This window comes from Aotus nancymaae, unplaced genomic scaffold (genome assembly GCF_030222135.1).
Source record: "Aotus nancymaae isolate 86718 unplaced genomic scaffold, 86718_ANA_hifiasm-v0.15.2.pri h1tg000059l, whole genome shotgun sequence".
Taxonomy (NCBI): domain Eukaryota; kingdom Metazoa; phylum Chordata; class Mammalia; order Primates; family Aotidae; genus Aotus; species Aotus nancymaae.
The window spans coordinates 39,908,152-40,196,509 of NW_026988473.1; the positions used below are offsets into that span (position 1 = coordinate 39,908,152).

At 38.1% G+C, this 288,358-nt stretch overlaps 2 protein-coding genes and 1 pseudogene across 7 annotated transcripts; all 3 read right to left on the reverse strand.

Annotated features, from left to right (window-relative positions):
• Nucleotides 1-24,277: 24,277 nt before the first annotated feature.
• PRMT3 (protein arginine methyltransferase 3) lies at nucleotides 24,278-161,575 on the reverse strand. Of its 4 annotated transcripts, none has more exons than XM_012456488.2 (16): nucleotides 161,517-161,575; nucleotides 161,138-161,273; nucleotides 159,475-159,557; nucleotides 157,782-157,831; nucleotides 157,013-157,115; nucleotides 151,055-151,214; nucleotides 149,327-149,471; nucleotides 144,309-144,374; nucleotides 135,493-135,614; nucleotides 118,804-118,903; nucleotides 98,904-98,982; nucleotides 85,476-85,663; nucleotides 83,010-83,096; nucleotides 44,599-44,649; nucleotides 44,318-44,405; nucleotides 24,278-30,323 (listed from the first exon to the last, which is right to left on the reverse strand). In XM_012456488.2, exons 1-16 carry the CDS (start codon nucleotides 161,542-161,544, stop codon nucleotides 30,214-30,216), a joined length of 1,596 nt encoding a protein of 531 aa, XP_012311911.1. In that variant the 5' UTR covers nucleotides 161,545-161,575; the 3' UTR covers nucleotides 24,278-30,213. The 4 variants fall into 4 exon arrangements, 2 of the variants coding, with proteins under 2 accessions (XP_012311911.1, XP_012311913.1); XR_010338349.1 differs by lacking the exons at nucleotides 24,278-30,323; nucleotides 44,318-44,405; nucleotides 44,599-44,649 and adding exons at nucleotides 44,659-49,872; nucleotides 52,090-52,209; nucleotides 54,603-55,054 and having other exon boundaries at nucleotides 161,517-161,556; XM_012456490.2 differs by lacking the exon at nucleotides 83,010-83,096 and having other exon boundaries at nucleotides 161,517-161,556.
• A 3,880-nt stretch (nucleotides 161,576-165,455) lies between these two features.
• On the reverse strand, nucleotides 165,456-206,707 carry HTATIP2 (HIV-1 Tat interactive protein 2). Of its 3 annotated transcripts, XM_012456492.2 has the most exons (7): nucleotides 181,743-181,834; nucleotides 181,222-181,417; nucleotides 178,464-178,571; nucleotides 170,637-170,774; nucleotides 166,960-167,021; nucleotides 166,010-166,245; nucleotides 165,456-165,906 (listed from the first exon to the last, which is right to left on the reverse strand). In XM_012456492.2, the coding sequence occupies exons 1-6, from the start codon at nucleotides 181,832-181,834 to the stop codon at nucleotides 166,020-166,022; spliced, it is 822 nt and encodes a 273-aa protein (XP_012311915.2). In that variant the 3' UTR covers nucleotides 165,456-165,906; nucleotides 166,010-166,019. The 3 variants fall into 3 exon arrangements, with proteins under 3 accessions (XP_012311915.2, XP_064221177.1, XP_012311914.2); XM_064365107.1 differs by lacking the exon at nucleotides 181,743-181,834 and adding an exon at nucleotides 206,617-206,707 and having other exon boundaries at nucleotides 165,456-166,245; nucleotides 181,222-181,499; XM_012456491.2 differs by having other exon boundaries at nucleotides 165,456-166,245; nucleotides 181,743-181,931.
• Nucleotides 206,708-283,474: 76,767 nt separating this feature from the next.
• Nucleotides 283,475-283,588, reverse strand: LOC135270354 (U1 spliceosomal RNA; annotated as a pseudogene).
• Between the last annotated feature and the right edge of the window lie 4,770 nt (nucleotides 283,589-288,358).

Consider the following 288,358-nt stretch of genomic DNA (forward strand, 5'->3'; position numbering starts at 1 on the left):
GATTGAGACCATCCTGGCCAACATGGTGAAACCCTGTCTCTTGTTATTTTATAAAAATACAAAAATTAGCTGGGTGTGGTGGTGCATACCTATAGGCCCAGCTACTTGGGAGGTTGAGGCAGGAGAATTGCTTGAACCTGGGAGGCGGAGGTTGCAGTGAGCCGAGGTTGTGCCACTGCACTCCAGCCTAGAGACAAAGTGAGACTCTGTCCAAAAAAAAAAAAAAAAAAAAAACACCTCAGAGTCTAATTCATCCTGAAATAGAACCAACCTTTAATTTAAGGATAATAATGATTTAAAAAAAAAATACTTTCCATTTCTTGAGCGATTAGTCTGGGTCTTTTATATACATTCTCTTTTTAATTCTTAAAGCCACCTTGTAAATAGGTACTATTATTATCCTTATTTTAAACATGGCAAAATTGGTGCTCAGAAAGCATTATAAGTAACATATTCAAAATCACACAGTCAATACAAGGCAAAGCTAGATTTTAAACCCAGAGCCCTCACTCTTTTTGTACGGTGTCCTATTAGAAAAACTAATGATTGTTGCTGAAACCCTAATAAAGGGCTTCTGGCAAGATAAGAGCCTCCTGATGACATAAACTGGGTCCCACCTGCCATGTCCATCCCTTGTCACATCTCCTGGCAATTTCTCTTGGTGGGGTTGTGTTGATTTGTGGTGATCAGAATCCAGACACCACAAAGCATGTGGGTTGTAATGAAGTCCTGATTCTTTTCTTTAAATCCAATTTTCCACTTGGTTTGGCTAGGGCAGGAGGATGTCAAATTCTGTGGCAGGGGTCAGTCCTATAAGGTGTTTGTCTCTATTTACATAATTCATTGGAACATTTCATAGAGGAAAATCCATCTTCACTGACATTAGCCTTGGGAACTACCTGGGAGGCAGGGAATAATCCCAAGCTCACATTTCAGTGCTTGCCCCATACAGACATCTAAGTTTGCAGTTTCAATCAGGCATATTTATTTACATGTGGAAATTCCCAGTGGGAAGCTGAAGAACACAGCTTAGGAGTAGTCCCCAAGTGGGAAATTGAACAGTACACGGAGCTCCTTTTATTTCCATTTAATTTACCATCGGTGTCATTACCATTGTTTTGTTAATTATTTCACTAGCAATGATGTAACTTGGGACCAAGGTAATTGCAGCCAAATGGGGAAGATGCTTATGTGAAGTATTTAGTTAGCAAAGACTTTCATTCACCTTTTTAGAGATGGGTGTTCTTTCCTTTATTCAGGTAGCACGGAGCTGCCTTGAAATGCTGACAATATTAAGAGCTTCCTGCAGCTTAATGAACCTCACATTTGGTTAAAGAGAGGATTCTTCAATTTTCAGCTCGCTGCCACCTGAAATGGTATCACTCTACACAATGAAGTGGCTTCCTGAGATTCTAACAAGTCTAAATAAAACAGACCAGGCCTCTTCTGTGCTCTGAGCAATATGAAATAAATGATCAGGACTTTGAGCCCAGAGACCTGACTCCACTATTTGATGGCTGTATGACTTTGGACAGGTTTCTTGAGTTCTCTAAGTCTCTATTTTCTTAACTATCCAAAAGAAAGTTAATACTAGTTACCTTACCAATTGTTGGGCAGTAAATGAAGGAGGAAGCATAAACGGCCCAGGACTTTCCTTAGCCCATAACAGGTATTCAATAAATGCTACGAGTGCTGGTATGGAGGACTTTTCTTCTGAGTCCCAGGATTGTTTAAGAGCCAAGTCCGAGGAGAGATATGAAGAGGTACACTAAGAGATGCACCTTTTGGTTAGCAAAAATGAAGACCTTGGCAGGGCCACTGAGACGTCTGTGATGGGACTTGGTCTCCATTCTCACCTTTAGACTCTGGGGATCACCTTTGAGAGCTAGAGATTGATGGTGTGCAATCCAGCCCTACCTCCCTCCCCTCCCTGCCTGGTGCCCCTCTCCATCCCTCACTTCTCCCATTGCCCTCATGGCACAATGGCCTTTTCCCACTTCTTCCAATGTGCTAAATGTTCCCTCCTCAGGTTCTTCCCATAGGCTGTTTCCTCTGCTTGGTTTACCCCACACCCCAACACCCTTCACCTGTTTGATGCCTCCTACTGCCCCGGGTCTTGGTTTCTTTGTCATTTTCTTTGTCATGTCCCTCTGGACATGTCCCCGATGGGCTCTCACAGATCATCTGTGCTTTTGTACACTGCACAGAGTGGTCTGTGGCTCACTGGTCTTCTTTTTGTGTAGAATTTTTAATTTTAAAAATCTCCCACCACCAGACAGTACCTCGAAGCCTGGGTCTGGACTATTTCGTTACCACCCAGGGAGGTGTTCAGTAATGCTTGTTGAATGAAAGAATGAGGAAACTCAAGGGGAAAATGAAGATAGTGTGCTGTGAGGCTGACTATTGAACTCTCACAATCCTGGGTTAAGACTTTTGAGCATAGGAACGCTTTTACACTCTTGGTGGGAATGTTAATTAGTTTAACCATTGTGGAAGATAGTGTGGCAATTCCTCAAAGATCTAGAATCAGAAATAACATTTGATCCAGCAATCCCATTATTGGATATATACCCAAAGGCATGTAAATCATTCTGTTACAAAGATCTATGCATGCATATATTCATTGCAGCACTATTCACAATAGCAAAGACATGGAATCAACCCAAATGCCCATCAACAATAGACTGGATAAAGAAAACGTAGTATATATACACCATAGAATACTATGCAGTCATAAAAAGAATGAGATCATGCCTTTGCAGGGACATGGATGGAGCTGGAAGCCATTATCCTCAGCAAACTAACACATGAACAGAAAACCAAACACTACGTGTTCTCACTTATAACTGGGAGCTGAACAATGAGGACACATGGACACAGGGAGGGGAACAACGCACACTGGGGCCTGTTGGGGGAGGGTGGGGGAGTAGAGAGCATTAGGGAAAATAGCTAATGCATGCTGGGCTTAACACCTAGCTGATGGGTTGATAGGTGCAGCAAACGACCATGGCATACATTTACCTATGTAAGAAACCTGCACATCTGCCCATGTACCCCTGAACTTAAAATTTAAATTTAAATTAAACAAAATACTTTCAAGCAAAGACAAGAAGATGCAAATATTGATATTAGCTGATACAGTACGCTTTCTATCTGCCAGGAGCTTGTCTAAGTGCTTCTGTGCATTAACTTATTCCATCTTCACAATAACCTTATTATTTTTTTTCTTATTTTTTTCTTCCAGATCTTACAGTGAGACACAATAACCTTATTATTAATATTGCTATCATCCCATTGTCAAGGTTAGAGAACCGAGGTACAAAGAAGTCATTCTTAGGTAGCAGTGGTTCAAAGATCTAGAATGAGAATTAACGTTTGACCCAGCAATCCCATCATTTGGACCTACATACCCTGGCTGCAAAATGTACACTCTTACCCATCACACCATACTTTCCCCTACATATTCGTGTTCCCTGGAGTATACTTTTCTTCTCCCATCCTCCCCTCCCCATCCATGCACACATGTTTTGGGCCTCAGTTTCCAGGTACAATACAACTTCCCAGGGCAGACCTTCCCATACTCCCACCTGAGCTCAAGCCTCGTTCATCATCAACACTCACAGCATCCTGAACTTTGCTTTTTTTGTTTGTTTTGTTTAATAAACTCTAGGGCTTATTTCCTCTCTAATTGTAGTACATGTCTTAATTTATCTTTCAACCCTCTCTAGCCCCTAGCATAAGGCTCAGCATCTAGTAGGTGCCCGAAAACTGGTTACAACAGAATGCTCCAGTGTCTTCAGAAGCTAGCTGTTTGCCTGAGTTTGCCAATATATTGTTGTGTGTAAAATACGCACGTTTGACCCCGCTACCCCACAGATAGGAATTTACTGTAAGGAGGTAATCATGCAAGTACAAAATGATGTTGATGCAAGGATTGTTGATAATGGCAAAAATTAAGAACAATCTGTGGTGGCAATCAGTGGTGAACAAATTAAATAATGTTATCTCTGCGTAATGGACCTCTTTGCAGCCATTTAAAAAGATAGTACAAGGAAATCTACAGATGATAACATAGAACCTTATCCGTATTATATTGGTGAGTGTAAAGAAAGGCAGAAAATGTAATAACTGACTTTGCTGAGAGCTCACTGCCTTACTGTCAGGCACCATGCTAAGCCCTTTTACATACATTAGCTCATTCAATCTTCAAAACAATCCTATGAAATAGGTTTGTTCTGCTATAATCCCTAATTTACACACAAGTAAACTGAATAGTGTGTCTAAACTAGATTTCAACCTCTAATTATCTCCAGGCTTCTAATCTTTATCACTATTATACTGTCTCTGTGATCCTATTATGTAATATTGCATAGACACTGTGACAGAGCCTGCCGAAACCCCTGGATATCTACTCCTCTCTTCTTTCACACTAATAGGATTTTTAACTGGGCACATGGCTACATTTCCCAAGTCCCTTGTATCTGGGTATGGCCATGTAACTTGGCTCAGGCCAGTGGGATATAAGCAGAAATATGTGGAAGCTTCCTTAAGAGCAACACGTATTCCTGTTGCCCCACTCCCTATCCCCTTTCTCTTGTTTTGTTCGTTTCTTGCTCTCACTTTTTTTTTGGGGGGGATGGAGTTTTGCTCTTGTTGCCCAGGCTGGAGTGCAATGGTGTGATTTCAGCTCACCACAACCTCTGCCTCCGAGGTTCAAGCGATTCTCCTGCCTCAGCCTCCCAAGTAGCTAGGACTACAGGCATGTGCCACCATGCCCAGCTAATTTTTTGTATTTTTAGTAGAGCTGGGGTTTCTCCATGCTGGTCAGGCTGGGCTCGAACTCCCTATCTCAGGTGATCCGCCCACCTCGGCCTCCCAAAGTGCTGGGATTACAGGCGAGAACCACCGTGCCCGGCTCCTTTCTCTCTCTTTCCTGGACTGCAGATTCTGTCCTGTGGACCATGAGGTAGAGGTTACCTAAAATTTAGTAACAAGGCAGAAGGAGTCTAGGTGTCTGACACCATGGAGAGCCTTGCCAGTCCTGAGTCTCCCACCCAGACTTCCATGTGAAAGAGGAATGAGCTTCTATCACGGTGACATCATTGTTGTTTTGGTTTTCTGTCACAGCTGAATATAACCTAATATATGCACGCATATGTGTCTGCACATGCATACAGGAATGCCTGCAAGGATATTCATCATAGTGTTAATGGTAGTGCCTTGGGATTGCAGTATTTGTAGTGATTTTTACCTTATCTTCATACTTCTCTGGGTACATGAGCCACTTCTTACAAAAGCAGTAAATCAGAAGAAAATGTCATAACGCTCTCCACCTTCTGCCTGCAGTTTCAGTTCCGTGGCTGAGTTCTCACCTGCCCTCAGCCCAGCCAGAGCACCGTGACTGGTGACTGTGGATGACTGCTTGCCTGCTCCTCTGGCTTGTCTGACATTGAGGCTCAGGCTTCATCTGCAAAACTGCAGCCACTGTGCACCATTCTCTTGGGAAGGGAAAGAAAGATTAGTTCCGTGCCTCTCTCTTCCCCAGGAGGGGGAAGAAAGCACAAAAAGTCAAGCCAGTTAGTGTCTCTGGAGAGAAGACAGATGGAAATACACCTGTATTTCATTCGCTTCTTCAATAAATATTGATTGGAGGCCTATATGCGCCGAGCGATGTTCTGGGTACGGGAAACAGCAGTAAACAAGAGTCTTTGTGGTCGTAATGCATATACTCCAGCAGAAGGAATCCACCATCAACAAGCCTGCATTCAGGTGCCTCTGTGTGAATGTGCCCTTGTGAGCCAGTCTGAATTTGAACCCATTTGTTAGTGATGCTCCCGCTTCCCAGATCTCAATGTCTCCTTATTTCATTCATTCCTTGCACTGCTCTAGTCTGCCTAGACAACTTACTGGTTTTTAACTTTTTTTTTTGAGACAGTCTCTGTCATCCAGGCTGGAGTGCAATGGTGCGATCTTGGCTCACTGCAGCCACCACCTCCCGGGTTCAAGTGATTCTCTCGCCTCAGCCTCCCAAATAGCTGAGATTACAAGTGTGCACCACCACGCCAGGCTAATTTTTTGTATTTAGTAGAGACAAGGTTTCACCATGTTGGTCAGGCTGGTCTCGAACTCCCAACCTCAGGTGATCAGTCTGCCTCGGCCTCCCAAAGTGCTAGGATTATAGGCATGAGCTGCTGCATCCAGCTGGACTTACTGGTTTTAAAGGTAATCCACATAAGTGGGTACAAAATAATTGAATATGAAAATAAAGATTCTCTTAAATAAGACACAGATAGCAAAATCTTTAAAGGGGAATAAAAAATGATAAAGTTGAATGTTTCCTTTTTTTTTTTTTTTTTTTTGAGACAGAATCTTGCTCTATTGCCCAGGATGGAGTGCAGTGGTACGATCTCGGCTCACTGCAACCTTGGTCTCCCAGGTTCAGGCGGTTCTCCTGCCTCAGCCTCCCAAGTAGCTGGGACTACAGGCACAAACCACCACACTTGACAATTTTTTTGTATTTTTAGTAGAGATGGGGTTTCACCATGTTGGCCAGGCTGGACTCAAAGTCCTGACCTCAAGTGATCCACCTGCCTCAGCCTCCTAAAGTGCTGGGATTACAGGATGAGCCCCTGCGCCTGGCCTAATTTCTAAATTTAAAAATTCTCCATGATAAAAGACATAAAGTCAAAATAAAAACATTTGGGGTAAGTATTTGCACCATACGCAGAGAAAAAAAGACTAGTATCTAGACTACATAAAGAACAAGCAGGAGAAGATCACAACTAGGCAGTTTACAGCAAAGAAAACGAATGATGAAAATATGAAAACATGTTCCAATTTACTAGTAATGAAGGAAATGAAGATTAAAACATGCATGAAATGCTATTTTCACCACTAGGTTTGGTAACAAATATTTGGTAGTATTAATTACTGGCAAATGTATAAGAAAGCAGTGGCCCTATCTATAGGGATAGAAGAATAATTTGGCATTAACTGTTAAAATGTAAAATATTCAAAATCCAGTGGCTCTGTAGTTATCTTTCTCAATTTGTCCCTTAGAAAAGCACCCACATATGCCTACAGGAAGGCACAGATAAGAATGTTTATGCCAACATTGTTTGTTGTCACTAAAAGAATAACAAACTGGGCCAGATGTGGTGGCACATGCCTGTAATCCCAGCACTTTGGGAGGCCAAGGCGAGTGGATCACCTGCAGTCAAGAGTTCGAGACCAGCCTAGCAAACCCAGTGAAACCCTGCCTCTACTAAAAATACAAAAATTAGCCAGGCATGGTGGCACATGCCTGTAATCCCAGCTACTATCCCAGGAGGCTGAGGCAGGAGAATCACTTGAACCCGGGAGGTGGAGGTTGCAGTGAGCTGAGATCATGCCATTGCACTCCAGCCTGGGCAACAAGAGAGAAACTCAGTCTCAAAAAATAATAATAATAAATAATAAACTGCAGAGAGTAGGAAACAGCTCTATAAATAAACCTTGTTAATTCTGTTTTGCAATTATATACAAAAAATTAAAAAGAATATGATGGGCTGGGCATGGGGGTTCACGCCTGTAATCTCAGCAGTTTGGGAGGCTGGGGCGGGCGGATCACGAGGTCAGGAGATCGAAACCATCCTGGCCAACATGGTGAAACCCTGTCTCTACTAAAATACAAAAATTAGCTGGGCATGGCGGCGTGTGCCTGTAATCCCAGTTACTCGGGAGGCTGAGGCAGAAGACTCACTTGAACCAGGGAGGAGGAGGTTGCAGTGAGCCCAGATCAAGCCACTGCACTCCAGCCTGGAGACAGACCTAGACTCCATCTCAAAAAAAAAAAAAAAAAAAAAAAAAAATGATGGAGTTATGGTACTGGTAGGGAAAATCCTTACGTCTTAACAATGAGTTAAAAAAAAGGAAATTGTGGAATACATAGAGTTGATACCATTACATGAAATAATAATCAATTGTTCCCCTTGAAACTGCCTAGAAGAAGGTCTAGAAACAGAAAGATCAAATGGACATCATAAATTATTTCTGGGGAAGGAGACAGAATTAGTCTTAGGAGGCTCAGCTCTATACTGATTTAACTTATTTAGAAGGGCAATATATTCATGCATTACTGGTGTAATCTTAAAAATAAATTTTTAAAGTATTAAAATATATCAGCAATTGATGGTTTGCAGTTTCCCTTTTCCCCACACTTCAAGGAACAGAAGTCTTGTGCTGTAAATGATAGCATCATCCAAAATGAACCCTCTCCTCCCAGCACATCCCTCGTCTCATTCTGGATGCCAAAACTCTTTCCATTCCACTGCAGTCTAGGAGGCCAGACATTCATCCTTTCCCTTCAAATATTCCATTAGTGTTGTTTACATTGCTTTGACATTTGTTCACCCAGAGTTAACTGCAGGGTGATTCTATAATTACAGAGGCATTTTTGGTTTTTGTTTTTTATTATTTTTTCAATAAGGATTGAAAGGTTGAACATGTAATGTTAACATTCAACCTAGTGTAAAAACATGCCAACCAAAAGGCTTTGAAAATTGATTTTTGTGGTGAGCAATCTGGAAGACATTTGTCAGAAGTTGCTCACGTTTCGTTTTCTATTAGTTGGCAAGAGGTAGTGTTAGTGTTAATTTAGAACAGTGGCCCCAAGTTCAGCAAAGTGTCCTCAGGTCAGCAGCCACAGCATCGCCTGGGAAGGTCCTGTTACAACTGCACCTCCGTGGGCCCCACATGGACCGGCTGAATTGGAAACAAAAGGTCAGGTTCAGCGATCGGTGTTTTAACAAGCCCACCCCATGCTTCAGATGCACCCTCAAATTTAAGAACCTCTGATTTATATAGCTAAATATAAATTGCCTGTCAGAATGCTGATAACATTTAGTAACAACCTGTTACTAAACTCCTTTTAAATTTCTATTCATCCTTCAGCTCTCAGCTGAAAGGTCACTTTCTCAGTAAACACTTTGCCTCACTATGCTTCCATAACCCTAGTTCTGTCTTATTTTTGCATTTATCACAGGTATGTTTTACATTCATTTGTGTGATCACTTGATTAAAATTTGTTCCTCCACTACCATCACACTGTAATCTACTTGAGTACACCGCAGTGCAAGACATAGAGTAAGCACTCAATAAATACTTGGGAATGAATGAATACATGAACCAATCCTTCATAGGATGTTTTCCTACTTTTCAACACATTTCTTTTTGGGACAGAGTCCCACTCTGTCACCCAGCCTGTAGTGTAGTGGTGCAATCAGGGCTCACTGCAGCCTCTACGTTTCTGGCTCAGGTGGTCCGCCCACCTCAGCCTCATGAGTAGCTGAGACTACAGGTGCACGCCACCATGGCTGGCTAATTTTTGTATTCTAAAAAAAAAACGTTGCCCAGGCTGGTCTCAAACTCCTGGGCTCAAGCAATCTCCCCCACTAGGCCTCCCAAAGTGCTGCAATTACAGGCGTGAGCCACTGCACTGGGCCACCTCAACACATTTCTGATGAATCATTAATGAAACATTCTTCCTCTAGCTCAGCACTATTTTTCTAGCACAGTCTCAGTCAACTCTAATCTCTCCTCAGCTCACTTGCTCAATTTCCCCTTAATACTGTGTCCACTAAAATTGTAGACTGCAATTATTAGTAACTGATTAACATTTTACAGTTTCCAAAGTGGTTTTTACTGATATTAGTAATATTACTAACCATGTATTGGCAGCTTACTTGTCAGACGATGAAGTGATTCTCATAACTGTGAAGGAGGTGTTTGCTATCTAGTCTATGTTTTCAAGGAGGGATGAGCCAGGGTTAGTGAGGGCCAAGTAACTGGTAACTCTGCTGCTAAGAACAGAGACAGGATTTGCTTTCTGATGCTAGCTGACTCTGTGGCGTATCCTCTGTGCTATAATGCCCTCCACCAGACTTGCATCACAGTCCCTTACACTGTAAGATCTTACGTATTTGGATTTCATATCTGGTGCCTCTGAGTCACTCTCTCTGTGCAAATTGTGCAAGGGAGTAAGCATGTGTACTAGCAAGAAGAAGGGTCCTGGAGCCACAGAGACCTGGGTTCAAATCTAGACTGTGTGATCTACTGCAAATTATTCATCCACTTGGAACTTCAGTTCCTTTTTCTGTAAAATAAGGACAATTCGGTGGGGCATGGTGGCTCACATCTATGATCCCAGCACTTTGGGAGGAAAAGGTGGGTGGATGACCTGAGGTCAGGAGTTCGAGACCAGCCTGGCCAACATGGAGAAATCCCATCTCTACTAAAAATCCGAAAGTTAGCCAGGTGTGGTGGTGCATGTTTGTAATCCCAGCTACTCAGGAGGCCAAGGCGGGAGAATTGCTTGAACATGGGAAGCAGAAATTACAGTGAGCTGAGATCACATCACTGCACTCCAGTCTGGGTGACAGAGTGAAACTCTGCCTCAAAACAAACAAACCCAATTGTCCAAACAAAAATAAGGACAATTAAAATAATGACCTCATAGGAAATGAGAGATAGTGCACTTATCAGAGTGCTCGGAGTAAGCATAAATCAATGTTAGCTATTACTGTGTCTACTTCTAGTTCTTTGTACATCATATCTGAACTCTATCCACCTTTTGAGGCTCCCTGTAATATGGGCTCCCTTTTTCCTCTCTAACTACATTTCTATTTATTCCAAAAAGGCTGGTCTTTATTTTCTCAGTACATCTAATCATTGCCATTGCCATATCTCCAACTATAAAAAAGATGAATGGTCATTGAAAAAATGAAATTAAGCAATATACAAAACTACAGAGAAAAGAATATTATACATTTTTTGATTCCCGTTATGCAGAAATAACCACTGTAATACATTCTTTATCTGTGTGTACATGTTAATTTGTATAACTGTACCTAGATTATATTCTCAAACTCCATTTTTTTACTTAACAATATTAAGTAGACAGATTTTTTATGTAAAAAAATATAGATCATTTCATCATTGATAATGGCTGCTTAGTATGGTATTATATATAGTACATTCTATTGAAGGACTGTATTGGTTAACTACTGCTGCATAACAAATTGTCCCCAAATTCAGTGGCTTCAAATGAAAATTAAAAATATATATATTTACATGTATTTATATTTATAATATATATTATATATATGGAGAGAGAGAGAGCGTGTGTGTGTGTGTGTGTGTGTGTGTGTGTGTATTCAGCTTTAGCTTATAGCTGCTCTGTTCATATGCTAGCAAGGCTGACTCTCCTCCATGTGTCTCCTATCCTCTTTCTGAGACCAAAGAGCCAACTGGGACATGCTTTTATTTTGGAGAATATAGGAACACAAGAGGAAAAGCAGAAATACTTGAGGTCTCTTAAGGTCTGGACTTAATGTCACTTCTGCTCATAGATTGTTCTCCAAAGCACATCCTATGGTCAAGTTCAGTCAAGGGATGGGGAAAAAGACCTTGCTTATGATGAGGACTTATAACTGCAGGGTGGGGTGATGAACTGAGACCATGGTGGGACACGGTGGCTCATGCCTGTAATCCCAGCACTTTGGGAGGCCGAGGTGAGGGATCACTTGAGGCCAGGAATTCAAGACCAGTCTGACCAACATGATGAAACCCTGTCTCTACTAAAAATACAAAAAATTAGCTGAGCATGGTGGTATGCAGCTGTAGTCTCAGCTACTCAGGAGGCTAAGGCAGGAGAATCCCTTGAACCCCACTCCTACTAAATCTGCTTGACTATATCACAGTGCAAGGCACACAGTAAGCACTCAATAAATACTTGGGAATGAATAAATATATGAACAAATCCTTCATAGGGTGTTTTCCTACTTTTCAACACATTTCTTTTTTTTTTTTTTTTTACACAGAGTCTCGTCTAACCGTATCACCCAGGCTGGAGTGCAGTGGCGGGATCTCAGTAGACAGTTAGTTTTAAACTTATTTGAACTTACATTTTTGTTTACTTGTCTAATTATCCTTCTAAAGTCAAATTGCTGTAGTAAAGGATATATGCATTTCAAATAGTGATGCGTATTATCTAAGAATGTTCCAAAAAGATTGTGTAGTCCTAGTAATCATGCAAGAGAGTGCTGGTTTTGTCACATGTTCTCCACTACAGGTTTTGCCAATCAAAAACACAAAACAAAAATATCAACAACAAAAAACCCTCCTGCCCATCCTTTTGCTTTCCTTTCTTTTCTTCTCTCTCTTTTTTTTTTTTTTGAGATGGAATTTTACTCTTGTCACCAAGGCTGGAGTGCAATGGTGCAATCTTGGCTCACTGCAACCTCTGCCTCCCAGGTTCAAGCGATTCTCCTGCCTCAGCCTCTCAAATAGCTGGGACTACGGCTCCTGCCACCGTGCCCAGTTAATTTTTATATTTTTGGTAGAGACAGGGTTTCACCATGTTGGCCAGGCTGGTCTTGAACTCCTGACCTTAGGAGATCCGCCCGCCTCAGCCTCCTAAAGTGCTGGAATTACAGGTGTAAGTCACGACGCCCAGCTGCCTATTCTAACAGAAGACACATGTTTAGATTTTCATTACATGTCGTTGATTATAAGTGAGGTTAGAAATATTTGTATCTCTCTCGGCCTTTTATATTTCTTTTTGTGAAGTACTTTTTTAGGACTTTTGCTTAAATCACTTTTTTTCAAATATAATCAGATTTTCACAAAACTAGGATGAGGTTACTGCTAGCTTCTCTTAACCCGACTCTTGTGGAATTCTATTCTGAGGTGTCACCATCATCCCCTTTCCTAAGGCAGAAAGCAGTTAGCTAAGCTGGCAAGAAGACAAGGCATTGGAGGGGCTCATGCCCTTCAACTGACTGGGAAAAAGCCATGGATGTGAGATGACTCGGGAAGGTCAGAACCTGGACCAGTCTTCCATGAAGGGTGACAATTCCTGCTCCCAATGATGCTGACTCAGAAGGAAAAGGCCTGTTATTTTCTTGATGCCAAGAGAAAATTTCTCTGTAGCCAATGCCATGGGACATCTAAATGGTTTCTATTTAAAGAAGTCTTTATTTAAATGTATGCACATCTAAAATCACAGTCCCAGTTGGCAGGTTCTGGAAAGAAAATGGCAAATTCTTAATCTTTCTAGTGTGGCTATAAATGCTTTGAAGTCAGGAAGGAACGTCAACAGCCCCATCCTTGCCATCATTGTGCCTTCTTTGGTATAGCTTGATAGGAAATCTGAGAGTGTGGGAGACTGGGATGATTGGGCTAGAAGCTGGATAGTATAAGAATAACAACAACAACAATAATAGCTTCTGCTCATATAGCATTGTTTAGGTGTTTGGGATTGTGTTAAGTACTTTACACATATATAAACTCATTTAATCCTTGCAGCAACCATATGAAATAGGTATTATTATTATTATTCCTATTTTATAGCTCAAAGGAAACTGAGACAGGAAGATTATATTTGCCCAAGGACTCACAACTAGTAAATGATGGAGTCAGGATTTAGACACAGGTGGCCTGGCTCCAGAATCAGTGCTTTAATTACTTTACTAGAACTTCCCCAAATGCACAGCATTTTCCAAAGTGCATTCTAAAATACACGGATGGCTGGGTACAGTAGCTCACGCCTATAATCCCAGCACTTTGGGAGACCAAAGCAGGAAGATCACTTGAGCCCAGGAGTTTGAGATTAACCTGGGCAACATAGCAAGACCTCAGCTCTACAAAAAATAAAAATATTAGATTGGCATGATGGTACATGCCTGTGGTTCCAACTACTCCAGGGGTTGAGGCAAGTGGATCACTTAAGCATCCATCTCATACACCACCCAGGTGGCAGGGGTTGCAGTGGGCTGAGATCACACTACTGCACTCCAGCCTGGAGGACAGAGCCAGGCCCTGTCTCAAAAAAAAAAAGAAAAGAAAAAGAAATATAAACAAACAAACAAAACCACAAACACACTGATCCTGCAGGATGTTGAATGCTATTACATGAAAAAGGAAACCTGGGGTTGAAATGAATAGGTCTCATTACCTCAGCAATTCTTAGGGGCTGTGATATGCCCATCTAAATGGTAGATTTTAAAGAAGCAAATTAACCATGCAGCATTTCCCAAACATATTTGGCTCTTTAAAATCTTGTTTCATAAAAGATTGTAAAGAACCAGTATTCCACAGACCACATGGTATTAAACAGTAGTGTCGAGGGCTTTGGAGTCAGACACACAGGCCCTGCTGGAGCTGGCTTGCATCAGCTCATGAGAGCCAGTTGTCAAGTTTCAAAAATGTTGAGAGCTGGTTGTCAAACTCAGGCATCATTAAAATTTTTATTATATAACCTTAGTTAAATAAATAATATTCCAAAGTAATGAATACTCAATATATATTATTTCCTAATTATTTACTACAGTTCAATATAATCTATGCTCTTAAGGTGATTTATGTCTAGTGTATCTATGTGACATATTTGTGTGTCCCTGAGCATCTCTTTACAATTCCACATACAGTAATGCTCTGTTGGCGGCCTGAAATCATCCAGCGTAAGAGTCTTTACGCTACAACAATTGGCAAAGGCTCCAAATCAGGCCCATTTGAGGGAGAGGAGGTCTGGTTTTAGAAAACTGGATGTTAAACATTTACCACTGCAGACAAATATGCTTAAAATATGGACTTTAAGTGTGATTTGGGGAAAATGATTCATTTTTGAACTTTGGTCTTCTATTTCTGAAGACGGTTGTAAGGACCACATAAACTAGACTGAATTAGAGCCGTGGCTCCCACACCTGGGCTGCACAGCAGCATCACCACAGATTCCTCAGTGACCTACAGCATCAGGATCTCCATGGAGGGTGCCCGTGGAGATAGGTCTTTAAATAAAGCTCCCTGGGACCTACTGCAGACGCACCACAGACCTGCACTTGGGAACAAGTGGGGAAAGCCACTAGCACAAAAGAGATTTCTGGACGAACCAGTGGAGAGTTACATTTCTCCTCTAGCCCCAGCAGAAACAGCGAGGACAAAGTCAAGACTTCTCTCTCTGAAGTATGACTCATTTGTTACAGGGCTGAGGCAGAGAAGGGTCCCTCTGTGCCCCAGAGCTACTTTGTGTCTGTAATTCTCTACGTTAACTCGAGGAGGATAGGGCCGTTTCTCTAGGCCATCCGCAGGATGTGAAAATAACTCAGTTCTGAAACTCCCTTTGGAATGCTCTTTGCTCTCCTGAGCTCTTACCTGTCTTGTACCCACATTTTCACAGCAGGGCCAAGACGCCAGGACCACTGGAGGCCACTCCAAATCCTCTTGTTCTTTCATGCTTGAAAAAGGTCAACAGCAAAAGCTGATACTTTGTATCAAACTGTTGAGTCTGACATGCCAGACTCGATTTCACCTCTTTATCCAGCCCCAACTCCACTATCAAATAGGTCAGACCATCAAAATAGTTTTGGTTCCATCTAAAATATTTTATTTTTATTACCTAGGCAATATGTATACTTTGTTATACGATCAAAGAAGACAAAAGATCATCGTCATCATAACAAGATTTCCTTGCCTTCAAACCCAGTCCTCCTACCCAGAAACAACCTCTTTTAATTTGCTAGTTTCTGTTTTAAATTGTTCTTGTGGTTACTGTTATATCCCTAAATATTATGTTTATGTCTCTGTTTTTTGATGTATCCATTTTAGACATTATCTATGATTACCTTTCTCTGCGATAGAGAGGATTCAGTTTATTTGAGTACCCTAACCTTCCAGTATCTATTACTGTTATTTCCATAGTTACTTTAACCTGTTTTATTCGTGTACTTAGATTGCGCCCTACTAGATTACATTTCAAGTTCTCACTTCAGAAGAAACATTTTAGAGCTCCTAGTCTCTCTTCTGCCTTCCTCACCCACTCCTTGACCCTCCAGCTAACGTCTTCTGTCTTTCCACATTATTAAGGCTAAACGGACTTCTGTTAGATGCAATCTGCCAGTCCGTGGATGGGTTTTTGAGGTTAAATGGTTACTGTGATGTTCCTGGCTCAGTGTGTTCAGGATTGCTACCACATATTGGTAACATAAAGTGCCAGGAAACAGCAGAATTTTGAATTCCCTTAGCTATACCTTTGTCTATTTAAGGAAAAGACGGCATTCCCCACCCCCGCCTTTTTTTTTTCTTCTGGATCACAGGAGTTGTCTCATTAAACCAAACACCACAGAGAAGCATGAGGAGCCAGGGCAAGCAAAGGTATAAGGCGGGGGGATCCTATTAGGGCTCCCAGCAGGAGGCTCATTGGAGACACACACACTAATGAAAGAAAGACCTGGCGCTCCGTTCATGTTAATGTGGCCTCAGCTTCAGTTCCAAAGAGGGAGAAAATGTGCGGTTTACTTTCAGAAAACATCCTGAAGACATCAAACCACACAAAAGATTTTGTTCCTTCAAAAACCTTTAGAATAGAGATAGGGAGAAAAACACTTAACAAGAATCCTTGCCGTCATTATTTTTATTTTTATTACCTATGATTTTTTATTTTTTTAAGACAAGAGTCTCTGTTACCCAGGCTAGAGTGCAGTGGCACAATCTCCTCTCACTGCAACTTCTGCCTCCTGGGTTCAAGCAATTCTCCTGCCTCAGCCTCCTGAGTAGCTGGGATTATAGGCGCACACCACCACACCCGGCTAATTTTTGTATTTTTAGTAGAGATGGGGTTTTGCCATGTTGGCCAGGCTGGTCTCAAACTCCTGACCTCAAGTGATCCGCCGGGCTCAGCCTCCCAAAGTGCTGGGCTTACAGGTGTGAGCCACTGCACCTGGCTGCTGTCCTTATTTTTTATAAAACTCAATAAGGCTTTAAAAAGTTATCTGATCAAGATTCCTCATTAAAAGATCCTAATTATTAACATTAGTAGTTTATGTGGCTATTGTCGAAGAGATTTTTGGTGTCATTCATAATTTTGTCCTTGTTTCTTTACCTACTATTTCATAAGTAAACAAAACAATATTAAAATGTGTTAGAATTTATATTGACCTTTTAAGGGAAGCTTTAACGATATCTGTGCAACACACTTATCAATACAACAGGGTTAACCTTTGCAAATTCTAAAATTACCAGATTATGTTTTAAAAAGGATCAACATGCAAATCAATTAAAACCTATTTAAATGAGTATGTATTAACTAAATGACCCATTCCTATGCAAACCCAGGGTTTTTCTGTGGGCTCAGATCATCCCATGGTCTAAGGCTTTGAAATTTTAAAACATCACAGTGGTTGAGAAGAAAAGAAATATTTAAATATATACTAATGATATACAAAAGGTTTCCTAATTCAGAAAGGTTAAAGTAATTTATAGACAATAAAACAAATGGTAGATTATTGGCCAATAGAGGCTGCATTCATTTATTCATCCAGCATGTATTTATTGAGCTCCTATTTTGTCCTGGTGCACAATACACTAGTTAATGAAACACATGAAAATCCCTGTCTTTCTGGAGCTTATGTTCTAGGTGGGGGAGAAATAAAATAAAAAACTGAAATTGGTAAAACATAGAGTATATTAGATGGCAATACCTACTATGAGAAAAATAAAGGAGGAATGGGGTTTGGAAAAGTGAGTGTGGGTTTTACAACTTTTAATTGGCAGGTTGGAGAAACCTCGTTGGGAAAGTGATTTTTTTTTAATACTCTAAGTTCTAGGGTACATGTGCAGAACGTGCAGTTTTGTTACATAGGTATACACATGCAGTGGTGGTTTGCTGCTTCCATCACCCCATCATCTACATTAGGTATTTCTCCTAATGCTATCCCTTCCCTAGCACCCCCATCCCCTGACAGGCCCTGATGTGTGATGTTTCCCTCCCTGGGTCCATGTGTTCTCATTGTTCAACTCCCACTTATGAGTGAGAACATATGGTGTTTGGTTTTTTGTTCTTGTGTCAGTTTGCTGAGAGTGATGGTTTCCAGCTTCATCCATGTCCCTGCAAAGAACATGAACTCATCTTTTTTATGGCTGCATAGTATTTCATGGTGTATATGTGCCACATTTTCTTTATCCAGTCTATCATGCACTATTCACAATAGCAAAGACTTGGAACCAACCCAAATGCTCACCAATGAGAAAGTGATTTTTGAAGGCAGATCTGAAAGAGGTGACAAGTGAGTTATGTGGCTGCCTAGGGGAAGAGCTTTTCAGGCAGAAGGAACGGCTTGTCAGAGGAGTGGAAGGAGAGGAAGGCCAGTGTGGCTGGAGCTGAGTCAGTGAAAGAAGTGGTTCTAGGACAGGTTTCAGAGAAGTATGTAATGGGGTGTGAGGTGCAGGGTTTTGTAGGCAAATGTCAGGACTTGAGTTTTTATTCTGAGTGAGATGAGAAGCTTCTGGGAGTGTTTGAGTAAAGGAGTAACAGTCTGATTTATATTTTAAGAGAATTACTTTGTCTGATTAAGGCTACATGGGGGTAAGTCAGAAGCAGAAAGACCAATTAGGAGGGTCTTGTAATAATCTAGGTTAGTGATTCTCAAATGTTTTTCAATTTCATGACCCCTTTACTTTCTTAGAAATTAAATATCCCAAAGAGTTTTTCTTTATGTGGGTTACATCTATTAGTATTTACCATATTAGACATTAAAACTGAGAAAATTTTATATTTATTAATGTATTAAAAATAATAAACCATATATATTGAGAGAAATAACATGTTTTTAATGGAAATAACTCTCTCTCTCTATATATATATATATAGAGAGAGAGAGAGAGAGAGTGTCTTGCTCTGTCACCCAGGCTGGAGTGCACAATCACAACTCACTGCAGCCTCCACCTCCGGGGCTCAGGTGATCTCCCATCTCACCCTCCCTTCCCAGTAGCTGAGAACACAGGTGTGCCACCATCTCCAGCTAATTTTTATTTTTATTTCGTAGGGATGGGGTCTCACTATGTTGCACAGACTGGTCTTTAACTCCTGGGCTCAAGTGATTCTCCCACGTTGGCCTCCCAAAGTGTTGAGATTACAGGTGTGAACTACTACACCCAGCCTATTTTTTTAAAAAAAATATTTAATGAAAAGAATGGTGGTGTTTAGCATTTTTACAAATCCCTGTTGTCTTGTTTAGTAGAACCTGGCTGTTTTCTCATAGCTGCTTCAGCCAGTTAACAGTAAGTTGTTTTAGTTGAAGTTTTTGAAGAAAATATGGCATCACACCAATAGTCCTCTTCAATACTAAACCAGAACCTGACAAGTCGTTTCTTACAGGTCAGGTGCAGTGTGGAATCTGAAATCACATCAGTAAAGTTTTGTGTTGTTACATTCAATCCAGTGGTTTATCTTGCCCATTGAATGAATATTTGTAAGAGCATCCATTTGGGGGGTAATATTAGATCACTGGGTTATACAGGTCTTCTAAACGTTGACATATTTTGTTCTACAATATTTAAAAAATCATATTTCTTATTATTGTCGCTAATCTCAAAATCTAAAACTTGGGAAGCCTCAAGCTCACAGTAGAAAATTACATATTTTCTAGAATGCACATTCTAGCTTGAAAGCTTGAATCTTATCATTAGTAACAAATACTATCAGTTGTCTTACTTGAAGTGATAAGCTCACTTTTTTCTTTTGCAGGAAAATGTCTGCCATGGTTTGTCAGTAATTCAAAGTAAATTGATTTCAAGTAAAAATGATGTTCCATAAAAAAAGCGTCTACTGCAGCTCACAGTTCAACTGCGTAAGTGCTTTTCCTCAAGGCAGTCATTGTATTTCAGGATACAACAGAAATGCTTTATTAGTATCATACAGAATATTGAAAAGACATATACTCAAGGGTCAGAATTTAATAAAATTCATTTTTTTTTTTTACAGCTTCATCAAGATTTTTTCCTTTCTTTTCTTTTTCCTTTTTTTTTTTTAATTTTGTTTTTTGAGTCCGAGTTTCACTCTGTTGCCCAGGCTGGAGTGTAGTGGCGTGATCTCAGCTCACTGCAACCTCCACCTCCTGGGTTCAAGTGATTCTCCTGCCTCAGCCTCCCGAGTAGTTGGGACTACAGGCATGCGCCACCACACCCAGGTAATTTTTGTATTTTTGGTAGAGACGGGGTTTTGCCATGTTGGCTCAGCTGGTCTCAAACTCCTGAACTCAGGTGATCCACCCGCCTTGGCCTCCCAAAGTGCTGGGATTACAGGTGGTGAGCCACCGCACCCAGCCAAGAATTTTTCTTTTCTTTTATTTTTTTGAGACAAGATCTTGATCTGTTGTCCAGGCTGTATTCAAATTCCTGGGCTCAAGAGATCCTTCCAGTCTCAGTCTCCTATGTAGCTGGGACTACAGGCATGTGCCACTGTGCCCAGCTTATCAAGGATATTTTAGAGAGTATGTGGTAATAAAGAATGCAATGACCATTAGTATAGTTTGGTGCCTTGATCTGTGCTAAGGAGCCAGCAAGCTGACCTGCCATTGCTGTTGCACCATCAGGGCCAATGTGAGAAAGGCAAACAATGTGTTAGACTATGCCAAAAATAGTTTTTCGCTCCTGACTGCCAGCAAGGGTTTTTGGGAACTGCCAGAGTCTGTGCATTACATTTTGAGAATCAGTGATCTAGATGGAAGATAATGATGGTTTGGACCAGGATGGTACTAGGTAGTGGGAAATAATCTGGTTCTGGATGAATTTTGAAGGCAGATCCTAGACTTGTTAACCAGTTTGGATATGGTATGAGAGAAAGAAGTCAAGGATGACTTTAAGATTTCTGACCTGAGCTACTGAAAGATGGAGTCCATTCAGTGAGATGGAGGCAGACAGCAGGAACAGGATTTGGAAGAAGACTGGAAATTCAGCTTTGACTATGCAAAGTTTGAGATGTCCATTAGACATCCAAGGAGAGATGCCATGTACACAGTTATACATAGGAGACTGCCCTGGAGGATAGATGGATGGATAAATACCTCTAGGAGTATCTAGGTATTCAAAGCTGTAAGACTGGATAAAATCTCCAAGGGAGGGACAGGAAAGTGATCCCAGGACGAAGGTGCCAACATGTTAAAGGTGAGGAGATGAGGAAGAACGAGGGAAACTGAAGAGTGGTCAGGGAGGAGGGAGGAGGGCAGGGAAAGCCAAGTGTCTTCGTTCAGGCTGTTACAGCAAAGTACTCTAGACTGGGTGGCTCACAAACAACAGAAATTTATTTTCTCACTGTCTGGTGGCCGAAAGTACAAGGTCAGGGTGCCAGCATGGTTGGGTTCTGGTTAGGGCCCTCTTTCAGGTTGTAGACCACTGACCTCTCATGTATCCTCACTTGGCAGAAAGGGGGCAAGAGAGTTCTTTAAGGACACTAGTCTCATTCACGAGGGCACCACCCTAATGGCCTAGGTGCTTCTCAAACGCCCACACCCCCGCCCTGCCAGGCCCACTAATATCATACATACAGGCATAACTCATTTTGTTGTGCCTCAGTTTCTTGCACTCTGAAGACACTGCATTTTTTTTTTAAATTGAAAGCTTGGGGCAACTCTGTGTCGAGCAAGTCACTGGTGCCGTTTCTCCAACAGCACGTGGTTACTTCGTATCTCTACGTCAGCATTTTTTAGCAGTAAAGTAATTTTAAGTTCAGGCCTGTACTTTTTTTTTAGACATAATGCAAATTATCATACACTTAATGGTATAGTGTGAGCATAACTTTTATATGCACTGGGAAACCAAAAAATGTGTGTGACTTGCTTTACTGTGGCAGTTTGGAACTGAACCTGCAGTATCTCTGAGGTATGCCCGAGTGAATTTTGGGAGAATGTAAACATTCCATCCATAACACCAAGCAAAGCGTTTCAAGAAGGAAGTGAATCAAATACTGCTGGTTAAGTCAAGTAAAATTAGAGCAGAGAATTGGTCACTGGAATTAACATAGTTCACTGGTGAACTGAATAAGAGTAGTTTGAACCGGGTGGTGGAGGTAAGGACCTGGTGGGGGTGGGCTCAAGAAAGATTTGTATACAGATGTTCATAGCAGCTTAATTCATAACAGCCAAAAACCTGCAAACAGCCCAAATGTACACCACCAGGCAAATGGATAAACAAATGAGTGGTATTCCTTTTATAACATAGAATAATATTGAGTGATAGAAGGGAGTGGGCTATTGACACATAACATGGTGAATCTCAAAAAACAGGCTGCGTGAAGCTGGAAACAGGAGTATACACTGCACGATTCCATTTGCTCTGGTTTGAATGTGCCTGCTCCAAAACTCAGGTGTTGAAACTTAAAAGCCAAGGTGTTGGTAATAAGAGGTGGGGCTTTCAAGAGGTGGTTAGGCAGCAAAGGCTGCTTCCTCTTGAACTGGATGAAGGCCCTTATAAAAGGGCTTCGGACAACGCTCAGCCCGCTTGCCCTTCTGCCTTCTTTTATGTTGAGACAGAGTCTCACTCTCTCACGCTGGCTGGAGTGCTGTGCACAAATATGGCTCAATGCAGTCTCGACATACTGTGCTCAAGACGTCCTCCTACCTCAGCCTCCCATGTAGCTGGGACCAAAGGTGTGTGCCACCATGCCTGGCTAATTTTTTAATTTCTTTTTGTAGAGAGCAGGGGAATCTCACTTTGTTGCCCAGGCTGGTCTTTAACCCCTGGGCTCAAGCGAAGCTCCTGCCTCAGCTTCCCCAAAGAGCTGGGATTACAGGAATGAGCCACTGTGCCCAGCTGCCCTTCTGCCGTATGCTGTGTGAGGGCACAGTGTTCCTCCCTCTGGAGGATGCAATAACAAGGTGCCATCGTGGAAGCTGAGGGCAGCCCTCACCCGACGACCAAACCTGCTGGTTCCTTGATCTTGGACTTCCTAGACTCCAAAACTGTAAGAAAAATGAATTTCTGTTCTTTATAAATTACCCACTGTGTGGTATTGTTATAGCTGCACAAATGGACTAAATCACCATTTAGATGAAGTTCTAAAACAGGCAAAACGTATTTATCGTTGATTAGAAATCAGATTAGTGCTTGCGTGGGGAGGAACGCGAGGACAAATGTTGACTGCAAGGTGGCATAAGGAAAATTTTTGGAGTGAAGGAAGTGTTCTAAATATTAATAGAGGTGACGGTTGCAAGCGTGTATACATTTGTCAAAACTCATGCAGTTAAAATGTGTGCAATTTATTGTATATAAATCATAGGTGAAACAATGGAAATAGAGAAAACAGTAAACACGAACAACTCTGAGGGTTTTCAGTGTAAAGGGAAAACTAGAAATGTGGCAGTAGCAGGAAAGAGAAGTGGAGTCAAGATAGGAGCTAGAGCCTATTATGCTAATTGTGGAGCTGTGGAGGGAGACGGTGATGATGCAGGGGAAAGGGGAGAAATGCTGACAAAACATCTGAGTCATAAAGGGAGTGGGGTGTGAGGCACGGGGAGAGTGGCTTGGCGTTGGTCTGAAGTACCTGAAGCTTTGTTATATTTAAGAGTGAGCTGAAAAATAGGTAGTGAGATCAAACTGTCGTTGGAGTTCTGGGTTACGGCCAATTCTAGAGGATGACCAGAGGGGTGAGTAGCTGAGGTCAGGTGGAGGCAAGATCATTGGAGGAGGTCAATGAACCAAAAGGTCAGGGAATAAAGGATCATCCACTTGAGAACGGATACTGACTGATTAGGGAGGAGAAGTGTGGGCAGTGAGTTAGGGGCTAACATTTTTAAGGATGTGATAGAAGTGACGGTTGCAAGGGTGTACACATTTGTGAAAACTCATCATACTATGCAATGGAAATGTGCGCAATTTACTGGCAAAACAATGGAAAGAAAACAGGAATGAGGTGAGTGACCTGGAGGTGGGGTGATGATGCTGACACGGTTAGGTGGTTAGTGTTAACAGTCTTGATGACAACTGATTAAAGATGTAAAAGCAGCAGAAGTAAGGAGAATGGTCTATGATTGGCAACCAAAAGCAAGTCTCCCACCTCACAGCCAAGTCTGGGGTGACGAGAGGTGTATGAGAAGATAGCTACCATTTAAGGCTTCAGGGGAAGCAGTGATCTCGCCATAACCTCAGGATTTTAATTAGAAAATGGGGATATTTAGCACTGCATGAAGATTAGAAATGGGGGATGCAGAATGAATTGTGAGACCCGGGGATCTTGGGGTGACTGGCATTAATAGGAATAAAGGGCATCATGAAATGAGTCCTGATGATTCCCAAACAATGTTTTCAAGGCTGGGATTGTTGGCAGAGAGGGAGGTTTGTGTCTTGCCAGAGTATGCAGAATTCTTGGGGTTCCACATTCCATCTAAGCTGATGGGGTGGTCTGGTCTGGTCTGGTGGGTTCACTTGTATCAACACTTTGCAAAATGATTTCAGCTACTCAGTTTTGTTTAAGAATATATTTTAAAAACTAACAGTTATACAACATTACAGAAAGTTTAATTACAGGAAAAAGTCACTTATAATCCAATCACTGGTACTTTTTTTTTTTTTAGCATTTTAGCATGTGTAACCTTGTCTTGCTTTATCTAACATTTTTATCACGAGCTTTTCCATGCTGCCTTGATGACATACTGACTTTTCTTGAATGCATAATATTCCACAAAATAAATATACTATAATTAATTGCCTCCTTTATTATCAATGTTAGATTATCCGTATTTTAATTACAATGAAGTGACAACATTTTTGTGTACATTTAGCCACACTCTAGGACTAACAATGTGAACAGCTCCACATTAACCAGGATGTTGAGACAGTAGATGAAAACTTTATTGGAAAGGTCAAATGAATTACTAAGATATCTTAAAAGTGCTTTATCATTCTTCTTGAAAAGTTTACTCTAACTTTATAGCAAGGAAACATTCAAAATCATGAAGAGACTTAAGACAGATGAGCCTTCAAGTCAACAAGGCACGTGTGGATAGCTGTGTAGGCACTTTATGTATCTTGCTGTGGCCCCATGCCTCAGTGCAGCACAGGAAGGGCATTAAGGAGTCCCAAGACTTGTTAAAACTGCTAAGTTCCCCAACTGTCTCTCCTAATGTTGATAGTTTTGGGTTCGGAGCTATCTTGAAGACCATTGCAATTACTTTCTTTAAGGCTCAGAAATCATTCACTAGCTGGGTTATTTTGTAGCTCATAGGCAGGAGTCCACCATCTCTAGCTTTAACATGTTCTGTTTAGGCTGGGAGCGGTAGCTCACACCTGCAATCCTAGCACTTTGGGAGGATGAGGTAGGTGGATCCCTTGAGCTCCGGAGTTAGAAGCCAGCCCGGGCAACACAGTGAAACCCCATCTCTATAAAAAATACAAAATTGGCTAGGTGTGGTGGCACGGGCCTGCAGTCCCAGCTACTAGGGAGGCTGAGGTGGGAGGCCAAGGTTACAGTGAGCCAAGATAGCGCCACCGCACTCCAGCCTGGGTGACAGAGTGAGACCCTACTTCAAAACAAACCAAAAACAAACAAAAGCTCTGTTTGAAAATGTCTTCTGGTCTTATTAATCTTTTTAAAGTTGATAATCAGCTACAAAGTTTCAGTTGACTAATTCCCTTTATACCAGGCACTAATTGTTACAACTCAGAACATCAATTTCATGTATGTAAATACTGTTATTTATTTTTTTAGCAATTTAGGTTTAATGAATCCTGTGTTCATAGAGCAGTACATCCAGTTACTTAGCTCTACATTAAAAAAAAATAGTTCTTAAAAATCTATGTGTTCTATTTGTGCATTCATATCTTCTCTGCCATGACCATTAATGAATTCTATGAAGAAATAGTTTTATCTATGGTATTAGCCATCTCTGCTCCTTTCTTGGCTGCTGCTAAAAAAAAAATTATCTCATCTGAGTAGGTTTTCTTTTTTCTTCTCTCCACCCCCTGCCCCCCACCCAGATGGAGCCTTGCTCTGTCACCTGGGCTGGAGTAAAAAGGCAAGGTCTTGCCTCACTGCAACCTCTGCCTCCCAGGTTCAAATGATTCTCCTGTCTCAGCCTCCCAGGTGGCTGAGATTACAGGCGCCCAGCGAATTTTGTATTTTTAGTAGAGACGGGGTTTCACCATGTTGACCAGACTGGTCTTGAACTCCTGGCCTCGTGATCTGCTCGCCTTGACCTCCCAAAGTGCTAGGATTACAGGCGTGAGTCACTGCGCCTGGCCTGAGTAGGTTTTCTATACAGATTATAAATCTTTTTTTTTTTTAGACAGAGTTTTGCTCTTGTTGCCCAGCCTGGAGTGCAGTGGGTAGAGCTCAACTCACTGCAATCACTGCAATCTCAGGTTCAAGTGATTCTCCTGCCTCAGCCTCCTGAGTAGTTGGGATTACAGGCATGCACCACCACACCCAGCTAATTTTGTATTTTTAGTAGAGACAGGGTTTCACCATGTTGATCAGGCTGGTCTCAAACGCCTAACCTCAGGTAATCCACCCACCTTAGCCTCCCAAAGTGCTGGAACTGTAGGCATGAGCCACCGCGCCCAGCCTCAGATTATAAATCTTATCTAAATTTGACTCAGAATTTACTTCCCTATTAACACCTCACTCTCAGCTGTAAGAGCAAATATGTAACTTGCTACCTTTACAAGCCTTATAGGACCAGAAGTTGGAAAACTTTCTCTGTAAAGGGCCAGCTGGTAAATATTTTCAGCTTTGTGGGCCATACAATCTCTGTCACAATTACTCAACTCTGCCGTGATAGTACAAAAGCAGCTATAGACAGTATAACAATGAATTAAGTGTGGCTGTGTTCAATAAAATTTTATTTATCAAAACGGGGCAGGTGGATTTGGCTCGGGGCTACAGTTTGCCAACCCTGCATTAGACAGGGCTGGACCTCGGGCATCTCACCTATCTGCTCTTTCACCACAAGTTAGTCTCTCTTGAAGGAGTGAAATAGTATAAACAGTATAAAGTTTTTAAACTATTTTGTTTTAGCAAATGATTTAAAGTGTGGCTGAAACTCTATGACAGTGTTGCAAACCTAACATGTTTTTGTTATTCTGCTACATAGAAAAATCTGAATACCTGGCGATTTTGGGTATATGTATATGTTATAGCCCAGTAGCTTAAATTATAATTTTTAGCATGGTCATTAAGAGTGAAGTGGCATATCATATTGTTTCAATTTCTCTTGATGAAAGCTTGAGAGCATGTCTGGTAAGACTCTCTAATGGATTGATCTCAAGTCACTAACTTCACACAATATATTTTACATAATCCATCATAAAAAGTGAGGTAGAATGCTGAAGGACACAGGTGGACTACACTGATTAATCCACATTAAGTGATTAAGGAAAAAAAAAAAAAAAACAGAACAACAACTCTGTAGAACCAAACAGGGATTGCTTCAAAGTTAAACTACAGCTGCCTGATTAACCATGGAGTGTGCTCCATGGTCATTATGGCTACTTACTGGACCATTCTGTACACCTACAGTTCTGTTTTCTTGGAACACTCCTTCTGAAGTGCTCTCTTCAGACCACAGTTCTGCTATAGATGACCATCATATTGAAATGGCCCCATGCATTTCAATAGAATGTTAGTTTTCTCAAAGGAAGATGGGGGAAAATGTATTTTCTTAATGGAAATAAAATCCCTGGAACAGAGTAAACTGATATCTATAAATGCCCATCTGTCGCAACATAAAAGCACACTGTATTTATCATTGTCAAAGGCTACAAAGTACGTATTTTTCACAGCAGTTTGAAGGTGAAAATCCTAATTGAAGAGCTAACATTTGGACAGTTATGTTCTCATAAAATGCTTGGATACACAAATAAGAATGTCCTGGTCTGGGAAGGCTAATTGAAACGAACAAAAACCCACTAACCGTAGCTGGGCTAGTCATAACCTGAAGAGAATAAGAAGTGTCACTGGGTGAAAATCCCATGGAAACCTAACAAGAGTTCTGAAGAGAAATAATTTTTAAGAAGTAGTTTATACAATAGAAAATACTTGGTATTAACTTACAAAAGAGAAAAAACAAACAAAAAAACCTGATAGTTTTTGGTTCCTTTAAAAATCCATTAACTCTTCTGGGCCTTCTTATTTATCACCCAAACCTACTCAAATTTGTATAGGAAGCCATTCAAGACAAAATCGCAAGTAGTTTAAACTGTATTATCAGCACCACACATTTCTAGTAATGGTCTGAATTCAAATCCATGGTGAAAACAAGCTGACTGCTTTACCCAGTGAAAGCAAATCATGCTTATGAAGGAAGACTGGTCTTAAAATCATCATTTGTATGCTGGTTACTCTAATTACAAAAAAACAAACAAACCCATAAACCATCATTTGAAGAGGTTTTCCCCCTCATTGCTAGGCCAGTTTTCTAAGAGACCAAAGACAATTTCTTGTTGAAACAGATCTTACCACTTTAAATATTAATGTCCATCATAATCTTCTCACCAATTCATGTACTAGGGGAATAATTACTATCTGATGAACATGATAATTCTTAAACTGATCTAATGTACGTGCCATATATTTTTGGAGGGGAGTCCTTGAATGAATAATGATGATTCTATCACCCACTATTGTCTTCTATGTGCCAGGTACTGATAATTCTTCATTTATGAACTCATAAATTGGCACGTTCACGGAGGGAGAAAGAAGTTAAGGAAAGTGACTAAGATCATATGGCAAGTAAGAGCTGGAGCTAGGATTTGAACCGAGGCACTGACTCCATGGCTTATGCTTCTCAACACTATGCTAAGCTGCCTGGTGTTATGTCTTGTTTTGACAAAGAACCAACTGCTGAACTTAAAGGAGGCATGTGGAACGCGTCTCCTTAAAATCCTTATTTTCTTAAAAATAATCCCTTTGTTAAGCAAGACTTGTTTTAAATGCTTCTGATTTTACAAAAGGTCTTCATATGTTAAAACTTATCTGAGTGAAGGAATGAATGAATGATGGGGCCTAACACTGTCGCCCAGGCTGGACCTCCGGCGCCCGAGTGATCCTCCTGGCTTAGCCTCGAGTAGCTGGAACTACAGGTGTGCACCACAATACCTGACTAATTTTTTGGTAGAGATGGAGTCTCCCTATGTTGCCCAGGCTGACCTTGAACTCCTGACCTTAAACAATCCTCCTGCCTGGGCCTCCCAAAGTGCTGAGATTATAGATGAACCACCATGCCCGGCTCTATTTTTACTTTTAATTAACTTTTTTTTTAGAGACAGAGTCTTTCTCTGTCACCCAGGCTGGAGTGCAGTGGCAAGATCTTGACTTACTGTACCTTCCAACTCTCGGACTCAAGCAATCTGCTCACGCATGCACCACTACGCCTGGTTAATTAAAGAAAATTGGTACACACCTGGTCTATGTTGCCTAGGCTGCTCCCAAACTCCTGGCTTTAAGTGATCTTCCTGCTTTGGCCTCCCAAATGGTGGTATGATAGGTATGAGCCACCACACGCAGCTGAAATATTTTATAATGCTACTAGTTGTTTGATACATTTTATTGAACTTTTTCATTCTACATTTCAAACTGAATCAGTAACTACAAATGACACAGCTTTATCGCGTGCTAAGTATAGTAACAGTTACATATTTAACCTTTGCACATAAATTTAGGTTGAAAAAGATAATACATTAGCAGATAAGTACATATTTATCCCAGTCTTTAAAAACTGTCATGAAACCTAGGATAAATGTATTGAAATTAGATTTCCTGGGCAGTACTAGAAATCTATAGGGCTCAGGAATAGTCACAAAGAGGGAAGAGACTACAAAATGAGAACCTTGAGTGTGGTAGATAGGACAGTCAACTAGGCTGTCTGTATACATGATTTATGTAAGAAGGCTGAAGCTCTTTTCCATATTTTAGTTTCTTACACTAATGTTTCTTACATCTGATTTTCTAGCAAATACAATTAAAAACTCCTCCTCAGAGGAATCTGTAATAAAATGTGTATTATCTATTACTAGTTTAATGAAACATTACCCAAATAACTAACCAATTTCTACTGTTTAAAATTTGTAGTAAGAACTTATTAAAAACAAAAGATTATCACTGTTCCAAATGTAGGCCAATATAAGTGATTCTCAATATAGATAAACTCAATGTGGGAGTTACATTTGGTTAAATCTGGCCGAGCCAACTTCTAAGAAAATGATTACGTGGCAGACGACGAGGATCAGCTGATTCCCTTCCTCAGCTGAACTACGTCAGATCTTCACAATAAGAATCTCTCTCTTATTGAGGAGGCTCATTAGAAAAGGGTCCATGATCCATCCATCTGCTCACATAAAACCTGTTCTCTCCTGCTGACCCACTCTACCCCCACATTAAAAACTGCAAGGTAGTGTGCTTTTACGGCTTTTTCACTGGAGACTGTAAGTTTGAGTCGAATTATTCAATGTGAGGGTCACGGTGAGAGAACGTGGATCTTTCTTATTCTTGTGAACTGTGACCTTTCCTTTCAAGGTTTCCCCTGTAAAAGAAAGGCAAAAATTGTTAAGAATTGAAGGAAGACAGTGTAGCAGAAAAGTAAATAATGTATACCTAGCACTTCTTTTAGTTGTGATGTTTTACTACTTTTTAACTTTATTAATTTAAAATTATTTTTTGAGACAGAGTCTCTGTGGCTCAGGCTGGATGTTCACTGCAACCTCCGCGCCTCCCAGGTTCAAGTGACTCTCCTGCCTTAGCTTCCTGAGTAGCTGAGATTACAGGTGCCCACCACCACGCCTGGCTAATTCTTTTGTATTTTTAGTAGAGATGGGGTTTTGTCATTTTGGCCAGGCTGGTCTCAAACTCCTGTCCTCAGGTGTTCCGCCCACCTCAGTCTCCCAAAGTGCTGGCATTACAGGTGTGAGCCACTGCACCCAGCCCTGTTTCATTAATTTAGAATGAAGCAAGAACTAACCACAGACCAGTGTCAAATCCTTGTGAAAGAGAGTAAAACTACCATGGTCATGCAGGGTCAAAGGAAGCATTTTACTGAAACTCCTGAATATGAGGCCCTATGGTGGGTTCTGGGCATCTAGAAAAAAGAGGTCCCTGCCCTCAAAGAGTTTGTGATTAAGGGTGAAGAAAAAAGCTATACTAACAATTATACAATAGGCATGTGTCTAAAGTGTGCTGGAGGTGAGCACTGGGGATGGCTGGAAGGCAGTTAAAGGCAAGGTTTCACAAGAATTAATGAATTATCCGTGGCCGGGGATAAAGTCATGGTTAGCCAGGCTTAAGGAACGTACATATAACGGTATTTAAGGAAGAAAAAACACAGAACCTTCAGGAATGGTATTTTGAGGCACTGAAAATTACAGCTGAGAAAATGTAGAGGCACGTGACAAGGCCATTGGCCAATAATGCACTGGTGCTGTAAAAGGGAAACAACTTACGTATGTGAAACAACACAAATAAATCGCTTGTCTTTGCAAAGGCTGATCTCCTAAATTCTGTATGTTCCAAATTTTATCGTATTCCAAAATGTAATTATCTTTGTACTTTTCTAATTATAAATACTTACTTAATTTTTCATTTATTTTAAAGAGCTGTTTAAAAAATAACAAAACAGGGCCGGGCTCACACCTGTAATCCTAACACTTTGGGAGGCTGAGGTGGGTGGATTACGAGGTCAGGAGTTTGAGACCAGCCTGGCTAGCATGGTGAAACCCCATCTCTAGTAAAAATACAAATAGCTGGGCACAGTGGTGGGTGCCTGTAATCCCAGCTACTCAGGAGGCTGAGGCAGGAGAATCGCTTGAACCCGGGAGGCACAGGTTGTAGTGAGCCGAGTTCGTACCACCGTACTCTAGCCCAGACTCTGTCCCCTACCCCACCACAAAAAAACAAAACAAAAAACTGCTAAGTTGTCTTTGATCACTATTCCTTGCTTAAATAATATAAAGAGAACACCAAGTAGAATCAGGAATAGCTTTAGCATCTGGATGGATACAATGAGGCTCCATATAATGACTGAGAAATTCTATGTAAAACTATTAAAGTACTGAATCAATATTGTATTTTTTAAAAATGCAGATTCCCCATATTCTAGGAAAATTATCTGAATGCTTTTCAAGATGGTAGTGAAATAACACAAGTAAAACATAACAAACCACCTAATAGTTATGTTTTTTCAGACTATAAAGATTCCATTACTGATACATTCTCTGCATCTTCGCAAAAAAGGTGAGACTCATAGTTTAACACAAAATTCAGGAGTTGAATAACAGAAGAAATAACGTGGCCCAAGGGGCAATCCACTCAACAAAAGATAATAATTTTTGTGTAGGTGCATGTTAATGTGTATATTTGGCTTTAGCTTTTATATCTGGCCTATTCCTCTATTTTGTTAAGAAAATGATATAAAACTATCTCATTATGACATGTTCACCGATAGGGGACATTGTTCAGATAGTTCTATAAACTTTATGAAGTTCAGGTTAATCATTAGATAATTTATGCTTACATTTATTCAATACTTTGCGCTAGACTCTATTCTAAGGTCTTTACACGATTTAGCTCACTTAATGATCACAAGATATTACTATGAGGTGAGTGTAGTTTCCTTACTCAAAGATGAAGTTCAGAAAGGGTTAAGTAATTTGCCCAAGGTTATACTGCCAATTAGTGAAAGAACTAGGATTTTAAGCAGTTTAAGTCCAGAACCCATGCTCCTCAATTGTACTCCGGTACATCCCTATCTCCATCTAAAAAAAAAAAATGATGACTATAGCTTTAAGTATACTATAATGAACAAGAAATGGCCTCAATTTTACTGCCTTGTGGTCGATTATTAGTATATTAAACACATTTAAGATTTTTCTATTTTGACTTTTCTGTTTTGGCTGTTTATTTCTTTTTAAATCAACATTTAAAAACTTCTATTTAAGTTATTTATTGACATTAAAACTGGGAACAAACAACCACATTATGATAAACTGACATTGTTTTTGTAAATACATGACAGAGAATAGTAATTACCAACTTTATCAGGTTTAACTTCTGTTATTGAATTGCCAACACTGAATCAACAAGCTTGATTTTTACAACACAGTGGCTTGTTCCTTTTTACTTATAAGCACTATGTCTTATATAAAGTACTTAATTTAATTGCTGGTATAAAGTAGTTCATATATGAAAAGACAGATAATGTACACTTGAGATTCAAAATAATAAAATGACTTCCACAGACCCAACATAAAGTAAGTATTCTAGATGTCCTAGTCAGGACATTAAAATGTGGAGGAAAAAAAGGATATAAATTGTGGGGTGGTGAGGGGGGCAGGAATTAAAAGTTTTCATTTGCATAACACACGGTTTTATACATAGAAAATCCTATGGCTTTATGCAAAGAAGGCTACTAGAACTATTTATTCAAGTTTAAGTAAGGTCTTATGATTTAGGATCAAGATGTAAATCTATTTATACATACTAGCAATGAATAATTTATGTAACAGCACATACAACAGCTTCAAAAAAGCATAAAGGCCAAGTGTGGTGGTAATACCAGCACTTTGGGAGGCTAAGGTAGGCAGATCACTTGAGGCCAGGAGTTCAAGACCAGCCTGGCCAACATGATGAAACTCCATCTCTACTAAAAAGACAAAAATTAGCTGGGCATTGTGGTGTATACCTGTAGTCTCAGCTACTTGGGAGGGTGAGGCATGAGAATAGCTTGAACCCAGGAGGTGAAGGTTGCAGTAAGCAGAGATCATGCCACTGCACTCCAACCTGGGCGACAGAGTGAAAGTCAGTCTCTCTCTCTCTCTCTCTCTCTCACACACACACAAATACTTGAGATAAATCTAACAATATATGTCTGATTTACATAAAACTACAAAACAACTCACACTCTGCTCATGGGTGAAAGACTCAATGTTGTTAAGATGTCAATTCTCCCTAATCTATAGATTTAACAAAATCCCAATCAAAATCCTAGCAGTCTTTTTTAGGGTAGAAATTAATGAGCTGGTTTTAAAATTTATTTGGCAATAACAAGGACCTAAAATACCTAAAACAATTGTTTGTGTAAATCTTGCCATTTTTTTCTTATTCAATCTTATAAAGACTGTCTTAAAGGCATAAGGACATATATACAGATCAATGGGAAAAATGAGAGCTCAGAAGTAGATTTATATACATATGGTCAATTAATTTTTGATAAGGGAGCCAGGGCAATTAAATTGGAAAAGGATAGTCTTTTTAAGAAATAATGATGGAACAAGTGAATATACATTTGGGAAAAGATGAACTATTATTAACTTTTAAATTTAACTCAATTAGATGACAAACCACCCAACTTGAAATTAAGCAAAATATCTGAGCAGAAATCTCAAAAGAAGATATAAAAATGGCCAATACATATATGAAACAATGCTCAACATCACATCAGGCAAATGAAAACTAAAAGCACAGCTATAACTACATACTCAATAAAGTGGCTTAAATTAGGATACTGAATCTTTTTCATAAGTGTTAAAAATGAGGTGGAACAACTGAATTCACAGTAGTGCTAGTCCTAGGAATGTTAGATAGTAATTTTTTAAAAATTTGTCAGTTTCTTATAAAGTTAAATACACACTTAACCATAAGACTAATTCTACTTCTAGGTATTTACCCAAGAGAAATGAAACCATCTGTCTGCACCAAGACTTTTACCTGAATATTCATAGCAACTTTATTCTTAATGGCCCCAAACTGGAAAACAATCCAAAAGTCCAGCAGCAGGTGAATACCTAAGCAAATTGTGGCATGGCCATACAAAGGAGTATTATTTGGCAATAAAAAGGAACAGCCTAATGATAGATGAATCTTAAAAAGATGCTAAGAAAAATCTTTTTGGAGTGATGGAAATAATCTGTATTTCCACAGTGGCGTATATAATTTTCAAAACTCATTGAGCTGTAGAATCAAAAAGTATGAATTATATGTAAATTATTTGTTTAGAAATGTGGTACCTTAAGAATAAACACAGACAAATGAAATGTAGTACAGAAATCAGATCAGTTACGGAGATTGAAATAGTAAGTGGGGCATTTTAAGTCACTGGGGAAAGGATTCAATAAATCATACAAAAATAGTAATATATTTGAATTGAATTGAATAATATAATTGAATCCTTTATTTTAAAGGATGAAGCCAAAGCCAGAAACCAAAAGGAAAAGGGTGACAGAACTGTGCCCCAGAACTTAGTGTAATTAAAGAAAAGTTTGAGATGATGGACATGCTAATTATTACCGTTACCTGATCACTATACATTGCACATATCAAAATATGTACCCCATGAATATGTAAAATTATTAATAAAACATAAAATACTGAAAATTAAAAAATGAAAAAAATTCTATAAAGGAAGATAGTTTAAGGAAAGAAAAACAGATTGAAGCAGTTTAATTTTTCACTTTGTGCAGCAAGTATTTTTTAAGTCTGAATTTTGAATTGATTCCTTAGGATTATCAGAAGTGTAATTCCTTCATAAAAGGTATGAAATATATTCCAGTGTCACATTCCTGCCATCTTTATCAACATCGTTATTAGAAACCAGACATAGAAAGAGTAAATGAAAACAACAACCAGAATGTGATTGCTCCGATCTGTATTTCAAATCAGAAGTGATAAGTACTAATAATTATTTACCATCTAAAAAATCTGTTTGGTGCATTTACCTTATTGCTTTTCTCATTGCTGTATATGAGGTATCACTAGTAAATACTTCTTTTAGTACATTTGCTCTAATGGTTGCTGCTCTTTCATTTACACTGCCTTTCGAGCATTAAAAATATGTAAGTTGTCTTGTTTATAAAAGTCCTATTCAATCCTTAGTGTAAGTCAAAACAGAGATGTTCCATGGTGCTTATAAATCCAGTTATCATATTAATTTCAGGATCAAAGGATGCACCTATAAGAGTTCTATTCATTCCTCAGTTTAGAAATAAAAGGCCCCAGTCAAAATGAATTAGTAATGGATAGTTCTGTTAATTTTTCAAGAAAGAAAAAAATTTAAGCATCAATATTAAATAAACAGCTGCAAAATTAACATAACTGCCATATATATAAGCTTATGCAGATAACTAAGATTTTCATTTCTTAAAATGAAATACAAGTAAATATTTTCCATAATTGTAATTTCAAAGATGTGGGTGCACACACACTCATTTAAGTTAATTAAATACCATGAAGGGTCACAATAATACATACATAATTCACACTGCTGAACTCCTTTCAATCGTTCAGACCTAACTAAAGTGCCAAGGTGGTGGCTATAATACCAGAATGAATCAGAGTAATTAATCAGTGTCAAATAGATATAAAATGACTGATGTTAAGTGTGTGCACTGTGGTGAGAGCTGGAAAGAACACTCTGGAGCTGAGCCGCATGAACTTGGTTTTTATCATCAGCAGACGGCTGTTAGTGTACCACAAAGCAGTGCCACAGTTCAAGAACAAAATTGATTTCATTGTAATTGTTATAGTGTATTTTGTAGAATTAATTTCTTCCAGAGCAATAACATTTCATTTCCCCAGGAAAAGGAAAGAAAGACACACAAGTCATTATTAATTGCTGTTAAAACTTAAAAGTTTAAAAAGGAAAAAAAAAACCTCCCAGATTCTCCATCATATAAAAGCTTACTATGTACTGTATAGACAAAGAGAAATAGCTTTATTTTATCATATTTTCAAAGCCAAATCACATGAAAAAGATTTGAATTTTTAAATATTGCCATATTTACTTACAATAAAAGTTTATACAATAAAATTGTATATGAATTTTAAAGGGAAAAACCACCCTGAATTTAAACTTTAAGTGTCCTCTAATTCCTTTACAAATACTCATTCTATTTGGTGGTGAATTAAAAAAATACAAATACTCATTCTAGAAGGCTGGTCCTTTATTCCCATAATGCTGGAAGTGCTCAAATGTTTAGCCTGCCTCTTCTGGAATGATTTTTAAAACTAGGTTGTGATTAAAAACAAACAAAAATCAAATGAAACTAAAAAAATTAGACCCATTATTTTATAGTTCCATTTTGTTTTTAGCCAAATGTATTATAGCCAAATTACTATTTTTGGCAAATCGTTAGTCTGAGAAACTCACATTGATTTTTTTCTGTTGTCTAATTATGAAGTCTGCTCCCAAGGACAGACTTACTGATATTGGCAGGAGGCAGACCAAATTCCTAGGTAGATAGGGACAGGTCAGCAGTGAAACCCAACCTTCAAGCCAAAGACTGTTTAAAGCCTTAAAACTGAGCTGCCAGTGCCGGGGAAAGTCCATGATCAGAGAATACCCTTGATGCCTTTTAGCTGACTGAATGGTGCTTTTTCCAGGCCCACCCATGGATCAATCAACTTGTACTCCCCCATTCTGAGCCCATAGAGACCCCAGACTCACTACACAGGGGGATACCTGCTTTCAGGCCGATACCTGCTTTCAGGCCCCCTTCACACAGAGGGCTACCCACTATGGGTCCCCTCTAGTTGCTGAGAGCTTTTCTGTCACTCAGTAAAATTACTCCCAGCTTTGCTCACACTCCAGTGTCCATGTAACCGCATTCTTCTTGGTTCTGGGACAAGAACCTGGAACCCACTAAATGGCAAGTGCAAAAAGAGCTGTAACTCCCTCCCGCTTGCCAAGCAATGGGGAGAAAAAGGCACTGTGTACCAGTCCCCCATTGCCACGCTGTGGGCGGTAGGAACAAATGAACTGTAACACAAACATGTAACACGCCTCCCATTTGCAGTGCTGTGGGCAGCAGTAAGGAGAGAGAGCTGTAACAGTTCTTGGGGGCTCAGACCTTGGGACTCCCTGGGTGAGAGTCATAACACCCCTTGAGGCTCCGCAGTTGCTGGCATCTTCCAGTTTTCAGGCACCGTTGCATCCTCTCATCCAGATGCTGGTGCCCAAGGCCAAAGCAGGTCAGGCACACCCAGCCTAGCTGTGGGCTGGGTATGGATTCCGGGGCATGAGCCCAGTGCAGCCTGCCAGGCCGAGTGGGCAGAGTGAGCCCAGAGCTGAGTAAAACCTGGGCAGAGGCACTGCTGGCTGCAGAGATTTCCAGCTGGAAAAGTGGCACCAAAAGAATCCCATGTCATCATTACCAAAAAAAGATTTGCCATTACTGAAGACCTGAATACACACACATCTAGGCAAAATAACACTAAGTTACATTGACAGTATTTTACTTATCTTGTCATATTACCTTCTAAACGCTAAGCTTTACATATAGTAATTTTTCCAAATTGGACTCACAGCTTCATTTACTTTTATCTAACAATCTTACAGTGCATTGAGTCAAAAAGCTACTTTAAGTTTAAATATAACTACAGAGAACTCATTTCAGCCACACCAAGGTAAGTTTGAACACTAACCTGCTCAAGTGCAATAGCATGATGAAATTTCTGATAACATCAAAGTCGGCAAAATGGGCCAACCAAATATGGACACTAGATGACCTTGGCATAATGTTACCCAAGGTGATGGAGAAAATTAGATTTCAATGACTATATTATTGTACTTACTCATGTATTCAGCAGAATATTTATAATATGTCAAATACTACATCAGATCAAGAAGGAATGAGGGAGGTAAATAACTCATCTTCTATTACAACTCTAGCATACTAAGTTGTAACAAAAGTGTGTATGAATTTGGGCAATCAAGGATGGGAGCAATTAGCTTTGAAGACATTTAAATTTTACAGAAATTAGCTATGTCATAAAGGGTAAGTTGGACTTTATCAAGTGAAAGGTCAAAACAATCTTCTGGATAGAAAAATATCTTGGACAAAAGCAAGAAAAAGAAAATGAGCTTAGAATGAGCAATCCGTACAACTGGAGTATATGAGCTTACCTGGGGTTGTAAAAGAATGGGGTTGGATATCATGAAAAACTAGGGTCAGATTGCAAAGGGTCATGGTAAGGAGTCTGTATTTTATCCTGAAGATATTGACTGTCCAATGAGGAGTAAGGCATTACTTACATAAAATGTGTTTGAATCTTGCCAATATCTTACTTTCATAAACCACCCCAAAGTCTCAAATATTATCTCTCATCTTCCAAAAGTTTTACAGTTCTAAGCTTTTAGATTTACATTTATGATCCACGTAGTTTTTATGTATGTTAGTTTTTGGATATGGTGTGAAGAATCATTATTTTCTCACACCAATATTTACTTGTTCTAGCAGCAATCAAAAGATTACCCTTTTAAATCAACACTGCCCATTTGTAAAAATTTAATTATACAAGAGTGGGTCTATTTCTGGATTATTTGTTATACTGACTTATATGGCTATAATACACACTGCTACTATACTGCATAGATTAATATAACCTTTTGTGGTAAGTTTAGAAATAACACAGCATAAAGATTCCAATGTGGTTCTTTCTCAATTAATTTGGTTATTCTAGGCTTTTGATTTCTATGTAAGTTTTAGAATCAGCCCATTAATTTCTATAAAACTGAGATTTTGACTGAGATTGCACTGAGTTAAAAAAGAAAATTCTTCTATGAAGAAGTAACACTATAACAGTATTAAGTGTTTCAATTAAGAGTACATCTCTCCATTTATTTAGGTTTTCTTTAATTTCTCTCAGCAATGTTCTATAGTTTTGAGTGTACAGGTTTTGCATATATTTTGTTACATTTATTCCTAAGATTTTAATTTTTCTTGATGCTCCTGTAAATGGTATTGTTTCTTAAATCACAAATTCAATTATTCATTGCTCCTCCAGGAGCTCTGGCTGATCACTGACTAGGTTTCAGGCTATCTGGAGTCCAAGCTGGGGGATACTGGAGGAAAACCTCATAAATTTACCACAAGTTTGGTGGTACTTAGAATTCTGGTCTTCACCTCCCATTTATTACTTACTTTTCAGAGATCTTAATAGCTGCTCCATGCACTCTGGTTTTATAGCTATATTTGGTGGGAGAGATTGGATAGAATGTGCTATTAACACCTTTCCTAGGACTGGAATTTCAGTGCCTTTATATTTAAAGTGTGTTTCTTGGAGTTTAGTTAGTTCTATTCAGTCTATTTCTACCTTTTAATTGAGATGTCCAGATCCTTCATGTTCAATGTAATTATCAGTCTATTTAAGTCTGAATTTAAGTCTATCTTACTATTTGTTTTTGAATTTAAGTCTACCATCTTATTAGTTTTTTTATCTGTTCATCTGTTTATGTCCTTTTCCCCATCTCCTCTAAAAAAAGAAATTTTTTTTTAGAGACAGGGTCTTGCTCTGCACCCAGGCTTAAGTATAGTGATGTAATCATAGCTCACCACAGCTAGGATAAGTCACCCTACCCAGCCAGTTTTTGATGAATATTCTAAGGTTATTTCTTTGTTCTTCTCTCTATGATGTTTCCTTTTACTCTGGCTTATGTTAAGATTTAAAAAAAAATCACTGTTTAATAAGTTTTGTTGTTGTTTTGAGTTTATCCTTCTTCAGGTTACTTGAGTTTCTTCAATCTGTGGGTTACAGCTTTTATCAAATATATTTCCTGTCCCCGTCACCTCACCATACCCTATTTCTTCCTCAGAGTCTTCCAAGGACTAGGATAGAGTGCTTGATATTTTCCCATAGGCTACTGTGGATGTGTTCACTTTTATTTTAAATGTTTTTCCTCTCCTTGCTTTATTTTGGATACATTTTATTGCTATGTATTCAAGTTCATAGATCTTTTCTTCTGCCATTAATTCCATCAAATGACACTGTCACTTTAAATGTCTTCTCACATTCTCTTCGCTATGTTCCTGTAAGCATAAGTATAATAATATTTTTTTACAACATGCTTGTCTGCTAATTTCATCATTTCTGGGTCTGTTCCTATCAGACATTTTCCTGCACCCAATGTTTGGTTGAATACTGGACATCAAGAATTTTATATTGTTGAATGTCTCCATTTTATGGTTTTCCTTTGTGGGCACTAAGTTACTTGCAGCTTAGCTTTTTTTCCTTTTAAGGCTTGCTTTTAAGATTTTTTACGGATGATCTAGATAGCCCTTAAGCTAGAAATGTGAACCCCTTGCAGCCCTGTGTGAACTGAGAACTCCTTGAAACACATTTGCTCCAACTACTTTGCCTGACCTCGTGCATTTCATCCTCCATACACATCTTGCTAATCGTGTAAAACTCAAGGAGTCTTCCTATAGATTTTTTGAGCTTGTCTTCTGATTAGCTTATCCACTTCAGTACTCTGCTCTATGACTTCCAATATCTATTCATTAGTGCTACCATCAGAGGCTTAGCAGGATTAAGGGGGAAAAAAAGTGTTACACTTACTTACATGATCCCTTCTTTATACTTTCATAGCTAATAAATGACTGTTTTTCCAACTGCAAAATTTCCTCTTAAAATTTTTCTTCAGCTTGTGCTCTCTTAGGGAATTTTAATATTTTGTGATTTATTGGTCTTACTATTTAAATACAAATGCATACACCTCAATAGTAAAAGAAACATAAGTGGTACCAGCAGGCAGCATTTGCATCACATACCTCCTTCATGATATTGTACAAATGTCTAAGAGCAAAGCACTAACCAGTTACTCTAAAGATTAGTGGGTAAAGAATAGTTAGGATTTCAAAACTTCACTAGTCATCAAACAATATTTTGTTGTAATGAGGTAGGAGAAAATTTTCAGAATCAAACTCAAATGCTATCTTAAATCGCCCTCATGATTAAATCATGAACTAGTACTGCCTTTAAACTGGTTACAATGAAGAAAAAAGCAACATTTTCAAGTTTGATAAGCAATCCAAATACCAAAGCTACAGAAAACCAAAAATGAGGCTAAAAGGACCTCATTTGTTTTTGCCTCATTTCTGTTTTGTTGTGCTCAAGCTTTCTGCAGACAGAGAAAATGGCAGCAAAGGTTTTATTTCCATATCACTTGCAACTTCAAAGTGAGAAAATGACAAGGTGCTGTTTCACCCTGCTATTTATTTGCATTTATTAAACTCAACTTACATACCAACAGTGAAACTGAAGCTATAGAATTTATAAAATACTTAAAACAGAGATTGATAACCACCTGGTCACTGTAATAAAGAGCCCACCATTCAGCTTTGTTAAATCTTAATATTCTATCATAGTTCCTTCAATTTTCAACAAATAGTTTTCTTTTATATGCCTTCTATATGACATTGACCCCCCGTTGTAGCCTGCCCTAATCCTATTTCTATCCTTTCCCAGAGGTAACCACTATGCTGAATCTGAATGGCTTGTTTCATACTTTTATTAGATATGTGTATATATGGTTGATTTACATGTTTTAAAAGTTCACATAAATGGTATCTTGTCAGACTCATTTTGCAATTTTCTTTTTTGCTCAATGTTGCCTCCCCTACTTTAACTCCTCAAGATACAGTGTCTTGCTGTGTCACCCCTGCTGGAGTACAGCGGCTCAATCACAGCTCACTGCAGCCTCAAACTCCTGGGCTCCAGGGAACTTCTGGCCTCAGCCTCCCAAGTACCTGGTATTATAAGCGTATGCCACCATGCCTGACTTCAATGTTGTTTTTGACAGAAAAATACATACATAACTTAACCTGCTCTAGATACTATTCTGCAACTACCACATTTATTTATCTTCTACTGATGGACAATTAAGGTTATTTCCAATTTTTTCCTTTTATAAACCATGCTGCTATGAAGATTTTTATTATGTTGTGGGAAAGACTGTTCAGAATACATGCCTAGAAAAAAACTACTTGGCTGTAGAGATAGTACATCTATACTTAGCTTGATACTATCAAATTGTTCTCTAAAGTTTTACTAATTAAAAGAGCCAGCAAAAGACTATGAAAGTTCCACTTGGCTACATTATTGCCAGCACTTGACATTGTTAAATTTTATGTAGTATTTCCCTGAGTTATTAGAAAAGTTGGATTTTTTTCACTGAAGCTTGTTATACATTCCGCTTTCCTGTCCTCAGGAGGTTTTCAGAGAAGGTGGTACAAGAAGACTTACATGTAGTAAGCAGTTTACATTTTTAAATCCTATAATCAAATTCTGACTTCTAGAGTGAAATGTATAAGTATGTCAGAACTATAGGTGCTAATGTGAGTGAACAATCTTTGAGTTTTAAAAATAAAAAATAGAATCTGATTAGCCCTTCAACATTGCGTAAGATTTGGATGGGTAGAGAGGAGGCAGTAGAGAGAATGTAAAGACAAATACATTTTGAATTCAATAACTTTTTTTTTTGAGAGAGGGTTTTGCTGTGTCACCCAGGCTGGAGTGCAGTGGTGTGACCACAGCTCACTGCAGACTCAAGCAAGCCTTGTGCCTCAGCCTCCAAGCAGCTAAGGCTACAGGCTTGTGCCACTCTGCCCAGCCAATTTTGATATTTTTGTAGTGATAGGGTCTTGCTGTGTTGCTTGGGCTGATCTTAAACTGGCCTTGGCTGGGTGTGGTGGCTCATGCCTGTAATTCCAGCACTTTGGAAGGCTGAGGTGGGTGGATCACCTGAGGTCAGAAGTTCGAGACCAGCCTAGCTAATGTGGTGAAACCCCATCTCTACTAAAAATATCAAAAATTAGCTGGGTGTGGTGGCAGGCACCTGTAATCCCGGTTACTTGGGAGGCTGAGGCAGGATAATAGCTTGAACCCAGGAGGCAAAGGTTGCAGTGAGCTGAGATTGCACCACTGCACTTCAGCCTGCATGACAAGAGTGGAACTCTGCCTCAAAAAACAAAAACTGGCCTCAAGTTGTCTTTCCGCCTTGGCCTCCCAAAGTGCTACAGGCATAAGCCAGTGTGCCTGGCCTACAGTAACTACTGAATGAAATAGTCTTTAACTTATATTTTATTGGTGATATTTCTCTTCAGTCACTTGGAGAAAGAAAATATTTTCTTTTAGTTACATTTGTAACTTATTAATACTATTTATTTCCTAAAAAAGTTTTCTGAATTTTTTTTTATACTTTAAGAGCTATGTAATCTTATTTTAGCTGGCAGAAATTAGATGTAAAATAAAAAATTGTCTTAAATTATATCTTTAAATGACATGCCATCTAAAATTTATGTAGATGGTAAGCTCTCAGAACATCTTAACTTCTGTTATATTGCTTGAAATATAGTGTGCAGGCCAGGCACAGTGGCTCATGCCTGTAATCCCAGCACTTTGGGAAGCCAAGGCAGAAGGATCACTTGAACCCAGGAGTTCAAGACCAACATGGTGAAATCCTGTCTCTACTAAAAATACAAAAATTAGTCAGGCATGGTGATGCACGCCTGTAATCCCAGCTACTCGGGAGGCTGAGGCAGGAGAACTGCTTGAACCCAGGGGATGGAGGTTGCAGTGAGCTGAGATCACGTCACTGTACTCCAGCCTCAGTGAGAGAATGAGACTCTGTCTCCAAACAAAGTAAAAAAAAAAAGACATCAAATATAGTGTGCACATAAAAAGCGGTTGTAAAATGAATATCATTTACTTCAGAACGAATAAGATACTTTCCCCCCTACTATTCTTTCTCACCTGCTTTAACTGCAAATGGCTTTTCCAGTAGAAATACTGTTTGTTTCCAGTGTGTTTTGATGCTCTGAGGGCCCGTAGAGAACACAACCTGAATTGGTAAAGTTCAAAAGTATCTGATGAAGTACAAGATTTTTAATATCATGGTACATTAATCTACTACAGCAAACACAAGCCCCAACTGCTTACAACAGCAAAATGCTTCTGATTAAACACCTTGGGGCACAAAATAAAATATAATGTACTTCTGTAATAATTCTTATGAGATAAACCATGATACTTACCCTGTTGTGGCAATTCTTCTCAAAATATATATCAAAGTAGCCAGCAAGTGCCTGTTTTTTTTTTTTTTAAAGAAAAGAAATACAAATACTTATTAAACAAATTATATAATGTAATAACTAATTATTGTCTTTTAAGACATGCCAAATGAAACCATTTCAGAGACTAAATACCTCTTAAACTCAATACTTTCCTGGAAAAAAGGTTATAAGTAAAAACAAAATAATGTAATTTGGCTTTTCCTTACAGAAGCAACATAATAAAGGTAATAAGGCTAATCAAATAATCAATGTGTTTTATTACACAAATAATCATGCTAGACCACTGAAAGGTAAAGATACATGGAAAGAGAGGCTCAGCTGGCCCCTCACTGATCCTCACTCGCCAACTGAGATGTCCACCTGTGCATTAGGCCATCTCGACCTCTCTAGCTCTAGTCAAGCCTTCAGACAACTATAGATGCATGAAAGATGCCAGGAAAGACCAGCAGGAGCACTAGTCAGTTAAGTCCAGTCTGGATTGCAGAATCATAAACAAATAGATATAAGTGGTTTTGGCTTCAAGCTGGAGTTTTGAGGTGGGTTATTATACAGCAATAAATAATCGAAACACCCTCTTTTATACAGAGCCAGTTCATTTAATTTCTTCTAGTCTAGTACATCCATTTTTAAGTCAAATACTATGATTATTTTTGTGATGGAATCAATAGATTTTTAAAATGTTACCTATATATTTTTTTAAATGAACAATACTACGCAAATCTTATGTTGAAGAAAGTACTCAAAGGAGAAACTCCAAAGTGAGCTCTAAGGGTTACTGTGATAATACAGAAAGCACTCCTAAAGAAATTAACATATTCAGATAAATATATAATTTTGATGTTTTTGGTTAAAGTTAAATACCATTCCTTTTTCTTTCACTAATAGAACTAGCTGGACTTAATCATTTTTTAAAACTGGCACTACATTAAGTTTATAAAGTGTTAAAAAAAAAAAAGGACACTGATTTTTTCAAAAAACATGATAAAGCTAATTTGTGTACCCTGCTGCTTTTGTTAAAAATGTGACATTTTATTGATCTTGTAGGGTTAATATGGATTGGGTCCAAAGTAAATCAATATTTAACCTTGAGGTTTATTACATCTTAGATACCAAGAGAGAATCAAAAGACTATTAATTCTGCCAAATAGAATTATAAAGCAATGTAGTACTCAGCTACAGATTATCACATAAACCATGTGGTTAATTAGAATATTTCTAAACATAACTTTTTTCAGTTGACTTCTGGATACTTATGATGCCCCTTCACAGACTAATTCAAATGTTTTCTAAATTTTATTCCTGTATACCTGTCTTGTTTACCACTATACTCTTAGTGCCCAGAGCAGTACTTGGCCCAGAGGATACAAAAAAATATTTGCTGAGCAAATGTGTTTATTATGCATTCTATCATATTAGTTATGATAGTATACTGTAGTTTGCCTTATACTGCAATTTATTTAAAAGGGCATATGTGTAATTCACTTCTATGCCCCTTACCCAATACAGTGTCATATAGTAGGTTCTCAATAAGTATTAGCCAAATTAAAATTTTTAGTCTTCATTATCTCTTTTTTTTTTTTTTTTTTGACACAGTCTCACTCTGTCACCCAGGCTGGAGTGCAGTAGCGTGATCTTGTCTCACTGCAACCTCCCCATCCCGGGTTTTCAAGTGATTCTCCTGCCTCAGCCTCCTGAGTAGCTGGGATTACAGGCATGCACCATCTTCAGTCTCAAATATGGCTAACCTTATTACATAGTCAGTATAGTTTATTAAAGCACTAACAACTTGAATGGAACTAATAATTTTTAACTCTGAAAAGCATGGAACATGTGGGACAAATACGGAGAGGAGAGAGCTAGAAAAGATCTCCTAATTCTGTATGTAGGAAATGCAGAAGTCTCAGCCTAACCCCCCAAAATTATGCATTTTCAGGTGAGACCCAAACCCACATATCAAAAGCTTAGAGAATTGAACTAAAGTTTGAATCACTGGTGCAAGTCTCAGGATTAACCTCTGAATAAAACATGCATGGAAAAAACCAAAACCAACAAGTAAAGGCCTAGAGAACTGACCTGAGATTTGAAAAACCTGTAAAAGTCTCAGACTAATCTGTAAACTAGGAATGAGCAAGAAAGTCTCATAATGCATAACAAAGGCTTAGAGAATGTGACTGAGACGTGGCCAACTGTCTACTTGGACACTAAGACAGAACTTATGGTCTTAATTTACCTGGGCTGACTGTCTGCAACACCAAACATCAACATTCTTAAGATTTTAGCAAGACACACAGTCCACACAACATAGCATGTACAACATCTGAGGCACAATCTCAAATTACCCAACATACAAAGAATCAAGAAAATTGAACAACTCTCAAGAGAAAAGACAACAGATGCCACCTCTGAGATAATTCAGATGCTGGTACTATCAAGCAAAACTTTAAAGCAGCAATTATAACTATGCTCCACAAGGTAACAGAAAACACAATGGAATGAATTAAAAGATAGAAATTCTCATCAGAGAAATAGAAACCATAAAAAAGAAAATGAAAATTTTTTAATTGAAAAATGCAGTAACTGAAACTTCTGGGCTGAATAGCAAAATGGAGATGACAGGAAAAAAAAATAGGTGAATATAAAGATTAATAGAAATTATCCAATTTGAAGAAGGGAAAAAGATTGCAATAAAATGTGTTATAGAACCTTGGAGACCTACAGATCTAACATGTCACTGGTGGTCCAGATAGAAAAGAAAAAGCTACTGATGAGGAAAAATGTTTTAAAATTCTATATCTAGTAAGAATATCATTTATGAATGAAAGCAAAATATAAGACATTTTCAAGTCAAGGAAAACTAAAATTCATTTCCAATAAACTTTTTTTGAAGACATTTTAAAAGATGTTCTTTAGGTTGATGGGAAATGCTACCAAAAGGTAACCTGGAAAAAGAACAGAAAACCCATAGTTCTAAAATATCTTTTTGTTTTTAAAATTTTTAGTGTATCTTGTAAAAACATGTATCAGCCTCTCATCTTTCTGTAATTACAGTTCTATAACTGTTATACTACATTTATTGCCAGTCTTTTTTTTTAATGAGAATTAGAAATGTTTCTCTTTATATATTTGAATATGTTACAAAAGCTGCTTTTAAACCCAAATTTATTTTCACAAAAGCTCATACTAGCTTACTAGGATTTATTTTTCCCCACATTTTTTGGAGGGGCCTCCCAAAGTGCTGGGATTATAGGTGTGAGCCACCACACCCACACATGCTTATTAATCAATCTCCAAATCGTGTATGAATTTCACTTAAAAATTTTCCAGCCCTTAAATAATACAGTGAAAGAAATCTTAAGTTTTAAGACATAGAAAAATGAAAGATATAGTTAACTTCATTATAAGCACTGGAAAGGATCTATGATAAAAATCTGAAATTGCATCTATGTGAAATGTATCATAGTATCTTTGACTACTCAAGCACAGTTACATTTCTAATGAGGTTTGGTTTACAGTAATACTAAATCAGTTCCATAGAAGCCTGAGGAGAAATTAGGAAAAAATTCACCTGAAATTCAAAACTGTGTGCAGAAAATCTATTTACTTGTTAGACAGCAGTCATATAGTTGAGAAGGGGGAAGATTTTTGCTCTGAAAAAAAAAAAGGGAGTTTCTGGTTTTAAAATGGGCATTTACCCTCAAACACCAACATGATTTAGAATGCACTTTACAGAGACAGGGTTTGTGGTGTGTGTGTTTGTTTTTTTTTTCCTTTTCAGTGTAAGTGATTCTTTTAAAAAACGTTATTTAATTTTAGAGATGGAGTCCCGCCATGGTGCCCAGGCTTAAGGAATCTTTCTGCCTAAGCCTCCTGACTAGCTGGGACTACAGTTGCATGCCACTAATTCTTAATTAAAAGAGATTAAGGAAAAAAAAATTTTGAAACATAGTAACATAAAACCAAATGAATTATGATTAGAGTTTCTATTTCTGCAAAGCTATTTAAAAATAAGGAATAATGACACAACCAAACATTAGCTGATTCAGGAATAAATTGATTCATTTTGTCGGAAAAATATAAACATGCCACTATTTTTAATTACAGTTTGGCCACCTTGCTACCATCACTTTGACAGCCTATCTTCACATCTTTTAAATGTTAATTTCAATGAATATACATTCTCTCTGTGGAAGTCATTCATATATAAGAATAAACAACCATAGGAAATAGTGACTAATAGGCAATGGCAATAAATAACTGGAGCTACAACTTGACATGTGCTTGTAAAAGATCAGAGAGGTTCGAAGGCTGACTACAGACAAAGAAATTTCTTCTTTGTCTCACATCTATATCTTGTCAGGGCAATGAGAACTGCTGAGGGAAAAAAAGCATTAAAATGTATCTGTAGGAGCTGGGTTAATCTGCAAAGGCAAGGTCACAATTATATAAAATTCCACTGAATTATACCAGAGACAGAAAATTTTACAACTAAAAATTTCAGTTATAAAAGTTCCTTAGAGTGAGAGAAGGGACAGTGAGTGGTAATTAATAATAAAACAAAAACAATGATAGAAGAAAACAGAATGAAAGGAAAATACATGCACATAGTGAATTTCTGGGATAATTTGATCACTCTTGAAATTTTATGAGAATCCTTCACAGTTACTTTGATGCACATAGGAAAATACAAGCATGTAACTTTATTGTACATTTTAAATATTCCTCAGTACGGAATAGTTTTAGAATGAGTTGCTCATCTCTTTGTGGATTTCACAAAAACGAAGAAAACTCAGCATTTGTAAACTGAATCATGAAAAAACCTGTTTTAAGTCATGTTTTGCTTGTTTATATGTATAAAGGTAAATGCAGTTCATTTAATATACACTTATTTGAAGAACAATGATTTGGGATAAAAACAAATGACTTTCTCATGTATTTTGACGTGGCGAGTATTTCTTTAGAGAGGACACATCACGTGTATGTAATAGGATGGCAACCAATAAAATAAGATCAGACTAGACCTTATGAGGAAGAAGGAAATTAAAAATTATCATTATCACTATCACCTGCAGGGAGTAATTTATCATTCCTATTCTTCATTGGTATCATGTTCCAACAGCATGTGGTTACAGCAGATACAATTAGGCAGCTGGCCACAGAAGTAGGAGGATAATGTGCTTTTGATGGAGTTTATCCAAGCATGGAGATAGAGTGCTTGTAATCCATGCAGCAGAATCACTATAACAAAAATACAATTCATTTTTGGTTAAAGTATTTCTTTCAAAATCTTAATATGGAATGCAAAAGCCAACTGATGAGTCTAAAGCAAGCAAAGAAAGAGTAAGCAGACAATGCATAAAAATGAAGTTACAGCTAAGATCATTGTATATAAACCAAGCAGATGAAAACACAAACACAAGCTATACAAGCTGCCACATACAGAGCATCAATTGTGCTAGTAATAACTGGCATTTAAGAAGACATAATCAACAAATGTGAAAATTATATATTATGATTTTTTTTCCCCAGTCGTAACTATACATGAAATTATGGGCTCTTCCTTTTTCAATTAATTTTCTATTGTATCCCAAGAGAAAATCTGCACCTTTTCTTTCTTTTCATGATTCCTCTAGGGAACAATACACATTAAGTGCCATATACTTCTCAAGGGATACTGCCAGATTGAGTGGTGTTAAAAAGCAGACCAAGCAATATGGGCAGTAGTAAAACAGACAATAGGTCTAAAAATATTTTTAAAAATACTTTTTATTGAAAAACACAATGTAATTCATTTCTGATCTACTTAGAATATTCCAAGATAACTGAAACTCCTTTTAAATTTATTTGGTTGGGATTACTCCCTTGTAATTTCAAAATTGCTTATTAAAGTGGTTTCAGGGGACAAAAATCATTTTCAGTCTAAAACACAAATACTTTAATTTGACATTCCATAAACTGATATCTCACAGGCCTTAATTGCTCTAATTTCTTCCTAGCTATAAACACAAAATTCTTTTATACAACCATTATTCATTGAAATTACTCATTTTTTATTTTAAAAATGCTTAATACATAATGTACATACAGAAAAGTGCACGTAATTGTACATCACGCTGAATTTTCAAACTGAATACAATTGTGAAACCCACACCCAGACAAAGAAACAGAACATCTAAGCACCCTAGTAGTCCCCCTTGCGCACCTAGACTCTGCAAGGCAGCTATGCCTCTAACAACCTATCCTAATGCTCTTAAGCAAAGATTCCTTGTTCCTATTATACTTCAATATATACAGAATCATACATCAGGTAGTCCTTTGTGTCTGGCTAATTTTCCTCAATATTGTTTGTGAAATTCATCTCCATTACTGCAGATCATTTGCATGGCTGTAAGGTATATGTCACTATATAATTTAGTCTACTGCTGACAGGCACTTGAACAGTTTTAGTAAATATGTGTACCCATGGCCATTGGGCATATACCTAAGAGAACTACTGGTATGTACATTTTGCCACTTTTGTTCACTTTTATTCCTTCCTGAATTTCTGGCCTTCCATCAGGGATCATTTGCTGTTTGCCTGAATATCTTTTGGTACCTCCTTTGGCACACATTTTCTAGGCAAATTCTTTTTCTTTTCTGCTTCTCTGAAAATATTTTTGTTTCAGCTTCATTCTTCTTGTGGTTGTTTTTTGTTTGTTTCTGAGATGGAGTCTTGGTCTATTGCCCAGGCTGGACTGTAGTAGTGTAATCTCAGTTCACTGCAACCACTGCTCCTGGGTTCAAGCGATTCTCCTGCCTCAGCCTCCCAAGTATCTGGGACTCCAGGTGTATGCCATGATGCCCAGCTAATCTTTGTATTTTTAGTAAAGATGGGGTTTTACCATGTTGGCCAGGCTCGTCTCGAACTCCTGACCTCAAGCTGCCTGCCTTGCTCTCCCAAAGTACTGGGATTATAGCTTCATTTTTAAATGATATCTTAGTTGGGTTAAATTCAGGATTGGCAGTTATTTTCTGGCAGCACAGTGATAATATCATCATCATAATTTCTTCTGATTCCATTGTTCCTGTCCCCTGCTCCCCCAATTCCACTGTTACTTGTGCACCCAGCTAATACAGGGCATAGGGTGCCTTGTATTAGCTAGGTGTACAAGGGGGACTATTAGGGTGTTGAGATGTTCTGTTTTCTTCATCTGGGTGTGAGTTTCACAGCTGTATTGTTTGAAAATTTACCAACTGTAGAAATTATCTAATAGTCTATTTAGCTTTTCTTTAAAGATAATTCCAGCACCACAGCTCCACCAACTTTGAAATTTTTTTTTCCTTTGGTTTTTGCGGTTTTACTAGGATATGTCTAGGTGTGGGTTTCTCTTCCTTCTTTTAAACTGAGCTATAATTCACATACCATGTAATTTATCCATTTAAATTGTACAATTCAATGTTCTTTAGTGTACTCACAGCTGTGTAACCATCATTGCAATCTAATTTTAAAACATTTCATCTCCCCCAATAGAAATCTTCCATCCATTCTCCTCTTATTCAGTCTGTGGCTTCAGATATACCTATTCTGGATATTTCCTATAAATGGAATCATAAAAGAGATGGTCTTTTTACTTAGCATACTGTTTTTAAGGTTTAACCATGTTGTAATCATGTTTCATTCATTCTTACGGCTGAATAATATTCCATTGAATGGATATGCCAAATTTTGCTTATCCATTCTGTAGGTGATGGATATTTGAATTACTTCCATTTCTTAGCTATTACAAATAATACTGCTATAAACATTTGCGTGGACGTATGTTTTCATTTCTCTTAGATATACACCTACAATTGGATGACATTTTAAAATTAGACTATTTAGGTTATGTTGCATTTCTTTTGTTGCTGTCTTTCATCTGTTTTGGAAAATTCTTAGCCATCATCTCTTCAAATATTGTAATATTCTCATCCTCCTTTTCTCTGGGATTCTCATTTACATGTATATGTAATTAGACCTTTTCTGTATCCACATTATTTCTTGCCTTTCCCTCTGTCTCATCCTTGCATCTCTCCAGGCTTCTTGCTGTTTTTTTTTTTGTTGTTGTTGAGATGGAGTCTTGCTCTGTCACCCAGGCTGCCGTGTCTGCTATAACTAATTCCTAGAGTACCTACAGTTCTGTTTTTATTGTCTACAGTTTCAACTGGTTCTTGTTGAACAACAACAAAACATGTTGTTTTGTGTCCTTGTGTGACTGATAACCTCTGAATATGTTTTGAACATTAATATTTGAAAAACTTTCAGAAAGAAATTTTATTTGTTACTGCAAAGAACCAGGGGGCATGAGCAAACTGAGATCTTAATCTAATGCCAGGGTTTGAGATTTCCTGGGCCACCCAGATGACTTGAAGCTGTGCTGCAGTCCGTGCAAGGGTTCCTTTACCTCTCTCATACCTCATTGTTGGACACAGTCTTTGGTCTCAAAGCAAAGTGCTGCAAAACTGTAAGGGTCTCATTTTGTATTCCTACTAATATGAGGTTATATCAAAAGGGCTATACAAGTCTTTTAGCTCCTTCCTCTGAATTGGTAAATGCCTATAGGGCAAAAGCAGCCCCAAATGTTAGTCTCATTTTTCAGATTACCTTCTTTTCTGAGTCTTGGCTTGACAGTACTTCCTTATTTGGTAACTTCAAATGAATAGCATTTAACATTTTTTTCAACATTTGTAGCTGTTCTCAGCAAAAGGGTTTCTCCATTTTATGTGGCTCACCACTACAGGAAGATTATTCAATTTAATCTTTTTCCTAAGGCCCCCTACCTGTATGATAAAGACATATCAGAGACTGGGCAATTTACAAAAGAAAGAGGTTTAATTGGACTTGCAGGTCCACGTGGCTGGGGAAGCCTCACAGTCCTGGTGGAAGGCAAGGAGGAGCAAGTCATGTCTTACATGGATGGCAGCAGGCAAAAAAGAGCTTGTGCATGAACACTCCCCCTTATAATAACCATCAGATCTTGTGAGACTCACTGTCATGAGAGCAGTGCAGGAAAGACCTGCCCCCATGATTCAATTACCTCCTAGTGGGTCCCTTCTACAACATATGGGAATTCAAGATATGGTTTGCCTGCATCCCCACCCAAATCTTATCACTGTAATAACTCTCCCCCAATTCTTAAACTAACTCCTCATTTGTTATGCCTCAGTTTAAACATTACTTCCTCTGGACAGCCTTCTTTAATCCCAGAGTAGGTTATGATTTATCCACTAAATGTTCCTCCACTCCCTGTAGTAACACTAACTATACTTATAATACTTTTTGTTCAATGTCTGTTCAATTGTAGATCCCAATAGCCCCTTAAGGGCAGTCTCACCATTTCTTAGTTCACCTCTGTATCCTCACTGCTTAAACATAATGCCTGGGTTACAAAGGCATGAAATATCCTAGAATGTTCAGGGACTATAAGAAATCAGTATAATTTATTAATTCAGTAAACTATTTGTTAAATGATAAAGAGATAAAATGTGTTCAACCTGTCCCAACCTTTGGTAAAAGGAAATGATGATGCTTTATCTTGTAACTTCCTATTTGTAATTCAAAACTGAGATCAGATGTAACATCTGTACAATTAATCACTTCCCACTAATAAAATACATATGGTATTAGAAAGGCTTTCATGAAGAAGCCACACTTAGGGTAAAACCTTAAAGATGATCAGGGAAAGGAAGAGTATGCAAGGCTAAAGGTGTCTTTTATATGCCTCTGCTATTAAATTCTATTACAGAACACGACATTACACTTCTCCATTTATGTTGGCCTCTCCTTCTAAATGAATGTCTTTAGAGCTAGAAACTACATTTTGATTCTTTGTTGTATTCATAGTGCCTAGCACGGAAGCCCACACATAGTGTTCAGTACATGTTGTTTGAATGAAAGATGATGTTGATAATTTTTTTTGCAATCTCTGCCATTTAAAAAGGCTTGTACATACCTATGTCCTGAATGGTATTGCGTAGGTTTTCTTCTATGGTTTTTATGGTGTTAGGTTTTATGTTGAAAGCTTTAATCCACCTGGAGTTAATTTTTGTATAAGGTGTAAGGAAGGGATCCAGTTTCAGCTTTCTGCACATGGCTAGCCAGTTTTCCCAATACCATTTATTAAATAGGGAATCCTTTTCCCATTGCTTATTTTTGTCAGATTTGTCAAAGATCAGATGATTGTAGATGTGTGGCGTTGTTTCTGAGGTCTCTATTCTGTTCCATTGGTCTACATCTTTGTTTTGGTACCAGTGCCGTGCTGTTTTGATTACTGTAGCCTTGTAGTATAGCTTGAAGTCAGGTAGCATGATGCCTCCAGCTTTGTTTGTTTTGCTTAAGATTATCTTGGCTACGCAGGCTCTTTTATGGTCCATATGAAGTTTAAGGTGGTTTTTTCCCCCAATTCTGTGAAGAAAGTCAATGGGAGCTTGATGGGGATAGCATTCAATCTATAAATTACTTTGGGCATTATGGCCATTTTCACAATACTGATTCTTCCTAACCATGAGCATGGAATATTTTTCCATCTGTTTGTGTCCTCTCTTATTTCCTTGAGCAGTGGTTTGTAGTTCTGCTTGAAGAGGTCTTTCACATCCCTTGTTACTTGCATGTTCTGCACATGTACCCCAGAACTTAAAGTATAATAATAAATTTAAAAAAAGAAAAAAAAAGGCTTGCAGCCCACTGCTTCTCTAGATTTGTCTCCTCCTGCTCCCTCACACATCATCAGTTTTCCACTATTCGATATAAATGATTACTGTTTCCTTATACTCCATTTTTCGTGCTGCTTTCCAATCTTCCCTAAAAACTACCCATGCGAAGGCCCTATGTTCCAGTCCTAGTTCCTCAAATGGCAGAAAATACTATCAGTGTTAAGTAAACAGTATATTTTAAGAATATGTTCATGGCTGGGCACGGTGGCTCACGTCTGTAATCCCAGCACTTTGGGAGGCCGAGGTGGGTGGATCACGAGGTGAGGAGTTTGAGACCAGTCTGGCCAACATGTTGAAACCCAACTCTACTAAAAAATAGAAAAATTAGCTGGGTGTGGTGGCAGGTGCCTGTAATCCCAGCTACTCAGGAGGCTGAGACAGGAGAATCATTTGAACCTGAGAGGCGGAGGTTGCAGTGAGCCAAGATTATGCCACTGCACTCCAGCCTGGGCGACAGGGCTAGACTCTGTCTCAAAAACAAACAAACAAAAATTCGCTCACCTGAACAAATCAGCAGATACACTGAATTTTCAAATCAAGGCAGGACAAAAAAGAAATTACTTTTGTGACTGCTGAAGTTTAAAACTGAAAACTATTAAAACTCATTTTTGTGTCTAGGTGACCAAATTCTACCAAATGCTACTTGTCTTTATAATCCTTCAATAGTATAAATTAACAGATGGAACACTGAAAGAACAATTTAACAGACAATAAAAGGGGGACAGTTAGAAGATGTGATACACCCTATTTTCTGAAATGAATAGCTTTTTTTTTTTTTTTGCTCTTTTGAAAAGGTAAAAAGATGGCTACCACCTCACCACCTAAGCCCTTCTATTATGTACCTGACACGTAGGGTGGGAACTAAAAATCAGGTAGTACTTATTTATGTTTTTCATTTAGAAGTTGCCATTTTTTTGGCCAGGCGTGGTGGCTCACGTCTAATCCCAGCACTTTGGGAGCCTGAGAGGTGGGCAGATTACCTGAGGTCAGGAGAACAAATCCAGCCTGGCCAACATAGCAAAACCCTGTCTCTACTGAAAAATATAAAAATTAGCTGGGCGTAGTGGTGGGGACCTGTAATTCCAGCTACTCAGGAGGCCAAGGCAGAAGAATCGCTTGAACCCGGGAGGCAGAGGTTGCAGTGAGCCGAGATCGCACTATTGCATTCCAGCCTGGGCGACGAGCAAAACTCCATCTCAAAAAAACAAAACAAAACAAAACAAAAGAAGTTGCCCATTTTTCAAAGAAGATAATAATTATACTAGTTATCTTTTGTTATGGCTTTATAATTTCAAGTGTTTTTTTGGTTGCAATTTCTGGACACTGCTGGGTGAGACAACAACTTACATCTCTGGGACCCAAATTAAGTGTGGCCCATCCCATAACCATTGCATTAGATGCTGAATGAAAAGAGGAGCCAGGACATATTTCTTGCTAAAGTAAAGGACATTCTGTAATAGTGACATCACTGTCTAAGTGGTGTAAAATTAAAAACATGATCCTTTGCAAAACTGTAGGTAGAAGGGATGTGGTCATGCTTTGAGAGGCAGCATTTCAAAAGAAACTCTAATTTCTTTAGATTTTCAAGTGTGCAGAGAGACCTAAGGGTTTTCACTGCATACCTTTGCCTGTAAAGAAACTGGTCTTTGAGGTGGTACTTAAAGCTAAATCAGTTAGTTCATGAAATAAGTAAATCCCACCTATGAAATCACAGTCCTAAATTTCCATAAGCAAGTAAGTTAAAAATAAACACAGATGGTCCTTTCTTTAGGGATATAGTAAGACAGGAAGGTGAATAAAAATATTACTTGGATCTTTTGTTGAACATTTTCTATATGCCATGTATAGTGGTAAATATTTACATGAATTATCTCATTTATCACTGAAAATAACACCTAGAAGGTAGGTACTGGTGTTATTATCTCCATTTGAGATGAAAAAGCTGAAGTTTTAACCACAGTGCTACATTACCACTGTTTAAACTTTCCTCTGATTTTATTTTCATGTGTTGAGAACTGATTTTTAGAGAACTCTTAGAAAAGAGAAAGAGATAATACTTTGGCAAATATTATAAGGTACATTCTAAGCTACCTGGTATATGTTATCAGATTTATTTTTCTAATATTTGACTCATCTTTCCATGAGGACTGATTTCCTCCTATTAATACATACATATACATAAGATGTCTGTAAACATTAGGTTTAGGATTTTTAGAAGACCTTACTGCCAATATTCATGATGGTGACTGTCAGGGCCTAAGTCAAAATAAATCTGAACTTGGGAAGATTACTTCCTTATAAGTCATTACTCTAGGAGTAACTGCCTGAATCAAAAAGGAAAATACCTGGTCAAAATCATTTCTTAAAACCATTGAATAATGTTAATTGACAGCCTCTGTGATAAATCTAGGGAGAACCCCTCGGACATCTCTAAACAAGAGTCTACTCTTATTGATTATTTGATAAATACACCATTTTTGTGCTTATTGCTATCCTTCAGATAGATATTTTAGTCCTGTTTGAGTGTGATTATTTCTCTCAGAATTTATTGTCCTTCAACATTGCTGATTTCAAGCAAAAACCTATGCCTATCTAGAATTAAATGATTATAATATAGCTTAAGAATTGTAAGATTACACTCAAATTGTATTTTAGAATAATTTGATATTCAAATCCTTTCATAATATCACTCTGAATTGGAGGCTTAGAATCAGAATTAATGAATTTTTTAAAATGCCGATACAGTATCTTTAATGCCTCTGAAATTTAAATAATGAATTAAAGAAATTCAGAAGCATTATTTTCAGCATGGCTTTCAAAAGAGAATCAGGCACATGAATCTCTAACAACTCTATGGATAGGTTATTTTACTCAACTGCAGTGTTCCTCATTTTGCGGATTTTTACATTCTCTCTAAGTTTAAATATGATTTCAATATTACAGGCAATTCCTCCCACTATTCTAGGCAATGGACATATACCTAAAAGTTAATCTGCAGCAGAAAACATATCTTCCTAAAAATTTTTTCATAATGGTAATGTTTCTAAAAGGAGAGTATAAAGGAGTAGAAGAGCAACTAGATACAAATAATGGGTTGAAAAAAAAATCAGATTTTAAAAAGGCTAAAATCCTCAGGTCCAGTTTCTCCTGTTCTGCGGGTCTTGAAGGCCATGGGAAAAGCGCATCTAGGCCAGAGTGCAGAAAACAGTCCCTAATGGCTTCCCTTGGTTAGGAGAGGGAGTTTCCCAGCCCCTTGAGCTTCCCAGGTGAGGTGACGCCCCACCCTGTTTCAGCCTGCCCTCCTTGTCTGCCCTCCATTTTAATTTTGAACATGTGCCCCAAAATGAACATGAGGTGAGAAACACATCTGCTGTTTCTTTAGCAGTTATCAGCCTCCAAGTATTTCTATAGTATGAGCATCTTGCTAGACTGCATGTGATTGTCTTTATAAAAGTATGCATTTTTAATACAATATGGCACTCTACTATAAGCCATCTACTTCATCTGGAGCCCAGCCAAAGAAATGGTGATTTGTACCACTGCTTAAAGAACGAGTTGTATTGAACTTACTGAGGGATAGTTTATATGTTAGTCTCCAATAGGACATCTTATTAAGAGATTTTCCTAGGTAGTTTGGAGATTTTTTTCCCAGATGTGACTTATCCTCTGCAGAATATAAGCATTATAAAATAATGTTTTGTGTTATTACTCTACATTTCAAAGGGATTCTGTCTAGTTCTAATATTTTCCATATTTGATTGAAGTACAGGTGTACCCCATGCATTGCTCTTAAAATTTACTTCTATTTAATTTCCTTCTATCCTTCATTTTTCCAAACCCAGAGTCAAGAGCCCTTGATTCCCTCCGGTACCTACACAACTACCAGGGCCCTGGGTTTCCAGCAAAAAACTGGGCGACTGTTTGGGCAGAAACCAAGCTAGCCGCAGCGTTTTTTTTTTTTTTTTTCTTTTCCATACCCCAGTGGTGCCTGGAATGCAGGCAAGACTGAACTGTTCACTCCCCTGCAAACGAAGCCAGGGACCCAAGTGGTCTGGCTCAGCGGGTCCCACCCCCACAAAGACCAGCAAGCTAAGATCTGCTGTAGGGCTTGAAATTCTCCTAACCGGCACAGCAGTCTGAGATTGACCTGGGTTGTTGGAGCTTGGTAGGGGGAGGGGCGTCCACCATTGCTGAGGCTTGAGTAGGTGGTTTCAACCCCACAGTGTAAGTAAAGGTGCCCGGTAATTTGAACTGGGTGGAGCCCAACACCGCTCAGCAGCTGTAGGCTCTGTCTCACTAGATGTCCTCGCTGGGCAGAGCATCTCTGAAAAAAGGCAGCAGCCCGTCAGGGACCTTACAAATAAAGCCCCCCACCTTCCTGGGACAGAATATCTGGGAAAAGGGGTGGCAGTGGGTACAGCTTCAGTAGACCTAAACGTCCCTGTCTGGCAGCTCCGAAGAGAGCAGTGGATTTCCCAATACAGCGTTTGAGCTCTGATAAGGGACAGACTGTCTCCTCAAGTGGCTCCCTGACCCCTGTGTATCCTGACTGAGAGACACCTCCCAGTAGGGGCCAACAGACACCTCATACAGGACAGCTCTGGCTGTCATCTGGCGGGCACCCCTCTGGGATGAAGCTACCAGAGGAAGGAACAGGCAGCAATCTTTGCTGTTCTGCAGCCCCGACAGGTGATTCCCAGGCAAGCAGGGTCTGGAGTGGACCTCCAGCAGACCTCCAGCAGAGGGGCCTGATTGTTAGAAGGAAAACTAACAAACAGAAAGAAATAGTTTCAACATCAACAGAAAGGATGTCCACTCAAGAGACCCCATTCAAAGGTCACTGACCTCAAAGACCAAAGGAAGATAAATCCACGAAGATGGGAAGAAACCAGCACGAAAAGGGTAAAAACTCCAAAAACCAGAACGCTTCTTCTCCATTAAGGGATCACAGCTCCTTGCCAGCCAGGGAACAAAACTGGATGGGGAATGAGTTTGACAAATTGACAGAAGCAGGCTTCAAAAGGTGGGTAATAACAAACTTCTCCGAGCTAAAGGAACATGTTCTAACCCAATGCAAGGAAGCTAAGAACTTAAAAAAATTTAACGAAATGCAAACTAGAATGACCAGTCTAGAGAAGAACATAAATGACATGATGGAGCTGAAAAACACAGCACAAGAACTTGGTGAAGCATACACAAGTTTCAATAGTTGAATTGATCAAGCGGATGAAAGGAGATCAGAGATTGAGAAGAGCAGCCCCCAAGACACATAATCATCAGATTCACCAAGGTTGAAATGAAAACATGCTAAGGGCAGCCAGAGAGAAAGGTCAGTTACCTACAAAGGGAAGCCCATCAGACTAACTGCGGATCTCTCGGCAGAAATCCTACAAGCCAGAACAAAGTGGGGGCCAATATTCAACATTCTTAGAATTTTCAACCCAGAATTTCCTGTCTAAGCTTCATAAGTGAAGGAGAAAGAAATTCCTTTATGGACAAGTAACTACTGAGAGATTTTGTCACCATCAGGCCTGCCCTACAAGAGCTCCTGAAGGAAGCACTAAACATGGAAAGGAACAACCAGTACCAGCCACTGCAAAAACATACCAAATTGTGAAGACCATCAATGCTAGGAAGAAACTGCATCAACTAATGGGCAAAATAACCAGCTAGCATCATAATGGCAGGATCAAATTCACACATAACAATACTAACCTTAAATGTAAATGGGCTAAATGCCCCAATTAAAAGACACAGACTGGCAAAGTGGATAAAGAGTCAAGACCCATCATCAGTGTGCTGTACTCAGGAGACTCACCTCATGTGCGATGACACACATAGGCTCAAAATAAAGGGATGGCAGAATATTTACCAAGCAAATGGAAAACAACAACAAAAAAGCAGGGGTTGCAATCCTAGTCTCTGATAGAACAGACTTTAAACCATCAAAGATCAAAAGGGACAAAGAAGGGCATTATATAATGGTAAAGGGATCAATGCAACCGGAAGAAAAATATATGTGCACCCAATGCAGGAGCACCTAGATTCATAAAGCAAGTTCTTAATGACCTACAAAGAGACTTAGACTCTCACACAATAATAGTGGGAGACTTTAAAACCCCACTGTCAATATTAGACAAATCAATGAGACAGAAAATTAACAAGGATATTTAGAACTGGAACTCAGCTCTGAACCAAGGGGTCCTAATACATTGATAGAACCCTCCACCCCAAATCAAGAGAATATACGTTCTTCTCAGCACCACACTGCACCTATTCTAAAATTAACCACATACTTGGAAGTAAAACACTTCTCAGCAAATGCAAAAGAATGGAAATCATAACAGTCTCTCAGACCACAGTGCAATCAAATTAGAACTCAGGATTAAGAAGTTAAAAACCACACAACTACATGGAAATGGAACAACCTGCTCCTGAATGACTACTGGATAAACAACAAAATGAAGGCAGAAATAAAAATGTTCTTTGAAACCAGTGAGAACGAAGACACAATGTACCAGAATCTCTGGGACACATTTAAAGCAGTGTGTAGAGGGAAATTTATAGCACTAAATGCACAAAAGAGAAAGCAGGAAAGATCTAAAATTGACACCCTAATACCAAAATTAAAAGAACTAGAGAAGCAAGAACAAATTAATTCAAAAGACAGCAGAAGACAAATAACTAAGATCAGAGCAGAACTGAAGGAGATAGAGACACAAAAAACCGTTCAAAAAAAAAGAAATCAATGAATTCAGGAGCTGGTTTTTAAAAAAGATTAACAAAATAGATTGCTAGCCAGACTAATAAAGAAAGAGAGAAGAATCAAAATGCTAAAGGCAGTATCACCACTGATCCCATAGAAACACAAACTACCATCAGAGAATACTATAAACACCTCTACACAAATAAAACAGAAAATCTACAAGAAATGGATAAATTTCTGAACACTTACACCCTCCCAAGACTAAACCAGGAAGAAGTTGAATCCCTGAATAGACCAATAACAAGGTCTGAAATTCAGGCAGCAATTAATAGCCTTCCAACCAAAGAAAGTCCAGGACCAGACAGGTTCACAGCTGAATTCTACCAGAGGTACAAAGAGAAGCTGGTATCATTCCTTCTAAAACTACTCCAAACAATAGAAAAAGAGGGAATTCTCCCTAACTCATTTTATGAGCCCAACATCATCCTGATACCAAAACCTGGTAGAGACACAACTAAAAAAGAAAATTTCAGGCCAATATCCATGATGAACAGTGATGCAAAAATCCTCAATAAAATACAGGCAAACTGAATCCAACAGCACATCAAGAAGCTTAGCTGTCACAATCAAGTTGGCTTCATGCCTGGGATGCAAGGCTGGTTCAACATACACAAATCAATAAACGTAATTCATCACATAAACAGAACCAAAGACAAAAACCACATGATTATCTCAATAGATGCAGAGAAGGCCTTCGACAGAATTCAACAGCCCTTCATGCTAAAAACTCTCAATAAACTAGGTATTGATGGAACATATCTCAAAATAATAAGAGCTATTTATGACAAACCCACAGCCAGTATAAGAATGGGCAAAAACTAGAAATATTCCCTTTGAAAACCGGCACAAGACAAGGATGCCCTCTCTCACCACTCCTATTCAACATGGTCTTTGAAGTTCTGGCCAGGGCAATCAGGCAAGAGAAAGAAATAAAGGGTATTCAAATAGGTAAAGAGGAAATCAAATTGTCTCTGTTTGCAGACAACATGATTGTATATTCAGAAGACCCCACTGTCTCAGCCCAAAATCTCCTTAAGCTGATAAGCAACATCAGCAAAGTCTCAGGATAGTCTCAGGATACAAAATCAATGTGCAGAAATCACAAGCATTCCTATACACCAGTAACAGACAGAGAGCCAAACCATGAGTGAACTCCTATTCACAATTGTTACAAAGAGAATAAAATACCTAGGAATACAATTTATTTACAAGGGATATGAAAGATCTCTTCAATGTCTATACATTCAATGCTATCCCCATCAGGCTACTACTGACTTTCTTCACAGAATTGGAAAAAAAAACACCTTAAATTTCATATAGAACCAAGAAAGAAACTGTATAGCCAAGACAATTCTAAGAAAAAAAATAAAAAAGCTGGAGGCATCATGCTACCTGACTTCAAACTATACTACAAGGCAATAGTAACCAAAACAGCATGGTACTAGTACCTAAACAGATATATAGACCAATGGAACAGAACAGAGGCCTCAGAAATAATACCACACATCTACAACCATCTGATCTTTGACAAACCTGACAAAAACAAGCAATGGGGAAAGGATTCCCTGTTTAATAAATTGTGTTGGGAAAATTGGCTAGCCGTATGCAAAAAGCTGAAACTGGATCCTTCCTTACACCTTATACAAAAATTAACTCAAGATGGATTAAGGTTTTAAATGTAAGACCTAAAACCATAAAAACCCTAGAAGAAAACCTAGGCAATACCATTCAGGACATAAGCATGGGCAAAGACTTCATGACTAAAACACCAAAAGCAATGTCAACAAAAGCCAAGATAGACAAATGGGTTCTAATTAAACTAAAGAGCTTCTGCACAGCAAAATAAACTATCATCAGAGTGAACAGGCAACCTACGGAATGGGAGAAAATTTTTGCAGTCCACTCATATAACAAAGAGCTAATATCCAGAATCTACAAAGAACTTAAATAAATTTACAGAAAAAAACCAAACAACACATCAAAAAGTGGGTGAAGGATATGAACAGACACTTCTCAAAAGGAGACATTTATGCAGCCAACAAACATATGAAAAAAAGCTCATCATCACTGGTCATTAGAGAAAGGCAAATTAAAACCACACTGAGATACCATCTCATGCCAGTTAGAATGGTAAGCATTAAAAAGTCAGGAGACAACAGATGCTGGAGAGGATGTGCAGAAATAAGAACACTTTTACACAGTTAGTGGGAGTGTAAATTAGTTCAACCTTTGTGGAAGACAATGTGGCAATTCCTCAAGGATCTAGAATTAGAAATACCATTTGACCCAGCAATCCCATTACTGAGTATATACCCAAAGGATTATAAAACATTCAGTTATAAAGACACATGCACACGTACGTTCATTGCAGCACTGTTCACAATAGCAAAGACTTGGAGCCAACTCAAATGTCCATCAATGACAGACTGGATAAAGAAATTGTGGCATATATACACCATGGAATACTACTCAGCCACAAAAAAGGATGAGTTCATGTCCTTTGCAGGGACATGGATGAAGCTGGAAACCATCATTCTCAGCAAACTAACATAAGAACAGAAGACCAAACATTGCATGTTTTTCATTTATATCACACACTGGGGCCTAATGGGCTGGGTGGGTAGGGGAGGGATAGCATTAGGAGTAATACCTAATGTAGATGATGGGATGATGGATACAGCCAACCACCATGGCACGTGTATACCTATGTAACAAACCTGCATGTTCTGAACATGTACCCCTGAACTTAAAATACAATTAAAAAAAAAATAAAATGGAGGGCAGAATCATCTGTACTACTGAGACCATTATTTCTCTCACAGATTTTTTTTTTTAACTGAATGCTTAAAGTATTCGTATGAATCATACCTGCATATGATACCACTCTACTGGTTTTGCTTTAAAAAAAAAAAAAACAACAAGCTTTTGGAACCCAACAGCCTCAAAGAATAGCATAGGTTAAAAAATACATCCCAGTTCAAGAGTGATTTATGTAACTTTATGATTGTTTAAAATGCTTTGTTAAATAGTGTCAGCAGCATATTTGTGGGGATATTTTAAAAATAGTTTTCCACAAAATAATCTTTGATTCCTACTCTCATGTATCTGGGCCAAATATGTCACAAGTATGATTTGACAGGTCACAGAACTATATTTCAATTCCCTACTGGATACCACTACTTATGTAACTCAAAGGTATGAAATTTAACATACTAATAATTGACCATCTGATCCTCACCTCCAAATTTTTTGTTCTTCCAGTTTTCTTTGTCTTAAAAGACATGATCATAATTTTTCAAATTATATGAGTAAGAAATCTTGGAGTCATCCCTGTTACTAGGAGCAATAACGGTTATTGTCCTCACTCCCCATTATATAATCCATTCTCAAGTCCTGTCACTTTTATCTCTGAGATAACTCATGAACAAGTCCACTAAAACTATCTTTGTGTAAGTCACTACAAGTTTTTGCCTGAGCTACTAGAATAACCTACCACTGGCCTCCCACATCCACTCTGGTCTCCTCTTTGTTCTCCATATTTCTAGCCATAATCTTTCTAAAGGGCCCTTCTGATCACAACACTCTGCTTAAAAAACATCACAACTGATATGGCCAAATAGCACAAGGTGCTCTCCACCTCTCAGCACAATGATCTACATGCCCCAGCCATGCTAGGTTTCTTTCAACTCCTTGAACTCATCAAATTACTGACTACTAGATAGACATTTTTTGGCTTTGGTCAACTTTTCAACTGAAGTATTACATACAAGGAAAAAAACAGATTTCTTTTAGCTAATGAGAGAACCACTGTTTTTACATAGAACACACAGCAAATCATTGAGATACAGCTCAGTGAACATTTTCAAAGTGAACACACTTGTATAACCACTACCCAGATCACGATATGGATCACCCCAGTACTAGAAACCTCCTTCATGCTCCTTTCCAATTAAAGTCACCCCACAAATTATAATAACTATTCTGCTGTCCATGACCAGATCGATCTCACTATGTTGCCAGGGCTGTTGTCAAACTCCTGGCTTCAAGTGATCCTCCAAAATGTTGGGATTATAGGTGTGAGCCACTGCACTCAGCCTTTCCACCCTTTTTAAATGAACTGTTTGTTTATGAATCATTCATGTTGTGCTGTATTGCTAAGCTCATGTCTTTTTCATTGCTGTATTTTATTCCATATATACCACATTTATTTATCCTACTTTCTAGCTTGGGGCTGAAGAAGGCTGCAACTGACATTACTGAACATTTTTTTTTTTTTTGGTGAACTTATCAACATATTTTTGTGCATGTATCAGCACCTAAGAGGGAAATGGTTAAGACACAGGGTAAACATGTATTCAGCTTTGGTAACTACAGCAGGCAGCTGAGACGTACAGAGATATCTTTATCTCAGTGCAGTACGTTTGCCTCCTCACTCTTAAGCATCTCTTATTGTTGTGAGATTATTTAAAAAAAAACCCTACTATGAAAAATTTCGAACATATACAATTACAGAACCTCTGAGAACCTATCACCTATATTCGGCACACATACTTCACCTATTCTCCCTTTTGCCTCCTTTTTCTTCTGAGCAAATACTTTATGTCATTTCTTCCCTACAAATTCAGTTTTTGCCTCTCTAAAAAGATGGACATTTTCTTAGATAACTAGAATGTCCTTATTACATGTAACCAAATTTTCAATAATTCTTTAGTATTATCTAATATCCACAGGGTGAATTTTATTATGTTTCCACTATTAATGCCTCATGAATAAAGGAACTATCTGTTTTGGCTTGTTACTACATTCCCAATGCCCCTCAGCTCCTAACATGTCCTACTACTCAAAGAACATTTCTGGAGAATAAACAAAAAGATTTGAATGTTCTCACCACCATATAAGCCCAGCTACAAAGGTTCAGATTTCAGAGAAAAGAACAAAGTTCAGGACCATACTTTAGACTACATGGTCATTCACAAGGAGAAACCTAAAACCAACTGTAGAGGTGGGATCACATAATTAGAAATGCTCTCCCTCAAGACATAAAATTTACTTGATGAAGCCTATTAAAATATATACCAGATGTCCCATTAAAACCTATGATGCAAGTTCAAGACAAATCTTACTATTTCTAAGCAGCACAGATGTGTTTTAATAATTAGTTTCGTTAGCTGATTAGCTTTGCAAGGTCAAAATTAGGTCAACGTACATCAGAAAGTACTAAGAGCTAATTTAATACCTAAAAAAGAGCTTAGAATTAGTAGGATTCTGCTGTCAGAGATACTCCAGAAGCCTTATAAGAAGATTTAAAGAACACAATTGCAAATAAATGGGCTAATCTTGAAGGTTTTCTTCTTAAGCCATTAGAAAAATTTAAAGCTTAATTAAAAAGTAAAATGAAAACAAAGTATTATGACTACAAAATCACTGATTTGAATTTTAAAGTTTATTTTAATAGCAATTGCATTAGCCTTAAAAAACTGACTAACTGAAAGACTTGTTTTGACTCCATCCAAAGCTAAATATTGGTGCCTCTTAAATATCTCTATCATTTATCAAGTATTTTGTTTTTTTCTTTTTTTAAAGAGACAAGATCTCACTGTCACCTAGGTTGGAGTGCAGTGGTACAATAAATCATTGCTCACTGCAGCCTTGAACTTCTATCAAGTATATCATCAAAGAAAAAGCAAAGAACCGAATTGAGAACTGAAAGGTAACATAAAATTTACTTTTACTTCACTAACTTATGTTTACTTTCATTCACCTTTCCTAACTTTATTCCCGAACTTTCTAAAATCCTAAATATGTAGGCCCAGATTTATTTTCCAGTTTGGACTTTAAAAAACTCAGCCTGTAATCCCAGCACTTTGGGAGGCCGAGGCAGGCGGATTGCCTGAGCTCAGGAGTTTGAGACCAGCCTCAGCAACATAGTGAAATCCCGTCTCTACTAAAACACAAAAAAATAGCTGGGCATGGCAGTGGGTACCTGTAGTCCCAGCTACTTGGGAGGCTGAGGCAGGAGAATTGCAAGAACTAGTGAGGCGGAGGTTGCAGTGAGCCAAGATCAGATTACGCCATTACACTCCAGCCTGGGTGATAGAGTGAGACTCCGTCTCAAAACAACAACAACAACAACAACAACAACAACAACAACAACAACAACATACTTTATCCAGGGATGACTTCTAATTAGGATGTAGAGGTTTGCAAAAGACCCTCACTCTGACATAATAAAAAGAAAACACTAGACTGACTAAACATTTCTCATTAAAACCACAGAGGAGTCTTGCATGCAAATAGGCCTGAATAAACTGTCTCCAGAGAGAAATAAATTCTTCCTAGCTGAGCAAAAACAGTGGTTTTCATACCTGAGGGCATTTGCCCAATGCTAGGATGCATGTGGTGGGTAAAGTAGCAAAAATGCCACAGGCAGAAGAACTTTGCTGGGACAAGGAGAAACCAGCCAACTTTTACTAGCCAGGCCCAGTGCACTGGTGCACTAGTATAGTGCCCTGGAATTTGGAGAAATCCAGAAGGCAGAGCCTCTCTATAAACCAATTCTCCCTCATGTTACTTATTGGGGTGGATGAAGCTGGTGATTGTGCTGCAAAGAAGGAAGAGGGAGATTTCTCCTAAGCCAAACCTTCTGTGGCCACACGGTTCACTATTTCTTACGAGATCAGACGAGATCGGGCGCATTCAGGGTGGTATGGCCATAGACATACTTCACTATTTCTATTAACATGACTTTACTATTCAATTTTCTGCTATTCCAGAAGTTACTGCTTAGAAAGAAGAAGGTATTTATTTCAGGTACCTCAAGAAAATCTATTTATTTGAACAACAGATTTATCAACGAATCCTGAGTAAATACCCTGTTCTCAAGAACTGCTTAGAAAGAAGAAGGTATTTATTTCAGGTACCTCAAGAAAATCTATTTATTTGAACAACAGATTTATCAACGAATCCTGAGTAAATACCCTGTTCTCAAGAACAGATGACTCACTACCCTGTTTGCTCTTCAAGACTGTATATTTTGAGACGGAGTCTTGCTCTGTTACCCAGGCTGGAGTGCAGCGGTGCTATGTTGGCTCACTGCAGCCTTCGCCTCCTAGGTTCAAGCAATTCTCTTGCTTCAGTGTCCTGAGTAGCTGGGACTATAGACGTGTGCCACCATGCCTGGCTAATTTTTGTATTTTTAGTAGAGACGGAGTTTCACATGTTGGCCAGGCTGGTTCTGAACTCCTGACTTCAAGTGATCTGCCTGCCTCCCAAAGTGTTGGGATTATAGGTGTAAGCCCCCATGCCCAGCCAAGACGCACTTTAAAACCCACCCCTTGATATGTCTACCAATTCTCAACTCATGCCAAATTCCACTCAAGACCTTTTCTCTCCGATGCTACAAACTGAAAGACCTGCTGAAAATTTCATAAATATTCTCACGCCTTCCTCTGAGATGCTATTAAGACTGTCAGTGTAGTGCTCACCCTTACTGTAGTAAATCATAAACTCAGCTTTATTTTGATGGTCTTTCCAAGAACTTGGCCAGAGGAAAGGGCCCGATCTTGTGCTTAAGACAGTGGAAATCAAAAGGGATCAACCCCTTCTCCTAGCTATCTAAGAGATACTCTTCTAAGGGAAAATATTACCTACTTTAGTCTGTATTATTTTTGTATACAATGTCTAGAATAAAATATGAGAACTCAAAATATGACTTGTAGTCAAAAGAAAAAGGAAGAGAAGCAAAATCACAGATGGCTGGGGAATTAGCAAATATATCTTAAAAATGTCAAGGAATTTAGATAAAAAGATGGATCAAACTGGTGAAAAAGATAAAAATAACTCTAAAAATGAAAACAGAAATTGTACAACTCAAAAAAATCTGAAATATTTATTGGCTACTAATGAACAGCAGAAAGAATGTAAAAAAAATGAATTAAAAAGTAGGTGAAAAAAGTATCTGAAAGTGAGCTTATTAAATGACAAATGTACTTCAATCTTTTCCTTCAAGTGTTTTTTAGGAGGGGCAAAGTTCTTCACTTTCTCATGGAATCTCAGCTGTAAAATTTAATTACTAACTACATTTTTCCTCCAGAAACCCAGTCCCAGACTACCCTCTGTGTATCTCTATTTTTAAACCTTTACATTCACATTAAAATGTTCATAGTACTTGCCTCCTTTCATTTAAGTGCCTTTTAAGAGCAGAGAGAGAGAGAGAGAGAGAGAGAGTGAGTGTGTGTGTGTGTGTGTGTGTGTGTGTGTGTGTTTTGAGGCGGAGTTGATGTTTTATTGCCCAGGCTAGAGTGCAGTCGTACTGCAACTTCCGCCTCCTGGATTCAAGTGATTCTCCTGCCTCAGCCTCCTGAGTAGCTGGGATTACAGGTGCCTACCACCATGCCTGGCTAAATTTTTGTATTTTTAGTAGAGGTGAGGTTTCATCATGTTAACCTCGGGTGATCCACCTGAGGCCTCCCAAAGTGCTAGGATTACAGGTCTGAGCCACTGTGCCTGGCTGTGTTTTATTTTTTACATGCCTGCTTTATATACAAGTACTTGGCACATAGCATTTAATATTTGTTTAAATCTGTTAATATAAAGACTTAGGCATTAAATATCACGACACTACTCTAATATATGAAGTTTGATAGAATCCAAAATAAAGGACTTTAAGTGGTTTTTAACTAAAAATGGAGTCATGTGCCACATAACAATGTTTCAGTCAGTGACTGCATATACAATGGTGGTCCCATATCATTACAATACTGAGGAGGCCAAGATGGCCAATTAGAAGCAGCTACAGTATGCAGTACTCACAGAGAAGAATGAAAGCAGCAAACGAATTCAGCACCTTCAACTGAAATATCCAGATTCTCACACTGGGACTGACCAGGCAAACAGCTCGACCCACAGACAAAGAAGAAAAGCAGGGTGGGGTGACGGCCCAACTGGGAGTGGCACAAAGCCAAAGGAACTCTCCACTCCCAGCCAAGGGAAGCAGTAAGTGAGTGTGCAATCCTGCCCAAGAAACCACGATTCTCCCATGGATCTGTGCACCCAGGAGACCTCCTTGTGTCCCCCTGCTGCCAAGCTACCAGGGGCTTGGTCCAATACACAGACCTGTATAGAGTCCTGGCAGAGCAGCCACTTGGGCACACACAGAGACCCAGAAGTTTTGCATATTCTAGCCCCAGGATTCCTGACAAGGCCAGAGATCCGTCCTTACATACCTCTGGAGGGGGGCTGAATCCAGGAAGCCGAGTAGTGTCATTCTGTGGGCCCCACTTTCATGACACCTCATAAATTAAGACCCACTGGCTTGGAAGTCCAGTCAGAGGGATTTGCCTGAGAAGGACCAAATTCCCTGGGGGGAGGGGCAACTGCCATGTCTGCAGTTTTGTCGACTTGACTGTCCCAGCCTGCCGGCTCTAGAGAGTCCAGATGCTCTGGAAAAGGAATGGTTTCCCACAACAAAGCATGGCTGCACTACCAAAAAGGAGCCAGACTTCTTCTTTAAGCAGGTCCCTGATCCCATTCCTCACAGCTGCAGTTCACACTGGGAACAGATAGATACCCTGCAGGGATGGAGCTTACAGAGGAAGGAGCAGGCTGCCATCTTTGCTGTTTCTCCACCTTCACTGGTCATACCCTGTATGACACTCTGTATGGGAAAAACTGAGGCAGCTGGGGTCTGGAATAGACCCACAGCAGCCCCGTTAACAAAAAAATAACAACAACAAAAAACTTGACAAAAACCCCATTCAAAGGTAGATAAGCCCAAAAAGATGAGAAAGATCAACACAAAAATGCAAAAAACTCAAAAAGCCAGAGCACCTCATTTCCTCCAAATGACTGCAACACCACTCCAGCAAGGGCAAAGAACTAGGCTGAGATGGCTGAATTGACAGAAGTAGGCTTCCAAAGGTGGGTAATAACAAACTTCGCTGAGCTAAAGGAGCATGTTGTAACCCAATGTAAAGAAACTAAGAATCATGATAAAACATTATAGGAGTTGTACTAGAAAAACCAGTTTAGAGAGGAAGATAAATGACCTGATGGAGCTGAAAAACACAACACGAGAACTTCACAATGCAATCACAAGTATCAATAGCCGAATAGACCCAGCAGAGGAAAGAATCTCAGAACCTGAAGTCTATCTTTCTAAAATAAGATAAGCAGACAAGAATAGAGAAAAAAGAATGAAAAGGAATGAACAAAACCTCCAAGAATGATGAAATTTTTTATGTAAAGAGACTGAATATATGACTGATTAGGGTACCTGAAAGACAGGGAGAATGAAACCATGTTGAAAAACAAAACTCAGGATATCATCCAGGAGAACCTCCCCAGCCTAGCAAGACAGGCTTACACTGATATTCCGGAACTGCAGTGAATCGATGAGAAAATAACACCAGGAAACATATCAGATTATGCAAGGTTGAAATGAAAGAAAAAATGTTAAGGGAAGCCAGACAGAAAGGCCAGGTCACCTGCAAAGGGAAGCCCATCAGACTAACAGTGGACCTGTCAGCAGAAACCCTACAAGCCAGAAGAGATTGGGGGCCAATATTCAACATTATTAAATAAAAGAACTACCAACCCCAAATTTCATACCTGGCCAAACTAAGTTTTATAAGCAAAGGAGAAATAAGATACTTTTCAGACAAGCAACTGCTAAGAGAATTTGTGACCACCAGGCCTGCCTTGCAAGAGTTTCTGAAGGAAGCACTAAATATGAAAAGGAGGGCTAGGTGCGGTGGCTCAAGCCTGTAATGCCAAGGAGGGTGGATAACCTGAAGTCAGGAGTTTGAGACCAGCCTGACCAACATGGAGAAACCCTGTCTCTACCAAAAATGCAAAATTAGCTGGCCATGGTGGCACACACCTGTAATCCCAGCTACTCGGGAGGCTTAGGCAGAAGAATCGCTTGAATCCAGAAGACGAGGTTGTGATGAGCCAAGATCACACCATTGCACTCCAGCCTGGGCAACAAGAGCAAAACTCCATCTCCCCCCACCAAAAAAAAAATAGTAATAAATAAATATGAAAAGGAAAAACTATTACTAGCCACTACAAAAACAGAATGAAGTATACAAACCAGTGACACTATGAAGCAATCACATAAACAAGTCTGCAAAATAACCAGCTAGCATCATGATGACAGGATCAACTTCATACATAACAATACTAACCTTAAAAGTAAATGGGCTAAATGCTGCAATTAAAAGACAGAATGGCAAGCTGGATAACGATCCAAGACCCATCTCACGTGCTAAGACACACATAGGCTCAAAATAAAGCGATGGAGGCAAATTTACCAAGCAAATGGAAAAGAGAAAAAAGCAGGGTTCACAATCCTAGTTTCTGACAAAATACTTTAAACCAATAAAAAATAAGACAATAAAGGACATTATATAATGGTAAGGGGGTCAATTCAACAAGAAGTGCTAACCTAAATATATATGTACCCAGTACAGGAGCACCCAGATTCATAAAGCAAGTTCTGAAAGACCCATGAAGAAACTCAGACTACCACACAATAATAATGGGAGACTAACACCCCACTGACAATATTAGACAGATCACTGAGAAAGAAAATTAACCCATTTATGCTGGAGGTGCAAATTTTTTTGTGTAAAACCAGACCTTGGGGATGACCTTAGGCAGCAGGATATAATTAACTCCCACAAGCTTAGCATTCCAATAATGAAACACTAGACATAAATGGGTTAACAAAGATATTCAGGACCTGAACTCAGCACTGGATCAAGTGAATCTGACAGATATCTACAGTGCTCTTCAGCCAAAAACAAAGACATTCTTCTTATAGCCATATGGCCCTTACTCTAAAATTGATCACATAATCAGAAGTAGAACACTCCTCAGCAAATGCAAAAGAACGGAAATCATAACAGTCTCTTAGAACTCAGCACAATCAAATTCACTCAAAACCACACACCTACATGGAAACTGAACAACCTGCTGCTTAATGACTCCTGGGTAAATAAGTGAAGTTAAAGCAGAAATCAGGAAGTTCTTTGAAAATAATGAGAACAAAGAGACAACATACCAGAATCTCTGGGACACAGCTAAGGCAGTGTTAAGAGGGAAGTTTATAGCTCTAAATACCCAGATTAGAAAGCTAGAAAGATCTCAAATCAACACCCTAACATCACAACTAAAAACACTAGAGAACCAAAAGCAAACAAATTCCAAACCTAGAAGACAAGAAATAACCAAGTTTAGAGTGAAACTGAAGGAGACAGAGACACAAAAAACCCTTTAAAAAAAAAAATCAATGAATCCAGGAGCTGGATTTTTGGAAAAATTAATAAAACAGATTGCTAGCTAGATAATAAAGAATAGAGAGAAGAATCAAATAAACACAATCAGGAATGGTAAGGGAGTATCACCACTGACTCCATAGAAATACAAATCACCATCAAAGAATACTATAAAAACCTGTACATAAACTACAAAATCTAGAAGAAATGGATAAATTCTTGGACATTTACACCCTCCCAAGATTGAGACAGGAAGGAACTAAATCCCTGAACAGACCAATAATGAACTCTGAAATTGAGGCAGTAATAAACATCCTAACAACAACTACAAAAAGCCCAGGACCAGACAGATTCACAACTGAATTCTACCAGAGGTACAAAGAGGAGCTGGTACCACTTTTACTGAAACTATTCTAGACAAGCGAAAAGGAGGAATTCCTCCCTAACTCATTCTACAATGCCAACATTATCCTGATACCAAAACCTGGAAAAGCTACAACAAAAAAAGAAAACTTCAGGCCAATATCCTCAATGAATATCAATGCAAAAATCCTCAACAAAATACTGGCAAACAGAATCCAGCAGCACATCAAAAAGCTTATCCACCATGAACAAGTTGTCCTCATCCCTGGGAGGCAAGATTGATTTAACATATGCAAGTCAATAAATGTGATTCATCACAAAAACAGAACCAAAGACAAAACCAACACAATTATCTCAATAGATGCAGAAAGGGCCTTCAATAAAATTCAACATCCCTTCATGTTAAACACTCTCAAACTAGGTACTGATGGAACATACCTCAAAATAATAAGAGCTATTTATGACAAACCCACAGCCAATATCATACGGAATGGGCAACAGGTAGAAGCATTCCCCTAGAAAACAGGCACAAGACAAGGATGCCCTCTCTTACCACTCCCATTGAACATAGTACTGGAAGCCCTGACCAGGGCAATCAGGCAAGAGAAAGAAAGTATATTCTAACAGGAAGTAAGGAGGTCAAATCATCTTTGCTTGTAGATGACACAATCCTGTAACTAGAAAACTCAGCCCAAAAGCTTCTTAAGCTGATAAACAACTTCAGCAAAGTCTCAGGATACAAAATCACTAGGATTCTTCTATACCAACAACAGGCAAGCAGAGAGCCAAATCATGAATGAACTCCCATTCACAACTGCTACAAAAAGAAAGAAAATACATTGAATACTGCCAGCAAGGGACATGAAAGATCTCTTCATGGAGAACTGCAAACCACTGCTCAAAGAAATCAGAGAGGACACACACAAATGGAAAAACATTCCATGCTCATAGATCGGAAGAATCAATATTGTGAAAATGGCCATACTCCCTCAAATAATGCATAGATTCAATGCTATTCCCATTAAACTACCATTGACATTTTTCACAAAATTAGACAAACTATTTTAAAATTAATGTGGAACTAAAAAAACAGTCTGAATAGTGAAGATGATCCTAAGCAAAAAGAACAAAGCTGGAGGCATCATGCTACCCAAATGCAAACTATAGTACATGGCTATAGTAACCAAAACAGCATGGTACTGGTACAAGAACAGACACATAGACCAATGGAACAGAATAGAGCACTCAGAAATAAGACTTCACACCTACGACCATCTGATCTTCAACAAACCTGACAAAAACAAGCAAAGTGGAAAGGAGTCTCTAATAAGTGGTGCTGGGAGAACTGGCTAGCCACATACAGAAAATTAAAACTAGACCCTTCCTTACACCATATACAAAAATTAACTCAAAATGAATTAAAGACTTAAATGTAAAACCCAAAACTATAAAAACCCCAGAAGAAAATCTAGGTAATACTATTAAGGACATAGGTAAGGGCAAAGATTTCATGACAAAAATGCTAAAAGCAATTGTAACAAAAGCAAAAATTGACAAATGGGGTCTAATTAAACTAAAGAACTTCTGCACAGCAAAAGAAACTATCATCAGAGTGAACAGACAACCTACAGAATGGGAGATTTTTACAATCTATCCATCTGACAAAGGTCTAATATTCAAAATCTACAAGGAACTACAGCAAATTAACAAGAAAAAAACAACCCCACTAAAAAGTGGGCAAAGGACAGGAACAGACACTTCTTAAAAGAAGACATACATGTGGCCAACACTCATATGAAAAAAAGCTGAACATTACTGAGCATTAGAGAAATGCAAATCAAAACCACAAGGAAATACCATCTTACACTGGTAAGAATGGTGATTATTAAAAAGAACAGAAAACAGATGCTGGCGAGGTTGTGGAGAAAAGGGAACATTTTTACACTGTTGGTGGGAGTGTCAGTTAGTTTAACCATTGTGGATTACAGTGTGGCAATTCCTCAAAGACCTAGAGGCAGAACTACCATTTGATCCAGCAATCCCATTACTGGATACATACCCAAAGGAATATAAATCATTCTATTACAAAGATACATACACATGTATGTTCACTGCAGCACTATTCACAATGGCAAAGACATGAAATCAACCTAAATGCCCATTAATGATAGACTGGATAAAGAAAATGTGGCATATATATGCCATGGAATACTATGCAGCCATAAAAAGGAATGAGATCATGTCCTTTGCAGGGCCGTGGATGAAGTTGGGAGCCATTATCCTCAGCAAACTAATGCAGAAACAGAAAACCAAACATGTTCCCACTTACAAGTGGGAACTGAATAATGAGAACACATTATTCAATGGGGAGGGAATAACACATACTGGGCCCATTGCAGGGAGGGAGAATATCAGGAAGAGTAGCTCATGGATGCTGGGCATAATATCTGGGTGATGGGATGATCTGTGCAGCAAACCACCATGGCACATGTTTACTTATATAACAAACCTGTACATCCTGCACATGAACCCCAGAACTGAAAAGTTGAAGAAAAAATTATAATACCATATTTTCACTGTGCCTTTTCTATGTTTAGATACATAAATACTTACCATTGTGTTACAGCTCCCTATAGTTGGAAATACAGTAACATGCTGTACAGATTTGTAACTGAGGAGCAATAGGCTATACCATATAGCCTAGGAGTGTAATAGGCTATACAATCTAGGTTTTTGTAAGTATATCCTATGATATTTGCACAGTGACAACACTGCCTAATGACATATTTCTTCACATAAATCCCCCTCATTAAGCAATGCATGACTATATAAAAAAAGTCTGCTTCTTTTTTAACTCACATGTTCATCTTTAACAACTGCAGTAAAAGAAAAATTCCTAGGAAAAATAACATTCTTAAATGACATTTAAAAACATATTAAGGAATGTTTGTGCAAATTGAAAATGGCTATACCAGTCATTCTGGTATATGCTAATAGATAAAAGAAAAAAAATGCTGAAATTAAGATATAAAAATGGTTATGAGATGATAAATAAAAACCTTTACATGCAAAGATACAAGTTGAATATCTATAATCTGAAAACCTGAAATGCTATAAAATCTAAAATTTTTGGTAATGATATGATGGTCAAAAGAAATGCTTTTGGATTTTAGATTTTTGCATTAGGAATGAATAACTAGAAATGCAAATATTCCAAAATCTGAAAAAATTCTAAATCTGAAACACTTCTGGGCCCAAGCATTTTGTATAAGGGATACTCAACCTGTATTATTTATGTGTATGAGAATGTAATCAGATAAATCCATCTTAACTATTTTCATTTTTAAGGTAAACAACTCATTTGTTCTGTAATAAGCATTATTAAAAATCATTTAATGTATACTTAGAATTGTCAAAGAACATGCCTTTCTATACCTTTAAGCAGCTTATAGACACACAGATACAAATATAAATACCATTTGGCATACAGAGTAAGAGAACATTACACAAATGACATTACAAATAAATTAAAACTCACAAAACATATGAGTTTTAAATTTTGTGGTCTTGCTGCTTTTGCTTTTGAATACCTATAAACTTTCCATAAAAATAATTGACTTTATTATTCATTTTGGGCTAGGTTAAGCAGGCTGATATGACAGATAAAATGCCAGAAGCCAACTAAACCTTCATACTTTATCATAAAAGCAATGACAATTTTATCTAAACTGTCAAAAATATCCTAGAATAAAGAAATGTTCAGAAAATTGCTATGTATGTGGTATGAGTATTCACTGAAAAATTATCCTTCAATCATTATAGGCAACCAAGATTCAAGATATTTACATATAAATATCACATCATGTTATATTCCTAAAATATAAAGTCTGTTAATGTAAAACATTAAAATGTCATCAAATTTCATCTGTGGCATTTGGGAATGTATGTATATGGTGGTGGAAGAGACTACAAAAGAAAATGTTTTCCGTGAAAGGTTCTAATAATCTTAAAGAAGCTATCTAAAAGCATTATCAGTCTGTAGTATACATGCTATTAAAATAAAATACAAAAGGGAAGTATTCTTAGCATCCTGTAACTTTGTAAGATCCAATTTTGTCTAACTTTTAAATTAGGCCACACATTTACAATCTCATTAAGAAATAAATGGTTATGGCCAGACATGGTGGCTTATGCCTGTAATCCCAGCACTTTGAGAGGATGAGGTGGGCAGATCATCTGAGGACAGGAGTTCAAGACCAGCATGGCCAACATAGAGAAACCCTGTCTCCACTAAAGATACAAAAATTAGCTGGCTGTGGTGGTGCACAGCCACAGTCCCAGCTACTGGAGAGGCTCTGGCAGGAGAATCGCTTGAACCCAGAAGGCAGAGATTGCAGTGAGCTGAGATCACGCCACTGCACTCCAGCCTGGGCAACAAAGTGAGACCCTGTCTCAAAAAAAAAAAAAAAGAAAAAAAGAAAAGTTATACGTATATTTAAACTGGGCTAACTACAATAGAGAAATTCTCCACCTTATTTAGTAGCTAAGCATTCAAGTTTCAACACAAGAAAAGCAGTATTTAATATACCTGAAGTTTTGTACTTAGCAGTACAAATTGATACTTTCTTCTTCCCTCTATCTAAAAAAGCCCAAACTCTTCCTCTTACTCCCTAAGGTTACTTATTTATTCCTTTACTAGGCTTTTTAAAAACTTTTTAAATATCTTGACTAATTCTTCTAACTATAAAGGGGAAACAAAGTTCCAATTAGGTACTCATCGTTTTTAATACTTTTGTTATGGATTATGCCCACATAAACTGGGTGACTAATGTATCCATTCAAAAGCAGTCTTAGAGGCCATGCTTGCATAAGTAGCTCCAGACAAACAGGTCTGTAAGAGGGAGGGTAAAAAGCTGACACTACCCCAAAGAACAAGATAATTGAAGTAAATATGGGTGGATAGTTGAGACTCACAGAAAAAATGAAAATCTAATAAAAGCATTAGGCCACAAAATCTTATTCCTGGTCAAGCTCACATTACAGTAAGCATGCTGGGAAGGAGGTTTCCAAGAAATGCAGATGCTTAGCCAAATAAGTATAAGCTTACTCTGAGAGGATGAGGAAAAACTTCAAAGATCTACTTTTTATCTGCTGCAAAGAGGATGAACTATGGGACTGATTTCATCACATAAATCTGTGAGGCCTGTCTCAAAGGAAAAGTGCGTTCAGATTATACATCTTCTCTTTCCCTCTTCATTCCAACTGCTGGACTATTTGCCAAAGATAAACATTGTTAAATCTGTTTCAAATGCAACATGAAGCCTGCTTTCTTCTACCCCTGTGACATCTTATTTATAGGTTTCTCTACGTTCTTTTAATAGTTTGTATAATCCCATGAAGAAGGTTTTTTTTGGGTCAGGAAAGAGTAAGGAGATTTTATTTCACAAGTAAAACAAAGTAATTTTTTTCCTTCACCGGTAAAATGGGAATAATATCAGTACCCACCTTAAATGGTTATGAGAACTAAATAATGCTTTTAAAGTGATTAGCACATTATCTGGCATTCAAGTGTTCAATGACTGTTGATATAGGTTATCTTCCTCTGATAATATTAACTAAATTTGAAAGGATAATGTCAGAAGAGTTAACATTCAATGCTAACTACTAACATATTTTATCTTCAGTACCTGGCATGCATCCAATAAAAGGGTTTATAACAATATATTCTTCATATATTCTTTGTGAGGTAAGTTACAGAACTAGGTTATTCAGCAGTGACCAGACACCTATAACTCCACTCCAACCTCCTGCCACCTTCTTCACAAACCTCAGGCTCACCTAATTTCCAAACTTTTTTCATAAACACCATTCAGGTAAGTTGAGAATAAAAATGCAAATCTAAATAAAATGTACTTTATAAACATAATGTAAGAGTTTACTTATAATTCATTTTTCTTATGGAATTCTTTGTACAGGAAAAAATGAAGCAAGTAACTATTTGACACTTACATTCTTCAATATTAAAAGTTCAATTCCAATCTCTGAATTAAAGAGACTTTACCAGTTTATTTCTTGTTTTGTTTCCTTTTACTCTTTTAAGTATACGGAATAAAACTAAGATGACTAAAGGGTACAGTTTCTTTTAATACAAAACTTCTTGTACTCTATCCCAAATACCAGGAAATAGAAAAGAATTCCATATATGTTATGAAACTCCAGATCTGTAGTATAAAGCTGTAGTTAAAACTGCTCTCCAAAACCTACTGACAGCTAGAGCCCCACAAGACCTAGATTCACCAAGCAGATATGCTGAATGAAGATTTGAAAGGAAAAAATGGCCTACATGGGTTGGGAGGACAGAGGGCCAGGAACCAGGATGGTAGTAAAGGGTTTTGTTCCTCTGGGGTTGTCAGTGGTGGCTAACACTGAGTGGGCCAGGATAATTAGGGTAAATAGAACCTACAGTGGTAGGCTATTTAAAACAGGTGGCCCTGTAGCAGGCCAGTTCAAAAGTATGGTTCTACAAGTTTCTAGAAGTTCAAAATACAGTCTGTTCCTTTGGCTCTCCCAATGTATCTGGAAACTACAGTATTCTCTCTAATAAATCTCTCAGTTTAAACAAGCTGATCTAAATTATGTTGTTCAGAGCTAAGAACCCTGACCAATAAACCAGAAAAAAGGAACACTTCAATGAAAGTCAATAAACTCTTCTATCTATATAGAGTTCACAAATATGTACAACTAAAAACAATTTTTGACATCTTCACTAGAGTTTTACATCTGCTCTATTTTGATTCATGTGATGGTCACTGAAAATATATTTGAAATATATATTTAATATTGGTGATATGACAATTTATATCTAGGAATTCTTTTACAGATGATTGATGAATTTTCATTAATCAAGATGGTCTTCTTTTAACTCTCATGTATTATCAAAACAAAGAGAAAGTCTAGGAGTTAAAGTCTTTAGCCTCTAATTTCAATTGACAAAAATCATGTCAATTACTGAAAAGCAGAATTAGAAAATGCATGGAAAATAAAAAGAATCAAATTTTGCTTTTTGTTAATTAAACAAATGATTATGATGAGTGCCCCAAAGTCACAAATCTGGAATCTAGATATTTAAACTTTAAAAAATTATAAAACCAACTTCAACTAAAAGAAGAATCCCTCAAAACATCAAAGTACATTGTTAAACTTATTTGGATATAAAATAATCACTGAATCAAAATGAACTGAAACTATTGTAAAGAAGACATGAAGTCTTGTGTATATCAATCTGAACCAAATATTTAAAAGAATTAGGCAGAAGACTCAATGTCAACATGACTTATAATCTATTTTACAGATTCTGACAATACAATTTTCCATAAAAATGTTAACTTCTGAGGACATAGTTTTAAAAACCATGGTTATTTTTAACATAATATAAATATTCATGTTAATACCGCCTATATAAACTCATACTTTAAGTAAAGGAGCACATTTTATTAAAAATGTGAGTATCCTGACAGCGATAAATCTTATCTTAAAAATAATGAACATTTATAAATTATTTCAGAGAGGAAAAAACTTTTATATTTTAGTAAGCTAACATTTCTGGGTATATTGTAGGTGCTTCACATATATCTCATTAATCCATGTAATGAGTCACTGAAATAGAATTATCCCCATTATTCTTAAAGCAACAGAATAGTCTGAAGCACAGATTACTTAGGTAACTTGAACAACGAAATGAGAGTGGTAAAACCACATATGAACCCAGATCTGCCTAACTTTTCCAAAGCATTTTTTTCTATTAGACCAAGTTGATTTTTGAAAGAAAGTTAACTCAACAGCAGGTTAGTAATTTTTCATATATAAATATAAAATATTCTACCAAATAAACATATCTTCCATCTAAATTAAATGTTAAGAGTTAAAGGGAGGAATAGGGTATGAACTTTGGTCTCTGAAGATAAAGTTGAGTGTTCCTGACTATGTGATAGAAAATAATAAAGACTCTATAAAATCATTATGTAAACAGGGTTTCCTAATACTTTTTCTACTGAATTAAACTTTTTTGAGGTTTTACTGACCTATTAACCAGATCTGTTCAATGGCCTAATAAAGGTCATGGTAGACTGTCAGAGGCAATAGTCGTTTTCATTTGTCACAAGCCTGGTAATTAAACTCATTAGCCTGCCAATCAACTGCACTGCTAGTGAAATTTGTGAAAGCAGAACGAAATAGCTTACCGTGCACATGGATGTCTTTGTAATTTTCAGGGTAAAATCTGATGAAAACTCCAAATCTGAGATAGACGTTGTATGACAATCTATATACTACCCATGAAAAAGGAGTGGAAGAAAGAGCTTAGTAAAAATAGTCAAAAAAAAAAAAAAAAAAAACACCCCCAACAACCCAGATAAACATTACTTCTTTTATTCACAAATGATTATTGGATACCAATGTTCTGAAAACTTTAACTATTCACACACTAGTTTTTGGAATTATAATTATAAGTTTAATGAGTACTAGTACTCCCATTTTGTTAATTTTTCTTTAAGTCAAATTCTTTTTTTATAATTAAGACTCCTTGTAAGCAATAGTATTATAGTAAATAATACTCTAATAGCAATAGTATTATAGTAAATACTCTGTAGTAAATAATAGTAAATCATAGCTCTAATGTGTTTTCCTGACACACTAAAATAAAATAAATACTTAAAAAAAAAAAGTTTTCCTGTGTTTAACCTAACATCATGTTGCCTACTGTGTATGGTATACTCGCCATAATTGCTATAAATCATGTGTGATAACAGTATATTTATAGAAACTGCCAACTTGAAAATACATGCTAATGAAAAGAAAGTTGTTTTAAAATTCATGTCTATAATTGTATTTGAAGATAGCTTTTGTTAGATATGAGGAGAAACCACTCAATTTAAATAAAACAGCAAAACTAACTATGGTGATTCAACCCAGGGAAAAAACAGCCAAGTATCTTTATTTTCCCATTCTGCCCTTTTCCAAATTCTTCTCCATTATACTTTGGAGAAGAAATGGAATAACCTTTCAACTACAGCAGTGTAACCAGAAGTGTGCTGTAAAGACCGTCATCAGCTGACCAGCCAGGAGTAGATCATAACCCAGTGAATGCAGTTAATGTAACCACACACCTGAGGCACTATTGAAAACAATTTCAGAAAAAAATTTAAAAGTACAATGTGTTTGTAGGATGACTGGAGAACACAGAACAAACTATTTACTTAAATATATATTTAATAAAAGGGGTACATACATTTTTCAACACCTTGTTTTCAGTTCTAAATTTTTCTATTTCAACTATTTGTTCATAGTAGCTTTTGCATTTAGCAGAGATTACTACAGAGAGAGAAATCAGCAACCTCCACCAACTCTCCTCTTTCTGCTTAACCTTAAGGCTTAATTGGTTATAATTGTACACTCCTATCCTGAGCCAAAGAGTCCAAATAAACCCTTTACTATTGGTGTACCAGAGTACTGACTGAACACTCTTATAACCATCAAACAGACTGTGTTTTTTTTCTTAAAAGCTGAATGTAATTTTAATCAGCCTACTCTTAAGAAACTTCATGTTTATTACTCTATACTAACTTTTAATGCTTTATCCATTTAAGCAAATTAAATATGTACTAAATATCTACTTTGTACAGAGAAGAAATATTGATGCTATATGAAAGTAATAGCATGATTAAAAAGAGAAGACAGCACTTTGGGAGGCCGAGGCAGGCGGATCACAAGGTCAGGAGATTGAGACCATCCTGGCCAAAATGATGAAACCCAATCTCTACTAAAATACAAAAAATTAGCCAGGCGTGGTGGTGCGTGCCTGTAGTCCCAGCTACTTGGAAGGCTGAGGCAGGGAAATCGCTTGAACCTGGGAGGCGGAAATTGCCGTGAGCCGAGATCGCGCCACTGCACTCCAGCCTGGGTGACACAGTGAGGCTGGGTCTCAAAAAAAAAAAAAAAAAAAAACAGACAGAATATCCTGAACCTAACACTGAACATATTACTGTATATTTATCTGATTATCTAGTTGAAACAGACAAATTATGGAGTTAAGAAAAGCAGTATTATTTTTTGCTGCAAAGTAACTAGTGAACCCATGTAAATTCAACATAAAAAAATTCACAATAAAACCAGAGATTAACACAGCAACAAATAAGATGACAATACAAAAGGAAGTAACCGAGAAATCTGAACATAGTAAGGCTTTAGTTTCATGGGCAAATTCACTATATGTAATTACTTAATCTGAAAATGCTGGTAGAAATCTGAATGAGAGAAGTTAAATTGTATGGAATATATGACATGAATGAAAAATCTGGCTGTAAATCAGGCTAGGAGGGGGTGATGAAGCAGAAATGATAATACAGAAGGACTTTTTACCTTGATTAAGCCAAAGTAAATATAAATTATTCAACCAGTTCAGAGTTAGATTTGAAGGATTGCAAAACTGAGTGTAAGGAGTTTTAATATAGAAAGAAGTGATTCCAAAGAGATGATATAGTCAACTGGTAAATATGACCTCGATTTGTTTTATACTGATTTTAAAGGGAAGAGTACTGTTTCAAAAGCCCACATATAAAATCAATATATTATTTTCAAATATGTTTCAAATGCTGAACTAAGAAAAATAGCAATACCATTATAAAAAATAAAGTTGGTAAAGCACCTACCTTAATACCACAAGGTTCTGAAATTAGAGTCTTCGGATCTAAAACTTCCACAACAGCTTCTGGAATAACAGCTTTCTTCATGCAGGACATCTTGAAGCCATAGACATCATCCCAAAAAGCAATTCTCTCAGCATGTTTATTCACATCACTCACTGCTACAAGGCTGATAGTGCAAATGTCAGGGTAGACTGTAACAAATAAAATGTCCGACAGTGCAAATGTCAGGATAGACTAACAAATAAAATGTCTGACAATTAAGCATTAGCTCTGTTTATTATGGAATATAATTTTTAAAAGGCTACTACCAAATCCATCAGTAAGGATTACTAGCAGTGGGAGATTAAAGAAGGTATAGATTAGGAAAAACAACCAGGTTTCATCTTGTAGCCTCTTTTAAAAAAAGATACCTATTATCATGATGCTAAGATTAAAATAGGGATTCCAATGATAGGGTCTGAATTAAAATGTGATCATGGAATTAAACAATCCTGAAATGAACATATTTATTGATATTAAAACTTGAAGTATGCTAACTTAAAAGGTACTAGATCTTTACTTTTTCCTATTTTCCTCTAAAAACATGCAGAAAGGGGCAAATCATTTAAAAAGATATGTAGCATGTAAGAAAATCATGTAATGGGGTTTTATAGTTATACAGAAGACTAGTTCATATTCCTCTCATTTAATAGAAAAATATAAGCATCAAGTATGTGCCAGACATATGTGCCAGTCTAATTTACAGAGTATGGACATATACCACTACCCTCAATAAACTTATATTTAGAAAATTTTGACAAAGAAATGCACAATTATTTGTGAGGTAATAAATACTAAGAACAGGAGCATACAAGGTACTGTGGGAGCTCACAGCAAAAACAGCTGTAGGAAATAAGAATAAATAAAAGGTTCCTCTTCAAAGCTTTCCTCTTAGTTCAATACAAATAAATAATAGTTTATTCAAAGGTTAATTTATTTTAAAGCTTTTGCTAATAATCTTAAAGGAGCTGTTACTCATAATGAAGAAATAAGTGTATCCAATGTTCTTAGTTGGTACACTTTAGCCTAGATATTTGCACTGACATGCCTGGACAAGCCCAGGCAAGTGTTAGGTCAGAGCTTATTCCCCTTCCTTATATGGAAATGCTACTGCTTCTCTAAGCATTCCTCAAGTTACTTCCTCTTTTCCTTTGTTCTCCTCTGCCTTTACCTCTTTAGGAAAGTTTTAAGTTGTTAGCCAATTGGGTACAGCCTAGAGTGTAAAGTCCAGTTCCAGCCAATGGAATCAGAACATAGCAGCAGGGCAGATGTGTTAGATATAAATGGTCCTGCCTCCTTTGTTCAGTGTCCTCAGATGGCAAGATGGCTAATGGGAGCACCCCTTCTGCAGAAAGTAAAGTTGTCTTGCTGAGAAAATTAAATTTATATTCAAGTGCTACTTCTTTTGCAGTACCGAAAATTCACATATAACAACAGCTAATTGATACTTGGCTGGAGAAGGGGAGAAGGGATAATATGTAAGATAAGAACTGAAGCCCAGTAAGTTGAGAGTGGGGAGGGAAAGCCTATTCTAGGCAAAGTGAGCAGCAGTGTGCATAAAGGGTCACAATAGATGGGATGGACCATATACAATCTAATTAGAGAGAAACAGCCACAAAGCTAGAAAGGTAAGTAGGGACCAAAGACTATATGCCGAGTAAACCAAATTACTAAACTGGACTTTATTCTATGAATAATGATAATCCGGTAAAAAATTTTACATAGGGCAGCAACATGACTAGATTTTGATTTTAGACAAACCACCTGGAATGCAATGTGGAGAATAATGGAGGGTCTAAGATGAAAACAGAGACAAACTAAGAGATGGTTAAAATAAACCAGGTGATCTGAACTAGGACACTGCTGTGGGAATGGAAAGGATGAGTTTTTCAAGTGATATTTATGAAGTAGAACTCAGAGGACTTTGAGACTGACTGGCTGTGGGGGGAAAAGGTCAAGGATGACAGTATCTAGCTTTAGTAACAGCACAGATTGTGGTACTAACCATTGTAATAGGACATAAATATGAGTAGGAAAAGGAGCAGTTAGTGCTTAAGAGACAAACAGATAAAAATGTCTGAAATGTAGTTGAATATAAAGGTCTGAAATTCAAAAGAGATTATCTAAGTTCAAGACATAAATTTGGAGACCATAAGCATATAAATGAAAGATAAGTAATGGGAGTTCATGAGACCTAGGGAGAATAGATAATGAATAATAGAATTCAAGGGACTTGACCGAGAAACTGGAGCCACAAAAGTTAAAACCAAGAAGGTAAGTGTTACATGAGTTAGGGAAAGAGTGACTGAGGGAGGAACTCTCCACTAATAACAAGTAAAGAACTTCACAACACAAAACTTTATAAATAATGCTGATCCTTTTTTTCTTTTACAATAACAAAATTAACTTTGTCTTTCCAGTATCTCTAATATCAACTTTTAGAGTAGTCATGAATTAAAAATATAAATCACGGCCGGGCGCGGTGGCTCACGCCTGTAATCCCAGCACTTTGGGAGGCCGAGGAGGGTAGATCACGAGGTCAAGAGATTGAGACCATCCTGGTCAACATGGTGAAACCCCGTTTCTACTAAAAATACAAAAAATTAGCTGGGCACAGTGGCGCATGCCTGTAATCCCAGCTACTCAGGAAGCTGAGGCAGGAGAATTGCCTGAATCCAGGAAGCAGAGGTTGCGGTGAGCCGAGATCGCGCCATTGCACTCCAGCCTGGGTAACAAGAGCGAAACTCCGTCTCAAAAAAAAAGAAAAAAAAAAAACAACAAAAAAAACACCATATATATATATATTTAAATCACATGTTCCCATATCAGCAAACTGAAACAAGTATAAATGTACCAAAGAAATACAGCAAAAAATCCCCCAGATTATTGACCAGCTGTCAGATGTAAACAGCAGAAAAATTACCCTCTCCTCCCATCAAACGTTTTTATACACAGCCTTACCAATTTTACTATTCAATGATAGCAGCACTAAATTATTCTCCAAATAAAGCCTATGATAAGATCTACTGGCATCAAAGCAATTGCTTCCAAACCTAACTTGTGAGATACTCAGAAAAAACTACCTAGTACTAAGTCACTGATAACAAGTTTCTCAAGTCTTCCCTGATAGGTGTTGAGGGAGGTATGCTAGCTGCACCTGTCAGAGTCCATTGCCATGCAAACTCTCCCCTTCTTCCACAAACAGGTAAAGCCTCTGGATTGTGTTTAAATTCTCGATTGATACAAATTCTTCAAAGTAACTGATTTGTTATTGAAAATGTTAACTCAGTAAGAGGATCAGCTATAAGGAAGTATATTTAGTGTCCTGAACCAGATCCTTAACATGAGAAACACTGAATTAAAAAAATAAGAATTCAGAAGGAACTTTAGGTATGTGGCTAAGTCCCTCATATATCCTTTGTTGGACTGAAAATTATAGAAGCTTTCCCACATTATGCCCTGTTATTTCATCGTTAAAGAGGAACATAATAAAGGTATAGTCAGGGGTCAGCAAACATTTTTTTGTGACGTTATCTAGGTTTTGTGGACAAAAATGATTTTTGTTGAAACTACTGCTTTCTGCTATTGTTGATGTGAAAGCAGCCACAGCCAATATGTAAATAAATGGGCATGGCTGTGTTCCAATAAAACTTTATCTACAAAGCAAGCAGCAGGCTAGACATAGATATCCTTGATATAAACGAGGAGAAATGGAAGGGGGTGGGGTTATTATCAGGGCCACCGTATGGTCCTACATCAGGGAGTGCTATTCACACTATATAGCTCATGGGAACCAAATATCCTCTGGAGTTCTGCAGTGCACAGACATTCAAGATACTTAACATAGTTCATACAGTTCTGCTATTTTAGAATATCTTTTAAAATCTTACTGAAGTTTTAAAATGCCATCAATCTATCAGGATCAGCAGACTATAGCCCATACTCAAATCCAGCCTGCTGCCAGTTTTTGTATTAATACATAAAGTTTAGCTGTAACACCACCACATTCATTTGTTTACATGTTGTCTATAATCACACTGCACTACAGTGGCAGAGTTGAATAGTTGGGACAGGGGCTCTATGGCCTATAAAACTGGAAATATTTACTATATTGCCTTTTACTGAAAAAAATTACTGATCTCTGGCTCTACATTAAGTAATATTAGTACCACCATTAAAAAATAAAGATAACTTTTTTATAAGAAAAATTATAGCTTACTAAAAGTAATAAAACAATTTTGAAATTGTTAGTAATTAGAAGAGAAACAAACTAAAGAAGAACATGATTTTATTTTTGGGTGTGTATTTTTCAAATTGTCTTTCACAAAAATACAGAAAAGCACAGTTTTTATATTGCTAAAATTTGGAAATGAAATTATTTTTAATCTTCCAGTAGTAAGATCTATGAATATTCATAAGGATATGTAATCAGTGTTATAGGTCAATTTGGTTCTATATCCACCTCCTCACAGCTGGCTAAAATCTTGGACCACCTGCCAGAATCCTGACTAACCCTTTACCTTCACATTCTGACACATTTGTCATTTGATTTTTGTCAGATAGAAGCTATAATTGAATAATTATTCCTTGTTGTAGGTGAAATTAACAAAATGCTGATTGGACAAAAGCACCCTCTTAACAGACCATTTATAAATTCATGGCTTTGACATCTGTGTCCTTCTCGATTCACTGACCAGAATTCATTTGTCACTAGAACGGCTCATATGGTGAATAGATAAAGATGGGAAATCCTTTATCCCTTAGAAATGCCTCATAAAATTTTGGACACTAAAGGATAAGACAGAGGTGCATAAAGAAACAATTTCTAGTAGACAGTAGAAATTTAGTATCACTGTTTGTATATAAATAACCACATAGTAAAAAGATTTAAAACAAAGGAGATAGTAAATAAGTCAAAATAAACCACTTTTTTCACTATATATATGAGCAATATGGAGATTTTAGTGAAATAACAATGGTAGCAAAAATGCTTGATATGCATAAAAGAAAATTTACCATAAAGTCACCAAATGGAAATTTAAGTAAGCTTTAAAAATTAGTTTCTAGTTTATATAATGAAGGTATCTTTAAAAAGTAATATTTATTTGGAAATTGAACTCATTTCCCCATCATTAATTTATAAATAATGACTAGACCCACTAAAACTTAGCTAAGGCTAACATATAGCTATAATATGCTTTGAAAAATTATATGCTGAAAAATAGAAAATGATACTACTGCTCTATTACTGAACAAACTCAAATTAATAAACGTGACAAAAGCAGATCTGAAGATGAGGAAGTAGACAGTTGTAAAAATACTAAAGGAATCCTCTAGGAACTATGAACCAATGCCAGTGGCTGATTATATTAAGAAAATCTACGCAAAAGTGTAGAAAATGTGAAGTGCTATATAAAAGGTAAGTGTTAATACCACAATGTTTAAATTCATTTAATAACTTTTATGGACTATAAACCTAATGCTAATCTCATGTTCATCAGCTGTAACTCAGACTGGGAATTAACATTTATTGAGCAACTATTTTAAGCGTCTCATTTAGACTTTTGAATAATTTTATAAAGTTGGATTATAATCTTTTTATAAATTTAAAAAAACTGAAATTCGGAGAGTAACTTGGACAGAGAGTAACTTGCCCAAATACCTGGTCTTCTTCAACTAACCCGATAACTAATCAGCTGACAAAGCAGAGATTTAACTTAAGGTCTAACTGCAAAGTCCATATCTTTCCATTATGTATGATGCCACATTTTAATGCTTTTCAAATGGAAGAAAAACAGAGAGGAACCCCACTTTCCTAAGGTAAACAGGTACTTGTTGAAAGAAAAGGAAGGAGAAATGGTGTTTAAAAGATTGGAGATAAATAAAATTTCAGGACAAAGTAAGGAAAATGGTAACATTTAGCCTTACTTATTTGCTCTGAGCAAAGGAATGAGATGACAAGGCAAAAACAAAACAAAAACACTAAAAAGGGAAAGCAAGGAAGCAAGGTTAAGGGTTCGAGATCAGCCTGGCTACCATGTTGAAACCTCATCTGTACTAAAAATACAAAGAAGTAGCCGGGCATAGTGGCAGACACCTGTAATTCCAGCTACTCAGGAGGCTGAGGCAGGAGAATCGCTTGAACCCAGCAGGCGAAGGTTGTAGTGAGCCAAGATTGCACCACTGCACTCCAGCCTGGGCATCAGAGCCAGACTCCATTAAAAAAATAAAAATAAAAAATAAAAGACAACTTAAAAATGAAAAGATACATTATGCTCATGAACTAGAAAACTCAGTATTAAAATGCTGATTATTCCCAAATTGATATATTCATTCAATCCAATTTCTAGCAGTCTTTTTTAAGTAGAAATAGCCAGATTCTAAAATTTATTTTCAACTCCCCCATGCCACATGACCAAACTATCAAAGCAATTTTAAAAAAGAACAAAACTGGGAGATTTTCCTTACCCGACCAAGACTCAGTATAAAGTTACAGTAATTTAGACAGTATGGTACTGGTGAAAGGGCAGACTTAAATTTCAAATGAAAAGAACACAGAAATAGACTCACATGAATATGGTCAATTAATTTTCAAGATAAGCAATTCATGGGAAAGAATAGCATTTCAATTAAGGGTGCTAGAAAATATTAATATCAACCCCTACCTCACACTATACACAAAAATTAATTTGAAATAAATCATAGACATAAATGTAAAAACTGAAACTCCAGGAAGGAAACACAGGAAAATTCTGTGTGACCTTGAGTAAAGCAGAAATTTCTTAGGAAATTTTTCTTAATATGACAGAGACTAAGCACATGTTTAAGAGTCATCTGTATTTCCTTTTTTTGTGAGCCACCAATTATTTGTCCAATTTTCTATTGGGTTTGTGGTCTATTTATTTATAGAATCTACTTATATGTGGGAGAGATGAACTTTTTGTGGGTGATAAAAATTGAAAATTTTTTTTCAGTAGGTAGTCTTGTGGCTTTGGTTATAGCATATTCTGCCATTTAGAAATTTAAACAGATGCAATTAGACATATCAATGTCTCATTTAGGGTTTCTGAATTTAAGTTCTTATTTAGAAAGGCTCCCTTCCCCCAAGTTTATAAACCTATGTTCATTCTAATATTTTTACCATTTGACTTTTCTTCTATTTAATCTTTGATCATTTGAAATTCACAGTGTACAATTTATTGTGTGGATTAAACTGTTTTTTACACAATTTTCTCAATACTATTTGCCATAGTAAATAATTTCCTCAATTATATGAGATGCCATGTATAGTTAGGTCTATATCATTCTCTTTCAACTCATCTTTCCATTCAAGAACCAATAATATATTGTTTTAATTATTAAGGCTTTATTATGTGTTTTAATATTTGGCAGCACTATTCCTTCTGCTACCCCTCATCATGGACCCTTCTATTTTAGAGTCTTCCTTGTGATTCTTGTTTATTTTTCCAATTAAACTTAATTTTATCCTTTTGTTTTTTGTAGACAGGGTCTCTGTCATCTAGGCTGGAGTACAGTAGTACAAACATAGCTCACTATATTCGTAAACACCTGGGCTCAAGTGATTCTTCCACCTCGGCCTCCCAAGTAGCTGGGACTACAGGCGCACACCACCACACCTGGCTATCTATGAAGGAGGGCCCATGATTTTGCTCTTTAGTCCTACTCCTGTTAATACTGATTATATAATATTTTGGCCCTGATTCCCCCTTGCCTGGTATCAACATCATGACAACTGTTTGCATTTTGTTTGAATTTATCTGAAAGTCTTTATTCTTTAAATTTTAACTTCTCTCAATTATTTTGCTATAGGTGTGGCTCTATAAATTGCACAGAATTGGGCTTTGGAGAGCCAATCTGAAATTCTTTTTCTTTTAATAGTTAAGTTTAGCCTATTTATACTGATTGACATAAGAAACAGATTTTTTTTTTTTTTTGTTCCTGACACTACCATTTTCTGTTTTTTCTGTATCTATAAATTTTTTTAAAAAATAGTTCACTATATGGTCTTTTGATTTTTTTCCAAAGTATTAATCTTTATATTTAGAAAGATCTTTGTATTTTTGTTTTAGTAGCCAATTTTTATAATTATAACCTCAGTATAATATCTTTAGTTCTCTCTTTTCAACAGTATTTACTAAACTCCTACCTTTTAAGTAATAATAAAATTGTATATTTCCTTATCATTTTCCTTCCCTTTTTTCTTCTTTTTCTCACAGTCTCTTGGGCCTTCTCTGAACACCAAATTTTTTCTGTATGTTAAAAACAGTTGCATTGATAATACTAACAACAAATACAGAGGTGGGCACAGAGTTAGTACGTAGTTTTAGAGAAAAGTACTTTTCAGAAGAATTAGGAATTGAATCATGTCATAATTCATTTGGCCCAAAGGAAGTGGGGAATGCTACTTTAGTTGATTTAAAAAGTCACTTTTCTGAAGTATAATTTACATGTAGCAAAACTCACTCTTTTTGGTGTATATTTGCACATACTTTGATAAAGTCAAGAGACATAGACAGGATCTACCACCACCAACCTCATCACTCAATTTAATGTTAGCTTTGTAGTGCTAAATGTACTTAATAATTCTACTACTTGATCTGCCAGCTTTAAATAACATTCCATAGTACCTATTATTAAAGATAAAGCAATTAAAATGTAAACACTTCTACCTGCCACCTGCATTCCCTTTCCAATTTTTGTGAGATGCAGTATTTGACACTGTTTGTATATAAAACATTTACATTCTATGTTGTCATCTAAAATATACGTTTATTTTAGTCTTAATTGTAGTTGTAAAAACACCCATTGGTTATAACCAATATTTTCCTACTTTTCCTCCTCATCTCTTATTGGCTGCGTGTAAAACATTACAATTCCTGATACACAATTAGTGCTTAGTAAATATTCGCTAGATATAGCAGAAATCACTGCTAGTAGAACTGCTTTCACTAACTTTACAAAATTAGTTTTCTTAGAAGGGTAGTAACTACGTAACTTTAAAATACAGTGGAATTGCTTGATAAATAATGGGGTAGATGAACATCCAAGTTATCATCTGTGTTTTATAAAGCCTTTACTGCTTACCATAATACATATGATGAGACATAAATCTAACTTAAATTCATGTAAAAATAAATTGTGGTCCCATCAAGTTTGTATGGGCCTTCAATATTCCCTCTCATAATGTGTTCATTCTTTCTATAGTCTTCTTTTTTTTTTTTTTTTTTTTAAGACAGAGTCTCACTCCATCACCAGGCACCAGGCTGGAGTGCAGTGGCGCGACCTCGGCTCACTGCAACCTCCGCCTCCCGGGTTCAAGCAATTCTCCTGCCTCAGCCTCCCCAATAGCTGGGACTACAGGTGCACGACACCACGCCCAGCTAATTTTTTTGTATTTTTAGTAGAGACGGGGTTTCACCATGTTGGCCAGGATGGTCTCGATCTCTTGACCTCGTGATCTGCCCGCCTCGGCTTCCCAAAGTGCTGGGATTACAGGCATGAGCCACCGCGCCCGGCCTCTATAATCTTTATAATACTAATTATTTGGTAAATCTTCCCTTCAGAAAAACAAAGAAAAATTCTGCTTTGCAATAAAACAATGAGCATAGAAATGACCGGTGATATTCATCAAGACATACTCAAATACACAAATAGATTAAACTACTTTGCGTTACTCTTTTCTAAATTTTCTTTCTTCCTCTTGATTCTGTTAACAGGTAACATTCAACAGCGCTGCTTAAGGAGTTAAATGCTGACCTCTCTTAAATACATCTCTGTATTATCTTACCACTAATATAAGCCATATAAAAGTATAGAAAGAGTTAGATATATGAGCTTCCACTTTATCCCTCTGATGATAAGAAATAGCTCTGCCATTGTTCACATTGCTGTAGGTTCCTAATGAATTTCACGGAGAATTCAATTTAAATGTATTAAGTTGCTGTTAGTTCCTTAGTAAGATCAATTCAGGCAGGTCTGGAAACAGTTACTTGGATCTTCCCTAGAACTTCAAGGCAATAATCACATTTAAAAAATACATTTTGGCCAGGTGCGGTGGCTCACGCTTGTAATCCCATTACTTTGGGAGGTCGAGGCGGATCACGAGGTCAAGAGATAGAGACCATCCTGGCCAACATGGTGAAACCCTGAATCTACTAAAAAATACAAACTTAGCTGGGCGTGGTGGCACATGCCTGTAGTCCCAGCTACTGGGGAGGCTGAGGCAGGAGAATCACTTGAATCCGGGAAGCAAAGGTTGCAGTGAGCTGTGATCACGCCACTGCAATCCAGCCTGGGGACAGAGTGAGATTCTGTCTCCAAAAAAAAAAATATATATATATATATATATCTATATATATATATATATAAATATATATTATAGTATGATATATATTATATATTATGATATATCATGATATGATATTATGATATATGATATATATTATGATATATAATATATATAAACATTTTAGAAGGGAAACAAGGCTTATTCCCTAAAATGTTTATATATATTATATATATTATATTTTATATAATATATTCTATATATAAACATTTTAGAAGGGAAACAAGGCTTAATAAAAGAACATGAATATTGGAGGCAGGCAGATTTGAATTAAAAAAAAATCAAGGTTTACCATTTAATATGTGTCATCCAGGACACTTTTAGAAGACTGTTTCTAAAATCTCAAAGGGCTATCGTGAAGATTGCATCTAATAACATGAATGAAGGTATACTGTTTGGCAGCAGTAGACAGTCAACAAATGATGGATAACGTTGTTTTTAAGTCATTAAATGTTACAATTTGTGTATCCCTAATCTGAAAATCTGAAATCTGAATTTGAGCACTGACATGAACCCAAGGAAATGCTTACTGGAGCGTTTCAGATTTCAAATTTTCAGATAAGGATGCTCAACCAGTAAGTATAATGCAAAGATTGTACTTCAAAACCCCCAAAACACAAAATCTGAAACACTGAAGGTCCCAACCATTTCGGATAAGGGATATTCAACCTGTAGTAGTCATTAAAAAACAAAGCCATTGCAATCATAGGAAGTTATAGCCAATTGTTGCAGGGTAAAATTTATCTAAAAATTCTATCCAGGTTCTTGACAGAGATTGGGAACATATCTTGAAATGGTTGCAGAAAATAAAGTGATAAAATGGGCACATTTTGAAAAAGAAAGGCAATCCATTTAAATGCTATTATAAAAAGAACTCTCTTGTTCTGGAGAATTTTCTCTGTTCTTTATGTTTTGGCCTCACTGATTTTTAACTGTACCAGAACTGCCAGAGTAATTTCATAGAACTTGGATGGTAAGAGGCATAACTATGGTGAAGTCCTTTACATCAATAGTTTGAAATGCCTCCCCCTTTTATGTTTTACCAACTGTATTCTGACCATGGAAACCATTTGCTGATTTTGAAACTTTGAGAAAAGTAAGATGCAGGGAGGTAAGTGAAGGAGGACAGGTGCTGTTCAATTCAGTTTTAGTGATTGTTTTAATGATTCAATTCCATAAACATGTATGATGCTCCATCTACGTCCCAGAAGCAGTGAAGCTCATTTAAGAGTTAAAGCTAAACAAACATATCCCTGTTCTGAAAAACAATTATTTTGTCTGTCTGCAATTTCTCACAGCAGAAGGTCTGTAAAAACAGAATCTCACACTAAGTATGCAGAGTTAATATGATTAAATGTTTTCCAGAAACATAAAAAGAAAGCCTTCCAAATTTATTAGGATCCATTTATATGAGGATTGGGTATGTTGCACTTTTAAAACTGATTAGAAACCAGTCACTACTTTAAATATTCTCACAAAATCACAGAGAAGTCGGGATTTTTACATATTTAGTGAAGTCAAGAATAATCTCCAATTTAGTATGAAACATGCCATTGGCAAAAAAGGGAAAAAAATGACATGAAGATTAAAAATAAAAAGGGATTTGTTAGATTTGAATATGAGTATCTAAAAGCTTCTAAACTCTAGCCTTTAGATATTTATTTATTTTTTTAAATTGTACTTCAGGTTCTGGGGTACATGTGCAGATCATGCAGGTTTGTTGCATAGGTACATACACGGCAAGGTGGTTTGTGAGGGACTCCATCCCCTTCATCATCTTTATCTGGCAGTTCTCGCCATGTTATCCCTCCCCAACCTCCCCACCCCACGCTGTCCTTCCCCAGCCCCCAGCAACAGACCTCAGTGTGTGATGCTACTCTCCCTGTGTCCATGTATTCTTATTGTTCAACACCCGCCTATGAGTGAGAACATGCGGTGTTTCATTTTCTGTTCTTGTGTAAGTTTGCTGAGAATGTTGGTTTCCAGATTCATCCATGTCCCTACAAAGGACACGAACTCATCGTTTTTTATGGCTATATAGTATTCCACGGTGTATATGTGCCACACTTTCCTTGTCCAGTCTATCGTCAATGGGCATTTGCGTTGGTTCCAGGTCTTTACTATTGTAAACAGTGCCACAATGAACATTCGTGTGCATGTGATAATAGAATGATTTATGATCCTTTGGGTATATACCCAGTAATGGGATTGCTGGGTCAAATGGAATTTTTATTTCTAAATCCTTGAGGAATTGCCACACTGTCTTCCACAATGGTTGAACTAATTTACACTCCCACCAACAGTGTAAAAGTGTTCCTATTTCTCCACATCCTCTCCAGCATCTGTTGTCTCCAGATTTTTTAATGACCACAATTTTAACTGGCGTGAGATGGTATCTCAATGTGGTTTTGATTTGCATTTCTCTAATGACTAGTAATGATGAGCATTTTTTCATGTTTGTTGGCCTCATATATGTTTTCTTTTGAAAAGTGTCTGTTCATATCCTTTGCCTACTTTTGAATGGGTTTGTTTTTTTTTCTGTAAATCTGTTTTAGTTCTTTGTAGATTCTGGATATTAGCCCTTTGTTCAATGGGTAGATTGCAAAAATTTTTTCCCATTCTGTTGGTTGCCGGTTCACTCTAATGATTGTTTCTTTTGCTGTACAGAAGCTCTGGAGGTTAATTAGATCCCATTTGTCTATTTTGGCTTTTGTTGCCAATGCTTTTCGTGTTTTAGTCATGAAGTACTTGCCTATGTCTATGTCCTGAATGGTTTTGCCTAGGTTTATTAAAGGGAGCTTTTTACAAAAAGCATTCTTGAGAATACCATTACCTTGGAGTCCTGCATATCTTATATAATATTCTTTCAACAATATAGTAAACAAATGTCTTAAACTTTCTTGTAATGGAAACATCTTTCATGTCTATTGGGAACTTTCTCAGTCATGCATAGTTTATTTGAAATCCAAAGGTTCATTTGGTTCTGCTAGACTAAAATAAGATTAAAACCAGAATTTGATACTCACCTGAGCCTCCTTTTGCCAAGTATTTGTTCTTTGCATAAAGGACAGAATCTAACATAGACTCAAACAGAAGAAAGTAGCCCTGCATAAAAAAGGGGAAAAGAAAAAAAAGAGTTTAGAAGGGTGCAACATCCTCATAAGCAGGTCAATTTAAATATCAGTGCTACTCTTTATTATTATTATTATTATACTTTAAGTTCTGGGGTACATGTGCAGAACATGGTTTGCTACATACGTATACACGTGCCATGGTGGTTTGCTGCACCCATCACCCCGTCATCTACATTAGGCATTTCTCCTAATGTACATTACATTAGGAGTAATGTAATCTATATTAGGCATTTCTCCTTCCCCAGTCCCTCACTCCCCTGCTAGGCCTCCCCTGGCCACCCAGGGACTACTCTATTAATTACAAAATAATTTTTGCTTCTGCCATATATTTAATAATATTCTGCAAAATCTGAAACTATATTTTTACAGTAAAAGTCATTAGAAAATCAGGCCAGCTTATAAAGTGAACCCAGAAAGTTTACTGTGGTAAAATATACAGAATCTTCTTTATCTATGATTCTACTTTCCAGACTACTGTTTCTTCCTCATTAAAGAAAATTCAGATACAAATTATTAACAAGCCCTATAACTCCCCAGAATGATGCAATATCCATCTCGAGCAGTGGTTCTCCACTTGATTTTGCCCCACTGGGGAACATGTGGCAATGTCTGAGTCATTTTTGATTGTCACAGCTGGGGGTGGGGTGTGAATAAGATGCTACTGGCATCTACTAGGTAGAGCCAAGGAACATTGGTAAATATCCTACAATGCACAGGACAGCCTCTCACAAAAAAGAACAACCTGGTCCAAAATGTCAATAGTGCTAAGGTTGAGAAGCTCTAGTCTAGAAAACCATTTCCCAAATAATTTCCTGTCTAGTGACTTTCTTTTTTGGTATACTAAAGAAAGAAAGAAAGAAAAAAAAAAAGAAATGGGAGGGATCCTTAGTCAAAAAGGTTTAAGAAACACCAGCTGCCATATACCCCATTAGAGATTCATAATGCACGTGAGCACACAAAAAGTTCTGAGTAGTTGTTATGGTGAAGAGAACTGCTGAACATATTTTAAGTATTACCTACTTTCTGACTACAGATCTTTTTTCCTATTTAACATCTATCCACACCTTGCAGAACTAGTGTTTATGGAAATACAATTCATGAAATATGATCCTGGTATACTACTGATTTTAGAGTATGATAATGAATCCTATACCAAGAAAGGATAATAATATAGTACGATGAAAAAAGAATTTGCCACTATTGGTGTCACAAATATACTAGATTCTTTTTTTTTTTTTTTAATATACTACATTCTAATACTACACTTCACAGTTTATTATGCAAATGACAAATAATCATGACTGAGAAATCACTACCAGTTTCAGTCTTTCTCCTTCTAGGGTCCAACCCCCCAACTGCTCAAAGCAGCAGGAAAAGTCAAGTGCTCAGCACACAGAACACCTTATTGCTTACGGTGAACCAACATGAATTTTACCTTTACTTTAGCATTCTATACCAAAACTGTTCTCATCACTCATTTGTTCTGTGCACAGATAAATGCCCAGCGGGGTAACTATAATATTCTTTAACCACATCAACAAAAAATATTTTAAAGGTTTCTCTAGAACAAGAAAAACCGCAAACCCAGAACAGATAACCTTCCCAAGAGATTAACAGCAATTTTAATGTATGGAAAATATAGCTCTCATGCTTGAATAAAGGAACTGAACTGAATTGCTAGCAACTCTACATTGATGTTGACCTATTATTCCCAACCTACCAACTCACTGATATGAAAATAACTGCCTATGAAACAGAGGCTTAGGAACAAAGCTTGTTTATTAATGTGTTACGTTAGGAAAATTAAGGATTTGGTGGAAACTTGTTTTTCTGGATACAGTACTTCAGTAGTATGTCAAACTCGGATTATGCAAATAAATGCTTACAGTGAATTATAATTTATGCCAAGGAATTATTAAATGGAAGGCATCTAACTTATAAGGAAGAGACTAGCTGGTAAAACTATTAATAGATTAGGTGAAAAAAAAAAAGTCCCTATTTGCAAGATTGCTGTGTTTTAAAACTAAAAATAAATAAAATTCACACTTTAGTACACATTAAATACAAAGGCCAAAAAAAGTTTAAGTATTGATTTGTCACTGTCAAATTGCTTTCTAGTATTCTAGCTCTATTTTTCAGCTCAGCTGTTACCTTATCACAAAGAACTTCTCTGATGCTCCTACATAAAATATCCTTTTTCTTTCACTAAGCTCCATTTTTTTATCCTGCTTTGTATTTCATCATAGCACTTATGAATTAAAATACTATTTATTTGCTTTTATTTTGTCTCCTTACTAAAATGTAAGCTCCAAGATCAAAGACTTCAGCATATTATTTGAAGCTATATTCCTGAGGGCTGAAAATGTGTCTGACACATAGTAGGAATTCAATACATAACTTTAAAATGAATAAATATTATTATTAATGTTGTATGTGTGTAATACATCTGTTAAAATGAAACCTTGCTTTTTGTTATTTTTGTAGTACAAATTAAAATGTCATTTAAAAATAATATTTTTTTCTAAAATTAAAACTGATAATAGTGGTGATAATTGTTAAAATTATTGTAATGCTTCTATAAGAATTATTTCATTTAATTCTTCCCCAAAGCACCATTTATTGTCATTCCAATCTAATTTATTTATGTTAAGTAAGTTGAGATCTAAAAAAAACAGTTCACAGTTACACAAACGGGAAGTGAATGAGACAGAATTTGAACCATGATCTAACTACAAAAGTTCTGAATCGCTCTTTTATGTTGCCTCTTAAATTGATTTGCCTAATTGAAAATAAGATTTAGTAGGTGCATGACACTACATTTGTAGTTAAGGATTCAAGCATTCCCAAAGTGAAAAATTTTCCATAGACCATATTAAACAAGATTAGAATTTACAACAGGTATGCGATCATTTCTGAGCAATATCTCAGTTGGCAACTGGCTCTTAGCCACCATTTACTGTGAAAATATTAGTTTCGAAAAATCAATGCACATACTAGAATATACACAGAACTAATATGACATTTGTGAGATAAAATACCCAGTTAAAAATATTAGCAGATGAAAAGATTCATATATGTATTGCTGATGGTCATTGTCCTTTCTCTCAACTTTCCACTTTGCTAAACTTCATTTTACGACAGGCTCCCTATGTGATACAACAGCCTTTAAATTCCTGGGAATTGTCCTTGGTTCTGAACCAAGTCATTTATTACTGATATCAGAAGGCTTTGGTCCAAATGCCCTGCTCATCTGTAGTGTAATTCAGACTGTAATTTCACAGGCTGCTGCCTCACCTGTAGGGGTGCCATCTGGAAGGAGGATCACACCTGATATTTTCTCCCATGATACTCATGGGCATTCTTCTTTCAATAGTGACATTTACTTTAAAAAAATTAAATACTGCACTTATACTTTATTACTAAAAAGGAACATATGGAATTAAATCAGGGACTAGAATATTAATGTCATTCACTGAAGTGGGAATCTTATTTTTAAAACGGCTGCTCATGGTATCTTCTTGGATTAGATACATTAGTGATAAATGAATCTTTTGATACCTTCAGTATAAGGTGTTTTCTAACGTTTTTTAGTTCAAATAACTGAATTACTGGTACACCTCTAGGCAAAATTTGACTATTAAAGAAAAAGAGAGTTACAAATAAAATGGAAGAGTTAAACTGAAGGATGTTAGCAAAGAATCAATAATCTAAATATTTAAAGATAAAAGATTATCTGCAACAAATACAGAAGCCTACAAAATCTAATCATAATTTCCAAGTAGTATATCTCTGAATCGTGAGTATTTGATAACATTTTTTCCAATATTACTCTCAAATTCTGTAACATTCACTGCAGACAGAATTTTTTTATGTGACTGGAGCTAGCAGTCAGTTCTATTAACTGGAAACAAGACATTTTAAGTAAAAACAAACAGATTTGTTTGCCAGAATTTTTTGAGGATATACCCACTGATGGGAATCCTCAGCATCTTCCCTGTCTAAACCAGATTTTAGATAATATCCAAGTTTGGTTATTTTAAATAGAAGAAAAACAAATTTATGAACAATTGCCAAGTGAAGAATCCTCCTGGAATTCCATGATTTCTACCCTCCTACTCCTAGTCTTCAAACTAGGAGGAGGAAACTCAGGAAGGAGAAAACACTAAACAAATGCTGTGGAATGGAGTGAGTAAATCAATTTGTTTACAATTTACAATTGTTTGTGAGTAAAACAATTTTACTTACTCTATTCCACAGCATTTGTTTAGTGTTTTCTCCTTCCTGAATTTTTCCAAAGTAGTCACTTTGGTTTGCATGGAAGAAAACCAACTGTATCCTTTATATAGTCTTGTCAATAGTTTGTGTTCCTATTAAACTGATTTTACATAAATAAGCAGGCAAACAAACACAATAAGCTCTTGGTAAACAATGCCAACTGAGAGAAGTAGAGCAGTGGCAGCATGCTGAAGGTGGGTTTGTGTTCAGAAAGAGCCACAGGAACCTAGCAATATGTTATATAAAAAGAATGCAGAACATCACGAATTTGGTGAATTAGTAAAATGCAGGTTGGTTATGGAATCTGGATTTCACAAAATACAAAATACATTGTCATAATGTCACTCTCCAAGAAAATCTTCCTTGATGTCCCATACCAGGTCAGGTAGCCTTTATAATGTGACCCAAATTACAAGCTAACTTACTATCAATGCATAGAAATGATCATTTTAAAGCAGAGTTTCTCGATATTGGCACTAATGACATTTTGGGCCAGATAACTTTATCTGTAGGGGCTTTCCTGTCCATTGACGGACGTTTAGCAGCATTCCTGGGCTCTACCCACCGCACCATTATCCCCACCCAATCTACAGTCCCAAATTCTAACAATCTGAAATGTTTCCAGTGATTGCTCATGACTCAGATATCCCCAGGAGTGCGAAATTGTCTCCTCTTCCACATCACTGAAAAACCACTGTTCTAGAGGTATCCGAAATACAAATAAATAAGCATTCTTTCCTAATCTACTGTTCTCTGCTTAAAAAGAAAAAAAAAAAAAGTACCAAAGCTGGCCAGGTGCAGTGGCTCACACCTGTAATCCCAGCACTTTGGGAGGCCAAGGTAGGCAGATCACCTGAGATCAGAAGTTAGAGACCAGCATGGCCAATATGGTAAAACCCTGTCTCTACTAAAAATACAAAAAATTAGCTGGGCATGGTGGTGCACACTTGTAACGTCAGCTACTCAGGAGGCTGAGGCAGAAGAATCGCTTGAACCCAGGAGGCGGAGGTTACAGTGAGCTGAGACTGGACCACTGCACTCCAGCCTGGGGAACAAGAGGGAAACTCCACTTCAAAAAAAAAAAACGCATCAAAGTTAAGGTGCACAGAATGCAATGTAATCTCTATTTACTTCACTGTTATAATAGCCTTAGATATCAAACATTTGAACTGCAAAGTTTTTTCAATAATTCCCCAGCCTATCACTTGACCCTTCCATCTTTTTTTTTTTTTTTTTTTTTTTTGAGACGGAGTTTCGCTCTTGTTACCCAGGCTGGAGTGCAATGGCGCGATCTCGGCTCACCGCAACCTCCGCCTCCTGGGTTCAGGCAATTCTCCTGCCTCAGCCTCCTGAGTAGCTGGGATTACAGGCACGCGCCACCATGCCCAGCTAATTTTTTGTATTAGTAGAGACGGGGTTTCACCATGTTGACCAGGATGGTCTCGATCTCTTGACCTCGTGATCCACCCGCCTCGGCCTCCCAAAGTGCTGGGATTACAGGCGTGAGCCACCGCGCCCGGCCCCATCTTAAAATATGCTAACGCTAACCACCTAATTTGTCATAAATGTGATAATGAAATTACACGAGCGTTTTCAAAGTAATTATATAAAATCCTTTTGGGTAAGATGCTTTCCTTACAGCTCCACAGTGACTGATAAAGATTATATTACACTGTTATGCACCTGGCAAAATACTGGCGGCTGATGATATCACTCAATAGGGATACCTTTACCCTTTGCACTTACTTGCCATAGAATAGGTAGGAAAAATGTTGTGTTGGCATCTATATATACACACACAGACATCTCTGTACAGTGTTTAAGGTATTTTGCCAAGATAAATTTCTCAACCTAGAATTCTTGGATTAAAGGATATGCACATTCAAAATTTTGAAATGTATCATCAAACTGCCCTACAAGACTATGACAATTTTTATTCCCACAATTACATGAGTGGAATAAAGACCTAAATGTAAAAGGGAAAGGTATAGAGTTTATGGAGAATATTTTCATGTTCCTGCAGGAAAAAAGTACTGATCATAAAGACCAATACATTTGACTATGTTAAAATCCAGAACCTCTGCTCATAAAAACAATTAAGTCAGAGTCTGAAAAGATATTGGCCAGCCACACACATATACACATTTGTACATTTTACGTCTCCAATGAAGAATACTAATTGTTAAAAGAGAGTACACAACCCAAAAGAAAAATGGGCAAAATAATTATATACAATTACTTCATAAAACAAAAATATTTTACTTCATTAGTAATTCAAACACAATGGGAGACTACTACATGACTACCAGATTAGCAGTCACACAATACCCAGGGTTGAGAAGTCCATGGAGGCATGAAATAAAATTTTTCTACAGTACTTTGGAAAAGTACTTCTGCATTGCCTAATAATGTGTAAGAGCAGCACACCCTGTGATCTAGCAACTCTAATCCTAATTGTATACCTAGACATGAGTGCTTAAGTATAACAGCACACATGTACAAGTATACTATAGTACTATTATTTGCATGACAAAAAACTGGAAAGTACCCAGTGCCCAACAACAGTAAAATTAAAAAAACACTTCCCTAAGATGTGTTTTCTTCTGGTACATTCATACAAGGGCATCTATAGAAATGAAAATAAATTATCCTTATAAGCAATGTAAATGAATGTTATGAACATGACTCAGTGAAGAAAGCAAAAAACCACATTTTAAAACAAAAATATATGTTTTGCTCTATTCATAAAAATTTTAAAAACTGGTAAACATAAACTACACTGTTTACGGATGTAAGTGTAAGTGGTAACAGCAAAAAGAAAGGCAAGGAAATGATTATCATAAAGGTCAGGAGAGTGGTTACCTCTGGGGTAGGAGCTGTAACTGAGAAATGATATTTGGATGTCTCCTTTCTATATTTTCATCTGGCTGATAATCACATAGATGTTCATTATATAACTATTTGTTATCCTGTACCTGTAAGTTTATGTAATTTTCTGTGTATATTACATTTCATAACTAAAAAGGTTATACAAGGAAGATTTATATGACTAGCATATATAATATACAATAATATGGGTGAAAGCAAAAAGAACAGATTCATATCTGCTTATAAATGGTTATAACATGTGTGGAACAGTACACAATTAGAGAATTGATTGCCTCTGTGGATGGAATATAATAGCAGGGGTATAGGAAAGGAAGGAGACTAACTCTTCAATATAAACTCTTTCATATCTTGGGAATTTTGTCTCATGATTATATATTATTTGTTCATAAAATTTTAAAAAAGAAAAACAAAAAGGCTAATAATCACAAGCTAAAAAGACAATAGTTTTTAATACTTTATTTTGGAAAGAAAAAGTGAGGCTGATTTTTAAAAAGAAACGATATTATAGGAAAAGATTGTTAGAGAGGTTTAAAAAAGGAAAAATCAATAAAGTGCTATACAGAAGAAATCCACTTTTAACCTATCTATGTTTTTATATTTAAAGAAAAAGGGTGGGAAAACCCATCACATTTAAACATTAACCATAAGAAAATTATAGTTAATTATTAATACCAAACAAAGATGACTAAAGAATCAAAAACATTATCAGGGACAAAGAACATTAATAATGATAAAGAAGGCAAATTAAGAATAACACATAATAATCTAATGTGTATGCACCTAATAACCACATAAAAATACCTGAAGCAAAACCTGATAGAACTGAAAAGAGAAACAGACAATCCTGAATCCTAGGTAGAAATTTCATTCTTCTTTCAGTAATTAACAGAATTAGTAGACAAAATAAATACAGATTTTAAAGACTTGAACAATACAATCAACCAACTTGACTCAAATGGCAATTATGTAACACTCCAACAATAACAGAGTACTTCCTTCTAAATCAATGTTAACATTCAATGAGAGAGACCATATGCTGGGCCATAAAGCAAGTCTAAACAAATTTAAAGGAATGATAGCATAAAGAGCATGTTCTCTTATCACAACCAAATTAAATTAGAAATTAATAACAGAAAGATATTTTAAGTTAAACATGCAAAAAAAAAAAAAAGAAGTTAAACATGCTTCTAAATAATCCATGGACCAAAGCAGAAATCACAAGGGTATATTTTGAATTGAGTAAATTTGTTGGATGCAGCTACAGCAGTCATTAGAGGGAAATGTATAGGTTTAAATGTGATGAAAAAAGCAAGGTACAGAACAGTATGTAGAATATGCCTATCTTACACTGAATATGAGGTTCATTGCTTTATCCTGCCTAGAGCAGTGCCAGGTATATAGTAGCCACACTATTTGTTAAGTGAATGAGTATGCCAAGGGGTAGAAATATACACACATTTATAATACAATGAAATATTTTAAGAAGGATGTACTAGAAACTGCATTTTGTTGGGGACTGGGGGTAGGTCTTGAGTAATAGGGTTAAAGATTAAAAAAAGACAAAATTTATTATATCTATATATTACTCAAAAAATGACAGTAAAATTTTACATGTATTAGTCACAAATATCTGTCAGAGAAGCTCCTATTTACCTCTTACTTAACTTGATCACTACCTTCCATGCGAGAATAAGAATCATGGTGATAACTGCCACTTACTAGGTCCCTATAATATGCTTGCCATTGTTCCGCAAGATTACTTTCTTTCATTTCTCTCACCTTCCAACATACAGTCCCATTTTTTTAAGTCTTGTGGACTTCTAGAGAACATAACTTAGCACAAGAAATAATTTCCTCTGCATGTTCTAAAGTTTAAAAAACTTGCTTTAGTTTAAGTTTTTCTCCCACTAGATGGCACCCTCACTTAATCAACAAAAGACTGACAGTCAAATCGGTCCTTTTCCACAAACTGCGGAAAACTGTCCAATAATCAAGCCTATCAAAAGAAAAAGTGAACTTTAAAATCTTTCCAAAGGCATGTGTGGGTCTTATTCCAGATGCACAAAAAAAAGCTTCTAAAACAATATTGCCAATCTACCATGGTGGGTGAAAAAATTCATTAATGATAACTGGATATTCCACTCTTAAAACTAATTAATGTTGGCCAGGCATGGTGGCTCATACCTGTTATCTCCACACTGGGGAGGCTCAGGAGGGAGGATCCCTTGAACCCAGGAATTTGAGATCACCCTGAGCAAGAGAGGGAGACCTCGTCTCTACAAAAAAAATTAAAAATTAGCTGGGCATAGTGGCACATGCCCATAGTCCTAACTACTTCAGAGGCTGAGGCAGGAGAACAGCTTGAGCCCAGGAGATCAAGGCTGAGTGAGCCATGATTGTGCTACTGCACCCAGGCCTGGGCAACAGAGCAAGACCCTCTTTCTCAAAAAAGGAAAGTAAAACTACAGTCATTACCAAGTATCCCCTCCCTTTTTTTAGATAGCGTCTTCCTCTGTCACCTAGGCTGGAGTACAGTGGCATGGTCTTGGCTCACTGCAACCTCCACCTCCCAGGTTCAAGCCATCCTCTTACACTGGGATTACAGGCACACACCACCATGCCAGGCTAATTTTTGTATTTTTAGTGGAGATGGGGTTTCACCATATTGGCTAGGCTAGTCTCAAACTCCTAACCTCAAGTGATCCACCCACCTCAGCCCTCCAAAGTGCTGGGATTACAGGTGTGAGCCACCATGCCTGGCCCCAAGCACTTTTATTAAAGAGAATTATAATATTACATAGCAACAGTGTGTGCTATGGTCTGAGTGTGTTCCCCAAGTATGTTAAAACTTAATTACCAATGTGATAGTATTTAAAGGTGAGGTCTTCAAGAGGTGATTAAGTCATGAGAGCTTGGAAAGGATTGAGGCCCTTAAAAAAGAACTTGAGGAATTGGGATCATTCCCATCTATTCCTTCCGCCATATGAGGATACAGCAATAAGGCACCATCTTGGAAGTCAAGATCTGGCTCTCGCTAGACATTCAACCTGCTGGAACTCTGATGTTGAACTTGCAACCTCTAGAACTCTGAGAAATAAATTTATTTTGTTTACCTAGTCTCAGGTATTTTGTTATAGCAGCACAAATAGACTAAGACACAGTGATTCTAGAATACTTATGTAGACTTTAGAAGCTATAGGAAATAGTTACTGACAGTATGACTCAGTATATAAAGAACAAGACCTCATTATGTTTCCAGCAACAATACATTTTAGGATCTACTGACACTCTGAATACAACAGATATGCTAGGAGGAAAAAAAGAACATCTTATTAGATGCATCAGTAAGCTGGCTTTCACCTTGAGAGCATTTGCTAAACCTAGTGAATGAACAGGAAACAGGAGACAAAGCTCATAGTTCAACCAGAGTGAGGACTCTAAGAAGAAACTGCCCTAAATAACAGAGCTAGGACAAACATATCTACAGAGCAAATGTGAATTTACAATCTCATCTGCTGTTGCCCACTGCTCCAATTCAGTTTAGAACCTTGGTGCTGAGTAGTCAAACACATACTTCCTCTCTAACTCCACCCCATCCCCAATAAGCATAAGACAGACCCCAAACATACAACCCTGATTTACAACGCCAGGGGGACAGGAAAAAGCCGAAAGTCAATAATTTAAAAATAACCCTTCAATACACTCTTTGGTAACACTGTGGGAAAACGGGTATTCTCATTCTGTTGTTGGTAAGAAAGTCAAATGGTACAAGGAAAATTTGGCAATAACCAGTAATGTTGCCCTCTCTCTCCCTTTCTCCATCCCTCTAGAACTGGCCTCAAGCAATCTTCCTGCCTTGGCCTCGCAAAGTGCTGGGATTACAGGTAGAAGCCACCATGCCCAGCCCTCATTAGTCCATCATTTGATCCATCAGTCCTACCTCTAGCAATATAAAATGACATTACACATGTACAAGAATATTCAATACAATATTTGTAATAGCAAAAAATAAAATTCAAATGAGCATTAATTACGTAGAAATGTAATTATCGATACAATTTATTCTACATGAGAATAAAAAAACATATTTGCAATATACTTTAGTCTAGGCTGGGGGTATGTGCAGAATCAATCAAATACATATCTAAGAAAGTTGGTGCACATGTGTGTACAGCCATAAAAAGGAAGGAGAAATCTCTCTATAGAATGATGAAGTGATTTCCAAGATAGAATTTTTAACTGAATAAAAGCAAAGTATAGAACAATATCTAGAATATGCTAACTTTGGCAAAAGGGTGAATATATACATATCTAATATATTCAAAATAACCCCAAAGATAAAAAGAAAATGGTCATCTATCCACAAAGGAAGATGACAGAAGAAAAAACATAATCTCCTGTTATCTTAAAATATACATAAAAATTACTAAAAACTTGGTAATTTTTTGCATAACTAAAACACAAAATTAAACTAACAAGGGAAAAAGAAGCAATCCTCCCCAAAACTGAAGAAGAAAACACTGAAATCTGGTTGCATGTCAAGTTAGTAACATAAAAGGAGAAAATAGCCACTACAAGTGACTTAAAAAACAACAGTATTTTGACGTACATTTCTCATGAGATACATTCTAAAAGAAAAGAAAATGTAAACAAATTTTAAGCTGCATTTAGAAATCTACTGCTTAGTAGTAAAGTTGGTGTTAAATGCCTTCACTGCTAAATTATAGCAAACATTTAAAGAACTAATATTGATTACTCTCAAACTCTTCCAGAATATCAAGACGGAGGATTTCTTCCAAATTCATTCTATGAGGTTAGCATTACACAGATAACAAAATCAGTCAAAGACACTACAAAAAAGAAACAGCAGGCCAATATCCCAGATGAACACAGATATAAAACTCCTTAACAAAATACTAGCAAACCAAATCCAGCAGCACATCAGAAGATCACTTGCCATGATCAAGTAGGATTTATCCCAGAGATGCAAGGATGATAAAATGTACACAAATCAATAAACATGATACTTCAAAAAAAATGAAGGACAAAAACCGTATGATCATCTCAATAGACACAAAAAAACCATCTGATAAAATTCAACATCGCTTCATGATAAATATTCTCAACAAGTTAGGCATAGAAGGAACGTACCTCAACACAATAGAGGCCATCAATAACAAACCCACGACCAGCAACATACTGAATGGGGACAAGCTCAAACCATTTCCTCTAAGATATGGACTAAGACAAGGATGTCCACTTTTACCACTTTTCAACATAGCACTAGTTGGAAAGAAGGGAGTCAAATGGTTCCTGTTTGAAGGCAACATGATCTTATACATAAAATCTGAAAACCTCTTAGAACTGACAAACAAATTCAGTAAAGATGCATGACACAAAATCAACATACAATGATCAGTAGCATTTCTATGCCCAGGGAAAGTAATAAATAAAGAAATCAAGAAAGCAGGCCAGGTGTGGTGGCTCACGCCTGTAATCCCAGCACTTTGGGAGGCCGAGGCAGGTGGATCACCTGACAACAGGAGTTCAAGATCAGCTTGACCAACATGGAGAAACCCCGTCTCTACTAAAACTACAAAAAAATTAGCCGGGCATGGTGGCCTGTAATCCCAGCTACTTGGGAGGTTGAAGCAGGAAAATCACTTGAATCTGGGAGGCGGAGGCTGCAGTGAGCCAGGATCACACTCCAGCCTGGGAGACAGAGTGAGACCCTACCTCAAAACAAAACAAATAAGAACTACTATTTGACCCAACAATTGCATTACTGGATATATACCCAGAGGAATAAAAATCATTCTACCATAAAGAACAAGATGCACATGAATGTTCATTGCAGCAGTACTCGCAATAGCAAAAACATCGAATTGGAATCAACCTAAATGCCCATCAGAGTGGATAAAGAAAATGTGGCAGAGATACCCCATGGAATGCTATTAAAAAAAAAACAAAAAAACGAGATCATGTCTTTTGTGGGAACATGGATGGAGCTGGAGGCCATTATCTTTAGCAAACTAATGCAGGAACAGAAAACCAAATACTGCATGCTCTCACTTGTAAGTGGGAGCTAAATGATGAGAATTCATGAATACAAAGAAGATAACAACAGACACTGGGCCTACTTGAGGGTAGAAGTTGGGAGGAAGGAGAGGAGTGGGGAAAAAAAAAAAACTATGGGTACTAGGCTTAGTACCGAGGTGATGAAATAATTTGTACAACAAACCCCCAGGACACAAGTTTACATAAATAACAAACCTGTACATGTACTCTCAGATCTAAAAGTTAAAAAAAAAAAAAAAAGCCACTAAAAAATTAAATAAAGTTTCTGTACAGCAAAGGAAACAACAGAGTAAAGAGACCATCTGCAGAGTGGGAGAAAATATTTGCATATTATTTATCCATCAAGAGATTTATAAAGAACTCAACAGCAAAAATCCAAATAATCTGATCAAAAATGGGCAAATAAACTGAATAGACATCTCTCAAAAGAAGACATATAAAGGGCCAACAGGTATATTAAAAAATGCTCAACATTACTAATCATCAGGGAAATGAAAACTGAAATTATAATGTGATATTATTTCATGCCAGTTAGAATGGCTATTATCAAAAAGACAAAATAAGGATGCAAGGATACAGAAAAAGTGGAATTTTTATATACTGTTGAGAATATAAATTAGTACAGCCATTATAAAAAGAGTATAGAGGTTCCTCAAAAAACTAAAAATAGAACTATTACATGATCCAGCAATCACACTACTAGGTATACATATCCAAAGGAAAGGAAATCAGTATGTCAAAGAGGTATCTGCACTCCCACGTTTATAACAGCACTATTCACTATAACCAAGATACAGAATCAACCTAAGTGTCTATTAAGACTTGAATGCAGCCAGGCGAGGTGACTCACACTTGTAATTGCAGCACTTTGGGAGGCTGAAGAGGGTGGATCAGGAGGTCAGGAGATACAGACCAGTCTGGCCAGCAAGGTGAAACCCTAACTCTACTAAAAATACAAAAATTAGCTGGGCATGGTGGCGCGTGCCTATAATCCCAGCTACTCGGGAGGCAGAGGAAGGAGAATCACTTGAACCTGGGAGGCGGAGGTTGCAGTGAGCTGAAATCGCGGCATTGCACTCCAGCCTGGGCAAGAGAGCGAGACTCCATCTCAAAACAAATGAACAAAAAACCAGCCAAACAAAAAGAGTTGAATAGATTTAAAAAATGTGACTTATATACACCATATACAGTTTACAGAAGACAATCTGTATTTATAGCAAATGCTTATGTACCTACAAATACAAGCTGTAAATTTGAAGGCTTTTCTTTTACTTCCAGGTAGAAGTAAACAGAATTACTGACAAAATATTCATAAATTGTTACACAATTTTAGAGTTTAAAATCAAAACTAACCAATATTTTGTGTTCTCTGAGGGCTTACCTGAAAAATTTTTGTTAAGGGCAGTTGATTCATGTTCCTGAATAACTTAACCTTTTAATCTTCATAATTATAATACTTTATAACTTATTGAAGACTGAAGAAAAGAAAGGCTAGGAAGTGGTTAAGAGCATAGATAAGAACAAAAGATTATAAGACCAAAATAATTATACACAAGGGACCTATTCTTTAGATTTCTATTCTCTTTGCTTTCATTTTATTCTTGATTGAGATGTTGGCATATCTATGAAAAAATACAAACCAATTTTTCGTTCATTGTTCAAGTACTATATCTCCCTGTTTAATACTTATAGTACTCGAAAACAGTACTGTAAAATGGAAATTTTACATTTTATCTAAAATTATTAGGCATTGTCAGCATTGCCTAAAAACTGTTTACAAGGCAGCAAACAGAATTATGATAATGTTAAGAAAAATACCAACAATACTCCAAATCCCAATAACTCACATTCATCAGCTAATTTTCATACTTCTGCACACCAACCATGGACAGTCAATTAGTGAATGCTAGTCATAGGAAGAGAAAATCTTCTGCTTTTACAAAGGCCTGTAAGCAAGGTAGAAGCCCTAAGAATGTTCTTTCTCCAAGAATTAATATTCTTTACTTCATGTAAATGATTATTTTCATCTGTTATTTATTGAATTAGTGTAGTAGCTCTCGTGAGTTACAGAGTACTTAAAAGTTTGTATAACTTTCAAAACTGAATAGCTAATTATTTAGATCTTATGTGTCAGAAACTGTTCTAAGAAATTTACATGTATTAACTCATTTAATCCTCATAAAAATCTGATGAAGTAGGTAATGCTATTATTTTCATTTTATAGAGAAGGAAATCGAGGCACAGAAAGGTAACATGCCCAAGAATGGAGGCAGTTTGCCTTTGGAGCAACATTCTTAACCCTGTCATATACTACCTCTGTGCCTTCATGTGCTGTACATAAAATTATAAATGTCTGTGGCTAGCAAATTTCTGTCTGGGAACATTTCCTTAAAATTCACATTCTGTCATCATTTACTAATGCTAAGCCTCGTGGATTTAGCAAAATGTCCTTGCAAAGTCATGCTGAAAACACAGAGGAAGTACAGCAATACCAAATGAGTCAATTTCGCTTACTGGGTCAGAATTAGGGATGGTTATTTTGAACAGTTTTATTAAGCAGTCAGAAATATGAAGCCATAAAGACCAGCTCTCAAAACAAGAACTTCTATTGATAGACTAAAATGGAAAAAACAAGGACACATACATAAAGACATATGTATTAACGTCTTCCAGGGATTAAACTGTTTACATTTAACTGAAACAATTTTGTCAAATAGAAATTCCATCTGATAAAAATAAAAATATACAGCATGAGGACTATAGTTATTCTTATCCAGAAAAATCCTTCAAAATAAAGACAAAAATCCATGAACAGGTGCAGACAAAAATCATGTTTAGATTAAGCCATGGAATAGTTAGTGGACCACAGTAGAAGAAAACAGATGTACATCTCTGCAATATAAGATGCCTACACTGCTATAATGGATTACACGTCCATTAAACATCTGTGCCCAATTCTGGAGTATATTCCATTTTTGTCTTTCCTTGTTGGAAATACTTGTAAAAAGAGAGAAAAAAAACGCTTAACCATGGTTCACTCTAGATTTTTGCATCCTTATTATGTTGTATGTAAAAAAAGATAAATAAATAAAGACAGGAGTCTGTGCAATTTAATTTTAAAATGCTGGTTCATGAAAATGTGGCTACAGATTTAAAATAGTTGTTTACCATTTGCCTACTGTTTCAGCCAGTGTGACTGAAATGTGGAGAATAAATTTTAGAAAGCATATCTGCCCCTTGTTTAATTATGTAACTAATGTTTTCCAGCTTCTCAAATCAAAAATCCTAATGAAAGTACCAAATAAATTTAGGGACTTAGAGGATTAAGAAGATACCATAAATGTTATTTCCAATCTACAAAGATGATTCAAAATAATTTAGCACAAGCCTTCTTAGCGCCTTAAATGCAAATTTTATTAGAGAAATAAGGCCATACGGAGCTGACTGCCATAGAATAACTGCTGTTAAGTTACAGTGTCCAATGTCCCACCTAGAGCACTTAAAACAATTGCTAGACTTCAACTCACTTAAAACAAGGAAAGGCAGACAGTGTGATAATGCAAATGCTTAAGATATACTTTTGTGGTGAGGAAGAAGAAGAGTTCTTATTTATCATTTCCTGGACACACTGTTTTGTTTTTCATTACTTCAGGGCTTCCAAGCACCTTGGCTTCCAAACAACTGGCTCCTTTCATCTCAGGCTCCAGTGACTGGCTTCCTGATAAAGGCAGAGGTCTTACCCGACCAATGCTCTAAAGTGAAAGGTGCTCTTTATTTCAGTACAAAGAGGGGTCCCCAGACCCCAGGCCATGGACAGGTACTGGACTGTGGCCTGTTAGGAACTGGGCTGCACAGCAGGAGGTGAGTGGCAGGAAAGCATTACCACTTGAGCTCCGCCTCCTGTCAGATCAGCAGTGGTATTAGATTCTCAAAGGAGTGTGAACCCTGTTGGAACTGCGCATGCAAGGGATCTAGGCTACGTGCTCCTTATGAGAATCTAATGATGTGAGATAGAACAGTTTTATCCCAAAACCATCCCATCCCCACCCACCAGTCCATGGGAAAACTGTCTTCCATGAAACTGGTGCCTGGTGCCAAGAAGTCTGGGGACTGTTGAGTTACGAATACAAACTAAAAAAGGAGAAACCACACAAGCTATTTAAAATAGAGGAAAATAATGTCAAAAGTCACTTATACAGAGGATAAAAGATATGAGAAGTCATCAAGAGGGTGACACAACCAGACTTTAGTAATGCCCAGAAGTAGTTGGCATTCCTAGGCTACTGCTACAAGAACCCAGGGCTGGGGTTATGCAGTGGATGCTGGAATTACAGCATGCCTGTCCAGTGGGCATTGGAACCAGAAAAGAAACATCTTTTGTCAGCAACACACTAGAGATAAAGTAAGAAGGGAAGAAATGCCCTGGCTTCTTCTTTTCTTGAATCTTGGGATATTTAGAGTTTCCAGTGTTTCCTATTGGGTTCTCCAAACTCAGCAGAAGTCAGCCATTATTGGAGCCTGGGAAAGGCAGCCTGCGGGGTTAGCCCTCCTTAGTACAGAAGAAAGCAGAAGGGTACAAAAGGGATTTGAGGGCAAACAAGCCCAAGACTAGTACAACTTTCAATAAAGTTCACGTCATAAAGACAATCTCATGAATTCATTCAATTCAGCTAATTGCAGTTACTATACCAGCTGGGTCTAAGACATCAATTGCATATTAATAATTCTAGATCATCTTTCAGATTTGGAAGTGAAAAATCCTAGAACATCAATATCCAGAACTATAATTCTGCTAGGCAGAGCAAGAACTATCCCATTAGTTATTGTAATCAGATATGTAATAACGTTCAACTGAGGTAACAGGAAGTTTAGACAAGTCTTTCTTTTAGTTTGCCTATAAAATCTATGTTGGAGTAATTTAAAAGATGCATTTTCCAAGAAAAGTAAAATATACAGCATAAACTATTTAAAATTCTTGTCATATATGCCTCAAATGTGCTTTCTCACAAGCATCTTTTCCTAGTCTTTAAAGAAATGTTAAATTTTTAATTCATATCTACTACTTCAATTAATGAGAAATCAAGAGTCCTGATATAAATTCTTTGGTGTGAGAATACTGATATGACTAAAGATTGTATAAAGTGAATCTTAGCATTAAAAAAACAACATACTGTTTCGTATACAAAATAGTAGCTGTCAACAATTGTAACTGTCATCAGCTCTAGACTGGAACTCCCTATGCTACTGCATTAAATCTGAATACTCCAAAAGTTCCTTGAAATTTCTATTTTGCTAGGATTATAACTGTTCATTCAAAATTTATTTAAAAAATTATAAAGCAAAATTCATTTTCAATTTTTTTTTGATAAACTTATTTCATGAAAATATAGCTACCAAATAGAATATTAAGGAAAAAAATTATTTCAAAATAATTTAAAAATCTTTACTAGACATACTATCTAGTTTATTTCTGTCAAATTGACATATCAATAAGTCAAATCAGCTGTCAAATACCATTAATTTTTGTTTGTTTGAGACCGGGTCTCACTCTGTCACCCAGGCTGGAGTGCAGTGGTGTGATCTTGACTCACTGCAACCTCCACCTCCCGGGTTCAAGCCATTCTCCTCCCTCAGCCTCCCGAGTAGCTAAGATTACAGGTGCCTGCCACCACATCCAGCTAATTTTTGTATTTTTAGTAGAGATGAGCTTTCATCATGTTGTCCAGGCTGGTCTCGAGCTCCTGACCTCAAGTGACCCACCTGTCTCAGCCTCCCAAAGTGCTGGGATTACAGGTGTGAGCTACCATACCCAGCCTCCATTAATTTTATTTTCCCATATATTTAAAAATAAATATTCTGTCTTGACTCAAGATTTTAACAGCAAATTATAAAGCTACATAATATACCTTCCTTTTAGTATTTTAGTAACAGCAATAAATTCTACTTTATGTGATAACAGACATTGATAACATGATCCAATAGATTAGAATGATAGAACATTCAGTATGATAATAGTGGCAACAGCATGTTAATTTTGATGAAACAGTCCTAATAAGTCCTTATTACTCCTTGGAGGCTTTTGGGCAAACACTTAGGTATCTAAAAGTTTTCTGCAAACACTTAGGCATCTAAAACCAACCAAACAAAAAATAATAAACTCTGATTAATTATGTATTCAGCATCTTGATACTTTTATTATTGTAATAGAGTAGAAAAATAATTTATTATGATTTTTAAGGTAAAAAAGATAATTTATCACTTTTTAAAAATTATGAATAGCCAATAAATAAGCACCATTTCAGAATAAACTACCATAAGAAGACTGTAGCTATTTTTTAAAATTACACATTATAGCATCTAATGTAGATATTTAAAAAATAATGTCACCATTCTGCCATGTATTAAATATAATCAAATTCAGGAAAACATATTGGTTAATATGGCAACACAGTAAACCAATATTTAAAACTTAAGTCTATCTTATTCATTACTTAAAAAAAGTATTTTTTCGTTTTACCAATGAAAGTAGTTTTTTTCTGTAAACACTCACCATCCACTCAGATATAATAACATCCACTTTTTCTACAGGAAGATGAACTTCTTCAATCTTTCCTTTAATTAGTGTAATAGTATCTTCAAGTTTATTTAGTCTGAAAATTATCACAATGAATTAGGTTTGGTTAAACAGATTCTGAAAGCTAGTCAAATTACATAATTTTTTGTCAACAACTCATATTGTTTTGTGGAACAAAAAAGTATGTTCAATCAAAGTTTAGTTGTTCTTTGGACAATATAATTATTTTATGGTTACTCCATGAATGCCCAAGAATGTTTCTGGTTAATATGGCAACACAGTAAACCAATATTTAAAACTTAAGTCTAAAAAGAAATTCAAACTTTATCAAGAATAACATGTCAATGAAATTACGTGTCTTTAAAACAAAAAACAACAAGGTGGTGAAGATAGACATATAAGATATACAAAAGTATGGTTTAAAGGGAAGCAGTGTGTCTGTCATAGGGATGAGAGAATGTGAAGCCCCAAGCCCTTAATTTAATCCCCTGATACTCTAGCATTTGTTAGCTATGTGGACCTTCACCAAATTTTTAAGCAATTTCATTGTGCCTGTGCTGCTCATGTGCAAAAGAGAATGACAATACTGACCCTATTTACTTCACAGGCTATTAGGATCAAATGCTTGTGAAAGTTATACAGGTATCTATAAACAATAATGACATAATCATCAACAACAAAACATTAAGTGTCATACAAAACCTGAGATCCTATCACTATCAAAAATTATTTAACCTTGACCAGTGGCATTCATTAGATATTTTTATATGCTTGATCATAAGATCAGCACATATTTTCAACCTCCCATTCTTTTGTAATATGAAACAACTTTTTCTTAAACTGCCAAGGTAAAAATATTTTAGACTTGCAAGACATATGATCTCTATTGCAACTATTCAACTGCTATTGATGCATGAAAGAGGCAACAGATAATACGTAAACAAAAAGGCCCAGACGTGTTCCAGCTTTACTTACAAAAACAGGTAGCTGGCCCATGGACTGAGGTTTACCAACTCCTATCCTACAACAATATACTGCCAATATAGAATTCTCTAAGTAGAGAAAAATATCTCCAAGAATATAGGCAAAATACATTTCAGATCAAGAGAGAACATTCTGTTTCGCTACTGACATAAATGGACAATGAAGGAAATATTAAAAAATTAGTTCAGAAAAAGAAAACTGGTCCTAGATGGTCAGGAAAAAAGGAAGGAATGAGAAAAATGAATGGACATGTGTGGGTGAATGAATACATAAGATCAGAGTGTCAAATCTAACTCACATGAACCAGAGATCTTACCCAGTGTCAAGCTTTACAAATAATTTTTAAAATACAGGGAATCAAGAGGTACAGACTAAGAGATTTGGGATATTAAAAGCAGCTGCTTCAGTCCTTCCTTTCCTATATGACTATACAATCTCTGGCCCAGAGTAGAAAAGGTTTTCAAATGGGGTGCACAGGTTATCAATTCACACAGTAAGAAGCCTTGCTCTATGTGCCAGATTAATCTCTACTTCTTCTAAGTCTCCTGATTGCCTGTACCTTTGAAATTATTAATAAAATTTAAAGCTGGGTAATCTCTCGGTAATATTGAGTAATTAAGTTCACATGAGTCCGACTTGAAAATATGTTAGCTCAGAATAGTGCTGTGTGCAGGACTCTCTGTTATACCCATGAATCACAAAGGCTAAGGAAATTTTTCTAGCAAGAAAAAGGAGGAATTTTTTAAAAATTGGCAGAGGATTGAATCCTAGGATGTTTGCCTACCTAACCTTGGTATGAAATGGCAAGATTTAGAGAACTAGCTAGAGGGCTGACAGGGAATAGTATGTAGAAGAGAATATAGTGAAAAATCCCATTCTCTAGCTGTTACTAGAGTTTCTAATAAATATCAGTCCTTTCAAAGAGAAAATGATGGCAAGAGAAAGGTTTTCCTCTCACTGAAAGACCTTTTTATGCTTTTATGTCTACCTGGAAAGATGAAGTATTCACTAAGAAAGTAATGAACGTAAAACTATGAGTTGCCACAAAGAAAATGCAGCTAATGGACAAGTTTAGGGGACTACTATGTTCTGAGAGTATTCAGTAAAAAAGACAAGATACGATTTTACAGAGAAATACCAGAAAAGCCTAGTGATTCACTATTGGCAAAAACTCCCAACATTTACTACTGGCATAAATTATCAGGGAAACACACCACTTATTTTATATACTACTTGAGTAGAAGGGATAACTGGATTGATGATTGATTCCCAAATGGCTGTGAAGAGATTCTTCCAGGTGGTATGACAACCAATCTGCCACAGTGAGTAAAAGCAGGATTGCAGCATACCTTCCCTAAGAAGGGTAACTGCTGTACTCTCTTCCCCACATATAAAGAAAACAGTCCTTCTGAAGGAGTAGGCATGCTAGGAGTACAAATGAACTTAAATTGGCTTTACGATAACAATATAATTTAATGCTATGAACACAGGTGACAATGTATGTAGAAATTAGCAACTCCCCATTCTCGAGTACTTTATGTAATCTATTACGAGGCCAAGAGAATATTCAGGAGGCACGATCTAATTGACTGGTTCAGTTAACAAGTATGGAGCCCGCCCAGTGTTTTTAATATAGAAAGGAAAAAAAAAATCAATGAGAGGAAAGAAAGGACAAGGGAAAAAACAACTAGCTCCTTGAGAAGAACTCAATCATTTTTGAAAAATGACGTAAAAAATGAAATCAGATGAGGCTTCTACAAAGAAATTATTAACAAGCTTTGTAGGGGACAGTTCAAATCCTGGTGGTCACTAATGGTTTTTACAGACTTATTCTTTGCATAAGTGATTGCAGAAAACAATAAAACAAAAGATACCTGAGAAATATATGGCAAGGAGATAATGATCAAAGTCAGAAGGTAGTGGGGAGGAAGAAATTCAAACAGCTGACCCATGATTCATAGCCAACATTTATTGGGGGATGTTTATCCCCAGGGTGAATTTTCCATTTAAAGTGACTTAATGTCCTTGCATTGTCTGGGAGGAGGTTAAAAATATTGACAATAAGCCAGTTGTGGCAGCTCACGCTTATAATACCAGCACTTTGAGAGGCCAAGACAGGAGGACTTCTTGAGCCCAGGAGTTCAAGACCAGCCTAGGCAACATAGGAAGAAGAACTTGTCTCTACAAAAAATAAATAAACTAGCCAGGCATGGTGGTGTGCGCCTGTGGCCCAGCTACTCTAGAGACAAGGGGGAAGGATCAGTTGGGCCTGGGAGGTCAAGGCTGCAGTGAGACATGATTTCACCACCGTACTCCAGCTTGGACAGAGCAAGACCCTGTCTCAAACAAACAAAAAATAATAATAAACTCTGATTAATTATGTACTCAGCATCTTGGTACTTTTATTACTGTAATATATTTATAGCTTCTTTCTAATGTCTGTATTCATAAACATCATAAAAACAGTTTTGTTTCTTCATATCCAATTCTTATACTTTTGTTTTTATATTAGCACATTGGCTAAGATCTCCTTTATGGTGTTGGATAGAAGAGGTGACGAAAGGTATCCTTGTCCTGTTCCTGAACTTAAAGAGAATGTTTTCAATGCTTCCTCAAGATACTGGCTATAGGTTTTGTTTTTGTAGATACTCTGTATCAGTACTCCCCAACCTTTATGGCACCAGGAACCAGTTTAGTGGAAGACAATCTTTCCATGGACCTGGGGATGGGAGATAGTTTTGGGATGAAACTGCCACTTCAGATCATCACGTATTAGATTCTTGTAAGGAACACACAACCTAGATCCCTTGCATATGCAGTTCACAATAGCATTCTCACTCCCATGAAAATCTAATGCTCTTGTTGATCTGACAGGAGGCAGAGCTCAGGTGATAATGTTCACTCACCCACTGCTCACCTCCTGTTGTGCGGCCCAGTTTCTAACAGGACACCAACAGGTACTCATCACAGGCTGGGGATTGGAAACCGCTCCCCTTTATCATATTAAGACACTGCTTTCTAACTTGAGTTTGCTAACAGTTTAAATACATAGGTATATTGAATGGATACTAAATTTTATCAGACTTTTATACTGCATCTCTTGAGATGATCTCAATAGATTTTTCTGATTTTCTCATATTTAACCAACTTTGCATTCCTAGAATAAACTTTACTTCTCAATATATTATTCAGTTTTTCTTTTTTTTTTTTTTTTTTCTTGAGACAGAGTCTTGCTCTGTCACCCAGGCTGGAGTGCAGTGGCATGATCTCAGCTCACTGCAACCTCCGCCTACAGGGTTCAAGAGATTCTCCTGCCTTAGCCTTCCAAATAGCTAGGATTACAGGCGTGTGCCACCAGGCTGAGCTAACTTTTGTAGTTTTAGTAGAGATAGGGTTTCCCCATGTTGCTCAGGCTGGTCTCGAACTCCTGGTCTAAGTGATCCACACACCTTGACCTCCCAAAGTGTTGGAATTATAGGCGTGAACCACTGTGACTGGCTTAGTTTTCCAATATTTTTATTAGGATTCTTGCATATGCATTCATGAGTGAGTGACTTGTGATTTTCGGTTTTACTGCCTTAGTGAAGTTTTAATACAAAAGTTATACAGACCTCATATAATGATGCTTGATTCTTGATAAAGATGACAATGTAAGTACAAAGATTAATGAATGGGACCAGGACAACTGGGTCATCTAAATAGAATACCAAAGAAAAGGAACAAAACTGGACCACCACTTCATAACATATACAAAAATCAATGCCTAAGTGTAAAAAGTACAATTATAAAGCATTTACAAGAAAAAATGCCCTTTATTGATAAAGATGACAATGTAAGTACAAAGATTAATGAATGGGACCAGGACAAATAGTTCATCTAGATAGAATACCAAGAAAATGAACAAAACTGGACCACCACTTCATACCATATAAAAAAATCAATGCCTAAGTGTAAAAAGCACAATTATAAAACATTTACAAGAAAATATGCCCTTTATAACCTCAGTAAAGGTACAGATTCCTCACTCAACTCTCAAACAATGGCCACTATAAATAAGAATGTTGCCATGTGAAAACTGAGAATTTCAGTTCATCAAGTGATATTACAAAGAGGGTGAAAAGGCAATCAAGAATGAGAAGACTTTTGCATTACATAAAACCTATCAACAGTTCAAATCTAAAATATATATAGATTGCCTACAAATATGAAAAAGACACAACTCTACAGAAACCTGAGCGAAAAGCACAAAGAGGTATTTCACAGAAAAAGGAAATCTAAATGGCTAACAATCACACAAAAAGGTGTTCAGTTTCACTAGCAATCAAAGAAACAAAAATTAAAATTGCAATGAGATACTGCTATACAAATGATTGGAAACATTTTGTAAAGGTGGGTAATACCAACCAGAACCGTTACATGCTATTGGTATAAGATAAACTGGTATAACCACTTTGGAAAACAGTCTGGCAATATCTAAGAAATTTGAAGCTATGTATATCCTAAGGATCACAGTTCTACTTGTAAGTATACACCCCCCAGATGTGTACACCAGGGCACATATAAAAACTGTTCATAAGAAAATTGTTCATAGTAGCCCATCTGACTGAGAAAGAGCAGTGGAGGTAGGTGGGATTCTGAATTGGTGGCAAAATTTTCTTGGGCTGAGTGATGGTTACTACATGTTTAATTTCATTTGTTATTTATGCATACTTATGCATATTTAACATGCTTATTGATGTTTTATGTATTGATTTTACAGGTTACATTTCATAAATAAAGTTTTAAAGAAATGCTTACATGAGTTTTTTTTAAAAGGGTATTTAATAAAATTCTGATGAAATGGCTATAGTTGCTTGTTGCTTACTGAAATACTGATTAAGGCTTTAACAATAATAAACACTTCAAAGAAAACCGAAGGCAAGCTTCTTTTAAAAGAGAAAAATGTTCCCATTGTTTAAAAGTATCTTAAGAATGGTTATGCTGAAACAAGATCTGTGTTTTCTGTAAGAGACCATCTGCTAGGCCCGTTTATTGTCTGCTACAAGTCATAATCTTATCTGCATCAGTAATTATTTGTTGTTCAAATATGACTATAACAAGAAAGATTGTGATTTAAGGGAAAAAAAGACAAAAGCTTTGTAATTCCTATTAATTTTCTATTAAAACAGGTATCATCTACACAGATAACCTCTTTCATGAGACTGCTAATCACCAACTGATTTTTTTCCATTCGGGAAAAAAAAGACATAGATTTTACTTAGTTTTCTCAAGTGGCTACTCACTAAATCCTACTTCAGAATAAACTAAATGAATCTTTATCTTTGGAACACCTACTGAAAAACTAGCTTGATTCTAATGTGAAGAAATATGATAAGGTAATAAAAAGAATATCTTTTAAGTAATTCTCTTAACTAATCCAATAAAAATGAAATTATCAACTTTTTCTGAGGGGAAATTTTGTTAGAACACATACTTTCCTATCTTATTTCCTATCTTAAAAGTAGCAATTTAACATTCACTTCATGATACAAGGACATCATAAACAGCAAAAAGTACGTGGGAGTTCATACAATGAACACCTAATCAAGTGTATTTAAAGTCAGTGATAAAACAAATGTAACGTTCACCTAGAATATATGGATGGCAGCTTATAGGGGAGAAGAAACGAATATCCTAGTAGATATAAGTAGGTACAATATATACTATTCATTTACTTTCAGTTCAATACGTCATCAAAGTATACATATTTATTTCTCTTTTGCTCCCTAAGCACAGTGAAATTACAGTAATGCAAAATGCAAGATAACTGATAAATGCATGAAGATTTTGGAAAAAATCTCATAATTTAGTGAGAGAAAAAGCCAAAGAATCTCATAATTTAGTGAGAAAAAAAGGGAATTAAGTTATATTGTACACCTGTGAAGAAGGACAATGTACTCAGTGCACATACCAGCAAACATGATAGTGGAGGTGAAGCCATTCTTTACAACACAAACCTCTGGAGGCAAGAGGTATACAAAGCGGGAGTGATAAAGGGGCAAAAACATTACTGGGGTAACTGTAAACTGACCAGTCTCCACCCTCTCCCCTCAGAGATACAACCTATGCCTTTATTAAAGAATCTAGTCCTTCATTCACAAATGTCAACAAAATGCAAGAATTCTTAACCATATGAAGCTGGGGGAAGATTTACACACATTCCATGAGAAGTAAATACTACTAAGAAGGTATGGGGCATAGACTTGGAACCATAACAAGGCTATTCTATGAGCTGCTCCCTCCCAAATGTATCATCTTTATTTACAGATGTGTAGCTGTAGAATTATTAACACCGAGGACATTCATAGTTTGAAATTAGCAATAACTCAGTTCTGATAAAGTGAAAAAAGATAAAAAGAATCATCTGGAATCTATCAGAAACAATGGGTTTTCAGGCTTTGGTAACAATGATTTACCTGGCTTTGAATATATCATGTCCTGAATCTTAAAAATTGATTAATTCTTCATTGAATAAATATTCACACTGAATGCCTAGGATGTGTCGGGTTCCCTCCCAGGTAGTTGGGACACATTAATGAATGAACAAAAGAAAAATTCCTGCCTTACCATGGGGAGCTGATATTTTATTTAAGTTTACATTCCTCTGGATTTCATCTTCTGTGACCTAAGACTTTTGAGAGTGGCAAGAAATATACCAAATTTTGACAGTGATCTCTGATAGTAGGATCATATGTAATTTATCTCTTGTATGTCTTTCCAACACAAAAATATCCTTCTTCCCCCTCTTTCTTCCTTTTTTATTTAAAGTAGAGGAGAATCAAGTGGGGAAATCATTCTGGCTGCACTACTGAGAACAGATGACAGAGAGTAGTTGGAGGCAAAGACAAAGTACAAACAACTGGTCCAGTTGAGTGAAGATGCATTAATTCAGGTGAGAGATCTAAGAATGTAAAGTAAGGCAAGAAAAACATCATGGATAGAAGAGACACACATTTGAGAAACATTAAGGATACTCAACAGGACTCTGTTTCTAACAGATAGGTTGGGTAAAGCGGAAGAAATGTCAAGTATGAATCCAGGTTTACAACTTGGAAAAAAAGAGTTAATGCAGCAGGTCTGTTTTGTTTTACTCAGTTCTTGCATAGATCTCTATGGCCATGGCAATGATTCTTGATCAAACTCTAAAAACACAAATTCCTAGATCACTCGAATGCTACAGAATAATGATGTTACTCTATTTACCTGAGACAGTAGGTTCAGATGAACCAGGTTGACAACATGTTTAAAGTAAACATCAAGATTCATCATGCACACTTGTTACTTGGTTTGAGTATATGCCACGGCTGGTCACATGGCAGAAATATGCCTACTCGACCAGCTAACTTTGAGAACTACAGTCTCTAAGACTCAAGCACATTTCCCTGGGTAGAGACATCTCACGTGTGCCTCTGAGGTTTGAAGCTTGGAAGAAAATGTCTCGTGTAATTCTTGTGGTAAAAGAGAGAGAAATACCTTGGAAGTCTGCCTGTGACCTCTTTGCCTATGGATATCTCTTTTCTGCTGTTTCTGCACTGTACTAGTTCCTAATGTTAGCTATGAGTACAGCTTTATAATGAATTGTGTAAGTTCTTCCAGTAAATCACTGAACTAGTGGGTGGTCATGGAATGTTCCCCATAAAGACAGAACCACTGGGTGAATCAGAAATTAAGGGGGCTTTGGGGTATACTAGCAAGGGAAATAAATTTAATTTTCCTGTAAGATGTCTTGATCACCCCATGACTTTCACCAGAGTTCTATGGCTTTCAAAGAACAAATGTTTTAAAAAACTATTTTAGCCTCATCAGTGGTTCAAATTTGGCTTTAATTCACATTTCTGTTATTTCTATTAAATTTATAAACAAAATATGAAGCAGCATCCCTTATTTCAAGAATTTGCTGGTGTATTTTGTAATCCTTTTCCAAAATAGACACACACACACACACACACACACACACACACACACACACACACACAAAATCTTTAAAATCATTGCCTTAAAATCCTTTACTTCTATTCGAAAACCTTAACTAAGCATTTACTATGTGTATCAGACACTTTGTTAGGTGTTAGGGATAAAAAGATGAAGACAAAGCTCCTGTCCTGTCCTCATGTCTGGAGAAAGACACTTACATAAACATGACAATAAATAAAAATATTCTCTAGGCTTTAATGTTTCCTTTCTAACAGTATTCTAGACACCAGCAATATAAAAGATCGCATCTTTTATGTCATACTGAGATTGAGTATACTGCATTGTGGCCATATGATGGATCAACCTTCTCCTAAAAACTCTTCTGCAATAACATTTGAAAGTCTGAATAATGAGCTATTCCATGGCTGTGTCAATGAGAAACCAAAGACATTCAGGATGATGGTAAAAATATTAAACAGAAGCTACCTGTGCTTCCTGAGGGTAGTAAACACAGTATACACAGATAGCTTTGCTATCCTTAGGTAAGTTTATGTTGCTGAAATGATCTTTCACTGCAGAGTTCAAAGTATGATAGCAAGAATAAAAAACAATTTCTCATTCTCTTCCATATATCACTTTTAGACCTATTTGCCCTTACTAACATAACATCTCAGAAAATCTATATTGTTTTATTCATGTCTGCAACCTCAGAAGAGCCAGCCCAATCTTCTTAAAACCTGATACACTGTCAGTTTACAGTAACAACCAAAATTTATCCCATCCTAAACTCATTTCTTTAGAAATGCTAGATCACCTTTTTAAATAAAAAAGAGATAAAAATTGTTAGTAGTAATAGTATTTATTATTATTTTTGGTACAGACAAGTCTCACTATGTTACCCAGGTTGGTCTTGAACTCCTCATCTCAAGGGATCCTCCCACTTAAGCCTCCCAAAGTGCTGGGATTACAAGTGTTTAAGCCATCATGCCTAGCCAAAAATTATTTTAAACATAATCCAAGGGTTGTTAAATTGCATGTGTTTGAAAGAATAAGAGACTTTGTATTTTAAAAATATCTTTTAGAATTTAAAGTGCCTTTTATGGATGTAGGCTTGTGGAGTTTAACAGAAGAAACTGTGCTGTATATAGACTTCTAACAGAGAAAAAGGCCTCAGAAGGGATAAAGACAACTTAGAGCCTGCTAACCAGAAGAGCTGCTTTTGTTGACTGATGATAGTTATAGAAAGCTCCAATATGCAAGAATAGATAAGTATCAGAGAAGCTGAGAATAGAGTTCAAGAGAGGCAAGTGAGTACAGAGTATGACGAAAGCTCCAAGTTTTATGGTATAAGAGAATAGAGCTCATGAAATAAAGACAAAAAAGTGAGTCATATTTTGACAAGATAGCTGCAATAAATGTCCATTTTAGAAACATAACCACCAAAATGTAAAATATTATTTGAGGCATTGATGCCAAGCCAAACATATAACCACTACTAATAATTAACATGACTATCATTACTGCTAACATTCAGTAAGCAGTTACAGGGCTACTCATTTTGCAAAGCACCATAACGGATACAATTCCTATAACAATCTTATGAGATAGACGTGATCAACCTCAGTTTATAAATGAAGAAATCAGGGCTTAAAGGGGTTGCATAATTTGCTCATGATTATAAAGCTAATTGTGAAAGAAAAATTAGAACTCAAGTCATGTCTGGATGCTGAGATGGGCATGCTCTGCGGCCTCCTCAACTGGTTAGAATAATGAGTCAGTAAACTGTAGGGATATTAACAGTTAACTGTTTCCTGCATATTCTTTTAGAAGTACATTTACAGAGGAATAGAAGGTATTTTACTCCACAGTATAATTTTAAAATTTCAAATAGAAGACAAAGAAGAGATCCATATGAACACTATAAAAATAACTACCTTTTCACAATATAAAAAAGGCAAAGAAAATTTCTGAAGAAACAGTACAATGTTGGCTTATCCAAAACAAAAAGGGCCTGCTTTTCAAACTGTCTATAGGTTCTAAGTAAAGCTAACTACTGAATATAACCAATACATCCCCTGTAAGTAAACAGAGATAAGGAATGGCAAACTGGCTATGAGGATAGACTGTGGAGTCAGGCTGCCTGAGAACTAATTCTGACCCTACTATAGAGACAGTCTCACTATGTTGCCCAGGCTAGAGTATGCTGGCTATTCACAGGTACAATCCAAGCCCACTAGTAGCCTGGAATTCCTAGTCTCAAGTGATTCTCCTGCCTCGGGCACACACGACCACGCTCAGCCTCTTAATCTCTATAATAGGTGTAATAATCTACATCAAAGGAGGTTCAGTTATCCCTGCACGAAAGGAGATTCAGTAAAAAGAACTAAATTAATGTTAGCAATTTTATTATGAAATTGGGATATATAAAGATTGAGTGCTAAGTCATTTTCAATAAATGTTCTCATGTACCAACACTTAAATGTATTAGGACACATTTACTGATATAATGTATAAGTTTTACTTCAAAATATTCTAACACAAACAAACACAAAAAACAAAAAAAGTGGGAGGGAAATAGATCAAAAAAGATGGTAAAAAAATTGATAAATGTTGACGCTGGGTGATAGGTACACAGGAATTCATATCATTCTCTCTACTGTCACGTATGGCTGAAAATTTCAAAAATCCTTTTAAGGAATTCTCAGGAATAACTCTGATATTTCAAAGCAAAGGTGGGGGGTCAGACTACATAACTATTCTACAGTTTTGTGAACAAAATTTTAATAATTTATATTTTTGCAAAATGTATCTGGTGAACAATTGCTTCCCTCTGCTCTGATGACCATGACTCTGGTAATGACTGGCAAAAATACTGTCTATAATGAATCTTAAACATGGTCATCTAGCATGAAGTAAGACAAAGATCTATACAAATATCACTAGATCTTGATAACAACTACAGTCTTTGATAGTTTCCATCTGAAAAGAAAACTAGAAACTGAGTGACAAGGTATTCAACAAACAACTAGAGTACTAAAAACTGTGAGATAATAATAAGTCTGCTTCTTTAGCCCTTTAAATACATCTACTTGCTCAATTTCTACACTGTACAAAGGGGAAAAGAACATACACAGGAGCTTTATAGATATTTAGAAAAAAACAAGTCTTATGTGGATACAATTTGTTTTAAGTAAAATCCATTACCACAAAGTCACAATGCATGGCTGTTCCCTCTGAATCAATTGTGAACCTGTTGTATAATAAAACGTTTCCTCATTAAGCTTCTAGCTATATGCTCTCATATACAATATCTTAAAATTATTCTTTAATATGACTTTTTTTGCAAAAGCTTATTTATAGTAAATATGTGCTCTAGAAAAAATGTTCACTTAGCTAAATTGGTATTTTTATTGAATATAAACTTAAATTTTAGTTATTTTTTTTACACTCTCCATGCTTAGTAGTACTTTGTCACACATGCTACTTCTCTGACTGCTAACATTACTGCAAGAAAATAATTATTTGCAACAGTGAAACTGGTTTTGATTTCTTCACTGCACTTCTTATCTATGGTTCCTTTCTATAACTACATCTGACACTCAAGCAAAGACTTCAGATATACTTTGGAGCTAGCAGTGAATCTTATAAAAATGACACTTTGCAAGATTAAGACGATAAACACTGGTAAGAATAAAATATTTGACACAGCTAAGACTAGTTTGACATATTTGCTTCCTACTTCACTACATTAAAATTAGTGTTCAAAATTCAAAAATTTAATTGACAAAATGATCAGACTCCCTGTCCAAAAACACATATAGAAAAGACTGAAGACAAATACTTTGACTCAATGACCTGAGACAGAGGATCCTTATCTAAATAAGTCACGTCTCTGCCTATTCTATCCTAAGAATCTGTCAAAGCTCAAATTTTAGGTTTAGATATCTTGAACCCTAATAATTTTAATGAAAAGCTATTATGCTAAATTGCTGGGTTTAAATCTCATTATCACTATATAAAAATCTTGTTAAAATACTTCTAGTTATGTGCTTACTTAGCTGAGACGACTTTAAGTTATATCAAAAACATGTTTGTACAGAATCCTGTAAGTATTGCTAAAGAGACATTCTGTTAGCTCTGGCTTTATAAGTGAAAGACCTAAAGACGAGATGGGAGGAGCAATTTATTGTCTTTGAGTACATGGAAAAGCATTCCTTTATGACTGCAGATGTCACTTGCTGAATCAGGGACATATTTCTTTTACATTTCTGCTTTTGTCCACTGATGTAGAAGATGCTATCTTAACAGAATAAATACTAAAAAATGCACACTGACACCCATCCTTTGATTGAAAGTATGTTGGCAGCCTTCCTGGAGACTTTAAAAACAAAGAATATTAATCCCAAACTATTCTGGGCTCTGCACCAGTGACAAATATACTTTAGAAGGTCTTCTAACTAATAAAAATATTTAGGATTATGTGGGGAGAAAAAAAAATTATTCTTAAATCTGGATAGAATTACTGTGATATCTTTAACATTTTTAAATACTTTCGAAGTTTTAAATACTAGTATTAAATTATAAGATATACACAGACTGGCTGACCATTTATTTTGAAAAATAATCATAAAATATAATATTTTAAGCGATTGTTTTTGCTGGGAGCTCATCAAAATACTAGAAACACACAAATGCCACTGTCTTGTTCCTCCAAAACTGCTTACTCTAGATCAAAAGTAATATATCATGAAGTGTTTAGATGATCACAAAGGAAAAGGGACTGAAAATCAATTTCCCTCTATCAATAATTTCTCAGAAAACATTTTCCTCATAATTTTAAGTAACTGAACGTTAAATGTATATATGAGAAATATTTTAAATATTTTATTAAGAAACTTGAACACTGTACACCCTAGCACTAAATATTAATATTATACATGATGAATTATAGGTGTAATCATTATATAAACATGTTTCTACAAAGACACTGGGAATCAGGACTTCTGTAAAATAAAATGAAACAATACAAAATCAAAGTGAGTATTATAATTCCCTTCCATTTCTTTCATAGAATTAAGAAATCAAAATGAGAGCAAATCTAGTCTCATTTTATAGTGATAAAAAATGACTAATTCATAAATGTACATATTCTTTCATAAGACTAGAAATTCTAGTAGAAATAGCTCATCATTTTACTATCAACAATAAATTTTTGAGAATTCTTCTAAAACAATCTCTTTTTTGGGACAGTGGTTCTCATATTTGTTTGGATGGCAATGAACAAGCAATTGAGGATACTCTCTATGGAACCCCCCAAATGATCATGTTGTACTTAATAGTATCATAAGAACTAGAAAAAAGTTTACTAGATATCTATCTATATATATGTATGTGCAACTCTATAATTACAATTGCAACGTGTGTGTGTATATATGTGTGTGCATATATATATTCTCCAATACAAAAATCCCAACCACAAACTACTATCTATGAAAAACCTAAACAAGTTCAGGGCAATTTTTCCATTAACACCGATTTGGTATTTGTTAATAACAACCATAGCTAACGCTCCAAATATTTACTATGTTGCAAGCAATAGGCCAAACTGATTGGTATGTGTATCTTACTGAGGGAAAGTGTTCTCTTTCCGGGTCCACAAGGGGGCGTAGTTTTAAGCACAAGAACTTCTTAGCGCCATGCCCCCTCCCATCTCTCTCCAGCCGGGAGATTTAATGGTTTGTGTTTGAATTTCGCAGGCGCGGGAAGAAACTAAGAGTCAATCACTCCAGTAGAAGTTCTAAAGAACTCCCTTCATTGGCCTGGGGTCTTAGAGAAGGTGGGGGTTCCTCCCAGGTTAAAAGTCCCCTTCTTCCACACTCCTTTGGACTCCATGTTTGGATCCCCTTCCACGAACACTCCCTTTGTGGAAGCTGTTTTTCTCTATCCTGGATTTTCCTTCTGGAGTCCCCTTCCACACTCTCTCATGGAAGCCTGTCTTCTCCTCCTAAACTCCATCTCTCTCTCTCTATTCCCTAACACTCTAGTGGATGCTGCTTTCCTCTCCTGGATTCCATCTTTCTGGATTCTCCCATTCAGTGTGAGAGCTGTTTCTTTCTCTCTCCTTCTCCTGTTTCTCTCTCTTTTTAAATAAATCACTTTCTACAAACACTTTTGAGTCCAGCATTTACTGTGCACTGCGCCGTGGTCCCCTCTCTCATTCATGAGAGGGCAGGAGACCAAGAACCTGGAGAAACGTCCTCTCAGGGGAGCTGAAGGCACCCTGAACCCTTGAACCCCAATATACATTACTCAAAACTTAAGTATTTAGCATGTGATGGGCGATAGGCCACACTGATTTACATATACGTCTTACTTATAACTTATGCATCTTACAGCCACAAAAGACAGCCATTATTAGTTTCATTTGACAGTGAAACAACTGAGATTTCTAACACGTTAGATGTACTCGAACCCATGTTCAGAGTACTGGTTAAATGGTAGAGTGAGGACTCCATCCCAAGCTTGATTTAAACTTGTTCTTCTAATCACAACACTATTCTTCTACTTTACAAAATAAAATCTAAACAAATTTAAGTATTTTACATAATCATATTTAAATTTTTTAACTAATCAGAAAAGATCAACATTAATCAAATTAAAAAAAATTTTTTTTTTGGAGAAAGGGTCTCACTCTGTCCCCCAGGCCGGAATGCAGTGGCATAATCATGGCTCACTGCACTCTCCACCTCCCCAGCTCAATCAATCCTTCTGCCTCAGTTTCCCAAGTAGGTGGGATTATAGGCATGTACCACCATGCCTGGCTAATTTTAAAATATTTTTTGTAGAGGACAGAGTCTCTCTATTTTGCCTAGGCTGGTCTTGAACCCCTGGACTCAAGCGATCCTCTCACCTCAGCCTCCCAAAGTGCTGGGATTACAGGCATGAGCCACCATGCCTGGCCAACATTAATCAGTTTTAAGAGTGGAACATTAGTTTAAGTTGAAGAATCACTTAAAAGTTGCTATAAGAAGACTCCTATTAATTATGTATACTGAAAATGACTCAAGTTCCAAATCTAACGTGCTTTTGTTAAGCACACAGGGAAAGAAATCCAGCTGTGTCAGCTGGATCTCAAATAAAGGCCTTCTTATTAGAGCATAAGCCAAATGTAAAATCAATCCACCCAGCTAAATACTCAAAAGACAGAGATTTTTAGAGAATAGATGTTTTAGGGGATAATAAACTAAATCTACTCTGCCTTGTTTTTAGCAACTTTGGAATTTACTTAATTTGAAGGAGGTACATGGGCCAGTGTTGTCACAAAAGAAAAAGACAAATAACTCTTAGTCTTCAGTGTAACTGCTATTTGCTAAAGAAAATATTACTAATATATTTAGTTCTATATGGAGTCCTCTGTCAGTATTATCCTAAGTATCAATAATTTTTAATTTTATAATATTAGAATTAGTATATTTATAGCCATAGTCAGAAAGCCAGAAAACTATATTAAAATAATTCTTTCAATGAGAACTATGAAAAAATTATTCAGCAGCACAGCTCAAATGTGTCTAGCTCAATTCAACTTAAAATCTTATTATTCTGGAGTGAAATTTTACAAAAAGACAAATATCTTTAGTCTGCCTTAGAGAGCTACTAAAGACAAGAAAATCTGTTAAATAATCATTAAATTTTAAAATAATCTTAAATGAAGGCTTAAAATATGTGTACCTTATAATATCCATTGCCTGGTAAAGTATTTCAGATTGATCAACTCCCAAAACCTTCTTCGCCCCAGCTTTAGCAGCAAACATAGAGAGAATTCCAGTTCCACACCCAACATCCAAAACTACCTGTGGTAATAAAACAATGAAAAAAACAGATGTTATCAAAAAGGTCTTTTATATTAAATTCTATTCATATATTATGATGTTTCTAACTAGGAAAAGATCACAATAAAAATTTTAAACTTTATTAAACAAATATACAGTAATTTCTAATTGGGAAAACTGAAGATATTATTACTATGAGTTGTTTTAAATTAATAACAGTATAGTTGGCCATAGTCTGTTGTAATTAGACCCAAGAATGCTAAATTTAAGAGATTTTATATAAAAAAATTATTTCTAAAAAAAAAAATTATGTTTGTAGCTTTAACAGAGAATTACTGTTTTTAATTTCCCTATTGTATGTATATTCTATTTTAGGCTAATTCTACATTTTAACAGAAATAAATTTCTTCAAGTTTGAGTGGCAGGAATTAACTTGAGCAGGATAGCCTGATCCAATACAATTTAAAAAGGGTTATAAAGTAATCAAGGATATGGAATATCACTACATCCTTCCTACCCCCAAATTAAATATTCAGCCCATTTTAACAGTAAAGTGCAATAAAAACAAGTTAGCTGTCAAAATTCAGTAACTTGAGAGTTTAAGTTGTGAAAATGGTAATTCTTGGTGAAAGAAAAGTATTTATTAGAACCAAAAGCTTAAGATGCTATCGGGGGTGGGTGGGGAGCAATTATTTACGTCAATAATTTAATATGGTTTTCCCTGGAATAGTATTGGGAAGCCTACTTTAGTTCATAGTAAAAACAAAAGCAAGTCACAAGGAAACACATTTAGCAAAATCCTTGTAAGTACATTACTCTGTGAAATTACTGAAAACTAGTGCTTTAAATCTTTCATTATCAATGGCCTAAAAATCATATATACTTGTCCCAAAATATGAAATTATTTCAGTGCCCTCATACTGTAAGTATTCACTAAGCATTACTAAGAACCAGGAACTGATTTCAGTGATGGGGTACAGCAACAAACAAGACCAAATCCCTGACTTAATGGCACAGACAATCTTGTGAGAGATTCAGGCAATGAATAAACAAAGAACATACAATACGGTCAGGCAGTAAGAAAAATCAAGCACAGCAGAGGTTAAAACCAGAGGAGAGGAGAAACACTCTTTCTTGTACCATTCTAGATAGGTCTGACAATACTTCTCTGATACATGTGAGCAGAGAACTGAATAAAGAAGAGTGTCATGCAAAGTTCTAGGGCAAGTGCATTTTGGTCATGGAGGGTATTAACTGCAAGGCCCAATATTCCAGGTAAAGCCAAGACAGCCAGTGCGGGGTTCAGAAAGAGGACACTTGGTGAAGTCAGATCACAGAGTACCTTGGATTTTACTCTGAGTAATGAGAAACTATCCTAAGAAAAATGAAACTAGAATTAAGAATCGATTCTACCGTACACCAATTTTTTTTCTCACTAGGCAACAGAATATCATTTAAACATCAGGTACAATTCTTATCCGTTAAAATTTTTTTTATGTACATTACAATTCAATACGTGTTTTTCCTTTTCCTTTTACACATGATAGCATATTATACCCACTGTGCTACATATTGCTTTTTTTTCCTTAACAATACAAATTAAGAGATCTCTCCATATCAATTTATAGAACTCCTTTCTTTTATGTAGCTGTATAGGATTCCACATTATGGCTGTATCACAATCCAGTTCTCTACTGATGAACATTTTAGGTGTTTCCGAAATCTTAGTAGGACATTAAATGCTGTAAATAATCTCATATCTAAGCCCATAACCATGAATTAGTAAATCTAAAGAATATATTCCTAGAAGTGAAAACACTTATGTCAAAAAGTATATACATATTTGTAATTCTGCTAGATATAACCAAATTCATCTTGTAGGGCAATTCTGCTAATGAAGACTCCAATGAGCAATGAATTAGTACCAATTTCCTCACAGGTGAGACTAGCCTATGAAACATACAGTTAAACTTTTGGATGTCTACCCATCTGGCAATCACAAAATAATGATATATTAATTTAGTTTTAATATGCATTTCTCTTATGAGATTTAGCATCATTCCAGGTAGTCATCTGTAATTTTATGTGAACTATCTTCTCTCCATTTTCCCACGCAATTGCTAGTCCTTTTCTTACCAATCTGTCTTAGCACATAAGAGTTCTTTGTAAATTAAAATTAGTCCTCTATAATCCTCTATAGTATGACATGCAGTGTTTTCTCACAGCATGTATTTTTGTCTTTTGATTCTACTTACAGTGATTTTTGCTATGCCCAAATTCTTTACCTACAATTAAACTTATTAATCTTTTCTATAATGTCTTCTGGACTTTGATCATAATTAGATAGGCCTTTCCCAGTCTATCCCATTTCATTCCATTTCATCCTCATACATTTCCTTCCAGTACATTCAGTTTCATTAACATAGTTTGTTTTTAAACCATGGTATACACTAGGAGGCATGGTTCCAACGTTTTGTTCAAATGGCTGACCACTTGTCCCAATATCAGTTATTAAACAAGATTTCCCCCACTGATTTGATATATGACCTTTAATATTCATTTAAATATTTGTGCATATTTGCATTTCTTAGTGGATTTAAAATCAGTTCTGTTAATCTATATATTCATGTGCCAAGAATTATTTTAGTTACTGAAGCTTTATAAAATAGTTTAATATCTAGTCAAGTCTGGTCCATGCTCACTGCAAATATTTTTCCACATTGCTTCTGGAAAACTTTTTATGTTTATTTTTCCATATAAGCAAGAGATTGGTTTGTCTACGTTTAAAAGTCTTAGCATTTTTATGAGAATTGAACTAAAATTTAAGAAAAGTAATTGTGAGTTTTCCCATTTAAGAAGCTGGTATGACTTCCAATTTGTTTAAATTGCCTGTTAGGTAATTTAGTCGTTTTCTCAAAAATCTTTTTTTATATAAGTGCTGCATATTTCTAGTTGTTCATGTCTATGCATTTTAAGTTCCGTATTACTTACTATTATAAGTGAAGTTTTCTTTCCATTATATTTTTATTTTCTTAATTTTTGAGTCAGAGTCTTACTCTGTTGCTCAGTGGCACAATCTCAGCTAAACGCAACCTCCACCTCCCCGGTTCAAGTGATTCTCCTGCCTCAGCCTCCCAAGTAGCTGGGATCACAGCGGTCTGCCACCATGCTCGGCTACTTTTTGTGTTTTTAGTAGAGGTGGGCTTCACCATGTTGGCCAGGCTGGTCTCAAACCCCTGACCTCAAATGATCTGCCCAGCTTGGCCTCCCAAAGTGCTGGGACTACAGGTGGGTGCCACCATGCCCAGCTCCTTCCATTATGTATTGAAAATATAATTTATTAGTATTGACTCTAGAAGAGAGAAAATCTTAATAGCCTGATATTCACTGAAGAAATAAAGTTGTCGAAAGGCTACTACTTTGTGCTTCCTATCTTACGCCCAGATGGTTTCAGTGGGAATTTGATTGTTCTTCAACACATAGCCTGTCTGGGTGAGTAAACACATCTTAACATAATCACTTTTACAAACATTAAGAACTTTATTTTAACATGTAATCTATATACATCATTGCAAACAAAAATAATTTTTTAAAAGTTCCGGATAAAATGTATTAACCAAAATAGCAAGAAAACAGTATACTATATAGTATATATGTATATAATACAATTAAAGTACATCAACTTGAAATATTGGAAGAAATATGGAAGAAAACGAAAATAAAATAGAAAAATATACACAATAGAATAGTATGTAATAAGTTTCCAGAAACTCTCATTAAAATAAAACATTTACAAAACTAAAAAATTAAACATAAAAGATTAGTGTAGAATATAGAAGTTTGCTAAAAGTGCTTTGGTGATAGTATCCGGGAAGATCAACACTCCCTTGCTGTGTACCAATGACAAGCTGGTAGCATAACTGGTGACACCATACATGGTATATACCCTTTTTGACCTAGGGAGTCCACTGCTAAAAAATTACCTTATAATTGTACTCCCATATATTTAAATATTTTTAATATTTTATATGAAGCATTATTTCTTTTTTTTTTTTTTTTGAGACGGAGTTTTGCTCTTGTTACCCAGGCTGGAGTGCAATGGCGTGATCTTGGCTCACTGCAACCTCCGCCTCCTGGGTTCAGGCAATTCTCCTGCCTCAGCCTCCTGAGTAGCTGGCATTACAGGCACGTGCCACCATACCCAGCTAATTTTTTGTATTAGTAGAGACGGGGTTTCACCATGTTGACTAGGATGGTCTTGATCTCTTGACCTCGTGATCCACCCGCCTTGGCTTCCCAAAGTGCTGGGATTACAGGCTTGAGCCACCGCTCCCGGCAGAAACATTATTTCTAATATAAAAACTGAAACAACTTATGGACACTCTTATAGTGGATATATGAACCATTAAAAGACTATTAATGAAAAGATGCTCAAAAATCACTAATCATTTAGAAAAACACAAATCAAAACAAGTATTACCTAACACCAATTAGGATAGCTATTATCAAAAAACTAGAAAACCACAAGTATTGCTAAGGATATGGAAAAACTGGAACGCTTGTGTACTGCTGGTAGGAAAACAAAATGGTGTACCCAATGTGAAAAACAGCACAGTGGCTCCTCAAGGAATTAAAAATGGAGTTACCATATGACCCAGCAATTTCATTTCTGGGTATATAACCAAAAGAATTAAAAGCAGGACCTCTAAGAGATAGTTGTACACCTATGTTAATAGCAGCAATATTCACAATATCTTTAATATAGAAGTAACCCAAACATCCATAGAAAGATGAATGAATGGATAAGCAAAATATTGTACATACATACAATGGATTATTGAGCCTTAAGAACAAAAAAAATTCTGACATTTGCTACAACAAGGTCAAACCTTGAGGACATTACCCTAAGTGCAATAAGCCAGTCACAAAAGGAAATACAGTCAGCCACTTATATCCCCAGGTTCCCCACCCAGGGAGTCAACCAACCACTAATCGAAAACATTAGGGAAAAAAGTTTGCAACTGTACTGAACATGAAGTCTTCTTTCTCTAGTTATTATTCCCTAAACAACACAGTATAGGCCGGGCGCGGTGGCTCACGCCGGTAATCCCAGAACTTTGGGAGGCCAAGGCGGGCAAATCACGAAGTAAGGAAATTGAGAACATCCTGGCTAACATAGTGAAACCTCGACTCTACTAAAAATACAAACAATTAGCTGGGCATGGTGGCATGTGCCTATAGTCCCAGTTACTTGGGAGGCTGAGGCAGGAGAATCGCTTGAACCCAGGAGGCGGAGGTTGCAGTGAGCCAAGACTGTGCCACTGCACTCCAGCTTGGGTGACAGAGCAAGACTCTGTCTCAAAAAAAAATATATATATATATACACACACACACACACATATATATATACATACACACACACATACACATAGTATAACAACTATTTATATAGCATTTACATTGTATTAGGTATTATAAGTAATCTGGAGATGATTTAAAATATACAGGAAGATGCGCACAGGTTATATGAAAACACTACACCATTTTATATCAAGTAAATGAGCATTTGTGGATGCTGGCATCCACAGAGGGTCCTGGAGCTCAGGGATATAAAGGGCTGACTGTATTTCCTTTGTGACAGATACTGAGGGATGACTGTACTGTAAGATTCCATTTATATGATGTATATGAGTAGTCAAAATCATAGAGACAGAAAATAGAATAGTGATTTCCAGGGGCTGGGAGGGAGAGAGAATAGGGAATTATGTTTTAATGGGAATAATTCCAGTTTTATAAGATGAAGAGTTCTGGAGATAGAGGTGGTGACGGCTGCATGACATTATAAATGAATTTAATACCACTGATCTATACACTTAAGGATAGTGAAGATGGCAAACTTTATGTCATGTGTATTTTACCACAAGAGAAAACATGGGGAAAAAAGATAGTAAGGAATGATCTCCAAGAAAAGCTGCTGAGTGAAGAAAGTTAAGTACAGAAGAATATGTTTAGTATACTCCACTTAGAGTATGTGTTTTTTGGTAAGACTATACATATACACACTCAGATATAATGTATATACAATACATATACGTGTATGTGTAAAAATCCTTATTTAATCCTCATTTTGCAAATGAAGAATGAGAGCTTTAGGGAGGCAAGGAAATAGGTCCAGGGTGGAGGCATGGTGGCTCACGCCTGTAATCCCAGCACTTTTGGAGGCCAAGGTGGGTGGATCAAGAGGTCAGGAGATCAAGACCATCCTGGCTAACATGGTGAAACCCCATCTCTATTAAAAATACAAAAAATTAGCCAGGCGTGGTGGCACACACCTGTAGTCCCAGCTATCGGGGAGGCTGAAGCAGGAGAATTGCTCGAACCCGGGAGGCGGAGGTTGCAGTGAGCCAAGATTGGGCCACTGCACTACAGCCTGGTGACAGAGCAAGACTCCATCTCAAAAAAAAATAAAAATAAAAATAAAGAAATAAGTCCAGGGTCATACAGCTGGTAAATTGTAGGGCCTGTATTCAAGCACAGGTTAACCTGCTTCTAAAACCTATATTTTTAATTGTATGTTAATTATTTATTATATCTAGCTTAGAATTAGGTGATCAGGCAGAAAAACTAAAATTTGATAGAATCAAAGAGGTAGAATAGAATGAATCAACATTACTTTATAAAAGGATGAGAAAATTTGATTCTTTTTTTCTTAAAAAAAAAAAAAATGAAGTGTAACTGTAGATAATAACCAGAAGCATAAAGGCACCTAACTGGGAATTTCTTCAATAAACTACAAACAAATTAATTATGAGTGGGTGACAACACGATTAAATACCACCCAAAGTTAAATTAATCTGAGAAACCATATGGCCTCCACAGGAGCTTTGTGATTTGAAACAATATTAAGAAAAGAAGGAAGAAAAGGAGGCTGGGAGGAAGAAATGAAGAGAAGTGATGGGAAAAAGGAAGGAAAACATTTTTAATAATAATACTTAATATCTTGATGATTAATCTTGTGATTACTAATACTTGAGCCTGTTCATTATTTACTTACCTATTATAAGACCAAAGACCAGAAGCATACTGAAGGAACATTCAAACTTACTTTCTTAATAAGCTCTTCTGGTATTCCTATCACCAAGTATTAAGAGAAGATGGCTCAAAGAAAGGCAATGATGATGTTCACCGTTAACAAAGCCCACAGAATTTTAGAACCAGAAATAATTTTTACAATCACCTTACAGGTTAGGCCCAAAGAGATTCACCACTTGCCCAAAATTATATAACTGGTTCCAACTAGCCAGGATTAGTGATTCTCATGTTTAATCTCTATACAACATATTAAGGAAAAAATAAAACAAAAATCTGGGCATAATCTAACCAGAAATATAAAGTAACATTATTGACAGTAACATAATTTGCTTCACTAGAAACAAAGTGGTTTTTAGACAAACATTAAACTTTCCAGCACTTATTTTGCAAATATAAAAACCATGAAAACTCTCCACTATAGAAATATGTAGAAAGCATACAAAAACGCTAAATATAAAAAACTGGTAACTATAATTTTAAAATGAAATCATTTGACTATGGTGGGAGTCAGCATAAACAATTATAAATCTTTCATGAGGGGCAATGCTTTGGCAAAAAATATCAGTGCACGATATAAATTACTGTACGTCTGTCCAATTAAGCTAACTCACAAGTGAAACACTGCTCTTAAAAAAGAGGTATGGAAAATGAAAAGCCAATCCAGATTATATTCCAAACAATATAAAAATCAGGAAAAAGGATTTTTAAAACTTAAAAGTTGTTGCTGCTGTCATATCATGTAAAGCCTATGAAATAACCTTAGATGAAAGTGGAATTCTAACAGCCTGATACATTATCAATAATTATAACAGCCTAATACATTATCAGTATACATGTTCTCAAAGTAAAAAGAATAGGAAAAAACTCCCAAGGAAAGGTATATAAATGAAAGAGATCACAATATTCCTGATTAAATTAGGGGACGAATTTCCCATCAGGAAGAACAAATAGAGAACCCAAACTTTTAAGTAACCATGCCAATGTGGAAAGGGAGGAAAAGAGAGAGGGGAAAAGGGAGTAAAGAAAAAATGGTAAAAATAAATGTGTAAGAAAGAAAAGTCAAAAAACACAAATTTCAAACACACAGGCACATGCACACACAGAGTATAAGATCATTTTTTAAATAACTTGAGACAATATTAAAACTAATTGTAAAATATAAAGTATCTCTTAAAGGAGTAAAGTATTAAAATAAAGCATATAAAATACCTTATTACAATAGTGAACCCTACTTATTAGTCTTAAAATTATTTTCAATTACTTAACACTAGAGTAATAATTAAAAGTGTGCTATGACATGGTGCTTATCTGATACATTTAAAATTCATGGGAATAACTAAATAAAAAATACGGTTTAAGCAAAATTATCTGAATAAGCAAAATTTAACTAAGCTATGTCATTGTAATTAACTTTCAATTTTAAAAAAGAGCATATTGAATGACAGCAGCAATCAGCATTTCTGTTATCAGTACTCTGCACCACAGAGCAGCTCATAAAAGTCTTCCATGAAATAAAGACAGAGTATGTTAAATCAATTGCTATCACAAGGATGACCCAAGAGAGGATTTCTACTGCCCCCAAAAAAACATGAAATGTGTAATTCTATAACTTATGCTACTTACCTTGTCTTTGAAGATATGTGGATTTTGGTATATGAAATCTCGGTAGCTTTCTGTTCGTATTTTGTCCTAGGGTGGAGAGAGGAAAACACTGCTTATAGGACAGTCTAAACAAATAAATTTTTTTAAAGGGAAATATTTGCCATTTTATCACACATTGCTAGTTTCCATAGCAGTTTTTATATTTGGGCTATCAAGCTTATTTTTTCTCCTAAGAAAACAATAAATAGAAATAGCAACAACACATAAATAAAATACTTTAAGAAGACTGAAAAATAAGACTCAAGTTCTTAAAAATGTATATATTTTCCTCTTTACGTCCATTATCACCGTAATAATTAAAGCTAATAGAAGATGAACATGTTTTGCTCTTTTCAATACGTCCTGGGAACTACAGCCTGATTCCCTGTACTACAGCTATATTAAAATAAGGGAGAAGCCAAGTGCAGTGGCTCACGCTTGTAATCCCAACACTCTGGGAAGCTGAGGCAGGATGCTCACTTGAAGTTAGGAGTTTGAGACCAGGCTGTGCAACAAAGTGAGACCCTGTCTCTAAAAAAATAAAAATAAAAATAAGGGAGATAAAAAATAAACAAATAAATGTAAACATTGCAGCTACATATGAAAAATTACATTGAACTGAATATGTTTTTATAAGAAAGTCACTGATCACCACCTATCTGATTTACATTCATGTTTTGTTTGTAAAAATTTCTTTACCAGGAAATGCTGTTTAAAAGCTTGTAAGCCTAAAAGTAAATCATTTGAGCCCTGCAGCCTACATTATAAGGCTCCTACATTCTGAAGTCTCATATAACCTGTAACCAAGGCAAGCATGCAACTCTAACATTTATGCTGGTTCATGAACAGAGTTGACTCCCTAGATTGAAACACATACTGTCTGCAAATTAAGCAGTTAGGGGCTCTGCTCTCAAGTAAGTAAAACATGACTGTGATAAAAGTAAATATCACAGAATGGGAATTCTAGTTTTAAGTTTCACATTAGGGTGAAAAGAAACTATTACACCAATTGCTACAATATCAAATTTTATACAAATCACATCCCCAAAACATTTTGATGCCAATATTGAAATTTTTTTAAAAGCATAACAGGAGATCTTACAGGGCAAGTTGTTCTACTTAAGTACTAGACCTAAAAAGGGAACTGTCCATACTTAATTCCATGTTTTCTGATTATTTCTCACTGCTTTACAAAAAAATTTTAAAATTAGGCTTATTAAATCTTCTTCTGAAGTTATTTTAAGAATTACTAAGATAAATTTATATATATTAACTAGTTACATAATTTTAAAACTTATTTTTTCAAATCATACAATTTCATGCATTTTTACAAATTTTATACTCTTCTGATACTATAACCAGTGATTTCTGCTGAAACAACAAAACCTACACAGGGTGAACATCAGTCAGGAATGCAGTCATTCAGAAAGCTCTCACTAATCATCTGCCTCACCACTACTTCAACTTAATCAATGGAATTCCAACTGCTGTCCTAACTCCATGCACTGCTGCTCAACTAAATTACAATCTTTCATTCTGGCTCTTTCAATATATTCATCTGTTTTCGTTTGTATGCTCATGCTGGTGCAACAAAATCCAAAGTATACTAAACATAGTGCCTTGTATATAGTAGAGCTTCAATTTAGTCCCTGAATTTTTGAAAAAAAAAATCCAATAAATATGAAAATGCAAGCAAATAAAAGTGTGGCCTTTATAACCATTTCTAAAAATTTATTCTAACAAAGGCTAACATGTCAATAAAAAACAACAATAAGGCCAAGGCGGGTGGATCACGAGGTCAAGAGATCGAGATCATCCTGGTCAACATGGTGAAACCCCGTCTCTACTAAAAATACAAAAAATTAGCTGGGCATGGTGGTGTGTGCCTGTAATCCCAGCTACTCGGGAGGCTGAGGCAGGAGAATTGCCTGAACCCAGGAGGCGGAGGTTGCGGTGAGCTGAGATTGCGCCATTGCACTCCAGCCTGGGTAACAAGAGCGAAACTCCGTCTCAAAAAAAAAAACAACAAAAAAAACAATAAGCAGAAATTTAAAATCTTTCTTATACCAACCTTGAAACTAAGAAAAATAAAATAACAAAATTATAGCTCCAATGCTTAGGAGCAAGATAATATTTTAAGACTGGTAAAATATCATGAAATTATTCCCACAAATATTTAAAAAAGAATGAAGGTAAAGAAAAAAGTTATACACTATAAATTTTACTTATACAAGCAACAGTATGCTTTTAATTGACAAGCTCGTGAAGGTGGACCGAGTGCATAAGACAGGTGCAGATACAATAAAGAGAATGCAGTAAAGGAAAATTACTGAAGTTTCAGTTTACTAAATGGTACTACAATCTGTGATTAATGTACAACAGGATGAATAATGTTTCTCTTAAAACAAAGAAAAGTGATGCATTTCAATTTATAGTATTAGTCAACCATGACTCTTCTTCAAAAAGATAAAGTGGCAAGGAATTTTTAAAGTTCATGTAATCTATCCCTCTATCAATTATATCTCTGGAATTCAAAAAAGGTATCTTTATCTTATCTGAAGAAATAAGATCGCAACCTACTTTTACTTAAAACTATAATCAAAACATGTACCAAAAATAATGTCACTAAAAGACATGAAACTAAGCAACAAAAAATCCAAATTATACTGTATAAAAACAAGGCCAATTCCAAGCATAAAAATATGTCCCGTAAATATGATTTCTCAATTTTAAGTGATTTATAAAAATTGGGTAAGATTCTAGTAGTAATATACCTTGAACAGTTTATGTGTGCTAAGAATCATTCTGGTAAGAAACAAGAAATAAAGCTGTGATATAAGGCATGCTTCACATTTATGCACAGCACAATGGATAAACAGTTCTTAACAGAATAGGTTATCTAAACAGATAACCTAGCAAAATGGATAAACAGTTCTTTTTGAATCAACTATCCATATTTCCTATAGACATTTAATCAGATCATTTCCAAGGGGAGGAAATTACATTGCATAAGAACTAAAGGAAGCTAAGGCACACAGAATGATATTTAAGTGCTTCTCTCAAAGGGAAAAGATGGCATTGGAAATTTCAAGTTGGAACTTCTTAAATCGATATGTACATCAAAAGGAGTTAAAGATACCAGATCAGGTATGAAATCTTACAGTTACTGACATATAGCTACAAGTGTCCAGGATAAAGATTTGTAAATTATAAGTACTCAAACTGAATTTCCCTAATGATTGTACTGACAACATTCATATCTATTAAAAGTTTCAGTGGCCTTTAACATGTCTGAAAAGCCCAACACAATTTCCATACCAAAGGAATTCAAGGTTTATAGTATTTAAGCAATGGAGTAATTTAAAATGACAAACATGGACCTAGATAAACTTCTTTAAAGAAAATATTCTAAACATAATAAATAAAATTAATTTTAATAAAGAAAATGAAGCAAGTCAATTTCTTTTCAACAAATCCACTGAGACTTAAAACAATGTATTACTTACAACAAGGAATCTATTATTTATAATGCTACGCTATTACTCAAGTGACAACAAAAAGCACAACCACGACATGTAATTAGTAATGACATGACACTTTTAAAAGACCTCACATTAAGTACAATTATCAATTACCAAACTTCTATTCTGTGATCCAGCAAAACCGAATCAACAAAATATATACATGTTATCAAATATTTCTGGTTAGCTTAAATGCTTATGCTTCAGGGAAACCATAAAATAAAACAGTATCTGGAGGAAGAATTTAGAAAGGGATATTTTGTTTGTTGGTTTTAAGAACAGGTAATGGTGGCATCTAAAATTCAGAGATAAACATCTAAAATTTTCAATTTTTACACTCCAACATTTATTTTACTCTACATATTCTCAATTTCACTGAGCTAAAAATTACATCTTCCTATTTTACAATCTACAATACTTAATAAAATGTATAATTACCAAGTACAGCTAGAAATCAACTTCTATTTTATATGGATAATACCATTATAAAAATTATAACACGCCAGATTTAAGTACAATCACATGTTGCTTAAAGCTAGGGATACTTCTGAGACATTTGTTGTTATGTGAACATCATAGAGAATACTTCACAAATGAAGACAGTATATAGCCTACTACACACCTAGGCTCTATAATATAGTCTATTACTCCTAGGCTACAAACCGGTACAGCATGTCACCGTACTGAATACTGTAGGCAACTGTAACACAATGGTATTTGTGTATCTAAGCATATCTAAACATAGAAAGGCACTGTAAAAATATGGCATTATAGTCTTATGGAAGCACCATCACATATCCAGTCTGATTGACCAAAACATCAGTATGCAGTGCACAACTTTAACTAATTTGGCCAATTCAGGAAATACTCCTATTTCAAATGTAAAAAAGTTACACCATAATAATTATAAGATTTATAATTGAACTTTATATCAAAGAATTATTATTGGCCCAACCGAAAGTCAGTATGGCTATTTAAAACACTGAAATTAATCATTTCCTAAACACATTAAAAGGCAAATATATAATTTAATCCATCTAATTGTTCCTATTTAATAGTTGCTCTTGAGAAGACTAAAATAGTCAAGTTTTTCCAGTATTTTAAGGAAAAGGTGATTTCATAAAAAGATTAATAATGATTTTAAATGGAAAGTATAAGTGACTGATGGCTCTGTAATCTTTTTGTTTTTTAATAATAGAGACAGGGTATCACTATATTGCCCAGTCTGGTCTCGAACTCCTGGGCTCAAGCAATCCTCCTGCCTCGGCTTCCGAAAGTGCTGGTATTACAGGTGTGTGCCACTGTGCCCTTGTAATATCCAACCCAAGATGAGCTAATAAGCACCAAAGAGGTATTTAAAAAGCAGTTTTCCCCATCCCCCCAAAAAAGAGGTCTCCTACAGTGTACATATATATTAAGAAAGAACCTGTTCTATTTTTCCTTTAGTAAGGATTTGGCGCACTTGTGTTCTTTTCTAACCTTTAGCATTTCTTCATGTATCCCATAATGCCCGTATGAGCTGAAATAAACACAATCCTCATCCTCCTGGAGGTCCGCAATGGCACTAGTAGATGACGAGCAGGTTCTGACATCTGCGTTCATCACAAAATCCTGAGCAAATTGTCTGTAATCAATTTGAAATACACCCTTGAGACAGGTTTACTGGACCATGAATAAAGGAAAGGCTAGAGGTTGAGGAAGAGGAAAGAGGAGGGAGTAGAGTGTGATGAGCCTCTGAACAACTGAAAGCTCCCCCTGCTGGATCTGAAGCAATGGTAATATTCAAAAACAATTTTATGCATTCCTTCAAACCATGAAAGCAATGCCAACTGCAGATTATAGCTCTTATGTCTTTCAACTGAACAAAATAAATATATTACTTTTATTATCCTCTATTATTTCTATTGTTTTAAAATCCCTTTTTAGCAACTTAATATTAATATAGTATATTTCAGCTTTATTAACATTCTTTAAAAACCTTATTAATTTCTTGGGAATGTTATTCAAGCAGAAAGTAGACCCAACTAGGTAATTATTTACATACACCAGTACCACCCACTCCAGCTCTTACACTTAGATCCCTCTCAGATCATGACATACTAGGAAACTATAAGGTATATATAAGGGGGAAGTACAAAGGGGCAGAAGGTCAAGTTGGTGTTGGTTACTAGGTTATTTAGCATAAAAATTCTGAAACAGGGAAGAGGAACTACAATTGGCTCTACTATCTTTCCTGCTGGACATTCATTCTGGCAAACCCTCAAATGGGTACTAACGCAACAGCAAACAGCTTACAAATCCAACAGGAAGATCTGTGAGGTATACTTGTTAGAAATGCAGAATCTCAGGCCTTACTCTCAATCTCCTGAATCAGAATCAACATTTTAACAGGATCCCAGTTGATTCCTACGCACATTAAACTTTGAAAAGTACTACACCAGTAGAACGCTAATTTACTCAATGGAAAAACTGTCACCGTCTATCTGGTTTTCTGGTTTCATACTATACCATAATTACGTTTTGATTCTTTTTTTGTCACCAATACAAAGTCTCGCTCTATCACCCAGGCTGGAGTGCAGTGGCTCCATCTCGAATCACTGCAACCTCCACCTCCCGGATTCAAGCAATTCTCCTGCCTCAGCCTCCTGAGTAGCTGGGATTATAGGCACATACCACCACACCTGGCTAATTTTTGTATTTTTAGCAGAGATGGGATTTCAACATGTTGGCCAGGCTGGTCTCGAACTCCTGACCTCGTGATCCACCCACATTGGCTTCCCAAAGTGCTGGGATTACAGGCGTGAGCCACCAAGCCCAGCCTACGTTTTGATTCTTTAAAAATAAAAATTTCAACCCTGTATTTTCTCCAAACCTCAAAAAGATTAATCCCTCCACTTAAAATCTAGGATAGAAAAAGCAACATGGAGAAATCAACTGGTAACCAGAAAAATGAAAGGAAGGCAATATTAAAGAACAAAAACATGAAAACAACATTTGTCAGAACATATCAGAATAGGTAAAACCATAAAATTTTATATTAACTGTATGCATAATGTATAAAAATGCTGTATATCTTTAACAGTATGAATATAAAATACCTACAGTGTACTTTCCAGTATTTGAAATGTTCTACTATATTTAACCTTGCCATTGGTTGTATTATTTTGGGGATCTAAACAATTAATTTTTGTAAGATTGATAAATTACTTCATTTTTTGCAGATCTTCACGTGCTCTAGCTAAGGCGGCTTCAGCAGACAGTGCCCTGGCTTCCATATGTTTCAATTTTTCAACAACAGATGTATTTTCACTGAGTCCATTGGGGTACGAGAAGGGTACTGACACCGGTTCATAAAGATCTTCTACGTCTAAGGAAATAAATGGACATTATTATCAGGCCATCTTATAACAACAAAACAATTAAAAATATGTTAGGAATAAACATGGCCTAAGTTTCTATTATGTGGTCAATTGAGAAAGATTAGTGAAAGTACTTTTAATTAAATATTTATCATCTTGGCTGGGCACGAGAGCTCATGCCTGTAATCCCAGCACGTTGGAAGGCCGAGGCAGGCAGATCACTTGAGGCGAGTTCAAGATCAGCCTAGCCAACATGGTGAAACCCTGTTTCTACTAAAAAAATACAAAAAATTAGCAGGGCCTGGTGGTGCAGGCCTGTAGCCCCAGCTACTTAGGAGGCTGAGGCAGGAGAATCGCTTGAACCTTGGAAGTGGAGGTTGCAGTGAGCCGAGATTATGCCACTGCACTCCAGCCTGGCACCTGGCAACGGAGTAAGACTCTGTTTCAAAAAAAAAAAAAAAAAAAATTATTATTCATCATCTAAACTGTTTCAGTTTAAATTCAAAGAGCATGCTATTAGTCTAAGTTTTTCATTATTTGGCTAAACTGAACACATATTTAAGTATTAATTACACTCAATCAAATCCAGGAAGAGAGAAAAAACCTAATATTTACTGATCAGCAGGTATCTTTCAAGTACATCATTACATCTCATTTTATTCTCAAAACAAAGCTAAGATATATTTATCCCTATTTTAGGCATGGAAAAAATAAATTTCAGACAAATTAAGTTACTATTCCAAAGTTATATATCTGTTTATGGAGGAACTAAGATTTAAACCCACACCTGCCTTCCCAGCTCATGTTCTTGCCATTACACAAAGCCACCTCCTAGCCCATGTCCTTATTATAGTAGGTATTAAATTCAGATATTGCTTAAGGGAAACCCTGCCATATATGACAATATGAATGAACGTGGAGGACATTATGTGAAGCAAAATAAGCCAGACAAATACTGTGTGATCTCACTTTTGTGTGAAATTAAAAAAAAAAAAAAAAAAACTCACAGAAGCAGAGAGTGGAAAGGTGGTTGCCAGAGGTTGAGAATCGGGGGACATGGGGAGATGTTGGTCAAAGGGTACCAACTTTCAGCTACGAGATGAATAAGTTCTGGGCATCTATCTATGGTATAGTGACTGTAGTTGAAAATGCTGCACAGGATACTTGAAATTTGCAGGCAGTAGATCTTAAGTGTTCTTACCACAAAAATAAAAACTGGAAAGTGAGGTGATGTTAATCAGCTTGCTTACGGTAATCACTTCACAACGTATACGCATATCAAATCATCACACTGTGTACCTGAAATGTACACAATTTTCATTTATACCTTAAAAAAACTGGAGGAAAAAAAATTCCTAACAACAGCGTGTAAAGAATTCCACATATTCAACAATTTTTCATCCCAGGCAAGGTAGAGTGAAATCTATACACTAAAGTCTTATTGCTGATATTACCAAATATCCTAATTCCCAGTATTATTTTTAAATTATTGATTTAATTTTAATTTCATTTAATTTTAATTTCACTATATATAAATCACTGGCTTCTGCAGAACTAACAGCTTTGCAAAGAGAAGTTAACATATGTAGTTAGTGAATTTCACAACCATTTACTGGTGTAACTTTCAGACCAACTTAATGCAATAAGTAGTGCAAATATTACATTTTCCCCTCAGGATAGCACTGGAAGAAATGTGACTTTGTAAAAAATCCTATTCAGTTTTTCCATTGTGAAGATACGTCTTCAAAGTTAGGACAAAATAGCTAAGCTTAACGAATGCATAATACCCTAAGAGACTACAGTCCAAGTTGAATTCTTGTTATAAAAGCAGTGCAGGGTGTCACTAGCTTCTCATCACTCTGGAAGAATATTGAGTCACTGAGGTTTAAAAACTGCATTCATTATCTAATTCACCAAATATTAACGAGCACAACAAAATATTTCCAAACTATTTAAGGCTGGTGTACTATATTTTCTACTTCCTACTACAAACCTCATTTTGTATTTTGATTTCAAAATTCTTCAAACTCTTTGGCCAGTTTCTGTTTTGCTTTCTGCTGCAATAAAAAAATTAATCATAATAAAAACTTTTTACTGTTAAGAATATGTAGATAATTATATATTAAAGATGCATTCATCTATTTACTTCTCATTAGTCTCTTCCAGTGTGTAACAGTTCCTCTTTGTTTTTCATGATCTTGACACTTCTGAAGGGCACTGATTAGTAATTTTGTAAAATGCCCCTCAACCTGGGTTTGTCTGATATTTTTTCATGATTGCATGAAGTTATACATTTTTGGCAATAACACCAGATAAAACATACTGTATCCTCAGTGCATCATATCATGGACTTCGTGGTGACTATGTCTTATTACTGGTCATATTTACCTCTCCTACTTGGTTGTGATAGTCCTCCACTGGCTTTCTTCATTAAAGTTTCCGACTCCTTTGTAGTTAATACATTTCTTTGGAAGATACTTTGATCTATACAAATCCTGTTTTGCCTTAAATTTTTGCCCAGTTATTGTAGCCTCAATTGATGGATCTTTTCTTCAAGTAATTATTGTGGTATTTGCCTAAAGGGGATTTTCTACTTCTCTCTTTCCTTCTATATTAATAGGAATGCTATACTATGGTTCAGCTGTTCTTTTTCCATTTATTTATTTGATTTTTTTTTGGTAGCATGGACTCATGGATATTTACTTCATCCAACAGACTAAAATCTAATACTGTTGTTATTTTATGTGTTGTTCGAATCATTCTAGTATTGGCCATCAGATACTCCTTCAGGTTGGTTCCTGTGCTCTTTTGATAAGTATTCCCCTTCTTTAACTACTTCCTTATTTTCTGGCACAAGATGTCCCAGATTCATCTTATATTTTTCCTCCTCCATGCCTAGAATCAATCATCACTTTAAGGAGCCTTGGTTCCTTTTATTACAGAAAGTATTAGAAATTAAGATTTGGGCATTAGGTGCATTAATTGCCATTGGGGTTTTTCTAGGCCCTCTCAGCAAACAGAGCTAGGAAATATATGTATATATACTAACCCACAAATGCACACACATCTATTATTTCTGTATCTATCTGTGTATACATTAAAAACTTAAGTTTATACTGATACCTCTATTTCCAATCTATCATCACAGGATTCATTTTCTTCTTTTCCAGTTCCTTATTAGGAAGTTGTTTCTCTAGCAGTGAGAAATCTGGCTCTTATCATCCATAATATACATATTTACTTTTTAATTCTAGGATACACAAAAAGTTGTCAGAATTGCTCATCCATAGCCCATAAGAAACACCTTTACTTACTAAATTACAGCATTTATGTAGTTCTTTTTACCTTTAGCCTTGCCATAATATCTAATCAAGACTCCAGTTACTTAGTTTTCTTCCCCAGTCCTTTCTGTGTAGTTATGTTTTTCATTTGTAATACAGTAATGTTTATTCGTTAGTGTTTGTACTCCATTATGTACCATCACCTTCCTCCCCTACCTAACCCACCACAATCTGGTTTTTTCAATTGTTTATTTTTGATTAAAGGAAGACTATGAGAAACATTACTATAATCCCTAAAATCAGAGCCAAACAAAAAGATATTATTCAGAGAAGTATTACTCCTTCATTATCCTGTTACCCATTCTCGTTGGACCCTTCTTTTCATCCCTTTCCCACTAACCCCTGGAAGTAAGAAACCCTTTAGTTTCTGATTTATCCTTCTTGTATTTCTTTTGCACAAATGAGCAACATTTGCATTTGCTCAAATTCTTTTTTTTTGAGACAGAGTCTTGCTCTGTCACTCAGGCTGGAGTGCAGTGGCGTCATCTCAACTCACTGCAACCTCTGCCTCCCAGGTTCAAGCGATTCTCCTGCCTCAGTCTTCTAAGTGGCTGAGATTACAAGTGTGCATCACCATGCCTGGCTAATTTTTGTATTTTTAGTAGAGACAGGCTTTCACCATGTTTGTCAGGCTGGTCTCGAAATCCTGACCTCACGATCTGCCTGCCTCCCCAAGTGCTGGGGTTACGGGTGTGAGCCACCTCACCCAGCCAAATCCCTTTCTTTCTTACACGAAGAGTAGTAGCACAACACATTCTTCTGGGTTTTGCCCTTTTTCATTTAACAGTATGTCCTGGATATCACTCTGTATCAGTTCAGAGAGGTTTGTTCTTTTTAAAAGGTGTGTACTACTCCACATGTGACAATTCTCCTATGCAAGGACGTTTAAGTTGTTCCCAACATTCTGAAATTACAAAGCTAAAATCAGTAACTTTATGTACACACAGTTTCAGAATGTAGGGGGTATACCTTCAAGATAGATTCCTATGAAATTGCTAGGTTAAAAGCACATATATAGTTTTGTTAAGTACTGCCAAATTTGCATTCTATTATCAACAGTGAGAGTGCCTATCTAACCACAGCCTCACCAAGAGAATGTGTCATCATTTAAAAAAACTTTTCCAGGCCTTTGCCCTGATCCAGCAGAAAATTAACTAAGAGACCCATACTTTTTTTTTTTTTAGGCAGGGTCTCACTCTGTCACCTAGGCTGAAGGGCAGTGGTACAATCTCAGTTCACTGCAACCTCCCCACCACCCCCAACCTGCTTAAACAATCTTCCCACTTCAGCCTTCCAAGTAGCTGGGACCACAGGTGTGTACCACCACACCCAGTTATTTTTTTATATTTTTAGTAGTGACGAGGGTCTTGCCATGTTGCCCAGGCTAGTCTTGAACTCCTGAGCTCAAGCAATCCGCTTGCCTCAGCCTCCCAAACTGCTGGGATTACAGGCATAAACTACCACGCCCAGCCATTCTGGTATGTTTTTAGGTCTAAAAAGAGCTCTGAAGCCTGCTAGAACTTCATCTTTATGATAAAACCTGGGTATCCATAATCCCTTATCTTAGTCCAGACATTCCTTCCAGTTGATTCCAGTTCTTTAGATACTAATTCTTTTAATCAACTGCCAATCATAAAATCTTTGAATCCACCTATGACCTGAAGCCACCACCCCCTCCCTTCAAGTTGTCCTGCCTTTCTGGGCCAAACCAATGTACTTCTTATATGTACTGACTGATGTGGTATGTCTCCGTAAAACATACAAAACCAAGCTGTAGCCTGACATGTTGGGCACATGTTCTCAGGATCTCCTAGAGCTGTGTCAAGGTCCTCATATCTGGCATAGAATAAATCTCTTCAAATATTAGCGTTTGAGTTTTTGTCAACAAATTTATTCTCTCAAGTCTCCCTATGTTTTAAAACATACTGTACAAAATGTTCAAACAAGCTCATACTTGTTTTTTTTCTTTTTTTTTGACGGAGTTTCATTCTTGTAGCTCAGGTTGGAATGCAATGGTGAGATCTTGGCCCACCGCAACCTCCGCCGCCTGGGTTCAAGCGATTCTCCTGCCTCAGCCTCCCCAGTAACTGGATTACAGGTGTCAACCAACCACACCCAGCTAATTTTTACATTTTTTTTTTTTTTAATAGAGACAGGGTTTCCCCATATTGGCCAAGTTAATCTCGAACTCCTGACCTCAGGTGATCCTCTACCTCACAAAGTGCTGGGATTACAGGTGGGAGCCTCCACACCTGGCCACAAGCTCATACTTTTAAATTCCTTTCTGGTAATGTTAGTGTGAGTATTAGTTTTTAAGCAACTTAACTTTTCCATTGAAACCAACTACCTGATGAAGCATTTGGAAAAATTTAAAAAGCATGTCTTTTCCTAAAACACTTTACCTCCATTTTGCCATAACAAATGGCTTATGTTAATTAAAGTAGATATACTTATGCTCATCTTACCAAATTGAAGTAAAAGGTCATCTTCTAATACCGGCTTCAAATACTCTTCTTTCTCCCAAGGCACTGGGTTGTATATGGAATTCATATACTCAACTGTAGGATTCTGGATATAAAATTAATTGTATGTTTTTTCCATTACATATAACCACAAAATCTCCTTAGTAAAAACTACAGAAATTTAACAAAAAGGAAATCACGTCTGCATTACTCAAAATCAGTATATCTCTAAGAAATCTGTATATACTTGTCATTTCATTAACTTGTTGGATGATTGCTTAATCAGTAGTTTCAATGAAGAGTTTTTTACTATTTGGATTTGGGGAAAGCATTGTCATGTCATTAAAGATTCCTTTAAATAGGACAAAAATACCCACAAAGTATTTGAAAAAACAGAACAAAAAAGAGAAACCAAAATACTTAAAATGACATTAGAAATTACTTCTGATTTTACAGATCTTCTCCATCAATACTTCCCTTTATCTGACACTGAATTACTTTTTCACATACACTGATTCATCTCTTAGACGCAGTGAAAATAATACTTGTTAGTTATGGTGGACATTTACATGGTGCTTTCTGTTATGCTAGTTCCTAATGTCCACGAGTCCCCCAATATGAGTACCAAATTTAACACAGTTCCTCCTATAATAATTCCTCATATTCTTTTAAATAATCAGTAATCTGACTGATTAAATCATCAGTAGACTCATAGTCAATGTAGCATTTCTTTAATTTCTAAACAAAATTATAAATTAGGCTGTCAACTTACCTTAAGTCTAATAAAATTTATTAGCTTAATGTATCCATAAAATTCAAGTCCTAAAGAGAGAAAAAAGAAAATTCACCTGTTTTAACATAATGTGAATTTTGTTTAATTGACCTGTTCTATAAGGGATCTCTGATTAAATAATAAAATACTTCTTACTCTAAATTACAACTGATATTTTGATTGTATTAAGAATTAGAATAATACTTCAGAATATTCTGAGAAACAGCCATAGATGCCAAGTTAAAGCTTCTGTAGTATTTCTAAAAAGCTGTGAAATTGATTTTTAAAATTCTATTCCTTCTTTGTCAGAACAATACAAATCTGGAAAATTAGGTTCTACATTTTACCAAGTATTTGGCAATTTTGATATCAGCTAAAAATTTTAAATCCTTAATTTTTATGGTGTGTATGGAATTATAATTTTGCCAGGACATGGTGTATACTAGCTTTTACATGAAGTTAAATGTTGCAAACCCAATGAGGTTTGTTATCTGGTTCTCGTATCCTTCCAGAAATGAAGCAGCATCTATAACAAAGGAAAGCAGTAATATACCCAACCAACCAATTATTTGTCATAAAACTGTTGTTATGAGAAAGCTTTAATAGCATACAAACCCCCATATTGGTAAGTGAAAATATAAAATTATATCTCAAGTATTATTCTAATACTTTAGAAAAGCAACATTAAGAACATTTAAAAATGAGGCTGTCATTTATGCCTTACAAAAGTACTTCAAGTTGAATTTATGAGTTATAAACATGTGATACCACATATTTATCTGACACTGAAACATCTGTCTAGTATTCTCAATAATGTCCTTTCTTAGTTTTCAACAAATATAGGGACCAAAGACCAATTCTGTATTTAATTTTTTTGTAGTGTAGCTCTTCTACATCCATTTAAAGAAGTTGAAACCCTTAATTGTAACGCAAGTTTGTTTATATAAAAGTTTCAATAGAAACAGCACCTGAATGTTTTGCTTCATCACTCTTTTTCCAGTGTCTACCAAACTTTGTACAAAACTCAGTCTCATAGGCCGTGAAATTCATGTCATGCTTTGAGCTGTCTTTTTTCAAATGACCTACCTCCTTTTTCAAATTCTAACTCTATGCTTGTTCTCCCTAATTCTAATATGTAATCACATGCCAAGTCTGTTTTTGTGTTTAGTTGTAAAGCTAATATAAGCTTAAATATAGTGAATCTTGTCTAGAAGAGTGACTTACTAATTATTTCCTCAAGGACCACTTGTCAAAAAACTCCATTTCCACATAAGATGTTGCTGTATGATTCACCATATTAGACTCGTACAGAAAAAGGGTCTGGAAAACTATAAAATCTGAACTTAAATTTCACACCTTTTTTTTTGAGACAGAGCCTCACTCTGTCGCCCAGGCTGGAGTGCAGTGGAGCCATCTTGGCTCACTGCAACCTCCACCTCCCAGGTTTAAGCGATTCACCTGCCTCAACTTCCTGAGTAGCTGGGATTACAGGTGTGTGTCACCACGCCCAGATGATTTTTGCATTTTAGTAGAGATGGGGTTTCACCATGTTGGCCAGGCTTGTCTCAAACTCCCAAACTCAAATGATCCACCCACCTCAGCCTCCCAAAGTGCTGGGATTACAGGCATGAGCCACCATGCCTGGCTAAACTTCACAACTTGGGATTGCCTTTATTCTAAAAAAAATACTCACCATGTTTATGAACCATGCTATCAATATTAAATTGATGCTCAGACTTACAGTGTGAAAATGTTTCTTCAGCAGATGTGAATAACCTGAAAAATCAAGCAACAGCTTCATGGAATAGTCCCCCAAGAAATCTAAATACCGATTTTATAGTACCTATACACTTTTTTTTAAACTCTGCTGGTTTCTAGTTTTATTTCCAATTAAGAAAAAACAAACACATTTGTATCTGAAAGGAATGGAACTCAGCACTTCCAAAGGGAATTAATTAGTACTTCTGAGTCCCATTTTACACCTAAAACCAACTATCCTTTAAATGTCAAAGTTAATTTATTTGTCAAATAATATCACTGATTTTATCAAAAGGCTTTTAAGAGAGTTCCCTTTGATAGATTCTGTTTCTCTTAAGTCATACAATTTCCCTACTTGAGATTCTTTTCTCCTCTGTCAACTCTGCTTTTAGAGGCTTTGAACTGGCACAGCTCAAACTGCTTTTAGAAATAAAGCATAAAATGTAATTTTACAGCTGGCATATTCCCAAAGTGCCTTATTTCAAAAGTGATCTTGTAGTGTTCCCAACGTACTTGCATTACAGACACTGTGAGCATCAAGCCTCTTTACTATGTGACATGCAAATCTGAAGGACACTTAAAGACAGGAATACACTGCAGAGAAGCTGCATACCGTATCTATATTCCTAACACATGTGGAGCATTAGTTTTCAACAAATGTTTACCGAGATAGGTTATTTGGAGTATTTATGGAGGCTATCACAGGCACTGCACCCCTGGTGCTCAATAAATATTTTATGACAACTAGAATATATGCAGACATTCCACCTACCCAATGGGGCGACAGATGAGAACACTAACACACCACCAATCAGCACCATGTCCAGATACAGAGAACACTGGAAAATGTATTAAAGTAACACTGGCCAATGCCAACCGGGCCTCTTTCATGCCTACTTGCCTAGGACAGCAACCAAGTCTTCCCAAGACTAATAGTCACAATTTTAAGTGGCAGGAATGTGAATTTGGAAATAAGCACACCACAGCTTTATGACCTTGAGCAAATTATTGATACTGCAGTCTCTTTTTCCCTAAATGAAATATCCTACTTAAGGAAGGTGAACTTCCTTCTTAGACCATCTAAACCGCTCAAATATAATAGAAATGTTTCACCTGAGAAGCTCTCTACTGCTCAAAGAATTAGCATGGTAAAGCTGGAAGGCTCCTTAGGGATTATCTAAGTTCAGTGTGGCTCCCAAATTTGTTACTCATTAGTAACTTCATTGTTACTTCTGATCTTGTCCTTATAAAAACAGAAGATTCCTAGACCCTATTCCTGATTTAGAAGAATTCAGGTGCAGAATTCAGCATCATTTTGTTGTCGTTTTTTCAGCGTCTCAAGGGACAAGATTTGGAAACCACAGATTCAATGCACTACTAGTCAAAAGCTCGTAGTACAATTGGCCTTCCAGTTCACGGCTCCCCCTCTCTACTACAGAGGGTCCTCCTTCTCCACAAGCCCTCACCCCAGACCAGTGGTCGCAGAATTCAAGGACAGGCCACTCCGGTTCGCCTCCTGCCCGAAGTCGTTCCTGGGCACTTAGACCCCACGCGGTCGGGCACCCTAGGGCAAGGGCCAGGCGCTGAGGCGGACGAACCTGTTACAGAACAGGCAGGGGGTCTGCTGCTTGTCGTGGGGGAGATCAGCATCGTCCTCATCCTCCCAGGCGGCCTCGTCCCCGCTGTCCGACAGTTCTGGCAGGTCCTCCTCATCCTCCACAGCGCCCCGGCCGCCTAACACACGCACAACAATCAGATCAGCCTCGAACACCGGTTCGGCCCGGGAGCTCGAGGAGCAGGTGAGAATGGGCTCTCCCCTCTCCTGTTCGCCCGCGGCCCTCACTCAGCACCTCCTCCGTGCTCCCTGGGAGCCCCCGACCCCGCTCGGGCCCGCGTCCCAGAGGGTATTCCACCGGCCCCACACAGGCGCGGCCTAGGGGTGAGCGAGCCGGGTGCTGAGGGGCCATGGGTACCCACCCGTAGCGCCTGACGCTAACGAGCACATGGCTGTGGTGCCTGAAGAGCCCGGCGTGTCTGGGGGCGGGGACCGGGTTGGGCAACGAGCGCGCGCAGCGGCCGACGACTCTGGGAACGAGCGCGAGCACAAGCGCGAACCCGCGGCAGGACCGGGGCTCCGGGAACTTCGCAGACCGCCGGGAACGCCGGAGCGCGCGCGCTTCCGGCCTCGAGACGCGGTGCGGGTCACGTGAGGTGGGGGCGGGGCGAAAGTAGGGGCTGACGCAGCGCGCGCCGAGGAGGCGCGTTGATGACGGTGAATGTTGCAGCCCAAGGAGGGGACTTTTGTCCCCTCCTTGGGCTGCGGCAGGCGTTAGGGGGAGGTCCCGGCCCGCAGCCCTGAGCCCCGAGGCAGAGAGACGCCGCAGCGGTTTTGCTGTTGGCATCCTGTTCTCTGTTCGCCCTACAGAGCGGTTAGCGATGAGCGGTTAGCGGAGGAGGCGACCGGCCCTTAACGCCCTCTGGTGGCGGAGGAGGTCAAACGCTGGAGGCTCGGCTGGTTTCTGGGCTCTCAGGTCTTGGAGTGGGTGCAGCTGGCGAGAGGGACCGACCTCTATGGGCCTCGATGGGTCTACTGCAGGGACAGATAGGAGCCAAAGCCCCCAAAAGGGATTTTAATCTTTGGTTAACTGAGAGCGTGAACTCTAGAGCCAGCTTACTGGGTTTGAATGCTACCCACGTCACTTTGTAACTATTGAGCAAGTTACTCGACCTCTCTCTGCCTCAGTTTCATCAAATACAAAACCAGGATAATAACTGTACTAACCTCAGCACTATAGTAAGGATAAAATGAGTTAATACATGTAAAGTGCTCAGACACTTGGTCCTAAACAATGGGAAACGGTTAAACTATTTTTAAGCCAAGGCAGTGATGCTCTCGGATGTGTTGAGAAAGTAACATTCTGGTTGCTGTGTGGGGAAAAATACAAATGTTCCCCTGCCTGCCTTATGCCACTTCCTTCTTCCTTTCCTAATATCTATTCAAACCATAGAATTAATTTTTTTTTTTTTTTTTTTGAGACTGAGTCTCGCACGGTTGCCCGGGCTAGAGTGAGCAATCTCTTCTCACTGCAACCTCCACCTCCCGGGTTCACATGATTCTCCTGCCTCAGCCTCCCGAGTAGCTGGGATTACAGGTGCACACCACCACACTAAGTTGGCCAGGCTGATTTCGATCTTCTGACCTGATGATCTACCCGACTCCGCCTCCCAAAGTGTTGGGATTACAGGCGTGAGCCACTAATTCTTTCTTAGGCCAGCATTCTTTTTCAGGAGGGAGTGCCCCAGGCTCTAGCACAGTTTAAATTGGCCTACCAGGCCCTGCATAATCCTGCTTCTTTCCAACTCGCCCTCAAGCCTTTTATTTACTGCTAATCACTGAATCCTCTACAAGTGGGTAAGTCCTTTTGGTCTCAACCAGAAACACTTGCCTCAAGCCACCATTTCCAAAATAGTTTCCACCATTGTTTCAGAAGTATCTTGTTCATTTCTTAGCACCTACCATTTGCTTACTTGATTTTTTTTCTTTCTTTTTTGGTGATACCTCACAGCACTGCACAATAAGGGTAAGTAAGGACCACGTCTCTTTACTTTCATTTCTCTGGCACATAATAGTATATGGCCTGGCCCATAGTATTAATAGACTCTGAATTTATTTACTGAATGAAAATTATGCCTTATATATTGCTAAATGTATTTCTGAATGTACTCCTTTCCCTTAATTGCAAATTCCTAAAGGATGGAATCCATCAAATAATTAGTTTGTGGGTTTTTTTTTTTCTTTGAAACAGAGCCTTGCTCTGTCACCCAGGCCGGAGTGCAGTGGTGTGATCTTGGCTCACTGCAACCTCCACCTCCTGGGTTCAAGCGATTCTCCTGCCTCAGCCCCCGAGTAGCTGGGATTACAGGCGCCCACCACCACGCCCGGCTAATTTTTGTATTTTTAGTAGTGTTAGGGTTTCACCATGTTGGTCAGGCTGGTCTTGAACGCCTGTTCTCAAGTGATCCACCTGCCTTGGCTTCCCAAAGTCCTGGGATTACAGGCGTGAGCCACTGTGCCCGGCCCAAATACTCATTTTGAAGCTTTCTTACATTCTAGGACATTGCCAAAATAGCTGCTGGCTCCCTTGAGTTGGAGTCATTGTTCATGGATGCATCCCGCAGTGCCTATGTGCTCAATGGTTGCTAGGAGGCACTGAATAAGCATTTGCTGAATGCATTAATGAATGAAACACTTTTGATTACCTGGGCCAATCCAACTTTTCCCTTCATCCTTCCAGCATAAACTTTTTCTGTCTGTGTAAAATGTGGTGGAAAACTTCCTGAATCCCTTAGTACTAAATGGAACACTCAGTCCATTCATTGCTGACAATAAAACAAGTTAACACTCAGTGTGGAGGACTGGCCAAGAGTCTTGTTCCTTAGTAAGTGCATATCTCACCACAATGCAGAGCTCAACAGAGGGCTGCTTTTCTCTCTATTCCCAAGGTGAACACAGACCCTTCCTCATCCCACATCACTACTGAGACCATAATAACATGTTGAATAAAACCTGCTCGAAGGTTTGTAAGGAAATAATGTAAGGAGAATAACTTAAAACAGGCCACTGGGTTTAGCTGCTTTCAGAGCCCAGAGGCCTCAGCATATCCTCAGCTCATGCTTTTTCACCACCAAAACCACACATCTAGGCTCTTCAAAGTCCAACTCCCAGGGAACCCCACCTGGCAGGAGGAAGATAATTCCATTTCCTTCTAAAGCTCACATTTCAAGATTCCACCCTGCCCTAAATAATATGCCTATTTTCTGGGTGACTGACATTGTGAATGTCTACTCCCTTCTAAGGATATACACCCCAAAGTAAAGGGCATGGCCTTTATCCTCCAGTGTATACTGAAGCTTGAAATGTACTTGGCATACTGTAGGCCCTGGAAAACTTGAATCACTCAAATCACTTTGCTTCCCTGGTATAGATGTTAAGTTTCACCAACACCTTTTGTTCCATGATGGAAATTAGCAATGTGTGCTCCTCTTGGCTTTGACCCTTTCTTCTGCATCTTTCTTTGTCTTAATTTTTAAAGTGCAGCAGCATGAGCACTTTAAAGTTTGGTGGCATAGAATTTTACTGGCTATGTGAACATTTTGTGGTTAATCACTAGAACGAAGGAGAAACCCAAATGTTTCAGTTTTGTTCATCCACAACATGTAGTAACAATTAACTGAAACTACCTGGAAATATAAAGAAACAGAGTGATCTTGCAGGGTGGTTAAAAACATGATCTGTGAGATCTATGGGATCAGGCAGACCTGGGTTAGAATCCTGACTCTGTCATTTCTTAGCTTCAGTTCTTCAGCTTTGGACTCTTGAGCAAGGCATTTAACCACAGTGAGCCTCATTTCCCATTTCCCCATCTAAGACATGAAGATCATGATAGTATAACTTTGTAAGGATAGCTTATAAGGAGGGTTAAAGCACAGATAACACATGTAAAGCCTGGTACTTAGTAAGCATATCACCCCACAGGCTGAAATGCTGCATATCACCACTACTACATGGGCATTTTCTTTTTTTTTTTTTTTTTAGACGGAGTCTTGCTCTGTCACCAGGCTGGAGTGCAGTGGCGCAGTTTGGCTCACTGCAGCCTCCTCCTCCTGGGATCAAGTGATTCTTCCACCTCAGCCTCCCGAGTAGCTGGGACCACAGGCACGTGCCACCATGTCTGGCTAATTTTTTTTGTATTTTTAGTAAAGATAGAGTTTCACCATGTTGGCCAGGATGGTCTCGATCTCTTGACCTTGTGATCCACTTGCCTCGGCCTCCCAAAGTGCTGGGATTACAGGTGTGAGCCACCGCGCCTGGCCATTACATGGGCATTTTCAAACAATCTAAGAGGTACCCAAGAGTTGTCCATTTATCTTTATTCCTTTATTTAATCTTCCACATGTATTCTTAGGTATATAACTTCTATTACATAAAGAAGTAGTAAAGGCACAATGTTTACTCACAAGTTACATGTAGTTAATTAGCACTTTTGTAATTCAGAGAGATGAATGTCAACAATTTTAGAGCAGAGCCCATATGCATGGTCATAAGATTTTCACTGTTGCTGTGACTCTGTAGACAATCATTTCAAAGCAGGCTTCCCAACCAGTGGCATCAGAACCAGTGGCATCAGGGGAAGTATAAACAAGGAAATTACACATTATTGTGCCCACACTCCCAGAAATTTTGACTCAAGTTTGAGATAGGGCTTACAAATCTTCATTTTTCCAAAGCTCCCTGGGTGATCTATATGTATGACAGGCTCTGAACCACTGATGCAGAGCACCATCATTTCTTGATTGGAATGGATGCCTGAGAATAGTAAAACAACAAAGTTAAAACATGCTGACTTTTTTTAGACCCTGAAATTACCGATTTGGTGATGGGTGTTAAAGTTGACAGTAAAAACCATTACTCCAGTGTGGTCACGGCTTGAGAGAGCCATCCGCTTTCCCCAGATCGTGGATGGCCTTGTTCTCCAGCAGTTCCATCTTCTTGTCGCTTGGTCTCACTGCATTGTTCAGCATTGCTCTAACCACAGTCACCACAGGCACAGAATGCCCACTAGCCCAAGATGCTGGTAAGGAGCCAAAGAACTTTCTAACGAACCATTCACCTGGGCGAGATTCTTGCCTATCACATAACAGAACTCTTAAAAAAAACAGAAAGAAAAGCAGAGGATGAGGTGGTAAATTGCACTGAGACCACAGTGGGCATTGTGGACCAAACTGTTTCCCCTCAAAACTCTAATGCTGAAGCCCTAACCCCAATGTGTCTATCTTTGAAGATAAGGCATTAAGAGAAGTAATTAAGATTAAATGAGGTCTTAAGGATGGAACAGGACTAGTGTGATGGGACTGGGGTCCTCATAAGAGGAAAAGACATCAAAGGTCTCTCTCTCTCTCTGCGTACATAAAGAAGGCCATGTGAGGACACTACCAGAAGGCCACCTATCTGCCAGCCAGGAAAAGAGGCTTCACCAGATATCAACCCTGTGGGCACCTTGATCTTGGACTTCCAATCTCCAGACCATGTGAAAATAAATATCTGTTGTTGAAGCTACCCAATCTGTGTGGTATTCTGTTACGGCAACCAGGGCAGATTAATACAGTAGATTTAAGGTTTTATTTGGCGCATGAAGAGGATTTAAGAAGGCAGCAAATGCTGTCCAGGAAGTTCCAGACTATTCTGAAGTGGGCCACCATCTACTCTTTTCTTTCTAAGCAAAAAGGTGTGTCCTTCAGAGAAGCAATCCACCTCTAGCCAATGTCTTTCATATCTTAGATAGTTCATCTGTCAGCCTTCTAGCATCTAGGGATTAACTAACAGTGGCATACTCTCAGACAGTATAAATACTATACTTACCCAGGCCTAAATACAGAGTAACGATCAAATTTTAATTCTTCAACCCTGGCTTCCACTTCTCCCTATTCAGAGAAAGCACATTTTTAGTATTTAATCAAGACCAACTCACTTGTGTGAAGTTTAAGAGAGAATAATTTGCGGTTTTGAAGGTAATCTGCTTTTGCAGGTTTCAATACTCAAAATATCAAGAATTTTAGGTTCCAAGGAGTTTGGGATTTTAAGGAAGAGATCATTTAATCTTGATATGTAGTAGTGCATTTAAAAGATCCACTAAATGAATGAATGGCTGCATAGTCAGTCCTCTCGCTTTATTGATATTAAAACAGATTCAGTTAGTACAATCAAAAAAGAAAATCCTCCCTTTAGTCCAGAATTCATGTTGCATGCTAGCAGACACTAACCTTTTATTGGTTTATAGGTAGTTCGAGCGAGTCAGAAAACTCATAGACCCACCATATTACTCACTTCTTAAACCCCACAAAATTTTAAGACAGACAGATTACATCTAGATGATGCTTTAAATCTAATTTGTTAAAGCATGAATTTTCATGGCAGGCATCTCTGGAAACAAAATGCTTGAGGAGCTCAGACCACAGGCATGTTCAAAGGCCTGTGAACTACCAGTCACACAGTGATCCACTCCTTCTCTGCGTGTGTGTACCACTCAATTGGCACATAACCTGTCACATCATAGACTCATATACCTATTTTAAAATATCTTTTTCTTCTTTAAAATTTTTTTTATTTTTATTGTTTTGAATTTATTTATTTTTGTAACAAAATCTCACTCTGTCACCCAGGCTGGAGTACAATGGCACCATCTTGGCTCACTGCAACCTTGACCTCCTGGGTTCAAGCAATTCTCCCGCCTCAGCCTCTTGAGTAGCTGGGATTACAGGTACCCACCATCATGCCCAGCTAATTTTTGTATTTTTAGTAGTGATGAGGTTTCACCATGTTGGCCAGGCTGGTCTTGAACTCCTGATTTCAAGTGATCCAACCACCTGGGCCTCCCAAAGTGCTGGGATTACAGGCGTGAGCCCACCATGCTCAGCCATTCTTTTTTTTTTTAATAGGTGGTTTTTAGAATAGATACAGAACTGTGCAACCTTCATCACAATCTAAGTTTTAAAATATTTCATCACCCTGAAAAGAAATCCCATATCATTAGCAGTGACTCCCCATACCCCGCCCTCTGGGGACCTAGTCAACCACTAGTCTACCTTCTATCTCTATAGATCTGCCTCTTCTGGACATTTCATATGAATGGAATCATATAATATGTGGCCTTTTGTGACTGGCCCCTTACACTTAGTATAATATTTTCAAGGTTTACCCATGTTGTAGTGTGTATCATTTCTTTTTATAGCTGAATAACATTCACTGCATGAATATATCACATTTTATTCATCTATTCATCAGTTGATGGCCATCTAGTTTGTTCCCACTCTTTGGCCATTATAAATAATACTGCTATGAATAGTCATACACTAGTTTTTATGTGGACACACGTTTCTTAGCCTTTTAGAAGATGTGTTTAGTCTCTATTAGCAGTGTGGATAAAAGGGATATCATAGCAGGCTGAGACTGCTATCCTTAGAAAGGCCTGTTGCAAGGTTGGCCCCTGGCTTGTGCTTGCAAACTTGGATTTTGGGTGTGTTCCCACCATTCCCTATCTGATAAGAGTAATGTACTATGCCTAAACTCTCTGTACAAACAATGTGGTTTATACTGAAAACTTGCTTTTCTTCTGGAGGGCTGCAATTTTGCTAGGCCAATGTGCCTATGTAACTGGCTCCCATAACCTGCATTCCTAGGCTCAGATGAGTTTCTCTGGCAGAAAACATTCATTGCTGGAAATATTAAGCATATCCTGTGCAAGCTCTATTGGGAGCGGCCTCTTGCAGGCTTGTACCTACTTTCTTCCAGACTTCACCCCACACACCTTTTCCCTTTGCTGATGTTGCTGTATATCCTTTCAATATAATAAGTTGTAGCTGTGAGTATGACTATAGGCTGAGTCCTATGAAACCTTCCAGTGAACTCCCAAACTTGGGGGTGTCTCTGGGGATCCCCCAATACAGGCAGATTATAAACTCCTTGAGGTCAAGGATGATACCCAATAATAAAATATCACATGTCTGGAAAGTGTACCTTCATCCTGAACAGATGAGGAAACCAAAGCTTATAAACCCTGCGAACAGAGGATAGGGCCCATCTAGTGCTCTGGGCTCCACACCCCGACACATCTCCCCACAGCACCAGCAGAGTGCCCATAAAGCATACGATTGATCCAGGCCCCCAGAGCTGGCCCACCATGAGTGAATGCAACTGAAACTTCATTGAGTAGAATAAACGTTCCTAATGAATATTTATTGCTATGTAAATGCTAATTGTTATCATGAAGGAGCTAGACATAGGAACCCATAAAGAATGGTGCAAGGACTTAAAGGTATTATGCCTGGGAAACATACAGTTAAGGAGGCCATAATCTCCAAATGTCTTAAAAACTACAATGCAAAAGAAAGATTGGACTTGTTTTTGTTATTTTAAAAGGCAGAACTGATAACAATTAGCATTTACTTAGCAATAAATTTCACTTCAAGGTAAAGACTTTTGGACAAGTGGATCTGACCAAAAATAGAAAAAGTTGGCTAATGAGATAGTAAACTCTAATGCTGGAGGTATTTAAGCAGAAGCGAGATGAACTTCTATAAAAGGACTTCACTTAGGAAAAGTCTGGCTGAATGACCTCTGTGGCTCTGCTTCTTAAACTGTGGGCACTTGGGGTACACTGGGAGGCACACAAAGACAAAGCCTTGCCTTATCTTCCGGCAGCATCAACTTAACTCAAAGGTTAGTTAATAGAAACCTTTTAAATTAAAATAAACAGGGATATGTATAGTACTAAGAATAGCAAAATGTGCATAAATTTTTGAAAGATAAAATAAGACTTTTAATAAAGTTGAGGCCAGGTGCAGTGGCTCATGCCTGTAATCCCAACACTTGGGGAGGCTGAGATGGGTGGATTGCTTGAACTCAAGAGTTTGACAACAGCCTAGGCAATATGGTGAAACCCCATCTCTACCAAAAATACAAAAATTAGCCAGACATGGTGGCTTGTGCCTGTAGTCCCAGCTACTTGGGGGGTTGAGATGGGAGGATCACTTGATCCTCCAGAAGGCAGAGGTTGCAGTAAGCCAAGATCATGCCATTAAACTCCAGCTTGGGAACCTGTCTCAAAAAAAAAAAAAAAAAGACAGAAAGAAACAGTTGAACTTGTAACCAGAATATTGCTTTGGGATATAGATGTCTTCAAATCTCCAGACAAATAAAAGCTCTTCTTTCCTCTCAGCCATTAGGGAAACTGATGGAAAAGTTTAAGAATCACTGCCTCCAAGTCTCTTACAATGCTAAGTTGCCATCCTGACAGTCAAGGCTGGAGATGCCATATCTCATTCCGTTTGTTGCTAGATAATTAATAGAGAGGAAGACATTGGAAATTATCTTTCAAATCATTCCTGTTTACTAAATACATTCCTGCAGTCCTGTAGCCATAAAAATGCATAATATAATGTATTTGATGTTTTTCGTATTATATGGTATTTTGTATTCTTTAGTACCGCCAAATAGCTAGGGTTTTTTAAAGTGTATGAAAGACAGAAACATGCACAAACCTTAACTTGTAGATATAAAAAACTGCTTGACTTATCAGCTCCTTTAGAGGATAGCAAGTTGAAATGTTTGCACCCTCCAGCTTTTGCCAGCTCTGCAGACCTCAGCACATAATCTCGGTCAACCCGAACAAATCCCTCCTGAGGGGGAAAAGGACGTGAGTTATTTCCAAAAAGCAGCAAGTTCATCTTAAAGATTACTACTTGGCTTGGGTAGCAGGCTGGGAGGCCTGGAGAGATGGAGATCTAAATAAAATGCGTCCAAGCAATATGTGAAACTCAGGCTTAGACCTTGGGAAAGGCTCCAGGTCTGGTCCTCCGGATAGACATACCAGCTTTAGCAGCAAGGCTGGACTGCAATAAAGAAACAAGGAGGATGACATTGAAACACAGGCACCAAACAAATCTGCAAAGAACTAAGGGAACAATAAGATCAGGCTGAGAAATTATTTTTAAGCCACACATTTTTTTTCTTTGTCTTAATAACTTTACAACTTACACTCTTCTATGTTTTCTCTTTTTTTTTTTGTTCTGTGTTGATTCTCACGTGGTAGGGTCTCTGAGTGTGGGTGAGGATACTCCCCAGAAACTAAGAGAACAAAGTCTATTTAATTCCCAATTTTTCTGTACCTCACACATTAGTAAGGAATGCATCCTCAAATTTTTTTATTAGTGGGTCTATAATCAAAAATGTTTGGAGACACTCAGTCTAGATTCAATCCAGTGAAGGGTAGTGGCTGGGTCTTTTTTCTTAATTCATCTCTGAGCATCAGTACATGTCTGGCATATGGTAAATGCTCCAAGAACGAATGAACAAAAATCCAATGAAAGCAGAGAAAAGGTAAATCCAGTTGGAAAAAACAGAACTAAGTGGCAATAAAAGGAGAAGGGTAGAGAATGACACAAATAACAGAATATAGACTCATTTCCAGGGCCTAACTGAAAGACATGCACCATTACCCAGAAAAGGGAATTCCATAGAGTAACAGTCTCTTGAGACCACCATAAATTCTGGCATCCTCAAACCCAAGACAGCTGAAGTGAAGTCTAAAGTCTATTGAAGCTGAACTTCATAGGTAGTCACAATCATAGAATCAGGTCTTAGAGTAGTAGGAATTCCAAATCTGAAGACTGGATTACTGCCCAAATAATTATTTTTTTTTCTTTTTTTTGAGATGAATTCTTGCTCTGTCATGCAGGCTGGAGTGCAGTAGCGTGATATCCGCTCACCACAGCCTCTGCTTCCTGGGTTCAAGCAATTCTCCTGCAAGCGATTCTCCTGCCTCAGCCTCCTGAGTAGATGGGATTATAGGCGTGCAACACCGTGACCGGTTAATTTTCGTATTTTAGTAGAGGCAGGGTTTCACCATATTAGCCAGGCTGGCCTTGAACTCCTGACCTCAGGTGATCTGCATGCCTCGGCCTTCCGAAGTGCTGGGATTACAGGCATGAGCCACCATGCCTGGCCTGATTTTTTATTTGAAAATTTGCTCTGTAGTAGTAACTGATTCTAAATGTTCTATTTGGTATGGTGATATGTATCTTTAATGGAATGTTAGAAGGGACCTTAGGAAATATCACATCCAGTCCCCTCATGATGTAGATGGAAACCAAGGTCCAGTGGTAGGGCTGCCAGCTGGGAAGTGGGAGAGCTGACAGCAGAGTGCAGATTCTGGACTCTGAGCAGTGCTCTTTTCACTGTACCCATGTTCCTTCTTATCCCCTACTCTCTCTCACTGATGAAAATGACTAATCCGTAATAAGGGTAGGAACAATAATGGCCCCTCAAAGATGTCCACGTCCTAATCTTTGTGAATATGTTAGGTTACATGACAATGGGGAATTCCATCATAGATGGCATTTACGCAGAAGCAAGATGAATCATGCTAAAAGAACAACAACAAAAAAAACCCTGAATTTATTTCACTATCAACTGTGCAATTTTGTTGTGAGAAACAAACCCGTTATTAAAATCAGAGTTCTAGTGAACCAGCATGAGGGGAAGAAATAGATGTGGAAGAGAAATTCAGTGTTTTCGAAATTCAGCGTTTAGAATTAGGGTGCTAATCAGCTGACCTTGAAATAGAGAGGTTAGTCTGAATTATCCACGTGGGCCCAGTGTAATCACAAGGGCCCTTAAAAGTAAAAGAGGGAAACAGAAAAGGAGGTTAGAGTGATGTAACATAAGAAGGGCTTGGCTACCACATTGCTGGCCTTGAGGATGGGAGGGGGACCACAGGCCAAGGAATGGTGGGGGGCCCTCTAGAAGCTGAAAAAGGTTTGGAAATGGTTTCTCTCCTACAGCCCCCCAGAAAGGAATGCAGCTCTGTCAACACCTTGATTTTATCTCAAGGAAACCCATGTCAGACTTCTAAGATGATAAATTTGTGTTGTCGTAAGCTGCTAAATTTGAGGAATTTCTTAAAGCAGCAATAGGAAACTAATACAGAATTCAATTTTAAAACAATAGGCCCATGCGGATTTTCTAACTTTGTATGGAAGTATATCACAAAAGTAAACGTAAGTATAGAGCTCAAAAAATTTTCATAAACTGAACATGCTCTGTCACCAGTTCCTAGATCAAGAAATAGAACATTACCATTACCCTAAAAGCCTTCCTCATTCTCCTTTCCCATCACTCACAAGTACATTTGTAGCTATATCCACCACCTGGAGGACTCTGTTATTTTTCTGCCTTACTTTTTCTACCTTAGTTTATGGGTAATATTAACTTACCTTTTAACCCATGAGTCATCACCATCTCCTTTTGTGTTGTATACTTTGACACCGAATTCTAAACAACAGACTTGCCAAGCTGTCTACATACAGACTCAAATTCATGCTACTGCTTTTAAAATCAGTGTAAAGCAAACCAATTTTCATACTCAGCACATCCTGAGAGAGGTGTTTATCCTCAGAGCCATTCTCCAGATTGAGACTTTAGATGTGCTGAAAGTGTGCCAAGAAACAGCCCAAAACTACATAGAAAAATTCTAAAACACTAAATTTTTCTTCCACATCTATATCTTCCCCTCACGCCAGTTCACCAGAACTCTGATTTTAACGACAGGTTAGTTATTCACAACAAAATGACACAGCTGACTAGTGAAAGACATACAGTTTTTTTGTTGTTTTTAGCACGATTGATGGGAAGGATTAGTATAGTTGTCTCTGTCAAAATACTTTTTCTTTCATCTGCTTCTTTAAAAATAAGGGAAAGATTCAGCCAATCACAAGTCTCTGAACCGACGCTGTCTCTCTCATTTAATCCAGAGCCAGTAAAAGGATAATTTGATTAAACTGAGACCCTAATTTATTTGGCTTTCGTTCTGGATCAACTTCTCCTTAATAGAGTGCTGTCGTCTCCAATTGTTTGATGAAAATTAAAGCGACATAAATACCATGAGACTTTTTCAATCTGATTAGTCAGCTAAGGCACATCAATACCACCCCAGCCATCAGACTCTGGCGTCCTTCCTTTCAACAGCCTCGCTAACAACTGACAACCACTCCTTGAAGGACGAGCACCCACGCTGCTGCAGAGACCCCCACACTTAGCCCATCATCCCTGCTCAATGGGGCCTGTTGACAAGGTGCCCATACCTTTCTCCATTGCTGTTCTCTGGACAAAGCTAAATATTGTTTTATTAGCAATCAATGGCTGTTAATCCAAAACGATTTCACAAATCCTCTGAGCCTTCAAGCTGCTTATAAATATGCGTTTTTCCAAGCCCACTAAATTTTGAATTTCACTTCCGTCACCCTGATGGCGTGGCCTTTTAGTTGGTGAATGAAACTCAAAGGCAAAAGGGTCAACAACTTTCAAAGACTTAAATATCAAACTGAAGCATGGGTCCTGGTGACTGACTAGGAGATATCAACACACACCAATTTTCTTTGGAGTGAGGAAGATTCTACTTACAGATGAAAGGAACAATCTTTAAAATCTTATTCATACCCTTTATTGTTCTCCAATAGCTCGATTAAAAAACAACAGAAAAACTAAAACAAGCTACTTCATATCTCAGAAACACAATTTTTGGAAAAACCGAACTTAGTTTCCCTAACCATGTGGCAAGAGAAAAGACAGACATTTCTTCTGAGAGTATTAAGTCCAGATGTCATTGTGTCTTCACAAGCCAGTGTGTCTTACTCTAAGCTAGGAACCCAAGTCCCTTCTAGAAAAGGGAATTAATTAAATAAGTTTCCACTATAAAGTCCTTTCCCAGCACCCTCTCAAAAAGAATAAACACAGTATACCACACTCAGTAGAAATATCCTCATAGGCTCCACAAACATCAAAGGCAACAAATTCTCCAACTACACTTAAGTCTTACTAAAATCCAAAGCTACTAAATATTTCTTCTAATCTTCCTTACCAGTGCCTGAAAACTAGAAGCAACACTCTGGCTTAAGAACAACAACTCATCCTAACAAGGTATAGTATTTCAGTGCTGACTGATAACACAAGTAAGCACATCTAAACGACTCAAGAAGGTCATGGGGCCAGGCACGATGGTCTGTGGTTCCAGCTACTCAGGAGGCTGAGGCAGGAAGATTGCTGGATCCCAGGAATTTGAGTCTAGCCTTGGCAATACAGTGAGATCCTGTCTCTAAAAAATTAATTAATTTACTAAAAAAGTAAATCGTGGGGATCTTTTTCCAAGAAGGTACATCTATCATTCTGTCTCACTTTTGTCCCACTTGGCCATATTTCTGCTTCAGGTTCTTTCTCTTCACTCCCTTTTCAATCCAACCTATAAATTAGACCAGAAAACAAAGATGCTGATGGACACCAAATGGTATAATCTGAGGCACCTTTTGTTTGTGTCCTGGAGGGCATCTCTATATTTGATGTTCAGTGGTAGGAGAAAGATCTTGGTTAGGGAAAGAACTCTGGATAAATAAAATGAAGCAGATTCCGAGGATTCCTGGGTCAATCTATATGTTCTCAAAAAAAGTTTTCCATTTGGGGCATTCTTCTGTGTTTCATAGAGTCAAAGAATTATGCAGGCCAGTACGGTGGCTCATGGTAATCCCAGCATTTTGGGAGGCTGAGGCAAGCAGATCACTTGAGCTCAGGAGTTTAAGACCAATCTGGGAAGCATGGTGAAACCGTCTCTACAAAAGAACACAAAAATTAGCTGGCAGTGGTGGCATGTGCCTGTGGTCCCAGCAGCTTGGGAGGCTAAAGTGGGAGAATTGCTTGAGCTGGGTAGGTCGAGGCTGCAGTGACCAAAATCGCACTGCTGCAGTGAGCTGAAATCACACCACTGCACTCCAGCCTGGGTGACAGAATGAGACTCTGTCTCAAAAAAAAAAGAGAGAAATGTTTAAGAATTTTGCAGTAGGAAGGCGGGTTCACTGGTCATGTCGCTCTGACAGACAAGGAGGCAGTGGCCTCTAAAAGCTAATCAGCAAACTCCAGGCTCCATAGCTACTTGGCGTCCAAACAGGGCCTGTGATCTGGGTCCCTTGAACCAGCTAGGACCTCGCCACTTTACAAGCCCTCTCCTAGACATCAAATAAAACAACAGAGATTAGAACAAGGGTGGGCAAACTTTTCCTGTAAAGGATCAGACAGTAACTATTTTTAGCTTTGCAGGCCTCCATTCCAACTATATAGCTCTACCATTATATTAATAGCACAAAAGCGGCCACTGATAAAGTAATGAGCATGGCTGTGTCCCAACACCACTTTATATATAAAGACTAAAATTTGAAGTTTTTACATTTTTACGTGGTATGACATTAATTCTTTTGAATTTTTTAACCATTTAAAAATATAAAGGCATTCTTAGCTCATAGGCTGTACAAAAACAGGTGGCAGGCTGTATCTGGCCCACAGGCTGTAGTGCAAACTTCTGAATTAGAAGAACAGAACATTAGAATCAGAAGCCATGAGATTCTAAGGAAGCCTAATAAATGTTACAGTGGCGACATTAATCACATTAATGACATCATCCACTCAACAGAATGCAGGAATCTGGACTTCTGGAGCCTACTCCTACCAGGTGAGGAGACAAATGGAAAGGCGAAACCACATCGAACCACTTTGAATTCACTAATCAAATCCTTCTCTTGATACAAATAAGGGGAAATGAACTATTCTCACTGACATCTTTAAGTTTTTGTGCTCCACTCCAGGACAATACCGATCTTGTTTTTGAAGGCTATTTCAATCTTCACTAGCAACAAGTTATTCACTAAAGCAAGGTGAAGGTTATCTAGGACCACGGTACCCAGAAAACCAGCAAGTAATTTGAACACAAAAAGCAGTTTAGACTTTTCCCTGGCACACTCTATAATGAGATTTGCCTTATGTCATGAAAATCAACCCTTATATGCCTAATGCAGCGTTTTGTTTTGCTGACTCACCACCATACCAGGTTGGCACTTGAGACAAACCTGCAGTGTCCTGGAACAAAAGTTTTTCAATGCTTTTGGAGGGCACACCACTTGTGACTGTGCCTGGGACAGAAAAGACTGTTAGGCAGAATGACCTTTTCTAGGAGAGGTAATGTGCCAATTCCTGGAAGAGTCAAACTTCTCTATAATCCATAGTTCCCATCACAGAGCTCAAACCCCAGCTGTGTTCCAAATACAGGGTAGAGATGCAGAACCACAGAAGATATGGAAATACATCTTGATTGAAAGCATACATAGAATTATGATTTGCATCACAAGGAGGCCCAAAGAAATACATCTGAATCTAACTACTCGGTTGGTATAAATGAATAATTCTGCACTATATGCTCCCTTAATAATTCAGGTGAAAGGGCCTGGCTTATAAACCTAAAGAGAGTTCCCATGACAGAGTCGTGTGTGTGTGTGTGTGTGTGTGTGTGTGTGTGTGTGTGTGTGTATAATTTATAAATTTATATATACTATACATATATACTATATGTATATTATATATTTTTTGTTGTTTTTTTATAAATTTTTTGCTGGGATCACAGGCATGAGCCACTGTGCCAGGGCTAACCAACTTTATTTATTTACTTTTTTCACTTTCTTCTGTTTTATGTATTCATTATTGTATATTTTTTATTTTACTTTAAGTTCTGGGATATATGTGCAGAACGTGCAGGTCTGTTCAGCTCCAGCAAGTAAATTCTGCCAGAGCGATAAACTAAAGTCAAGGAATAAATTGAATAAGATGTACCTGCATTAACATTTGACCAGAATCCATGTAGTAAACTCTGACTTCTAACTATGTAGTAAACTATGACTTCTGGACAGGAGCTGACTCAATTTAGAACACTATTAAAAAGAAAATAAAATGTGTATTAAAAGAGTTTTGCGTCAGTAAAGACTGAATCATCACTGGGGTTGAATCATTGCTGAGGACTGAGTCATCGCTGGAGGCTGGTTGAATCTTGCCTGTGTTTTGATGTTCTATCACAGAAATTTAAAGCTTGACATGAATAGGTTAAAGCAAATCGCTCAAGAACATTTCAAATTTAAAACATTTTTTAAGAGAAAAGAAAAGCTGACTGTTAATAGCATAAACCAATTAGTTTTACTCAGACATCATGGTTTGCCTTACTCAGGGGATGTAGTGATAGCGATATTCATAATAGGCAAAATCATGTAAATATTTACAGTGTTTCCAGCACTGGGGCCTGAACTCAAGGATTACTTTGAAAGATGAACTTAACAGCACTATTGAAAGGATAGCAAAGGTTAGTGCAGCATACAGAATTTTAAACAATAAGGGCTTATTCACATTTAAGCATTGCAACAGGCCCAAAGAAAAAGAGTGAGCAGGAAAAGAATCCTTAATATTACTGGCCAGCAAAAAGGGAAAAGAGCAAATGCCTTCCTTACCGCGCCGGCTTTCGCTCTGGTGGTACCCAGGCAACAGAATCCAACATCATGACCTTGAAAGGCAGAAGCGTAGTCATCCAACTTTTCAAAGTCCACCACTTCTTGATTCTAGGCAAGGACACAGTTATATGTAGTTTCATGTACTTAAACAACAGACCAAAAACTCCCTCTAGATTTAAAGACTGTTACAGAACATTACTGATAGGCCTGTCCACTTAACATCATCAAATTGTACAAATTCCTTTTCTCCAACCAAAAAGCAATGAACCTCAATTGAAAATCAACAATACACACGTATGTCCACAGTCCATTTAACTCATATAACTGGTCTAGGGGTGGTCCAGATTTCTGAAGCCAGGTTCAATTATAATCTCTCTCTGGAAAAATAAAAGACCTGTGTGTAGCTTACCAGGAAGGAGACCATTGAGGTATGATGTGAGGGCAAGGGACGGTGTCTGGCATCTTAAAGAAGACCTGGCTTCAAATCTTGGGCTTGCTACTCACTAGACATGTAATTGTGGGAAGTTATTCATGATACACTACAGCTTTTTTTTTCAGTTGTAAAATGTATAATTTTTACACACATTACAGTATACACATTACAGTATAATCTTTCCTTCAGTCCAATCCATGAACCATTTGCATTATAATTAGTCAGGGAGTGCTTGATAGAAGGGCATATTTCTACATCCCACACCAATAGTTCTGAATCAGTCTGCGTTTTTGTTGTTGTTGTTGTTGTTGTTTTTGGTTTAAGCAGCAAGCACTTATTCTTCACAGTTCTGGAGAATGAGAAGTCCAAGATCAAGGTGCTGGCAGATTCAGTGTCTGGTGAGGGCCTACTTCCTCGGATAACAAGTGATTATCTTCTTCTTTTTTTTTTTTTTTTTTAGTCTGCATTTTTAACAAGCACCCACCTTAATTCTCATGCACACAGAAGATTAAGAACCTCCACCTAACCTTGTAAATTTGCTGTATAACTTAAAAAAGAAAGCATGATAAATTTCTGTCACCCAGGAATTCAGATAAAATGTTAGTTTCCATCCTTACCATCAACTCTGAAAAGAATTTTTTTGATACTGCATACACTAAAGAAAAATAGTTTCACAAAGTACCTAGTCAAAAGATGTGCCACCAAAACTGGACACTCAAAGCACGGATTTCAATTTCAGTTTCTGTCTTTTTTTTAAGATGGAGTCTCGCTCTATCACCTAGGCTGGAGTGCAGTGGCACAATTTCTGCTCACTGCAACCTCCATCTCTCGGGTCAAATGATTCTCAAGCCTCAGCCTCTTGAGTAACTGAGATTACAGGCACATGCCATCATGCCCAGCTAATTTTTGTATTTTTAGTAGAGACGGGGTTTCACCACGTTTGCCAGGGTGGTCTTGAACTCTTAACCTCGAGAGAGCCGTCTGCCTTGGGCCTCCCAAAGTGCTGGGATTACTGGCATGAACCACAGTGCCCAGCCTTCAATTTCAGTTTCTAATTATTCTGAATATCTGACACAAACAATGAAGCCGGTAAGAACATATTACCTGCCTCAGCCTGATCAAAGATGTCTGTTTTAAATAGACAAGTCCTGATGGACCAAAGGCATTCACACCTCAACACAGACCTGCGAGAATTAAGAACATTTATTTGCAAGATGGCTTGTTATTTGAAATGTTCTTCCTATGAAACCTGTGGGGCCAAATTCTGTAGTTGTGGTATCTTGGGATCATACTATATTAATTTCTTGCAGTTCACAGATAATTCCCTTTAATTAAAGAACAGAATCTCCAAGAAACTCAGGCTTCTGATATTTAGGGAATCATGACCATACAGAAGTCTGGTATATCATTTCTATAATTATGAAAGTGTAACAACTGGGGCTGGGTGCGGTGGCTCATGCCTGTAATTTCAGCACTTTGGGAGGCTGAAGCGAGAGCATCATCTGAGGTCAGGAGTTTGAGATCAACCTGGCAAACCTGGTGAACTCTTGTCTTTTCTAAAAATACAAAAATTAGCTGGGCGCAATGGCGCACGCATGCCTGCAGTCCCAGCTACTCGGGAAACTGAGGCAGGAGAATCGCTTGAACCCGAAAGGCAGAAGTTGCAGTGAGCCGACATCATGCCACTACACTCCAGCCTGGGGAACAGAGCAAGACTCCATCTCTCTCTCTCTCTCTCTCTCTCTCACACACACACACACACACACACACACACACACACAAAGTGTAACTTTGAAAGAAGGGACTATTCCATTTCCAGACACAAGCCTGGGAAGTCAGGCAGGGCAAGGTTATTCTTGTAAATGAATAACCCCACCTTTCACTGCCACAGATCTTTCTCACTCTGCAAAGCAGTTTCAGGATTCCTGACATTAGTGTGAAGTGCACAGGTTGACAAAATCAGCAAAGTGACAGAGAAAATTGTCAAGATTGCCTCTAGAAGCCAGCTTGTAGGACCCCGAAAACAGTGCTCTTCTCTCTCAGCAGCCCCCACCCACATTACAACCCGGACCCAGCTCTATAGGGCTGCAGATGGAGAGAAGGGCTTTGCCTGAGGCCACACAATGAGAGGGAGGAAGGCACACATGGGCTACAATCCAGGAGTCGGACTTCCGGGAGGGACTCTCACAGACCACTCTCGGCCAAGTTTTGACGGCCTCTCGCTACCCCCACCACTGGCAAAGCAGTGTTCAGCTTTTAGGCATGAAATATGTTCACCTCGCAGAATCATTAGGGGTCCGTTTGAGTCCCAGCTCAAATACCCACCACATTTTTATAAGCTTCCTCCTCGAAGGTGAGCTTCCTCCTGCCAATGAGCGTGACTTTGGAAAACAGGGCCTGCTCCAGGATTTCCTTTAAGAGCACTCTGCCGGTTTCTCCGCTGGCGCCCAAAATAAAGACGGATTTATTCTGCATCCTGAAGTCTTCCCGAAGCTTCGACAGTGCTTCTGTTTCGGCCATGCTGGGGAAATAACATGGACAGTTGCCGGTCTTAAGGTGTCAGGGGACTGCCGGTCCTTCCCCGAGGAACAAGGGCTGTTTATCTGTTCGGGAGGAGGATACTGTTATTCTCCGCAGTCCCGGCCCAGGGGAAAGTGCTGAGTCACGTGCAGGGCGCGGCTGCTGGGCCATCCCCGCACCTGAGCCAGCCGACCCATCCGAAGTGGCCCGAGCTGGAGGGTGCGCCCAGGTGCCACAAGCTACTGGCACCACAGGGCATCCCCCACGGTATCCCTGGCCCAGCCACGAGTACGGGCCCAGCTCGGTCCCTGAGGCGGAGGCGTTACCTAGGGCCAGCCCCCGGCCCCGGGTCCTCACGCCGCAGCAGGAGCAGGGCGGTCACCAGCGCAGCCGCCGCCGCCGCCGCAGGCCCGGCCATCAGAGCATCCCACCTTCCCTGTTCGACCCCGGGGTTTGGAGGGGGCGGGGCCAGCGCCTACCGGGCTCGGTCTTCCGGGTGGCCTCGCGGCGACGCTGCCTCGCCCCGCCCACAGGGCGGGACCTGGGGGACGAAGTCCCGGGACTCGTACCGGTGCAGGAAAGGTGACCCCGAGAGCACGTGTGCAGAGCCGAGACCTTTCCTAAGTCAGGAATCTGCAGGACCCTCTCCCCGCGTTTTTTCTCACCTGCTGGGTTCAGCTCACCCAGGCCCCAGCTAATAGACTTCCCAGACTTGATTTTCAATGGCCCCCTAGACGGGAATATCAATTGTATATTGGCTATCATCTCAAATTAACCGTATCAAAAACAACCCTGCCCACCCAACCACGCCAACCACCCCAAACAGGAATAAAACAAACCTATTCCTAGCCTCTCTTAGGTGTCACTGTCCACACACACACACACACACACACACACACACACAAACACACCTCCTTCCACCCTGTCAAGTCAGAAATCAGACTATCTCTTTGACTTCTTCTTTTTTCTAGCCTTTCCACACTACTGATTCATCAAGTCCTGTTATCCCATCTGCCTTAGAAATGTTTCTCCCATGTAATTCAAGCTCTCATCATATCTCCACAGTATAACCGGTCTCCCTGCCCAAGAACTGGCCTACTTTGGTCTCCTAGATGGTTGAACCCCCGGTGACCTTCCACACCCCTGATTCAGGCTTCACTTCAAAGCCCAGATCAGTGGTTTGGAACATAGCTATCTATACTGGGCCTATCCTGGGTCTTGGAAGTCCTGAACAGAGGTTAGAATGACAAGCAGAAATCTGAAAATTCAGATTGTTCAGGTTGTGTTGGGAACATTGGTCATTTGGGGGCCCCATCTCCCATCTAGAAGCCAATGAAACACATTCCCTCTTCCATCTCCTTGGTAGTTATTATATGTAGGCTTTGCCTAGGCTCAGTCAACCAGAGGTTCCCACATAGGTTTTTCAGTTTTGGAGGAGTAATGAAAAGATGCGGTAAAGGCCTGAGATAGATGTGGGTTGGGTGGGGCAAGGGTATAAGGTGACAGCGTCATATGATCCACCAGCCATCTAATGGTCTGATCTTGTCTGGTTTTCCTTCCTTAATTCCTGCCTGTTTTCAGAGACTGTTGTGAATACACAGAGTATTCACAGTAGTACTTCCTGTTAGTCTTCTGATAAATTCCTGTACAGTATAAGTTTACCAGATATATTCTGTTGTTTGCAATCAAAAAGCTTCATTGATACAGAGCAGTGTGGTTCATTCCCCACTGGCCTGTCTCAGTGCCTGGGCTCTTCCCTTTGAGTTCCTAAAGCTTTTCTATGAAAATGCAAGGTTAAACCTTGACAGCAAACATTGTCCTAGTAATTCATTTATCAAATCTGTCACATAAATTATTCTCTGTACCCTAGTGTCTATTCTCTCCCTTTGTTGAAAATTGTGGCATAATTAATAGACAATAAAATGTATAGATCCTAAAGGTTCTGTTCCATGATTTTATAAAATTGTATATACCCTTAGGTAGCCGCCACCAAAAACAAGATATAGAGCATGTCTGCCATCCTTGAAAGTGCCTTCATTCCTTTCTTCACAATCCCTCCCACCCCAGAGGCAACCACTTTCTGGTCACTAACAACATAGATTAGTTTTGCCTGTTCTAGAATTTTATTTAAGAATACAGCATGTACTCTTTTGTGTCCCAGGTTTTTCGCTTAATACATATTTTAAGATATTTATTTGTTTGTAGGGCTGCATTATGATTTCTGTGGGCCCTAAGCACTTCATGAGCCCCTTCATTTTATACACACACACACACACACACACACACACACACCACATTTATAGAATCAAAAATTATGTCTATGACTATATACCTATAAAGATGAATCTGACAATATAATAAAACATTTTCCTCCACCTAAATGTTTATTTTCACAGGCCCCAGAACCATGCCCACTGTGCCAAATGAGTAAATCAGCCTTGGTTGTTTCATGTATCAGGTATTCATTCTTTTTATTATTGAGTAGCCTTCCAGTATTCCAGTATGAATGTCCCACAACATGTTTAAACATTCTCCTGTTGATGGACATTTGGTTTGTTTCCACCTTTTCGTTATTATGAATAAGGCTCCTATGAACATTTTTGGACCAGTCTTTCTGCAGGCACATTTTCATTACTCTTGGATGTATTTTTTTTCTTGAGCTGGGGTCCCGCTCTGTTGCCCAGGCTGGAGTGCCATGACACAATCTTGGCTCGCAACGACCTCCACCTCCCAGGTTCAAGCTTTTCTCCTGCCTCAGCCTCCTGAATAGCTGGGATTACAGGCATGCGCCAACATACCTGGCTAATTTTTGTATTTTTAGTAGAGTCAGGTTTTGCCATATTGGCCAGGCTAGTCTTGAACTCTTGACTTCAGGTGATCCGCCCACCTTGGACTCCCAAAGTGTTGGGATTATAGGTGTGAGCCACCATGCCCAGCCACTCTTGGACATATGCTTTAATTACTATGATCAAAGAATTCTCTAAGATAGATGTATCATTTTATGTAATATTTCCACCCACTTGGTATCATCAGTCTTTTAGTTTTGACCAGAGTCAAATAGCTCCTTATCTCTCATCACTCTTACTTTTTCTTTTTCTTTTCTTTTTTTTTTTTTTTTTTTTTGAGACAGGGTCTTTCTTTGTCACCCAGGTTGGAGTACAGTGACATTATCATGCCTTGACCTCCTGGGCTCAAGTGATCCTCCTGCCTCAGTCTCCCGAGTAGCTAGGACCACAGGTGTGCACCACCATGGCCAACCAATTTTTAAAAATTTTCTGTAGAGACAGGATCTTGCCATGTTGGCCAGGCAGGTCTTGAAATCCTGGCTTTAAGCCATACTCCTGCCTCAGCCTCCCAAAGTACTAGGGTTACAGGTATGAGCCACCATGCCTATCCTTGCCTTTCTTTTAGCAATATGGTCCATAGGTTTATTAGAACATGTGGCTGCCCTTTAAGATTTTATATTTCCTAATATCACTTGCTAGCTAGCATGACCACGTGACAATGATTTACCCAATGAGATTTGAAGCACATCTTTATACAGAAGTTACCTTTTTTCCCTTCACTTTCCCTTTCCTCTTTTCCTGAGGCCAGAATGTGAACGTACTGGTGAACAAGCTCTGACCATGAGAAGAAAGACACCCTATAGGAGAGCAGAGCAAGGAGTCCTTGGATGACTTCATAGAACAGGGCTGCCTACCCACCCTGGACTGTCTGCACACCTCTGGGCAGTGAGAGAAAAATAAACTTCTGTCATGTTGGAGCCACTGTAATTTTGTTACAGCAGCTTAGCCAGCGTTTTGCCTAATGTAAGATTCTTTTAGTCGATCTTGTCAATGGATATTTACTGATTATCTAATGTGAGCCAGATACTGTGTTAGGCACTATAGGTTTTTTCAAGATGAATCAGATACCAGCCAAACTCACTCTTGTCTTGAAGGCAGTCATAAATACTTGGGAAGCTAAATAAAGTTAAGCAACATTATAAAACATCCCCCAAACTTTCATAGGGTAGCACATGCTGAATGCCAAAACGAGTGTACAGAAATAGAAGGAAACTCAGAGAAAAACAAGTCCATGCCTTTCCTTCTCTGACAGCTGGAACCTTCTTATCCAGGTGCTGAGATAATGTGACAAGACCTAGGCTACTAGAACAACCAGACCACAAAAATTCAGGGCAAAGGGGAAGGGGAAAGCATAGGAAAGAAGGGAAAGGGGACATAAGGAAACGGAGGTAGCATGGAAAGATCCTTGGCCAAAGACCTGCCTGCCACGTTCAGGTTTGCCTTTGATGAAGTCTCTTTATATATCTTGGCCTCCATTTCCCTATCTGTAAGATGGGGACTGTTTCATTACATTCATTTTGCTCCAAGGAGCAGAGACTGACTCATGTTGACTTGAGTAAAGATGGTGAATATTCTAAGGCTACACATCATGTACAAGAGAGACAGAATCTCAGAGAAATTTCAAAACAGGATCTGCTGTAGGATGGGGCCTTATGGAGACTGGAACGGTATTTAGGTCAGATTTAGAGTCCTCAGGATCACGGATCCATGCATCTTCACTTCAGAGTTACATATATATATATATTTTTTTGAGACAGAGTCTTGCTCCTTCACCAGGCGCCAGGCTGGAATGCAGTGGCATGATCTCAGCTCATTGCAACCTCCGCCTCCCGGGTTCAAGCAATTCTCCTGCCTCAGCCTCCCGAGTAGCTGGGACTACAAGTGCACGCCACCATGCCCAGCTAATTTTTGTATTTTTAGTAGAGATGGGTTCACCATGTTGGCCAGGATGGTCTCGATCTCTTGACCTTGTGATCTGCCTGCCTCAGTCTCCTAAAGTGCTGGGATTACAGGCGTGAGCCACCGCGCCTGGCCAGAGTTATATTTTTAGTTATACCTTCATTAAGACTTTGTTTCAAAGTGTTTGAAGCCCCGACTTAAAATGTCTTGAAAAACAAAAAAAGGAAATGTCCTGGCTGATGTAACTAAAGAATCAGTGTATATAGTAGTTTTGGGCATGACCAGAATCAGGCAGTCAGCCAATGGGGCCACGACCCAGTCCCTCTCCGAACCTCGGCTCTACTTTCCTTCATGTCGGTCTATCTCTCAGACCCTGCAGGATGACCCAAAGGCTGTACTCCTCCTCATACTCTTCATTGTCTAAATTCAACCAGAAGCTAGAGGGAACTTATACTGTGCAGACCAATTTTCTTCAGGGCATACAGTAAGGTGGAGAAATAGGGGAAAATGGATGATTGAAGCTATCAAGTGCATCCTCCTAGATTCAAGAGCATAATTGCAAGCAGAAGTCTCCAGCTGTATCTCCTTAGTTCTGATTAAACCTCTCGACTGTCACCGTGGCTCTGGGAATGAAGCCGAGTGGGCTCTGTCTCCCCACATGTCTGAGAGTAGGGGAGGAGGTACTGTCCCCAAGGAAAGTAGAGGTCACTATTATAGAAAAAAAGAGAACAGATGTTAAATAGCATCTAAAGTGGCCATACGTGTTCCCCATGTATCCCATTTATTCATACATATGAATGCTGGATAATGTTTTTTTAAAGAGCTTTAAATAACAATAGCATGACTAAGATATCTGGTTGGGTACATGAAATGTTGGATTTGGTAAAGGTAGGTGTCTGAAAGAAAATATTGTAATTTTCTGCTCTCACGTAACAAATACAACCATGAATTGCATTCAACAGTTTAGGTAGCTGTTTTAGTATATTTATCATGTTCTTGACAGTGATTTTTTCTTCTTCTGAAAGCTGTGGGGGCAGAGAGTCATTTGCACATGTGCCCACATTTCTTACCCCCATGCTAATTGTTTTTATTTTATAGATGGAGAATCTGAGTCACACATTTATTAAATATATTATTTAAGATTTTGGGATTAAACTTTGGTGCCACAACAAGGACCTGGATATCCAGATCAATGACAAAATCATGAGTAATACCTGTATAATTCCAAAATCTTTTTCAGGAAAGCATAATTCTTCTTGTTTTTAGCGGATAGCACTGTATTTGCTGAATTCTTCAGGTTCCCTAGCACTCCTGGGTATGTCCTCTCACTGATCTATACCAAAGGAATAACCTATGTAAACTGTGGTAGGTAGAAGTATGGCTGGTTTTGAAGGGCCAAAAACCAATATGCTTGAAATGGAGGGATGGGAGCATGAGGCAGGGGCAGGGGCCGGGGAGGGGAGACTAGAGAGGCGGGTAGGGACCAGTCTGTGAAGGACATCATAAGATTCATTATCATTTATAATCATTGTTAAATTTTAGGTTTTAAAATTTAGCAAACTTGCTTTTATTAGATTTATTTTTATGGTTTTCTTCTATTTAAGGTTGTGAAATATTACCTTAATTACTATTAATACATTTATTAGTACCTGTTACTAGTAGTACATTTAATAAAGTTTAAAAAAGAAAGGAGGCCAGTGTGGTGGCTCACACCTGTAAACCCAGCACTTTGGGAGGCCGAGGCGGACGAATCACCTGAGGTTATGAGTTCAACACTAGCCTCACCAACATGGAGAAACCCCGTCTCTACTAAAAATACAAAAAATTAGCCAGGCGTGGTGGTGCATGCTTGTAATCCCAGCTACTCAGGAGACTGAGGCAGAAGAATTGCCTGAACCTGGGAGGCGGAGGTTGCAATGAGCCAAGATTCTACCACTGCACTCTAGCCTGGGCAACAAGAGCAAAACTCTGTCTCAAAAAAAAAAAGAGGAAAATTTCATAAAATATTAAGTACAGTTGACTGTATAGTAAACATGGGATATGGTAAATTAATGAAAATAGTATCTGAAGGAGTAAAGTTTGGGAAACACTAGTATGTTGAGAATTTTCCTTTTGTCTTTCTTTTGTGAGACATGATGTTGCTCTGTCACCCAGGCTGGAGGGCAGTGGCACAATCTTGGCTCATTGCAACCTCCACCTCCCGGGTTTAAGCTCCCACCTCAGCCTCCCAAGTGGCTGGAACTACAGACGCTTACCATTATGCCTGGCTATTTTGTTTTATTTTGTTTTGTAGAAACAGGGTTTTGTCATGTTGCCCAGGCTGGTCTCGAACTCCTGAACTCAAGCGATCACCTGTGTCAGCCTCCCAAGTGCTGGATTACAGGCACATTTTTCATTTGCCCCTCCAGATCCACTTTCCACTCTCTGTATCCCTTTTTGTGACTCCACAGCTGACCTGTAAGGCCTGCATCACCCAGTCTACCTTGTCCTCCTTGACCTATCACCTACCTTGATGATAAGGGTCACCAGCAGGAAATTGAAGCAGGGGAGGAGTATGAGGTTAGGGTCTTTATTCCCCTGAATCCCTGCTGTGAGATTGCTATTCCTCAACCCAAGGGCACCACCTCCTCACCTCAACCCTTTAGACCTAGGAGGAGAATTGGTTCCTCGCTGTTGCTAGCATTGGGACACAGTACCATTCCTTGTTGGGTTTTCTTTAACCCTCCCTGCTTCCTTGTAAATCATCTTTCACTAAATTCTCCCTCAGTTATTCCATTGGAACACGTTCTCTGTTTCTCGTTAGGACCCAAACTGATACACATGATGTGGTGGAAAGCAACTTTGCAGTGAGACAGAAGTAGATTTGAATCCTGGCCATCCACTTAGTAACTGTGTGACCTTAGTCAAGTCCAGCTAGATAAGCACAGTATTTATCAAAACAGAAAGACTCTATTCTGTGAAGTCAGCCACCACATCTATCTCACTGCTATGGCCCCAGCTTTGAGGCAGTGTTTGGCACTTGGTAAGGGCTCAAGAAAAATGTTTGCATGGGTAGATTTCACCATATCTTCTACACGAGACCTAGGAAAGTTAAGAGGTCAACTAGTCGAACATACTTTATGGATGACACCCAAGAATGTAGCAAGACTTGTGCAAGTAGTGGGTCTTAGACATGCTCTTTAATGCAGGCAACAAAAGGAAGAGTTTAGGCCGGTTAAAAAAATTAGAAAACATGTCAAGGAACTCACTGGCAAAGAGCGCCCTGCCCACCCCACCACCACATCCAGATCTCATCTCCTCCCTCAGTATCACTCCACCTCAAAAGCCAGTTCCCTTCTGAAGGGGAGTTGTGTTGAAAGGGCATGTCTTCTTTTTGATAAGGAAGCAACATAAGCGAAAGCACACAAGGAGACCTAGGTTCCCAGGGAGGAGGTAGTGAAGGAACAACCAGATGGGCAGAGGGTTGCAAGACCAGGACTGGATTAGCAGGGAAGCCACAGATGTCATGGACCCTGAAAGTCAAAAAGAGGTAATGAGCTGGTGTATTAGTTTCCAAAGGCTGCTGTAACAAATGACCACACACCGGGTGGCTTACAACAACAGAAACTTATTCTCTCAGAAGTCTGAAATTGAAGTGTCAGCAGGACCATGTTCCCTCTGCAGGTTATGGGGAGAATGCTCCCTTGCCTCTTCCTGCTTTCTGGTGGCTCCAGGCGTTCCTTGGGTTGTGGCTGTAAAACTCCCATCTTTGCCTCTGTCTTTGTGTGGTCTTTTCTTCTAAGGTCTGTGTCGTCTGTCTTTTACAAGGACACTTATCATTGGATTTAGGGCCTGCCCAGATAATCCAGGATGACCTCATGTGAAATTCCTTAACTTAATTACATCTACAAAGACCCTTTTTCCAAATAAGGTCACACTCACAGATTCCATAGGTTAGGATGAGGACATGTCATTTTAGGGACCACCATTCAACCCACTACAGATGGTGATATGGTTTGGCTGTGTCCCCACCCAAGTCTCATCTGAATTGTAGTTCCCATATCCCCACATGTTGTTGGAAGGGCCCTGTAGAAGGTAATTGAATCATGGGGGCAGTTTCCTCCATGCTATTCTTGTGATAGTAAGTTCTCACGAGATCTCATGGTTTTATAAGGGGCTTCCCCCTTGGGTCAGCTCTCATTCTCTCTCCTGCCATTGTGTGAAGGAGGATGTGTTTGCCTCCCCTTCCACAGTGATTGTAAGTTTCCTCAGGCCTCCCCAGCCACATTGAACTGTGAGTCAATTAAACCTCTTTCCTTTATAAATTACCCAGTCTTGAGTATGTCTATTAGCAGCATGAGACTGGACTAATACAGTTGGTAAACAGGACAAATATTGGTCAGTTTAAACAAAAGAGTTACTTAATGAACTGCACATAATGGTTAAAGATTAAGCTGAAGGTAGTGTTCAGGGAAGAGATAAAGACAGGAGAGGGCTTCTAGTGAAAGCTCTTGGCAAAGTAACCTATGGGACGAAAATAGAGACCAAAGTAGCCACTGCAGGAAAAAGGAGGAAGTAATGCATATGAAGACCTTATTATTATTATTATTATTTTAAATCAATCTTGTTCTCTACAACAACATGGAAAGAGCACAAGTTTTTGAGTTAAATGACCCAGGTATAAGCCCCAGTTTGTACACTGATTAGCTATGTACATTTGGTCAATCCCTTAGTTTTAGTCTCCTTATCTATAAGTTGAAGGTAATGGCAAAACCTGCTTATTGCGTAGGTTTATAGCAAAGTTTAAATTAGATGCCACACAGCAGTGGTAGTGTGCTGTGGCAATATATCACATGGCAGTGATTTGCAGTTCTGACTACACATGGACATTCCTTGAAGCTTTAGAAAAATAAAGATGCCTAAGTTTTCCCTAGACCTACTGAATCAGGAACAGCAGTTTTTAAAGGTCCTCAAGTCATACTGCTGCCCAGTTAAAGGAGAAATTCACTGTGGAAGGACACGGTATTAGAATATAATATCCATAAAGAGAATGAACATAGATTTCACCTTAAAAAGACCATATAGTGGCCTGAAGCAAACTGGGCTTCAACTTTTCTCCTTAAAAAAAAAAACTGATGAACATCCTTATAAATCAGGAATTATGATGATCATGGATTAGGGAGCTGAGGCACCAAGAGGTGAAGTGGCTCATCACAAGTCACCAAGTTAGAAAGTAGGAGAGCCAGCATTTGAATTGCAGTGCTCTGGCTTAAACAACTGCACCAAACAGATTCTCTCAAAGCTATAGTGTCTCTCAAAGCAAGTTACCTCTCTAAACCTCAGTTTCCTTATCTGTAACATGAGGATTATGACATTACTTACTTAGTAGGGAACTTGTGAACATTAAATCAGACATGGGATGTGACTCACTTAGTGTATCTAGTACATATTAAGCATGAAAAGGAAGTCAGCCATTATTATTTAGAATTTTAATGTTATCACTAGTTATTCAGTTTCATGTAAATATAATGCAAATTCCAGTTTAAGTCTAACTAAGAATTTGAAATATCTGAGCCTGTTTATCTAGCCACTGGGACAGGACAGCCAAAGTCGACCTGGTGGGTCTGAGGACCTTCTTGGGAGATAATGCCTCCAAAGAAAAGAAAGATCCAGGCACGACAAGTTTCACCCCGTAAGAAAGATGTAGCCATCAAAAAGGAGGGTGATTCCAAAACAAGAAAGATCTGTTCCTTAATTACATTTGCTTCCTGAGCCTCCGTTAGTTTCCCATGGCCTCATGTAACAGTCCTATGGTGCACACACACAGTGAACCTGAAAAGCCACAAGGCTTGTTGTACTAAGGAATGAACAGAGAAGTCTGCAAGACATTGAAGAACAAGCAGCACTGCTTGGAGGCTGCCTTTAAATAAGTAAAAGTGGAAGGAGAATGGCTATATTTTATTCTTCCCAAGGGAATTTCCTGCAGTTTTTAACTCCTCAAGGAATTCAGAGCCTTGGCCTCAGAAAGGAGGAAGAGGGTAGATGCAGAAGGGGAGGGAGAGAGAAAGAGAGAGAAAATGCAATGAGAACAGTCTTATCAAATATCACAGACAGGGAGACATACTTTCAAAAACCACATAAATGCATTTGATAGATTGTGTCAGTCTTCAGGAGCGGGAGCTGAAGGGACTGTGGATAAGGAAAATTTCAGCCTAGGAACATTAGGAAAACCCAGGTTAAAGGACGTTTTACAATTCCTGACATAAGCACTGATTAGAGTAACATGCAAAGAAGAAAAACAAGTTTAATCTATAAAGGTTTGTGTGTACAACACGGAACATAAATCCAGATCCAGTTTCACAGTCCTGCACTCCTGGAAGCATCAGCAATCTTGACAGTTGCAGCTAGGAAGCACAAGAGGGCGCCAGAGAAGGTGGAAATGTTTTATTTTCCCGGGTACCATTCAGTGTTGGAAAATCCCCTTGGATCTATTTTTTTCCTTTTTTACCATTAATTCCAGTTAACTCCTTTGATCTTTATTTATAAATATGCCTACTATTAGTTCTCTTTACTTTTTTAAAAAAAATTGAATGACTATGAGTGTAAGTTTATTGGCTAATATTTTGTTATGAACATAAGTTTATTGGCTAATAAAATATTGCCAAGTTGGGGAATGGGATAGTTCACAAGTGAAAAAGCTAAAATAAGTAAGCAGTTTTGGAGAATGCAGGAGGGAAAGAAGTTGCTAGTGATGGATTAATTAGATAAATTAACACTTACTGGTTGTGTGCCCAGTTGTGTGTTAAATGCCATGGGTAGAAAGATAAATGCACCCACAAATTTTCACTGACACATCAGATGTTAAAATTTCATAATACTTTATTTTTCCCTATTTGAAACTCTCCTTATCCTCTTCACCTCCTCATCCATTAATCTCTTCAGAGGAAGTGTCTGTAATAGTTAAGCACAAAGGCTTTGGAGTAAGACAGCTGAGTTCGGTTCCCAGTTCTTTCACTTTCTGATGATTAACTTCCTTGTGCTCTACTTTCCTCATCTGTAAAATGGGATGATAACAGTACCAACCTTATTGGGTGGTATGAAGATTAAATGAGATAATCCAGCTTAAAGTGTTTGGAATTGTGTGATATTTAAGAGTGCAGTCTCTATTAATTTTTTTTTTGAGACATCTCACTGTATGGCCCTGGTTGGAGTGCAGTGGCTCCATTGCAGCTCACTGCAACCTCTGCCTCCTGGGTTCAAGTGATTCTCCTGCCTCAGCCTCTAAGTAACTGGGAGTACAGGCATGTGCCGCTACCCATGGCTAATATTTGTATTTTTAGTACAAACAGGATTTCACCATGTTGGCCAGCCTGGTCTCAAACTCTTTACCTCAAGTGATCCACCTGCCTTGGCCTTCCAAAGTGCTGGGATTACAGGTGTGAGCCACCATGCCTGGCCTTTTTTTTCTTTTCTTTTCTTTCTCTCAAGATGCGGAATCGCTCTATTGCCCAGGCTGGAGTGCAGTTTGATCATGGCTCACTACAGCCTCAACTTCCCAGGTTCAAGGGACCCTCCCACCTTAGCCTCTGGTGTAGCTGGGACTATAGGCAGCACAGCCACGCCCAGCTAATTTTTTTGTTTTTTTTTTTAATAGAGACAGGCTCTCACTATGTTGCCCTGGCTGGTCTGAAACTCCTGGATTCAAGCAATCCTCCCACCTTGGCCCTTCCAAACTGCTGGGATTACAGGCGTGAGCCACTGTGCCTGGCCCACTGTTAGTTCTTGCTCAGGTACTACCCATTCTTAGGATTCCAACTGTGATCATAAATTCAAACAACCACAGAGTTGGAAAGGAAATAATACCTAATCTAACTCTCTCATCTTATAAATGAGAAAATGAAAGTTTGCCACTTCTACCTGTGTAAGATGGAGAAGTTCTTAACCTTTCCAACCCTGTAAAAGGGAATAATGAGCCTCAACAGCCTCTTGAAGCTGTTGAGAGAATTAAATGAGGTAATGTACATGAAGTTATCAATATCACACAAAGTCAGTGCTCAGTTCTTCCATACTAGGGTATGGTAAACAAAACAAAACAAACAAACAAAAAAACACAATACACTCCAGCCAACTGCAAACCCTAGGCTTCAAGAAAAGATGGCCAAGTAGTTTCAGATTTTACAATCATCCTTCTCACTAAACCAAACGAATGACACCCGGAAAGACTATACCAGCAGTACTCACACAAAGGAAGGGCACCCACCCATACCTCAAACTTCCAAGTGGCAGCTGGGGGCCACAGAGCCTGGAAATCAAAACACAGCCTAGACTCCTCCCTTCTAGAGAGAAAGAAGAGTCTAGAGACTGTAAGGGAGACAGCCAGGAGGAAAAGACATGGAATGTCACTTGAGGCTAAAAGTTCCTCTCAGCAATGACATAAGAAGAAGAGCTAAGAAACACCCCCCAGTTTAAAAGAAAATTGGGGAGAAGGGTTGAGGAATGAATGCCCTATTCAGTCATCTCAGGTTGTGAGCAGAAGCTTGGGCGGGTGTGGGCAAACGTCCCACTAGAAAGCAAACTATGAAGATAGGAGTTGTATCTGTTTGGTTCACTGCTATATTCCTGCCACTAGATTAGTGTCTGGCACTTAGTGGATGCTCAATAAATACTGGGTAAATATATTGAAACACTCCTTATAGTAGGGAAAAGTGCAAACATATTTTTGGAACTTGGCGAATGCAAAAATAAATTTTTATGAAATTATATGTATTTTCTTAAAAATTCATGCAAATTTGTGCCCTGTCATCTATTAGTGTTTATTTTTACATAAATTAGTGATGACACTTACAGTGGACAGCTGTACTTTTTTACCCAGCATCAATTAATATTTCCTTTGCGACCCATCCCTTCCCATTCCCCATCCCACAGGTGCCTCTAGCAGCAATTCTACCTTCAACTCTAAGGCTGGGTCTATGATTCACTTTTAGCCAATCTGAGTATTTCCTTCTCCAACAAAAGTGATTGTTTTAGAGTTAGGCACATTACTCAATCAAACCTCATGTGACATAATTCCTGAATCTGGCTGTGACTATTAAAAGAGATGCACTGTCTTCCCTACTAGACCTGGAGCTGTGAGGATATTTGTCTACGCAGGGGAGGAAAACCATCTTTTCCTTCTATCCTTCTAAGTTCTTAGCTGAAGCCCCTATAACCAATGACAGATTAAGAAGAGAAAATCATATGAATGTATTTAATATGTTTATGTGACATGGAAGGCTTCATTAGGAAATAAAGACCCCAAAAGGTGGTTAAACGTAAGCGTTTTTATGCTACATCTGATAAAGAATGGAAAGTCATAAAAGAATGTGATAGAACAAAGGGTATGAGCTAAGGGCAATACACTGAGGGAAACCTAGCAAGCCCTCGTTGTTCAGATTCCTCTCAGTGTCCCTCTGTCTTCAGAGATAAGAATGTTCCACTCCTCCAGACATAAGGAGAGCACCTCTTACCGGAGGGTCTTATGAGCTACTTTAGGGGGTAAAGGTGGGAAGATCAGAGTTCTTCCTACCAGCTGGCAAATTCCTTCAACTTAAAATATTAAATATGCCAAAGATGCCGTATTTTGGAGTAGCATGTTCTCAACTCCATCTTTCTCCCATCTGAAACTTCCCCAAGAAGTTTACAGTCCAGAAACTGAGCTTGTAAATTGTACCATAACACATTGAACCAGTCTCTCAGTCCTGGTAGTAGGTCAGTCCAGTTAAACAGTTCTTTCTCAATTCAGGAGCAGGTGGTTTAGATGGGAGTAGATGCCCATCTAAGTTAGGCCTCTATATGGTACAAACAATTAGGTATTTGAGAAGAGGTATTTCTATGAAAACAAAAGAAAAGCAAAGATTAATAGTTGGCTCACGTTATAAACTTAGTTTTTGAGTCCAGTGGTCAACTGGCCAAAAAGATTTCTAGATTTGACCTTGAAGCATCTTTAAATGGTAGAATGAGAACAGATAGTGGGAATCTGGTGGATTTTCCTGCTTTGCAGTTTGAATGGCTCTGGTGATGTCACTGGGTGTTCCAGTGAACTTTCTGAGTGGCCCACACAACAACAGACCCAAAAGTTGTCTATATATGAACTGTTGTGGCAATTTCTCTGAAGTTTGTATCAACTTGTCCAGCTTCAGCTTGTAGGACTTTTTTTAGATAGGCCCAATAAGAATATGAGCAGTCAAGTTAGGCGTAGTGGGTCACGTCTGTAATTCCAGCACTTTGGGAGGCCGAGGCGGCAGATAACCTGAGGTTGGGAGTTCGAGACCAACCTGACCAACATAGAGAAACTCCATCTCTACTAATACAAAATTAGCTGGGCTTGGTGGCTGGCACCTGTAATCCCAGCTACTTGGAGGCTGAGGAAGGATAATCGCTTGAACACTTGAACCCGGGAGGCGGAGGTTGCGGTGAGCCGAAATTGCACCCTTGAACTCCAGCCTGGACAACAAGAGCGAAACTCCATCTCTCAAAAAAAGAAAAAAAAAAAAAGGAATATGAGCAGTCAAGTTTTAGCTCTCAGTGGTGCCATGTCAGGAGGCTGACAGAAAAATGGGAAACATTAATTTGAAGAGTTGTAGACAGATATTGGAGAAAACGAGAAGATTTAGGACTCAGTTTGTGGGCAGATAACAAACCTTAAAGACAGTGAACAAGACTAAAATGGAATACCCACAAAGCTGTGCTACAACTTTCCACTGAAACATAATTTTTCTCTCTACAGTCACCTCCATTTCTATAAAAGATAATCAAAGTAAAACTAATTTGTTTGCAAAAGAAGCCAAGTCTCATGAAACTTGGTCTGATTGTTGACATCACTACAGCAAGAATAGTGATTGACCACATAGGTCCCTTTCTTTCAGTTCTCTTTGCTAAAACTTTTCATAAAACATTATCAGATCAGACTTTTAAAAAGCCTCTCGAGGCTAGGAAGCCATGCCAGAAACTCACCATCAGACCTTGCCTGCAATCTCTGTAGATTTGGGCGAATTCCTATTTTCTTAAGGTTCTCCCAAGATCATGAAGTTCCTGGGCCTGCAAGAACTGAAAAGACAACATGAAGCCCAGGAAATTATTTTCATAAGACATGAGTCTTTGTTTTCTAGGCAAGTTATTTAAAAGGTAAAGAAAAGCCATTTTATGATTTCTTTTTAAGAGCAGACCAATAATCCAAAAAACTGTCATTTTAATGTTTTATCATAAATTTATGACACTAAAATTTCTTTTTTTCCCTTCCTCCCTCCTTCCATCCCTCCCTCCCTCCCTTTCTTCCTTCCTCTCTCTCTCCCTCTTTCTTTTCTCTCTCTTTTTTTTTTTTTTTTTTTTGAGACAGGGTCTTGCTCTATTGCCCAGCCTGGAGTGCCATGGCCCAATCACTGCCAACTGCAACCTCAACCTTCAGGGCTCAAGTGAATGTCCCACCTCAGCCTCCTGAATAGCTGGGATTATAGTAATGCACCACCACACTTGGCTAATTTTTTTTTACTTTTTATTTTGTAGAGACAGGGTCCTGCTATGTTGACCAGGCTGGTCTCAAACGCCTCGCCTCAAGTGATCCTCCCACCTCAGCCTCCCAGAATGCTGAGATTACAGAAGTCAGCCCCCATGCCAGCCTCGTCTCACATTTCCTATAGGTATATGCTGTTTCCTCATAGTACAATTTCTCATATTTATTAGCAGACTCAAATATATGTAGATTCTCTATACTGTATAAAAACAAGATGCCAGAAGTATACAAACTTAAACTTATATTCAGCAATTAGTGTTTCGATATTTTATCTTATTTGGAAATGATTTAGATAGATAGTCAATGAATATTTATAACTTAACTTACTAAAGCTTTAAGGTTTCAAATTACCAAAAAGAGTGGAAACTATTTTTAAGTAGACATATTATAAACCATAATTATTGTTGAAAAGTTCATTTACAAATGTTTATCCCACTTACATTAACTCACTTGTTTTTAATAATTATGCTTGAATTGCTTGTGAAAATTTCATGAGATATTAAACAAAACTAGCCATCATCTCAAATTATTTTTTTGGTTTTGCTGACAAACCAGGGAAATATCAAAAATATCACACAAGCAAAGAACCTACAAAGTTAAACATATGGCTTTTTTTTTTTTTTTTAACTGCTGTACTTGACATACATCAAGCAATTCATTTTTATTGTACTTTTTATTCTGAGGTTGGATTTATAGTCTTGTAATCTTAACTAATCTAGTAAAGATAACTAAAGCCTGTTTGACTAGTAAAGCTCTGTAGAAAATACGTCTGTGTTATATTTAATGCTGACAACTCTAAAGGTGTATTTATTTATTTTCTTTAACTAAACCAACAATATTCTTATTTACCAAAGATTACTCAAAGCATATAAACTTGAAAATGATTTGGGTTAGTTCTTATAGTTCTGAAAGAATACATAATTTATATGAGTGTTTTTTAAAGCCAAATTCGGAGCTAGAAAAATATCACATGTACATAACATTACACACTAGACATATACATACACATGTAAACATATGTACAGATACAAAAAGATCTTACCATTTTCATTCTAAATCTTAACCATGAGTTTGATATAAACACAGAAACACAAAATTCATTAATTTACCAAAGAGTTGATTCTCATTTTTGTCTTATTTTTGTAATGTAAATTATGTTTTTGGCAGATGGAACAAGTTAAGGTTACCTACACAATGATGGCTAAAGGAATTTATTTATTTTATTTTATTTTACTTTAACTTCCAGGATACATGTGCGGAACGTGCAGGTTTGTTACATAGGTATACGTGCGCCATGGTGGTTTGCCCCCAACCGCCCAACAGGCCCTGGTTTGTGTTGTTTCCCTCCCTGTGCCCATGTGTTCTCATTGTTAAACTCCCACTTACGAGTAAGAATATGCGGTGTCTGGTTTTTTGTTTCTGTGTCAGTTTGCTGAAGATGATGGCTTCCAGATTCATCCATGTCCCTGCAAAGCACATGATCTCATTCCTTTTTATGGCTGCATAGTATTTCATGGTGTATATATAGCACATTTTCTTTATCAAGTCTATCATTGATGGGCATTTGGGTTGGTTCCATGCTCTCACTATTGTAAATAGAGCTGCAATAAACATACATGTGGATGTATCTTTACAGTAGAGTGATTTATAATCCTTTGGGTATATACCCAGTAATGGGATTGCTGGGTCAAATGATATTTCTTGTTCTAGATCCTTTAGGAATTGCCACACTGTCTTCCACAATGGTTGAACTAATTTACATTCCCTCCAACAGTGTAAAAGAGTTACTATTTCTCCACAGCCTTGCCAGCATCCATAATTTCTTGACTTTTTAATAATCGTCATTCTCACTGGCATGAGATGGTATCCCATTGTTGTTTTGATTTGCATTTCTCTAATGATCAGTGATGTTGGACTTTTTTTCATATGTTTCTTGGCCACATAAATGTTTTCTTTTGAGAAGTGTCTGTTCATATCATTTACCCACTTTTTCATGGGGTTATTTATTTCTTGTAAATTTGTTTAAGTTTCTTGTAGATTCTGGGTATTAGACCTTTTTCAGATGGGTAAATTGCAAAATTTTTCTCCCATTCTGTAAGTTGCCTGTTCACTCTGATGATAGTTTCTTTTGCTGTGCAGAAGCTCTTTAGTTTAATGAGATTTCATTTGTCAATTTTGGCTTTTGTTGCAATTGCTTTTGTCATTTTCATCATGCAGTCTTTGCCCATGCCTATTTCCTGAATGGTGTTGCCTAGGTTTTTTTCTAGGGTTTTTATGGTTTTGGGTTTTACATTTAAGTCTTTAATCCATCTCAAGTTAATTTTTGTATAAAGTGTAAGGATGGGGTCCAGTTTCAGTTTTCTGCATATGGCTAGCCAGTTTTCCCAGGACCATTTATTGAATAGGAAATCCTTTCTCCATTGCCGGTTTTTGTCAGGTTTGTTGAAGATCAGATGGTTGTAGATGTGTGGTGTTATTTCTGAGGTCTCTGTACTGTTCCATTAGTCTATATGTCTGTTTTGGTATGAGTACCATGCTGTTTTGGTTACTGTAGCCTTGTAGTATAGCTTGAAGTCAGGTAGTGTGATGCCTCCAGCTTCATTATTTTGGCTTAGGATTGTCTTGGCTATATGGGTTCATCTTTAGTTCCATATGAACTTTAAAGTAGTTTTCTCTAATTCTGTGAAGAATGTCAATGGTAGTTTGGTGGGAATAGCATTGAATCTATAAATTACTTTGGGCAGTATGGCCATTTTCGTGATATTAATTCATCCTTTCCATAAGGATGGAATATTTTTCCATTTGTTTGAGTCTTATTTCCTTGAGCAGTAGTTTGTAGTTCTCCTTGAAGAGGTCTTTCTCATCCCTTGTTAGCTGTATTCCTAGGCATTTTATTCTATTTGTAGCAATTGTGAATGGTAGTTCATTCATGATTTGGCTCTCTGCTTGTCTACTGTTGGTATATAGGAATGCTTGTGATTTTTGCACATGGATTTTGAGACTGAGACTTTGCTGAAGTTGCTTATCAGCTTAAAGAATTTTGGGGCTGAGATGATGGAGATTTCTAAATATAGAATCAGTCATCTGCAAACAGAGACAATTTAACTTCCTCTATTCCTATTTGAATACTCTCTATGTCTTTCTCTTGTCCCTTTTTTTTTTTTTTTTTTTGAGACGGAGTTTTGCTCTTGTTGCCCAGGCTGGAGTGCAATGGCACAATCTCAGCTCACCGCAACCTCTGCCTCCTGGGTTCAGGCAATTCTCCTGCCTCAGCCTCCTGAGTAGCTGGAATTAGAGGCACGTGCCACCATGCCCAGCTAATTTTTTGTATTTTTAGTAGAGATGGGGTTTCACCATGTTGACCAGGATGGTCTCGATCTCTTGACCTCGTGATCCACCCACCTCGGCCTCCCAAAGTGCTGGGATTACAGGCGTGAGCCACTGCGCCCAGCCATCTTTCTCTTGTCTTATTGCTCTGGCCAGAACTTCCAACACTTTGTTGAATAGGAGTGGTAAGAGAGGGCATCCTTGTCTTGTATCGGTTTTTGAAGGAATGCTTTCAGCTTTTGCCCATTCAATATGATATTGGCTGTAGTTTTGTCATGAATAGCTCTTATTATTTTGAGATATGTTCCATCAATACCTAGTTTATTGAGAGTTTTTAAAATGAAGGTATGTTGAATTTTGTCAAAGGACTTTTCTGCATCTATTGAGATAATCATGTGGTTCTTGCCATTGGTCCTGTTTATGTGATAGATTACATTTATTGATTTATATATGCTGAACCAGCCTTGCATCTCAGGGATGAAGCTGACTTGATTATGGTGGAAAAGGTTTTTGATGTGCTGCTGGATTTGGTTTGCCAGTATTATATTGAGGATGTTCGCATTGATGTTCATCAGGGATATTGGCCTGAAGTTTTCTTTTTTTGTTGTGTCTCTGCCAGGTTTAGGTATCAGGATGATGCTGGCTTTATAGAATGAGTTATGGAGGGGTCCCTCCTTTTCAATTGTTTAGAATAGTTTCAGAAGGAATGGTACTAGCTCCTCTTTGTGTCTCTGGTACAATTCGGCTGTAAATCTGTCTAGTTCTGCGCTTTTTTTTTTTTTTTTTTTGCTTGGTAGGTTATTAATTACTGCTTCAATTTCAGAATTTGTGATTAGTCTATTCAGGGATTCGACTTCTTCCTGGTTCAGTCTTGGGAGGGTGTATGTTCCCAGGAATTTATCCATTTCTTGTAGATTTTCTAGTTGATTCACATAGAGGTATTAATAGTAATCTCTGATCGTAGTCTCTATTTCTGTGGGGTCAGTGGTGATATCACCTTTATAATTTTTTATTGTTTCTATTTGATTCTTCTCTCTTTTTTTCTTTATTAGTCTAGCTAGCAGTCTATCCAATTTGTTAATTTTTACAAAAAAACAGCTGCTGAATTCATTGGTTTTGTGGAGGGTTTTCATCTCTCCATCTTCTTCAGTTCTGCTCCGATCTTAGTTATTTCTTGTCTTCTGCTAGCTTTTGGATTTATTTGCCCTTGCTTCTCTAACTAACTCTTTTAATTGTCCTGTTAAGGTGTCAATTTGAGATCCTTCTAGCTTTCTGATGTGGGCATTTAAAGCTCTAAATTTCACTCTTAATACTGCTTTAGCTGTGTCCCAAAGATTCTGGTATGTTGTCTCTTTGTTCTCATTGGTTTCAAAGAACTTCTCAATTTCTGCCTTACTTTCATTATTTACTCAGGAGTCATATTGTTCAATTTCCATGTCATTGTGTGGTTTTGAGTGAGTTTCTTAATCCTGAGTTCAATTTAATTGCACTGTGGTCTGAGAGACTGTTACAATTTCAGTTATTTTGCATTTGCTGCAGGGTGTTTTACTTCCAATTATGTGGTCGATTTTAGAGTAAGTGCCATGTGGCACTGAGAAGAATATATATTCTGTTGATTTGGGGTGGAGAGTTCTGTAGATGTCTATTAGGTCATTTTGTTCCAGAGCTGAGTTAAAGTCCTGAATATCCTTTTTCTGTCTCATTGATCTGTCTAATACTGACAGTGGGGTGTTAAAGTCTCCCACTACTATTATGTAGGAGTCTAAGTCTCTTTGTAGGTCTCTAAGAACTTGTCTTCTGAATCTGGGTGCTCCTGTATTGGGTGAATATATATTCAGGATAGTTAGCTCTTCTTGTTGAATTGATCCCTTTACCATTATGTAATGCCCTTCTTTGTCTTTTTTGATCTTTGTTGGTTTAAAGTCTGTTTTGCCGGACACTAGGATTGCAACCCCTGCTTTTTTTTTTTCCTTTTCATTTGCTTGGTAAATTTCCCTCCATCCCTTTATTTTGAGCCAGTGTGTGTCTTTGCACGTGAGATGGGTCTCCTGAATTCAGCACACCAATGGGTCTTGACTCATTATCCAATTTGCCAGTCTGTGTCTTTTAATTGGGGCATTGAGCCCATTTACATTTAAGGTTAGTATTGTTATGTGTGAATTTGATCTTGTCATCATGATGCTATCTGGCTATTTTGCACACTAGTTGATGCAGGTTCTTCATAGTATCATTGGTCTTGATATTTTGTTGTGTTTTGCAGTGGTTGGTACTGGTTTTTCGTTTCCATATTTAGTGTTTCCTTCAGGAGCTCCTGCAAGGCAGGTCTGGTGGTAATGAAATCCCTCTGCATTTGCTTGTCTGGAAAGGATTTTATTTCTCCTTTGCTTATGAAGCTTTGTTTGGCTGGCTATGAAATTCTGGATTGAAAATTCCTTTCTTTAAGAATGTTGAATATTGGCCCCTACTCTTTCTGACTTGTAGGGCTTCTGTTGAAAGGTCTGCTGGTAGTATGGTGGGCTTCTTGTAGGCGACTTGGCCTTTCTCTCTGGCTGTCCTTAACATTTTTTTCTTCATTTTGACCTTGGAGAATCTGCTGATTGTGTGTCTTGGGGTTGATCTTCTCATGGAGTATCTGAATGGTGTTCTCTGTATTTCCTGAATTTGAAGACTGGCCTGTCTTGCTAGATTGAGTAAGTTCTCCTGGATAATATCTTGAAGTGTGTTTTCCAGCTTGTTTTCATTCTCCTGTCTCCTTCAGGTGCTTCAATCAATCGTAGGTTCAGTCTTTTTACATAGTCCCATATTTCTTGGAGGCTTTGTTTGTTCCTTTTCATTTTTTCTCTCATCTTGCCTGCATGCCTTATTTCAGCAAGGTGGTCTTCAAACTCTGACATCCTTTTTTCCACTTGGATGATTTGGCTATTGATACTTGTGTATGCTTCATTAAGTTCTCATGTTGTGTTTTTCATCTCCTTCAGGTCATTTGTGTTTCTCTCTAAACCGGTTATTCTAGTTAGAAGCTTCTCTAACCTTTTATCAAAGTTCTTAGCTTCTTTGCATTGGGTTAACACATGCTCCTTTAGCTCAGCAGAGTTTTTTTATTATCCACCTTCTGAAGCCTACTTCTGTCAATTCATCCATCTCATCCTCTGCTCAGTTCTGCGCCCTTGCTGGAGAGGCATTGCAACCATTTGGAGAAGAAGAGGCACTCTGGCCTTTTGGGTTTTCAGTGTTTTTTCATTGATTCTTTCTCATCTTCATGAGTTTGTCTAGTTTTGATCTTTGAGGCTGCTGACCCCTAGATAGGGTTTTTGTGGGGACTTTTTTGTTGTTGATGATGCTGTTGTTGTTGCTTTCTGCTTGTTTGTTTTCCTTTCAGTGGTCAGTTCCCTCTTCTGTAGGGCTGCTGCAGTTTGCTGGGGGTTCACTTCAGGTCTTATTCATCTGGTTTGCTCCCATGCCTGGAGATGTCACTCAGGGAGGCTGGAGAACAGCAAAGACTGGTGCCTGCTCCTTCCTCTGGGATCGCTGACCTCGAGAGGCACCAACCTAATGCTAATAGGATCGCTCCTATATAGGGTGTCTGACAACCCCTGTTGGAGTGTCTTATCCAGTTGGGTGGCACAGGGAACAGGACCCTTTTAATGGAGCACTTTGACTGTCCCTTGGTGGAGGGAGTGTGCTTCCCTAGGGGGAAACCCGCTTACTTGTCTGGGCTGCCTGGATTCCTCAGAACTAGCAGGAGGAAAGGTTAAGTCTGCTGGTCTGCAGAGACTGTGGCCACCCCTCACCATAGAGGCTCAGACCTAGGGAGATCAGAGCTCTGTCCCTGAGCCCCTGGCTGAAGTTGCTGGAATTCCTGCAGGGAGGAATGGGTCAGGTTGCTGGTGCAGGATTCGCATGCTGTTATGGTTTCTTTCAATGGTGACCTCTTATCGCTACTGCTGCTAGCTGACCATCTTGGCCTGCCCCCAGGAATTGTTTTAACTAATATTTGTGAAAAAATATTTTTAAATTCTCATTTTCCCTGACATGTAATCTATGCAGGCTGTGAACTACACTCTAGGCAAGTGACTAGGAGACATCTAGCAGTTCTCTCTCTCTCTCTCTCAATCTCTCTCTCTCTGTGTGTGTGTGTGTGTGTGTGTGTGTGTGTGTGTGTGTTTCAAGAGACAGAATCTACTGTGTTGCCCAAGCTGGTCTTGAACTCCTACCCTCAAGCCATCCTCCCACCTCAGCCTCCTAAGTAGCTGGGATTTCAGGCACATGTCACCACACCTGGCTCTATCTCGATGTTTTCAAAGCACATCTGAATGGATAAAATATTCAGACTACTTCCAATTAGCCTTTTTCCTTTTCAGCCTCAGGTACTTGCCCTGGAGTCTCTTGAGAGCAGTGGAGATGAAGGTTCAAGTGACTAAGGGGCTGGAGTGGAAAAAGGTCTGACAGGGATGGACAGAAGAGTGGAGGAGGTAGGAGCTTGAAGGGGGACATATTAAAGGATTCAGGAAACTGAATGGAAGATTGAAGGTGGTGAAAGGATGAAGGAAGAGCAGAAGCAAAGGGAAGGAAGAACTCTGAGAGGTCAGTTTTGAGAGATCTTAAGTTTCCCCAAGAAGCCAATGGAGTTCCAAACTATCCTCAGCAAAACTGTGCCAACAAGAAGAAGGTGGATATATAGTCTGCAGGGGCTTGAGAAGAGGATTTCAGTCAACTGAGAAGTTCCCATGGGAGAAGCAGGATTAAATAGAAAAAACAGAGAAGACTTAAACAAAATTGATTCCATTAGGCCCTGAATATCAGCTTCCAATTAGGCCAATTTCTGATCATACATCCTTAAAAAAAATCCTTTCAAATATCTTTCTTTTCTTTCTTTTTTTTTTTTTTTTTTCCAAATCTCAGTGTATAAAAAGCAAAGCAATCAAATATCTTATTATCAGGTTTTAGCTGGGACAAATAGTAAATATCTCTGATAATACTGAACATCTTTTTAAAATAAGTTTTTTGAAACTAAAGGTATCAATTTCAAGTGACTCAAAGCAAAAGCCAATAAACCTTTTATGACTTGCAACCAATAAGACTTTTATAGCTTAATGTTTGATGCAAGAGCCATCTTCAGAGTGCAAAAAAGGCAGCCTTTCAAGATTCAGACCACTCCCAAAGATAGCCACAAGAAAGAAAGACTTAGATGGCCCTTCTTGGGAGCTGGCAACAGTCAGTAGGACATTAACAGAGATTGAGGTGCAACCTACATTTCCAGCAGGCCATATTCTCAGGGCCAACAATCTGATGGCTGGCTGGCTGCACACGCATGCCCTGGTAGGCAGAGAGCCAAACCAAGCTCTCAGGATGCAAAATGAGATAAATAGGAAAGCAATAGCTGTCCCTGGCAGGGGAAGAATCAGTAAACAAGATGTACCCCAAAACCAAGTTAACCAAATTTGCAAGAGTCATAATCCAAAGAACTAATGTTTGCAAGTTTTTCTTCTGCAAATATGAATATGGAAAAGAAAAAGTGACAAGGAGAAATTTTTACCTTGCTCTTTTAACTGGGTGCTACACATAGAGATCTGAGAAAGCCAGCTTTGGGAGAATGCTTACCTTTTTCTGTCTTTTGTCAGTTTCCCAGGATCCCATCAGCAAGATCTGAAGTGAGTGAGGTGTCCACCCGTCCCTTTGTGGTCACCAGAAACTGTAGGGGAGGAAAAATATCTTTTCTTATTACCCTTCTAAGTTCTTAGCTGGGGCTTCTGTAACAAAAGGCAGATTAAAAAGAGAAAATTTTAAGACAGAGTCTCGCTCTCTTGCTTAGGCTGGAGTGCAGTGGCATGGTCTCTGCTCACTGCAACCTCCGCCTCCCATGTTTAAGTGATTCTCCTACCTCAACCTCCTGAGCAGCTGGGATTACAGGCACCTGCCACCATGCCCAGCCAATTTTTTTGGTGTAATTTTGGTAGAGACAGGATTTCACCATGTTGACCAGTCTAGCCTCAAACTCCTAAACTCAAGTGATCCACCCGCCTTGGCATCCCAAAGTGCTGGGATAACAGGAGTAAGCCACTGCGCCTGGCCAAACCTGAGAATTTTTATGCTAGGTTTGAAAAGTCATGGAAAGTTAGGAAAGTTGTGGAAAAATGTGATAGGGCAAAGGGTATGAGCCAACAGTAACAAACTGGGAGAAACTTAGCAAGACCTGCTCATTTACATTTCTTTTGGCGTCCCTTCATCTTTAGGAATACAGATACTTCTTTCCTCCAGGTATAGAGGAAGGGACCGCTCACCGGAGGGTCTATTACCTGTTTCAGGATAGAAGGGCAAGGAAAGTCAAACAGTTTTTCCTACTTTTTCTCAAATTCCTTCAGCTTAAAAATATTCAATATGCCAAGGTCCTATATTTTGGTGTAATGTGTCTTTGGGGTAGGCATCCTGAACTCCATTATTTCATGTAAGTCATCATGCCACCTTGGGAAGATCTATCAAGGAGGGCAGAGCAGAAGTAAAGCGAGGTCAACCAACAGAGAGAGAAATTGGGTCCTAAGGCCATGTTTGCTATGATTATGCAGGCCAATCAATTCTTTTCTCATTGCGATCACTTGCAACAGAAGTAATCTAACCTGACATGGCAGCTATATTTATTAATTTCTTACTTTGTGTCCATTCCTGTGCTAAGTGCTTTCCATGTCATAGCTGTTTTTATCTTTTAACTCTCATAATAGCCCTATTAAGTAGAGATGAGATAGGTACTACTATTTTGGGGAAAACAGTGTGAAAACCATGAAATAACTCATCTGAGATCACACAATTTGTAAATGGAACAATCAAAATTTGAATCCAGTTTCAGGCTTTTATTATAAAATCAGTATTCCTAGAAGTGGCACAACTACTCCCTAATGTAATACGTGCTTTAAAAAATATGACCTTGGTTGGCTGTCACTCTATGTAAGAGTAGCACATTTCTATCCACTCAAACTTTCATTGACGTCTCCTTCCTCTGGGTCTTGGTCAGGGTCACCATAGTCGAAGCCACCAAATTTATCCCTTAGTTACATATTGTGCTACATTCCTTGCCAGCTGTCTTACTAGAAGAACATTCTATGAAGGCAGGAACTTCGTTTTGTTCACTGTTACATACCTAACACCTAGAACAGTGCCTAGCTAGGACAGACATTAAATAATATTTGTTGCACGAGTGAATGGGTTAGCTTTCGTTGACTATATTGGACAATTTGGAGAGAAAGGGAATACTTGAGAATGTCACATGCTTGATAATATTGGTCAAAATAATTTTTGTATCTTCCATATCTTCATGTCGTAGAGGCTAAATGTACTTGCTCACACATACACACATGCAGGCAGGTATGCACATATGTTGACAAATACGTCAACTGCACTCTTTTGTTGTTGGTGGAGTTTTTGTTTTTTTTTTTGTTTTTTTTTTTTTTGAGACGGAGTCTCACCCTGTTGCCCATGTTGGAGTGCAACAGCACGATCTTGGTTCACTGCAACCTCCGCCTCCCAGGTTCAAGTGATTCTCCTGCCTCAGCCTCCCAGGTAGCTGGGACTACAGGTGCCTGCCATCAGGCCCAGCTTATTTTTGTATTTTTAGTAGAGATGGGGTTTCACCATGTCGGCCAGGCTAGTCTTGAACTCCTGGCCTCAAGTGATCCACCCACCTTGGCCTCCCAAAGTGCTAGGAATATAGGCGTAAGCCACCACACCCTACCCAACTGCACTCTTAAGACAAGCTTGTTTCTCTCAGCTTCCACAGCAGGATCTAGGAGCAACTGGTTAGTGCCTTGAAACCAAATGTGAATGTTCCCAAGGCTCCTTTCCTAAGGCAGGGTCTACATTCTTGGCACTGTTGTGGGGGAACTGGCCCCAGCAGAGGAAACTGAGAGACCTGGGGTCTCATCTCAGCTCTGCCACTTACTAGCTTTGTGGCTTTAGGCAAAGCCTTTTACATCATTGTACCTCCAAGTCCTTAGGCATAACACAGGAGTAATAAATCAGACCAGTTTATCTCCCAGCTTTTTGAGTGAATCAAATTATATGGTTATGAAAAGACTGAAAAACCAAACAGGATATTTAAGAGAAAGTATAAATTGGATTCACACCATTTCTGGGTAAAAGAGGTTAAAAAATCTCATTTTGATGCCTAAATTCCTTATATTGATGGACTATGTGGATAGCATACAATTTGGCTGAATGCAAATTGAAAGCAATTTAGCCAAATATGATTTGGAAGAAAGAAATCTGGTTGAAATTAGTTGGCTCATAGAACAGATTGGTCAAAATAACAGTTTGATAAAGAAAACTTGATTTTCTCAAATATTGGTTTTACAATAATTGCTTATTTGGTTTTACTTTGATGAGGAAGTCTTTTCCCATCTTTTGGTATTATTTCTTAAAGAATTTCTTAGAGTTTTAAAAAAGTTTACCTGTTTAAGTCATTTTAAGGATGCTTTTGAGTTGGGTCTTTCATTAGTTTGACCATGTATCAAATGTTCATCTCAGGCGATCTTATTAACATCCATTAATTATTTATAACTGGGAATTTATAATTGAATAATTATAAAAATAGATTGCCGGAACACAGTCAACTTCTCGGCTTGAAAAATGTGCAGTTTCCCTTTCAAACATTTGAACTCTTGGCAATTGGTTGCTTTTGCATCTTTTTTACCACTTTTATGCAATTTACTGTTAAGAGAGAGCAATGAAGGGAAGAAAATCTTGAGTGCAAGGTAGGAAGCATTCAGGATTCCAGTGTGGACAAAGACACTATTATCTGCTAAGAGCCTTCTAAAACCTCCATTTAAATTTAAAACTAGCAGGCAAACTCAACTGTTGAAGTGAAAGAGGTAAGACTGGGTGGGAGGAAGGCAGTGAGGGGATTTGTATCAAGCCTTGATGCTGTAAACTCCATGGAAAGCGCAAGGGGGCAGTGGAAAACCAAATATTTCAACACTGACTGTTTGAAATCATAACACTCGGACCTAAACATTACATTAAAATTCAAAGCCTTGAGATAAGAACTACAGCATCTATTTATGAGGCCATCAACAAAATACTTGCAAGTAGGTTTTTTTTTCAGTGCTTTCACTAGGAAAAGTGGAAATATGTACAAAAGTAGCAAGAGGTGTATATTGAATTCTCACACCCATCACCCAGACAAGAGTTCACCACCTGTGCTTCACCTTGCTTTTCTTCTTTTCTCTCACTTTTTTTCAGGAGTATTTTAAAGCAGATCCCAGACATCATGTTATTTTGCCCCTACCTAGTTCAGTTTGCATTCCTGAAAGGCATGGAGATTTTTCTTTTTTACATAAACATAGGCCATTCTCACCCTCGATAAAATTTCTTATTTTAAAATATCCAATTCATATTCCAATAATTCCAGTTGTCTCCAAAATATCAGTTTCCAGTTTTCTTTGAATCAGCAACCAAACAAGGTCCATAATTGTATTTGATTGTTCTATTTCTTGCCTCTTTTAATCTAGATAGAACAGTCACCCTTTCCCTCACTCTCATACTTTTTCTGATACCACTATACATTGAAGAAATATCCAAATTCTGGATTTGCCTGTTTGATTCTTCATGATGATTACAAGTAACATTTTATATTTTTTTAAGCAAGAGTAAATAAGTGTACTCTTAATAGACCATTTAGGATTATTATAGTATTTAGATTGCATATCTTGGTTTTATGCTGTGTTACTCTTAAACTCAAGAGCACAAACTGTGAAGGCAGATAGATCCATGTTTAAATCCCAGCATGGCTACTTACTAGCTGAATATTCATCAATCTGAGCCTCATTTATTTTATTTGTAAAGCAGATGTCTTGGGAATAGGATTCTTGGGAAGATTAAATAAGACAATTTATGGTAAACTCTTGAGACATCATAGCTATAACATAGTTGATAACTATTATTGATAATTCTTAGCTATTTGATAGTTAATAATTAATAACTATTTGATAATTGATTACTATTATCACCAAAATGTGTTTTCATAATGCTTACCATTTCTGAACGAGACAGGTAATACACAATCTGATGACAATAGCAGACAGTTCATTTTCATCCTCATGGGTGAAAAGTGTAATTAGTTTAGTTCTGCCACATTTATTATCCTCCTGCTGAAAATCATTTAATGACTATGGAAATCAGTATAACCCATTCAAATATAGAAATTAGTGTTCTTGTGGAGACAGAGCAAATGAAAATGTCCTGTTACATGTTAAGATGTTAATGAAAGATTTGTGAGTAGAGACCAGCAAGCTACGAATTTCTAAACCCATTTTTCTTGTCAAATCCCAGTACCTGATCCAATAACAACAGTAACCATAATCATAACCCTTATTTTTCCAGTTGACAAGACTGCCAAGCCTTAATTGATGAAAAGAATTTACCCGGTGATCCAACAGTCACCCTGCCATAATGTCAATCATAACACATTGCAGGGCAGCAGATGAAGCACTCAGAAAATAAATATTGACTGTTACGAGTTTAAAGGAAAGAACACTGAGGACTGGAGGGAGTCACTGAAGCTCCTGATGTCACTGGAGATTATTGTGTGAGAATATAACATTTAAATACAAGTAGCAGTATTCTGCATGTTGAGAAAAATTTCGATCACCACTATTGGCATGGACTAATTCAGTCTAAAAAATCCATCAGGGAGTTGAAAGTAGAAGAACTTTAGTCTATTCTCAAATTGTATACAAACAGAAAGAGGAGAGTGAAGTTAGCTGCTAATATTTTAAGTTTCTTTTGTTGACCTGGAATAGTCTATTTACATACATTTTTTAAATCTCACTTTTAAATTAAAATACAGCATTCTTCCTCCTATTCTTTTTGGTACAAATCCCACTTATATAAATAAATAAAATAAAATGAAATTGCATTTTAAAATAATGTGATTGTTATGTTAAATAATTGTGTATGCTTATTAAGAAAAAAATCCAATACACAAGCATTTATTTGAAGGTAATATAAGTTAGCAACAGTTTTATTATTATGCTGATGCAATAAAAAATCACCCCCATAAATTCATGTTATGTTGGAGATGATGATTCACTCTTCCACAGTAACTTCGAAAGTATCTGCTTTAATTAGCTCTGCTTATAACAAAAGCATCATTGTTTTCTAATGTGCTATAAAAATGGATATCAAAATTATTCTCCTAAATGTATTGTACTTTTGTAGTGAAATTCATGGTGCAAGTATCTGAGATGCAAGGACTATAAAACAAAAAGCAAAAATGTGTTCTTTGTAGGAAAGCTTGATTAGTTTCTACTTTTCTAACTAGTGATTTCCATCAAACCTACTGCACACCAAAGAGACAAATAGTCATCAATTGGACAACTGTGGTCAGTGGCCACGTGAATGACCTCATCTGCAAACCAAATTCCTCAATTTAAAATTGGATGGTTCTTTCCCTTGAAATTATATGGAAGGGGTCATACCCTTCCAACAAGCCAACATGAATTCATTTGGTTGGTATTACACTCTTTCTCAGGGCAACATAAACTGCCAGAGAACTTTAGTCCTTCAGTAGTCATGTTTCAAAAGCAGACCTAATGGTTGGTAAAACATGCTGATTGTCAGAAACAGATGCTTGAAGATGAGTGAGTCATTTTTAACAACTGTAATCAAAGATCTTGGAATAATTATCTGCCCTTGAATTATGAATTCCAGAATCCTGGAATTTGAGTGTTGGAGGGGACTTTAAGTCTTTTTTAGCTCTTCCTCTAGCATCTGCCCAGATTAAGCTGGAGACTCTTCTGATTTTGTAAAACTCCCCACAGATGAATGGAGACCCTATTCTCTTTTTTTTTTTTTTTTTCAGACAGCGTCTTGCTCTGTTGCCCAGGGTGGAATGCAGTGACATGATCTTGGCTCACCGCAACCTCCACCTCCCGGGTTCAAGTGATTCGCCTGCCTCAGCCTCCCGAATAGATGGGACTACGGGCATATGCCACCACGCCTGGCTAATTTTTGTATTTTTAGTAGTGGTGGGATTTCACCATGTTGGCCAGGCTGGTCTCGAACTCCTGACCTCAAGTGATCCACCCGCCTTGGCCTTCCAAAGCGCTAGATTACAGGCGTGAGCCACCACACCCAGCCGAAGACTCTATTCTTATCTTACTAATTGATTTTAAGAGTTTACTAACACAGATGTTTTAGTTATTTCCCAGATCCCAAAGTGAATCTGATATTTTTGTAGTAGTCACCGCAGACTTCCAAATGTGTACAGCATGCTGTTGTAGAAAGAGCACTGAACTTGGAAGCAAAAGACCTGGATTTGACACTTCCTATTTGACCTTTGACAACTCCTTAATCCTTTCTTGGATTCAGTTTCCTTATTGGTGCAGTGAAGCTAGTAATTCTTCACTAATATATCTCAAAGGAAATTGTGAGGATCAAATTAACAAAGATATATAAAAACATATAATAATTGTAAAGTTGGAGACTTTCATCTTAAGTCTGACGATATTTAGGTAGCATAGAAAGAAGTAAAACTTTAGGTCTTAAATATTTATTTTGCTACAGATTTTGGTTATGATTGTTTTCAGTCTACACTAGACATACCACTCACTCAGGGGTCTGATCCCCAGGCCTAACATCTACAAAATCTCAACATCCATCCATTGCTTAGATTTTTTTTTTTTTTTTTTTTTTTTTTTGAGATGGAGTCTTACTCTGTCACCCAGGCTGGAGTGTAATGGTGTGATCTTGGCTCACTGCAACCTCCACCTCCTGGGTTCAAGCAATTCTCTGCCTCAGCCTGCCAAGTAGTTGGGATTACAGGTGCCCACCACCAGGCCCAGTTAGTTTTTTGTATTTTTAGTATAGATGGGTTTCACCATCTTGGCCAGGTTGGTCTTGAACTCCTGACCTCGTGATTCACCCACCTCAGCCTCCCAAATTGCTGGGATTACAAACATGAGTCACCATGCCCAGCCCATTGCTTAGATTCTTTTTAAGCATATTGTGAACCGTTATTATATAAATTAAGCTGTTACAAAAATGGTTAGTGCTATTCTATTAAGAGCCAGAGAACCACCTGTTTCAGAAAAGCCTGAGGCTACATTGTTTAATGAGGGCTGGGCTGAGTAGTTTTTTCTTGGAAACTATAAGGCATATCCCTTATGAATAAATCTAGTTTCCAAGGAACTTGACTACACAGAGGATCATCTGATCCTAACATGATAGTCAACGTCCCCAACTCAAAAGACCATATTGAAAGCAAAGAAGCAAGGAGAGTATCTGCCATTTGTATAGTGCAATTTTCTAAGCTCTTCCATATATTACAAATGAAATGTACAATATGACTCACATCATTGGAATAATCTCAGTAATTTGAGAAGTGGCAACAAAAAGTAAAGAAGTAAATGTCATAAGTTTAACCATCTTAAATATCTTAAGGCAAAACTGTAAGGGAGATTAAAAACACAGATGTAAAAAGTGTGTACTCCAAACTCAGCTGTGATACTAACATCGATCAGAATGCAAAGCTGTACCATTTATATAACGGAGTGTAGATTTGTACCTACTCCTCATTTGTTTCCTTTTTCTCATTCCTAACTTTCCTTAGGAAAAACATCACTCATTGTCTAGCATCCATACACTTTGGGTCCTGGGGCGGGCTCTGATCCTTACTTCTTTGACATTACTCAGGATTGGTCCAAGCACAGTGAAACTTAGACCTGTGTTTGAAAGATGCGGAAAGCATCCTCTTTTCCAGGATGTGAAGGAGAAAGCCCAGTCTCCTGCTGCCAGCTATCCTGAGACTATGCTTGAAGCCAACCTGATGATAAGTTCACCCACACTGAAGAGCAGAATGGAGGTGTGTGGAGAAAAGAGGTGGAGTCTAAACCATCTCATGGCTTATCAAGTATGAAAGCCAACACATTCTCTGCATATTTAAGCTACTTTGAAATGCATTTTCTCTTACTTGCAACCTAAATCATCCTAAATGAAATATTTAATATACAAAGTAATTATTGGTTTTGTTATTGTTGTTTTGTTTTTTGAGGCAGGGTCTCTCTGTGTTACCTAGGCTAAGTGCAGTGGTGTATCACTGCTCACTGCAGCCTCAACCTGCTGGTCTCAAGCGATCTTCCCACCTCAGCCCCTCAAGTAGCTGGGGCTACAGATGCATGCCACAAAGCCCAGTTAATTTAAAAATTTTTTGTCTTACTATGTTGCCCAGGCTGGTCTTGAACTCCTGGGCCCAAGTGATCCTTCTGCCTTGGCCTCCCAAAGTGCTGGGATTACAGGCATGAGCCACCACCCCCAGCCACAAAGTACTTTTGCACCATATATTGTAATTGCACATTCCCAATGACTCTGTGGAGTGGGTTTCACTGTTATTCCCATTTTACAGAAGAGGAAGGGAATCTCAGAGGTTTATAACCCACACAAAGGCCATACCAGGTAAGTGTTAGAGCCAGAAATTAAATCAGGTGTTCTAGTCTAAGAGCAATTGCTTTCTGCTCTACCACATCATGTTGAAAAGCCAAATTAAAGGCAGATTTTTTTATTTTTATGACCTAGGAAGCATATAAGATTTTGTAATTATTATTATTTTTAAAAAATGGCCGGTACAGATTACAAAATTCAGCCATAGCCTTTCTGTCTATTATATTTCTACAGGGCTATCTACACTTTGTTGAACTTAAGTATAAAAATGGGCCATTCCTTTGTATCTTTGGGTCTTTATTCAAAAGGCTCCCATATCATGTAAAACTATGATCAAATAAATGTCTATGCCTTTTCTCCTTTTAATCTGCCTTTTGTCTGTGATTTTCAGTGAACTTTCAGAAGGTGATGGGGAAGTTTTCTCTTGGCCCCTACACAAGCAACTAGAATAACATGTTAAAATTGTTATTATCCAAGATGGCACTTTTTTTGTACCTTTAGAGCTACAGGACACAGATGAGGCTGCCATTGCTTTTAACTGGGGAGTGGCGGGAAGTCAAAGAAAGCCACAAGAAAATACTGACATGGGCAGAGCTTGGAAGAACAGGGTGCAGTTCACCAGTGGATCTGTGAAGGTTGGATAAGATTTTATCCTTATGCTTGGCACTAGGCTATTCAAAATACACAGTTTCAGGAAACAAACAGTAACAACTGCAGCAAAGTACATTTAGTCTTAATTTGACTCATTTAGAAACATGGTTAGGTTAAAAATTAGTTTTCTTCTTGATTTTGCTAAAATGCCCTGCCATTGAGAGCTTGTCATTAGTAACATATCACTCTGGGTATCTTGAGGTATTTACATTTATAAGGTAGTGTGTGGCTAACACACAATTTTTTCATTTATTTTCTATGAATCTTTTAACTTCATCTTTTCTAGATAATGCTTACCAACCTGGACAATGACAAAGTGAAAAAAGAAAGAAGGAGAGAGAAGAGAAAGAATAAGAAAGAAGGAGAGAGAAGAGAAAGAATAAGAAAGAACAAGAGGAACAAGGAAAGAAGGAAGGAAGGAAAGAAGGAAGGAAGGGAGGGGGGAAAGAGCAAGGAAAAAATGAGGAAAGAAAGAAGGAAGGAAGAAAGGAAAGAAGAATAGAGATTGACTTTGGGGGCATATTCATTTGGAGATTGGAATTCAGTGCAAAAGAGACATCAGCTCTAAAAAGAAACAGCATGACCTGGCACCAAATAAAGTATGAGACAAGCATGATGGGAGTTGAAAGAATAACAACCAAAAAAGACCCATCAGGAATAAGTCAGAAAAGAATGGTGGTAGAGTATACCCAGCAGAGATGACCTAATTCCAAAAGCAGACACAAAAGACTAGGCTGTTGCTCTACTTACTAGGAAAAAGGATTAAAAGTGCGGAAAAATTTACTCCCTTGCACAAACAAAAACAAAAATTGTATCAGCAAAGCGAAAGTAGTTAAAATTGGCAGTTTGTACAAAAAGCAACTTAAAATTTCATATCCTGTATGAAGTGAGTAGGCTGAAAACGGTCTCCCTAATGCCAGCAGGAATTGTCCTCTGAGGGTTGTTGGCTTTAAAAAATATGAGGGTAGTTGCTGGTCCTTCTGTTGAGCCTTTGGCCCAGAACAATTTCCCACTTTGATGACGATTCCTGTTTGTCACTAGCTAGGGTTCCATTAAAAAATCCTTTTCAGCTCTTTTGCAAGTGGAAATAAGCTTCTGGGGAAGATGACAAAGCCATCCTATTTCTGACCATTATGGCAGAGTCCTAGAAAGTTCCATTCCTTGCAAATGTCCGAATCCCAGGCAGCTGCACGTCTTGATTTTCAAATAGAATCCCGAGACCGTCACTTCCCTAGGGATTTACCCTTTAAGCTGCAGAGCGACAGGCATCAAATGATACCCATCCTCTGCCACCAGGGAGTCCGGGGAGAATTTTTACGTTTCACAGCTGAACCAAACTTCACAATGTGCCAGGGAAGAATTGGTAAAAGGTTGAGCTAGAGCGACAGTCTTCAAATTGGAATACTAATGATGACCTTTAATGAAGCCTGACAGTACAATCTGTTTCTCATTGTTGCTTAAGTGCCAGCTCCCAAGCACACCCTGGCTTTCAAGGCAGGGGCAGACTGGGATAAATGGGCCCTGCTGGTGAGCAGGCCTGAGCACAGCTGATCTTTCAGCTGGGATTAAATTAATTAAAATGATTCTCTTGGCCAAAGAATTAGTCTTTTTATCTGTCATTATTGTATTGTTTATTAATCTCCACTGGAGGCTAATTGGTATCTGAGCTTTTGGGGGCGAGGGATCTTAGAGTGATAGGGATGAAATTGCTCTCATTTAGAATGGGGAGAAGAGGAAGGGTTGTCTTAGTTCTAGATGTAAAATGAGCTTGTTAATTTAAGACCTTCATCAAAAGACTACAACAGCCCAAGGCAAGAACAGTAAGGCAAAATGGACCTATACGGAGAAAGGTTTAACTGTGTTGGCTGACCCGGATTACCAAGCAATGGAATAGTCACCAAGAAACCTACTATATGCAGAGCACTGTGCCAGGGACTTAGAGGACCCCATTCAGATGTCCTGGCTCCTCAAATAGGGGCACTTCCATTAAAGAGATGCCCATATTCCATACCCTAGAGTAATCTGGAAAAAAGTTGACTAGTTCATCTAGTTCAGACTTTCATTTTAACAGATAATAATGAAAATGCCATCAGTGGTGATGAAGTTTATCAAAGTTAGACTATTTCTTAGGGTGGGAGAAAGGTGCCAGACCAAGCTCAGAGCACCAAGATGTCAGCTGAGTCCAAAGGAAATAAGGCCTTCCTTCTACTCTCCCTTTTTTTTTTTTTTTTTGAGATGGAGTCTCTCTCTGTTCCCCTGGACTGGAGTGCAATGGCACGATCTCAGCTCACTGCAACCTCTCCCTCCTGGGTTCAAGTGATTCTCCTGCCACAGCCTCTTGAGCAGCTGGGATTACAGGTGCGTTCTACCACACTCGGCCAATTTTTTGTATTTTTAGTAGAGAAGGGTTTCACCATGTTGGCCAGGGTGGTCTTGATCTCTTGACCTTGCGATCTGCCCACCTTGGCCCCCCAAAGTCCTGGGATTACAGGTGTGAGCCACTGCACCAGCTCCTACTCTGCATTGGGACTGGGGTAGATTTGGAAGGATGATACACGGAGGGGATCTCCAGGTTGCGCAGATATGGGCGGGGTATGTACCCACAGCTTCTTGAAACAGCCAAGGAAAGAGAGAACCCAAGTTGTTTGTATTAGTCAAGGCTTTTAGGTTGCAAATGACAAAAACCTCTTTGTCCTTTGCCTTCCTGGTCATTCCTAGGAGGGATATTCTGGGGAAATTCCTATTTTGAAGGCTATACTGCTTTCGCAGTTCTCTTTCCATTGGTTTGAGTTCTGGTGTCTAGGGATGATGGTAAAACAAGGTGATCAATTACAAGACGTTATTTTACAAGCTTGGGGCTACTCTGGCAATACCAACCCTTAAAACCTCAAGTCAGATGCTAGACTGTTAGCATTATGTCAGGTGTCAGGGACGGTGGGCTAATGTCCAAAGCCAGAAATCTTGGTTTATGATTCTTGAATGTAGACTCCAGCCTTGGGGTTTCTGTCTCTTAGCAACAGTCTTGCCATGCTAACCTTTTCCCACTCTGATAATAAGGTGCTTCTTAGCCTCTGCTGAGCAAAACAGTAGCCTGAGAGGTAAAACACAGCTGATGTTTCTCTTGCCTCCAGGCTGCAACCCAGGGGACAGCTGCCTACAATAGGGTCAGATAGGGAGTACACAGTATAGGTGTTTGGGAGAAAAGGGAGGGTCAGGCTTCCCTAGTTCCATGATTATGCCCAGATTCTAAAAGCATTTTCTGCTCTGTATTCCATCTTTTTCCTTTGTTGGCACTATAGGATTGGGTAAAGAATTCAGCTTTCTCAACTCAGGCAAGATACGAAAAGGTATCTGACCACAGCAGGAAAAGTATCTCAACAATTCCCCTCTGTTGCTAATGCTCTCACCTGGGGTATGTAGGAGCCTCACAAGGACTCAGCCCTGTCATGGCCACCTCCACCATGCCTATGCTAGGGAAGGCATGGCCCTTGTGAAAGTTGTCAGAATAAAAATGGAGTAAATGATGTTAAAAAAAACCCTGACAAATAGAGCCAGAGAAACCCATGAGAGCGGATTCTTACTCGTATGCCTGATAATGAAAAAAACTACAAAACCACAACCTTGCACAAAGGCCATTGTAACCTTACACCAAAAAAGTACTTCTGAAAGGACATCTGCCCAGCAACTGCCTGTCCAACCTTGGATTGGAGTCACCCTTGTTACTGATCATCCTAGCCAAGGATAATTATTTCCAAACAATTATGTAATCCTCTTCATTTTTTTCTTTTAAAAACCTTTGTCTGCTTCTCAAAAGAAGACATTTATGTGGCCGACAAACATATGAGAAAAATTTGATCATCACTGGTCATTAGAGAAATGCAAATCAAAACCACATTGAGATGCCATTTCACGCCAGTTAGAATGGCAATCATTAAAAAGTCAGGAAACAACAGATGCTGGAGAGGATGTGGAGAAATAGGAACACTTTTACAGTGTTTGTGGGAGTGTAAATTAGTTCAACCATTGTGGAAGACAGTGTGGCGATTCCTCAAGGATCTAGAAATAAAAATACCATTTGACCCAGCAATTCCATTACTGGGTATATATCCAAAGGATTATAAATCATTCTACTATAAAGACACATGCACAGGTATGTTTATTGCAGCACTATTCACAATAGCAAAGACTTGGAACCAACTCAAATGCCCATCAATGATAGACTGGATAAAGAAAATGTGGCACATATACACCATGGAATACTATGCAGTGATAAAAAAGGATGAGTTCATGTCATTTGCAGGGAGAAGGATGAAGCTGGAAACCATAATTCTCAGCAAACTAACACAGGAACAGAAAACCAAACACTGCATGTTCTCACTCATAAGTGGGAGTTGAACAATGAGAACACATGGACACAGGGAGGGGAACATCACACACTGGGGTCTGTCAGGGAGTGGGGGGCTGGGGAACGGATAGCATTAGGAGAAATACCTAATGTAGATGATGGGTTGATGGGTGCAGCAAACCACCATGGCATGTGTATACCTATGTTACAAACCTGCACATTCTGCACATGTATCCCAGAACTTAAAGTATAACAAAAATTTAAAAAAAAAACAACTTTTGTCTGCCAGCGTGGGCTCATATCTGTAATCCAGTACTTTGGGAGGCTGAGGCAGGAGGATCACCTGAGGTGAGGAGTTTGAGACCAGCCTGGTCAACATGGTGAAATCCTGTCTCTACTAAAAATACAAAAATTAGCTGGGTGTGGTGGTGGGCACCTGTAATCCCAGCTACTCGGGAGGCTGAGGCAGGAGAATCACTGGAACCCAGGAGGCAGAGGTTGCAGTGAGCTGATACTGCACCACTGCACTCCAGCCTGGGTGACAGAGTGAGACTCTGTCACAAAAACAAACAAACAAACACCAAACACCTTTGTCTGCCTTTACCTCCCCGAATATGCACAGTTTCCTATGGCATGTGTATTCCCGTTGCAATGTTCTATTCTTAAATATCTTTTCTCTTAGAGATCCTCTCTCTGTCATTTAGGTTGACACATTTCATTGCGAGGGTGGGTAGAATCTCAAGGGCTTTACCCAACAGAGGTCAGAGGTCACTTTTTTCTTCTCTTCTTCTGTCTTTTCTTCTTTTCTTTCCCTCCCTCCTTCCCTCCCTCCCTCCCTTCCTTTCTCTCTCTCTCACTCTCTCTCTCTCTCTCTCTCTCTCTTACTTTGTCACCTAGGCTGGTATGCAGTGGCCCAATCATAACTCCCTGCATTGGCTTGGCACAGTGACTCATGCCTGTAATCCCAGCACTTTGGGAGGCCGAGGCAGGTGGATCACCTGAGATAAGGAGTTTGAAACAAGCCTGACCAACATAGTGAAACTCGGTCTCTACTAAAAATACAAAATTAGCTGGGGGTGGTAGTGGATGCCTGTAATCCCAGCTACTTGGGAGGCTGAGGCAGGAAAATTGCCTCTGGGAGGTAGAGGTTGCAGTGAGCTGAGATGGTGCCGTTGCACTCAGCCTGGGCAACAAGAGCAAAACACCAGAAAACAAAGAAAGAAAGAGGGGGTTGGAGAGGGGGAGAGAGAGAGAGAAAGAAAAAACTCACTGCAGCCTCGAACTCCTGAGCTGAAGAGATCCTCCTGCCTCAGCTTTCTGAGTAGCTAAGACTTCAGGTCCCTACCCCTGCACCTAGCTAATTTTTTGTACATCTTGCTATGATGGGCAGGCTGATTTTGGATTCCTGATCTCAAGTAATCCTACCTCCTCGGCCTCCCAAAGTGCTGGGATTACAGGTGTGAGCCACTGTGCCCAGCCAAGGAGTTACTTTCAGTGCTGCTGCTGCCACTGGTAGGGAGAAGAGGCTGTTTCCTTGCTGAGTGTCACCTGGAGTGGGCCAGAAAAAGTCAAAAGACCATCTTGCAGCATTCCCCACATCTTGCAGGATCTCTGGCTAGAGAGCGTGGGCTTTTCTCAAGCTTTTTCTGTCCATAGCCACTTGTAATTCTTGGTTTCAGGCTTCTCTAGAGCCTGAGACATGATGTATAGGAAGGAAAAGCAACCCAGGAAATTCACTGCTGGTTTGTCCCTCAAGTACAGAGTTCTTTACGCAGTGTACCTTCCAGAATCCTCTGAGAGTTGCTTTATGCATTTTGTCTAGGGCTTTCATTGCAGTCAGTGGAAGCAACATTTCTATCATTGCAGTGCTGGTTTAGGTAATTTCAGCTAGATAATGTCTTCATTATCTGTATTATTTTACATGTGAAAACAAAGCATAAAGCCAGGTCAAAACCCATAACATCTACCTATTAAATTAAATGTACACCATTACCCATAAGAGGCATACATCCAACCTAGGAAGTGCTTTTGAGCAAAAGGAAGATCAATGCTTTCAGACAATCAAATTGCTTTCCAGGCCAGCAGTTTATCTACTTAAGTCAGTTTTCACTCTCAAAAGAGACTTGAGATTCAACAATTACCACCGTTACGACAAACATCAAAATTTTCAAAAAGTGAAGCTACAATGTCTTTAGCTTTATATTAGGAGGAGCGTATAATGAGAAAATTTAAAGCAGTAGTAAATCCAGTTGCTATAGATATTCTATTCCCATACGCTACTGGAATTCTTACTCTCTACCAACCCACATTATTTAGTTGTTATTTCTTCATCCTTCACACAAATACATTCTGTCTCTCATACACACACATGCACACACACACACACACATACACACACAACTTGACCATTATGTTTATCTTTCTGAATTATTCTGACTCTTTGCACTTGAGACTTATAGCTCCTTGAGTGGTAATATGCCTGAAAGAAAAGAGAAGACCAGTTGAAACATGAGTGGAGTTTCCTAGAAAACTGCAGGCCTCATCACAGGCTGCTGTGAGGATCAAAGTGAGAATGTACGTGACACCGCTTTGAAAACTCCAAAGCCGTTTTTAAGGGATGGAAGGGATCGTTACTGTCATCATACTAAAAGCAAAATACCACCTCTTCTTCCAAAAACAATTCCCCCAAACACAAATCAGTGGAAAGACAGAGCCTGTGGTTCATAGCCTTTCTTTTTATTGTCAGACTTTAGATATTTTGTAGGTTTTTCTGTTGTTGTTGCTGTTACTATTTGTTTCACTGGGTTGCGTAAGACTTGCACAAGCTCATGAATACTGTGCAATAAGATTCATCCATGCATTGGTCCAACAGATGACACTTTTTTTTCAGGGGAATTCGCATTTGTGATTGCAATAATTGATTCATGCTCAACCCATGAGTAAATTACTGAAAGATGTCTTTGTGTTGTGTTTGGGATTAAGAGTATTTTTTTGTATCAAAGCAAGGCGAATTCTGCTTAAACTCAATTCCTTTTTAAGGCACAATAAAGTAAGTTGGGAAAAAGATGCTAAGACAATCCTTTGGATGCGATGACCTCAGCTGAGTCTACTTGCCATGTGGCTTGAGTAAAACATCATAAAACTTCTCCAGGTCACAGTTTTTCCAGCTACAAACAAAACGGATGAATAGACTAGGACTTTGTAATCCATTCAGACACTCACATTTTACAATTTTGTGACTCTTCCCTTCTGAGATGCTCAAAAGATTAAATGTGGTGCACTTAGGCCTTTACAATGGATAAAATCTAGCATCCTCTCCAATTAACAGTGATATTGCCATTCTGTCTTTGGCCAGTTTGGTGGATAAAATGGTACCACATCATCACCACATTTGGCATCTCCCTCACTACTGAGGTTCAGTCTCTTTTCATGTGTTTTAGGACTTCTGGATTTCTTATGTGAGTTTCTTGTTTATGTTATTTATCCAGTTCTCTAGTTTGCCTTTTAAAATTTGGAGGAGCACCTAGCCTAGTACAGATATTGTTTGCATTTGTCATAGACTTCCTATTTTTTTCTAGGCTACCACTTTGTTTTGATTTTGTCATTGTATATTTTGCCACATTTTTTTTTTTTAAATCTCTATTCCTTCATGGCTTCTAGGTCTCCTGTCTAGATTATTGTTTCTACAATTTTTTTCTAAATGTTTAAGTTTATTTTTAAAACACTGAAATATTTCATCAATCTATAAATTTTACATAGGAGATGAATTAGGGAATCTTTTACTTCCAGATGGAGGGCCAGCACCATTTCTCTAATGGGCCATCTATTCATATTGAATTATAATGCCATATCTCATATTTTAAGTTCTCACTTGCACTTGATCTTTAGATTTTCTATGTGGCTCCACTGTTTTATTTTTAAAAAATTTCTATGTTGTGCCAACCCTAAACTGTGAGAACAGTAGACTTGTGATAAGTCTTTACTTGCCTTAATTAGGTGCAGTTTATTGATAAGAAAGAATTGAGTAAAAGGTCAAATTATTTAAATTAAAAAGCTTATTATTCAAATGAAAAAACAAATGAAAACAAGCAATAAGCTAACTGAGCTTTTTTTGAAATGTCCTTTACTTTCCTCAACTTCAGTCTTCTCATCTCTAAATTGGGCGTTGATAATTGACACCTACTCCCTGGGTTTGTTGTGAGAAGCTAAGGAAATTGTAACACAGTTCATCTATCTAAAGGTGTACAGATGTCTGCTGTTAATATTCACATATGTTGTAATATGTGGGACACCTATTTTTTTACGGAATATGTGTGAATATGTAAACATGATAACGCCTTGTAAAAGGTCATGAGCCTGCTCTTGTTTCTCTCCACTGGGAACAGAGGAATGGGCTACAAGGCATTAAAATCACACGGTTTTCAAAGCCCTGGCCAGTTAATTGGGAGGAACTACAGAAAACAAATGGCAGTGATGAACAATGTAGTGTGGAAAAGCTGCCTCCTCAAATCCCCAGGTTAAATAGACTTAAGCAACCCATGTTGTGGGCCTTGCCTGGAGAGGATTCTAAGAGGATCACTTCCCCATGGCAGCCTGGGTAAAAGGTGAAAGGTTAACAGGCCAATCCCAGGACAAGGTGTTGGCCCAAATTAAGTATTTAGAACATTTGCTGAAAGACTTAGTCAGCTGAGTTCTTTATTTCCAAAACAGCAAAAGTATTTAGGGAACAAAAAAAGACTTTTGTGTGGAAGAATTTGAGAAATCTAGTTGGGTCCTCTTTCCTCCAAGGGAACCAAAAGAGTAAAAAAGTTTTTCTTCTATTTCACGGAGACAATTATAGATTAAAAACCATTGGAGCTTATTTTGTGTTCTGAGAACCAATATCATATGTAAGACTCTGTGCTCAGTAACTTTCATTTGGAATTACTCTTGTGAAGATCAACCAGAACCACCAAGAAGTACATATGGTTGCCTGGTAATAGCTGGCATCTTAATACTTCAACAGGTTGGTGCAAAAGTAATTGCAGTTTTTGCCATTACTTTCAATCTAATACTTTTTTTTTTTTTTTTTTTACTTTTCAGAGGAAATGAATTCTCCAGTGAAGCCTAGGCTGGGGCAAGGGCAAGAAGAGGGAAACAATTTTAGCATTTGGGGAAAAATATAACTGGACACCTCCCACATTCACTCTAAGGCCAGAAAAATTTTCTCCCATCAAGTTGCAAGGAACTCAACCACTGGCTTTTGGCTATGTTGTTATCCAAAGATGGAATTCCATGGCAACTAATCACAGACCTGGAAAATGGCATTTTGAAGGGAGAGAAGAGCATTTCTTTAGGCATTTATATAATACACTCTGAAAAGACCTCTGGTGAATTTTATCTAGTGCCAGAATTGTCATATCATCTTTCTAAATTCTGCAGATGTTGGCATAGACTACAAAGGATCACATTAGCAAATCCCTAGGAAACTAATGTCGATCAATCAAATAAGGATTTACCTTCATTCTGCAATGACAGGCAAGATAATTTTAGAAAGAAAAGTCATTGTACGTGAGACTAAAGCCTATAAATTACAGAATTTAGAAAAATAGGTGTTTGGAACTGGATAAAAGGTAAATTTGGGAGGGAGAGGGTAGCAATTATTCACTTTACTGAGGAATTGCAAATATAGCAAGATGCCTTAATGGATTTAAATGATATGGTATACAGAACAAAAATATGAGTTGCATGCATACCTTCTGCATAAGGTAAAATAAAATGCCACGAAAGCAAGGACAAGCCTGAAACACCAGTCTCTCTCTCTCTCTCTCTCTTCTTTTTTTTTTTTTTTTTGAGACATGGTCTTGCTTTGTCACCAAGACAGGAGTGCAGTGGTGTGATCTCAACTCACTGCATCCTCAACCTCCTGGGCTCAGGCTATCTTCCTATCTCAGCCTCCCAAGTAGCTGAGACCACAGATGAACACCACCATGCTCTGCTGATTTTTAAATGTTTCTGTACAGATGAGGTCTTATTTTATACCCAGGCTGGTCTCAAACTTCTGGGCTCAAGCGATCCTCCCGCCTTGGCCCCCCAAAGTGCTAGGATTATAGGTGTGTGCCACCACACCCAGCTAAATTTTTTGTGTTTTTAGTACAGATGGGGTTTCGCTACGTTGTCTGGGCTGGTCTCAAACTCCCAGCCTCAAGTGATCTGCTCACCTCAGGTCCCAAAGTGCTAAGATTACAGGAGTGAGCCACCATGACCAGCCTGAAACATCAGTCTTCAGCTCTGTAAAAATCCTTCTCATTTTAGGCCTTTTGTGACCAAGTGCATATACTCAAAAGATGGCTGGCTAGGGTTTAGGTGCTATCTGTAGAAGTTGGAACAAAGCCATTTTCTCCTGGAAAGCCATCCCAGGTGATCCCAACAGCCCTGAGCCAGGCTAGCTGCTCCTCCCTGCAGATAGATGCTTCTAACGAGCCCTTCCCTCCCAGTGTCCTGCCTGCCTCCTTGCTAGACCATGAGCTCCTGCTGAACTGCAGCAGGGCTTTTTGTCTTGGTTTCCCTATACCTAGCCAAGGACACAACATGTAGTAGAAGTTGGATCAAATTGTGTCAAGTAAAGTAAGCAAGGATGGGAAGGAAGAAAACCCAGAAGGAGGCCCTTCTTAGTCCTGAGCTTTTCAGGAGGTTGAAAAAAGGGCAGATGCAGGAGCTGTATCTATTCAACAAACACTTATCAAATACCTATGACTGCCAGTCACTGTGCTGGTTCTGGGGACAAGTAGGACCCAGTTCTTGCTTTCAGGCAGTTTGTAATGTACCATTGTGAAGCCAGACAGTTTATAGCAATGGAAGTAAGGAAATAACACGGGGAAAATACAATGGAAATAGGAAGGGATTTTGTTGCCAGAAAAAGCTGGTTTGACTCCTTTGGTCCTTCACGAGCTGAATTACCTCCATAACCAATTAGTAACAGCCTAATCTCTTACTATGTCACTCAACTTCTCTGTAAAATTCTCTATAATGCCCACTTTATTTGGTAATTGTAAGAATTAAAAAGACAAGGTATGTTACAACATCTAGCAGTCTCTGGTAGTCAGCAGGAACCCAGTTGTGTTTATTTTTCTCCTCACCTTAATAAAAAGAAAGGGTAGACTATAAAATGATCTCTATGCTATGAGGACAACATGTAATCATTATGTCTGCTTGTGGGTCAAGCCCGAAAAAGAGCATTAAAAAAACTGTGTGTGTGGGGTGGGTGGGAGGATTAAAGGTAATTTCTTTCTTTCTTTTTTTTAAAGGCTTTTTATTATGTCGCAATATTCCTTGGGAAGTAAATAAGAGTTACACTTTTTAAAAAAATTTATTTATTTTGAGATGAAGTCTCTGTTGCCCAGACTGGAGTACAGTGGTGCAATCTTCACTCACTGCAACCTCCACCCCCTGGGTTCAAGCAATTCTCCTGCCTCAGCCTTCCTAGTAGCTGGGATTGCAGGTGTGCGCCACCATGTCTAGCTAATTTTTGTATTTTTAGTAAAGACAGGTTTTCACCATGTTGGCCAGTCTGGTATCAAATTCCTGACCTCAAGTGAATCACCTGCCTTGGCCTCCCAAAGTGCTGGGATTACAGGCGTGAGCCACTGTGCCCGGCCAAGAGTTACACTTTTCAAAGTCTAACTCTTAAAGTCTAACTCATCATATGATTTTCCCCAAAAGGATAATAGCTATCCCTTATGATAATGGGGGTGTAGATTTGCTGTTTTCCAGAATTGATAGTTTGTAGAAAGTCAGGTCAAAACATGTCACAGTGTGTTTTCATTAAAAGTAAATGAAATCTAAAAGTTAGAAAGATTTAAAATTCTCCAACCCTGATTTTGCATTACACAAACTACTTTTCTTTCTGTATGTGCCAAAGATCACCAACATTTCAAAGGCCCTCAGGCCAAAGTGGACCTCACAGAGGCACTGATAAGTCCCCAGTTTTCCCTAATCAAGAGAGCACACTCTGGTGAGAACCTCACCATTTTCTTTTGCAGTGTTTTCAAGTTCGAACCCTCATAAGGACTAGGAAGGCAACATAAATGTGGGAATCAGGGGGAGTGTATGAATGGGGAGTGATGGGACCTGGAACAATTCAAACTTTTCAATTCAAACTTTTTATTTAGTGCCGGCTAAATAAAACTTCTGGAGCTGGGCTCTGACACACCAGCCTTCAGTCCCAAGATATATATGCTGCAGATCCCAGCAGCCAGAGTCATCATTCTAAACTACAGATCAGATCAGATCAGATCCTGACCCTACTTAAAGACTTCCTGTGGCTTCCAGATGCCCACTAAATAAACATAAACTCCTAGGCAGGCAAAGCAGGCAAGCCATCCCCAGCTTTACAAGCTGTCCCTTGCCCTTCTTCCTTGCTCCCCCACAAAATCACAGGTCCAGCCAAAGTGACCCTCTTATGGCAACTGAAGCACGTGCCCTCCTGGCTTACACACCCTGCTTGGCTTCCCCTTCGCATCACCTTCATCAAGCAAATTCTTATTCGTTCTTCAAGACAAAGAAAGACAAAGAATAATGTTCTACTAGATCAATAGTTTCCAAACTTTTTGGTTTCAGAATCCCAGTACTCTTTAAAATTATTAAGAACTCCAAAGGATTCTGCTTATGAGAATTATATCTCTTGATATTTGCAGTTTTAAAAATTAAAACTGAAGTTTAAAACATATTTAATTCATTAAAAATAATATAAATGTATTATATATGAACAGAAACATTTTTATGAAAAATAACCATTTTTCAAAAGAAAACATACTTGGTAAGAAGAGTGGCATTATATTACATTTTTGTAAATCCTTTTAGTGTATAACTAAGTAGAAGACAGCTGAATTTTCATAGCTGCCTCTGCATTCAGTCTGTTGGAATATGTGGTTTTGGCTGAAGTATATGAAGAAAGTCATCCTCACAGATATGTAATTGGGGAGAAAATGTGTTTTAATAACCATTGCACATAATTGGATTTTATTCTTTCCCATTATACCCTAGCTTGACAAGTGGTGATTTCTTTAAGGTTAGTCACAATATATAACTTGAAACTATTTTAATGAAATTTTCATACTCTGTTATGTTAAAATGTGTTGCTCTAGCTGGCATTCTGAATGGATCTTTTACCTGTGCCTGATTTTGTACTATCATGCACTGGTCATTTGGAAAACACTGATTCACTGAGAATTGCAGATCTTCAAATGTTGACACTTTTCATAATACAACATCAAAACATCACTTTGTTTAGTATCTCCTCCAATCTAAAGAGAAAAGCCATTATATTGGGAGATGTCAAGCTCATGATGGAGGATGCATACGCTTCTAACATTTTAATTTTTGCTTTGAAATTTCAAATTTTATTGTTGGCAACAAAAATTCCCAGCTGTTTTCCCTGAAGTCACCAGGCCTACTTCATTCATTTGCAAGAAAATGTCTATCCAGTACCCAAATCTGAATAAGTATAGTTTGCTCTTTCAAATAAAAATGTTTCATGAAAAAGCAGCTAATGCTAGTTCATCTGAGAACCTGAGCAATCCCACAGTATTTTACCTTGAGGTGATTATCATGTTTTAACAAGTATGTTATATGCATTTCCCAAGTAATCACACAGAATATTAAAAGATATGTATTCAAGGGTCAAGATTTAATAAAATTAACAATTTTTGTTGTTTCATCAAGGGCATTCTTAAGAGAACCTGGAATTTTAAATCTTCCTGCAAGCGTGTGGTGGTGAAGAACACAAAGATTGTGCTAGGAGTGCTATGCCTTGATTCATGCTAAGGCTCCAGTTTCACCTGCCATTGCTTTTGCACCAACTGTGCAAATGTCAACACAGTGGAAAAAAGGGAAAGAACACTTTAGGATAATGTAAAGTAGTGTTAACCTCACAGACGCCCTTTGAGAATGACTGCACTGGACCGTAAGTGGTATGGAGGCAAGGCCTACGTCCGGTCGCATGCCAGGGCCAGCTCATACTGCCTTGTAAGAACTTGTTAACTTTTCGGTGATTTTTGCAAGGCTGTTGATGTCACACTGGCTGTCTGGCATCAGCCATGGTAGAAGAGTTTACTCTATGGAAATCAGCAGACATTGCAAATCAGGGTCTTTTTTTTCTTCTGGAGAGTTTATTACTAAACATGTACCAATATACCACTGTCTATGTCTTTACTTCTTTGTGAATTAGCATCTTCCATTGTGTTTGTCACATATAGGCATTTACTAAATATCTGTTAAATAAACAAGAGAAAATGAATAAGTCAACCTATTGATGCTACCCCCTGCAGGAGGGTTTCCCAGGCTCTCCAGGAAGAGTCAATCTCTCCTTTGTGTTCTCAGTATTTGACATTCTAACATTGATTACATTGAGCCACAATTATTTTACGAGTCAGTTTTCCCCACCAGTGTGACAGCATCTCAAGAGACTATTTCTTGTGCAGTGGCAAGAAAGCAAAGTTCGGCATAGATACTTTGGTGCGAAATCACCTGAGTTCTAATCTCAATTTTGCTACATGCTAGCTATATCACCGGGCAATTGATGTCTCTTCTTTGGGCTTGACAATCAAAGTAGAGATCACATTAGCTTATCCTTTCAGGGATTTGGGGGAGAATTAAACAGATTAACACATGTCTATCAATGAGAACAATAAATTAGTTCAACAAACTTTCACTTCTACATCAACTATTTCTTCATCCATTCTATCTTCCTAGAATCTGGTATACAGCAGAGGTTCATGAAATATGTTGTGAATGCATCCCATATTTCAAGCCTTGTACTAGTTGCTTATGAGGATAAATTAAGTCTGGAATTCTAACCTCATGACATTTTATAGAAAGGCACTCATACTAATACTAATGAGAGAGGAAGTAAGTAGAAAGCTCCACAAGATGGTAAAGGTGAAATGATGAAGGCTCTATTCTCAAGAAGGTGAGGATAATAGAAAAGAAAACAGAAGGAGGCAACTGACCAGTTTGAGGAAATAGTGAGGCAAAGTAACTTTCAGAAACCGAAGTTACTGATAATACTTGGCCAGTTTCTGCTATGTCATCTGAAGGGGAGAGGAAAGGTGAATGTGTTCTGGTTACTAGAATAAAGAATTCTACTGTGGGGTAGTTATAATTTATTACATCTTACCTAAGTCTGGATTAAACATCCCTCAAAATACTTGCAGAATATTAGGCAGTTACTTCTTAGTCTTGGTTCCTCCATTTATAAATGGGAATTTTGATAGTGCCTGCTTCAGAGGTTTGTGTGTGTGCTAAACAAGCCAGAGTTTGCAAAGTATGGCACATAAGAAATACTTTATGAATATTAGCTATTGCTATTGGTTGTTCAAATTATTCTATGCTTACCTTCTAACTTCTGAATATTGTTTTGCTTTTTCAGGTAACTTGATGACTAGGAAAGGGTTCACCTGTACTGATTACCAGTATACTAGTCATCAGAAAATTCTTTTGGTAGAGATTATAATGTAGTGCTTTGGTGAAACGTTCCTCTGGTGCTTGATTACCTTTGGGTTAACTGATTATTCAGTTTTCTAACTCCTTTCCTGAAACCCTTGGGCCAGATACGTTTCAGGATTCAGATTTTTAAAGCAAATTTTAGAATGATAATATCAAGTATATACCATAATTTAGATAAAACCCTGTGTGTTTTATCTAGTATATGGTATATACTTGATATTATAAGTACCTCAAAATCAGACATATTGATAATATTTGTGCAACAAAATACATAAATACTTACACTTAATGAGACAGAAAGGTTATAAGCAGACTCATGTCAGGCTTTGTTGTTAAATGACTTATGAAAAAAAGAAAACCTCTTTGGCTTTTCTGATCTTTGGGATTTCAGAATGGCAGAGAAGTGGTGTAGGCTGGTTTTGGGCTTCAGGCTGGGGGTCCGACCTGCCTGGTAGTGACCTCTCCAAAAAAAATTGCTTAGTTGCAGCCAGTCTCTGACCTTCTCTTTCGCAGCACATTCCATGATAGGCTGCTGTCCTCTGTAGGTAAGTAATTGTCTCAGGCCACAAGAAAAAAAACATGAGGGGCTAGGTGCAACCAGATAGCGTTGCCCAGTGGAGGCTGCAGAGGCTGTAGTTAGTGGTGAATAATATTGGATACAATGCCTGCTCACTGCTCCACAGCAGTTTCTCAGGCCCTTCCCCATGTGGGGAGAGAAAGAAAGCCCCTACCATGAGGCCACTCTCATGTTGCTGTGTATGCCTAAACATCCAACGGCCAGATTTATTAACTTCATATCTTTTAGCGAGGAACTCATGTCAGACCTACCACAGGCCTAGAGATGGCTCCTGCTGGCCCCCAGGGTGAGGACAAATGTCCAGGCTAAGAGTGCAAGCGCAGCATGAATAGGCCTAAACTAGGACAGGCCTAATAACCCACTCACTAACACCTGTATTAGTCTTCCATCACTAGGGGTGCACTGCTGTCCGACAAGCCATAATCCCATAAGCTTTTCATTTGCATGTCCCTCATTAGCTGATTAAAACTTGAAGAAGGCAGGTCTCTGCAGCTGGCGGGCCCATTCCTTCACACTGCCTGCCTGGGTGGCTTTGGTAATGAAGTCATGTGGGTGGATGTGAGGTTTATATGTATGGAAGGGATTAAGAGTATTAGAATTTGTGTGAGCTGATGTTGCCATATTCTCTCTACTGGAGCCCAGTAATTGGATGGGAGGAGAAATGGCAGACCCATTAGTTTTGTCTGTTTACTCAGGAGCAGGGTGCTAGAGATTCAATTTTGCTTTCTTTGGCTCCCTTGCCTTTGTGAAGCAGGCCTGCTTTGTCTCCTCTGGCCCTGAGCACCTCCAAACACCAGCCCCGCTAAGGCGATTCAGCCACAAAGAAGAGACATCGGTGACTAGGGGCCCAGGGAGGAGAAAATGCAGCCCTGACTCAAGTACTACTTGAAGGCAACCTCATCCCGTCTAGTCCAATCCCGGAATAGAGAGCAAAAGATAATTGAAATTTATACATACTTCTGAGGCCTTTTTTTTTTTTTGATTATTTTATTAGTTTTCCACATTTGGGATTAACAATCCTCAGCATCAAACGCACCGCGGGCTCCTTATTTGAGAAATGAATGGTTAGACATTTCGGAGACTTAACAAAGCAATTGTTGTATTTGCCGGGTTTGCATAATTTTAATAGACAAAAAATAACACGAAGAAAAAATCCATTTCCTGTGTTGTTTGTACAGCTGGAGACAGAGCTCCTTGTGTCTGATGATGTAAGAGATGTGCCATTGTCTCGCCCCTCACCCCGACAATGCGATCCCACTAATGTCGTTAACAAAACCGGACTGGGCAATTCTGAAAACTTTGAAGCTGAACATTGTCTCCAAAAGTGCATGGGGCGCCACAGAGACAACGATGTTTATTCATCAGCAGGGCTGGGGTTTGCAAAGCCCGGAGATGAGGACTGGAACCAGCAAAGAGAGAAGAAAAACGTGGCCTGAGCTTGAAGCCAGGGAATATACAAGGAAAATGTGGATTTGGACATTTTATTTTCTTCCATAAATGTATTTATGGAAGCATAGAATATTTCAGGCCACTTACGTTCTGTGAAGGTTTATTTTATGTTTTCCGTTTGCTTCATTAAAAGCCACAGCTTCCCTGCTCCCTCCAAAAAATTCTGATGTGAAACTGTACAAGTAGTTTTATCACTTGCTGAAATACTTCATTTTAATTTGGTTTATGTTTTTAGATGTTAGTGAAGGAACAAATTAAAACACCCACCACATGCAACTCTTGAGTTTCAGAGTTGGGTCATTTGCGGGGCTTTTCGTGAAATCATTGAGCAAGATTATAGAATTCTAATGAGACTCCCATTGGGAATAGAAAGAGAAACACCAATATTGATTATTGTAAAAAGTTTCCCATAGTACAATTGAGATAAAATGTTTAAAAACAAAACAAAGCCAACAAGCCAAACAAACAAACAAATAAATAAAACCACTAACAATAAGGCAATAACCTTTATGAACACCTTTATATGTGTTTTACCAATCATTAAAACAAAACTTTTCCAGTTCTGCCTCTGTGTGCCTTTTTTATTATAATGATTTTTTCCTGCTTCTGTTAACACTTTTATTAAAAGCAATGGAATCCCCTTAGCTGAATGTTCAATTCAGCTAACATTTTTGATTCCCTACTCTGCTGTGCTTAAGTTGGGGTTAGAAAGAGGCCCACTAACAAAGCCTGCAAGATTTCAACTACAGCTGGGCATTACCAGTGGGAATTAAAGGAAATCTAGTTGGAAAGGTAGTGAGGAAAAGAGAATAGGAGAAAGTTTTATCCTGGCTATTATTTATTATCACGTAATAATTCTTATAGCCAGAGATTAACGAAATCTTAAGAACAGAATAAACCTTACAGGTCCCCAGATCCATCTATGCAACCTGCATTCTATATCCCTCTTAGTAAAAAATTCAATATATCTATTTCCCTGTTCCAAGCATTTGTGACCTATCATGTTCTTAAATTTTTGTAATCCTGATCTACCAACTGATCTTCCAGCCAATTTGGATTCCTCTCAAGCTTATCTTTTCATAACATAGTCTTCATAAAGAAGGAATTTCACAGTTTTTGAGGACCTACTTACTATATAGCAAGTAACATGCAGTATCCTGGGAAGTGGGCACAATTACTCTCATTCATACATACATAATGAAATGGAGGCCTATCCATGGACACATAGCCCCTAAGCAGATTGGCCCCTGATCTGATCTCATGTTACATAAGAAACCACACCAAACTTTGTGGTTTAGAACAACAATCATTCTATTACTTTCCATAATCCTGTGGTTGGGCAGGGATATTATGCTGTTCTGGACTGGCTTGGCTGGGTGATGTAGGAAAGCCCCACTCACAGGTCTGGGCCTCAGCAGGAATGGCTAGGACAGCTGGACCTCTCTTCATGTCCTCTCAAGGAAGCTAATGCAGATTTGCTCATAAGGTGGCAGTATTTCAAGAGAGCAGAAGCTGCTAGTTCGCTGAGGTCTAGGCTCAGAACTCACAGTCACTTCCCTTGCATTCTGTTGACCAAAGCGAGCAGACAAACCCAAGCTCAAGAGGTGGGAAAACAGACCCTGCCTCTTGATAGGAGGAGCTGCAAAAAAAAAAAAAAAAAAAAAATGTTTGGCCATTTGCAACTGAATACATAATCTGGGTTCAACCCACATAACTCTGGAACCAGATAGTGTATGTTCAAATCCTGGCTTTGCTGCTTGTTAGCTGTGATGCCTTGGGAAAGTTAACAAACTCCTTTCTCCACCTGTTTCTTCATCTGTAAATATAATACAGATGAAGGGATAATAATAGTCAGAGGGTGGTTATCAGGGTTAAATGAGTGGCTCTCCATAAAGCACTTAGAATGCTGCCTGGCACAGAGTCTGCACACAGTGGAAAACAGTGTGTTTGTGACTGTTATTATTATTGTCATTCACTCATATGTTGTACTGTTTACCTCCATATTTACTAATGTTTAGCATGTGCTAAGACATAGGGACCCAAAACCAAAGAGGTAGGTGGGAAAGATTTAATGCTTTTTTACCACCTATTTATGTAGGCACCATGTTGCGTGCTTCATAAGTGTATTTTATTAAGTTCTTAGAAGAATTCAGTAGGGTAGATGTTACTCTCCCTGGTTACAGGCAAATAAGGTATCTTTTCTCGAAAAGCTCATATCTGGGTGTGGAAAACATTACAAATAATAACAGCTGTTTGAATGATGTGTAATTTCATAACACGCTCATACACATTATTAACTCATGGGAGGTCCATGTTGTTGTCATGCCTGTGAAGCAGCTGAGGACATTGATGTGCACAGAAGTGAAGCACCAGGGTCACACAGCTAGTACGAAGAGCCTGGACTAGGACTGATGTCTCCGGCACTCCACTCTAGGCTTTTTCCTGATGCCCCAATGTCTCTCTTATTTATATCAGCATTTATCACATTAGGAGGGAAAAGATCTCCAGAAATTGCTAAAGAAGGCTTGATTAGATGAAGGCAAAACCGCCAAACAAAGCATATGATGGCTGCCCCTCGCACATTCCATGTCTCCCCATAACACTTCTAGTTGTTTGCTGAAATAATTTTGGATATGGTATGCTTCCTAACCTGATACAGCAACACTAATGTATCATGCCCTTCACAGGACTAGATGTATAGTCCAGTTTGTAAAAGGAAATCATTCAATAGCTGGCTTGATGAGTAATCAGCTCACAGATTCAAAGCGTTAATTATAGACTAGGATGGTCACTATAAGAATAGCTTTAGAAAAACTGGGGATCATCTACATAATTTAGGATTGTCACAGCTCCCGGTCAAGGTGATATTGGCACATGGGGGCTCCTTCTGTACAGTGGAGGGGACCCAATATCATCCATCAGAAAAAGCAAGAGTTGGAGTCAGACTTGAGTTTTGATTAACTGCCTCTTTACTGGTTGTATTAACTTGGGCAAGTCCTTCATTCACCCCGTGAATCTTGATTTCCTGGTTCATAATAATAGCAGCTTCCTCAGATGGCTATTGTGAGAACTATGTGAGATTCTGCACATCAAGTGCTGAGTATAGTGCCTGGCACAGGGAGAACGCTTCCTTTTGGTGAAAAATGAATTGATAGTGTCACAGAGAGGAAAACCTAGGCATTCCCAAATCCTGCCCTGCAATCACCTTTCCTACTGAGGGAGCTAAACACACAGGAACACTAGCAGAATGGAAATCCAGGTTTCATTTTGGCATTCAGCTGCTTGTACACCCTTTTCTAAGTTCTGGAAAAGCTGTGGGGGAACTCAGAGTTTTAGCTTAAGGACTAAGCAGGGCCTTCACATTCTTCTTTAAAGTGGAAATCTCAGAATTGGCTACTCTCTGATGGTTTTGTGAAGGAAACTGGTCAAAGAGAAGAGGAAGGACAAGTGGGCACACTGACCAGGTTTAGAGGGAGGAAGAGAGACAGAAAAAAACACAAGGACAGGAGGAGAAGGTAGTGGTGGAGGAGGAGGAAGAGGAAATGGTTGGCCCACTTTGATGTGCCAGGCCCTGTCTAGGTTTGCTTACCACACAGAGGCAGGAAGAAATAGAAAGGCTGTTTTAACACAGTGATCCTGCCTTTTGGTAACCATAACTCACTCAGTGTTTTAGATTCTCATTATTCAGGTTAGCAATTCTCCCCTTGACAGGGATCATGGAAAAAGGTGGGTGGAGGCTGGGTGCAGTGGCTCATGCCTGTAATCCCAGAACTTTGAGAGGCTGAGGTAGCCAGATCATGAGGTCAGGAGATCGAGACCATCCTGGCCAACAGGGTGAAATCCTGTCTCTACTAAAAATACAAAAATTAGCTGAGCATGGTGACACGTGCCTGTAATCCTAGCTACTTGGGAGGCTGAGGCAGGAGAACCGCTTGAACCAGGGAGTCGGAGGTTGCAGTGAGACGAGATCACGCCATTGCACTCCAGCATGGGCTACACAGCGAGACTCCATCTCAAAAAACAAGATGGGGAGAGGTAGGCTTGGCATTGGGAGACAAGGCTAAAGACCTGTGTCCACTATGGCACTCAATCTACCATAACTGCTGTCATTGCTGCTGTTGTGATATGCCTGTACTTCAGTGTCCCCACTAACAGTTATAGGGAAATTGAATAGCGAGGGCTAAAGTTCCTTTGAACTCAGAATTAATGACAGTAATATTTTAGAAAAACTGCAGGTAAGTAAAATTCACTGTTTTCTAATGATACATTGAGAGACAGAGAGAGTAGCATAAAAATAGAGCACAAAGAGAGAATCACTTTTGGGCCAAATTATTGAACACTTCTGAGTCTTAGTTTCCCCATCTGTAGATAAGAACTCATCATAAAATCTTCCAAATTTGGGAGGATTAACAAGCTAACATAGAATAAAGCCTTGTATATGGTCAAGGTTCAAGGAGTGGTAGTTTATTATTATTTTTTCATTAATTTTGATCTTTATTATGTGACTCAATGTATTCCTATTTTTTCAGCTTGAAGTTTATCATTCCTTACTCACCACCACCCCACAGCCCCACAGTGTCGTGACCAGGTGGACTATTGTAATAGAAGTATCGCTGAATTTGGATTTAGGAAGGACTAGAATTAAGCCCAGACTCTACAGTTCTCTAGTTTTGTGACTCAAGACAAATTATTTACCATCTCTGAACTTCTTCCTTATTTACATAATAATTCTGTGGTGAATTTCGAATTGTCAACTGCTGTATCCATTCTTTTCCTTTTTATCTGTGCATATTGCTGCTTGGTTAGAAGACTACATTTCTCAGCTTCTAGTGGTGACCACGTGACCAAGTATTGGCCAGTGAGATACAACTGGGAGTTTTTCGTGGCTCTTTCTTTAATTGTTTCCTGTTTCTTGGGACAAAGGTAGGATGCCTGGAAATTGGTCCCTGTGGACAATTGAATAGCAAGCTGGAAACAGGCTAAAACCCTGACAGTGGGGGTCCCATACCAGCCCTGTAATGACTACCTCTTAACCTCTCTTATGAATGATTAAAAATAATCAACCTTATTTAAAATAATATTTCAAGTTTTCTGTCACCTGGAGCCAATTTTAAATAAAATAATGAATTTTCAAGCATTTGGTGTATTGTAGGCACTCAGTAATTTTGTTTCTCTCTTTTTCCCATCAAATCCATTCTTCTTGCTTTAGTCAAAGAACTTTTCCTAAATTCAAATATTAAACAACACATTCCACAGATGTGCTCACGTTATCCCCATTTCAAAGCCCTTGGTAGGATTATGATGAGAGTCAATTGAAATGATTCTGTAAAAGTACTCTATACATTGTAAAGCCCTATCTAGGTAGGAAGGCTGGGGGCTCTTCTTACCCTGCCTGCAGCCTTTCTGACCAGCCTTTTTCTCACTCTCTTCTCCTGCCCATCCCAACTCTGTCTTTATGTATCTAATTTTCCAGGTGCACCAAACTGGACATCTCACACACAAGTCTCAAATGCAGAGAAGCAAAAGCACAAACCTTGGGAGCATCTAGGAACAGAACCTGAAGCAGCCTTTCACAAAAACCCCCAATTTCTTGGATGTATTAGGTTTTATCTCAAATAATTAATTTGAATTTTTATTCTCTTAATATCCTGTTTACATGAATAAAACTGTACTGTTTAAATAACTCACCCTTGGGTAGCCTGCAGCTTTGAGAACTCCTGAGATCCAAGTCTGGGAGAAAAGGGCAAATTTGCTACATCTCTGTTTTTCTATTCTGTTTCTTCTGCCAGAAATGTCTTTTCTTGAACTTCCTCTTTGCTAGCCTCCTCTGTAAAAATGTTCTTGACTTCTTAAAGCAGCCTTGGTCATTCTCTAGCATGTTACATATCCCTCCTCTGTGGTATTTAAAACATTGTATCTAAATTGGTTTTGAGGTGGGGAGGTGTTGGGGTGGGATGGGCTCTTTTATGAGTCTGCAATATCTTCCAGAAAAATTACTTCATTTTTGTACCATCACCACTAATAAAACCACCACCCCACCATCTCCCTTAGCACCTAGCACTATGCCTAGGTCCATAATAGATACTCGTTAAAGATTAGATGGAATGAATAAATGAATGAATTGTTCAACAAATGAATGCTCCTCATAACATTAAAAGAAAGATAGCTTTGTGGCTCTTAGACCTCGGATTTCACCCACATGCACTGTCCAGTTTGGCCTGGGGCAGTGCCAGTGGTGACCTCCTCCATGTACATGGCTTACTACATTCTGAGCTGGGCGCTGGACCCTTCTCTGAGCTCAATGGAAAGATAAAGGCAACTACCTACAACTCAAGTCAGCCCCGCTAGGAAAATCCACTGCCAAGGTCCCAGTGGTCTCCAAAATGTCAATACTATGAAGGCTGATGCTAAGCTTCGCACACCCCATGTTATCAAATGCCCTTTTGCTTCGTGTTTTGTCTGGTCTGTCAGCACCATTTACTGCTGAGCAGGTCCCTTATCTTTATTGATCACTTAATTTGTCTTTTCTTAACTTCCCTTGCACCGTCTGGTGCCGTGTGTCCGTCTGTTGAGGCTGTCATGACTGGTTTGCTCTTGAAATAATAGGGGCAGCAGGTGGTGTGACTAAGTCGACCCTGTGCAGAATGGGAGACCATTCCCAGTCCCTGTCTCAACCTGCCAGTGTGTCTACACCCTCCCAGCTGTTCCACATTAAAGCAGTCAACTGTGACCTTACAGTCCGAATTTTACACAACTGTTTTACAAACTGGGAAGAAGGTCTTTTGTGACAAATCCTTTGTCAGGCAGTAGAATAGGGGGAGAGAAAGCCAGTTCCAAGACTTGGCTCATTTTAATGAATATGCAGATAGACACACAACCCTTTGCCTTGATAAAGGGGGTGTGTGACAGAGATGGGTGGCTGGCTGGAAGGAGAGAGAGCAGACTCGCTTTTTGCTCTTGGGACAATTTAGTATGAGGAGCAACTGCTCTTTCAACACTAGTTTCTGCTTCAAACAGACCTGGACTCCATGATAGCCCTCATTCCTCTTGCAAAGCAAAAATAAGTGCAGTTAGTTAAGAGCCCTATGTCCTGGCGTCAGTATTCTGGGGTCAGGTGTCATGCAATTGGGAAAACAGCAAGAAAAGTATGCCTTTGGGAAGCAAAAGCCAAGTGCCTTTATGATTTGAGGCTTGTACTCAAATGTGAGAAGAAATGACACAAAGTAAAAAGAGCACAGAGTTTTGAATCAAACAGACCTGGCTCCAAAGTTCACTGACTTTGACATAATTCACTATTAACAATATGTTACATTAAAATTTCTATTTCTTAAAACAGAAATCTTTGATATGACAACTCTCTATTAACCAGAAGTTGATTAATCAAAAATTTTAAGTAATTAAAATTTACCTCTCTATCTCCACACAAATACACACACACACACACACACACACACTCCTATACTTTAGTTATAAGCTAAAAGGCAAGGAAGAAATAATTAAATCTTAACACTGTGGAACAAGTACATTTGAGGAAGAGTCAGGACACCTTCTATGTTCTAATACTAACCAGCTGATGGAGTTTAGCCATATCACTGAAGCATTGCAAGCCTTGGTTAGGAAAATTGTAGTACATTATATTATCCCTAAGGTGTGTAAATTGGGAAAGGTGATGGTAATACCTGGGCATGGTGGCTCACACCTGTAATTCTAACATTTTGGGAGGCTGAGAAAGGAGGATCACTCGAGCCCAGGAGTTTGAGAGCACCCCAGGCAACATAACAAAACCCCGTCTCTACCAAAACAAAACAAAACAAAATTAGCCAGGTGTGGTGCCACACACTTGTCATCCCAGCTACTTTGGAGGCTGAGGTGGGAGGATTGCTTAAGCCTCAGAAATTGAGGCTGTAGTGAGCTGTGACCATGCCACTGCACTCCAGCCTAGGCAAGATAGCAAGACCCTGTCTCAAAAAAAAAAAAAAAAGGAGAGCGAGGCCATTGTTTCCTTTTCTCCTTATTCATGTTCATGTAGGTCCATGGAATGGGAATTCCCACTCTCTATTTGGTATTAAAAAGGCACCTTTATTTAGCTCTTTCTCCTCACCTTGACATCTCTCTAAGGTGGGAGAAGACTAGAGCCCTATCCCTTGGATCCACCTCTCTCTTTAACACATCATGTGGGGTATTAAAGGTTGCAGTTTCCAAGGGCCTGCTCTTCTCTTTCTGGTTGGCTGGCTGAGAGGTCACAGATATTCTCCCTCCAGCCTACACCTCTTTATCCATATGATGAGCAAAGCTGGATCATAACCCTGGTTCCATAGAGTCTTGCTCTGTTGCCCAGGCTGGAGTGCAGTGGTGTGATCTCGGGTCACTGCAAACCTCCACCTCCCAGGTTCAAGAGATTCTCCTGCTTCAGCCTCCCAAGTAGCTGGGATTACAGCATGTGCCACCATCCCCGGCTAATATTTGTATTTTTAGTAGGGACAGGGTTTCACCATGTTGGCCAGGCTGGTCTCAAACTCCTAATCTCAAGCGATCTACTAGCCTTGGCCTCTCTAAGTTCTGGGATTATAAGCATGAGCCACTGCACAAGGCCCCCTGATTTCATCTTCTAATGGAGAGATACTAAACATGTGATCCATTGACCAAAATGTTTATTACTGATCCAAGACAAGTAATGCAGACACTGCCACTAAGCATTTAAAAATCTGTCAATTCAACCCAGGCTAGATATATTAATCATAAAGCAAGCTTATTTTTCACATTAAAAGCTCATGATGTAGCTTAGAGAAAAATGTATAGAATTATATGTTCATATTAGAAAACAAGTAAGTCCTTTAATCAATAATCTAAGATTCCACCTTAAGAAATTTAAAAAAAAAAAGTAGAAGAAATAAAAATCAAAGCAAGAAGGCAAGCAAAAGAAATAATGAGAAAAAAAACAATATAATTTAAAATAGAAAATGATAGAGAAATGGATGTTATTTCTTTGAAAAGATCAATACCATTGATAAACTTCTAGACAGGCTGGTCAAGGAAAAAAGAGGGAAGACAGAAGTTATCAAATCAGTAATGAAAAAGAGAACATTAATATATATTCTACAGAAATTAAAAGATAAAATAATATTGTGAATATCTTTATGCCAATGAATTTGATATCTTAGGTAGATGTACAGATTTTTTTGAAAGACAAAAACTACCTAAGAAGAAATATAATCTGAATTGCCCTTTATTTATTAAAGCAATTCAATCCATTACTAGAAACTTTCTCACGAAGAATACTTCAGGCCCAGAGGAGTTCACCTGTCAATTCTACTGAAGATTTAAAGAAGAAATGATACCAATACTAAATAAACTCTTCCAGAAAATAGAAGAGAAAAAATATATCCTAAGTCAGCATTACCCTGACAGCAAAACCAGAGAAAAACAATATAGGAAAAGAAAACAGTGTAGTATTTCTCATGTATACTAACACAAATATCTTTTACAAAATATTTATTAAGTTGAATTCATCAGTATATAGATGATGACATATCATGACCATATAGAGTTTATCCTACAAAGCCAAAGTTGAGTCAACATATGAACATCAATCAATACAAATAATCATGTCAAAGAACCAAAAAGAAAAATCCCATGCTTATCTCAATAGATGCAGAAAAGCATTTGACAAAATCCAAGATCAATTGATGATAATTTTTTTAACAAGCTAGGAATAGAAGGAAACTTCCTTAACCTTATAAAGGACATATATGAAAAAACGTATACTAATACCTTACTTTTTGGTAAAAGATTGAACTCTTTCCCTCTTAAAATCAAGAGGAAGGCAAGGATGTTTGCTCTCACTACTATTATTTAACATTATATTAAATGATATAGCTAATGCAATAAGTCAAGAAAAAATGGTATACTCTGAACAGTATGAGAGGGGGAAAGAATTTAAAAAGAAAAAAGGAAAGAAGAAAAAAAGGGATGCAATTGGAAAGGAAAAAATAAAACTCTTTTTATTAGAAGATTTATAATCACCTATACACAAAATCCAGAAAACCTATTTAAAATGTTACTAGAAATAATTAGTGAGTTTAGGATGGTTTCAGGATACAAGCTCAATATACCAAAATCAATTATACTTCTACATACTAACAGTGAACAATCAGAAAGTTTAAAAGTTTTTAAATGCTAATTTACAATAGCTTCCAAAAATCATCAAATACATAGGAATAAATCTAACTGAATATGTACAAGACTTGTATGATGAAAATTACAAAACACTGATGAGAGAAATTTAAAAGTACTTAACAGAGAGATATACTATATTAATTGGTTAATATTGTGACGATATCAATTATGCCCAAATTGATCTATAGATTTCAATCAATTCCAACCAAAATCTCAGCAGGATATTTTGTAGAAATTGCAAGCTTATTTTAAAATATACGCTTTATTTTAAATAAGTATTATTACTTATAATACTTTTTAAAAGTTATATAAATAATATATACATATGCATACTTTAAAAATAATATTTTAAATAAAACATTTACTGTATTTTAAAATGTATACAGAAAATTGAGTCCTTCAAATAGCCAGAACAACATTGAAAAAGAGCAACACCAACTGATTTCAATGCTTACTGCTATGCTACACTAATAAACACCATGTGGAATTAGAATAAAGACAAACCTATTGATCAATGAAACATAGGGTCCAGAAATATATCTACAGATATATATTCAATTGATTTTTGACAACAATATCAAGGTAATTCAATGAATCAAGAATAATCTTTTCAGGAAATGGTAGTTGAAAAGTTGAATATTCATGTAAAAAAAGAAAAAAGAAAAAAGAAAAAAAAGGAATTGCAACTCTTATTTACAACATATACAAAAGTTAAATTATGCCAGAGATCAAAATGTGAAGCTCTAAAACTAGAGCTCCTAGAATAAAACACTAGGGAGAATTTTTGTAATCTTGGATCAGGCAAATATTTCTTAAATAAAATGCAAAAAGCTTGAGCCATAAAAGAAAAACCTTGATAAATTATATTTAAACAAAATTTAAAATTTCTGCTCTTTAAAACACATTATTGATTTTGGATCCAAGATGGCCGCTTAGGAGGAAGTCGGGATTGCAGCTCCGAGAGAAGGTGCAGAGGGTGAGTGGACGCCGCATTTCCAGACGGATTTTTACTGCCCACAGACCAGGAGATTCACAAGAGGACAAGCCCCACGGGTCGCCAGCACCGCTGGTTTGAGTGGCGTGGCTGCTCAGCCTACGCCCTGGGGCGGGGGGCAGTGGCTTCTTATGCGGAGCGAGAGAGACAGAGTTCCCTCTGAGCCAGAAAGGGGAGCTGAAGCAGGGAGCCAAGCCAGGAGACCCCGGGCAAGGGAGCGCCATGAATCTCAGAGCCACTGCTTTGGCTGACGCAGCGGCACACAGGGCAGCGGATTTTAACTGCCCACAGACCAGGAGATTCACAGGCGGAGAAGCTCCACGGGTTCCCAGCGCCGCTGGTTGGACCAGAGCAGCTGCTCGGCCTGCACTGGGGGCGGGGATCAGCGGCTCCTTGAACAAAGCGAACGAGACTGTGTCCCCTCTGGGCCAGCAAGGGGAGCTCTGGCAAGGAGGCAAGCCAAGAGATTACCGGGCAAAGAGGACCCCTCTGGAAACACGGCTGAACCCGGGACGGTCCAGCTCTGTGGGGGAGGGGCGTCCTCCATCGGGAAACACCCTGCAGTTCCCGGGGCAATTTTCTGTAACCAAGACAACCTGCCACTACAGAGACTCCGTCACTACAGGGGCGGGCCAGCATAGCGGAAGCAGTTCTAACTACACCCACAGGACTGCAGGGAAGCTCACACGGAAGCTGGGCGGAGCCCAAAACAGCTCAGCGAAGCCTCTGCAGGCTGAGTGTGACTAGACTGCCACCTTGTGGGCAGGGAAAACGGTAGCAACACAGCTGAAAAGCATAAAGTGCTAACCCCCTCGGCCAGAACACCTGGGGAGAAGAAAAGGGGGTTTATGAGTTCAGCTGCTGCAGACTTAAAATTACCAAAATCAGAAAGACAGCAACTACAAAGTCAATAGGTGGATAAATCCACAAAGATGGGAAGAAACCAGCGCAAAAAGGATGAAAACACCCAAAACCAGAACACCTCTCCCCCTACAAGGCAGCATAACTCCTCACCAGCACGGGAACAAGACTGGACGGAGAATGAGTGTGATGAAATGACAGAATCAGCTTTCAGAAAACGGATAATAAGAAACTTCTGTGAGCTAAAAGAACATGTTCTAACCCAATGCAAAGAAACTAAGAACCTTGAAAAAAGACTTGATGAAATGCTAACGAGAATGGACAACTTAGAGAGGAATATGAGTGAATTGATGGAGCTGAAAAACACAACACGAGAACTTTGCAAAGCATGCACAAGTTTCAACAGCAGAATTGACCAAGCAGAAGAAAGGATATCAGAAGTCGAAGATCAACTCAATGAAATAAAACGAGAAGGGAAGATTAGAGAAAACAAGGTAAAAAGGAATGAACAGAGTCAACAAGAAATATGGGACTACGTGAAAAGACCTAATCTACGTTTGATAGGTGTACCTGAATGTGACGAAGAGAATGCATCCAAGCTGGAAAATACTCTTCAGGATATTATCCAGGAAAACTTCCCCAACCTAGCAAGGCAAGCCAATATTCAAGTCCAGGAAATACAGAGAACACCACAAAGATATTCCTCTAGAAGAGCAACCCCAAGGCACATAATCATCAGATTCACCAGGGTTGAAATGAAGGAGAAAATACTAAGGGCAGCCAGAGAGAAAGGTCGGGTTACCCACAAAGGGAAACCCATCAGACTCACAGCAGATCTCTCAGCAGAAACCCTACAGGCCAGAAGAGAGTGGGGGCCGATATTCAACGTCCTTAAAGAAAAGAACTTTCAACCCAGAATTTCATATCCAGCCAAACTAAGCTTCATAAGTGAAGGAAAAATAAAATCCTTTGTGAACAAGCAAGTACTCAGAGATTTCATCACCACCAGACCAGCTTTACAAGAGCTCCTGAAGGAGACACTACACATAGAAAAAAACAACCAGCACCAGCCACTCCAAAAACGCACGAAATGGTAAAGAGCATCAACACAATGAAGAATCTGCATCAACCAATGGGCAAAACAGCCGGCTAGCATCAAAATGACAGGAGCAAACTCACACATAACAATATTAACCCTAAATGTAAATGGACTAAATGCCCCAATCAAAAGACAAAGACTGGCAAATTGGATAAAAAGCCAAAACCCATCAGTGTGCTGTATCCAGGAAACCCACCTCACATGCAAGGATACACAAAGGCTCAAAATAAAGGGATGGAGGAAGATTTACCAAGCAAACGGAGAGCAAAAAAAAGCAGGAGTTGCAATTCTCATCTCTGATAAAATAGACTTTAAAGCAACAAAGATCAAAAGAGACAAGGAAGGACATTACATAATGGTAAAAGGATCAATGCAACAAGAAGAGCTAATGATCCTAAATATATATGCACCTAATACAGGAGCACCCAGATACATAAGGCAAGTTCTTAAAGACTTGAAAAGAGACTTAGACTCCCACACATTAATAGTGGGGGACTTCAACACACCATTGTCAATATTAGACAGATCAACGAGACAGAAAATTAATAAGGATATCCAGGACTTGAACTCAGACCTGGAACAAGGAAACCTAATAGACATTTACAGAACTCTCCAGCCCAAATCCACAGAATATACATTCTTCTCAGCACCACATCACACCTACTCTAAAATTGACCACATAATTGGAAGTAAATCACTCCTCAGCAAATGCAAAAGAACGGAAACCATAACAAACAGTCTCTCAGACCACAGTGCAATCAAGTTAGAACTCAGAATGCAGAAGGCAACCCAGAACCGCCCAGCCTCATGGAAATTAAACAACTTTCTCCTGAATGTTGACTGGATAAACACTGAAATGAAGGCAGAAATAAAGATGTTCTTCGAAACCAACGAGAACGAAGACACCACATACCAGAATCTCTGGAACACATTTAAAGCAGTCTCTAGAGGAAAATATATAGCAATAAGTGCCCACATGAGAAGAAAGGAGAGAACTAAAATTGACACCCTATCATCAAAATTGAAAGAGCTAGAGGAGCAAGATCAAAAAAACTCAAAACCTAGCAGAAGACAAGAAATCACTAAGATCAAAGCAGAATTGAAGGAGATAGAGACAGGAAAAACCCTTCAAAAAAATCAATAAATCCAGGAGCTGGTTTTTTGAAAAGATCAACAAAATAGACAGACCACTAGCTAAACTAATAAAAAAGAAAAGAGAGAATAACCAAATAGATGCAATAAAAAATGATAAAGGGGATATCACCACAGATTCCACAGAAATTCAAACCATCATCAGAGATTATTACAAACAACTCTATGCACATAAATTAGAAAACCTGGAAGAAATGGATAAATTCCTGGACAGTAGCCTCCTCCCATGCCTAAACCAGGAAGAAGTCGAAACCCTGAATAGATCAATAACAAGGTCTGAAGTCGAGGCAGCAATTAAAAGCCTACCACCCAAAAAAAGCCCAGGCCCAGATGGTTTCACAGCCGAATTCTACCAGACATACAAAGAGGAACTGGTACCATTCCTACTGAAACTATTCCAAATAATCCAAAAAGAGGGAATCCTTCCCAAATCATTTTATGAGACCAACATCATCCTAATACCAAAACCCGGCAGAGACTCAACAAGAAAAGAAAACTACGGGCCAATATCCATGATGAACATAGATGCAAAAATCTTCAATAAAATACTGGCAAGCTGATTACAACAACACATCAAAAAGCTTATCCACCATGATCAAGTAGGATTCATCCCGGGGATGCAAGGCTGGTTCAATATACGCAAGTCTATAAATGTAATTCACCACATAAACAGAACCAGAAACAAAAACCACATGATTATCTCAATTGATGCAGAGAAGGCCTTCAACAAAATTCAACAGCCCTTTATGCTAAAAACTCTCAATAAACTAGGTATCGACGGAACGTATCTCAAAATAATAAAAGCTATTTATGACAAACCGACAGCCAATATCATACTGAATGGGCAAAAACTGGAAGCATTCCCTTTGAAATCTGGCACTAGACAAGGATGCCCTCTCTCACCACTCCTATTCAATATAGTACTGGAAGTTCTAGCCAGAGCAATCAGGCAAGAAAAAGAAATAAAGGGTATTCAATTAGGAAAGGAGGAAGTCAAATTGTCTCTATTTGCAGACGACATGATTGTATATCTAGAAGACCCTATCACCTCAGCCCAAAATCTCCTGAAACTGATAAGCAACTTCAGCAAAGTCTCAGGATACAAAATCAATGTGCAAAAATCACAAGCATTCCTATACACCAATAACAGACTTAAGGAGAGCCAAATCAAGAACGAACTGCCATTCACAATTGCTACAAAGAGAATAAAATACCTAGGAATACAACTAACAAGGAACATAAAGGACCTCTTCAAGGAGAACTACAAATCACTGCTCAACGAAATAAGAGAGGATACAAACAGATGGAGAAACATTCCATGTTCTTGGTTAGGAAGAATTAATATCGTGAAAATGGCCATACTGCCCAAAGTAATTTACAAATTCAATGCTATCCCCATCAAGCTACCAATGACCTTCCTCACAGAACTGGAAAAAACCACCTTAAACGTCATATGGAACCAAAAGAGAGCCCGCATAGCCAAGTCAATTCTAAGCAAAAAGAACGAAGCGGGAGGCATCACACTACTGGACATCAAACTCTACTACAATGCTACAGTAATCAAAACAGCATGGTACTGGTACCAAAACAGAGATATAGACCAATGAAACAGAACAGAGGCATCGGAGGCGACACAACATATCTACAACCACCTGATCTTTGACAAACCTGAAAAAAACAAGCAATGGGGAAAGGATTCCCTGTTCAATAAGTGGTGTTGGGAAAACTGGCTAGCCATATGCAGAAAGCAGAAACTGGACCCCTTCCTGACACCTTACACTAAAATTGACTCCAGATGGATCAAAGACTTAAACATAAGACGTAACACCATAAAAACACTAGAAGGAAACCTAGGCAAAACCATTCAGGACATAGGCGTAGGCAAGGACTTTATGACCAAAACACCAAAAGCATTGGCAACAAAAGCCAAAATAGACAAATGGGACCTAATCAAACTCCACAGCTTCTGCACGGCAAAAGAAACAGTCAATAGAGTGAATCGGCAACCAACACAATGGGAAAAAATTTTTGCAGCCTACCCATCTGACAAAGGACTGATATCCAGAATTTACAATGAACTAAAAAAGATTTACAAGAAAAAAACAAACAAGCCCATTCAAAAATGGGTGAAGGATATGAACAGATACTTTACAAAAGAAGACATACACGAGGCCAAAAAACATATGAAAAAATGCTCATCATCACTGGTCATTAGAGAAATGCAAATCAAAACTAAATTGAGATACCATCTCACGCCAGTTAGAATGGCGATCATTAAAAAATCTGGAGAAAACAGATGCTGGAGAGGATGTGGAGAAATAGGAACACTTTTACACTGTTGGTGGGAGTGTAAATTAGTTCAACCACTGTGGAAAACAGTGTGGCGATTCCTCAAGGACCTAGAAATAGAAATTCCATTTGACCCAGCAATCCCATTACTGGGCATATATCCAAAGGATTATAAATCGTTCTACTATAAGGACACATGCACACGAATGTTCATTGCAGCACAGTTTACAATAGCAAAGACCTGGAACCAGCCCAAATGCCCATCGATGATAGACTGGACAGGAAAAATGTGGCACATATACACCATGGAATATTATGCAGCCATTAAAAAGGAGGAGTTCACATCCTTCGTAGGGACATGGATGAACCTGGAAAACATCATTCTCAGCAAACTGACACAAGAACACAAAATCAAACACCACATGTTCTCACTCATAGGCGGGTGTTTAACAAGGAGAACACATGGACACAGGGAGGGGAGCACTATACACGGGGGTCTGTTGGGGGGAGGGGGGATAGCGCGGGGGTGGGGAGTTGGGGAGGGATAGCATGGGGAGAAATGCCAGATATAGGTGAAGGGGAGGGAGGCAGCAAATCATACTGCCACGTATGCAGCTATGCAACAACCTTGCATGCTTTTCACATGTACCCCAAAACCTAAAATGCAATTAAAAAAAAAATTAAATTAAAAACAACAACAACAACAACAAAAAACACATTATTGAGAAAATGAAAAGTCAAACCATAGACTGGGAGGAAATATTTGTGAACATCTGATAAAAGACTTGCATCCAGAATATATAAAGAGCTCTTACAACTCAATAATATTAAAAAAATTTAATGGGCAAAAGATTTAAATAGACACATTAACAAAGAAGAGATTTTGATGGCCAATAAGCACTTGCAAACATGCTACCATTTTTAGTCATTAGGGAAATACAAATTAAAACTACAGTGAGATATTACTATACACTTATTAGAATGGTTAAAAGAAGAAAGCAAAACAAATTCAAATACTAGTGAGAATGTAGAGTAATTTGAACTCTCATATAATGTTGGTGAAAATGCATAATAGTGTAGCCATTTAGAAAATGATTTGACACTTTCTTATACACTTAAAAATACCTTTACCATATGACCTAGCAATTCTACTCCTAGATGTTTATCTAACAGGAATAAAAATATATGTAGAAACAAAAATCTGTTCATAAATGTTTAAAGTATCTTTATCCATAATTGCCCAAGACTGAAAGTAACCCAAATGTCTATTAACTGGTGAATAGATACATGAATTTTGCTACATCCATACAACGAAATATCACTCAATAATAAAAAGAAACTACTGATACGTGTAATAACATGTATGATTCTGAAAAGCATTGTGCTAAGTCAAAAAAGTCAGATACAAAAGACTGTGGAACCAAACTGTGTGGCTCCATTTATATGACATTACAAAAAAGGTAAAACTACGTGGACAGGCTCAGAGTTACCAAGGGCTACCATGGAGGGAAAACTCTTGCGGGTATATTAGAATATTTTATATCTTGATTGGTTGGTGGCTACCTGAATGCATATATGTAGCAAAACTCATTGAACTATACATGAAAAAAGGGTAAATTTTACTCTATTTTAATCATAACTCAATAAACCTAATTTTTTTTCCATTCCAAGTACTTAGATCAAGAAACTTGATTTAAAAAAATGTTTTGACTGATGTCTTTCTAAAAGTCTTGGAACAAAACCAGTATATAGATGAGTGAAGTCCATCTTTTAAGCAACAAGTATGCTTATGCAGTTAAACTGTTCTAGATAGCAGAAAAAGATGAAGAGTTTCCCAGTTGCTCAGCTGAGAATAGCCCAAAATTGATAACATACCTTAACAATGATAGCAATTAAACTCCAGAATTATAATTATAGATACAAATATATCAAATGAAATATTAGCAAACCTGTTTGAGCATTACTTTAAAATAATTATGTACTATAGCCAAATAGGGTTTATTCAGAATTGTTTAAATGGTTCAATATAAGGTAATCTATAGGCATCTATTCCTGATTTTAAAATGCCTCAATAAACAAAAAGTAATAACGTAACAATAAACAACTGGCATGTAATGTGATGAGGAATTGCCTAAAGTTATCAGCCAAAATCCTTCTAAATAATGAAATATCAAAGAAATGAGGTGTAAAAATCAGAAAAGTAGAGATAAAGTTATAATTATTCACAGATTATTTAACTGTCTATTTGGAAAAACTCCCAAAATAAGCTCAAATACTTTCAAAACTAATTAGAATATTTATTTTTCTAGTTTTAAATAAAAATCTATAAGTATAATACCATGGAAAAATAGCAGTCAATTGGAAAATACAAAAAGATAGGTGCCAGCAGTAACAATAAGAACAACATAATTCTTCGTATAACCCAAATATAGAGAATCTATTAAAGAACTGCAAGACTTGGCTGGGCACAGTGGCTCATGCCTGTAATCCTAGCACTTTGGGAGGCTGAGGCAGGTGGATCACTTGAGGCCAGGAATTCGAAGCCAGCCTGGCCAACATGATAAAAACCCATCTCTACTAAAAATACAAAAAATTAGCCAGGCAGCGTGGTGCACGCCTGTAATCCCAGCTACTTGAGAAGCTGAGGCAGGAGAATCTCTTGAACCCAGGAGGTGGAGGTTGCAGTGAGCAGAGATCATGCCACAGCACTCCAGCGTGCGTAACAGAGCAAGACTCTGTCTCAAAACAACAACAACTATAAAACTTTACTGAAGAATGTAAGTGAAAACATGAGTAAATGGTAAGATCCAGCTTGTCTCTCAATGATGAGGCTGATTGTTATACAGATGTAAATTCTTCTCAGATTAATCTATAAATGTAATCAAATTACAATAAAACTTCTAATTCATGTTTTAAACTCAAATATGATTTTAAGAAAACCCAGAATACTAAGGTCTGGGAACAGTCAAAAACATCTAAAGAAAGTATTGTCAAGGGTGTGATAGGGACAGTGGTTGTTATACCAGATATCAGAACATATTATAAAACTATAGTAATTAACAGACTGCAGCATTGTCTTCTATTTCAAATGAAATATTTTCATTTTCAGAGAAGAGAGGAAATTTTGTGGAACAAAATTCAAAGTTCAGAAACATACTTAAGTGTATAATAAATTTATATATGATAAAGGTGATATTTTAAAATAGTGAGAAGGTCAATAAATGTAGCTGGGAAAACTGGCTCATCATTCTGGGGGGAAAGTTAAAGCTATACTCCTTTAATATATCAAAATAAATTCCAAATGCATTAAATATTGAAATGTAAATAGGGAAATATGTAAATAAATAGAGAGAGGAAAAGAACTTCATGAGGGTGACTTCTGACACAGGTCTATGAGAAAAGATTGATGGATTAAAATACATGAACTTAAGGCCAGGCACAGTGGCCTATAATCCTGTAATCCCAGCACTTTGGAAGGCAGAGGCAGGTAAATCATGTGAGGTCGGGAGTTTGAGACCAGCCTGGCCAACATGATGAAATCCCATCTCTACAAAAATACAAAAATTAGTCGGGCATGGTGGTGGGCACCTGTAATCCCAGCTACTCGGGAGGCTGAGGCAGGAGAATTGCTTGAGACCAGGAGGTGGAGGTTGCAGTGAGCTGAGATCACACCGTTGCATTCTAGCCTGGGCTACAGAGGGAGACTCTCTCTCAAAAAACAAACAAACCAACCAACCAAAATTTTGCTGAGAAAAAAAAAATATAAACATCATTAAAAGAGGCAAATTATAAGAGAAACACATTGGTATTGTGATATATCACCAAAAGAAAAAGAGTTTTTATGAATTATTGAGATAAACAGCTAAAAATTTAGGACAAAAACATAAATGAAAAATTCGTTAAAAATTTATTAATATAATAAATTGAAACAGAAAATACACATAAAATATTCAATTTTACTATGAATCAAATAAATGCAACTTATGATAGAAATTTTCAGTTTTTTTAAATTTTAAGAATATTACCCCTACATTCATCTTTATTATGCTCTTGGTAGATATAAATTCATATAACTTTATCAGGAAACACTCCAGTGTAGGGTAACACTCACCAAGACTTTAAAAATATTTATTTCTTTTCAAACAGCAATTTCCCTACAAGGAATGTATCTTAAAAAAAAAAAAATTGCTGAGTGCACAGCAATTTATCTACTGAATGTTCAGTAAGGATTGTTTAAGTTATGGAAACTTGGAAATAATTAAAATAACTTATAGGAAATTAATTTTAGAAATTTGTGAACGTTCCTACATTGTACAATGACATACTGATGGTGTTGTAGAAGACTATTAAATAGCATGGAAAGATGTTCAGGTTAAAAGACAGGTATAGTATGATCCCATTTTGGTAAATTAACAAAAAATACTTATAAAGAAAAAAGAAATCGAAGTACATAGACCAAAATGTTAATAGTGATTTTTCTTCTATCCATGTTATCTAAGTTTTCTAAAGTGAAAAATTTTATTTAAAAATGATCCAATTGGTTTTATATTGTTTATGTCATCTGTGTCACTCAACGTTGTAGAATGACTGTGATGGTAAATTTCTTCATGCACATGTGATCCTGTATGTCATATGTGGGCCATGTTCTTACCATATTGCTTTCTAATTCTTTGATTAAATATCTGTCTCCAGTAGACATAGTATTATCTAGACTTATTCTTCCTCAGTGTATAACACAATACCTGACATATTTGATAAGTAAATATTTAAATTGGAAAAAATATGAGATAGCATTTGAACTAATATTTCTCCAAAAAAAAAAAGAAAAAGAGATTCTGGAGACAAATACATGTCAAGATACTCAACTTCATTAGATATCAGAGAAATCCAAATTAAAGCCACAATCATATATCATTTCACATTTATTAAAACAGCTAAACATTTTTTTTTGAAAGAAAGAAAGAAAAATAAAGAAGAGGAAGAAAAAGGAAGAGAAAGAGAGAGAGAGAATGGGAGTATTGCTTTCTTGCCCAGGCTAGAATGCAGTTTAGTAATGGGTATTGAAAACCTCTTTTACACCAATAATTATACTTGATGTAAACAGGAAGGAATAAGGGAAGAAAATAACAAACGAGCAGCCAACCAATATTTCATTTAAACCTATGAAATGCTATGTGATTACTGAGGAGTGATTTACTTCCAATTATGTAGTCACTAATGGAATAGGTGTAAGGTGGTAATGTATGTTTTATGTATTTGAAGTGGAGAGTTCTATAAATGTTTATTAAATTTACTTGTTCCGGGTCTGAGTTCAAGTCCTGGTTGTCCTTGTTAATTTTCTGTCTCGTTGATCTATAAAATCGTTAGCTCTTCTTGTTACATTGATCCTTTTGCCATTATGTAATGTCCTTCTTTGCCTCTTTTGCTCTTTGTTGCTTTAAAGTCTATCAGAGGCGAGAATTGCATCTCCTGCTTTTTATTTATTTGTTTATTTTTACTCTCTGATTGGTTGATAAATCTTCCTCCTTCTCTTTGTTTTGAGTCTTTGTGTGTCGTTGCATGTGAGATGGGTCTGGATGCAGCATACCAATGGGTTTTGGCTTTTTATCCAATTAGAATATATATAACTTTAATACTGGCATTTGATGCTAGCTGGCTGTTTTGCCCATTAGTTAGTGTAAATTTTCCGTTGTGTTAATATTCTTTTCTTTTTGATATATTTTTGGAAAGGCTGATATTGGTTGTTCCTTTATATATATAGTGCTTCTTTCAGAAGCTCTTGTAAAGCAGGCCTGGTGGTGGTGAACTCTCTAAGTACTTGTTTGTTTGCAAAAGATTTAATTTTTTCCTTCGATTATAAAGCTTAGTTTGGCTGGATAGGAAATTCTGGGTTGAAAGTTCTTTTCTTTAAGGATGTTAAATATTGGTCCCCACTCTTTACTGGCTTGTAGGGTTTCTGCTGAGAGATCTGCTGTAAGTCTGACAGGTTTCCCTTTATGGGTAACCTGACCTTTCTCTCTGGCTGCCCTTAGTATTTTCTCCTTCATTTCAACCCTAATAAATCTGGCAATTATGTGCCTTGGGGTTGGTCTTCTTGAAGAATATCTTTGTGGTGGTCTCTGTATTACCTGGAGTTGAATATTACCCTGCCTTGCCAGGTTGGGAAAGTTCTCCTGAATGATATCCTGAAGAGTATTTTCCAACTTGGATTCATTCTCTTTGTCACATTCAGGTACACCTATCAAACGTAAATTAGGTCTTTTCACATAGTCCCATATTTCCTGGAGACTTTGCTTGTTCCTTTTCATCCTTTTTTCTCCAATCTTGTCTTCTTGTTTCATTTCACTGAGCTGGTTCTCGACTTCTGATATCCTTTCTTCTACTTGATCAGTTCGACTGTTTAAACTTGTGCATGCTTCGCGAAGTTCTCGTGTTGTGTTTTTCAGCTCCATCAATTCATTTATATTCCTCTCTAAATTGTCCATTCTCGTTAACATTTCGTCAAACCTTTTTTCAAGGTTCTTAGTTTCTTTGCATTGGGTTAGAACAAGTTCTTTTAATTCACAGAAGTTTCTTATCACCCACGTTTTGAAATCTGCTTCTGTTATTGGAACACACTAGTAATCTATTAAGCCTTGTTCCGTTACTGATGAGGAATTGTGATCCCCTGTAGAGGGAGAGGCATTCTGATTTTGAGTATTCTCTGCCTTTTTACGCTGATTTCTTCCCTTCATTATATATTTATCCATCTGTTGTCTTTGTAATTACCAACTTTCTAACTAAGTCTCTGAGCAGACGTCCAACTTGTTGATTCCCAGCGCCGAAATCTGAGCAATCCACTGCGCCGGCCAAAACAGCGGTGTTAAGATTGATGGTGCTTTTCTGCCCGGGAATCTCCGGACTCTGCACCAAAAACTGGTGCGCTAAGGCACCAGCAAAACCGCCGCGCCGGCCACAAGAGTCGCCCTGGCGACACGTGGGGCTCCTCTGCTGGGAATCTCCTGGTCCGTGAGCAACAAATATTCGTCTGAAAGTGTGGCGTCCTCTCGTTCTCTGCGCTTTCACTGGGAACTACGAGCCCGAGCTGCTAGTGATCAGCCATCTTGGATCTCTCTCTCACATTTTTTTAAATGACAATACTGAATATTGGTGAGCAATGAACTCCTGTGTATTGCTAGTCAGAATACAAACTGCTACAGGTACTTTGAAAAACTTTGGCAGTTTCTTATAAAATTAGATATGCTATTACCGTAAGACTCAATAACCCTAGGAATTCACTCAAGAGCTATAAAAAAATCTGTCCCCACAAAATATGTGAATGTTTACAGCAGCCATATTCATAATTACCCAAAACTATAGACACTCCAAGTGTCCATCCACTGGAGAATAAACAAATTGTATTATATCCCATATAAATGACATATTTCTCAGCAAGGAAAACTAATGAACTATGGACACCTGTAACAACATGGCTAAATCTTAAAAGCATTATGTTAAATGAAAAAAGCCAGACACAAATAGCTTCATCATATTTGGTTCCATTTATATGTCATTTGGGGAAAGAAAGAATCACACTATCAGAAATTAGATCAGTGGTTGCCAGAGGCTAGGAGTAGTGAAAAGAGTTTAATTATAAGAAGGTACAAAAGAAATTTCTGGGATGATGAAATATTCTATATCTTGATTGGTTACATGACTTTATACATTTGTACTTGTCAAACCATGCACCTAAAAGGGGTGGATTCGTTGTTAAATTATAATAAATGCAAATTACACCTAAATAAATCTGACTTACAAAAATTATACTGATATACATAATGTTCATCAAAGCATGCAATAGGTATTAAATGTGAGGAATTGCTATTTTACTCATAATTTTAAATTTTGTTCTGATTTAGGAGTGGCAAAAAGTTGTGAGTATAATAGCAATCCTACATATTAATTGCCTATATGTACACTTTCAATGAAATATATATACATCTTTGTAATTCTTTGCTTTTATCTAGGTTATTTGTTTTTTGGAGTCTATGTTGCTCAGCTGGCCTTGAACTACTAGGCTCATGCAATCCTCCCACCTTAGCCTTCTGAGTAACTGTAACCACAGGCATGTACCACTGCACACAGCTCTTATTTTATTAATTGAAATATAATTTTATGTGTGTTGAATAAATATCGACATTTGTGTTTTACATGTCTTTTTGCTCTTCATTTGTCTAGTAATTAATACTTACTACATTTGGAAAATTTATAGGTATTCTACGGATTAGAAATTTTAAAAACCTAGTCCTTCAATATAGATAGCTTCTAGAAGTCTCTAGAAGCACTATTCTAGAGACAGATCTAGAGGGGCATGTGTGTGTGGGGATGGGTGGGTGTGGGTGTGTGAGAGAGAGAGAAAGAGAGAGAGAGAAAAAGAGTGCGCGTTTATGTGTTAGTTATTTCCCTTGCAGTTGGATTGGGTCACTGTCCATTCTTCAGACCCAATCTCCTCTCTATAAGGTAATAATTTTAGAAATTCCACTGGGTTTCAAATACAAGATGAATTCTCCAATATAGCTCTAGTGGCAATCTGTAGCTAATTCTCAACTTTTTCTGAAACTGGAGAAAACAGGGTGTGATTGGCCACGTCAAACCTCAACATGAAGTTCCTTCCAGTTTTAAAATCCTAAGATTTTGTCAGGGGTTTATTAAGAAACAAACAGTGCTTGAGGGTGGTTGCCAGGGCCATTGCACAGAGAAGTCTCCTTCCACTAGTCATTTTTGCCAATTTTGGGCACTTCCTTCTAAAGTAGCAAACAGTTACAGACGCCTGGGCTGCATAAGGTTCCTGCCCAGAACTCTAGTCAGGAAGATGAACAAGGCCATCTGTGCCCACAGAGGATTTATAGCTTATCTTATAATAAGAATTGCTCTCCAAAATGATGGTCCCAAGGTTAGAAAGATCTATAACTATCATAAAACGTTCAATTGTGTTTTACTTCTTATGCAATAAAGTGGTACCAGAAATGCTAGAGAGATTTTATACCTACAATCATGAAAATTAATAGCTTCTTTCTTAAATTTCAGCAAACTAAGCATTTATTTAATCCAAACCCCAAATTCCTCAAGATTTTTATTACTAGTAGATAAGGTTTTTGTTTGTTTGTTTTTTTGAGATGGAGTTTCGCTCTTGTTGCACAGGCTTGCGTGTGCGGTGGCACCATCTTGGCTCACTGCAGCCTCCACCTCCCAAGTAGATGGGGTTATAGGCGTGCACCACTACACCTGACCAATTTTTGTATTTTTAGTATAGACAGGGTTTCACCATTTTGGCCAGGCTGGTATTGAACTTGTACCTCAGGTGATCCACCCACCTCGACCTCCCAAAGTGCTAGGATTACAGGTATGAGCCACTGCACCTGGCCCCTATTAGTTAAAGTTTTCACTGCCCATTTGGAACTGTTATCCAAGCAGGGTAGGACCTCCATTCCTAAAGGGCCTAACTATTGTCTGCAAAACAGCCATGGTCAGTTAGATAATTAGCTTGATTCTGATATACCTTCCTTTCTTCCACTGTCTTAGATTTTTAGCATACAATTTTATGTATTTGTATAACATAAAAATACTTATTTAGAGATTTTCCAGGTGAGATAATAGATGTAGCATTAATTTCCTCTAGTTTGTTGATATTTTCAAATATTGGAATGCAAGGTTTATATAGAAATCTAATTACCAGGCTTTTTTTTCTGCTAAAATGTGAAGCCCTGGACCTTAAGAAATAATGATCCAAAGACTTTTCATTTCTGAAGCTAATAGTTTAAAACCCAACCATTTATAAAGAACATCCTAAAACGTTTTGTTCAGGAAAGGTCTTACTTTCCTCATAAACCTATATAATTACATTTATCATAAAATGGGAGATATATGATTTATCACATTTCCCCTTTGGGTTTAAACCAAACACTTTTTCTCTGATTCACAATTACTTAACCCTTCCTCTGTAATTTCTGACATCTCACTTTATCTTGCACCTTTATGTAAGCTGCCTCGGAACTTCTGTGGAAGCAAGAAGGCATACAGCACTCAAAAATAAGCTGATTAACCTAATAATGGTGGTTTAAGAATGGGTTTTCTATAAGGTTCCTCCTCTCCTTCACTATTTTGTTTAATTAGTTAGATCTGGAGGTCTTTCAAGACCCTAAATTTATTTCTTTTAATTAAATCCATGTAATGATGTAATCAGGTAAAAATACTTATTAAAACTGGTATTCACTCTTTCTCTCCTAATAAAATCAGAAATAACTTACTGGATTTCTGGAAAAAATAATTTTGTGAAACAAAAATTAAAAATGTTGCAAGCAACTAAACTCAGATAGTGGGTAATGGTGTTCCCCAAGAAAGTACTAGAATAAGCATCTGAAATTAGTCTTTGACAATAAAAATTCAGGGCCACATGTGGTGGCTCCTGCCTGTAATTCCGGCTACTCAGGAGGCTGAGGCAGGAGGATAGTTTGAGCCTATTCAAAACAATATGCAAGAAATTTAATATTTGGATAACATAAATAAAAGCAACGTTTTCTTAAAGATAGCATCAAAAATCTAACTTATAACCAAAATTTGGGGCTCAGGTTTACCCCTGAATACAAGTCTTATGAAGGATGATCTTATTTCAAACATCTCTTATATCCCTGCATCAGTAATAAAACCATGCGAGCAAGCAACTTCAATGCCTGTCATCACATTTGGAAAGCTGGATTCTTTCTAAACTCCTTCGGTTAAAAGTCCTCCAGTTGGTCTTATTTACTGTGGTCAGATGATCAAATAGCAGGATCTCTCACCTCAGGGATCCAGGGTATAAATTAGAGAGAAGGCCCAAGGGAACTGAGTTTGGTGGTTTCAGTTGAGACCCTGATGGACATTTTCTACCTCACAAAAGCCTCTGTACAATAGGGTTCAATTTGTCACAATTGACAGTTTCTGCTCTAAAGAGGCCCAGATCCAGAGTGGCACAGATGTTATAGTTTTTATCCTTCCTCAATTTGAACCAGAAGGACTCAGGAGAGTTAATTTCAAGCAATCTCCCCAACCCAAAATATAAACTGTTTTCTATTTTTTCCCCCATCTCTCTGTTGTTATTTGAGATCAGATTCCTGAGCATGAGAGAAGTAGCTTCCCAGCCATTGCCAAAACCAACCAGTAGGAGACCTGCAGAAACACACATTTTACCAACTCTTAAAAGAGCTCTAAAAGGTACAAGCTGAGAGACCATCCTAACAGAAGTCTACAAGCTTGTGGAAGGCAGAACACTGCCTGACCTGTTACTGTATTCCCCCACAGCATGTGATTCAGTTGATACTGCAAAAGTCCCTCATCACTGGTACATAGAATTGACAGAGGAGGCCGGGCGTGGTGGCTCAAGCCTGTAATCTCAGCACTTTGGGAGGCCGAGGTGGGTGGATCACGAGGTCAAGAGATCGAGACCATCCTGGTCAACATGGTGAAACCCTGTCTCTACTAATACAAAAAAAATTAGCTGGGCATGGTAGCACGTGCCTGTAATTCCAGCTACTTGGGAGGCTGAGGCAGGAGAATTGCCTGAACCCAGGAGGCAGAGGTTGTGGTGAGCCGAGATCGTGCCATTGCACTCCAGCCTGGGTAACGAGAGCGAAACTCTGTCTCAAAAAAAAAAAAAGAGAATTGACAGAAGAGCTTGACATTGCCTTAAATGCCAATGGACCCATTTAACTCAAATCTCCCTTAGGCTAGTTTCAAAGAAAGCCAATTTGTAATCAAACATGGACAGCAGGGCCATAAGAACGCACAATTACAATTGCTTTTGGGGCGAAAGTCATCAAACTCCTGTTTTTTGTTGTTTCCAGGAAGATGACTGAGGAAAACAAAAATTGTTGTGTAGCCACCTTGCAGTGAGTACAGTTTCCATAAAATTGTCTTAAAAGTAATTGAATCTGTCCTTTAACAACTCACAAATTATCTCCTGACAACTGGAAATAATAGACCTTTTTGTTAAAAGGAGAAAGCTTGTGGAGACCAAAGGTTAAACAGGTCTTTTCATCATGATAAATCACTGGTTAATGAGGTCACTATTGTTGGGTATTATGACCATTCTCTTTAATGCCATTACCTCCTGTTTGTAAAGCTGACAATAGTAATGATCTACATTCTTTGAACTTTTCCACAATATTGACTGGCTTCTCTGAGCAGATGTTCCCTGGATGCAATTGCAATAGGGACTACAATTCTTAGTCATGGAAAGAGCTTCAAGCAAGTTTATGAAATCAAGACAGTTTAGGCATTTGCAGAGAGGCAGGAGGAGGCAGTAGAAAACATAAGAACACAACATTTTAATTCTGTGATGACAATATCAATTTGCTGTGAGGACTGGAGGTGATGTAGTGTGGCAACTAAAGGCTTAATGAGTAGCCCTTAATTGGAAGTAAGGTCATACTGCCATTGCCACCAGAAGAAGAAATTAACCAATTACTGCAGCAGGCTCTATAGTAAGAATCAAATATTAAAATTAAGATTTTTCCTTTAGAAATGCAATTCCACAATAAAGTAGTTCTTCATTTACACTTGATGATTGAACAGAAATAGAACTACATAATTTTCACAATTGAAGGATTGTAAAGATCAATTACATAGGGAACAGATACCCAGAGGCAGGCATTTTAGCAACATTGGAAGCCAGATAATGAATGAATATATCATCAATGTTACACTTGCAGCAGCGTTCTTAGGGCAGAATGGCTTCCAGGGCACATTTGCAATTTCTGAATCACAAAATTGCCCTTCTTTTGTTGTTTGCTTATTTTTGTTATTGTTTTATTTTTGGTTTTGCTTATCTGAATCAAGAAAGAAAAAAACAAATACAGACATACTGCTGATATGAAATTTATGCACAACGCCTTCCAAATATACATATGATTAGTATTGTATAGGCTGGATATCCAGGTATTTTGGCATGAATTATACAAGTTATTTAACGCTTAATGTCCACTGCCTTTGTAAAATAAGAAAACAATAAAACCGTGCAATTGTAATCACTCAAGAGATAGCAGGCACTCAATAAATATCAGTTGAGTTAAGCAGAAAATTTGTATGAATTTATGTCATTAACATTTGATACACTGAAATAATATAAATGTTTTCTTCTTTGCATTGCTGGGAAAGACCTTTTCCCATAGATGGATGAATCTAGAAACACCAATGCTTGCTACTTTTTCTCCCCCATAGTAAGTAATCACATCAGCAGGTTAGCTAATCTTTGGTACTTCAATCTTGAGCCCAGCTAACACAGGCTGGGTTTGTTTCACTGTTGAGAGGACATTGATGAGATTCAGAGAGAAAAAAATGAAGCAGTTAAAAAAAAAAAAAAAAAAAGGAGGGGAGAAGTAGAAGAACAGTCTGTGTTCAGCACTTAAAACTCCCTTAATGCAAGGACTATGTTTTATTCACTTAGTACCTGTCACATGGAAGGTATTCAAAACATGTTTGTTGAATGAATTTCATGAATACATAAAGATACAAATTCACAAATGAAAACTTCAAATACACACTATAGTTTATGGCTTAACTATTTTAGAATTCCTTTTCCAAAGCTGGATCACTTCAAATACTTAATTTGTTATTACAAATTCCATGAGTCAATTGGATGGGGAATCATTTTGCCTATTTTGATGGATTAAGGACATAGATCCACAGAGCAGGTAACAAACTGCATAAAAAGGAAATATTTATTTCAAAAGGACTTTGTTCTACTTTTAAAAATTGCAAAAACGAGACTGTCCAAAGCAAAATTGATCAAGTTAATGCAATAAGAGGTGGTCTTGGTTGAGTGCCTTTCCTGAGGAAAGAGGTTTCCTTCATTCGTAAAACAATCAAAACCTTCCCTTTTGCACAACAAAGGATGAAGCATGGTATTGAAACATTAATCTCTTAGGTGCTTTGTCTCTGCACCACCAGAGATTGTGAGATATGGGAAAACTCTGGATGTCTGGAATCTCATATCAAAGCACTAATAATTAGCTGTTTTTCACTTTTTTTGAAAACACAACCCTGGAACCACAGGGGGGATTAGGCAAATGTTAATTAGTAGGGCTTAATTTCCAAACCAAAGCTCAGACCAGGTCTATTCAGCATTCAGCTGAAATCTGGGGGAAAAAAAATGAAGAGCACATCCGATGTTTTGAAATATATGAGTATTAAGTCCTGTATAAGCAAAGCAGATATTCTTCTTAATTTCATTTTTCACCACATTTAGGTAACATAGAGAGTCTAAATTGGAGATTAAGCCTCTTTTCTCATTTTCAGGGCTTATAGATCTTCAATTATCAAATTAACTTGTGATTCTGAGAATCTAGAGACAGGTCAGTAGACAGAAAGAGAAATGATGAGAAAATGACAATTTACATTTTACTTGAGCCTCACAACAATTCTACATTGTGTTAGCTTTGGTTGGTATCATTATTCCTGTTTTAGATGAGAAAACTGAAGTTCTAGAAGGTGAAATGAGAGGCTAGATAAAGCCCAGGGACATATGACTACTAGGAAAAGATTCTCAGGTAAACTAAAAATAAAACCCTACTGACTGAATGAACCACTTCTTGGCCAAGGGGACCCAAGAGAAAAATGAAAACTGAATTCCTGGCCATGACAGGAAGAGAGATTGAACATGTCTCATTACACCCCCTTCCTTTTGGAGCTTAGACACAACTGACCAGCATTAATATTAAAATAGAGATCATAAGACTGACAGAACAGTTTCTTTGTGGCAATATAATACCAAAGTATACATGACCTAAGGCCATACGAGACAAGGGTTAAATTGAGGCCTGTAGGTCATCAATTTTGTCACTTAGGATACTTACCTTTACTTAAAACAACCCTTTCTGCTGACTCCAAGTTTTAGACAGAGGCCTACTCCTTTAACTAACTGTAAATTAAAGAATCTCTGAATCTATCTATAATCTGTAAGCCCTCACTTCCAGATGTCCTGCCTTTTGGGGCCACACCAATATATACCTTCCATGTATTGATTTATGTCTTTGCCTGTAACTCCTGCCTCCCTAAAAAGTATAAAACAGCTATAATCCGACCACCTTGGGACCACTTCCATGAGGCTTCTTGGATTTCTGTTTTCCCTGGGCTGTGGTCACTCACATTAGCTCAGAATAAACCTCTTGAAAATATGTTACAGAGTTTGGTTTTTCTCTTAACATTTGCCTCTCTCCTGCTATGACTATGGGAATTTTCTTGTTGCACATGGATAACTAAACCCCATTCTGTCACAATATACAAAAATCAAATCCAAATGGATTAAAGACTTAACTCTAAGACCTCAAACTATGAAACTACTAATAAAAAAAAACTTACGGGAATTCTCTAGGACTTTGGAGTGGGCAGTAATTTCTTGTGTAATAATCCATAAACACAGGCATCTAAAGCGAAAATGGACAAATGGGATCACTTCAACTTAAAATGCTTCTGCACAGCAAATGAAACAATCAACAAAGTGAAGAGACAACTCACAAAATGGGAGAAAATATCTGCAAACTACCCATCTGACAAGAGATTAATAACCAGAATATGTAAGGAGCTCAAACAACTCTACAGGGAAAAAACATCTAATAATCCAATTTAAAAATGGGCAAAAGATCTGAATAGACATTTCTCAAAAGAAGAAATACAAATAGCAAACAGGTATTTAAAAAGGTGCTCAACATCATTGAGTATCAGAGAAATGCAAATCAAAGCTACAATGAGATATCTTCTCACCCTAGTTAAAATGGCTTTTATCCAAAAGACAGGCAATAACAAATGTTGGTGAGGATGAGGAGAAAAGGGAACCCTTGTACACTGTTGTGTGGGAATATAAATTAGTACAACCACTACGGAGAACAAAAAACTAAGAATAGAGCTATATATAAAAAAGTATAAATATTAATGTAAAAATATATACAAAAATGTATAAACAACTGTAAAAACAAAAATGTGTAAACATTAAGTGTGCTCTTTATTAAGAAAGTTATAAAAATTGCTCTGTGTTCAGCTGGTGAACTATACTTCTAAATGTCTATCTGTCTTCCTAGTGTCCCACCTAGCTGAGGGTCTATTTCCCAGATGTGGTCTTTTGCAGGCCATGGGATTATTGCAACTATTGGGCAATTCTAAACTCTATAAATGAGGTGGCACAAAATGACCATAGCATAAGGCACAACGAAAACAAAAAGCTCTAAGATAGTGCCATATGAATTGAAAGAAGGGAAACACTACATTCATGAATGAAAAGGTCAAACACAGTGATAGCAAAGTCAATGGCATGGAATCTCATGAGGTCATAGCCTGCTTGACAGGAGCACAGGAGCCTAGGTGGCTTGTAGAAAATCTAAGGAGGTGGGGAACACTTTGTGAAGAACTGAGAATGCTCGCCAGAGTATGTGTGTTTTGCCTTATTCTGGAGGCATTCACCTATAGTTGCATTGGGTAGGTCTGGTTAATGCAGGTTCTTTTACTTGCCTTTGCCCCTGATTCTGGAGTCAGTTTTCCCTGTACCCTCCATATGGATCATCTTCTCCTCAAATAGATGAGTATTGTTGGGTTCAGGACACATCACTCCAAAATTTGACTACAGAATACCAGAATATGCCACACCAAAATATACTTCTGTTAAAAGACAAAATTATAACAAATCTATCATTAAATTAAGTTTAGCCTAAAGCTGCCTCCTTACATATTTTAATTTTGGCCTAGAGATTTAATTCATATATAGTGAATTGTAACCTAACTGGATGTATAAACAGACTGTCACCTATACTTGTACCAATCACCAAGTTTTGGCCAATCAGAGTTGGCCAACTGTTCAAGCTGTGTTCAAATAAGGGAGATGTTGAGCTTTAACCAATCTGGCTGTTTCTGTATCTCACCTATTTGTTTTTTGGAGATGGAGTCTCACTCTGTGGCCCAGGCTGGAGTGCAGTGGCACAACCTTGGCTCACTGCAACCTCCACCTCCCAGGTTCAAGTGATTCCCCTGCCTCAGCTTCTGGAGTACCGGGACTACAGATGTGTGCCAGCCACATGCCTGGCTAATTTTTGTATTTTCAGTAGAGGTGGTGTTTTACCATGTTGGCCAGGCTGGTCTTGAACTCCTGACCTCAAGTGATCTACCCGCCTGGGCCTCCCAAAGTGCTGGGATTACAGGCATGAGCCACTGCACCCGGCCTGTATTTCACTTCTGTTTTCTGTATGCTACTTTCCTTTTTCTGTACACAAATCCTTTCCAACCACATGGCGGTGCAAGAATAGCTCTGATTCAGGGAGAGGGGCTACCCAATTCATGAATCCTTCTTTACTCAATGAAACTGTTAGTTCAACTTTTTTAAACAGATGGTGTCAGAAGTGCTGTTAGAAGTAGAACTTCCAGCCACCTCCCAAAAGCATCAAGTGGCCAAGTGAGGTACATGCCAGGTCCATTGTGTCCACTGCTCTCTCATGGCAACTGGAGACCACAGGCAAGTTCTATCTTGGATTCTGAAGTTCCATGGCTTTGTGTTTTGGGCTATCCAAGATTGTTTGAGCAATTTTTCTATCCAAACTGGGTTCAGAAGTCATGACCTAAACTGGACTGGGTCCAGGATTTGATTGAACTTGATAATTGACTGGCCTGGATCCAGATAGAGGCCTTGGATATCTGACTGGGTTACAGACAGAAACTGGAAGCAATGGCAGTACTGCAGGAGGTGTGGACTTCAGCTTTCAAAAATTTGCAGAGATGTTTGTGTTCTATCCCCCTTTTTTTTTTTTCTTGTATGCTTTAGGTAGGGAAAAAAGTCATTGACTAAGTTGATCAAGGGAATCCAAAAGCCAAAGCCAAGATTCAATGTAAAATGAGTTTCTTAGTTTCTGGAAAACTGCATACTCCATCTTCTGGCTACATCTACCTATACACAAATAAGTATTAGGCCCTGAAAGTGGCAAATGCTCATAAAATGGCAAAATCTTACTAAAGCTAATTTAAAATTATAGTGGAATGTTCTAAACGAACAACACTGTACTTTAAGGAATGCATTCAAAAATCGTTGGTGTGTCTGTAGATCTATCCATCTATATATGTTGTATGTATGTGATAATCTTTGGTAAATAAAGCTAGTTTTCAAATTATGAGCAAAATAAAATATGAAAGTCTTCAAAATTGTCAGTTAAACATAACTGAGATATTTTTGCCTGAGCCTACTGGTCAGAGACAGGTTTATTCTGTCTTAGCTAATGTTTTAAGGTCATAAAACTTCTGTAATATTTTTGATGCTTGTTTGACTTGTCTGTGAGCTAAAGCTGTAAGAGTTGGCTGTTACACTCTCCTAAAGCCTTGCATTCATCTTACTGTGAGCTTGTCTTAGGCTTGAGCCTCTAGATTTTGAGGTCTGGACAGGTGACCATGGTGAGGCCTAGGAACATATTCTCAACACTTGGACCACCAGCTGCAAGGCAGAGCCAAGCCCAATATGGCCCTATCCTCCATAGCCCAGCTTTGCCTCCTGGCCATTTTGTGAGTGGTTGGATCCTCCATGCATCCTCTTCACCACTGTGTCCTCTGTCCTGAGCTCTATATCTTGAGTATAAATTCAGGACATAGAAGGCCCCTGCCCTTCATAGTTGTTCTGGGTGTCATCTAGGTACTTGGGACCCAGGAAAACTGGGAAAGACAGTAGGGAGGTTATCTATGTCATAGTTTCAAAACTCTTCAGTAATTTAAAATCTTACAGTCATGTTGTATTAAATTAAGTAATAATAATAATATAATGTCTGAATTATTTCTAAATTAAAATACTGAAATATTAATTATTATTATTATTTGAGAAAGAGTTTCACTCTGTTGCCCAGACTGCAGTGCAGTAGCACAATCTCAGCTCTCTGCAAACCTCGCCTCCCAGGTTCAAGAGATTTTCCTGCCTCAGCCTCCCAAGTAGCTAGGTTTATAGGCATGCGCCACTATGCCTGGCTAATTTTGTATTTAGTAGAGATGGGGTTTCACCATGTTGGTCAGGCTGGTCTCGAACTCCTGACTTCAAATGATCCACCCACCTCGGCCTCCCAAAGTGCTGGGATTACTGGCTTGAGCCACCGTGCCCAGCTGAAACATTAATTATTAACATAAGTTTAAGTTTATATACTTTGGCATTTTATTTTTATGTGGTATACAAAAGCTAAATATATTTAGATCTGTTAATCAAAGAAATTGAAAAAGCATAGCTTTCTAAAAATATGTAACATGGTTACATTATTACAAATAATGATATAAAACAGTTCAAACTTACATCCTAGGTTTTCACTAGAAATTTGGGATGCTAGAGTTAAAACTGTAGTTCATATATGTAATTCAAACTACTAGATACTTTAAAATTCTGTACAAAATATATCAAAAGCAAAATACGTTTTTGGTGAGGAAAGCTGTAAAGGCACTAAAAATGTGTGTTTGTTAAAAAAATAATTTTGTCGGCCGGGCGCGGTGGCTCAAGCCTGTAATCCCAGCACTTTGGGAGGCCGAGGCGGGTGGATCACGAGGTCAAGAGATCAAGACCATCCTGGTCAACATGGTGAAACCCCGTCTCTACTAATACAAAAAATTAGCTGGGCACGGTGGCGCGTGCCTGTAATCCCAGCTACTCAGGAGGCTGAGGCAGGAGAATTGCCTGAACCCAGGAGGCGGAGATTGCGGTGAGCCGAGATCGCGCCATTGCACTCCAGCCTGGGTATCAAGAGCGAAACTCCGTCTCAAAAAAAAAAAAAATAATAATAATAATAATAATAATAATAATTTTGTCTAGCTTAAAAGTTACTTAAATGTAATTTTTAATTTCAAAAATTAAAAAATCTAAATACAATGAAATAAATATAAAAAGCTTAAAAAAGAAAAAATAGAAAAATTTTGTGAGAAATTATAAAACGTTTATAAAAATTTTCTGTGGTTAAAAGCTGACAGAGCTTGGATGATATATTTATAAGGTTTTATTAAAATTAGCGTTAGTAATAATAATAAATTAATACAAAAGTAAAATTTGGTTTTTACTTTTAAAACGATTTATGTAGTGGTAAGAAAAGACAGTAAAATATTTTTGTTCACATTTGTATAACTACCAAAAAAAGTCGGGGAGAGGAGAGGCAGATTCTATCTCATACTATTTTTATTAGGTCTTTTGATTTTTCTGGAAAACTGAGTCTCCTCTTTATCAAAGAATAAAGGTTTTTGCTTTTTAAAAATCATTGATTATCTCTTTGGCTAAGTAAATGACTTATTTTACAGTGACCTGTGATTCTCTTTTTTTTTTTTGAGACAGGGTTTTACTCCCGTTACTCAGGCTGGAGTGCAATGGTATGATCTCAGCTCACTGTAACCTCCACCTCCTGGTCTCAAGTGATTCTCCTGCCTCAGCCTTCTGAGTAGCTGAGACTACAGGTGTGTGCCACCATGCCCAGCTAATTTTTGTATTTTTAGTAGAGACTGGGTTTCACAATGTTGATCAGGCTGGTCTCAAACTCCTGACCTCAAGTGATCCACTTGTTCTGGCCTCCCAAAGTCCTAGTATTACAGGCATTAGCCACCATACCAGGCCTCTGTTTTGACTAAGTGTTTTAAACCTTTAATATATATAATAGGCTTCCAAAAATCAAATTTCAAAATCAGAATTTAGGCTTTTCACCTCAAACTAACTTTGGGATGTTACAGAGGGCCCCGTAGCATCCAAAAGAGATAATAAACAGGATTATTTGATATGTTAAATTATATGGGAAGCCTTATCAAATAACAATGAGATTTAACCTTCTTCAAGTTACATTTTTATGAATATGTTATTAATATATGTTTCAAAATTGTATGAGATTCTTCAAATTCTAGTAGGTCTTTATATATTACCAGTCATAACTATGGTTATTATGTTAAATTATTGTAGGCCACAAAAATAACCAAATTTTCTTGTCAACTGTGTCTTTAACCATGACCATTGTAAGTCATTTCCACAGCTAATTGCTTAATTCTGATGCATTTCCTGAAAGTTCTTTGCAAGCAAGTAAAATCCTAGAGTGTTGTATCTTCAAGGAATTTCATAGAAAGGATGGAAAGGACCCTGAGAAGCACTGCTGAATAGAGGTTTTTGATAACTTTAGGATCATATCATTTGGATTGGGTAAGAATTCCCAAAGCTCTAATGAAGAGACTGGCTGGCTCATAAAACTGCTAACCCAAGCGGGACAAAAATAATTATATACCAAGAAAATACTTTGCCAGATTTTCATGTTAAATCAGCCAGTACTGAAATTGTTAAGACAGACAATTTGAGTGAATTCCATATCCAAGTTAAATTACCTATGGTAACCCATTTAATAAATAGTGTTATGCACCTGAATCGGAAAAACAAAATTGATATTTAAGAGGATATTTAAATATCAATGTAAGAGAGTTTATGTCCTCTTAGATATCAATATAGAAGCTTTCCTATGGAAGAAGGCTGATGCTATAACAGTAGCTTAAAGATTATTAGAAAGTGTGATTCCCTCATAGGGCATTGCTGGAGAAATCTCCAACAATAAAGGTACTTGTTTCACTGGACAAATTATAAGACATGTTAAATAAGATATTACAGGTACAATAGCATTAGGCAAATCTAACTGAATGGATTGCCTTGGTCAAAGGTATTGCAGACTGATGATAATCAGATCCACTTCCAGTGGAAAACAAAAGTTAATCTTTTATAAATAGTCACTGGAAGGCTTATGCCCCTAATAATAGAAGCTTATGTATCTCCTGCTCCTAAACTCCCATACAACTAATGCATTGTGCCAAACTGTATGTTCACCAGGTAAAGAAAACTTTTTATGGTCCACCAACCTGAGGACCATCATGATCTAAAACCCAGAGATTGGGTCTTTGGAAATGACCTCAGAGAAAGATTGCCCTTGCCACTTACACAGCAGCAAAACTGCAGCCAACTGTTTAAACCATGTTTAAATAAGGCAAACACAGAGCTGTAACCAACCTGGCTATTTCTATACCTCACTTCTGTTTTCTTTACGTCACTTTCCTTTTCCCATACATAAATCCTCTCCAACCACACAGCAGCACCAGAGTTGCTCTGAACCTATTCTGATTTTGGGGGACTGCTCATTCAAAAATTCTTTGCTCAATTAAACTCTGTTAAATTTAGTTTGTTTCAAGTTTTTCCTTTCACACTAGTTTTGCTGATCTTAATTGGCTTCTATTTGCAATCCTAGAATTGGGCAACATTTTACATAAAAAATGGTTTAGAAGCCAGGTATGGTGGTATGCACCTGTAGTCCCAGCTACTCAGGAGACTGAGGTGGGAGGATCGCTTGAGCCCAGGAGTTCAAGGCTGCAGTGTGCTATGACTGTGGCTGTGAATAGCAACTGCATTCCAGCCTGGGCAACACAGCAAGACCTCCATCTCTAAAACAAAAAAATGGTTCAGAATGCTTCACCCTGCCACATGTGCAGGTTATAGTTACAATCAGAGGAAATGAAATGACATACAGAAAACAAAAATAAGGTATAGAGATAGTCAGTTGGTTAAATCTCTGCATTTGCCTTAACTGAACCTAGTTTGAACAGTTGGCCACCTGCCACAGGCTGAAGTTCTACTGCTGTATAGGCTGAGACTCTGTTGTTACAAATGCAAATTCCTAAGTTAGGGTTTCTCTTGGTTTACGTGCTAAGTTAGGTTGCAGTTAGTTACACGGAACTTGTACTGAGGCTTCTAAAGCCCAAATGTAGTTTGATTTAGCAATTATTTGGCATATTTTGGGCTGGTTATTCTAAGAAACTGCACACACAGGGGTAGTGCTAAAAAGTTATCCTTCTGTAGAGGAAATTTACATCTAGAATGGAAAGCTACATTATATAAGTATCTGTATCAGGAAGAGGGCTGCTGGGAGATAACATATTACTGAGAGAGACTTTAGCTGTATAACAAGACAACCTTTGTTTACTGTATAATTCCTCCCCTCACCTTCCCATAACGTGTTGTCTGCCACTCCTCAAACTCAGAAACCCAAAGCGTCTATTTGATTCTGTAACTCAGGATGCTACAGAAACTTCAATCCTCTGACCCTTTCTTGAGTCTCCTATTTTGTGGGACTCCCACGGTTATGCCTGTAGTTAAAGTGTTTTTTCTCCTGTTAATCTGTCTACTTTCAATTTACTTCAGAGACTCAATTCTCAAACCTTCAGATGGTAGCTTTTCTCTTCCCTGCAATATATTAGTTTCATTTCCTCAAACACAGCCCACTGCAACACTGCCCGCAAATGTGCTGGGCTTCCCATTGAAGAGATAGGCAGGTCCAGCAGGCTCTGTCCCGTTCTCCACTGCTGCACACTCTCCTATGTATGCCTGGCTGGCTATGTGCCTCAGTTGAGGAATGTGGCTGTACAGACCCCTCTCATTTATTGTCTCCAAGTGAAAGACATAGAATTTGTAAAAAGAAAAAAATGTTAAAAGCTAATTTCATGTCTACTGATTAGCATAAAATTGCTCCTTTGTCTCAGCTTCGAGGAAGGACAATGGTGCTGAGACTCCTGGCTGGGGGGATTATTACTCCCTCTCCCTTCCTCCACCCTGAGCTCAGCAAGCCACCCCACACACAGACCCCACCTGCAGAGGAAGCCAACATCAGCCACACTTTCGACTGTAACACCAAAAGGAGGGCCATCTGGCCAGACCTCTTTCACGCCAAGGTGAAAGTATCAACACGTATAAACAAATATAAACATGACCCAGAGACCTGGACAGGACAGAAAGTACTCTGCCCTAAAGCACAGCTTCTGCTTTCCTTCAGGAAAGACATCAGAAACTTCAATCATCTAGTCTTTCAATATTTATTCAGTGGCTACCATGTCCCAGCCACTTGCTAAGTACTGATTTGCCCAGAGCCCTTGGCACGTGAGAAAGAGATGAGAAACAGCAAAAAAAAGCCATTGCTTTTTCCAAGAACCTGGAAAAATACAGCAGCCCTACGATGCTGAGATCCAGGTACATATATCTGATTCTAAAATGTATAATTTTCTACATTGTAATACCTCTCAAATAGGGATAATCCTGTGATTAATAGCATTCTGAAATCAGTAGCACATAAAACAAAGGCATGTCTATTAATGGAGGGTATCTTGGATTGGATAAAAATCTCACAGTGAAAGGCAATAACAGGGTATTAGAAACTGAGAAACTAACAAAAAACTTCATAGTTATAAAGCTCTGCCTGTTTCAAAGAAATTTTCCTTTCCTTTCCAACCCTTTAAAGAAATGTCTTCCAAGAGACAGAATTATATCTTATCAATATGAATATGAGATTGTGTATTTGAAATTCTCTAAGAGTATCTGGTTCCTGGCAAAATTGCATGGAAACAGAACCAACTTTGGAACAACAGAACCAACAAGTCAGTAGGCAGACTTGGTTCTAACTTCCATGTCAGGTACCTCCGATTCCTTATCCTTTTTGAAGGCTTATTTTCCTGATCTGTAAAAGGTAGATGACAACATTTCCTTCCTTGTTGTAGGATTAAATGAAATAAAGCATGGCACATAAGACATATTCAATAACTTACTTTCCTCTTTATATATAATTCTTTGTTATACTGAACATATGACTCCAACAAAGCTCATTCGATCTGCAAAATGTGTCTATCAGGTGAGGAGCTGAGGAGCTTGAGCAAGATCATGCAGCTGGTGAAAGAGTCAGAGCTGGTGTCTCCAACAGATCTTTCAGAGCCAAGAATCTAGCACCCTGTTTTCTATACAATGGCCGATTCCATAGAAATCCTCATCATAGGATTTTCACTCTCCAGAGCAGGGTCTTCAGCAAGCCCATTACTTAGGAACATTCTGGTTCCTGAAGGGCCACTTCAATAACAAAGTTCAGAATAAACAAATCCAGAGAATAATATTAAAACGACTAGGCTATTTATCAGACACTGATTGATTCTAGTGAACATCCGTGTGAGTTCTTGTGTCAAAGATGCAGGGGTCATAATCAGCTCTGATATGATCCAATGCCTCTCCTCCTGACACCCTCTGGGGCCCACCAGTTCTGGGCCGACACAGCTGCTCTGCTACCCCAGTTTGCAGCTATATTGACATAGCCATTTTCATGGTAGGCCTGTTGTAAATTTGTTGTTACATGGTGCGTCTGCCCCAAATTGCACGGTATACGTAAATTTTTGTGTGTGTGGTGGGGCTGGCACGGGGTTGTGGGGGTGCTAGGGCTGAATGGAGCGTGTGATGGGGCAACCCGCAGGAGACCTAACCCTGATAAATTGTTTACTTGTTAGCGATGGGGCTCAAGAGTGGGCCGGGGGCTGCAGGCTCAGCAGGACAGACGTAGAAGGTGGACCCACGCCAATTACCAGCCATTGTGGTGTCCCACCCCATGATTGACACCAATGTCTCCCCTCTCACCATGGGTCCTTTTACTATCCCAGACCCAACACAAGCCCCACTGTGCTAATACTATGGTGTCTTCAATTTCCTTTGCAGCTAGCAAAAATTAACCTAGGCCTCTAGCCTGTAGAAGACCTAAGGGCTTTATTTTATTATGCATTTTTTCCCCAGTTTTTCAAGGATGAGTAAAAAAATAGAGGTTGCTAAGGCCAGTTGGGCAACAAAGGAAGCAAAGGGACAAACATTATCTTTGGATGACTGACTTCAAAGTTAATGATCTCCCCCACTGAATTGTGCCCTCTGCAGCTCAATGAGGTCTTTGCCATCAGATAAAGAAGCACCTCTTTAATCCACTAACACTTCTTTGTCCCATTGTGGCAAAATGATCATTTCATCAGTTTCGGGTACTCTCTGCCCAGAGAGTTTTTTTAGCCTGAATGATTCAGAGCAGGAGAGACAGAGAAGGGTATTTCTCTACTTCATTTTTCCTCAAGTGACGGCTGAATAACTATGCAAAAAAATTAAGGCATAATGACCCGGCAACAGTGACAAAACCTAATTAGTCACGGAGGCCACTGGGTAATGAGCCGCAAAACCCAGCTCTTGAGTGTGTAATAACTGTATTTTTCTCCATTTCTTCCCCTTTAGTCACAGCCTTGTGTGGCATTTTTAACAAACTAAAATGGCACCAGATGCAACAGGGTTCAGACATTTTAACTTGAATTAAGAAACCATATGTTCCGATAAGTCATGGTCTCTTCTTTCCCACAGGCTAGGTCCTCCATCTGTGAGGTAACACTCCGGTGGTGAGGGAGTGACGGCCATTGGGACGATCACCCCACGAAGGTGACTGGGTGTTGGGGTTGGGAGTGGGTCCTCCAGAACCTGCCAAGACTGAGGGTCCAGCTCCCGGAAGCAGCCCAGACATTCCAGCTGTGGGCCCCAGATACGCTCCCAAGGCACAGTAAGACAGAGGCCGAAGTTGGAAGAGAAGTTGCGGGGGGTAGAAGTGGGAAGGGCTCTTTGTTCAAATAACAGTGTGGAAAGCTGAGAGCTGCCTTTAACAACGTTATCTGCCTTCAAGTAGAAGAGTGCTTGGCCATCTAAAGCATATGTTAGCCAACTCTGAGTGCCACAGAAATCTTGGACCTTAGTACCTCTGTTGTTTTTGAGATGAAGCAACTACAGATCAGTGAGGTTAGGAAATTGCCCATGGTCACAGTTAGAAATGCAGGAATCCGGATTTCAAGCTCTATTTGTGATCATTATCTCAGTATGTTTCCTAAGTTTGGGGTCATTATTATTACTGTTAATCACAATTTCTTATTAGAATTAGAAAAACTTGAAAGGATGGAAAGTGTACATATCATATGGTTTGGTATGATATATCTCTTCAATCCTTGGACAGGAAATTACTTTCAAAAGTCAGTTAGGTAAAGCGTCATTAACACATAATTTTTATTTAAAGCAAGGCATCATCCATGGTGTGTTCTTGGTCTCACTCTGAGTTTAATATGAGATATTTCCAATCCCAGTTCATGGAGGAGACATTGCCCCACAGTGCTAACTTGTATTTCTGCTCTATTTTCATAAATGCTTTCTTCTGGTTATCACTATCATGGGGACTGTGAGTGGGCTTACGAAACAGCAGACATTATGATTTCTGTTCTCTGAGAGACAGGAAAGCCAACCTTTCTTTTGTTCTCCTTATCCAGCAGATGAAGAAAATAATCTCCCCAAGATGAATTCAATTCTCCCTTGACAGTAAGGGATGCATTTCCTCCTGAGCCTCTCTGGTCATGGAATCACATAAGGGAATCCAGAATCAGGAATTCCACGTAGAATATGGAGAATGGAATTAACCACAGAACACAGATACAGTTTTGGACAGGGACTGCTGCCTTCTTGAGAAATCTTAAAATAGCATGCATTAAACAATAAAAACAAAAAACTCAGCACTTCTCTCCCTGTAACAGGAATAAGACATGAAATGAAAATGCAAACAAAACAAATAAAAACAGATGTATCTGTGCAGTTTAAAGGTTTATACAACAAAATTATATTCTTAACTCCTCATACAATTCTGACACAGCAAAGTCCTGGTATCTGGGACTGTCTAACATGACAGCTCTTTGTCTTTCTAACCCAGGACTGGCTGTATAATTGGCTGGGTCCAATGCAACTTGAGAATGTGGGATATCCTGTTCAAAAATCATTAAGAATTTCAAGATGGCTATGCGGAGTGTTAGACCTCTTGCAGTATCCTTTTAAGGATGGGGTCCTGTGTGGCTGCACAGATTACACTCCCGTGAAGCCAGCCCTGCGGAGAAAGCTAACGCATCAGCGTCCATGTAGTGAAGGCACACACTAGACCACTGTGAATAGTTCAGAAGGCTGCCTACCATTATTCCAGCTTCTCACTCAGAGCTGTTCAAAGTTGATTCTTTCTTCTCTAAACTTTGAACTTCAGAAAGTCTACTTTAGCATCTCAGAAGTACTGTATGTAAAATGGGGAGTTTCTCTGTGCAGACAATGCCATTTCTTCTCAACTCTTCTCCAAACTTTCATCTATTCTAGTCCTGGCAAGCTTGGCTGCTCTGTTCATTGGGCCTTTTCCTGCACTGAAGTCAAGTCATTATCCTCTTTTTATATACTGCACTTCGTGCCCTTGTGAACCTGTTGAAAAATAGTGAAAGAGAGTTGAAAAGTACCACTGGCTCCTAAAAATAGTGCTGACTAGGAGGCAGAAAGGGGGAACTCCGGTTTTATTCAGTGCTAAAGATAACACCACCAGAATGATAGACTCCTCCGAATTGTTTGTCCCCTCTGGCCATTGTCCCTCGGGCACTGAATGAGCCTCTTAGCAGCTCTTGAGGGCCTGTCACAGGTAGGCACCCAACAGAGATAATTCCCAGCCTATGCTTGACTGCCCCTTTATAGACACTCACTCACGGCTCTGAAAGGCCTCAGACACTGTTGAATAAACTCCTACTCGCTTCCATAAACTTTTTCTCCCACTGAATTTTCCGGGGATGTGAACAGCTTCCCAGCCTCACCAGAGGATGCTTCTGAATGCACTCCTGTTCTGAATCAAAGCCTGACAGTCAAGCCTCTTTTGAAAACAAGAGAGAAAAAACGGGCCATCAGTCCCCAGGAGGAATCTCCATACTGTCTTCTGCAGGTGAGGGCCAACTCCCAGAGGCTCTGGTCTGCGTCCTGCTCTTCTTATGGGTTTATTTATTTTGGTTGCAGGAGGTATCTTTGTCCATGAAGAAAAACCCCTCTGTTTGTGGTTCAAGTCTGTCTCTTTTGGTTTAAAAAAAAAAAAAAAAAGGGCCTCCCTACAGGACACGAAGTCTCCAGGGCATGCTTGTCAGAACATCCTAGAAGAGCATAAGTTTTAGAGCTCTGCCAAGCTGGATTTGAATCTGGCTCCGCACTCCCTTGCCTTTCTGAGCCACAGTTCTCTCATCTATTAAATATAATAGAGCTGCCTGTAATCCCAGCACTTTGGGAGGCCGAGGCATGTGGATCACAAGGTCAGGAGTTTGAGACCAGCCAGGCCAATATGGTAAAACCCCGTCTCTACTAAAAATACAAAAAAATTAGCTGGGTGCAGTGTTGCATGCCTGTAATCCCAACTACTTGGGAGGCTGAGGCAGGAGAATTGCTTGAACCTGGGAGGTAGAAGTTGCAGTGAGCCGAGATTGTGCTACTGCACTCCAGCCTGGGCAACAGAGTGAGACTCCGTCTCAAAAATAAATAAATAAATTATATATATATATATAAAATATACATAATGAACTCATTACATATAATATACATAATATTACAAAAGGAGAGAATCCCTTGGATACATAGAAATATTTAGCAATTCAAAAGAGGGTTAGTATGAGGAATGAGAAGATGTTCGGCTCTAAAAACAAAGGAAAACTGTATAAACATCTATAATTTGTATTGTCAATAACCTCTAGAAGATATTGATCTATAAAACAGGATCATACGGGCAACAAGAAAAAAAATCTATTCATTACATAATATTATATGTAATGAGTTCATTATATGTGATATCTATAATGAGCTAATTATATATATAATATATAATAGAGCTAATTATATAGATAGATAGATATATTAAAAATAGAGCTAATAATAACCTATCTCAAAGGCTTTTTTTCCAAAGGTTGAAATAGATAATGTATGTAACATATTTAGCGTAGTTCCCAGATTTTATGATTATATAATTACTATATTTTTCTTACATTATTCTTCGGATTTATCAGATTCTTAGGCGCTCCCTAGAGCCAGTTACCGTTCACCTACCTGTCATTCAGATCTTTCTAAACTGGCTTCTTGAAGGAGACATTAATTCCTCCTTAATACATACAATTCAACTCTTCAAAATATTCCAGGTAGACACACAGTGGGCTGTTTGGAGGAAATCCGGCCCCAGGTCTAACTCTCCCTGAAGAATCTATTCCTCTGAAACATCTCTCCTCCAAGTTTCACACAGCAGGACTGCTTTTCAATAATCACTTACTCTTCAGCTACTATTTATTGAGCATCTACTCTGTGCCTAGTCCTGTCCAGGTTTGGGGATATAAAAATGAGTCAGGAACAGATCCCCAGGGAAAAGAACTTATTGTCTAGATGGGATAATGGGACTATATAGAAAAAACTCAAAGACATGGTTTAAAAAATACACTATGCCACAAAAGGGGTGCAGATAAAATAATGTGGGAGTCCAGAAGAAGAGAAATTAGTTCAATTTTGAAGTGTAGGAAAAAGAGAGGATAGGGTCAGGAAGGTCCTCTTGAGTTGCATCTTACAAGATAAAGTGGATTTGTCCTTGCTGAGATTGGCTAAGGGGAGGAAGAGAGCTCTCAGGTAGAGAAACCATCAAAGCAGGGAAATGTGGGATCAAGGGGCATGTTCACGAACCAGGGGCTTGGCACATGCCCATCAAGTTCTCCAATAAGTATGAACTCAGAGAAAGGGGCCTTCCTTACCCATAGCCTTAGCAGTCAGCAGGCCTATTTGGAGTCAGCAGGCCTACTTCCTGTTCTTGGTTAAATACCACAAATGCTTAGTCATTTCCAAAGGGCAGAAAGTTACATCAGGAGTGCTGGGAAGTCAAACCAACACGAAACTTTGTTCTTACTCTCCCAAGGCTAACAGCCCTGCTTCCTAGCTCTCTTCTTCCAATAGCATAGTTTAATTTGCTACTACATTGAAATTATCTCTATATATTATCATATGTGATGATAGAATCTACCTACATATGTGATTTCAAAAAAGCAATGTGATGCCCTATCAGTAATATAAAGGAGAAACATAAGGAAAATAATTTATAATAAAACAGAATATATTTCAATATGTAAATGCTTGAGGAAATTTACACTGATAGTTACAAGAGGTCAGAAATTTTCATCTATACATAAAATCATTGTAAATGCAATAGCTATAAAAGCAAACGGACATAGCTATATTTTGTTGGAGACTCAAACGCCACAAGCAGTGTTGCCATTGGTGGGTGTAATTTTCTGCAATAGTGAAAAACTCTTGGCCCTTTAAAGACCAAACTAAAGAAAATATAATTGTCTTTTTAATTTTTTTTAGCAACATTAGTTCCTTTCCTGAAAAGTTCTGTGTCCATTTAAACTATACAAAAATTATTTGTTTTTATGTAAAACAGTGTTCAGTTTGAGCACTGTATAATTATAAATAGGTTTTTAATTTTGAATATCTAGTGGGACATCAGAAGTTCTAATGAGTTGAGGATGATTCTTTGTTGCCTGGGCCTGTCTTGTACACTACTCCTGCAGAGTAAATGACAATGGTTCTCCCCAATCAATATGAAGACCAATCTCTCTACACATATAACTTTCTACAATGCCTCCTAGGGGCAGTACCACTCCTATTAAGAACCACTGGTCTGGAGTTTAGTTGGGGAGGGAAGGTCTACATCCCAAAGGAAGGTCTACATCCCAAAAGACAATTCATATTATAAGTAATCATTGATTAAATGACAAATCAGCCATTCAGAAGAGACACCAAGACACCAAAAGAGGGCAAGTCACCATAGGTACAAGTCATCAGGAAAGTCTTCATGACTAAGCAGGATGTCAGAAAAAGTACAGACTCTGAAGTAGAGAAGAGAATAGGGGCCCAATTAATTTGGAAAATTATTCCCAAGGAGGAAACAACTCACACACAAAAGTAAGTACTCCTGATTTGACGCTTCTGGTAGCCTCTTCCTTCTACCCCATGATCCATGAGAGTGACAGAGACAGCTGGTTTCACTCAGAGCCATTCTCTGCCCCTTTCTAAGTTGTGAAATGGTTAGTGGAGCACACAGCTGCAGCTGCTTAGAATTAAAAATGTGTTTCCTAGCCTTTCCTACATGTAGAATTCAGCCATGTGATTAAATTTTGGTCAATAGGATGCAAGTGAAAGTAAGATGTGGCAGCTTCCATAAGCCTCCCTTAGTCCCTTCTTCCTCCTTTCCTTCCTCCTGCCTCTTGGAATGTGGATATGATGACTGGAACTCTATCATGGACCAGAGGAATAAGGGACACACCCTTAAGATGGCAAAGCAGAAAGCCAGAGCGAGCCTGTGCCCTAAAGACTTGAAGAGGGCGGCCTTACCAGCTCCAGGTTGATTCTCTCTAGATTTTTAATATCTGTACATTTGTTTCTTGTTCCATTTAAAATAGTATTATTTCATATCTTTGATACAGCCAAACCTAATTCTGATTCAAAAAATAAAACTATACCAAATCTGAGGTGTGCACTTTCCCCCTTATCTGAGTTTAAAGAGTCATATAAAGGTCATATATAATCACAGAACCTCAATACTCAACAAATAAAATAAACACACCACATTGTAATGACAAACAAAAGGAGAGAATCCCCTGGATACACAGAAATATTTAGCAATTCAAAAGAGGGTTAATATGAGGAATGAGAAGATGTACGACTCTAAGAAAAAAAGGAAAACCGTAGGAACATCTACGATTTGTATTGTCAATAACCTCTAGAAGCTACTGATCTATAAAACAGGATCGAATCGGCAACAAGAAAAAATCTACTTAGAGGAAGGTTTTCTTAAAGAAACAAAACATGGCCAGGCATGGTGGCTCATGCCTGTAACCCCAGCACTTTGGGAGGCCGAAGCAGGTGGATCACCTGAGGTAAGGAGTTCAAGACCATCCTGGTGAACATGGTGAAACCCCCTCTCTACTAAAAAAGGAAAAAGAAATGAGTAATGAATTTTAGAATGCAGTGAAGGTAATAAACAGCAGATAGAGTATTACCAAAATCTGGGTGCCCTGGTTATTTACCTTGCTCATTTCAACTTATAACAAGTGCTTAATCTAACTATATTTGGACTTTAGAAGCTTCAGTATAAGTCCTAATTAATGAACTGCAACCTAACTTAGTAAAGGTTAGGTTTGCAACCTAACAAACTAAAAACCTAATTTAGGAATGTGTGTTTTTTTTTTTTTGTCTTAAAAAATCAGGGGAAAGCTCGAATGCAGTCCCCCACTACCACAAATTATGCAGTAGAGTTTCCCACAAAAACTAGATAAACCACCTTTGTGATCATGGTATCTCCCCTGCCAGGTAAATATTTGCTTTATAACAAATACCTGAAGTTCAGCTAATCACAATAGCTGAGCTTCAGTCAACGATAGACAGACAACTGTTCAAACTGGGTTAAATTAAGGCAAACACCAGCCTTAACCAATGAAGCTGCCTCTATACCCTACTTCTATTTTCTGTATATCACTTTCTTTTCTCTATCAATAAATATCACCTGCACATGTGGTAGGGCAGAGCATTCTGAACTACTTTTAATCTGGACTGTAATTGAGTCTAAACTTACAAATAAAAGCCAACTAAGATCTGTAAAGTTAGATTTGTTTTAATTTTGTCTTTTTTTAACACTATTCTTTCTTAAGTTTACAACACAAGTCCATTCTATTCTTTCCAACATTTGGCTTAACCTGTTTGGTTATGAATATTAAGTCTATTAGGTATGAAATCCATCAAGTTTTTCTTTACACATTTATACCTCATCTTCACCTGACTGTGTCTTCACCAAACAAACTTCTAAATCTGAGAAATATTTATATTATTCCCCATTTTAAGGCCAATCCTTTTTCTGCATCCTTGATGACCCGCTTTCCTGATTTCTCTAATATCAGGACCTCGTTCCTTTCTTTCTCTCCTATATTTTAACCCTTTAATTCTTTCCTGAGTTCTTTTGTGTAAATTATAAATATGGTCAAATTACCCATCTTTTTAAAAACCCTGTCATTGTCCATCCACTATGGGTACCACATTACCTATCATCTCCTGCCTCAGTCATGGTTCCCCCAAAATAGGTGATACTGTCTCTGTTTTCTCATTTCCTTAGCACTGTTTTTAAATGAGTTTCTTTCATTGTTATACAATAATTTTTAATTATACAAATTTTGAAAAACATAAAAAGATATATAAAATAAAAATCATCCATAGTTATGTGACTATTACTATGAATGTTTTAGAGATTTTTAATTCATCCAGTCTTTATATATTAGAATATAAAATTGAATCCTACTGCAATTATAATTTTGTAAGCTTTTCTCAAGTTTTATAGTATTTTACAATTTTTCTATATCAATTTTTTTCAAAAATATTTGTTCAGACAAAAATTTATACATGAATGCTGATAGCAGCAGTACTCACAACAGTCAAAATGTGTAAACAACATAATTATCTTTTTTTTTAATCTGAGAAAATCATTTAAGTTGACAACTTTTTTTTTTTGACTTTGAAAGAGGCAGGTTTTTTGTTTGTTTGTTTTTAATTTTACTTTAACTTCTGGGGTACATGTGCAGATCTTGCAGGATTGTTACATAGGTATACACATGCCATGGTGGTTTGCTGCCTCCATCCCCCCGTCACCTACATTAGGTATTTCTCCTAATGTTATCCCTTCCCAATCTCCCCACCCGCTGCTATCCCTCCCCTAGCCCCCCACCCCCCAACAGACTCCAGTGTATGATGTTTCCCTCCCTGTGTCTATGTGTTCTCATTGTTCAATACCCACTTATGAGTGAGAACATGTGGTGTTTCGTTTTCTGTTCTTTTGTCAGTTTGCTGAGAATGATCGTTTCTAGATTCATCCATGTCCCTGCAAAGGACATGAACTCATCCTTTTTTATGGCTGCATAGTATTCCTTGGTGTATAAGTGCCACATTTTCTTTATCCAGTCTATCCTTGATGGGTATTAGGTTGGTTCCAAGTCTTTGCTATTGTAAACAGTGCCTCAGTAAACATACCTGTGTACATGTCTTTATAATAGAATGATTTATCATCCTTTGGGTATATACCCAGTAATGGGATTGCAGGGTCAAATGGTATTTTTATTTCTAGATCCTTCAGGAATCGCCACACTGTCTTCCACAATGGTTGAACTAATTTACACTCCCACCAACAGTGTAAAAGTGTTCCTATTTCTCCACATCCTCTCCAGCATCTGTTGTCTCCAGTTTTTTTAATGATCGCCATTCTAACTGGCATGAGATGGTATCTCAATGTGGTTTTGATTTGCATTTCTCTAAAGACCAGTGATAATGAGCATTTTTTCATATGTTTGTTGGCTGCATAAATGTATTCTTTTGAAAAGTGTCTGTTCATATCCTTCGCTCACTTTTTGATGGGGTTTTTTTTTATTGTATATTTGTTTTAGTTCTTTGTAGATTCTGGATATTAGCCCTTTGTCAGATGGGTAGCTTGCAAAAGTTTTTTCCCATTCTGTTGGTTTCCGGTTCACTCAAATGATTGTTTCTTTTGCCGTGCAGAGGCTCTTAAGTTTAATTAGATCCCATTTATCTATTTTGGATTTTTTTTTTCTTTTGAGGCTGAGTCTCACTCTGTTGCCCAGGCTGGAGTGCAGTGGTGCTATCTTGGTTCATTGCAACCTCTGTCTCCCAGGTTCAAGCCATTCTCCAGTCTCAGCCTCCCGAGTAGCTGGGACTACAGGCACATGCTACCACGCCCAGCTAATTTTTGTATTTTTAGTAGAGAAAGGGTTTCACCATGTTGGCCAGCCTGGTCTCTAACTCCTGACCTCAAATGATCTGCCTGCCTTGGCCTCCCAAAGTGCTGGGATTACAGGCATGAGCCACCTCACCTAGCCAATGTCCTAACTATCTATCAGCTGATGAATGGACAGACAAAATACTGTATAGACATAAACTGAATACCATATTATTCAGCCATGAAAGCGAAGGGAGTACTGACACATGTTACTACATGGATAAAACTTAAAAACATTAGGTTAAGTGAAAGAAGCCAGACACCAAAGGTCACACATTATGTGATTCTCTACATAAGAAATGTCCAGAATAGGCAAGTCCATAGACAAAAAGTAGATTAATTGCTGCCAGTAGATAAGGAGTTGGGGGAAAAGGAGTAACTGCTTAATGGGTATGAGGTTTCCTTTTGGAGTGATTAAAATATTCTGGATCTAAATAATGGTGGTGATGGCACATTAGGTTATGTGCATTTTACCACAATAAAAAAAAGATATTCAATGACTACAAAAGATAACATTGTATGGTTATGCCATAATTTACTTATTTCTCTGTTGTCTAAAATTTAATTTATTTAAATTTTGCTTTTAGCCTAATATTACAATAAAGTTATTTTTCATTAAATCTGACTCAGAATATGATTATGACTGTTAATTTGGTGCATACGCTTTTATCAGATTGAAGGAACATTAATCTATTCCTAGTATTCCAGGAATTTTAATAAAGAATAAGTAGTGAATTTTATCAAGCACCTTTTCATTACCCATTGGTTGAAATAATTGTTTATTATGTGAACTTCTGTCATATATTTTATTTGTATATTTCCTTATAGCAAACTGCTTTTGCATTTCTGTTATATATCTTACTCGGTCATAATGTACTGTTGAATTCTGTATATTAATATTTTACTTTGGATTCTTCTACCTACATTAAGAAATAAGATGATCTACGGTAGTGTTTCCATGTCTGGATGTCTCAGGGTATGTGCCAAAGTCAAATAGACTTAGAAAAACTGGGGTAAATGCATTTAAGGTGTTTCTTTATTGCAGAGGTCCTCAGATCTTTTAACATGCAAACGTATATTGTGAATCTCCAAGGGGAAGATACAATGTGAGAATTTCCCATATTTATTTGGCCACATAAACATTTATCAAGTCCTATCTGTTAATGGAACAGAGTTCCCTAATATGGAAGTGTGTTCCACAAAATATTAGGAAACTGGCTATATTTTTTGTGGGCTAAATTTCAATATATTAACATTATGTTTAATTTATAAAATAAGTTGGCCATCTCTTTATCTTTTCTTGTACCTCAAAACATATAAGTTCCCTGCCCTCATCAAAATATGATTTTCCAGAGCTCTGTCTCTTAATTTTATTAAAGAACTACTTGGATCTATCTGTAAATTCAGTCTCTCTGCTCTCTAATTTGGTGATTTCTGTTTCCATTTTATTATTTCCTTCAGTATCCTATCAGGAAAACAGAAACCACAGCAGTTATATGGCCAGAGAAGATTTAACGTAAGGAATGAGTGAAATAACAATCAGAGGGCTGAAAATTGAAAGGGGACTCAGGTAGCACAGAGCTAGTAAATACCAGAAGCAGCTTCCACCTTAAGGAACCAAAGGACAGAGCTTGAGCTTTTAGAACCTGAATCTTGGAAAAGGGAGCCCTGTAAAGTCAGGGCCGAGTCTCTGAGGAGGAGGGGCTGCTGTCTGGCTGCTGCTAGCATCTTTTGAGGGGACGGTGTGGAAAGCATCAGGACGCTGGAACCAGTGTTGCTGCCATGGTCAAGAACTGTTGCAGAGGTGGTATAAAGAGGAACAGCAAGCAAACCACAGAAGCATCTCCCTTCCTCCTCTTCCACTTCCCAGTCCCCCTCAAATCCCCCTAATTGGCACCTCGCTAGCAAAGGAGGAATGTGGCTTGCAGGACCCTAGTCTCAGCATCGCACAGCAGCTATGGAAGGATGGGCTTGGAGCTGAAGACCAGAGCTTAGGGCCTGCACACCTTACTTTTCACTCTCGTTTGTTCTTTCCTCTACTCTTTTTTTGGCATAGTTTTTATTGAGATATAATCCACATGCCAAAAAATTCACCCTTTTAAAGTATATAATTCAGTGGTTTTTAGTACATTCACAATGTAGCATAACTGTCACTACCATCTAATTCCAGAGTATTTTAGTCACTCCATAAAGAAACTCCATACCTATTAGCAGTCATTTCTCTTTCCCCACTGTCCCCAGCCTCTGGCCATTCCTAATCTACCGTCTGTCTCCACAGATTTGCCTATTCTGGACATACAAATGAAATCATCCA

Coding starts and splice junctions, on each gene's coding strand:
- PRMT3 (XM_012456488.2), bottom strand. CDS start 161,544: ATGTGCTCGTTAGCGTCAGGCGCTACGG. Junction 151,215..157,012: donor TGACCTTTTACTTCAATTTG/GTAAGATGAGCA, acceptor TTATTTCCTTAG/ACGTAGAAGATCTTTATGAA. Junction 98,983..118,803: donor TTATTATATCTGAGTGGATG/GTGAGTGTTTAC, acceptor TTTTTTATGCAG/GGCTACTTTCTTCTGTTTGA.
- HTATIP2 (XM_012456491.2), bottom strand. CDS start 181,834: ATGGCCGGGCCTGCGGCGGCGGCGGCGGCTGCGCTGGTGACCGCCCTG. Junction 181,418..181,742: donor GGGCCGGGGGCTGGCCCTAG/GTAACGCCTCCG, acceptor TTATTTCCCCAG/CATGGCCGAAACAGAAGCAC. Junction 178,572..181,221: donor AGGAAGCTTATAAAAATGTG/GTGGGTATTTGA, acceptor GTCCTTGCCTAG/AATCAAGAAGTGGTGGACTT.